The 243,793-nt window shown below is 43.7% G+C and overlaps 9 protein-coding genes across 21 annotated transcripts; 5 read left to right on the top strand and 4 right to left on the bottom strand.

The window, feature by feature from the left end:
- Positions 1-204: 204 nt before the first annotated feature.
- On the top strand, positions 205-30,226 carry ITK (IL2 inducible T cell kinase). 2 transcript variants are annotated; one of them, XM_082771324.1, is made up of 17 exons: positions 205-378; positions 12,966-13,070; positions 14,882-14,963; positions 16,369-16,497; positions 17,135-17,175; positions 18,008-18,159; positions 18,755-18,820; positions 19,005-19,059; positions 21,069-21,148; positions 21,786-21,922; positions 22,671-22,745; positions 23,493-23,664; positions 23,932-24,148; positions 24,587-24,651; positions 24,735-24,853; positions 26,994-27,151; positions 27,846-30,226. In XM_082771324.1, the coding sequence occupies exons 1-17, from the start codon at positions 208-210 to the stop codon at positions 28,101-28,103; spliced, it is 2,082 nt and encodes a 693-aa protein (XP_082627450.1). In that variant the 5' UTR covers positions 205-207; the 3' UTR covers positions 28,104-30,226. The 2 variants fall into 2 exon arrangements, with proteins under 2 accessions (XP_082627450.1, XP_082627451.1); XM_082771325.1 differs by having other exon boundaries at positions 27,678-27,988.
- Positions 30,227-32,063: 1,837 nt separating this feature from the next.
- CYFIP2 (cytoplasmic FMR1 interacting protein 2) lies at positions 32,064-85,524 on the top strand. Of its 7 annotated transcripts, none has more exons than XM_082771601.1 (31): positions 32,064-32,127; positions 38,076-38,216; positions 40,279-40,368; positions 40,448-40,525; positions 42,636-42,737; positions 43,634-43,815; positions 44,137-44,233; positions 44,941-45,069; positions 46,356-46,460; positions 49,106-49,194; positions 51,950-52,067; positions 52,949-53,068; positions 53,690-53,815; positions 54,617-54,783; positions 55,070-55,217; positions 55,590-55,743; positions 56,298-56,454; positions 57,186-57,282; positions 57,851-57,927; positions 58,869-58,977; positions 59,365-59,484; positions 60,164-60,363; positions 60,846-60,933; positions 69,522-69,665; positions 71,197-71,287; positions 71,982-72,112; positions 75,177-75,249; positions 75,773-75,867; positions 79,730-79,968; positions 80,442-80,589; positions 81,126-85,524. In XM_082771601.1, the coding sequence occupies exons 2-31, from the start codon at positions 38,100-38,102 to the stop codon at positions 81,291-81,293; spliced, it is 3,759 nt and encodes a 1,252-aa protein (XP_082627727.1). In that variant the 5' UTR covers positions 32,064-32,127; positions 38,076-38,099; the 3' UTR covers positions 81,294-85,524. The 7 variants fall into 7 exon arrangements, with proteins under 7 accessions (XP_082627727.1, XP_082627721.1, XP_082627724.1 ...); XM_082771595.1 differs by having other exon boundaries at positions 49,103-49,194; XM_082771598.1 differs by lacking the exon at positions 32,064-32,127 and adding an exon at positions 35,444-35,477 and having other exon boundaries at positions 49,103-49,194.
- On the bottom strand, positions 61,410-62,493 carry FNDC9 (fibronectin type III domain containing 9). The gene has a single exon (XM_082771579.1). The coding sequence runs from the start codon at positions 62,467-62,469 to the stop codon at positions 61,759-61,761; it is 711 nt and encodes a 236-aa protein (XP_082627705.1). The 5' UTR covers positions 62,470-62,493; the 3' UTR covers positions 61,410-61,758.
- A 4,959-nt stretch (positions 85,525-90,483) lies between the features above and the next one.
- NIPAL4 (NIPA like domain containing 4) lies at positions 90,484-99,744 on the top strand (the record flags this gene model as incomplete). Of its 3 annotated transcripts, XR_014318446.1 has the most annotated exons (8): positions 90,484-90,597; positions 91,980-92,228; positions 94,871-94,927; positions 95,896-95,986; positions 97,025-97,185; positions 97,290-97,873; positions 98,310-98,744; positions 99,503-99,744. XR_014318446.1 is itself a non-coding variant. In XM_082771381.1 (7 exons), exons 1-7 carry the CDS (start codon positions 90,561-90,563, stop codon positions 98,319-98,321), a joined length of 1,191 nt encoding a protein of 396 aa, XP_082627507.1. In that variant the 5' UTR covers positions 90,484-90,560. The 3 variants fall into 3 exon arrangements, 2 of the variants coding, with proteins under 2 accessions (XP_082627507.1, XP_082627506.1); XM_082771381.1 differs by having other exon boundaries at positions 98,310-99,744; XM_082771380.1 differs by lacking the exons at positions 98,310-98,744; positions 99,503-99,744 and having other exon boundaries at positions 97,290-97,894.
- A 178-nt stretch (positions 99,745-99,922) lies between these two features.
- On the bottom strand, positions 99,923-131,917 carry ADAM19 (ADAM metallopeptidase domain 19). Of its 3 annotated transcripts, XM_082771377.1 has the most exons (23): positions 131,847-131,917; positions 131,535-131,620; positions 129,137-129,207; positions 120,170-120,248; positions 119,203-119,279; positions 116,930-117,122; positions 116,386-116,451; positions 114,986-115,057; positions 113,938-114,104; positions 112,763-112,847; positions 112,391-112,530; positions 111,252-111,429; positions 110,486-110,575; positions 109,504-109,699; positions 109,114-109,222; positions 108,387-108,591; positions 107,778-107,858; positions 107,156-107,264; positions 106,919-107,054; positions 106,625-106,691; positions 105,856-106,071; positions 103,290-103,436; positions 99,923-102,431 (listed from the first exon to the last, which is right to left on the bottom strand). In XM_082771377.1, exons 1-23 carry the CDS (start codon positions 131,905-131,907, stop codon positions 102,357-102,359), a joined length of 2,706 nt encoding a protein of 901 aa, XP_082627503.1. In that variant the 5' UTR covers positions 131,908-131,917; the 3' UTR covers positions 99,923-102,356. The 3 variants fall into 3 exon arrangements, with proteins under 3 accessions (XP_082627503.1, XP_082627504.1, XP_082627505.1); XM_082771378.1 differs by lacking the exon at positions 103,290-103,436; XM_082771379.1 differs by lacking the exon at positions 105,856-106,071.
- A 6,272-nt stretch (positions 131,918-138,189) lies between these two features.
- SOX30 (SRY-box transcription factor 30) lies at positions 138,190-145,116 on the bottom strand (the record flags this gene model as incomplete). The annotated part of the gene is made up of 5 exons (XM_082772001.1): positions 138,190-138,565; positions 139,703-140,195; positions 141,504-141,683; positions 143,083-143,322; positions 144,537-145,116. The coding sequence occupies 5 exons, from the start codon at positions 145,114-145,116 to the stop codon at positions 138,190-138,192; spliced, it is 1,869 nt and encodes a 622-aa protein (XP_082628127.1).
- Positions 145,117-145,338: 222 nt separating this feature from the next.
- THG1L (tRNA-histidine guanylyltransferase 1 like) lies at positions 145,339-149,548 on the top strand (the record flags this gene model as incomplete). Of its 2 annotated transcripts, XM_082771868.1 has the most annotated exons (6): positions 145,339-145,523; positions 145,875-146,051; positions 146,508-146,677; positions 147,429-147,517; positions 148,099-148,206; positions 148,767-149,548. In XM_082771868.1, the coding sequence occupies 6 exons, from the start codon at positions 145,339-145,341 to the stop codon at positions 148,926-148,928; spliced, it is 891 nt and encodes a 296-aa protein (XP_082627994.1). In that variant the 3' UTR covers positions 148,929-149,548. The 2 variants fall into 2 exon arrangements, with proteins under 2 accessions (XP_082627994.1, XP_082627995.1); XM_082771869.1 differs by lacking the exon at positions 145,339-145,523 and having other exon boundaries at positions 145,931-146,051; positions 146,512-146,677.
- A 1,230-nt stretch (positions 149,549-150,778) lies between these two features.
- LSM11 (LSM11, U7 small nuclear RNA associated) lies at positions 150,779-163,919 on the top strand. Its single transcript, XM_082771666.1, has 4 exons — positions 150,779-151,221; positions 153,390-153,529; positions 154,254-154,337; positions 155,945-163,919. The coding sequence occupies exons 1-4, from the start codon at positions 150,780-150,782 to the stop codon at positions 156,347-156,349; spliced, it is 1,071 nt and encodes a 356-aa protein (XP_082627792.1). The 5' UTR covers position 150,779; the 3' UTR covers positions 156,350-163,919.
- An 11,846-nt stretch (positions 163,920-175,765) lies between these two features.
- On the bottom strand, positions 175,766-224,321 carry CLINT1 (clathrin interactor 1). The gene is made up of 12 exons (XM_082771422.1): positions 224,069-224,321; positions 199,353-199,457; positions 198,625-198,721; positions 197,062-197,170; positions 196,005-196,169; positions 192,289-192,463; positions 188,476-188,710; positions 187,417-187,498; positions 183,038-183,115; positions 178,846-179,141; positions 178,002-178,206; positions 175,766-177,521 (listed from the first exon to the last, which is right to left on the bottom strand). The coding sequence occupies exons 1-12, from the start codon at positions 224,107-224,109 to the stop codon at positions 177,160-177,162; spliced, it is 1,950 nt and encodes a 649-aa protein (XP_082627548.1). The 5' UTR covers positions 224,110-224,321; the 3' UTR covers positions 175,766-177,159.
- Between the last annotated feature and the right edge of the window lie 19,472 nt (positions 224,322-243,793).

Genomic DNA, 243,793 nt, shown 5'->3' with positions numbered 1-243,793 from the left:
GTTCGTTTTATGACTTCAGAGAGGATGTGGTTATGGTTTGACAGAAAGGAAGCTTTGCTGTAGATGGGAAGATAAAGCTCAAAGTACCTACGCTGCCTTTAGAACACTTTTTTTTTTTTAAAAAAAAAAAAAACAAAAAAAAAAAACTTAACTGCCTTATTGTGTCTCTTTCTTGGACGGGTGCTCAGCTCACAGGGCAGGCATCCCATGTCCCAGGAGAGGACCATTCTTGGCCCAACCATGAATAACTGTGTGCTCCTGGAGGAACAGCTGATCAAAAAATCCCAGCAGAAGAGAAGGACATCGCCCTCCAACTTTAAAGTGCGCTTCTTTGTCTTAACCAAATCTAAGCTGGCTTACTATGAACATCGCCATGGGGTATGTCAGCCATTTTCTTTGTCATAGTACAATAACGGAGGGAAGGGTGAACTCTTTCTTAAACTTTATTAATTTAACATTTCTGGGTTTTGTTTTAGCACCACTCACCGAAATTTGTAGAGTGGTCAGATGGGTCCTTACAAACTTCAGTGAGCAGTTGGTGCATATGGGGGAATAAGAATAGCTTGTTATCTTATAGAAAGTACATAATTTTGTTGTAGGAATTTAGCGTGGTCTGTTAAAATTGATGTGTTTGACAGCTGCATGAGCCTGTCCCTTGCTGCCTGTGTGGGTACGGGAGTGACCTCCGGTGTGGTATTGCAGAGACTAAACTATGTCTAGCCACGTCTTCGCTCTCCTTCTTTTCTTTAGGGCAACAGACTGATGGTTGGTAGACCAGTCTTACAATTCAGAACAAATTCAGCTGCCATTCAGGTCTACTCTTCCAAGTTAGCTTCAAAAGGGATGTGATGATGAGATCCATGCTCAGACTAGGCCTTGTTTCCCCAGGCTTGCATTCCCTAATTTGCAAAATACGAAGAAAATTAAAAGTCAATCTGTGCACCACATTGTGCTAAGTGTTCTAGTGAAGAGAGGATTATTTCCCTTTTCTGTTTAGCTGGATGTTTGCTGAGCCTTATCATGGTTGTAAATAATATTGCTTGTTTTCTAACAGTCACTTAACATGCTGTTAATCCATTATGTTTAGGCACTATTATTATACACAGACCAGAGCTGGGGATCTTGTCTTGCTATCCAGTGTTGGCACCTTCAGATCATCTGATCTGATCTTGTTTAGAAAAAGAAAATTAAGTTAAAACTGAACCCAAGGAGAAAAGCAAGATATAATGTATCCTTGTATGGTATCATTCCCCTGTTGAAATTCTATACCAGCTTCAAGGCTTAACAGTCATTTTTACTTGTAAGCTATTTCTCTGAAACATGTTCAACAAAATGTTTTTCTTGTTTTTATTTTATAGCCAGTGTTATTCTTACCTTCATATTTAAATAGGAAAATATTTATTGTTGCCCAGTGTGTCTGTATTTAGTCTGAGAGTCTATTTGACTACTATCCAAGCTATCTTTCAGCTGTCATTATTTTAAGATTTTAAATTCTATTATAACTATTCAGTTGATTAATCTGGTTAAAATTTTCAAGTTTCATCCGAGTGATTCTGCTGTAGGCATTTACAGAAATTTTCAGACCTAGGGTTTTTTTTGGTGCTTGCTGAGTCTTGATGGACTTGAGAAGGACTCAACATACACTTTGCCTAGATAGCTTTGTGGAATCACGCTAGGTGTTTGCATCTTTAGTCACTTAAATAGTTTGGAAAATCTGACTTGGTGGCTTTCAGTGGGGCATATATTTCATATGCAACATGACTGTCTTTGGAAATTTTATCCTCTAGTCTTCCTAAAGGTCAATTAGGCCACTCAAGAACATCTTAAAATACCTGTGAAGTAAACGTTTAAGAAGCTTTCAAAGGCACATTAGTACACTACACGTACAAAATCTGAATGGACACCAAGTGACAGCTGACAAATACCTTTGTACATATGTGTATGCAGTATTTCTGAAAATTTGATCTCCAAAGTCAGACAACCATGGGACAAATCTTTAGGTGTGGCAAAATTCCGAAGTACAGTGACATCAAAATGAAGCTATGAAAAATTGGACCAAATAAGGGTTTGGTGTATTACGTAGTTTACCTCATATATTATCTATTATAAACTTTCATGTGTACATATGTGTAAATATATAAAAACGGACTTTTTTTCTGAACTGTCAAAAGAGGTCATTACATGAATAGAAGGACTTTGTATCAAATGAGGAGAAAAGACTTTGTCCTGTGACATACTCCCAGAACCAATCCTCAGCCTTTTCAATACTACTGCCAAAAATGAGCCCACTGTGGTCAGGCTTCCTTGTGGTCGGATCACAGCTTTTCTGCAGGGACAAACTTTGGGTAGGCTATGCAAACACCCTCTTGTTCCGTGCTAAGAATGGAGTGAATGCCCAGAAGAGGAGTTCACAGCCCATGAAGGGGAAACTACAGTACCTGCTTGACACATGGGCTAGGCCCGTCCCAGTGAATCAACCAGGACCAGGGAGCATACACTGAAATCGATGGTCTGTAGTGCTAATCATCTAGCACAGGTTGGGCTTTGCTCTGTGAGGACTCTCCAATAATTTATGGGGCTGGCAGGGGTTAGGAGAGGCTGGGGACCAATGCCAACATGCATTGCTTTTGGTCCCCTTGCTCTGGGTGCTGGCCGCAGAGATGGGGAGTATCCTCAGGCACGTGTGATGCAAAGGATAGATGGGCCCAGCATCTGCCTATGCTTTTGATGTATTTTTCAAGGGAAATCTCTGTGGATGTTTGCTATGAGAGGTTTCAAAGAGTTTCTTTAGGAACCCCTTACCAACATGTCTAATGGCCTACTCTACTCAGAGTTCAATACTGTATATACCGTGTCCACTGCTCCAGTCCCCATTCAATCAGTGACAATGTAAATTCAGGTAGAACAATTAGCAAACTGCTAAGCAATTTTAGAAGTCCTGCTGATTTCAATGGAGCGTGTTGAAGTAAAGCATACTCTTATGTATTTAACACAGGCTTACATGTTTTGTCTGTATTTAACAGGGTTTTACAACCAGTCCTTTTCCCTGGATTCAGACACTGTGGGTATAAAAAGACGTTTAACAGTGTATTGTAGCAGTCCACAGCAAAGAAATAACCAGGTTGAAGGAATACAGGAATGATTCTGTAAATGATACCAAAAGCTGTCAAGACAACCGACATCATAAAGGCAAATTTTTGCAATAACTACGATGGCATTTTTCTGTCATAACAGCACATAGCTAGACAGAAGGCACTGTTTTCCTCAGGGGCTAAGCATACAATCGCCGTTAATGTTAATGAAAGATATTTACATGTCTCATTAGGAGAATGAGCCCCCAATAACTGACAACAATAAGAAGCTGTGTTTTCTGGAATTCATTAGCTAGTACACAATGCAGGGCTGTCTTAACATAAAGCTAAGCTCTGATAACAGGCACATGTATTCAGCCCCCGTCTACTAAAATAAATCAGAAGTGCCTTTATTATGACATGCAAATCAATTCCATGGGCAAAAATTCTTCATTTCCAAGGTCTGATTTTATAGCTACTGTGCATGTGAGTAAATGAGCACATGGGAGTAATCATTTTAACTATTTCAATGAGTTTGATCCTCACTGGAGTAACCAATAATGCAGGCACTTCTGTGGTACTCTCAGGATCCCAGTGCACTTGCCTTACTGCAAAAGAAGCAGCCAAGTGAATCCCTTTTGGAGAGGTCTCTAGGACAGTTTCAAATGTTCTTATGTAGCCTTAGCAAAAACAAACTAGTGAGCTACCTTTATCTCCTTGGCTTAACGGCTTGTGGTCTTTGGTAAATCCTTCAGTTTAGCAGACAGAAGAACAAAGAGAGATTGCGTCTGAAGTGCTAAGCTACTCGGACACCAAAGTAGTTAGCATTTCAGACACTGAGTAGAGGTTCATGAATAATCTTTGGTATATCACATTCCTACCTGGAAAAGGACAGAAACAAGCATGTATCTTTGCTGTTCAAGCTGACTGTAGTCTAAAAGTGGCACAGATGTCTGAGGCTGATGCCACACTGACTCAACAGGCCACTGGCTCTGGGGTGGTGTCGCACTGGTGCAGCTCCGCCATTTCTGGATTGGAGCGGCTCATCTTGGTATGGCTCGGACCCGTGGGGAGTGCCGGAGCCTGTCTGTACCATGTATGCAACATGTGTCCCTATGCTACAGTTTTACCTCTTCAAAAATATGGATCTTTGTAACGCCTTGCCCTCTTTAGACATTCTGAGAATTACTTCGGAGCTGGGAAAGTTGCATCTAACACCTGGGAAGTTCAGGCATGTAGCTATTCTTAAACTTCAGATCTTCATGCCCCTATGTGCTTTTAAAGGCAGCAATAAAAGGAGCACACAGAAAAGGACCGTGTTCCCTCTTCATTTACAGCAGTTCTATTCTTCCTACACTGGTCAGATGCTCAAGAGGTCACAGAGCATGAGTCAGCCTTGTCCTTGGCTTTTCCATTCAAATCTTTGATATTCAGACATAAAGGTGACACTTCAGTGTGTCTTGGAATTTGCTTTCAGTCTGTTGTTCTGGGAAAATAAAAGAATAAACGTGACTGAAAAGCCTTTTATCAGGATCCTGAAAAGCTTCAGCTGCTTCTGCTGCATTATCTACACATTGTGTTACTTGCAACAGCCCAGCTACCCATGGTAACAAAAGAAGCTCTTTATTCCTCTTTCCAGCAGTCCATTTTACCTTGATTATTCTAAGCAGAACCTGACTTGTCTATCTTGCCCTGGAAAGGCTTGTTTTTCTCACCAAGTCTCTAAAGTAAACAGACTAAGACTTTGCTTCTGAAGATCTTGGTTTTGGTGTTTCTGTTAATTACAGTGGCTGTCCATACCGTCTCTCGTTGTTTAATATAAGACTTGCTTTGTGTATTCTGGATACCTTAACAGTCACAAAATTATAATCCTCATAGACGCTGAATTTAAAGATGTTTCTGAAGTCAACCTCCCATATAAATATGTATCTGAGTAAATAGATCATTCTTCATGACTTGTCATGTATTTATTAACAAGTCCTGTTTGCTTGCCAGAATTTGCAATACCATCTGTCTTCTGATGCATATCTCCAACTAATTTATTAATAATACACGTATCGCCCACAAAGAAGTCAGGCATGGCATCTATCTTCATCACAGCTGCTTCAACATTGTTGTGTTTTTTTTTCGTGAGAAATACAACATAACCTTAAATAAGATGGAGGCAAGGTACAAACCTTGTACCTAATGTTAAATGAATCCTTTAGCATACCTCTGTGAATTTATGGATTGTATAATAATCATATTATTGGTTGGAGGGCACATCTGAAATTCATTTAGTTGGACCTTGTGCTTGGGGCCAGGCAGTTATCATTAGATCAACACTCAGAGCAGGACCACTGCCAACACTAGAACAAGTCAGCTATGGCTTTAAGTAGCCACTGCTTGAAAACCAGGGACAGAGAGAGATTCCACAACTTTGGGCAACCTGTTCCATTATATCTTACCAAATTTTGTTTGTTTGTTTGTTTGTTTGTTTTTTGTTGTTGTTGCTTTTTTTTTTTTTTCTGGATATTTAGAAAGAACCAGTCCATTGCAGTTCTTTCATGACTTTCTTCTGCGGCATGATTGACGGTGATGATACTGTCTAGACAAGATCGCTTTAAACAAAATATAGTTTGTTCTATGTCTGTTGTCTGTGGTCTTTCTAATTCCACAAATGTGAAGTAGAGTCTGGTAAGAAAAAATAGCTACTTTTTGCCAGAGTAACTAATTCGATCTTCCACAATTTGGATTATAATTATTTCTTCTTGCACTTGCTGTGCATACCCGGTTCTGCTCCTACTAGGTATTTGCCTAGACATTTATTGGTCTTTAATCTTCCAAGATTTTTTAAAAATTACTTCTGAGCAAATGTCAGATACTCCCATCTTCTTTAAATTATGAAGCTCTAATCTTTCTTCTATTGGAAAATGTTAAGGATGCAGCAAAAATGTTCAACACTTGTTTTCTTTTATATCTTTAAGAAGGAAGGATTTCTTCTTAATATGAATATATTACAATAATAATGGGATTTCTTAATCTTTTATTAGATTTCTTTACTGTAACCATATTTGTTTCCAGCATCTGCCTTTGCTTTATACTGTAATCAATATTGTAACTGATATTGTTGCAATGCCTGCCTATTGCTTTGTACACTTTCATCCTTTCCGGGCCAATTTTTCATCCTTAAGGCTTACACATTTTTAATGAAAAAAATTGTGCCATTTAGTAGATTTAATTTAGTTTCCTTCTATCACAGAATCTTTTATTCACTAATATCTACTCCTCCCATCTAGTCAAGCACAGTTTTCAAGAAACTAATGTAATGTTCAGCAATTGTTCCATATGCTTTTTGTAACATAAGACTTAATTTCTTTATATTAGAAAGCTCATTTGAAAGCCAATAATTTTTTTTTTTTTTTTTTTTTTTTTAGTTTCCTTGACAGTGTCATTGATTTTCTTGTCAAACCACTTGTTCTGATAGCAGGGATGCACGCCTTGATAATATCTGAGACAGGACTGTGATATGAACACTGGAAGTGGCTTTGCATAATATTGAAATTGGAGATCAGTGAAAACACTGGAGTATTGCAAATGTGTGAGGCCCTGTGATGGACAAAGAGAAAAATGATCTTACGTCCAAGCGTGCTTTTCTACCAGATCTTTGTACTTGAAACTGTTGAACTTGAAAGCCCGTGAAAATGTACTCTTTGTACCACTGAAGCCTTGCAGACAGGTTATAGTTTCAATTTTCCCCTGCGTGCCTTCTGTTTTAGGCTCATGTAATTCTGAAAGCCAGGCACCGCAGGAAGCCTGGAGGAATGAACAGTGAAACAGCCAACTCCTGGCTGTGAGCAATGTCTGAGGTCCAGATCCGTAGTGTAGCTCCATTGACTTTTCTGTCCATTTTAAAGAATTTTTACACTTCTCTGGTTTTAACTGATTTTATTGGAAAAAAACAATACTGGATCTGGCCTATAGGACTTTATAGGGATGGGAGGAGTCATTTCTTTGCAGCAGTGATTCCACAGGGACACCAATAATTTGGCTGAGTAAATTGATAACAGACTGAGATTGTTTGCATGGAACAGGCTTTGGCTACAAACAGCATCAGCCTCTGTAAACAAGATTTGAAGCTGAAATTAGTTATTGGGAGTGACATTGCGTGATGAGTTAGCTGATAGCCCACAAACAATGTGTACTGACAGCATGCAGCACAATTATTAAGCTGCACTGTGACATATCCCTGGCAGATGAAATATTTCCTTTCTGATGTGGGAGCCTGCTGTGATTCGGCATCTTTACCTGTGTTTGGCCCCACGTCCTGCACTCCAGGGAAGGGTGCAATCAAGGAGATCTTTGCAGGTTCCTGGAAAGGCAGCATGGCAAAAAGAAGTTCCTGACTGCAAATGCTGAAGTCAGCCACGACAGCAACCGAGGCCTGCAGGGGACTTTCCATGGATGAGTTACAGCAGTGAAGCAAACGCAGCTCTCCAGTTGCCTGCCCCAGGCTCCTACATGTGCTTCACCATCTCTGCTACTTAGATGCATGGGGGCATCTTCATCACCAACTGCAGTTTGGTGCACTTTGCATCCAGGTTATGCTCAACTCTAAAACACCTTTCTATTCTTTCGATGTGAAAACAGCTATAAAACTATCTCTATGTTTTATTTTTAATTCAAGTGGGAGGACAGAATAGTCATAATAGACATATGAATCAAGCAGCTACACTTAGAAATTTAAATATCAAATATAAGAGGGTATCTTGGAGGTATTACAGCACAACACAACAGTCAGAACAGTACAGAAAATTCCCAGTATTACCAATTACCACCTCTTTTTGCTCTTCCGTCAAACCTCTTACTATTCACAGGCATAAAATAATGCCTTACAAATTTGTTTTAAAGTCCAATTTGCTTATATTAGGTTTCAAAATTAATTTTAAAATTGTTTAACTTATTTTAATTTCATAAAACCTCAAGCCACCGATGTTCCTTATAAGAGGGAGAACTCACAAAATACTGAACAATGTTAGGGTTCAGGCAAGATCTCTATCAACCAGCAGTCAACAGTTTTTATGTCCTATTAATAACAAGAGCCCATGCCCCAATGTATAGATAAGGAATATGATAAGATAAGGGGTAGGAAGTAATTACATTAGTAATTACATTAGCACAGTTTTCAAGGAAGTTCAAGTTCAAGCATAATATTTTTGATCAGTGGAAAAATACTTCTCAGGAGAATCACCATTAAAATTAGTCTATCTTATTGCAGTAATATATTAAAGGTTCCTAGTTACTATATTCTTTGTTCTTCTCCATTGCTACCTTACAGCCAACAGATATTTATATGTTTATAAACATTTAAATGCCTGTTTATATGTGTTGATAGTAATAGGACAAGGGGGAATAGTTTTAAACTGAGACAAAAGATTTAGGTTAGAAATTAGGAGAAAGTTTCTCACTCAGAGGTTGGTAAGGCACTGGAAAAGGTTGCCCAGGGAAGTTGTGGATGCCCCATCCCTAGGAGCATTCAAAGCCAGGCTGGATGGGGCTCTGTGCAGCCTGCTCTAGTGGTTGGCAACCCTGCCCAGAGCAGGGGGGTTGAAACTAGATGATCTTTACGGTCTTTTTCAATCCAGGCCATTCTATGATTCTATGGTTTCACCACTACAATCCCACAGTGTAAGAAACCCTCAGATCAGCCTCTGCCTCCATCCAAGCTGTGCACTGAGCCCGGCCAGAGCAGAGGGACCAGGGTGAAGGTGACAAGGCCCAAGTGGGTCATGCCAAGGGCTGAGGCCAGACCCCCCATCTATTTTATCTCCAAGAATTAATTAATTAAGAATGGCTCCTAATCAATGCAACAAGTGAAAGAAGTGAACGAAATTCAGCTCATAGTCTTGCAGACAAAAACCTGGCACTGCCGGAGCGGTCATTAAGTGCTTTTATTGGCGGAAATGTTTCTGCGGTTTTGCTTACAGGGGACTGGAATTTCCTAGCTCTCTCCACCGCAGCTATAAACTTGCCTTCCCCTTCCCACCTGCAGATGGAAAGGGCCCAGCTGCAGCTGGGCCTTTGGTGGGTCACAGGCAGACCTCGGGGGAGCAGAAGGATGCCCCTATACTGGGGGACCTGCTCCTTTGCACAGCGAGGGCCTGGCTGGGCTGGGAGGAAGGGATGGGGCAGGTGATGGGGATGGGGATGAAGAAGGGCGATAAGGAGAGGGCAGAGCCAACACCAGAGACGTGTGGTGAGGAAAGTCCAGCTGAAGCATGGGCGGTGGGCAGTGACCACTGATCAGGAGTCTGGGGCCATGTGAATCCTAATTGCATGCTTTTTCCTTCCTTCACCCCACAAAAGACACAAGTTCTTACACAACTTTTGAACGCAACCTGCTTTGTGAAACATGGCACTGCCTTTCTGCCTGCTGGAAGGTGCTGTCTGCTCTCTCCTTCTGCTCTCCTTGAGGTAAAGCTCTGCCCACCCCACCTCCCTGGCACTTGGCCTCCTTCTCTGCCCTCTGCTCCAGCATCCGTGACTACTTCTTCTGCCATGGCCCTTTGATAAATACAGCGGGGTTTAGCTCATATTTCAGCAGCCACCAGGGTTTGTGGCTCCATGGGACCTTAAGCCCCAATGGTTTTCGTAGTACATTTGATGAATTGGGACCACAAATAGCAACAGCGAAGTGTTAGCCAGAAAGTAGCAAATTCCCCAGACTGCATAGCCCCATATCTCACAAAATCTTAGACATTTGTTAAGTTTATGAGTGCAGAACCGCAGTCAGGAAGCATATTCATGACGCTGCCCTGTGCTCACTGACGGCTCATTGCCCTCTTGCACCCAGCTTCATGTCCCCGCTTCTGCCCATGCTTGCTGGACCCAGGCGTGGCTCGAACCAGCAGACCACAAGCTGATGCAAAGTGATTAGTTGTGTTGCCTGGCCAGGCTGCCATGGCTGGGCAAGTACAATGCTGGTGGTAGCAGAGGCTTAGCATGTGATAAATGCCGGTTGTTCTGTATCTAAGACATCTAAAAAAAATACCAGATCTAAAAAAAAATAGCAGTTGTTCTAGTATCTAAGACAAATAGGGATCGTTGTAATCATTTAGTAGACACAAACTAAAGGTTTTATCAGGGAAAGAGCTGTTGGAGCTGCGTGGCAAGAGGAGGTGAGATACCGGAGATGAAGACCGTGATGCACGGAGCTTGTGATGCACCCAGCTCTGCTCAGTGCTGTTAGCTTCCCCTCCCCATTTTGCAAGTAATGGCTCAATAGAAATAAAACAGAACATGGTGATCTGCAGCACACTGTGCTTCTCCTCATGGGACAGCAGTGTACCTCGGTTATCTCTCCACACGCATTACACAGTAAGACCACTGATGTTTTTTTTCTGACCAACCAGCTAAAACGTCTATTTAATTATGCTCCAGGCAGACTGAAAGCAACAGAGGACTGTCAGCATGTTTTGTCTGGCCCTTTTAGGAACAAGTTTCTGAGGTTTTTGGAGACAATTTTTAAGAGGCTTTTCCTCTTCCCTCCCTTCCAAATGGCCTGGTTTCTTTTGTTAGATTAAAGTGCAGGCAGATATCACAAAGCAGGGGTATGTTTAGTGTCCAAGCCCACTTCTGGGTAATGCCTGGTTTGTGAATCATAATTTCTGCTGTTTGTGCTGCTCCAAGGCTGTAATTGCTTTTTGTCAGTAAAGTCCCATTTGTGGAGGGTCTTCCAGGCAGTGCAGTGGCTGCGAGACATGGTCTGACGTTGCACCTTGACTTGAGATTATGGGGGCTTCTGCTGTGGGAATTACCCAATTAGCAGGAGTTCAGCAGGTGAAGAGAGCTGCAGGACAGCTGTGTAAAGCTCCTTGTGAAAGCTGGACCCTGTCTTTAAGAGCAGAATGGAAATGTATCAACAAAAAAAAAATGTGCAGCGAAAGAGCGGAGTCTGTGACCAGCGCAGCATTGACTCCTAAAGCCTTAGAGAAGGAACATGTGTGGTTAAGCCCTGGGACTTCAAAGTAATAAGCCAAAAGAGAGTTCTCTGTTAGCAAAATTGAAGGTTTTTGTAGGAAATAAATGGCTTTGTGTCTCATGGCAGGGTACAAGTCCCAGGGGGAGAACAAATGATAGAGGAGGTTGTGGAGAAGAGAGAGGGGAAGCCAAGTCTCAAAGAAAGAAGTGAACAGACAAGAGTTAAAGAAAATAGAAGGAGAAAATAGGGTTCAGTGAGGCTTTCTAAGACTTGGCAATACTCTTGCTAGCTAATTGGTATTTACATTTAGGGCTGCCTTACAGTCTTGGGTTTATTGAAAAAAAAATCCCATTCCACCTCATGAAGCTATGTAGGCAGATACCACCGACAAGAGACAGTCCTGGCAGAAAACCCAAAGGCGCTGGTTAAACTGCCAGCAACTACAAAAACATACACCAGCAAAGTCCAGCAGGAGCTATGTGCAACCACACCATAGTAACTTCCCTCTCTTTCCTACAAGTGCACAATGACAAAGTACCCAGCCAGTTGTACAAGAACAAAGTTTTAAAACTTTAGACCTCTCTGTTTTGAAGTTGGATGGCTCACAGTGGCAAACCACCCTGCATCTCAGCAGGGCAGAGCTGCGGGATGACAACAGCATGGGGAGCAAGGGGCAGAAGGGAGCCGGAGGGTGAAGGACACAAAGGTTTGGGCTGGGGCTCTGAGGCACGGCAAGGAGGCTGCCAAAGTCTTGCTATGGCTCCTCGTGACAGTCCCACAAGGGTACAAGTTAGTCTCTGAAGGCTCTCTCATGTTGGCAGTAACCCTTGTTTGCAAAACCAGAAGATTTTGCAGCGTTCTTCAGGTTCATACATCTCACAGTCTTTCGTCATGTTGTCACAAAGCTGGGCTGGGAGCGGATTAGCGTTTCATCCCTACTGAAAACGAATCAAAACAGGAAACCAATTTGCTTCTGAAGAGCGAACATTTGTAGCAAATCCTTCAGCAGCGTGCACCAGATAGCAAGCATCAGCTTGGCTCTGGCCTGTCTCTTCCCCACCCATGTCTCCTGCAAGAGCTGAGTGCCACTTGTCCAGGAGCTATGGGGCAATGGCTCAGTTCGAGGGCAGTGGGGATATCAGAATCCCGTTCCTTTCTTATCCTCCCCTAATGGCCTGCTCTGTTATCTAGCTATCTGGTAGCTGATGAATAATCACGCAGCAGAGGCTGCCAGAAAGAGTTTTGCAGGCAATTTTTTGAGGATATTATTTATTCCAAAATTTCCTGTTATTTTTCTTATCCAAAAACCCAGACAAACCAAAACCAGAGACATGATTGTTTCTTGGAAAATAAAATCAGTGAAAATGTTATATTTTAGATAAAATGCTTAGTTTTGAAAATCAAATTACCCAAATGTTTTGTGTGTGTGTTTTAATACTTATTGTTTTATAGCTTTTCAGTATGAAACAAGTGTTGATAAGCTGAAAGTTTAATGAAAAGAGGATGTTTGTTTTGTTTTGTTTTGTTTTTCTTGTTAAAAAGGCATCTAGTTTTGTTGGGGAAAAAAATGAATTTCAACCAAAGATTTTGACTGGTTCTCTAAGAATCCATGTGCTGACTTGAAATCACAGAATCACAGAATTGTCTAGGTTGGAAGAGACCTCAAGATCATTGAGTCCAAACTCTGACATGATGATCTGAAATAAATGTATGTGCATATAAATATGTGTATGTGCAATCTATATAGAGGTGCCATATATGAGAATGATTCTTTATACTTTTAAATGTTGTACTTTTAAGTGTTGTACGTTATCAGTTAATTCACTTCTGCTCCACTGAAATCAGAAATCTCCTGCGGACATCTCAGTCTTATCTAATTATTCACTTAATCCACAATCACTAGTTTTGACCAAGTGGTTTTATCTGTCTTTCAGAAAAAAAGGACTCTGAAGGGTTCTGTAGAACTTTCAAGGATTAAATGTGTGGAAATTGTCAAAAGTGACATCATCATCCCCTGTCAATATAAATACCCTTTCCAGGTGAGTCTGTCCATTGACTACATAGATAAGTGGTATCATTTCATGTTGAATTTCAGTAAAATTCTCCTACACAATGCAATCCTTAATGGACCCAACACTGCGGTGAAGAACAACAAATGAAGAAAAAGCAGTTTGATTTGAAATGAACTGGGGAATAAGAAAGTGATTAATCAGAATCTTCCTTTACTCCATTCCCACACTATAACGTGGCTTCCTTCAGTGAAAATGGATGAGTGAAGGAGCAAATGCTCAGATCTACTTGTTCTGGGTCTGAATTTTTCAAGCTGTTTCTCCACTGCTTATAGGAAGAACGAAATAAAGTGAAGGTTGTGGCCAGTACTGATGTGGTAGCAGTGGACCAGACATGCTGGACAGTGCTGAGCTGACATCAGGAGACCTGCTTGTAGCCTGTCTGAATTTTGTCCCAGAGTCAGTTTTGTGGTATTTTGTAAAATGATATTGTCTAGTTTCTTCTTAAGTATCTCAGCTGCACCCAACTGTAAATTTTCTGTGGAACTGACAAGTTTGGGGTTGTTTTGTTTTCTCTGTGTGGCTCATCTGGCAAGTGAGCCCCTTGCAGAGTGGCTGAAACGAGTGATTTTATCCAGTTGTGCGTGCTCGTGGCTGCGTCTTCTGGAGATCCGCTTACTGCAGATTTCAAAAACCATCTCAGGTTGTCAAAACATTAAACAGACATATCAGTAACATCAACAGGAGTGGCTTTAAGCAAGCGGGAATTATTCCTCTTTCAGTTTTTTTGTAACAGAGGTTATAACTTATCTCTCTGTAGCATGCAAAGCAACTGAGTCACACAGCTGTCTGCGTGTGCCTGCAAGGGCATCAGGCCAAGAGATAGCAAATATTTCCTGTCCTTTAAATACTCAATGTTGCCTCATTTATGCTGCCGGATAAACTTGGAAAAAAAATAGCTGCTGTCATGTAGAAATCTCTGTTTAAAAACAGTGGTCAGAGTTTTTCAAAGTTTCTCTGAATCAAAGAGACTAGATCCCATTTGGATTTAAATTGTTGAGATAAATATTGGAACAAAAATATAGATTATGTGTTATATTGCATTTTCTGTTTAAATGTAGTCATCCAATTAAGTTTTTGAGTCATTTTTATTCTTGTGATGATTTTACTCTCTGGTTTGAAATTTCACAAATGTTCTGTATTTCTCTTCTATCATTTGTTCATCATTAAGAACAAGCTTATGAAACCAGCATCTTGGCTGCTCATTGTTTGCTCTAGCTTCTATAAAAGCTAGAAGCTCTTCTAGCTTCTTGCTATAATCCTCATAAAAGCTATTAAAAACTGAAGAATGATAGTAATCCAAAAAATCTCCGGGGAGTTGCTTGGGATTTATACTTACACAAGAAAAGTTAAATTTGGCTCTTAGATTTTAAGTGAACATGCCTTGAAAGAAACTGCTGAGAAACAGATGGCATCTCCCCAGAGGTACTTGAGAAGAATAAACCACGGTCAGCAAGAAATGGACTGGCTTCTGTGCAAATTAAAATTTCTACATCTCCATTGATTTCCCTGGCATTTCTTAACAACATAAGATTGATCTAAAATATTACTCATATGGAATTCTTCCTTGATCGGGTTTTCTACTCAGTTTTAGAGAAGCAAAAGGCACTGAGGTTATGAGATACATCTGAACAGGGCCTGTGTACTCCACATGCTCACAGCATCATCTTGTAATTTGTTGGTATGGGGTCTGCTACCTGTTTCTTTCAGTGATTCCACTGTACCCAGTGTATCTGGGATTGTTTCTAACGGCTGGCTCCCTTCTTTACTCCTCTCTCCAGATCATCCATGATAACTACATACTCTACGTGTTTGCACCCAATCGTGAGAGTCGGCAGAGATGGGTCGCTACACTGAAGGAAGGTAACAAAACCCCTGCACCCATCTAACTGGTGAAGTTACTTAACCCAAAGCAATTTTCTCAAAAGCTATAATGCCAAGAAAATGTGCAAGAGGAGTTAAGTCTTGCATCTAAACATGCAAAGCAATAATTGCGAGTGCAGCTATGGAATCAAATGTATTTGCAATTTTTGTGGGTGTGTTTTCAGCATTAGAAAACTTGGACATGGAATGCTTTTTTGCCTCTTTCAAGGATAAACTATTAATATATTACTGTAATTTGAGGTTTCTTATGTGGGAAGAGATGAGAAATTACATTAGGCTACTTAAAAAAATATATATATATATATGTTCTGGGTAGAATTCTCAGCTCTGATTAACAGAGTCGATGTTTATACGACAACCTTATTACAGAATCATGATTATTAAGAAACATTTTTGTGGGTAGCTTTCATTTCCTGTTCACCTCCTGAATTGCACTGTGGTTCATTACAATGGTTCTGAAGTGAAGGTACAACACCTAACCACTGCTTGCAGAAATGAAGCACAGTACTTGACATAGGAAAGGTGGTGTTTAGATACATGAAAATTGCATCAGGCTTCCCTCGTACCTTTCTCCTGCTCTATAACACAAGCTGCTGCATTGTTCATTATAAAAACATTGTGCCTGACTGAGATATTATTGAATTCATGCACTAGGTCTTACAACCAGTTATTCCCCTTCTGGGAAGCACCTGCTCCAAGTTTCTGATTTATCACCTCCTCTAGTTCAACATTTTGAGACCACCCCCTCCCTTCGATAATTTGAATAGTATCTTGAAGCAGGCCAGCAGATTTTTTTTGTCTTTTTAGGAAATTATTATTGCGGATAGAGATCATGAGCTTCAAACAGAAGGACCTTTAATTGCTCATACAAAGATTCAAGACTGGCATTTACACATACAAAAAATATTTGGAGTTAGCGAATGCCAGCTTGTACAGCTCCTTCTGAACACCAAGCCAAAGCAGCAGAGTCTGTATCCTATGTGTATATATACTGCAGAGCTGTAGTTTTTTATGAGAACCATCATGACATGGTGTACCAGGTTTTCTTTCTTTTTTGAGACCTTCTTTCTGTGGTTTTGGTGTTTAACAGTTTAAAGAGATAGTCACATTGGTAGGATTCTGCTCTTGCACAATACAGAGGTATGAGCTGCATCACAGGTAGAAAGGCTACCCCTTCACAGTGATGGTGGCATTCACTCCTTTCAGAAGAAAGGAAAATATTAATGGAGAAGACTGATAATATTCAACAAATTGGTTTGAAAAGAATAAGAAGCTTCTTTAGTGCAGATTATTTCCATTCAGCTTTATATGTCTTTCAGACCTGATGTCAATACAAATAAATCAATTTTTTACTCCTTCTTTCTCTTCCTCTACCATTTTCCAGAAACCAGGATCAACAACAGTTTAGTCTCAAAGTATCATCCAGATTTTTGGATAGATGGCAAGTGGAGATGCTGTGCTCAGACAGAGAAGATGGCAGTTGGCTGTATAGAGTATGACCCCACCAGAAATGGTATGGGATTTTTTAAGACCATCCTGACCTTGAAAATATTTATTCCTAGGAAAAAGTAAAGGATTAAATCTACCTTGTACAGAACATCAAGGAATACCATGTTATATCTGCAGCAAGAGATCTTGCTGGCTTCCTGGGACATTCTTTATTCTGGCTCGTCTTTCACTATGTATGATACTCTTTGTTGTGAATTAACATTTTCTTCTGTGGGATGTTTTATGCTCAGGAATGAGATTGAAAACTAAGAACTTGATCAGCTGTGGTCTGTCAATAAGCTGTAACAACTTTCTTAAGATATACAGATTCATCCCTCTGTGTCCTATTTTGTCCTAATCGTATTTCCTCAGTATTTTCAATGACCAAGTGTAATCTTTACTTTATCTACTAAAAAAGCCTGTAGGTACTGGCAGATAGGGATGTCAATCTTTCTTTACCCAAGACATTGTCCCTTATGTTGGCATGATTCCTTAGGTAATCTGTACATCAGTTTCAAACACACACTGTGCGGCTGAGAGTCACTTGCGTAGGTTCAGGCTGCTGCTACATCTTATTGTAAAAGTCCAAGGTTTGATATTCACTATTTCTGTATGGTTCTGTCCAGACCTGTTTCAAATTACCTTTCTTGATTTCATTTCAGCCTCAAAGAAGCCACTTCCTCCCACTCCTGAAGATAACTGGGTGAGTGCAGTGAGGCACAATAAGCTGTCCTTAGTGTCTTGTGTGCTTAACTAGGTGAAAATACATTCATTAATGTTCATCATGGTGCAGTGACCTAGAATATCACCCGTGATAATATTACCTGGGCTTTTCTCTTGCCTTTTCCTTTTTTTCTTTCTTTTTCTTTCCATAAGTTACAAATCAGCAGCATCCCACTGCAGCTAGATTCAGTCCTGCATAGACAGCTTGGTTTTACAAACAGATTTCCAATGGTGTGGGAAGCTTCAATGGTTGGGGCTTTTTGTTTCTGTTTTTTTGTTTGTTTTTTCAAATTATAGAAAGGGAAACTGGGAAAGGGAGCGGATATGAGAATAGTATTCATATCTGCAAAAGCTGCTGTGGAGAGGAACAGAGTAAATCGTTTTGCAAACCCACTTGTGGATTTGGACAAAATCTGATAGGCTTACACAATAAGAAGTGAGAAGTAGGGTCAACCTAAGTCCGTCTAGGGAGGTCCTGAAGATTTTGTCACTGGAGGCTTTTAATCAGAGTTTAGGAAACATCTGTGACAAACAGATCAGACAGAGGTAATCCTGCCCTAAGCTTCAGAGAAGGAGTAGATAACTGTTTTCTGTGCAAGTGAAATTTTTGTATGAAATTCACGTTATAAAAACTCTCATGTTGCTAATGTACCCCACCATGCACCTTGGGTACTTCCCTAGCTTTGAGGATTTTGAATCCAGCAGACCGGGTATAGCACACACCAGTGCTGCCAGGGAAATATCATTTTAGACAGCGTGCCATTGATGTTTATGAATATGAGTATGATGGGCCTTTTTCCTAATTTGTGCAGAAATTGTTGCTAGACACAAAGGAAGCCTTAGTCATGGCCATATACGACTATGAAGCCCAGAACCCGCAGGAGCTGACGTTACAATACAATGAGGAATATTATGTGATTGACAGCTCTGAGGAACATTGGTGGCTGATTCAAGATAAGAACGGGTAAGTCCCTTTTCCACAGCCAATTTACAAATCCTTTCTAAATCCAAGTTGTTCATCCAGTTGTTCATACATGCTGGCCTCTATTATAACTTTCATGAAGCATCTTCTGATATGTAGAACAAACAGCAGTGGAAGACTTATTGCCTTCAATGCTGCTTGTATCTGGGCAGCTTAAGAAAATGGATCCAAAAGTTAATTTTTTGAAGTGCAGTCCTTAGTTCAGACTGATACTTGCTGTCAAACATGGAGAAAAAAAAAATTGAAAACCACAATGCAAAGAGCATATTTGTATGTTCTCTTTGGGGATAACTAGCACAAAAAAAAAAAAAAAAAAAAAAAGAAATTATAGGATCCTGAATGTGAACAGTGATGGAGTCTGTGTGTTACTTCTCTTTAATCACCCCTTGTTTAACCAGTCTGGGGAGGATATCAGTTGTTTCCTTTTCCCTGTAAGCCTGCTAAATACATAAAAAACAGCATTTATGTCATGCAAAGAGCAAGACTTCTGGCAGGCAAATCTTTCAGGGCTGACTCCCACAGATGTAGAGAAAATCCTGTCTGTCTAGCATGCTCATGCTCTATCGCATTTTAACAGGCATGAAGGCTATGTGCCAAGTAGCTACCTGGTGGAAAAATCACCCGAGAATCTGCAAATATATGAGTAAGTTGTGCCTATGTTTGCCTTGTACCTCCAAGCACCCTGGATTTGTTATAGAAGCTACAAACCCCACACGTCCCCACCCCACAATCTGTGCTGGTGCTAGTGTTGGGGCTAGCGCAGAGGCTTTTTGGCAGGAACTTTAATAGCCTAGAAGTGCTGACTCAGAGTCCTTTGATGTTTTCAGATGGTACAATAAGAACATCAGCAGAAGCAAAGCAGAAATGCTCCTCAAGGATGAGGTAAGCCCGTGTTACATGTGGGTCAGATGGGCAATAATAATTAATTAATGACAACTGAGGAGTGAGGTATGGGACCAGCAGGGATCTGCAGCAGCTGGGTGTGGGCGGTGACCTGTGCCACCCTCCTCCAGGGCAGGAGAGGGTGATGGAAAACACCGTTTCAGAACACCGTGTCAGCTGAAAACTGTGATTTTAGCTTATAGTTTCTGTCTCTGCAGGAGGCTGAAAATGCCAGTAATTCTCAGAAAATCTAACCGGTCTCGTGCTGAAGTATTTTGGGTGAAAGCCAAAGTATAGGTTGGCATTTTGTTTAGTTCTCTCTGTGTGTGCATGCGTGTGAGCGTGCATGTTTAATTTTTCAGTGGAGACACAGTTTTCCAGTGAAGATTGTCATGAAAATAAAAAGTATGCACTGCCTGTTCAAATTTTCCACACAAATTCAACCTCAGTTTTTAAATCAGCTCTTTCACTAACAGGAGATGCAAATAAGATGCTGAATGATAGTATTTTGTGAAAATAAAAGTTTTTCCATGCAGTTTAAAAAAAAATCTTTTTTCTCCTATATACTCCTATAAGACATATCCACACATGGTTTAGGGAGCTCATTTTTCCTTTGGGTCCTACCAGAACAGCTTTTCTGTGTCAGCCCTCACCAAGAGAGCCAGAAGACCTCTGATTCAAGACCTCCCAACCCTCACAAGTCCCTCAAAAAATGCGACCAAGCACATCTTTGGCCAGCCTTGCTGTCAAGTGAGAGGGAAGGGCAAGAATGGACCTTAAAGCATCCCAGGCAGGATACTGCCTCCAGCACTTGTCTACCTGTGTGAGCAAGGAGGCTGAGGCAGGGCACACTCGGTGGATCAGCTTTGCACCACGTATTGTGGGTGATCTTTGTCTGAAAAAGCTGATAAAGCTTCTTCCAGCTTTATCAGACAAGAGACATTCACGGCTTGCTGTGTGTCTTCTACCAATATTAGCACAGTGCTGAAATGAAGAAAGTCTGGTATTAGGTAGATGTTTATATGGATACAGAAATGGATAGAGGGCACCTACAAATGGAGGAACTCTGCCAGGTAAAACAAAGCAAAACTAATCTAGCAGTTGGGATACCAGACAAAAAGTATCTTTGTGTGCAAACAGAAGGAAACCACATTTTTTATTATCAGTGTATAGAGCACCACAGCACATAACATCCAAAATGTTATGTTAAATCTTCTCTGCCATCTGATCCATCACTGCTTGGCCCTGCCCAATCACGGCCTAGGATACATTTCAGCATTCAGATGAGTAGAAAGCAATTACAGTGAAAAATTAGAATGGAAAGTTGTTTTGAAAGCTCCAGAGTGGAGGAAACTTGCTTTTCTAAGCATTTATATTGAGATACTGGATGACCAGGGCACCTGAGAAAGCATGGGATCTTGTCCAAGTTTTTTACATTTCTGGGAAACTGGTAAATTATCTTTCCTACACTCCCATCTGGATTTTCTGGTGTTGAATAAATTGCACCTTTGTCCTGTAGTTTCTCTCCCTGTGGAGAGCACTCAGAGGGGTTTGTCTTTCCACTTGGCTGCCCATTTTAATTGAACTTGCATGAAATTAATATCACCACTGTTCTGCTAGATAAGGTTGAAAGCCATCAATGGGTTCAAAATTTCTAGAGGAGAGGCTTGGAGGGACAAAGAGACACGCACTCACATGTATCCACCCCCACACATACTAAGCATGGTCTGATCACATAATTCTCATTTCCTCAGGAAACTAAGCTAAAAATATGTAGCACCCAAGAAAAACCAGCTGAGTGTACCTGCAGGCCCTGGGCAGACACCAGAGCAGTGCACGGAACAGCAACCTCCATTGGTTGGCTGATGGCTCATTTTTTTTCCTACATATTTAGCACATGCTCACGTCTGAGCAGTAGAGAGGGCTGAAACAAGCAGAGCTTGCCCCCGGCCCACTTCTTTTTTCCATGATGTCTCTAACCAGTTTTCTCTCCTTTGCTCTTCTTGCAGGGTAGGGAAGGAGCCTTCATGGTGAGAGACTCGAGGCAGCCTGGCATGTACACAGTCTCTGTTTTCACCAAAGCATTAAGGTACGGCTGAGCTCAGCAGCTTTTCACATCAATTACATCAATGAAATGGCTTCTGAGAGTGTAATCTCTGTAGTTGTTTTGGCATTATAAAGAGAGAGCAGAAGGCTCATGAAAATGATAGAGAAAAACGCTTCCAAAAAAGGCAGAAGAGTTAGCTGCCTTTTGTAAAACAAAGGGTATTAAAGGCTCCACTTCTCCCTGCATCTAAATAGCTGCCTATAAATAGCCCCTTAAACATCACCAGGGTTGTAATTTTGTTGAATTGCCATCCCAGCTGAACTGTCTGTAGGATTAAGATAGACTCATTTGAGGTGGAAAATACAAGACTAGTGAAAGGGTTTCTGTCACGGGGCAGAAAGTTTTGTTTCATAAAGAAGGGGCAGAGAAACCTGGTACTCAACCTGCTCTAATCAGGAAACCTCAGCCTTTCTAGAGATGAGACCATCTACGAGTTACGGGGAGAACACACAAATACACAGCTGTGTTAGCAATTGCAGCTCACTCCTTGTTCCTCTCCCATTCCTTCTGTGTAAGGAAGGTTTTGCCCTTTGTTGCTCTCTTCCCTTCCATCTATACCCCAAATTACTGTTTTTTGTTGCAACCTGTTTTTTCTCAAAGAATAACTCATCTCTTCCAGCACGGATAACAATCCTGTTATAAAACATTATCACATCAATGAAACAACAGACTTTCCCAAGCGATATTATTTGGCAGAAAAGCACGTGTTTGACTGCATCCCTGAACTCATTAACTATCACCAGCACAATGCAGGAGGTGAGTGAAGGCTGAGGCCAGCCAGAGAAGTTGTTGTTTTGCCATGCAGCCAGGTGACTGTTTTGAATGAAGGAAGTCTCTCAAGCCTACTGTCCTTACAGTGAAATGCTATCTTGGCACTTGGATGTCAGTATAATGATCATCTTGACTCAGCTTTCAACATTACATCTTCATTTTGGTGGTCCTTCTGAGGCTGAGGATGACCAACACAGATGTTGTATGTCATCCAGATATAGCACAGAGAGCCCTTTCATTCTCTGGAGTCCATGGGAGTGTGTCAGCACTGCCAGACCATGCTACCTGCTTGAGTTACACTGCAGCACCTTCTTGCTCAGGAGGTGATATAGCCCTGGGCCTTGACTTGACACAAAGTCAGGGACATGGCCAGGATCCATAGCCAAATGTGGGAGGCATCAAAGACTCCTACCCCTACAGCTCAGGTGCACCAAGGGAAACCTTGGGCTTCAAATATACCTACAAATCAAAGGTATGCTTTGGAATTCCTTCAGAGTTTATAGAAATTCATATTTGCTGACAGAGCAAAAATGGAAATTGAAACTGCTCAGAATTGGCTTCCTTTGAGCAGGCAGGAAATCACACTCTGAATAGAGGTTCAGCTGCCCTCAAGTGGAGCTGAGAACTCAGTACAATAAAACTGCTTCCAGTGTACAGACTCCTTTCTGAGAGGGAGCCACACTTCCCATGACTGTGCCAATAATTGGATCCTACCTTTTCCTCTGTTATTCAGGTCTTGTCACTCGTTTGCGATATGCAGTCTCTTCTTGGAGGAAAAAGGCCCCAATCACCGCAGGTCTGAGCTATGGTATGGAGCTACTGTCTTGACCATTTGGGAATCACATTCCTCCCTGGTTAGCTGGGTGATCCTGAGTATCCCCATTGATACTTACGAATACTTGTGTGACTATCACAACAACAAATAGTTTTCTTCAGATCTTTACATTGCACCATTCCCTAGATTATCATCTTTGCCGTTACCGTTGGTGATCAAGTGATCTGATCCTGCAAAGTCAATGTCTTGAGGAAGGTGCTGAGGCGCTCACTAAAGTCAACATTAGGTGTTGAGGTCTCACTAAAGTCAACATTAGATACTGAAATTAATGCTGAGCAAAGGTGATGGGAACGGGAGCTTAGCATAGCTTAATAAAAGCTGAGTCCCTCTTGAAAGATGCCTCCATCTGACTACAGAATTTTGCTGGTATCATCTTTACTGTAATTTTTGTAGACATCACAGAAACTTAAAAACGTTGTGCTTAGTAGTGTGCATACGCATGGTAGATACAATCCTCCCCGAAGAACTAGTTAGGCAAGAGAAATAGAAAGACAAGATAGAAATAGGATAGACAAGAGAAAAAAGGAATGTTGTTATTCCTATTCCTGAACATGAACTGCAGCACAGACTAGCCAAATGAGCTACCAAAGGTCAGACAGATAATTTAATGGAGAGTTAGAAACTCTCACTCGGAGTTCTGTCTTAATGTTTAACCCAGAAAAGCTTTTTCTTTGACATTTTAACATTAGATTCTTACTCTTTCTCCTTTACAATCAACAGGAAAATTGGTCATTAATCCCTCAGAGCTCACCCGTGTACAGGAAATTGGCAGTGGTCAGTTTGGGGTGGTTTACCTTGGCTACTGGCTGGAGAAAACAAAAGTAGCTATAAAGACCATTCGTGAAGGAGCAATGTCTGAAGAGGATTTTATTGAGGAAGCTAAAGTATTGATGTAAGTAGTAGCTTGATTGGATGATTTTCCATGCAGAAATGTATTTTTTTAACTACTACTTTTGAAATTGGATTATATTTAATGCAAAACCAGCTTGCAGTTAGACTTGGTCTACATATTTTCTCTTTTCTGCATTCATAGTTCATAGCTGGACTTTGCAGAGTGCAACAGAGTGACAAAAGTGGGTTGTTTATAACAGCTTCTGTAAGGACAGATGGGATTGAGCATATTTCAGCCTCTTTTTCCACCTTCCCTCTTTGTCCACAGGAAGCTGTCCCATTCCAAACTAGTCCAGCTTTATGGTGTGTGCTTTGAGAACACTCCCATATGCCTCGTGTTCGAGTTCATGGAGCACGGTTGCTTGTCCGACTACCTCAGGAGCCAGCGGGGCACTTTTTCAAAAGAAACCCTCCTGGGGATGTGCCAAGATGTGTGCGAAGGGATGGCTTATCTGGAAGAAAATTCTGTCATCCACAGAGACCTGGTAGGTTGCTCCCAGACAGACTTTTTCTCCACTCCAGCTGGCCTTGCTCCCTTCCTTAATTTCAGCTTTAATTTTCTTTTATTTTCAATAGCTTCAATTACATAGTGGGCAATCAAGTTGCTTCATTCACTGCTGCCATTTTGCTAGGGAGCAGGACAGTGGGTGGCTGTGGATAATCAGTCTGTCAGCCCCTTCTGGGCAGCAAAGGCCTGCTGGTCAGACTGATGGCTGACAGTGTTCCTGGCAACAGGAGCATGTAGGCTATGAAGCGTACAGAAAGCATTAGGACTTCAAGTTCTCACCTTTTTTGTATGGTATGATGTCACTTTGATTCTCCTATTTTTAAGCACTGTCTGCTATACTGGGCTAAAAGCAGCTAAGTGTCTATGACAGCCTTTCAGCACTGACCTTCTGCCTTTGCACCTTCTTTTCTTGCAGGCTGCTCGGAACTGCCTGGTGGGGGAGTCCCAGGTGGTCAAAGTGTCTGACTTCGGGATGTCGAGGTAACGCCACTGGGGCTGCACACGGGGGGGCTGGCAGGGGCCAAGAGGGTTGTTCAGCACGCTCCCTAATTTTTGTTTTCCAGGATTGTCCTTGATGATCAGTATACCAGCTCCACGGGCACCAAGTTTCCAGTCAAATGGTCTGCCCCGGAGGTTTTCTCCTACAGTAACTACAGCACCAAATCAGACGTTTGGTCATTTGGTAAGAACCTCTCATCAGAATACAATTACACTGAATAAACACTAGCTCAGAAAAAACAGGGGCTCAGTGCTCATGTAAAATGTCCTCAACAGTGCATCTTCTGGGTCCTAAGGGTGTTTTGTCTGAAAAGCAGCTTAGAAAAGCAAGCCCAAATCAGTGAAGTGAAAGGAAAGAATAGTAAACTGCCTAGATACTTTGACACACCTCAGATACTTCCAATTTTATGTATTATACCTGTACAATGTGATATAATACCAAACAACAATCTCTATTTCATGATGTCATAGAATAAGTGACCAGGAAAATGTTGGAGAGTCACTGACAATTCTATAAGGAAAAGAAAGGAAAGAGATTTAGGGACTCCATCTCTCTGCATGTCAGTCCTGGGCACTCAAGCTTCACTCAAACACTCTGCTTTTCAAAGTTTGCTTTGCTGACTCCGTTTGCTTTATGCTGATCTGAAAATATTATTTCAGTGCTGACATTTTCTCACCTAATTTCCTACTCCCTGATGCATTGTTTTACGATTTGCATCTGTTCTTTGGTCTCCCTTCTGGACCCTGACAGATAAGAATGCTGTTGTATATTTTTTCCTCAAAATCATTGGCGCTGGAGATAACAAAGGCTATTCCCTGGCCTGTTGATCTGGCACTCTGATGTATCTGGCCCATCTCCAGCGAACATGCAAATCACGGCAGTGCGGAATGAAGTGGTGCAGTGTGCGGCGCACAGCACACAGTCAATGGGGTGCCACTCAGCTCCGGGCCTCGCAGTAAATAATGCAGGATTATAACCTTTGCTAGTCTGTGCTCGTGAATTCTGTGCTTGCCTCTCCCCTTACTGTGCAGTTCGTGCTGGGTGAGGCTGTGCAGTCCCCGGGGGGCTCAGCAGTGTGGTGAGAGCTGGGTGCTCAGACACATGTGGCTCCTTTGAGAACCCAACCCGGAGATATTCCATTCCTCTTTGGTTTCCCCTGGCATGTGGAGGAGGCTGTCAGCACTGTCCACATAATAACAGGGGACAGCACTGCCAGTGGAGCTAGCTCTGACACTTCACAGCAAAGTGGCAGTGACATGGGAAGAGACGCTGCCTCAGTAAGAACACTCTTCTGCTTCACAAATCAGAAAATGCTGAGCTGATTCACATTTAGGGCCCCTGTAAGAGCCAGATGCCTCCAAAAAAGTGTGTTCAGCTTGATTTACAGTCCAGCCAAGATGGCTCACACCAGTTTCCGGACTGAATTAAATATTTGTGAGTTTTGCACTGGTCAGTCCTCCTTGGTGAATCCTGCAGGCACCAGTGCTGCACATTGCTGGCATTATTACCTGTCCCTCCAGTGGCATTGCACAAGAGGATTCCTCTATCATCTCACGGTCTCATGACTGTGAGATGCTTTCTGCTCAGCTCTGCAGTGTGTTCACCTCTCCTGCCAGGCCTGAAGTTCTGCTGTGCCCAGGAGAAAAAAATGGGTGTGAGGAATTCCCAGTGCCAGGAATCTGCACCCTGGGGGAGTACAGCTGCTTGGCGTAGTCTTCAGCAGAGCCAGTGTCACTGGTGGGGAGCTGCAATCTCATTGCATCTTCCTATTTGAATAATTAGAAGCTGGAAAGCAGGCATTCCCTAGCAAAGTTGACTGGGGAGCTACACAACTCTATTTCAGATCTGCCTGTCTGTCTGTTTTCTTACACAGCATGAACATGGTTTACCAAGACAGTCATCTTAGGTGAATGAAGGAATTAAACCTAATAATAACACAAGTAACTTCCATTCATTCCATCTGCAGACCCTCTCTGGTCTGATGGCCAACTGTAATGCATTCCACCACAATTTTGTCTCTGTCTGTCTGTCTGTCTTCCACCATACTAGAAAAACATGAGTTTCTGCACTGCTCTAAACAGTAATCATAGGAAATTATTTCAGCGTTTAGGGAAAGGGAAAATACGTGCCGCAATCCTTTGACATTCCATCTACAGGTTCATTAGGGCCTGAATTTTCAGATACATGCTCGGAATCTGGGTGAGAATGCTTTTTTAAGTAACAGACACCAACACTGACCTGCAAAGGGCATGTGAAGGGGGGCTGTGGGCCTGCTGAAGATGTTATCTGCTTCCTTGTGATTGTTCTCATTTGTTTGCTTTAGGAGTGTTGATGTGGGAGGTCTTCAGTGAAGGTAAAATGCCCTATGAGAACCGCACCAATGGAGAAGTGGTGGAAGAAATCAATGCAGGATTTCGGCTCTACAAACCCAAGCTGGCCTCCAAGGCTATTTATGAGGTCATGAGCCACTGCTGGTGCATGGTTAGTATTTCACCGGGAGAGCCCTAGTTCTCACCAACAAGAGCTCTCCTCCCTTTAGTGTTTAGGAGATGCTCAAATGCTAGCACAGGATCAAATCCTGGACATGAGGCATTTTGTAGCTTTCATCTGTGTTAGCAAGCTGAGTTAAACCCTGGGCTCTTTGGTTTTTATTTAAGCTGCTATCTCTCTAGAATGTGTTGACTCAACTGAGAAGTCTATGTAGCACACTTAAGTTAATTCAGCAGTTTGCTTCCTAAGAAAGCTATGTATCAGTGAAGCTCGGTTTTAATACAGATGGTAAAAATGACAGCCAACCCATTACAAGGTCTTAGTGGCCTCTAGGGAAAACTCACTGCTAGTAGAAAAGAAACTGCACAGAAAGAACTTCATTCTTCCATTGGCATTTTCTCTGTGAGAATGGGTTTTATTTCTGTAAAAGCTCAGTCTTGTCACAAAGTTTTCCTTTGTAACCTCACCATTCCTCTCAAGCTGACGTTAATGTTCTCCCTCTCTCTCCCCTGCTCAGAGGAAAGAAGATCGCCCATCCTTTTCTCTTCTGCTCTATCAGCTGAGTGAAATCTCTGAGTATGATCTGTAATCACAGCACTGGCCACTAAGTGAAGCTGAGAGTCCTGAGAGGGCAGATGGCTGGATTTTCCCCACACGAGCATTAACAGGAATCCTCTCACCATAGACACTTGCCGTACACCTGGGGAGAAGGAGAGGGCAGAGGCCAGTACTTCCAGAGAGACAAGATATCCTCAGGTCTTCCAGAGCACAGGCACGGGCTTTGGACTGGCGAGGAAAGTGTTTTGCATCTTACAAGCAGAACCAGCAATTGAGCACAGATTCCTGCGCCACGCAACCCAGCAAGCGTATTTCTCATGAAGATACAGCCTCAAAAGTAAGAGATCTGGCATTGCTATTCCAGTTCTGTGAACTGCCAAATTAAGGTCTTCCCTGAGGAAGAAGAAAAAGAAAAAAAAAACAAACAAACAAACAAACAAAAAAAAAACTATTTTTGGCTGAGGATGAACATTTAGACATTTCCATGGCTCTCTAATTCAGAGTGGGCTGGACCTGAAAGCTGTGAACAGAAATAAACCTGGGACACAAGGGAACAAACTCGATTTAGTGTCTGCATTTCTGATGCTGATATTTCAAGGTGGTTTTGTTCTTTTACATGATCTCCTCTGAAACTGTGGCTGAACAAAAACAAGGTTGTGGTATCCCATAAGCTGAAGAGGTGCCTGTATGTTCACCCAAGTTTGTAAGGGAGGAAGAAAAAAAAGCAATGTGCTGAAGAGTCTTGAAATTCTCTCAAATTTGTGTAGTGAGTGGGAAAATGGGACTCTCCGATGGGGAAAAAAAGTCAAAGCTGAAAGTTTGTATTCATTTTTTCTTCAGTCCTTCTACATCAGAAAAGAGACCTCCACCAATTTCTTTGAACCAAGCATGGAGGACTCAGCAGGGCCGAGTGCTGGGTGTCTCTAGCCCAGGAGAAGACAGGATCCCACGATCTGATTGCCCATGAGAGGCACAGGAACCTACTCCAGAACCAGTGTGTTTGGAGGGAAGGAGCCAGAGGGCACTGGAAGGGTAGCCCTGAGGAGGAAACATGGAGTGTGTGATCAGTGCGCTAACGATAATGAGAAGTTTTCGCTTACTTCAAAGAGCAACTGAATCATCAAGAAGAGAGTTTTCCATCTCTTCTCTCAACAAACTGGTGAATCCTCTAGGGACTGATCAAAGAAAGAAAGGCTTATGCAAACGGACTGCCTGGGTACTTCTTGATGAGTTCCACATTATGAGGTGACAGCGCGGGTACTTCAATTAAAATCTACCTTTTCTCCGCAAGACAGACACTGATTTGACGTAACCAACCTCCAAAACAGAAGCATGCGTGTTAGTGTCCTGTAGAATTTGTAAGATCAGGATTTCTGCTAAGCATTAACTATAACTAGGGAAGCCAAAAGGCCTCACAGATGCTATGTGCATATATGCAATCTGTATTTTTGATGTTCCTGTGTTTGGGCAAGCTAGGACATGGGTAAACCTTACGTGACAACAGTTTACAAAAAGTCTGAGGTGCAAACTTCCAGCAGCAATTTCTCATGTCGTTACAGAAGTCAAGTTCAAAGATGTTTGCCAACAAAAATGGAACAAGGAAATACTGTAATCCTATGAACTCACATATCCTGTGTCAGACTGTTTCTTCACAGAAGGAGGTCAAATTTTTGGTATTTTTCAGACCTGTGGTTCTAAGGTAGCAGCCAGCATCTTTTCAGGTTTATGGATACAAGCAAGATGTAGTTCCTGCCCTATGCATCTTCCCACTTTGCTTTGTTTCCATACTATTCTCCTTCTACAAATATAATCCAGAATGACTCTCCCAAGCAAGGAGAATCCTACCATTCAGACCAGAGGTTGTCAATCCAAACCAGGGTCAGAGTGCTACCTTCAGGTCAGGATTGCTGCCAAAATCCCTCAGCAGTCTGAACCTACATGTGGAATATGAACATCTACAAAACAGATTTTGATTTCTTGCCTACAGTGAATTTAAGCTAAGTTTCTCCTTGTCCCTCTCACCCTTTCAGTCCGAATTAGCCTGTTGTCACGTTCCCATGGTGCTAATTTTGGTGTTTAGCCAATGCCATTTTCAGTAGCCCTACGCAAGTTGAACTGCATGCACACCTATGGCTAAGTTTCAGGCCAGCTGGCCATAACCCCACTCTCTCCCCCACCCCACTTAGAGGAGCTGTACAACCGCAGGATGCTCTGAAATGTTTTTTCCCTGGGCACAGCCACCAAGCCCACAGCAGGGATATCCACAGGCTCACAAAGCCCAGCCCCTGGCTTGCTGCCCTTTCCATCCAGGGAGCAACCAGGGATCTGTCAAGACTGAGGAAGTTGCTATTATGTAGCAGCAGTGTTGCTCTTCTAAGAATTGTTTTGGAGGCTATATTTATGTTTGATGAGATAAATGTAATATTTATTAGCTAGGGAGCATTGCACGAAATAATATTGTAATGTCTTACGTTTGGTCTTCTTTAGCAGGAATTTCTATGTACACAATATATATTTTTACAAATAATAAAAATACTTTGTCCCAACTGTGGCTTTCACTATATGTCAGCAAAAATGCAAAAAACCACCCTTATGCTTTCATAATCACACACCCTGCCCTTTCGCAAAATGCTCCCCTCCAAGAAGCAAATAGGCTTCTTCTGGCTTTCTGCAACATCTTCTGTTCCCAGAGCTATGGCTGTGCTCTGGGGCTGGCTTGAGAAATATTAGGAAGTATTAGGAAGTTGTGGCCTGGTCCCACTGCTCTGTCCCAGCACGTCCCCAGCCTGCTGCTATGGTGAGCACTGGCACAAAGCTGGTGGGTCTGCCCCCACTGCCAGTCCTCCCATCCTGCAGTGATCTGCACAATAAACACAAAGCTCGTTCCCTTATTCTGTAACCTAAGACAGCACAGAGCAGAAAATTAAAATAGCGTCACAACATCTGTCGAATTCCCATCACCCTGAGCCTGGCTGATAACAGGAGCAGGTTAAACTGTACACACACACACAAAAAAAAAAAAAAAAAAAAAATAGTCCACAGCAGTTTTTACTGCCACAGGTTTCTTGAACTGACCTTGTTTCACCCACGGCCTCAGAGCAATATTAGCTGTGAAATCTCCCAGATCTGCAATAATAATGTTCACTTACTGAATTTTTCTGACAAGCAATAAATAGTAAAAAGAGGAATGATGGCTACAAAATGTTCCAGTTAAAGGTGAGATAGAAGAAATGACGCAGAAGGGAATGAGAAGAGTCTACACAGAGAGATGCAGATTTGTTCAGGTATGGTCCTATCTGCTAAAAGGCTGTTTCTATCACTGCCGTACTGCTTTGTGGTTTGCAGACCCCATGCCAAGCTAGCATGGACAGCAGAGCCGCAGCCTCTAAGGAATTGGGAGCGGTTACCCTAACACAGGAAGGACCAGATGGCAACCTGCTTGAAGCACAGGCTGATGCTTAGGGAAGGGACACTGCCAAGGCCACCAAGGAAATGGATCTAGACATAAACACCAGCTTTCAGCAGTCTTGCACATCCACCAATGTCTTTCAACCAGCAGCAGCAGCAGCTGAGAGGGCTGCCGAAAAATGAATGAAGGCCCCATCCAGGGTTTGCATCAGTTACGGCGAGGAGCTGCTGCTCTGCAGGTTGTAAGAGGTCCAGTTTGGATTTCATGCCAGCTCTGAAGAGCCGCATTGAAACCTTACAAAGCAGCGTGGGCAGAAGGACTGGAAACTCGTCCCCGAAGAAACGCCAGATGCCAAAAAACGCCAAAAGGAAGCTCTTTGGCATGCAGTGCTGACTCAGAAAAAGCTCGGAGCAAGGGCATCGCCTCCTGCCTTCCATCCCTTGCACGCCCAGCCACCCAAAGCTCCGCGGGCATTTTAAGCACAAACCTTTCACCGCCACCCCGGCTGACACCCCCGGGCGGTAACCTCGGGGCGGCGGCACCCCCGGCACCCAACAAGGGGGCCCTGCCTCCCCGGGACCCCCGGCAGCCCCTTCCCCTCCCTACCGCTGCCCAGCGGAGGGGCGCGCATCCCCCGGGTACCCCCGGATACCCCCGCGCATCCCCCGGGCACCCCCCGCGCATCCCCCGCGCATCCCTCGGGTACCCCCCGCACATCCCCAGCGCACCCCCCGGGCTCCCCCCTTGCAGCCCGGGGGGGGAGGAGCCGCTCTCCCCGCTCCAGCCCCTTCCCTCGCCGGGGGCCGAGGCTCCCCCCGCCGCCGTGCGGAGGGGCCGGCGGAGAGCCGCGGAAGTGCACTTGCTGCAGCCATTTCCTGCTCTTTGTGCGGGCGGCGCGGAGCATCCCGGCGAGCTGCGGCCCCCCCCTTGCCCCTTTACCCTTCCCTAATCCCCCAGGACCCCCCCTTTTGGTCCCGGCCCCCCCCCATCCGAGCGCCAGGTGAGCGGGGCGGGGGTGGGAGCGCTGCGCGGGGGCTGCGCGGGGGTTGCGCCGCCGCATCCCTGCAGCTCCGCGGCCCCCGGTCGGGATGGGTTTGTTTTTTTTTTTTTATTTTTTGGAGGGGTGTCGCGATGGGGGTGCCACCCGGCGGGGCAGGTGCTGTGTCCCGTCCCCCCCCCCACCACCCAAGGGTGGGAGGCCCTGGATGTGCGAGGATGTATCCCATAATGCTCCGTGCTACCTGCGGCAGGCAGCCCCCCCGCCGGCAGAGCACGGCGCCGGAGGGGGGGGGGGACACAAAAATCCCCTTCTCCCCTTCTAGGATGGGGGGAGAGAAACGCAGAGCCCCCGGCCCGGTGGGCGCTGCAGGCCCCGGGGTGATGGCAGCGCTCCGCACAGCCCGGTGGCGGCGATGCTGCCCCCACCCCAATGGGGGGGAAATGGGGGAAGAGGCGATGGAGCGGGGCGGTGGGGCCAGGGGCAGGAGCTGGCCCTGGGGGGGTCAGGGTGGGGGTCCCAAAAGGGTCCCCAGGGGGTCCGCAGTCAGCGCCCGCCGGGGGAAGATGGTGCCCAGGGCGAGGAGGGGAGCGGGGGGATGCTGAGCCGGGGAGGGCTGCGGCGGGCTGGGGGCCTTGATGGTTATCCAGGGCGGTGTTTTGGGGGCGGTGGGAGATGGGGGAACGTCCCTCATCCCCAAAATTTCCCCCCACCCGGGCGGAGGCCGTGAGCGGGGAGCGTTCCTTTGTAGGCAACTTTCCAGGCGGGGAGGCTGGAAATGCATCCTGCTGGGAGGAAAGGATGGCTCCTGGGGGGGGCTGGATAGGGATGGAGGGAACAAGAGGCACACGCTGCACCCCCCCTCGTGCTTACTGGGCCTTATTCTGCCAGCTGGGCTGGGGAAGGAAGAGGGTGCCGGTTGGGCGCCCTACGAGGAGGCCGCCAGCGGCACAGCTTGTCCCCCTTCGCCATCTGCTGCTTTCCCCGGGGGGGTTGAGGCCGCCAGGCTCAGGCCACAAAGGTTTTGCAGAATTAGGCTGGGCTGCAGCACCCTTGGCACCCCCCCCGGCCCCACACGGCTAGCCAGAGGAGAGCACGCTCGTGTTCGGCGCGGTGACAGTTGTCAGAGGTTGGGCACGACGCTGGGTGGCCAGCCCGCTATTTTGGTGTCTGACACAGCCCTGTAATTCTAGGGTAATTCCCTACAAAGGATAATGCCTTTCTCCTTTTCTCTGTGCAGCTAATTGCTGTTAATGAAGCCCGAGGAATATGGAAAATCTTCCATTTTCTGACCCGGGTCTCTTTAGCAAAGCAGGCTATCCTATCATAATAAGAACTTTATTAACAAACAGTTATCTTATTTGCATGAAAATAGGATGATCATTTCTGGAAGATCAGTAATTGTCCGACTATTAACAGTTCATTTCTGTGTGGTTCAAATTCTCAATAAGTGCTTTGACTGTCAGCAAAGGAGCTTGCCTGGAAACTTGCTCTAAATTTCTCAACTATACTGGAAATGTAGCTTCCTATACTAGCCTTTTGCCTTGACCCTCTTTCTTTGGCACCAGAAAAAAAATTGATCAATTTATTCTATAAGAAATAAATTCCAAATAAAATGTTGCTGAGAAACAGACACAGCAGAGATGGCTGAAACTCCACCGTAATGGGGTGGCTGAAAATGCAGAGTGGAGATGCAGACCAACAGCTTCAGGAGTTGGGCATTTTGGCTTCCTTTTTGATGGGAAGAGTAATTTCATGGTCATTAATGCCTGTGTCTGTGCAGGGCAGGAACCCAGCTCTGCCAGCTTTGCTCATCCTGGCTGTGTTTATCTGCTTATGCAAAGAACCTCCTGACTGGTGTGGTGTTGAAATTACAAGTGATTCTTAGAGCATGCAAGGAAGGTTTGATGTCATGCATCCTAAACCACAGGGGATGTTAATCTCGTGAATTTTAGGCAAGGGTAAAACTAACTTTTTGCATCCCAAAGTTACTCTACTTAACTGAAAGTACATTGTCAGCTAGCAGCATTCACTCTCCTCTTGCTGTGAGGCAATGGGTACCAGAAATGTCCTGCTGTGTGCCTGAGGCATCAGTCAGCTGGGCATTTGCTGGGCCAAGATGCTTCGTGACCATGGATTAAAGGCTTTTTGGAGTAAGGGGGAAGCATTGTCAGAGGGGCAAACATGAATTACATGACGTTCCCAGGTTGCCCAGGAAAAGAATCCCAAATCCCCCGGAGGTGACCAGATGTTTGCCCTTTTTCTCCGTATCACCATCTCCCCATCAAAAGTCAATTTGCTGCTCCTCTCACCCCAGGCTTGCAGGACGCAGAGTTACTGCCAATCTCCAGAATTCCTGTGATTTCTTTCCTCCTTTCCTGCCCTTGGTCGCTCCTGCGGCCCCAGCGTGGATGCCTGCTGTAGGAGCAGGTGAGCTGCAAACCCGAAGCAGCCCGTGCCACTTCCCCAGCGCTCTCAGCTGCGCAGCTTCGAAGCCAAGCACACATGCATGCAACATATTCATTATGGCCCTGCTTTCAGAAGTCTTCCTTTGTTCCCCCAAGCTGCTCTAACAATAAAGGCTTCTTTGTTCCTCTCGCTGTGAAGAGGATGATGCTGCACAGACACTTCTGGGCGAGCGTTTCAGCGGGGAAGGTAGGACCTGCCCTGAGACTGTGAGCTCAGGCATCAGGGATGTCCAGCCTCGCTCCTTCTCAAAACCTTGCTACGCTCTCTAGGCTGCTCTCACAACAGATTTACCTTAATTTTAGCTACAGAGTGGTGGGGCTGGGCCTGTGGATCCTGTGTGGCTGGCGTGCCTGGGGTTGGCACTCTGAGCAGGTGGGACGGGGAGCACCAAGCATCACCTGCCCCAGGGGGACCACAGGAGGAAGAAGTTTCTGCAGCGGACGGGCAGGAAGTATGTGCAGCTCTCGTTAGCGCCGCTGCTCATCAGCAGAAGCTGTAATTAGCCCTTTGGCCATGTCTCTGCTCCCCAGGGTTTCACCAGGGTGGGGCCGGCTCCTGCCAGGCTCATGCTGAGTTCTACCAAAACACACGTTGCCGGAGGAGCATCAGCCTCTGATCAGAGGCAGGATATGCAGAAGAAAATAGTTTCGAGAGGCAGCTTGTAGCAGCCCAAGAATCCACGCAGGCAGGATATGTTTCCTGTATGAGAAGGAAAGCCTTACCCCGCAGCCCATGAGCTATGGTAACAAAAAAGCCCCGTTTGGGGCACGCCGCCGTGCTCCACCCCGGGCGGCGCGGCCGCAGCCCCACGTGTGCTGGCACAGGAAGGAAGCGCCGCTGGTGAGCTGCAGGCACAGCTGGCACAGCTCTGCCGGGGTCGGGGGGTAAGGCTTAACGAGGACTTTTTGGTGGGTGCCCCCAGGACCCCTGTAGTTCCCTGGTTGTAGTCACTTGGTTGCTGAACGGAGGGGGTGAAGCTGGATGTGACAGGGCAGTGCCTGCGCCATGGAGAATTGCTTGAGGCTGCTCCTCCGGGGATGCTGTGGGGTAGGGATCCTGGTCTGCCAACCCTGGACCGGTGTCCCCTCCACCGTGTGCTGCCAGCTGCAGGGCTGCCCTCTGTCACGGCTTGCCAAGGGCCTGAGACGCAGAGGAAGTCCCGACTGACTTCACTGTTCCCCTTCATCTCCTTTGCTTCTGCCATTGCGCTGAAGAAAACATAGAATTGAAACTGGGAGTCCCCGTCACTCCCGGGGATGTTGCAATGAGGACTCATCTGGTAAACCCACAAAGTTTGGGCAGTTTTTCCACCTGGATCCCGGTTCTTGCACTCTGCTGAGCCATGGCAAAGCAGGGGGTGGGCTGTGGCCAGGGCTGATAGCTTGCCGGTGCTCAAGGCTTCCTCTTCTGTTCGTTATTTCTACATGGTTCCTCCCTTCCTGCAATGGAGTGCCAGACCTGTGGGGCAGGGGCTGTTGGCTTCTTGCAGGTTTGTGCCATGGCCGGCACCACAGGTCTGAGATGCCGAATTGGGACCCGGATCTCCTGCTCAGAACAGGACAGAGCAGCTGCTTTGGGCAGTTTTTGCACCTTGTTACAGGCAGCAACTGCGGCCAAAGGGGGTGACGGGGGAAAAAAGAAATTTGAGTGAGTAGGGAAGGGGCTGCTTGAGAATTCTTTTCTCCAGATACTTATTTTGTGGTTCTTCAAGCTGCAAATACAACCAAGCCTGTTCCTCAGCTGCCTGGTGCCCTGGGGAGGCGTTTGGGGAGGTGACGTGGGTTTTACCAGGCTCAGAGATATTGCAGCTCCTGCGTGCAGGCAGCAGGCCCTCTCCTCACCAATACGAAGCCACCCCCAGGACTGCAGGCTGCCCGCAGCCCCCTTGGCTGTGCTCCTCGCTGAGTGCACGTGTGTCTGTCTGTGGCCATCCCACAGCCATTGTCCTTCCGTGCTCCCAGTGCTGGAAACGAAAAGCAAACTTGTATTCGGGGAAACAGTGACTCAATTAAAAACAACAACATGAAAAAAGGACCTAGGGGAATTGTAGCAGATTATCAGCTGAACGGGAGCGCCTGTGGAGCTGCTGTTGTGACCAAGGATATGGCGGTGAGCAGGAAGGGACATGGTGTTACTTTCCTATCTGGCACTTGTGCAGGCATTGCTGGAGCCCTGTGTCCTGCGCTTTGGCAAAGAAAAGCTGCAGAATTGGATCAAGCTTAGAGAAAAGCCAAAGAGATGAAAGGATTGGAAAAACATACCCAATAACAAGGCAGTCGAGGAGCTTGGCCCGCTTACCTGAGCAGAAGCGAAGGTTGCAGGGTGTTTGTATTGAAATCTGCGAGTATCTTGATGGGAACTTTGAGCTCTATTGAGCTCTACTGTCTTACAGATTAAAGTGATAAAACCCGATGGCTCACATTAGAAACTAGACAGGCTCCAACTGGTAAAAAAAGCGCTCCTCGAAAGAGGGGCGATCTGCTAATCGAACAATATGTCAGTTCTCAAAGCCAGTTGTCTCTCTACAAATACCTACATGCAGCTGCATGTTTTCCGAGAGGACAGACTCCAGGTCAGCCACAGCTCCTGCACATGGATTAGGCATTAACTGGGGGAGCCCGGTGGCGGTGGTTATACAAGTGCTCAGCCCGGATGACAGCAGCTTCCCTCCGTGTTTGCGCATGCAAAGGTGAAGAGCAAAAGAGATCAGGGACAGAGAGCTTGATCCTGCGTATCAGCTTGTCCACGTCGGTGCTCGGCACAGGGGTAATCACCAGCGAGCTCCTTCAGAACCATTTCCCTTTGCTTTTTATTTCATGTGCAGCTGGCACCGTCTCAGGACACCGCCGGTGGCAGCTGCAGGGCAGGCTGGGGCTGGGCAGGGGCCACTGCGTGTCTGGTTAAAGCAAGGAAATTTCTTATTTTAGCACAGCAACTTTTTTTTTTTTTTTTTGCTGCTTGAGCTGCCACAGCCTGACTGTGCAGAAGCTGATCCTTTTCGGTTCACCTGTGAAAATCGCTTCAGTGTTTACAGTTTCCAGCTCTGCTCATGTATGTGGGAAGGCGATCATGTGAGCGTCAGTGCTGGTCATGCTTTTCTAATCACGCTGCTTCAGGAGAGATTTTGGAAAGCACCACTTTGCATTTTGGAGCACAAGCTTTCACTTGAGGCTGCTTAAGCTGCGCTGCAGCCCCCAGCTGTTTCGTGTCTCCAGCAGTTTTGCATAGAGTTAAGTAAAGGAGGACATGGGTGGGTGGCTGTGTTCCTCTTATTCTGCATTCCTGCTTTGTTATTGAGTCATGGAAGGAGAGATGACACAGAGATATAGGTTAAATACACAAGAAAAGGAAAACAAGATGAACCAGGATCATACCCACTGCGGTGCAAGCTAGTCCTGGTTCCAGTTTTATCCTTTGGTGCTTTCCCACTGAGTCTTCTGCCTGCTGACTGTCTGTCTTCCTCTCTTTTCCTTTGGATCTAGCGTGGAAACTGAAGAGCCAGAACCATGACCACCCACGTCACACTAGAGGACGCCCTGTCCAACGTGGACTTGCTGGAGGAGCTGCCCCTGCCCGACCAGCAGCCATGCATCGAGCCGCCCCCTTCCTCCATCATGTACCAGGTACCTCCAGCCCCGGCCGCAGCAGGGCATGCAAAGCGCAGGGGTTCATGCAAAGCAGGGGGGCGCGTGGTGCTGTGAGAATGAGCAAAAAATGTTCCTGGTTCGGTGTGTTTAAGGAAATATTCACAACAGACCTAGCCACAAATCTGCTCCCAGAGAGACTGGTGAAAGGGATCTTTAGCACTGAGCACGATGTAGGGAAGTTGACCATGAGGACAAGAGGGCATGAACCAGTGAGAAGCCAGAGATAAGGTTTGTGATAACAGCAGAGAGTTCTCGGTGATGTTTTATTGTGCATGTATTTCTGTGCTTCCTTTTCATGGTACTGCATGTGTCCAAGTAAGCCAAAATCAAAATTCTGCCTGAATTTGGCTGGCCTGTGCTGCCAGCACAGCTGGAGCTGCTGCTGGGGGAAGCGGAGGGCATGCAGGGGAGGGCAGTGCCCACAATCACTGCTCTGCCTCAAACACCCACAGATTTAGCTGCAGCTGTGCTGACCAAGCTGGGCGTGAGCCCAGGGCAAGGCTCAGACCCCTGCTTGTGCATCCACAGCGGGATGCCTCAACTGCTTGGCCACCACACCCTGTCCTACTACACACACCCGGAGTTAAATATAACGTGGGGTTACTTTCTCTGTCCTGCCATTCCTGTCTTCGTGGTTTACCCGTGACTGTACATAAATGCACCCATACAGGGATGGCCGTGCCGTGTAGGCAGGGCTCTGGAATTACAGTATCTCTTTCAGCAGGTCAAGCTGCGGGCTTGTTCAGTAGCGTTAGTATCTCTATGGGTTATCAAACCCAAAGGCATTTCTGGGCTGTTCAAATGTCAGCTAGCCCTGGAAAATCTTGGTATCAACTTAGCATCTCTCTTCACAAAACAATTTTTAATCTTCACTGGCTTGTGTCCTGCGACCGGCTGAAGTGTCTTATGGCATAGCCTCACTCATGTCTCATGTCACAAGTGTGCACTCATCTGGACCTAAAAACCTCATCTTAACCAGATCTGGAGGCGTTTGTCCAACTTGGTTCCTCGTGACAGATACGTTGGGGTTAGCCCCATCCCTGCCGCCCAGAGATGCACACACAGCCCCAGCTTTTGCTTTCACCTCAGCGACATGCGCTGTCCGAGAGGCACTTCGAAAAGCAGCCCTGCGGCCACAGGTCTGTGCTCTCAGCTTTGCCTCTCAGGAAATGGGTTACTGAGGTGAACACGGCTGCTGCAATGCTGATGACATTGCAAGGAGCAGCTCTGGGACTCGCGTGTGCTCTGCCCTGCAGCAGATACCATCAGTGCGCCTTGGCGGAGGAAATTGCCCAAGCACAAAGTGTGTGAATGGGCGCTCAGTGCCGCGAGGCCAAGGAGCTGCTTTGTCACCCCCCACCTTGCTCTGAACTTCCTCACTCCCGTATCCAGACCCAAAGCAGTAGCTCAGCTTCCCAAACAACTTTTCCTCCCAAAGCATCTGCTTGCAAGAGCAACACTAGCACTGCTACTGGCATCTGAACGAGTACTGATTTTTGTATTTATGTTTTCCAGACATCTCTTTCCCTGCCCTTTCCGCGTGTTTATCCTTTGCAATTCCTGCTGACAGGATGTGGTCTTCCCCTAGCAGTCAGGGGCACAAATGGATGTTAATGAGGTTGTGTTTGTCTTTGAGTTAGCAGACTAAAGTCTTCAGTATAACCACTAGAGGTTTGCTCACTGGTGTGACTGCAGTTCCTTATAACTGATCCCCACTTGGCTTGGCTTGATTTTATAAGGCTGTGTCAGTCTTGATTGCCACATCTTCACACATATAATCTGCAGGGTCTTTTCTAAGGAACACGTGTGGTTCAGATGCATTGCAAGCTGCCTGTACAAATCTACTCCAGCCCTAGAGAGGCAGTCATTTCCAGCACCTCAAATTTTTCATAGGCTGACCCTGTGCCCCAGGTGCCCTCGAGCCTGTGCCTACATGGGGTTCCCTGGATATACTCCCGAAACAATTTGCCAGCGCACGGCATCAGGTGAGACAACTAGCATGTATGTATGTTAATCCCAATCCCTGTTTCACCCACAGGCTAATTTTGACACAAACTTTGAAGACAGAAACGCCTTTGTGACCGGCATAGCCAGGTACATCGAGCAGGCGACGGTGCACTCCAGCATGGTGAGTCCCCTGGGCACTGCCCCGGTGATGCTGAGCCACGGCGCGTGCCCTGCCCCAACAACGCCTCTCTGTGTTTCAGAACGAAATGCTGGAGGAAGGCCACGAGTACGCCGTGATGCTTTACACATGGAGGAGCTGCTCACGAGCCATCCCCCAGGTACCAGGGCCCTTTCCATACAGGGCTCTGCTCAGAGCACCTGTGTGGTTTTGTCTTGCATGGGTTAATTTGGGCTGAAGAGTGAAGCAGATAAAAAAGTTGAAAAGAGAGGCCATTGAGGGTTCAAATTATCCTCCTAACTCCACCTAAGTCTCAATCACTGATCTCAGCAGCAGGTAGCTACTCCAGAAGAAGCAGGTCCCTGCTGCTGCCCTAGCAAAGGACATCGGCTCTGCACCCTTGTGTATGACAGGGGCAGCTCCATCCCTGACCCTCTTAGCAGCACCTCTCAGCTAAGTCACACTAGCCACAAATGAAGCAACTGTTTGTGGCTGACAGTGTTACATATATATATATATTTCCTGGTTTCAGGACCGTTTCCCCAGCTCCCCAAAGCAGTCACACTTGAAGTCACTTCACAATCGCAGGACCAGCCTGTGTGTCCCATAGCTGCACAAGGACGCAGCTGGGCACAGCTCTGGTCCTGCTCAGCGCTTGGCATAGTGCTGTGTTTTGCTGCTTGGATCCCCAACCACTGCTCTGTCTGGAGATTGGGTAGCCTTTGCTTTAATTAAAACAATGCTCTTATTTCCTTTCCAGTGCACCACTGGAATATTTTTCCCTCTCATGTTGTGGGGAGATGCAGTTTGCTTCAGGCAAAGGCAGTTAGTTTTTGGAAGTTGAGAGTCAAATGATCAGATCTGGTTTATATCACACTTCCTGACACCACTGCATGCTGTGTCTCAACTTCAGTTAAAAATTGCTCCAGTGCTGAGTGGGACTCTTGTGTTGCATGAAGCGAGATGGCTAGCTGTGCACCACAACAGCCGGTGCTCTTGAGATGTGGCAGATTTGGACTCTCCCTGACTTGCATGGAGCAGAGTGGGCAGCTGGGGCAGCTTTCTGCATCCCAAACTGGTGCTGGGGCACTGTCTCTGCTGTCATGGAAGTTCTGGAAGGGTCAGTGTTGAGCCAGGATGTATGAAGGAGCTCTTCACTATGTCAGAAACATTTCGGGAGTGAAGATCAGCCTCCCAGCCAGGTCTCCTCCAAACGCCCTTTTTTGCTGCTTCTGTACCTGACGGTCCTGGGTTTAACCATTCTGCTCTACTGCTGGTTCTGTTTCAAATGTTTTTCAGTCCTCTCTCCAACCAGAATCCTGCAAACACCTACAGACATGAGTAAGGTTGCCCATGAGGCCCACTGAGCCATGATTCAGACTCCAGCGCAAAGCTTGTCATCCGCAACACGAGCAGTGCTGGAGCACTGTGAAAGCGCAGGCTGACAAGGCAGCTGGCAGATGTAGTGCACATCCATTAACTCTACTGATAAAAGGGCTTGCAGCACTTCCGTGGAGCCAGGAAAAAATATTTCCACATGGCTGACAATGCCCATGTTAACGGTTCCCTGGGAAAGGTCAAACCTCAGTTCCCCTGGGTTATACTCTGCTGATGGTCTGACGAGATCCAGCCATGGGGAGATTGCTGATGCTGATTAGATTTTTGCTTATCTCCCATTTACATCTGATGCTGTGCTGCTGTTGCCTGTGCAGGCCACGCTAGCAGAAGGCAGGCTATGGCTGAGCTGGTGGCAAGACGTAGTTACTTAAATTTAGCTTCCTAGGACTCACTTAGGATAAAGATGACTCACTTCATTGCTACTAGTCACGTCCAAGCCCAGGGATTTTTAATGGGTCTGCAACAGAACCAAAGTGATCCCAGCAGGACTAGAGCAGAGCCATAGCATGGTGCCTTGTGTTGCAAACTCCCACGGACACAAAATCTAAAATAAATCTATGGTACAACATTCCCACATTGTATAGCAAGTGCAGACTTCATTTTTTGTGTATTCTACTTTGGACATTAGAATATTTCATTTCTCAGGGTCAGGATTGTGTCCATTTATAACAAATGGAGAGGATTTCACATCTGAGAAAAAGCCCTTTCTGCCATCACCTGTTGCCTTGAAAACAAGCTCCCTCTGGAGTCCCTCTGTTGTCCTCAAATGAGGACAGGATTCACTGTGAAACAAGCAGAAGTTGGTGGCTGGTGCAAGTCCACAGCTATGTTAGAAACAATGCTGATGGAGATGGTTTGTCTTTGCACTGCAGGTGAAATGTAATGAGCAGCCAAACCGAGTGGAGATTTATGAGAAGACAGTAGAAGTCCTGGAGCCAGAAGTCACCAAGCTTATGAAGTTCATGTATTTTCAGGTAAGCGGTCAAGGGGAGTAGTAAAAATAATTTATTACTTTGGTGTGAGGTTCCTGAGCAGGGCTGTGCTGTGCTGTGCCCACCACGCCAGCCTGGAGAGCCCTGATCTTGTGGTGTGTTTATTACTTGCAGTTACCTGTCCAGAGCCAAATCTGTGCCATTTATCCCTTGCTCAGCCCCAAGCTGGGAGCGAACACACCTATGCCCTTGAAGTTCATGGAGGACCACAACTGTAGGAGCTAGTTGATGCCACCGGCTCCTGTTTTTCTGGAGTGCTGGCTGGTGGAGGCAAGGGCTGTTTCTGTGCTGACAGCCTGGTGCCAGCACAGCTCACTCTTCAGCTCTTCTCTCTGAAGCAAAGCTGTAAGGAGTGGAAGGCTGATGGTACAGCTGATGTGTTAATCCTGGCCACGGTACCTGTCCAGTGTGAGAGCACTGAAGCTTGCATTTAGCGGTTGCTGAATTTGAGGCGCTTGAGAAGATAACAAGCTTAGATCCCAGCAGAGCAGCGACCACATAGCCAGCAGAGCTGCTCTGGGCTTAAGGGAACTCTCTACATCACCACCTGCATTTCTAACTGGCTGCAACTGGGTTTCACTGGCATATTTGGGTTTTATGTCCTATAAGTTGTAACACCCCACCTAGAGGACCAAAACATGATTTGGCAGAACACGCTGCACTCAGGGCAGGCACAGAGGATTCAAGCCCTGCTCCTCCCCTCCAGCACTGAGGACATTTGTCTGTAGTGGTTTGAAATGCTGCTTCATTGCACGGTGACAATGGAAGGAGACCCTGGAGCCTCTGTCCCCATCAGGACAAGGAAGGAGAAGTGGGTGGAGGTGGTGCTGTGTGTGTGCGAGTCCCTGCTGTGGTGACCGTGTCCCGCTGCCTTCCAGCGCAAGGCCATCGAGCGGTTCTGCAGCGAGGTGAAGCGCCTGTGCCACGCCGAGCGGAGGAAGGACTTCGTCTCTGAGGCCTACCTCCTCACGCTGGGCAAGTTCATCAACATGTTCGCTGTCCTGGACGAGCTGAAGAACATGAAGTGCAGTGTCAAAAATGACCACTCTGCCTACAAAAGGTGAGGGGCGAGAAGCAGCCAGCACAGGGACGGGGCTGGTCCTGGTCTGTCAGGAGGCATTGCCCAGCTGAGAGATTGGGCAGATGTAAGGGGGCTGGAGGCTGGGTTTCTGTGCTGTTGTAGGCTCTCCGCGTGAGTTTAGCAAACATCAGAGCTCTGTGTTTTGTTTCACAATTGGTAAAATGAAGAAAGAGCTAAGCTGTATTGCAGGGGGGCTCTGAGGCTGCAGCTCTGCAGCTGCAGGTGAGGTGAGGTGAGGAAGGTGGGTGGTGAGGACCTGCACTCGGTGAGCCTTGGTGACGCTGGATTTCTCCCTTCCAGAGCTGCCCAGTTTCTGCGGAAGATGGCAGACCCCCAGTCCATCCAGGAGTCCCAGAACCTCTCCATGTTCCTGGCAAACCACAACCGCATCACGCAGGCAGGTCCCGTTCCTCCGAACCAGTTCACCTTCCCACGTGTAGGCAGAGGCAATGGTCTCGCCAAGGCTGAGGGTCTTTCAGACTGAACTGCTGCAGTATCTGCCTCATTTGTTGGGTCATTTCCACTGACTGTTGTTCTTTGGGTCAGGCAGTATAATTCCAGCAGTATTTCTTTCCAGTGGATCATCCTGGGTAGCTTTGGCGGTCTGTTTGTGTCAAGACAAGGATAAAGGTCTAAAAGGTGCAAGAAGAGCTCTCAGGGGGCTTTCTCACAGAAACTCTACTTTTGTTTTCCCCAGGAAATCCATCTAGTCTGTCTCTGCAACTGCATGGGGACTGCAGATCAGACACCAGGGGCCTCCACACTCCAGGCTCTATAGCTTCTGCTAATTAGATAAAATATTGCACAGAGACAGCAGACAATCAGAAAGTCTGCTTCTGAGGCAGACCCTTTCTTTTCATCTCACTGTCTGATGCTTGGCTGCTATGATCAGTCTGAAGGGGAGAGCTGTCCTACAGAAGGAAGCTTATTCTGTACGGGTGGTACCATGAGGTTGATCTTCTATCTGTGACTTAAGGAAAACACACAGACTTTTTTTTTTTTTTTTTTTAGGAAACCTCTTATCATTATGCTCTTAGTATTTTTCCACTTATTCCTGCTGTTCCTTTGTCCATGTGGATAATGTGATCCCTATTGCTGTTTCAGTGTCTGCACCAACAACTAGAGGTTATCCCTGGCTACGAGGAACTGCTTGCTGATATTGTCAACATCTGTGTGGATTACTATGAAAACAAGATGTATCTCACGCCCAGTGAAAAACACATGCTTTTAAAGGTAAGATTCGGTCATATTTATGGGTTTGAGTGTTTGGGCAGTTCCACTTCTGTTTTAGTAAAATGAAATTCCCTTCCAGGACAACGCTTCTCTTCATTTTCTTTATTTTTAGCTCCTTTGGGTTTACATGCATCTCTTCTCTGGTATCCAAGCCAACATCTTCTGGACACAATGCTTGATATGAAATGGGAAAGTTTTCTGCACGCAGCACCAAAGCTGCTTTCCACTTCTGCCTGTTTCTTTTCTGATCACAGTTACCTTTTGTCTTCTGCTGGGATACCTCCATTCCCCCATTTCCTCCCCATTTATCCCTCCTTTGTGGCTTTGTAGACTGAGCATGGATGAGGGTCAGAGATGTCCCACCTCAGTGCTCTGAAGTGGCACCTCTGCTGGGCAGTGCCATTCTGACCTTTGTGCATGTTCTCGTGTAAAAATCTTCTTTCCTCTCTTCATTTCGTCTGCTCTTCCCCATCTCCATCTCTGTCTTTTCCGCCAGTTCTTCCCAAGGTTGCCAGCAGCTCTGCCTGCTTGGCACTAAGGTGGTGCCAGCTGGTGGATGAGAGCACCCAGGGTGCTCTGCACTCTCCAGAGCTGGAAGCGCTTTTTCATTTGTACATGGTGTGCAGGAACACAGTTTTGACCTCGGTAACCTTATAGGATATGCTAAAATCACCACCAACTTTGCAACCCTGAATTTTCTTCTTGATACCCATCTCCAATAATAATCAGAAGACAGATCACCGTACAGGTTTGGTTTCCTGACTCTGAAGAGCCCCAAAGATGAACATGCCAAAGTATCTGCTTATTTTTTGTGTTTGTCCTTACTGTAAGTCAGTTATTACAGTGATTACAGTCACTATTACCCTAAAAACTTCATTACCACGGATGAGTCAACTGAGGTTCTTTGAAGGACAATGTTGGTATGTTTAATATCTATAATGATCTGTACTGAAATAAAGGGAAAAAATCAACCCAGGAGAATATTTAAAATGTTGTCAGTTCTCTGGGAGCAAATATTTGCCTTTTTAGTACGGGTGAAGAAGACTTTTTGGTTGTTATGTGTGAGAGAGGAGGAACAACTGAGAGTTACACATTTTTGCAGAAGCTTTCCATCATGTGTCCCCTGTCTGCCACACGTCCTTGCAGATATGTGCACACTTTATACAGTTTTCTCATGAGTGTCAGTTGCCACTGAAATGGGCTTCCTCATGCTAAGCAGATAAGAACTGTCTGACTTGTACAGCTGACTTCACGTTATTGAAACCTCGCCTTTCTGTCTTCTCCAGGTGATGGGGTTTGGCCTGTATCTCATGGATGGGAATGTCAGCAACATTTACAAACTGGACGCCAAGAAGAGAATCAACCTTAGCAAAATAGACAAATTCTTCAAGGTCAGTGACCTGTCTGGGTGAGGCTGGAATTAACTACAGACCAATGAATTATGGACTGGTATCATTGCACGCGCTGCCAACAAAAAAACAAACCACAGGAATCACTTACAGTTCCAAAAAAAAACCACCCAAAGGGTCAAGAAATTACCTAGACTGAAGGATGAGAAATGGGATTGCTGTGAACATGCATAGGTGGGTGTAGCGTGGGAGAGATGAGCAATGACAGCCCTCCTGCTGAGGGGTGAAGGACGGGGATGGCGCGTGGGAAGCCCGTGTTTGTGGATGAGGGAAGGGTGTGCCAGACTGACGCACACTTCTAGCTCTGGGCACATTTTTGAGGCTGGCTTGCAGTCTTCTGAAAAGTACCGTGATTTCAGGCCACCAGCAAACCTGGATAGGTTTGCTGAGGTCTGTGTGGGTGATGGCTGCGTGCTCCTTTCCCTCAGTTCACTGCTGAGCTGATGTGCTGAGGGACAGGGGACAGAACTGGCCAGCCAACATGTCATTGGCAGTCTTACTTGGTGTGTAAGCTGTGCTCCCTGTAGGGCAGAAAAAGCTGCTTGAGGAGATTGTGTTGGCTGCAATTTGCAGGTGCTCACTGAGTTCCTCAGGGGGCTCATCTGGTGGCTTTGGCGCATCCTTTTGTCTTTTGAGATCATTTTTTTGAGGAAAGGTCTGCAGGAGCTGGGTGCTCCCAGTGACACAGAGGGAAGCAGCTGTGCCCCATTTCCATGCGCAGCTGAGATCAGCCCTGGGCTGGTCCACAGCTGGAGGTCAGGCTGTAGGGAGGATTTGGGATAACCCTGTCTGCTTCCTCCCCAAATGTGGTGTGTGTACAAGCTGTTAGTGGCATATGGAGGGGAGGGATGAGACTCCGATGTCTCTGCTTGATTGCACGGCTCGCGTGAGCTCAGTACAGTGCAAACACCTCCTGCGGCATTGCAGGGTGAAGTCATTCTTCTTGTCTATTGCTTCTGTACACAAGGCTGGGTCTAGGAGGCTTTTTGGGTTTGGAGAAGATTAGTTCATGGTGGGATACGGCAAGGGACAAACATGTTGGTGAGCCTGGATGGCTGATTTCAGGAAAGGCTGATGTACCTGCTGCTGCATCCTCAGCCCGAGTGAGTGGGGGACTAATTTATCCATCTTTGCACCATCTCCTGGAGACAGCTCTGGGAGCAGGGCTCTGACACCCGCGTAGGGAGCTACAGCTCGACACCGTAACCTCACAGATGGGCAGATAATGAGATGGCAGAATGTTTCCCAGTCACTGGGGAGATTGCTGAGGACTGCAGCTCTGCAAAGGAGATTTATCAAGCCATTGCTCAAAGTCTTCCGAGTTTTTCCTGGTTCAGCTTTGCTAGTTTTACTGAATCTTTGCCTCAGTTTAAATCCAGCCTTCAGCATTGCATGTAGAGTTTGGTCATCTCGGTGTGTTCAGACAGATCTGTTGTTCATTGCAAAGTGGTGTGGACCATCAGAGAATCGGACTGGTAAAATATCTTCCACTGCATGGAATAACTTTCTCCTTTCCAGCTTTTTTTTCCACTTGCACTCTCCAACATCTGCTGTGGTTTCACCTAATCAGTTAAGTACCACTCCAGACTATCAGATCTCAATAAGAAAAGGCCAACTACTCCTTTTACTACATCTGCTTACTGCCTTCTGATTAAATTTCTAGTGGATTGACCAGGAATTTGAGTGCTGAAAATGAACTACCCCTTCATTTAAACCGTTTATGAAAGTGCCACTGGGAATCTCTGATGACAGCATTGCACATCCTCCACACAAACCAGCCTGAGAAGTGTGATATTAGGACAGTGAATTTGCCACCATCTTCCCTGTATTTTGGGGCTAGGCTTTTGTAGCTGGGTGACATTGAAGCTTCTCTTTTTGTTTTTGAAGAATTGTAGGTAGCTCTTGGCTGAATGTAGTTTGCAACTGAAAGCTTAGTCCAGCAGGGACCTGTCTGAGCTTGAGGCACATTCACTGCACTTAGAATTTGTTTCCCTTCAAAATTCTCCTGAGATGTAAAGGGAGAACAAAGTCGTGTTATATAGCAGACAGACACTGACTGTGTTTTTGTTTTCATGGAGAAATTGTAAGACACATCACTAACAGCCACAGTGCCAAAGTAAAACCTGAGTCCCAAGAGAAAGATGCCACATCTCCGGCAGTCCAGGCAGCAGAGCAGCCAGCAGCTCCCCTCCCCAGCATGCTGCCAAAATACCAATGTGCTAGTTTTTATCCCTCAGTTCTGTTGAGGATTATGGCGGGAGGCAGTAAGTGCTGTTTAAGAATACAATTCTCTCTTTTTGGTATAAAAAGACCTTTTTCTCTCACAGCTGATGGTGGTTACAATACTGAACCTTTCTGGTACTAACCAAGCCAGTATCAGCAAACCCTTGTATCTAGAGCACTTGCAGGGAGTGATCTTACTTGCACAAAAAAAAAACAACACCTTGTGATAGTTTTCGGTTGCTTCCTAGGTGTGAAAAGGCCCTGCATCCAGGTTTGCACCTTGCTTTGAACAGCCTGACACCTCCTGTAGCTTCAGAGATGCAGGATGCCACTTCGTAGTCCCTTGTGTCACCCTAGGGACTCTCCGCCGCGTTTCAACCATCTTTTGTTTTCTTTTCCAGCAGCTGCAGGTGGTTCCTTTATTCGGCGATATGCAGATAGAACTGGCCAGATACATTAAGACCAGTGCTCACTATGAGGAGAACAAATCCAAGTGAGTGCCTGCCATAATGTCTCTTGGCTTTGTGTGTGTCCCGAAAGCCATGGGAGCTGCCACTCTCCCTCCTCGGCGTGCGTGAGGTCTGTGCACGGGTACCTGTGTGTGTCCCCAGGGGGTGCACACCCCAGCGTGCCTGCCTCTGCGGCCACCTGTGTGTGCACGTGTGTACCTGTGTGTCCCTGCATGGGAGGACGTCCTCGCTGGCTCCGTGGAACCGTTCCCATGCCCGCAGGCAGGCAAGCGGGCATGGTGCGCGGTCTGGGGCGGCCGCTGAGTGCTTGGGACGTGTGAGTGTGAGCAGCGTGTTCCTGCTCTGGAGAGATTTTAATCCACAGTTTTCACCCCGAGGACAAAATCCTCCAGAGCATGAACACAGCACCAGATCGGTAGGCAGGGCGTCTCTTCTAGCTCAGGCACTTTCCCGTGTAGAAGGGGAGCGGGGATGAGAATTGAACAGGGTGGGTCAGGTGCACTGGAAAGGAATAAATATTGTGGGAAAAAGACAGAAATGGAGTCTTTCCAGGCGTACTCAGTTGTCGTGGCATGGGGTATGTAGTGTGGCTTCACAGTATGGGTTCAAAGCTCGTTTGTTGCTCCCATCAAGAGAGTTTGCAGGTGTCACTTCAGATCACACCACTCATGTGCGAAGGCCCAGTTGTCTCTGTAGCTTTTCATGGTGCTCAGTTAGTGTTAGAAGCATCACTGGTAGGTTTGGACATCCTCAGAATAGCGTTTGCATCCACATATAAGCAAAGCCCATCCAAGCTCTGTTGGCTGTAATCACTGATTGCAGCCTGGCTTTCACCAGCGAGCGACCATTCGCCTGTGGGACCAGGCTGCGTGGAAGTCAGATCTCTCCATCACCTGCGAGAAGCAGTCTAGCTGAACAGCCAGCAGGACAGGAACTAACCAACAGCCTCATCGCTGCGCCTGTTTGCTTTTCCCTTCCCCACGGCGGGTCCTGCTTTCTGCCGCTGCGTGGCTCGCCCGGGAGCGCCCTCCCCTGCCCTCCTGAAGGCTGGTTGAAAAGTGCCAATTGATTTTTTTCACAAGAAATTTGAAAATGGCTTCACAGAATTTCCCAAGCAAAAGGTTTTTGATTACAATTGAAAATTAAAAAAATAAAATTCTACAAAATGTAAATTTAAAAAAAAAATTGAAAAAAAAAAATTGGAAGGGAAGATTGTCTAAGAATTGACACCTTTATATCCCAAACTGTTCAGAAAGCACATTTCAACGAAACGTGTCAGCTGCATTCATTTTCTCATCTCAAAACCAAGGTAGCTCGCAGGCTGTTTACCTGTGCACAATTTAATGTCTGTCTCAAAATCTGTCTCCCAGGTCTTTGTGCTGCACCTTACTAACCGATGTTTCTTCCTCACTCACTTGTTTTCCCAGCAAATTGCATGGGGCTTCCAACACTAACTCTGCCAAGGTGGTTCCATATATTCCCCATTTCTTACTAACACTGTTTTTGTCACTTTCTTTCCCTCCTTGTCTCCATGAAAATGGAATTAATTGGTGTTTTTCCTGCATGGCGTTTTGTTTCTGCACTGTGGACTAGATTGTATGTGGCAGGGAGGGCTGGGGCAGCCCTGGCCACTCCTGCCAGCCTGCCGCTTGTCTGGTGGGGAGCACGGGACATTGAAACGGGTAAGAGTCGAGCGATGGGACTCGATGGTGGGAGGCTGGATTTCACAAGGGATGACATGGTCCAGCACTTCCAGGACTTTCCATCTCCACAAGCATTGGCAACAGGAGCTAACAGTGGGAATGCATTTTCATGTGTATGTCCATGTCAGAAGCAGGTTTCTCACCTCCCTTTTGTACAGCCAGTCTAGATTGGAGAAGAAGACTATCTATCTTAGGACAGTCAGTCATTCAGGGGAAAAAAAAGCAGGATCTGAACATTTAAAAACCATTGTGATGATGGAGACAGATGTGAGAGTCTCGCTGACAGGCATCTGTTTGCACAAAGCATTTTGATGGAGCCGTTCTGGTTCTATGTCAGTGGCTAATAAAGGTCTGGGAAAAGTGAGATGTTAAATTAGAAAAACCTGGTTCGTGCTTATTCTGACCACTGCTTCATATGACTGTGCCACTGGGAGAGCTGCCTTCCCTTTAAGACTCCTTTGCACTGTTACAGAGTACATGTGGTTCAATGCAGATGAAAATCTAGTGCTTTTAATCATCTCCTCCTCAGTTTACTCCTGGGGTTGCCTGCTAAGTTAGTAATGTGAGCAGAACCAAAAAGAGCAGAAAGGCTGTTTCCATGATGGCCCCTTGCAGGGTCTTTCCTTGCAGCAGAAGGGCACATGACCAGCCCTGTAGGACCCAGAAGGATGACCTCTAAGGAGATGATTATCCTTAAGTTTAGTAGAAGGGATGGAAATGGTGATGGGGCTTTGCAGTTTGTCCTTCCCTGAAAGCTTGCCAGACAGCAGCCAGCGAAATAACCACCTCTGCCCGTGGGGGTAGGTGAACCCAACAGAGAGAGCAGCCTTTAGGGGAGATGGAGTAGAGGTGTTCTAACAGAAAGGTGAGGCAAACATCCTTGTCGTGCTGTTGAGACCACCTCTGGAAGACATCACACACCCTGGGGATGAGAGAGAGGACACAGGCTGCCTTGTAGGTGGCATGCCTAGGGCACGTTGAGGTGAAGTGAGCAGTTGAGCGAAAGGCTTTGTCCCTGGGGGTGTCTGAGAGGAGCCCCGTGTCCCGTTCTTGAAGCTGTTGCTTTTTTGCCCAGGTGGACATGCACTCAGAGCAGCATAAGCCCCCAGTACAACATCTGCGAGCAGATGGTGCAGATCCGGGACGACCACATCCGCTTCATCTCGGAGCTCGCTCGCTACAGCAACAGCGAGGTAAGCTCAGGGTGGTCGCTGTGATCCTTAGACAGGCGAGGCTGGGAGGGGACAAATGTGGCAGTAGTGTGGACATACTGTGCCAAGGACATACAATGAGGAGGGAGAAGAATACACATGAAACTATATCAATCCACTCTTCGATCCAGCAATAAAAAAGCAAGTTATGAAAGGTCCCTGCCCGTTCAAAATTGTGTGCACTGGAAGCCTGCTCTGCAAGCTCCTGCTCCTTGGCCGCAGCTCAGTTCAAATAAGAAGGAGAAATATTTTTGCAGCTAATTGTTTATCATCGACCGTGGGTGGCAGAACACCCGTGTCTTGCAGATGGGTCTTTCCTGTTACACTGAGCTATCGGTCAGGGCTTTGAGGAGAGTTCTCCCCAGCAGCTCTGTTGATCGCTGAATGTCAGAGCCCTTTCTGATGGGATTGAGATTGTTTTCTTGTAAATGTGGGTTCCTCATTCATCACTTTTAATTTAATGATTTGTTAGCGTTCTTAGTCTTTTTGTTTTGGCATTTTTATGTGCTTTTTTGAACTTTAAATCAGTAAAGGCCTCTAGAGGAGTTCAGTGGTATTAGACCATCACAAAGCAATGGGAAAATGGAATGAGAGGGTCAGTTATTTGCTCTGAGGTTACAGGTCAGACTCATTTTTCTGTAGGAAATAAATGGACCACCTGGGTAATAAGAGTCCTGCCAAGTTATACCTCTTTTCCCACAGGATTGTATATGCACAGTGCTGTTTTAGCTTGATCATAAGGTCATGGGGAATTCTTTTCAGATGGGATTTGAGAGAGAGAGATCTGCTGCTGCTGTTTGGCTCAGCCAAGGCACCGCAGCGAGCTGCTGACTCTAGCCCTGATGTGATGTGATCTTCTCCAGGTCGTCACTGGTTCAGGGCTGGACAGCCAGAAGTCAGATGAAGAGTACAGGGAGCTCTTCGATCTCGCTTTAAGGGGACTGCAGCTGCTGTCCAAGTGGAGTGCTCATGTCATGGAAGTGGTGAGTGCATCAAAGTGTGTAATTTCCTCCTCTTTCTGGGCTAAGGTGAGCATTTCAACACAGCACACAGTGCTGATTGTGGAAAGGTGAGATTGCTTGCATGCCACCTAACTTCAAGCCTTTGACAAACATGCTAAAATCAGACAGCTAATCACCCCAAAGTCTCTCTGAACCAAATGGAGAAGAAGAGCTGGCTCATCTCTCCTTAGAGCTGAATTGCCCTTTGCAGGTGCAGGGCGCCCCCAGTAGCATTAGAGGAGGCTGGTGACTTCTCACCTGAATACCTCTGCTAAGTACCAAAAGAAGGGTGATAAGTCTGGGTCTTTAACACGTAAAATTGTAATTCGAATAATGATGGAAATTCTTAATTTGGAAAGTTTTGACCACACCTTAACACAAGTCCATGAATGTCAGAAGCCCGATATGACTGGCACCTCCCAAATAAACAAAAACAATATTCTGTACAGTGATAACAAACCCAGGAAGAAGCATATATTCAGCTCCCAAAATAGTGTCAAACTGTAGTAAAGTTAGGGAGTGTTTTTCTGACAGAGCCCTCTTTAATCCCTGCAGCCCTTCTTACTCATTGCAATGTTAACAGTGCATGTTTCCATCTTCCAGTACTCTTGGAAGCTGGTTCATCCCACAGATAAGTTTTGCAACAAGGATTGCCCAGGAACAGCAGAAGAGTATGAAAGGGCCACCCGGTACAACTACACCAGTGAAGAGAAGTTTGCCTTTGTGGAGGTAAGTGCCAACTGCTGCCTTGTTTTGTAGTGCCATAGCAGATAGAGTGGCCTGGAGATCACGTTTTGTGCACTTTGCCCCAAATTATCTAGGTCACTTGGAAAAGTCGCAAAGTGCCAGATTTTTTAAAGTGTTTCAAAGTATTTGGACTGCAGTTTTCAAAGGTCATCTCTTAGCAGCACCTCGCAGGTGTCCACCAGCAGTGTGGAAGTCTGCTTCTGAAAATCACTAATTAAATTCTTCCCAGCTTCTAAAAGGGAAATTGCAGTCCTTCCTTCATCCAGGTATTTTGCTAATCAGTCAACAACTGCTGTTATGGATTAGCATTGAGCAGCTTGAGGACGGGGCAGTGAGCAGAGTGGCACCACATTGAATTGTACCTTTTTCTTAAAGTTTTGACTTTGCTTAAAATATAATTAAGAGTTAGTAAGAGCCAGTAAGGATTGTTTTCTCATCCATATTCTGTTCTCATCAGATCTGTCCAAGTCACACAGCTGCACCCACGTGGGGCACGTGCAGTCTCCCAGGACTGGGTGTTATTAAAGATATCAAGAGATTGGGAGTGGAAACAGGGTCTGCCAAGGGATAGGGGCCATTTCAGAGAAAGTGGTACTGGAAATGTTTCACCAGTTCATGGTGATCCTTAAAGCAGAAAACAAAACTAATAAAGCCACATATTTGCTGTACCCAAGTTACTTGAAGAGAATTAATTTAGTACCAACTTATCATAATGGTGGATTTATGGACCTGTCCATACAAAGGAAAACTGGGAAGTACATCTGTTTTTAATTTTTGCTTCAGGTAATTGCCATGATCAAAGGTCTGCAAGTGTTGATGGGCCGGATGGAGAGTGTCTTTAACCAAGCCATCCGCAACACCATCTATGCAGCCCTGCAGGACTTTGCCCAGGTGACCCTGCGAGAGCCGCTCAGGCAGGCAGTCAGGAAGAAGAAGAACGTCCTGATCAGGTTGGTCTTTCTTGAATGTAACACAAAGCTGGTGTATTTATTTGTGTAATACATTTGTACTATATAAGCATGTGCACCTGCAGACAGCTTAATATTATACAACCAGACAACATACCTTGGCCAGCAACTCTTCTCATGGTCAGTTTTGAACATGACTCCCCGCAAAACAACTTTTTGTCTCCCCACCTCATATACTTCCCACCTTGTATATGCACAGCAGTCAGTATTTTCACCTTGCAGTAAAATCAAGTTTAAGCACTAATTTCCCTCCTCCTACCTATTTCAGTGTTCTTCAAGCAATTCGGAAGACAATTTGTGACTGGGAGGGAGGTCGAGAGCCACCAAACGATCCTTGCCTGAGAGGTGAGAAGGATCCTAAAGGTGGATTTGATATTAAAGTCCCACGAAGAGCAGTAGGACCATCAAGTACACAGGTATGTAAATTTCTGTCTCCTGAGTAAGAAATTAATGGTCTTACTGCCATGTAGGAGTCTCCCATCCCATGGGTTGGCAGCTGTTTCCGTGGGATTTTTAGTAACATAACATTATAACTCAGTAACGTCATAACTTACAACATCGATAACTCACATGCTATGTGTTAAATGTTGCTTTGATGCCTTTTGTTCCTAAAGCCTCCTCTTTTTAGGTTTATGATTATTTCTAGTTCAGAATGATGGTGGCCTATAGGGCTGAGAGAGTAGGGTAGAAACCAGTCAGGAGAAGTGTTATTTTTTGCTGCAGAGCACCATGGCAGTGTGTGGTGGTATCTCACAGGATAGTAACTACATGTTAACTTCCTTCCAAAGCTCTACATGGTGCGGACCATGCTGGAGTCCCTCATAGCAGACAAGAGTGGCTCAAAGAAGACTCTGAGGAGCAGCTTGGATGGGCCGATAGTCTTGGCCATTGAGGAGTTCCACAAGCAGTCCTTCTTCTTCACCCACCTTCTCAACATCAGTGGTGAGGCTATGGCACGGGGAGGCTTGAATCCAATTCTTGCACGCTTAGACAAGCAAATGTATGTATCTTTGCTCTGCATTGACCTATGCAGAAGATATTCCTTGATTTTTCCCAAATGTTCTACTTCTGCCTGATATAGGCTTGCTTCTAGGTAGTAATCATTATGTGAATGGGAATGAGTCAGCAATAGCAAAAGAGACATAAACTGTAGTTTAGTTTCTAGGAGTGGGGTTTTCTTTCCATCTTAGCCAAGCTTCTGAGCCACTAGGCACAGAAGAAATCTTCCCAAGTGATTTTGAGCTGTTGAAATTTTCTTCCTGGAGCTCTAGAGCAAAACGAACAATCTCTTCTTCCTCTTCTATTACAAAGTGCTCAGACAGCATGAACAGAGTCTTTGTTTAAAAGCAGAGACATCCCAGAAAGCAGTTTCATGCCCCAAAACAGTCCAGTATGACACCACTGGAACTGCTTCTTGTGCTCTTGCCTCTCTCTCTGCCATCCCTAGAGAGTAACTTTGGTGCCCTCCCACTGGGGGGATCTCCTCTGTGTTTCAGAAGCGCTGCAGCAGTGCTGCGATCTGTCCCAGCTCTGGTTCCGGGAGTTCTTCCTGGAGCTGACCATGGGCCGCCGCATCCAGTTCCCCATCGAAATGTCCATGCCTTGGATCCTCACGGACCATATTCTGGAAACCAAAGAACCCTCCATGATGGAGTAAGAGCTGATGGGTTGTGGTGGGTCTGTGCCTTCACTCAGGCTTGCAATTTTCTTTTGGAGAAGGGTAGGCTGGTGGTGAGCAGTCTCTTTGACAAGGAAGGAAAAAAACAAACTGTATTTCTTGCCTTGCTGTCACATGAGTGTGCACTGTGTGAATAACTCATTAGCAACTGCACACTGGCTGCTTCCTGACACTGGCACTTGCTTATGCATCATAAACCAACACTTGGCAACTGCTGTATTAGGATCAGCACACAGCTTGGTGATAGTCATCTGCACACAGCAGCCAGCCAGCATGTGCAACCAAAGGGATGTGGGCCCTGGCTGAAGCACTTAAGCACTTTTTTTTCTTTATACAAGTGATAAGTGATCAGAGGAATTGCTGTTCTGCAAGTACAGTTATGTTCATAATAATATTCCTCATTTGGAAAGCTTTGTTTACCATTTCATAACCACTGTGAGGGCACTCTGTGGAGTCAGGGCAGAACAACATTTTTTAATGGCAGAGAAGGAGCAAGCGTTGATAGAAAAACTCACAATTAGGACACGTCCAGGTCTGTTCTTGCTGCTTCCAGCAACTCAGACAGAGGGAGTGAGGTGGAGGGATTTGAGGGACTGAAGTGAGAGGAGGTGAAAGGAGTGAGGTCAGAAAAAAGCCAGTTCTTGCACTGAGTCGCTGCTGTTTTTGCTGATATGCTCCAAGGCATGATCTGTTTTCTTGCCCTCAGGTATGTACTGTACCCCTTGGACCTCTACAATGACAGCGCATACTATGCCTTGACCAAGTTCAAAAAGCAGTTCCTGTATGATGAAATTGAAGCTGAAGTAAGTCTTTTTCATCTTTATTGTATGGAAGGAGCTCACTGGGGTCACATTGCCCTGTTTGACAGCCCAGCCCAGCAGTGCAGTGCATTAGTTGTAGGCATCTCCTGAAAAATATAGCCCATGAGAATGAGAAATTTTCAGAAGATCAGAATATTCTGATAGCTGACATGCTCTGCTGATTAAAGGCTTCAGCTCAGCAGTGCCCACAGGGACCAGTGGAAGCCAAATGCTATTAAACACTGGGAGCCTGGAAGAGTCTGTCTGATGGGCAGAAGGTTATGAGGCATCAGAGGAAAATGAGAACCCAGAGATCCCTGCAAGAGAAGGATGACTGTGGATGGGGGACTGGGCCCTCCAGGAACATTTAGAAACTATAGGCCGGAAACATAACTGCAAATTTCTGCTTATGTTTAGCATGTGAGATCTGCAGTGTGGTTTTTAGATAACCTGACATACATGTGTGTATTAAATTAGAGCTCTGTATTGCATTGTATCGATCTTGCATGAGTAGGAAGGAGCTATTCTGTGTTAGTGACACCCTCATGATGTCTTGTTTTTTCTCCTCCAGGTGAATTTGTGCTTTGATCAATTTGTGTACAAGCTGGCAGATCAGATCTTTGCCTATTATAAAGCAATGGCTGGCAGGTAGGAGAACCTGACTGCTTCTGCTGAGTGATGATTGTGCTGCATCCAAGTCGCTGTTAACCAAAAGGTTCCCCTCAGGGACTAGCCGCTGTGGGTAGACATAACAAAACAGATCATCCATTCCTCACACAGCGTGCTATCCGTGTCACACCAGTGTAGATGGGAAAAATGAATTAATGATGGCAAGGCAGACATGGTTAAAAGTGAAATAAAAATAATTCATATCCTATGTATCTATTTGAGTGTGATTTGTGAGAGCAGCAGCAAAGTAAACCAAGCCTATTGAAGACATGTCCTTGCTTGACACTTGTACCAGACAGACGAGTGGAAACCTCCCATCTCTAAGAAACAGGGACATGCACTTGTCCTCACCCTAACAGAGCAGCAGAACTTGTAATGACTAGAAGAATCCTCACTGTCTTAGATCACACTTCAGACAGCTGCCTGCCTCCAGCTGGGTAGACAGGCCCTTGGTGACTTTTCCTCCTAACCACTGAAAGAACGTGGATGAACTCTAATGAGAGTCTTCCTCTCATGTCCCCAAAGGTGAACCAGGTCTTCAGTCTAACTCTGCCAAGAGTTTTGTCTCTAATCACATCAGGCCTTAGAGAAGGAGAGCAATCACCACCACCAGCAAACTGTTCCTACAGCAGACCGTCAAGGAGAGAGCATACCTGTGGGATCGCCCCACTTCCTGGCACTAGTGATATCTTTCAGCACAATCTTTTATCTTTTTGGATGATTTAGCTGTAAGAGCCAAGAATGATAGCAGCATGGCAGTCCCTAGATAACAACTTCTGCTCTGTGATTTAGTAGTGTGTGGAAATTTTCTTGGCATTCAGAGCAAGTTGAGAGGAAGAATGAAAACAACTCTGGAAAAGATCCACAGAGTAGCTGATTGTGCATGTTTCCTTTTTCCTGACATTGTTTTCCTTTTTCAGTGTTTTATTGGACAAACGTTTCCGGGCTGAGTGTAAGAATTACGGGGTGATCATTCCGTACCCACCATCCAACCGCTACGAGACACTGCTCAAGCAGAGGCACGTCCAGGTACACTGCAGGCAGTAGACTCTGGTATTCTCAGCTCTTCGTCTCTTATCCTTTTGTTGGCAGCTGGCATCCTACTGCTGGGCTCAGTCAAGACCAGTGCTCTAATGTGAATGGTTGAACCTGCTTCTGACACACCACGCTCAGGACATGGGGCCGGAGGGGGCAATTAATTAATTATGTTATTTTATTTACATTAAGCTTCACATTTCCATCCTTACTTTCCTAAGTAATAGTAAACCCAACAGAGGCATTTGTATTACCATTTTCACATTTAAGCAGCACTGGATATTTGGCTTTAACTTCCGTCTATTAAAAAACAATCGAAATACTAAAACAGCTTGTCCCCATCTGTATATAACAAACAAATATTTTCTCTTCTTTTCCCAGTTGCTGGGTAGGTCAATTGACCTGAACAGGCTCATAACCCAGCGTATCTCAGCAGCGATGTACAAATCATTAGACCAGGCCATTAGCCGCTTCGAGAGTGAGGACCTGACATCCATAGTGGTAAGAACTGTTCCCGACTAAAACAATAAATATTGAGAATAATACACTGCTGTGAATACAGAGTCAGCTGTCTTCTGCCAGAAGTCCCACCTACAGTAGGTTTCAGCCAGACATGCATTCTCCGTTATGATGCTGAGTCTCTACTGTTTCTACTTATGAAGCCTTAATTGCATTATTATTGGGCCATATCTGTGTAAATCGTAAGGTAACAGTCAGCAGTTAAATTTTGCAGACATTATAGAATAGAGTCCTGTGATCTGGGAGTGGGAAATCTTAACTGTAATTCCCTCTGTTGGCTGCAGGTAGCTGAGATCGCTTACGTGCGTACAGGATTTGCTGCCTTTGATACTTTACAGGAGCATCACAGTCAAGTAGTGTAAAATTACCAGTTTCCACCTCCGAAGGATTCTGTTGTGAAAGCCAGCCAGCACTCAGTGGGGAACAAATTATTTTTTCTGTCTGCAAGTTTAGGAGATACTGGAGCAGGACCCCCTTGAGTAGAAGTGCAATTGGCCTCAGCCACTGAGTTAAACTGATGCCTTTAGCATTTGCTACATCCTCACCTGGGAAGTTGTGTGTGGGGTGTGGATATAGAGTCATCCCCTTGGCAATTAAATCAGCTGTTTCTGTTGTCATCTTGGTAACACTTTTGCATCTGCCACTGCTTTATGTGCTGCAGGAGCTGGAGTGGCTGTTGGAAATAAATCGCCTGACTCACAGGTTGCTGTGCAAGCACATGACTTTGGACAGCTTTGATGCCATGTTCCGGGAGGCCAACCACAACGTCTCCGCACCCTATGGGCGCATCACCCTCCATGTCTTCTGGGAGCTCAACTTTGACTTTCTACCCAACTACTGCTACAACGGATCCACCAACAGGTGAGGAGGAAAAGCAGGGCAGGGGGCATCCAAAGACCCTGTGTTTCTTTCCAACACATCACACCTGCCACATAAAATTCACATGCATTGCAGTGAGGTTTTTATACCAAATGAAATGCAGCAGCAATGGAAAAAGTTAAAGCCCACCAGCTCCTGCTGGCCTTGAAAGCTCAGGTAACAAATTCGAGCACCAAAGTTGGACAGAGACTGCAAGCAACTGAGGTAGTTTGGTTTAGAGGGCTGTGACTCCACAGCAGAACTGTGGCAGCTTCTCAAAAAAAAAAAAAAAAAAAAAAAAAAAAAAAAGACAACAAAACCACCTTTGTAGTATGTTAAACCAATGTATTTTACATCAGTGATAGATTGGAGCTCATTCGTGTAGCTCAGGTACTGCAGTTCATCCCGGACCGCTCAGTGTCTGCACTGACCGTGGTTAACCAGGCACTGACCGCTTTCCTCCCCGTCTCCTGTGCCCACCACAGGTTTGTGAGGACAGCAATCCCCTTCACGCAGGAACCCCAGCGGGACAAACCGGCCAACGTTCAACCCTATTACCTCTATGGATCCAAGGTCAGTAAATGAGCCACAGCAGCCAGCAGGGGTGGATGTTGGAGTCCTTTATTTAGGAAGAAAGCAATGCAAGAACTAGTTCATTAACAGTGTGGTGGATGCAAATGTACCGGGTCACATTGCTGTGTGAAACCAAGAAGCCATGCAAGAAGCAGCTTCACTGTGCTTTTTGCTATTGCTTTCTCATATTTTTCTCTGTAACATGCCTGTGTTAGGGGGCACTGACACTGCTCTGTGCTCATTGGCACCAAGACCAAGTCACATCCATCTAAATGCAGAGAGAGGAGAGTGAGTTGGAGCTCCAGAGCAGTGCTGCTCCCCGAGGAAGGTGTTACTTCAAGAATCCTGTTAGTAGTTCAAAAAGGGAATTACTAAAATACTTCTGTGCAAATGTAGACAACTTATTACTGACAAAAAGCTCTTTTGTCAGGCCATGATTACTGTTTATACAAGCATTACGAGGGCTTGGGGGGTGATGCTAATGGAGAATCACTCAAGCATGAAACTACTGGAGTGGAGTTTATTTCTTGTGTACACTGGTTGATGATTTTGAAGTGAATCTACAGTACCGATGCAGATTAGATAATGACACTACAGTCAGCATAGCCTGGCTGTTCCCAGAAAGCTGACTTGGTTTCCTTTTAAAAACCGCTCAGTAAATGAGAATATTTTTGTCACTTGACAAAAGCCTTTCTCCCTGCGGCTAATATTTCCACCTCATGTTCTGCCCTGGGACAAACAGTTCCCAACACAGATGCTTGTGTTGGCAAGAGCTTGGGAAAAACAGCATGAACCAAACTTCTAAGCAGGGCCTCCCTTTTGCTCTTACTGAAGGCCGTGCTGTGGCAAGATGGCCCTCCTGTCATCACTGTTCTTATAGGGGAAGAAGCAGCGGGGGGAACTATATGGGCTCTCCCTCATGAAACTGGAGCTCCTCATTAGCACGGTGGTCATGGGCACTTCCAGAAGCTCCTCTTTCAGCCCATCACTCGAGGGACCATCCAGCGAGCTGCTGCCTTCTCCCACTTCTTCTGAGCTGCCATCAGGCTCCTTCAGCCTGGACGCCCCGCGGCACCGTGCCGACCAGAACTGCAGGCAGCCGTAGGCCAGGAGAGCTATGAAGCAGAGCAGCAGCAGGCTGCTCACCATCCACATGGAGGTGGTGGGCTCGTGCTTCGAGCCCCCGAAAAGCAGGGGGGGTTGGTCCAGCGTGTGGAACGTGGTGCAGTGGTTGCTGGAGGGGTAGGAGTTCTTGCACGTGATGCAGAGGACGTAGATGGTAGAGGGCGTGAGTCGGTGGAGGACGAGGGAGCTGAGGGAGTGGGGAACTCGCTCCTCACGGTGGAAGTTTTGGCGTAAGTAGCCGGCGAAGACGCTGTTCCAGTTGGGGCGGTACATGACGTGGTAGTAATTCTCCGGACAAGGGTTGTTTGTGGCCCAGGAGACTGTGGCACTGGTATAAGTGATGTTGTGCACTTCGATGTTCATTGTGCCCCTGAAACCAGAAGCAGGGAGAGGCTGAGTTCCCCAATGCATGTACGGGCTCAAAGGCCACTGACATCAGTGCAGTCTTTCCACCAGCTTTATTAGCCTTTGTATTGGACTCTTATAGGCTTCAGGAGAATTCCCTTTGTTTTTTGTAAATGACTAGAATGTACAGCCTGTCAGATAAGTCATGAATGTCTCTGCACTATTTTTTGTTTGTTTTGCAAATATTAGTCACTAAAAAAAATGCATTTCGAGAACTGTTAAGCACTCTCTAACAGAAAGGTTCCTCTCAACTGTCTTTAGACTTTTCAGCAAACTTTTAGAAATTGAGTAACTCAGGTGACTGCTTTGAAACCTCCCATTTTTGCTGTAGGCTCCTACACTCACAGGGAGGTTGTGGAAATTAAACATAACCTGTTAAGGCACCTGCCACAATCAATATTTTCATTTCTAATCCTGCTGCTTCCATGACTTCCATGCTCATGGCTGTTACTGTCTTTTCTCTCAGTCACCACCTCTCTTCCTTGAATGTAGAAACTGTTATATGCCCCTTTGCAGCTGCAAAGAGAAAGCGACTGTAGGAATTGAGCTGCCCAGAAGGTAGGAGGGAGCTTTCTCTACTGACAGGAGGAGTGTTCCTGACAGGCTTAGATTAGATGCTAGATTTTAGGTGGCTAAAATTACCAAATTTGAATTCTGCTGGTGCCCAGACTACTCTATCATCCTGCTGCTTCTTGGAAAAATAAATAAATAGATAGATAGATAGATAGATAGATAGATAGATAGATAGATAGATAAATAAAACACCACCTGGGACATAGGGCATACTTTATGCTCTAGTTAGATTTTGTACAAATCTCTTTGCGACTCGTTGTCTATATAAAAAGCTTTTTTGCTTCCGTTCCCATGGAATAGAAAGGATACTGCAAGTGTGATTAACATAAACTGATTACTAGGCTAGCTCCAGTTTGCCTTGTGGAGTTTCCAATAGAAATCTTGATTTTACACCTAAATGTCACATGGAAAAGCTGCATAATGATTAAATAACTGTTTTAGGCTGTTGCTGCACTTTGCATACCTAACTTGTTGCTTAATAAAGTCTTTCTGTTCCTACAGCATCTCACACTGTGTAATATCAGGATCTGAAGTGTGAGATCTGAAGTCTGGTGAAATGTAATATCAGTGTCTTCAAGGAAGCCCAAATGTACAAATAACAATTAAATAGTTCTCCCCTGGATAAAAGACTTCAACCACTAACAAATTGCTGTTTAACAGCAGCCACAGACTGGTACATTGCTCCTTCAGGTCACCAAAGTGCCCTCTGAGCCTCGTCACAGGTCTGTCTCTCTCAGCCAGCCGAGCACCCCAAGCAGGAGCTGCATGCAGTAGAGTTGATTTCTTTTTTCTTTCTTTTTTTCCTCCTCCCCTTAATAAAACTAACTTTCTCTTAATTCACTCTAGAAGCAGATTCATCTTAACGACTGTTTTAAGCATTCTTAGGAGCAGAGCAGGAAAGCATAGCACCCGTCCCTAGGCACTCCCGGTGCCGCAGGCAGCAGCTTACCTCCCCTGCGGGTCCGCAGCAGCCCCTCGGTGCTGGTGAGCAGTGTGGCACCTTCCCTTCTTCCCCTCTTCCCACCGCCAGGTCCCTCCTGCCTCTAAATCCCTTCCCCGCGCACTGCCTCGTGTTATACCCATCTCGGGCTCCGTCATCTCTCACCATAGCAACCAATAGGAAAGGATGGGCAGGCGTCTTCCAATGATTTGGGAACGTTATCCCTAAAAGCTTTTGCCTGAGAAAAGTGGGTCTCTGAGGCAGAAAAACAAGACAGGCAGTTTTGTTTTCTGTTTGGTTTTGTTTTTCTTTCCTCCCCACCTGCAGCCCCGCAGTGCGAATGCTGCAACCCTACTCCAGAGCCACTGCCCCCCAGCAGGGTCTGGGGTCAGAACCACACTGGCACAGGGCATGACATCCAGCTCCTGGCCTTTTGATAGATTATTATTACCTACTGATAGTTTGTCACTGAAGGGCTTTGTCTTTAATGCTTTTCTTGCATATTTAAACTGCTGTTTTAAATCAAAGCTAGTTGAGCAGTAGGTTTTCAACCCTGCTGCTGCAGCAGTACACATTCATTTCTTAATCGTTCTCCAAGCTGTGTGGTAGGAGCAGGAACTGGATTTTCAAAGACCTTGATCCTTGCTAAACTCCTGTGGGATTAAGACAGGCTCTTTGAATGCCCCTGCCTTACAGGAGACTCGGGGATGTCCCATCAGAGAGGTGAGAGGACAGGAGGGAGAGACAGAGTCAGCAGCAGCAGCAGCGTTTGGGGGAGCAGCCCGAGCCTGTGGCCAGAAGGGGACAGATATGGCAGCAGAACTAGTAAAGAGAGGCTCTCAAGAAGTGACGCACTGCTCTCTGAAGCCAAAATGTATTCAAGAGGGAAACTTTTCCGAAAGAAATGTTGATTCTGGGTCTGAAGTTATTAGTTCCACATCCTTACTAGAAAGGTGTTTTCAGTGTTTCAAAGATCTTCCAGAATGTATTAATGAGGAAATGATGCAGACTGGATCAGGAGAGGCTGTTAGAAGCCTGGGCTGTACATGTCACCCTTGCTTTTGATTGATGCTTTGCAGTTCTGGGTGTTTTATCTTACAGGTCCTGCTGTATTTTCTTCTGTTTCTGAGTGAGCTGCAGCTGCCAGAGAGCTGAAAACTGGGATTAAGGATGAAAATAATTATGGGTAGGGATGGAAATGGAAGTGCTCCCAGGTGGCTTCCTGCCTTTTATATCACTTGGTCCTTCTTGCAGAAGCAGGGGGAGACTTCTTAGCTGCTCCTGTGCTGTGAGTAAAGTACATCCTTGCCTGGAGGGAGAGAGCTGAGGATACAAACCCTTGCTCGGAAAGGTGGTATACACCACGTGATAGTATTTTCATGGGAGAAGTGCTTCCCTACTGCAGCTGGGCTGTTGAGTTTACTGATGTTCACAGTTGCTTCAAAATTAAATTTCAGTTGTTCACAAATAACATGTTAACAGGAACGAAAGAAAACAAGGAAAACAGGAATACTTAATTAGGTCAGCAAAGGGTCCTGCTAAGCTTTCTCCAGTCAGCGATTCACCGCTAGCCCGAAGGGAACCGCACCAAAGCTTTCAGTGGTGTTGGCACTGCCTGCTCCCGAAGTCAAGCTGGCACCAGTTTACATGGGGGATGAGCTTGAAATTCTCATTTCATAGGACAAAAACCCACCAAAACCGTGCCAGTGCTTTAGCACTGGTGTTCCCTACTACCCAAATAACACCTGCTGGTGTCCCCCCGCCTGTCCCTGCCTGCCATCACTCCCTGCAGCAGGCAATCCACGGGTGTGCTCAAGTGACCGGCAGAAAGTGAGCCATCCTCTGTCATTCAGCCACTTAGAAAATGCAGCAGGTGTTCACGTCTCCTACAAAGAAGCTGTAAAATCACCAGCAACCCACTTCTCACTGCTCATTAACCACTTCTTAGCTCTGACAATGCTCTAGATGGGGCTTAATTGATGTATTTTCATGAATGCTTCTGTTTTGGCACTGCTGGGTCCAGGGTTGCACCAGAATCACTGAAGATCAATGCTTCCCCTGGGGGCCGAATTTGCCCATGAGTTTTTAGGAACATGCAGGCAGACGTAACCTGCAGGGCAGTGCATGCTGCTGGCACTTGTATAAATAGTCACGGCGTGCGAGTGGGATGGAGTGGCTCTATTTTCTGCTGCCAGGGCTGCAGCAGTGGCACAAAGGCGTTATGGGGCTGTGCTTGCTGCAGGTGGTGTTGGCAGCGGGGGCTGCTGAGCCCCTCCAACAGACTGCACATGTTGTGCTGCCTGTCCTGCCATGGCCAGCAGCTCATTGTAAGTAATAGCTCTGTGTGCATGTGTGAGTAGCAATCGGCAGCCAGTACAGCAAGGCATTATACTGAGGCACAGAATACACACGCAGTTCATAGTCCTTTTTTTTTTGTCTCTAAATCTACTCCTCTTTTGCTAGTTCTTTATTTTTTTCCAAGGGACTTCTGGCACAAGCAGTATCGTCTATTGTCTCTTTTTCCGATCTATTTTATCAGATAAAATTCTCCCTGCCTTCCCTCATGGGAGCTCAGACAGGTCTGGTTGATAGCCAACAATGAGCTTGAAGATGTGGAAATGACACCGATTTCTTGTTTCCCTTCATTTGCCGCTCTGGTGTTCAGTGCTCCGGGGCATTCCTAATAACCTCACTAGCTCCCAAAGCAATGTGGGACCTTTCCTACATGCTCCCATACTTTCCTCTCATGTCCCAAGAGATCTGGGACACTGGGAGCTCTGCCCACTGCTGCAAATCCCAACCTGCCTGCACACCCAGCCTCCTGGCCCCCAAACCTGCCTGTTTGGCCCCAAACCAAAGCTGGGGCAAACCTCTTCAGTGTCCTCAGTGGCTGTTGTTCCTGTGAACAGCAAAACCTACCAACAGTCTGTGAGACTGGGGCTTTGCTCCTGCTCTCTGAGGGGGTGGCAGCAGCCACCCAGCACGGGGGAGTGAGCCGTGCTGCACAACCACCTTGTATGTTCAGCTGGTTTCTCTTAAAATACACCCTGGTGTCATTTTTTACATCCTACAGTCTTTTACCCAAGCTGTGTATCTCACCCTTAAATGGAGTTATATTTTAATTGTTCACAAGGTATTATTATTAGATGCAAGCCTGCTGCTGATGCACTGTGTGGCTCTGCGGAGAGCTCAACAAACCTACCTCATCTCACAGACAGGCGGGGATGAATCATCCTGCTCGTCTGCAGCCAGTGCACATCCCAAAACGATCCTCTCCTCATCAAGCTTATTGCTGGGACCCCCACTTGAAGGAAAAGTCAGCTTCAAAGCTGCTCTCCAGCCCCATTATCCCACTGCTAGGCAGGAGGCTGCATGGCAGCACCAAGCGCTCGCTGCCCGTGCAGCAAAATGTCAGCCCCATTACAGGGAAAATGTGACCAGTTCCTCCATGACCGGGTACTGGTCACGTCCCAGCTCAGGGACCATTGCACGTGCAGAGCACCGTCTCCTAGCTGTGGAGCAGAAAAGGGGCTTCTAGAAGTGAGTACTGATTCATGAGCCTACTGAAATGGGGATATTTATCCCCCCAGGTCTCTGTTATCTGCAGGGGCTGTGCTGGGGCTATGGCTGTGACTCTGCATGGGGGTGCCAGCCCTTGGGCACTTGTTGCAGGCTGGGCGTCACCTGGTGGTTAAACAAGCATGCTTCTCAAAACAGAAGCTATTGCTGTTTTCCACCCGTATCAGTGTGTGTATCTTGTGGCTTTGGATCACGCCTTAACAGACAGATTTCTACAGCCTTGGATATCTAAGGATGCAGGTAGAAGCCTAAGCAGGATATTCAAAAGCAGTTCTCCTAACAGCAGTTGGCACTGAAGGAGCTCTGAAAGTCGGCTTCTGTCTGCCTAAATCTATTTTAAACTCTGGCCCTTAGTTATTCATGAGATGGGAGAGAAAGTTTATGCACGTTGTGAATGAATGCAAAGCAGAACCTACAAGGTTGCCTTTCTATACCTAAAAGTATTGATGCACAGGATAGAGTTGAAGGGTTTTGTTTTTTATCTACCAGGGCCAGGAGGTGAAGTTCTGTTTCACAGAATGTAGGGGACTCTCTAACTTTATCTTCTTTCTGCTAGCTATTTCAGAGAGTGCCCGTGAATCATAGTAGGTGATACGTCCCTGGAACAAAGCAACAGGGCTGTAACAAAATGAGGAACAATTAATTAATTGATTAAAGCAACTGCCAAGTCTATGAAAGTGACATCAGTGCATCAGTCAGCAGAAATTCTGTAACTGCAAGCAAAAGAAAACACTTTCCTAGTGCTTAGCAAATGACTCCTCTTTGTAACTCGTTAGGCGTTTTGTGTAAGTCCCAAGGAAGTGAGCAAGAAGTGGAGGACGAGCTGGGTGTACGACAGCTGTGGGATGCCAGCTCCCTGCTGCGTGAGGATGCTGCACCCCTTTGGCACGCCGTGCTCTTGTCAGAAGCACAACCAGCCGTGCACGGCATGCTTGGGATACAATTTAGTTCCAGAATACATGAGCCGGGGGTATCCGTATTTTGCTGGAAGGGGCACTGCACGCCTGAGGCTCCTCAAGCTCATGCTTGGTGCTGTTTACTGAAGCCGTGGTTGTTCCAGATCGCGTGGGGGAGGCTGCAGCCCTTCCCTGCTAGGGCTGAGTCACGGTGCCAGCACTTCTCTTGCAGAGCCCGAGCTGAGCATGCAGTGCCTCAGCTAAAACTCATTTTCTTTTTTTTTTCTTTCTGATCACACAAGTGAATTAATTCCCACTTCTCCTTTCCTCACACCAAATGGATCCAAAAAATGTTCTAATGACCAAAAATTGCAGTAATTCCCTGCTGCTATCATTCTAACATGGTACTGACAAATTACACTCCTGGAAATCACCTCCTGTTTTCTGCTGCTAAAAATTTTCTGGGGGCCAGAGCGCCAAGGGTGTTCCCTAGATAAAAGCCAGATTCTTCCCCTTTTTCTCAGTCATGCGTGGATGTCTTAAGTACATGTAGGGTTCACAGGGTGTGGAAAGGATCATTTCTGTGTCTCTTCCCACTGCTCTTAGGTTCAGATGCTGGAATTCCTACTTTTCTTAGTATTTCTTATTTGAAGCAAGTGCCAATAGGAGGGCAAAAAAATCTGTCTTGTTATCTGTGTATAATGCTTTCAATTTTAGCACAGAAGAATTTGAGTTTGAAGAAACAAAAGGCCAGTGAACTGAAATCTTTGACTGGGAATATATGGGAGAGCAAATTACCTGGGAAATGAAAGCGGTGTTGGTTACACAGCACGATAATAAACCTTGTGATGTGACAATTTGTTCAGACTCAAATATATTTGACTGCACGGAAAGAAAAGCAATCTCTTCGTGCCGCAAGAAGTCTTACGATAAATTTCTTACAGGGATTTTTATTTCTCCTGCTTTTCTTAAAAATTATTTCAAGTGTTGGAGCCTAATACTAAGATAAGAGAATTACTTACAGGTCCTGTAAATACTGTCTAACTGTCATTGTGCTTCTAACTTCTCAGCCTCTCAACATTGCCTACAGTCACATCTACAGCTCCTACCGCAATTTCGTGGGGCCGCCTCATTTCAAGACGATCTGCAGGCTCCTTGGATATCAAGGGATTGCGGTGGTCATGGAGGAGCTGTTGAAGATCGTCAAGAGCCTGGTAATTGTGACCTTAACCCTGACGATGGAGAAACCCCGATGCCTTGAGGGGGTCAGGTTGGGCAGTCAGCCTGGGCTTTGGGCCCTGGTCCAGGGTGTTCAAATCTGGGCACTTCTGTGCACCTTTATCTACACAGTGACACTCACATTAAGGGTGTGATTCCACTGCTGCAAAGGCATCCCCCTGATTCCCATGGGATGGTGGAGTCTTCCCACTGTCTTGAAGTGCTGACCCAGATCTGGGGGTACTGGTGCGTGCATTTTGCTCTGCTAAAAGCCACCAAGAGGTAATCAAGGGGATGCGGTGCTCATCCCCACTGCCCCTCAGCACCACTTGTGCTGCAGCCTGGGAGACCTCCAAGACACATGCTGGTGCTCAGCAGTGGCACAAAAGCCTCTGTCTCACTGTTTTTTGATACCCCTGGGGAGGTAGAGAGCAGGACGCAAAACTGATGAAAAAGGCTTTAAGAAAATTCCTGCTGTAGGTAAGTTCTTATGAATTCAAGCCATATGGCCATTTCCATCAGACACTCAGGTGGCCAGTAGCTCCATCTGCTTTGTAGTTCCCTCGGAAGAGAGATGTGATATCCACAGGGAAACGCTCCCTAAGGGTGCTAGCAATACAGAGCACTAACAAGGCAGGAGGGAGTATGCAAAAATGTACAATTTTTCAGGTCACGCTTTTCTACCAAAAAACCTGCTTTACTGGAGAGAAGACTTTAACTCATTATAAATATTTAAATTCTGTTTTGGCTGCAATAATGTCATTCTGAATGTGTCTAGCAAAGCAATATAGGACTGAAAATCTCAAGCATATATCCAGTTTCTCTGCGGTAAAGTACTGTAGCTATTGACGATGTAATTTGTGTCACTTAGTTGAAAATGCTGTAGCTGGTGTGCGAGATCAGACAGCATTCCGTGCCAAGACAGAGATCTTGCATTTGGCTAAATTGTGTTTAGCGCATAATCCCATATAATGTGTCTACAGGATGCAGGTATATAATTCCAAATGACAGCAAGCTTTTCTAACTAAGAAATATATTTCGCTCTTGTCCGTGTTAGTTCAAAACATCCAATCCGCAGAAACTTGCTGTACGTGCATGTAATTTATTTATGTATTTAAACTCTCAGTATCTAGTGATCATTCATCAGGTGGAAAGAGCGTTTCCTGTGCTGTGGAATTACTCCTCTGGCAGCTCTGGTCAAATGTTCTGTGGGTTAGGAGCATAAGCCCAGCTGGATCCAAGACTGAGCCTTGTTTGGATTTCAGCTGCAAACAATGCAAACACAGCAAGCTGTATTTTGAAGTTCAAAATCCAGGCAACCATGATTTATTCTTTGGGAGGAAGCGGTAGAATCTCCGTGCACTTGGGCTGGATTTTCTGTCTGGGTGAAATCCAAACAAAGCAAGCTCTTCTTCGACTCCAGTTTCACCGTTTGTTGTCAGACATGGCCCTAGCCACAAGCTGTCCTCTAAAACCCATGCCAGAAGAAGCCATCCTTAGAGTTTAACCTCCCTTTGTCTCTGACAGCTGCAAGGCACCATCCTGCAGTACGTGAAGACTCTGATAGAAGTAATGCCCAAGATTTGCCGCTTGCCAAGACACGAATACGGCTCTCCAGGTGGGTGCTACAGAGAGATGCATAATGCTTTGAGCAAGAGCTCGCCCACGTGTTTGTGCAGCATTAACACAGGCACCAACCAGTAATTAAACAAGGATTGGCACCTGGGTGCAGCTTCCAGCCCAGGCTCCCTGGGACAAACCTCCAGCTGGTTTGCTGTTGACACTGGAACATGTATGGAAAACTTTTCCAGGAAGTTTTCTGTTAGAAATTTCTCTTCAACACACAGGTGATTCATAAGGGAACATCTGCTGGTAGCATAACTTCTGTTTTCAGGACTTTTTTAAAGCTTTTGTTACTGTGGGGTCACTTTCATTTATTTTTTTCAAAAGCTCTGCTTAGTTGCTGTGAAGATTTTTTTGCAGCATGGCTGCAGTCTGCAGTTGATCCGGATGGGGAACTGTTATACATGAACCAGCACAAGGACAGCCATTACAGCCTGGAATCTCTTTTTTCCTCTGATTAGGAAATGCAAGGCCTTCATATGAATTACTCCTTATTTCCCAAGGGTTAGTGAAAGCAGGATGAGACCCTGCATGCTAGCTCTCCCCAGCACTGATCTGTCTATCCGTTTAGCAGTCACGGCTTGCAGTTCATGATGTAGGACACACCGGGCACTGACTGTCCTTTAATCCAAGTCACTGGAGGCAGCTTTGGCTCTCACTTTTCTGACTGTCCTTCCTTGTCTTTTAAGGCATCCTGGAGTTTTTCCACCACCAGCTGAAGGACATCATTGAGTACGCAGAGCTGAAGACTGATGTGTTCCAGAGCCTCAGAGAAGTGGGCAATGCCATTCTCTTCTGCCTCCTTATTGAGCAGGCTTTGGTAAGGCAAAACCCCCTGCACCAACAGACTGTACTTGAATTTGCCAGCTCAAGAGTATTGGTTCTCTAACAGAAGAGTTTGGGAAAATTACCAGCTTTTTGTGTACTCAGGGTCTCTCTAGGGCTGTGTTACTGGGATCCATGGGGATGATTTGCATTGGTGCTGTGTCACTGACATCTGGGATTGCTCAAGGAGAATCTGAATACTGGAAGATCTAGATTTAATTCTTGGACCCAAAGCTACCCCAAGTTTGTCCTTCTGAGAAATAAAAGCAACTGGGGCTTATTTCTAGATTGTAAGCTCCTTGGGGCAGGGATTGTTACTATATATATTTATATATTATATATATGGATACATATATATACATACTCATACAGTGAGGAGTAGATTTGAGCCCTTTGCTTTTTTGGGGTGCCAATGCAAAGGAAAAACTGATTGGTCCTAATGATGTTAAGGATAAAGCAATCCAACAGGAAGGAAATCTCAGAGCGGATGATCCTGTGATATTTCCTATGACTTTATCTTCACCAAAACTTAGCTAGAGTGATAACCTGATATTTCCCCTTGCCCAAGTGTCTTACACAAGCAAAAGACTCTCAGCCTCTTAGCTCCTTTCTGACTTGATTGAGCTGGTATGGGATAAAGGCTGTGGCTGAATGCATGTCAGAGCCAACTGAGGAATGTTGAACAGGTTTACATTATCATGCATATGTCAGAATGGTATTAACAGAGTTTTATCAGGTCTTAGGGATTCTTTTTAGAAAGAGTTCTCTAGCGCAAAATGGGATTTCCAAGCAAAGCCATACATTTCCGTTTAGAGTGAAACCAGAAGAAAGTTCAAAGATTCCAAGTTTATTCAACCATAGAATACCAGGAAAACTGAGAATCTCTGCATATCCTCAAAAAGGATATGTCTGCCCTTGCCCTCGCATTTTAAGCCCAGCTATAGAGCCTTCTAGTTGCTAACACGGTGCATCACACACATTCAGAGAGCAGTAGTTGTGTAAGGTTGAGAAAACCAGAGAGAGAGATATCACCTAGCAGCTTGGCTTTATTTAATTGAATGACCAGAGTTGCCAACAGTATCCTGGCAGTTTCTATTCCTTTTGTGGCTTTGTCATTGCTCTTGGCTGTTCTGTGTTGAATTTTATGCTAGATGTACTACATTTGCCTTTTATGTCCCATCTTCCAAATTGATATTTAAGGGACATGTGATGGTTTCTTCTAGCAATGTTTCATTTGACTGCAAAAACATTCCTCCTGTTTTTGCCAGTTCCAGGAGCTGTACGTTGGCAATATAATGGCATTTTAGGATAGCATAAAATAAGGGACACAGTGAGAATTTGGGGGTCCTTTTGGGAAGGCTGCCCATCAAATTCCACATCTGCCCACCTTCTATGCCAGCAAAGTCCTCGGCCTCTCTGATCCTCGTTTTTTCCACACAGAAATTGATTCAGAATATAAAGCAGTTTTGCATACAGCAGGCACTGGTTCTTGCTTGCTGGAGGGTTGTCAGATGCTTGGAGCCACTGTGCAACGAGATCTTTCCTCTAATGGAGCCCCTGTGCCGGAGGCACAATTGCTTTTATGGTGCAGTTATCTTCATAGCTGTCAGCCTAATCTAAGGCTGGTGGTATTTGCTGGCAGAGACTGCTCTAGGGAAGATTAGCAGTCTGCTCTGTTCTATACCCTTTTTACTGTTTAAATTTGAGGGATGAGGTGTTGCTTAGGACTAAATTTCTAAGAGGAATTCTTACTCTCAGGTAATGGGCCTTGGGGAGAAAATCTCACATGACTAATTTTAGGACAGATATTAGGTGAATGCAGGCTGCAAAATCAGAAACTATTCTCTTTATCAGAGGGAAAGAGCAGTGAAAGAACATTCATCTAGGGAGGAAGAGCGCTTTGCAAACAGAATAACAAAGGCGATACGCAGGCTCTGGTAGCACCAACACCTCTACGCCCAAGGAGGGACCCTGTGCTGTTCCTCTCCCTCCAGCACTGTCACAGACCGCACTCGCACAAACACGCTCCCATGCCAGCATCCATGACGCCAGTACAGCCTCCTGCAGCTCCATGCCACTCTGTCCCCTCCCTCTGGGCTGGAAGATGGGGTACCCACCCGTGCATCCCAAGCAGACCCAGCTGAGTCATTCCATCTGGCCCTGAAAATCTTTGCTGCTCTGTCATGACCTCCTCTCGAGTGTGTCTAAATCTCTATGGTAAGCTCAGAACTGAAAGCATGTCCTAGAACTAGAGTTTCACAGGAGCAAACTAATGCCGTGTCGTGACGCAATGCCTCTGTGTCGAACAGCTTTGGTTTTCCTTGCTGCTGTTTCCCATTGCAGACTCGTATATGATGTATTGTCAGCCATCGCTCCTCAGTCTCCACCTTCCTACTTCCAGGTTTCTCCTCCTTGTGCATCTATGTTTGGGATTATTTTTTCTCTAGTGCATTGGCATGCATCCTCTCAGGTGGCATCTCATGATGTTATTGCTCTCTGGACTTCCGTACTATTCTCCCCAGGGCCTGTACCACTGGGATTTTGGTTGGATAGCACTGGCTGTGAACACCATACAAACGAACAAACAAACAATTTCAGCCAATATATCACATACCTATTTACAGTGGAGCCATGCATCAGTGTATTTTACATGTACGCATCCTAGAATAACTAAGCCAAAGGGTAATTCCTACCTGGGCATACTCAGTAAAAACAACAGTTACAACAAGGGGTAAGATAAAACAGATCTCTATGGCCTTTATCCCCCCTTACTTGCAGTATTAGTAAGTGGACCAGAAAACAAAATAAGGTTCTGGCCTTGCATAGGCATAAGGTAAATTGAGTTATAAAAAGTTCCTAGCTTAATCTGAGAGCTGTTTCTTCCAGTTTTAGTTCATTTAGATTCAAACTATTGGATTTATTAGTGAGCTGGGTTGGATTTGACTAGGTGCTGTAGATGTGATTGGGTTGTTGAATTGTTGCCCAGACCCCTGAGCCATACAATCACCCCCTATAGGTGTTTTTTTAACTTACTGTATCTTTCTTTCTTCCTGCCTCAGTCCCAGGAAGAAGTTTGTGATTTGCTGCATGCTGCTCCCTTCCAAAATATTTTGCCCAGGGTCTACATCAAAGGTAAGAAGCTCAGAGGGCAGCAGTGGACAGACTCAAAGGTCTCTGTCAAGAGCCCTTTCTCTCCCATTTCTGCCAAGGGATCAGTTCTGGCCCTGCTTCCCCCCTCTAAGCATATCTATTTAGATAGTGGATACAGCCAAAAGTCAGGTGGAAACAAATGCCAACAGTGCATTTTCTGTAGCCTAGTTACAGACTGAAACCTTTGTCAGTTTGGGGGTTCCTTTCAACTTCTAAAGCCATTTTGCAGCCTCTTTGGAGAATGACAGCATGAAATGTCCATCTCAACAGGAGTGATCAGTAACAGGGACATGCTTTTGGACATGTGTGATTAAGCTGCTGCTGAGACTGCAATCGCACATCCCGCCCTTCTCTGCATCACTGGTCCCCTCATTTGCTGTTGGTTTGGCTCATTGATCCAAAGTCTCATTGGATGGTTGCTGGGGGGCAGCTCTGAGCAAACTCGGCGGAAATTGCGGGTCTCCACTTCCTCCTCTCATTTCACTGTTTGCTGCTCGCTTGACAGAAGGAGAACGCTTGGAGGTGCGCATGAAGCGTCTCGAAGCCAAGTATGCCCCACTTCACCTGGTTCCCTTAATAGAGAGGCTGGGCACTCCGCAGGTAAGGATTTCATTGAAAGGGATGGCTGTTGAAAATTCATAGCAGTCCCCACGTGGCCTGTTTGGCCCTGGGAAAGTGATCCTTTACTTATTTATTTATTCCAAAATGCCAATCGGACAAGAAAATCAGAATCCTTGCCCTAGCGGACACATCAAAGGGAAATTTGTGAGCGGGTCCAGAGATGGTGCGTTGCTGCCTCCGGTCTCGAGTGCTGGCAGGGAGCTGTAACGCAAGAGTGTGAGAAGCCAGCTCTGAATATGGACAGCTTTGAACCCCTCTTTCCTCTCTGTTTTTAAAAAGACGGAGAATTGTTGGGATGGTTCATGGGGAAACATCGCAGGGCTGTCCCTGGCTTAATCAATTGCCGTCACTTTTGGGGATCCCATTTTAGGACTGCCTTGTGGTATATTTTTAAGCTCATCCCTGTCAAGGAATACATCTGAGAATGGTTTCCCTCCTAGCACGTGCTTAGAGCTTCGGCACATGCTTAAAATTACAGCTCCATTTAAGTGTTGTCTTGAGGTGGGGTCTTAGCTTGAAAAAAAATAATCTATGTTGTGCAAAAATTGAGTACTGCTGAAATTATCCCAGTGGATTGATCAATGTACTGAGCACGATTTGAGTCCCACTGATACCAGTAGCCAAAATTCCACTGCCCAGTTAGTGGACTTAATAGGATAAAAGTCATTGTGTTAAATAAATCAACACCCTTTTTCTGTAATTTTCTGCTGAAGGAATGGAACAAATGCTCAGTTGTATGAGGTGACAGATCGAAGGCAGGCAGAAAGTTACTAATTTTGTCTGATTTTTATAATGGATCAAGGATATTTAGAACTTTGCTTCATTGAAAATCATATGAAACAAAGAAACTGGCCGGATAACTGAGAGCTTTGTCTTACTTTATAGACAGTTCTCTCACTTCCCCATTGGCTTCCTTTCAAAGGAGACACTCGAGAAAAAGAATTCACCTCTGTGTTTTTGTGTCTTTGTGTTGGTCTTTCTCTCTCTCCTTCTTTCCATGCAAAACCATCATTGAACTCTGCTATTAGAGTCCACTTGTTGCTTATTCTTGCCATAGTTATGATGATGAAAACAAAGGGTATTTCATGTCCCGCTAAGAATTAATTTTTCCGTAAACCATTCCCACATTCACCACACGCGTACAGTTGAGTACTAGAACTTTTTGAGCTCAGGCGTAAATGAACACAAGAATGACTTTCTGTAGGTGCCTCCATAGCTTCTAGCTTGCTCCTGGAAATACAGTTTTGGACACAGACCATACAGGGTTTCTCCTGCAGAATGCATAAGTGCCTTAGAGCAATTGTCCAGAATCTGAGCAGAAGTTGGCTGCTGCCAAAGGCGTCCCTCTGCACATAATTACCTGCTGTGAAGGGTCTGAGCCAAATGCTGCAAGTTAGTGGGGATCTTTCCCAGCAGTCTTTGTAGCTTTGGGTACGGCTCTGGCAAGTTTGCAATTAACAAACTGTAGAAGAGGTATGGCATAACTGAGTCTGTGCAACGACAGGAAAACTGTCAGTGAGTATGTGGTAAATATTCTGCACTGGAAATCATAGAATCATAGAATCATAGAATATCCTGAGTTGGAAGGGACCCTTAAGGATCATCAAGTCCAACTCTCGACACCGCACAGGTCTACCCAAAAGTTCAGACCATGTGCCTAAGTTCACAGTCCAATCTCTTCTTAAATTCAGACAGGAATTTAATCCATGAGTATCTGTTTGATAGGTGATTCATAAAGAACCAGGGGGGTCACAGTGGTTAGTTAAAGGAATCATCTCCCTTTTAATGCTGAGTAGATATTTGGCAAGGGATTTTCAAAAGTGCTTCGTCAATTAATTTTTTCATTGGAAGTAATGGGAGTCTTTCTCTTTTGAAGACAGAGGGAATAGCTGAGCTAGCACAGTGGCATCCCTTGACAGTTTATCCTCAGATCACCCTTCCTCTCTTTATCATAGAAGTCAGTGAAACCCCAGGCAGATTTGGCAAAAGACCAATAGCTGTCCAGCTGCCTTCTCCACATTAAATATCTACCAAATGAGAGTAGTGCTATGTCAAAGACTGGTCTTAGGGAGGTGAATTTTAGAACCAAATTCTGCCTGCAAGTGTGAGTGGTATCACTTTTTTTTTTGGAAAACTAGATACATCCTTTCCTAGATTGTCATTTCTGAAGAAAGCTTACTAAGATCATTGGACTAGTTCTTTCAAAAATACCTGTTTTATCACTGCACCTTAGCAAACAGTAATGCTTACATTTAATTTACATGTGAACCGGCTTTACTTCTGTTGTGTCCCCATTTTGCCATCACAGACTACTGTGTGCAGACACTAATGTTTATCTATTATTAGAGTTTGCAGCAGGTGAGGAGAAAAACTGTAAGTACAGCCCTTAGCTATAAAAACATACCGGATGAAATAAATCCTTGCTTGCTAAGAAAACATGTGCCATGAAACTCAGGTGATAATTATTCCTGAGTTTAACAAATCTACAGATCCCAGACTCAATCTGTCCTCTGTAGAGCAATACAGTGTTCCCCTGATATTTGCTAGTAGTTAAATATTAATTGCTCCAAGGTTCCCGGAACGTCCTTGGAATTGTGGCAAAAGCAGGAATTGTAGCACTTTCAATAGCTACCAAACTAAAAATGCTTTAGGTTAATACCAGCATAAACCAATAGTCAGGAAAAATAATATATGCACATTCAGATATTATTTTTTCTTAGTGCAGAAGAAAGAATACCCACATAAACTGAGCAAAATTCATGTTCTTAATGTCTAGCTGGGACATATGCCTGTGCTTTTTACCTGAGCCTCCATTGTGATTCTGGTCAGGATAACTGATTTTTTATAGGCATTAGGTGGATTGCTGAAAATGGAGCAAATGCTTAAAAACTACCTGAAGCTCCAGGAAGTGCTCTAGGATAGGCAGGGGGTCGCTAAGTGTCACGCTTGCTCTGCATGCTGCCGCCAAAGCGGTGAAATAGGTAAAAGGCTCTGCCTGTACAGACAGAGTCCCGTGGCTGTCACCCATCCAACGGGGTGAGCTGGAGCCTCCTACCTCCACAGCCACCGGCACGACTCTGACAGCACTTGGCTGTCCTGTTTCCCATGGTATTTTTGGCTGCACTGCAAGAAGTCAGTAACGGCATGTGGGGCAGCAAAGAGGACATCAGGGCAGTCAGCAAACTCCACGCTCCATCCAGTGGAGCCATTCCAGATTTGTTTGTGGAAATTTGAGTGGAGACATCACAGAAATTCTATGCATGTGGAAAGCTTCACAGCTGGAAAAAAATGATTATTTGACTTTCTTATAAACCACAGGTTTTCCAGTATTAAGGTTCCAGTGGCTTCTCATCTTCCTCAGAGCTTTTCAACCCTAACTGCATAGGAACTCAAGGAAGTTGTAGCCTATCTGTGTTTTAGAGATGATGGTAATGCCCTGGGAAGGAAAATGTCTGTGTTCTCTCCTGTTTCATTTTCATAATCTGCAAAAATCATGAAATTAAGCCTGGCAACGTCGAGCAGTGCTCATGTAACAGAACAGCATGCTAGCAGAATTAAGGACCGGTATTTCTGATCAGAGTTTGGCCTTCAGCTTTTGCTTCCTGATACATAGTTATTCCAAAGATACTCAGCTTGCTGAAAAATAATTGAGCACAATAGTAAGTCATCTTCTCTTTGAGAGTTGAGCCACTTCTGATGGGGAGTGGCAGAGGAGCAACCATCAGAGGTAAGGGTGGATCTTGCATGGGATATGCCAGGGAGATGAGGAATCATTAAGTCCAGCAGGAGGGTTCATCTGTATTACATTGTCACTTGTTTCTTTGGTTCGCCTCCTTCTCAGCAAATAGCTATCGCCCGGGAAGGTGACTTGCTGACGAAGGAGCGGCTGTGCTGCGGGTTATCCATGTTCGAGGTGATCCTGACGCGAATTAGGAGCTACCTGCAGGACCCGATCTGGCGCGGACCCCCCCCGACGAACGGGGTCATGCATGTGGACGAATGCGTGGAGTTTCACCGCCTCTGGAGCGCGATGCAGTTTGTGTACTGCATCCCCGTGGGCACAAATGAGTTCACTGCAGAGTGAGTGTCCAAGGCTCTGCCCTTAGCACCGCTCATGAGGTAGCGGGGTGAGACAGCCTCTGGGATGCCCTCAGCTGCAGCAGTTGCCTCAGCCAGCAGAGATGTAGAGGGAGAACATGGGGACCTGAGGACAGGACTTTGTTGTGCATAGACATAAAGAGATGCCCAAAAAGCTTCCCATTGGAACAGATGGGGAGAAGAAGAGCAATACAAAGTGACATGTCCAAGGTAACATGGAGAAGAAAATGGGTAGATGGGTACAACCCAAGTCAGAGGCAAGGTCCTCATCCATCGTGCTAGGTGAAGCACCATGCACTGGTCCTGATGTAATTCCGCAGGTCTCCCTGAGTTTCTCTCTAGGTGTACACCCACTTTCCAGGGATAGGACTGAATCTGATTTTCCCCCACCAAGGAAAGTTCCTGGTATCATGGTAGGACAGCTCTTACCTAACTCTATCCTGTCCTCCCTCCAGGCAGTGCTTTGGAGATGGTCTGAACTGGGCAGGTTGCTCAATCATTGTTCTTCTTGGACAACAACGGCGCTTTGACCTCTTTGACTTCTGCTACCACCTGCTGAAGGTGCAGAGGCAGGATGGGAAGGATGAAATCATAAAAAACGTGGTAAGTTGAAGGGTAAGGTCCCAAAAGACCTGAACCAGCACACCTCTCTCTCTCTTTTTTCTGCCTTGCCTGGTGTTAACCTTATTGAAACTGGATACACTTGATATCAGATTTCCATCTGCAGTCTCAGCAGAGAGGCCAAGGTTTTAATTGGCTTGATAATCAAATCTTTTTTTCTCCCAAAGCTTTTACCTTCTTCCTGGGGTTGGAAAGCTGGAGCAGAGAAGCTGGTATTTCCAGCAACCAGCCTTTGATCTCAGTGGCTTTATCAATAAGCAGTTGGGAGTCCTAACTCTAGATCGGTTAACACAGGACCACTCACTGACCTTGTTAATTCTCTCTTGAGTCATCGAACCCTATAATGAAGTGAGTCACCGGTCCCTGGGAGGTGCTAAGTGGAACTGTAACACGTGTTATAGCTGCTTTGCTTTAGCAGAGGTTTCTTAGCAGCAGGGCAGAGGTACCAATACTTCTGTCTGGTCAGATGACATGAAATTCTCTTCACTGACTGTTTTTCTCCTTCGCCATCCCTCCAGCCCTTGAAAAAGATGGCCGACAGGATCAGGAAGTATCAGATCCTGAACAACGAAATTTTTGCCATCCTGAACAAGTACATGAAGTCGGTGGAAACAGACAGTTCCACGGTGGAGCACGTGCGCTGCTTCCAGCCCCCCATCCACCAGTCACTGGCCACCACCTGCTAGTGTGGACACTACCCCTGTGTGCATTGGGAAGGGAGAAGAGACTGAGCCCAGAACAACTGGGAGGATGAACTTGACGGCATGCGACCTGGCAACAAAGCAAGACTGGGTATGCCTACGACACAAGGACGCATCTTCCCATCTGGCCCTGTTGAGTGCATGTTCTTCTGTACCATCCCTGTGACCCGTTTTACTTGTAGCTTTCAGACTTGGGGGCGGGTGGGAGCGGGCGGGCAAAATGTGCTTTTCTTCCATGAAGTGGTCTGTTTTTCCCTGTGATTCATCCAGTCTAACCCAAAACTCTGAAGCCATACTGCAGTCCCAGAGGTGGGGCTCCTGTCGGAAGAGCTGCGTGTTTCCGCAGTGCTGGGAGCCCGCTCCCACCACAGAAGCAATAGGGCAAATCAACCCCACCTGTGACGTGTGCCACCAGCCATGGGGCAGGAAGGTCTGAAGACAAACCCTGACTTGCTCTTTTGGGGAAAGAGGGGATGAAGGCAGGATTTTACCCGTGGAAGCATCCTGAGGACCAAGGAACGGCACAGAGGGGCTGGGCCTGGCCAGCCTTGGTTTGCTGCATGCCTCAGGCTGGGGCTAGCTGTGTGCTCTCTGTTAAGTTGTTGGCCTGTCTAGCATCTGCTAAAGGGAGCTTTGGCAGTCAGGATTCACAACAGTGATGAAATAGCTGTCAAATAACTCCTTGGCACTTCAGAAAGCTGGAGGAAATTGAAAACGGCCTGGCTTTTTCACTGCAATGGGACATCCACTTATTTTGATTCAAAGGTTCTCCCCTGAAGACACATCTTCCATAAAGTAAACAAGGACCATGGAAAAGATTGCATTCACATGAATATGCTTTTGTCCATGCTAATTTGGGTAAAAACAGTCACTGATTCTGACAGCAGGCAGCTGTAGTTACCTCAAACATACGTGATCTTTGATTCAGCTGAGGATGAGAGCTAGAATTTGTATCACAGAATGGCTTGGGTTGGAAGGGACCTTAAAGATCATCTAATTCCAACTCCTCTGCCATGGGCAGGGACACCTCCCACCAGACCAGGTTGCTCAAAGCCCCATCCAGCCTGACCTTGAACACCTCCAGGAATGGGGCATCCACAGCTTATCTGGGCAACAATTCCGGTGCCTCACCACCCTCTGAGTGAAGAATTTCCTCCTAACATCTAGTCCAAATCTCCCCTCTTTTAGTTTAAAACCGTCCCCTCTTGTTCTATCATTATCTGCCCAAGTGAAATTTGTGTATGCTCTGGAATCCTATTTCCCCTTGTTTTAGACAAATTCCTAGTCATCAAATATCTTTCTTGAGAGAATGGTGTGTATCAGCAAGGCTTAGTAAGCTTCCCATCACTCAAAAATGACAGAAACAGTATTTTCCAGACTCAAAAGCATTCTGAGGGAACACTGAAGTCTGTTTCCTTTTCCCACTCAGCTTGTCTAATAGCCCTGGAGTTATCAGATGTTGGGGAAAAAAAATCAGTAGGAACTTCAAGGAAGAATTTCAGAACTCATGGTTTTTCCCTGCTCCCCCCACAGAAGCAATACAAAACCTTGTGCTTGAAGCTAACAGAGATCAAACCACATGCTCCACGAGAAGATAATGATAGCATCACCACTAGCAATATTTTTTTTTCTCAGCTTTAACCAGATCACAGCAGGTAATTGCTGTTACAATATACAGATGTTATAATATATTCTTTTCATGCATCTCATCATGCCATGTAAACTGAATGCTACTACAGATGTTAAAAAGGCAGAGTCTGGGCATGTATTCTCTCAGAGGAAACATACTATTAATTAGTAGAAATGTCCCACATGGAATATTTTGTCTTAGGAAACAACAGCCAGCACTGCATTATTAGCAAGACGAGACCTTGCTGTGTGAGATGAATTTGTTCTCCCAGACACTCTCCTATTTCCTTGCTAATCAACAAATAACCCATACATGCAAAGTGCTGGACATTTTCACACCTTGAGTCTCCTTTAATAGTTGAGATAAACACTTAAACTGCTGGGAGGAACTAGTGCGGCACAGTAAGCTGTAAGTAAAATGAAATCTCAGGAAGTCTGGCTGAAACCTTTAAGTGGCGGGGAAGGACCCAGCCTCAGAAGGTGAGTTGTTTCCCTCACCTTGTAAGGAAGAGCAGCAAAAGAGCAATAAGGACCTGGGACTCTTGTTCTCTATTTACTTTCTCTACTAAGGATGTTAGTTCTGGTTTTCCATTGTGTTCCAACACTTCTACACTGCTGAAACTACTGGAGTGTGTCTACAGCTATATATATATATATATATATATATATATATATTTAAAGGAGGAAGAGAATCAAGCACTTTATTTTTTTTTGTGGAGAACAGGATACAAGCAAGACAGATCCAACCACGATCCTATTTTTCATGACCTAAATAGCAAATGCTTGTTGTTTTGGTATGAAAGTGTTGCTGAAAAGGTGGCACAGGTCTCTGGCTGTCAGAGCCATCTCTGAGCACAGCACAAAGTGAATGTCCTACTACGTCTGACATATTACAAGATGTTGGAGGCTTGGTAGAAAACAGCATGAGCAAGAATACAGAAGGATGAACTGTACCACACTGCCCAGTCTCAAATAGCTAGACAAAATAGGATATTGTAAGTTGAATATAAACATCTGCTTTCATCTCTTCAGGTTTGGAGTGAGTCATGAGATTTTTACCTAAACATCTCTCTTTACATTCTTCTGCTGTAGCTTTGGCTTGATAATTCTCTGAAAACCTGCAAAACACAGTTGTGTACTTGAACAAACAGGTGGATGAATAAACAGGTAGGTCTATTTTTTGCATTCGGATTTGCTGGCAGAATGGAACCCCTTCAGATTCTGAGGGGTGAAATGTTTTGAGCAAAACATCCGAAGTGCATGAACAAAATGTGAAATACTTTTGGCTGTAGAGTGGATGCAGCTGTTTTTGCCTTGTTGTTCAAGTAGTATGAGATCAGCTAGGGATAATCTTACAGTCTTCATTTCTGAGACTGAATGTTACCCTCCTTTTGTTATCTGTAGGATTCAACTCGTCTTTAGTTTCAGTTTTCTAATCCTCCTTGATTGTATTTGAGAGGTTCAGGCTTAGGTCTTCAAAAAACTCAGTGAAGTGTAATTTTTCCCCTTTTTTTTTTTAAACAGCATAATTGTTGGTGTAAATAGGGAGCAAATTTCTGACAGCAGGGCTAAATAATAACAGATTGTCAAAAGATCAGGCATATTCTCCACACTTGATTTTTTTTTTTTTTTTGCCAGGTTTGCATGTCTTCCTTGCAGATGTACTCTTATCCTCTAGTTTGCAGCCTTTCATGATCTGCAGACCTCTTATTTTTTCCTAGGAAAATGTGGACCCCTCCATGGATATTTTAAGTCAACTGACTACGGGCTCACTTTTGTTAACCTACATTCTCCTGATTACTCTGAAATAGTTGCAAACTTTGGGGTTTAACAACTGCCAGTTAGAACGTCTACTTCAAAGACAAGTTGTTGACTCGATACAGAAATTAGAGGGGGGCGAGGATGTTTTGCGTAATGAATGAAGTCAGACTCGATTGTAACAGTCCCTCCAGCTTTACCATTATGAAATGTGACTGACTATTGGCAGTGCAGATGCCTTTCTTGGATGACGTTACACTTGACTTTCAATGATACAATAGAAAGGGGAAGCAAACTAGTTCAAACTCAGCACTTCAGTGGTTTTCCTTTTAAACTGTGACAGCACTTATTAGCATTGAACAAAATGTTAGTCTTTTTTTCCTCCAGCATTACTCCAGTCAATAGGTTCATGTGTGTTTGAGAATAAAAGAAAAAAGAGTTGAAGGTGTAAAAAAAAGGAAAATATTCTCAAAAGCTCTTGTCAAATGTACCATATTTGTATGAAAAGCTGCTTGAGTTATTTTGTACAATGAGTTTTATTTATGGTGAGGTATATTTACGCTTGTGATCTGATACAGTGTTAAATTTTTGATCCATATTTGCTATGCAGCTGAAGATGATATTTTGTTTTTGTATTATTTTTTGCTGTTGTTCTAAAATTCAGCTAACAGGAGCTTCCATCTCCATTAGAAATGCTTCTGCAAGAGTAAAGCATCTGGTACATAGTGATATGTCCCGTAACACAGCAACCAACAGTGTGTACAACAAATGTGGGATGACTTTTGTGATGAAGAGAAATAAAAATTGGGCTCATTCATGAAATGGGCAAACTTTACCTCGTGGTGTCATTGCTATTTATGCAGTTATTCAAGGAAAGCCTCTGATTGCACCTGGCAAAAAGAGAAAGCTAGGATGGATGATGGTAGCATTTTGTTGCTAAAGATGTCAAGTTTGCCTATGAGAAACTTGATGATTGGAGGAAAACATACAAATTAAATTTTGTGGTAGAACTTTTTTTTTTTTTTTTTGGTGGTGGGATGTATATAATTAATAGCTTTGTTTTGAGTAGATCCTGTCAAATACTAAACTGAGGAGCTCATTTCCTCTCACTTCCACAGCCTTACCATCTCAACAGGGGACTTTGTATCCCAGGAGGCAATCCTTGCTTTTTTTTTTTTTTTCCTCCATATTTCCATTTGAAACCATTCTTCAAATTGTATTAGAAGCATCCAAGGAGTAGTTCTGTAGTGCAGGAGGAGCAGTGGGGACAGAGAGGAAAAGACTTCTGAGAGTTGAGCAGGCAGGGTGACACAACTGATGAGGCTCTGTAGCAGCAGGAGTGCCTACGCTCCATCAGCTCCAGGCAAAACACTGTAACTGATGTTCCCTTTCATAGCTTCTTCCCAAGGTTTCCTCAGGGGAACTGCTTCCTAGCTTAACAGAACTGAAAATGCAATGATTCTTCATGTAAAACTGGAAGTGAACGTCACACCATGACCAGGCAGCTCTGTTGATCTTTCTGATGTGTTTCAGGGGCACACGATGTGCCTGAAGCTGTGTGTAACACGCTGCCATGGAGATTATTTGCCTGCTGATTGCAAGTTGCCCAATGTTTACTAATTTCAAAGTTGTTCTGCAGTGGAAAATGGCGGAGAGGAGGGCAGGACGTTCTTCCTGACAGCTTCTGATACTAGGCAAGTTCTTTCTTCCATCAGATTTTTGTTGTTTTGTTTAAACTCGATAGCTGCTGTCTCATGGGCACCCCAGTGCTAACGCCAGCCTTAAGAGGTACTGAGCGCTCACAGGCTGCACAGCCTCACCTGGAGCCAGATGCACCCCTTGCATTGAGCATCAAGCTGCAAGAGCCTGAATTTTGGACAACAAACCTTGGGGACCAGTATCAAGAACACAGGCCCATATTTTTCTTCCACACATTCCTAAATAAATGTCCTCAAATTAATAGTGCTCTGCCATTGAGAAGAACAGTTCATTAATGATTGTTTCCCGATTTCAGAAGTGTAACAAAATGACCCTTTCTGTAACCCCTTCTGCAAGCCAGCAGTGCCCTTCACACCTAGTTTTGCTTCATTGAGGGTTTTGATACAAACTGGCAGGTAAGAGGGCTGCAAACACACGATCTGCTGACTGCACGCCACACCACCTCACAGCACCCACTGCTGGGATCCCTCCATGGCCCACAGAACATCCACCTCTCCATCACCAACCCTCCGCTCCTGTTCTGCCAGCGTATGGGGCCTCAGAGACCTGTATCACTGAACTGATGTGGATAAAAAATAACCCCGCAAGTGAGGCAGGCTGTGTTTTCTGGCATTACGAACCCACATCACTCAGCTTTTGTACAGCACAGAGCCACAGGTACTTGCACTGGCACAAGGGGTCAGCACAAAAAGGGTGCAGACCCATCGTGGGAGGGACGGGTTTGGGAACTCTCCAAGCTGGCATTGTCATTTAAAGTCCTGCAGCATGAAATGACAGCCTCAGCCTGCTGCAGACACTGTTACCTTGAGATAACCTGAATTAAAAGCTGTCTGCTCAACAAAAGTCCAGTCTTTCAAGCCTTGAGCATCCTTTCATGTTGCTGCACTGCAATCATCTGAACACCAGGCAATTCCCTTAGCCCCTACACAATCAGGTCACTGTCAGAAAGAGAAGGATTTACCCTCTCTTTGAAGCAGCGAACTGTTCCTTGGGGCCCTCAAACTATACAAAGCCAGAATATTGCAGCCCTGTTCTAAAAGTTTCCACAGGAACTTGGCCTAGCCAAATCCAAGGGCAAAAGTTTCCATCACCTGTTAGCAGGATACCTTCCCCATAATATGTAACACAGGGGAATTGATACCCAGTATTTTTCCTTTTTTTTTTTTTTTTTCCAAGCCAGAAGAGATGAGCAGAGAAGAGCAGGGGAAAGAAAAGCCTTTTGATGTTGCTAAAGATATTATTTGCATGCAAAGTTCTCTTGCTATATCCCCTGGATTCCAGTCAAGTTTTTTTAGCCTGGAAACCAGTATTTCAGGAGGAACTGCATTGTTAGGAGATGAGCCACTATGGAAGACTCCCTGATTTCTGATGAGTTGAGCCTTATTTTTAAGGAAACATCTGATGCGAGTATCAACCAGTGAGGTCATAGCTTGGAGCTGAATTCCCTTAATTACAGCCTTGCCATTAAAATGAGGATGTGAACCAATAACAGAGGCACTGGTTGCACCCCAGCTTTATTACTATCAGTCTGAACTTGCCCTTGACTAAGTGTAGCAGGCAATTCCATGCCAATCCTGCCCAGCTTTGAAATCCTATATTGCCATATAGAGCCTTGCTAAATCCATCAAATGCAACTCCTTTGACTTAGTGATTTTATATACCACACCCCCACAGTCCCTGCTCAAGAGAGGAAGGTATGACACACATCCCATGGCTGATTGCAGGATGGAATGAAACTTCTCCCACGGTGGGGACAGCTACACATGCTCCTTCCCTGATGTCTAATAGCATGAGCCCGTGCTGTAACATCCCCTCCTTTTGGGACCTCTTAGCTGTCACACCTTCTCCTTCCCCGGAGCTCAGAAAAGCTTCTCTTGCCCCTTATCAAATACCTTTGGGGTCAAAGACACACATGTGGTCACATTAGCCCAGTTCCCTTACGAAACCAGGCTACCAAAGGAAGGTAAAGCTGTGACCCCAAGTGCCTTTTGCTTTCTGCTGTGCTGCAGTCATTTATGAGGTCGCACCATTCCCAAAAAGACTATTGTAAGCTCAGAGCCCTGCCATAAAAATATGCTCCCTCCCTAACTCATCTAAAGCTCTGTGCATAGTGAGGAGCTCTCCTCTGTACAGGTATCAACAACACTCACCCACAGAGGCTTGGGAATCATTTTGGCCACACCTTAGCTGGCATAACTAAAGCACCATGGGGACTCCCAAGCCCTGGGGACACTGGACAAGGTCCAGCCAAGGGCAGAGACCCACAGCACAGAGCAGAGCAGCACGCAGGGGAACACAGGACATGGACGGTGCTTGCTTGTCCCACTCAGCCATCACCTCCACTTCTGCAATCACCCTCACATTTACACACTGCATGAATGGCTCACAACCAGCATCAGCAGGCAAATTTACAAATAAAGGCCAAACCCTGCCACCACTATCTAGCTCAGGGTGCCTTTCACCTGCATAATAAATAACAGCAGCAGAAGTTGCTTTCAAATCACTGATTAATCAACATACATTCGATTTCCTACATCAGAAATCACTGCCAGGCCATTTGGATTGATTATCAGGTGCTCCTGTGATGAGGGGCAGGACATGGGATTTGGCCAGTACAATCTTTCTCAGTCACCCTCAGGTTTGTGGCTGATGAACCGACCCAATTAAAATGAAGTGACTCACAAAATGCTGCAACATTTGCTGGGGAAAACGGTTGTACAGAGATACAATCAGGTGCTGAGTGAAGGATCCACGTGGTGCCAGCAATGCTGCAGCTTGATGGTCTGAGAGCAATTTCTTAGTAATGTGCAGATAATGCATTTTACGGTGAAAAATGCAAGTTTTCAAGCATTAAATACTGCAGATCTTACATTTTATTGCCTCATGAAAGGTACAGCGTCTACCCAAAAATGCAGGCTTGCTGAAGGAAACCTAAGCAGCTTCTATTGGTTTCACTTATCACTACTGACCTACAGCAAAATCCGGCGATTGGATCCTGCTGCAGTGCAAGGGCTTTCGTATCAGCAGTAGGTTTGTGTACACACGGTCACTGTGCACAAATACGGGGAGGACATCAGCAGAGGAGGGTGAAGATGAAGGTAAAGCACATCCAAGTGCAACAGCCTCGGAAATGTTCGCATTATTATGCAAATATTATCAGCAGGAGCAGGGACAGGAAGTTGATGAAGTTAAACTGCCAATGGAATAGCCACAAAGTGACGTGAAACGAATCCAAGTGATGGAGGAGCCCACACGTGCAGATGGACCACCCCAGGAGTACAGCAGGAGAGCCCCTACCCATCCCAGCAGGGCTGAAGCTGACCCTCTGAGGGCTGGGATTCAGCACAGAGGCAGCGAAGCCCTAAATCACAGCCACTGCTGGTAAAATTGTGCCCTGCCCTCGTGGCGCTCAGCACCTGACAGCACAAGAGTGCCCTTGCCGCTGCACGCTCGCCTTCTGTTGGTGTTTGTTTTTCAGATGTGCCTTTGCCGGCAGCTTGGCCTTCTCTTTGACTCGAAGGTCAGATGAGGGAAATCCGCCCTGACCTCCAGCACAGAGCATGGCTTCGCAGTGAGCACACGATGCGGGGAACCCTGCACCTGCCACAGAACCTCTGTTAGGATACATCCATCTTCCTTACACTGTGATATGTTTCTCAGCCCCCTTAACCTTGCCCTTTAGTCCTAAAAACTACTGAACCCAGCCACAGTAGTAAATAGGGAATAATAAACACTGAAACTTGAAGCAACAGGACACTTTCTGAAAAGTTTCCTTGCTACCCCAATACCTCCTGTGACAGCCTTAATTAGAGCAGCTGTGTTCAGGAGCACTGACAGAACTCAGGATTTAATTTCTCCTGCCTACTTTTAATTTGTTTTCCCACTCTCAGCACACACAGAGCACCCACAGCACCCCCAGACAGGGTCCCCCTCCACCCCCTCCCCATCCCGGGCACCCGAGGGGACAGCTCCGGGGGAGTGCCGGCTCCCTCCCGAGCCGCACCGGGCTGGGGTGCGAGGTTTTTAGGGGCGGTGGCTTGCATGGGAAGAGGCTCCCGGAGCTGTAAGCCTGCCCCGTGCCGGAGGAGGAGCCGGCTCGGGGTGCCCGGGGATGCCGAGAGCCCTGCGGAGGGCAGGACGGAGGAGATGGAGCGGCTGGGGGCGAACGGCAGCTGCAGCAACGGTGGGTGCACCCCGGGGCGCGGGGGGAGACCGGGGGCTGAGCCTGCTGCGGGCTCACCCCGGCTTCGGGGTTCGCTTTTGGGGTTGGGTTTATTTTTAAGGGGCAGGGAGAGTTCTGCGTAGGACATGGGAAAGTCCTTTCATTTACAAGGAGCGCAGAGCCCAGGCTGCGAGCACCGCGCAGCAGCGTGCCAGCCGCCCAGCAGCTGCAGAGGAGCTGCGTTTGAGTCTTTTTCCCTTACAGGGTGTCTAATCCGGGAGGTAACGAACCCCATCCCATGGCCCTGTGCCCTTTAGCACACCAGAGATTTCCACCCAGCTGAGGCAGAATTGCCCCCGTGTTTCCCAAGGAAATTGTTCCACAACGAAGGTGGTTTTTCCATTAGAAAAGCAACTCTGTTAGGGAAACTAATTCTAAGTCTTTAGAAACTAGTTTCTAACTTTCCTTTAGAAAAAAAAAAAGGTTGGAGCTAAATCCTGAGCTCTGTGTGCAGGGGACAGGGCTGGGGGCTGCAAAAGATTTGAGGCACTTTGTTGGGTAAGGAAGAGGTGGGACCCCTACTCGGGGAGCACTGTCAGCAGTTCAGCCATGGCACAGCCCCATCTGCCGAGAGAGATCCTTGCTCTGCAATCCCACCACGTGTTGAGGCAGAAGATGAGTCTTTTAGTAGAAAGAAACTTTTCCTGATGCTACCTAGCTGCTTTACTCCAGAAGACCACAGCCACACCACCTTTACTACACTCAGTTAAGACTGCAGGAGGGAGATGTGCTGGGTGTGGTAGGAACATGAGGGTAGGAGGAAGCTCAGCAATTTTCCCACCCACACAGCCACACACCTCAGCTGGGGACAGGTTCAGTGCTTTTGGTGTGGACAGTAGAGAACTGTGCCTGGTTTCAGCCCCCCCAACTCCAGCAGGACTTGGTGTCCTTCACAAGCACGCAGCTACACTGTGAGTGAGTGGAATAAAGCCATGGCAAAATAAAGCAATGCAGAGAAGAAACTTCAGTCCAGGATGAGCCTGTTGTCCTCATACGAGCAATCATGTGGCTCTGCTCAGTACACAGAGCCAGGACAAATTTGCAGTTGCAAAATGCTGGCAGTGCTCCATGTTAAACTCAAAGCACTAAGCCGCAGGCAAGCTGGCAGATGCAGGGTTAGGTGACCAGGAAGCACCAAAGCCTTTGGATCAACAAGGCTGGGTGCTGGTAAGCTGAATGCTGCCATTTCCTTGGGAGATTATAGAGGCATCCAAAGTTTGAGCTGGAGGTGTCAAGAAGCTGGGTACATGCAGTTATGGTGACAACATGGCAGTCCCAGGGCTAGCAGAGGCACACTTGAGGGTCACATCAGTAATTCTGTTTTATCTCCCATGGTCTCACAGGGTCTCTGCTCACCCTTTCGTGCCTTTCCCACCACGTTGTGTGCCAGGTGATCAGTGGTGCTGATCCTGCTGGCTCAGTCCATGACAATGGGACTTCAGATACGTCCTGGGTAGCTCGGCTGGAAAGCAATTATGGATTCTACATCGGCTTGGGTCTGGCTGTCTTCTCCAGCTTCCTCATCGGAAGCAGCGTCATCCTCAAGAAGAAGGGGCTGCTACGGCTGGTGGAGAAGGGAGGCACCAGGGCAGGTAAGGCTTTTGTGGGGGCCAGGAAGGGGAGGTCTGGCTGCTCCCAGAACTGCATGCATTGTCTAAAGCCCAGCACCCAGAAGGTGACACCTCTGGGTACACGCACTAGCTTTTTATGAGCAGTGTAAATATGACTTCTGTGAATGTATTTTTGTGCACGGGACCTGGAGACCAGTGCTGTGCTGCAGCTGAGGAGCTACTTCATAAAGCCTCATGTTAGAAGGGCTCGGCTACAAGCAGCATTACCTGCCTTGCACCACAGACAGCAAGATGCACACACTGTGTGTTCAGGTGTGCACCCCTCAGAAGAGCAATACATGCCCACTGCTGCTCTTACACAGAAAAATGTGGGACTAGGACAAAGCAGACAATTGGAAGCTCTTTGAAATGGTTTTTGCACAATGCTGCAAATCACCACCATACCACAGTCTGGAGCAAAACAGCACAGCTTCATGATCCCACTCTTGCTGTTATTGATGCACTAGGAGGCTTTGCCACCAAGTCACTGAGACAAGAATGCATCCCCACGTGCTTTAATTGTATTAGCAGGAGCCATTTATTCATGCAGGACTACACGCCTGCAATTTGTGTAAGCCTTGGTTGTGGTTTTCAGAAGCGATACATCTGAGGTATGTTGCTCAGCACGTTGGCTGATAACTTTCTTCTAGCACCAAGGTCTTGGGGTGAGGTGTGTGTTTGTATGCATATGCATGGATGGGGAATGGTGGAGGAGCACTGCCTACAGCTGAATTGCACCGTGGAGTTGGACACAACCCATAAGCATTGCAAACATTTGCTCTAGCAGCAGCTTAAGTCCTACCTGGCAGGTGACCTACTTACATAACTACAAAATGATTAAAATACTACCGCTTCCCAGTCCTGGTCCGGGAGCAGCTCTTAAGTCATTTTTACAAAGGAAGCCAATATCACTGTCTCCACATGGTGACACAAATGCATGAAAAGGTAAATGACCATACATTCAACCCACAGGCAAGCAATGCCACCAGTAGCACCTAAGCCACAGTCCAGTCTCAAGTCCGCTCCCATCCCCATCCCACACATTAAGCCATCCACATGTAAATGCCAAAATCACATGGGTTTGATTTTCAGCATTGTATTCACACAATGAAATATCAGTGCTGTTTCAGTTCTGCCAAGTTTCCCTCTTCTCCCTCCCCACATCAACTTCTCATGCAACAGAGCCAAGCTAGTAAAATGGAGCAAACCTCTCCCCCTGTTTTTCAGAATATTTTACCAGGAATTGATGACAAAAATCATAGCCAACAAAGAATTCTCCAGAAACAAAAAAAAAAACAGCAGTTTCTAAGGAATACCAAAACAATGTTTGAACTCCAGCATCTGTGAACTTAAGAAACCAGAGGATGAATTCTAGCAAAAAAAAAAAAAAACAAAAAAAAAAACACCTGCATATCTCAAGCTTTTCTTATCCACGCCTTCATCCTCCTTTTCCCTTTCTTTTCCCTTATCTCAGTCCTAGTACTTCAGCCCTGAGTGCATCCCATTTCTCCAATGGGGGGGGTCAAACAGTGCTGTTACTGACACTCCTGTAAGGCTGGACTTAGCAAGCACATGGGCTCTCTGACCCACTAAAAAGAGTTCACAATGTTAACAGGCTCAGGCTCCTACCATATAACATAAGTTGAAGCTTAAGACCACAGCTGAGTTAGTTCCAACACAATATGACCATTTTTTCCTCATTTATACGCACGTTTTCCTTTATTGAACTTCAATGCCAGGAATCATTTGTCATCAGAAATGGTCACAAAGCAACAACTCCACATAAGACAACCTTAGAATTTCTGACAGTTTGGGCTGAAGCCCTACGACACAACACAACACGCCAAAAAAGCGGAGCTCTTGTAGGACAGGATGCCTGGAGCCTTTACCACAATAATGCAACAACATGAACTACCACAACCTCAGACAACGCAACCAGCCAGCTCTCTCCTTTTATCTTTCACATAGCCATAACCTTGACTTGAGCTTGATTTAGAGAAAACTCATTGCCTTACCTTAGTACCCATGTGCAGGACTCCACAGCGAGCCAGTGGGGTGCAAGGTACAGCACAGCAGCTTCCCTGGGGAACAGCCTTTGGGTGGGGGGCACCCAGTGTGGAGCAGCCCCCTCTGTCCTTCATCCCTCTGCTCCATGATCCCTTCTCTCAGGGAACAGGGTGGGCAGGTCAGTGGGACATCCAAGATGAAGCACAATGAACCCACAGAACTTGAGCTAGGGCCTTCGTTACTGGGTCAGGGCACAGGGTCACCACGATGAACCAGTGAAGATGACCACTGCTGCCAGGGTTGAAGGGCAGCTGCTGCACCCCAAGCTGATAACCTCTGTTACTTTGGAGCAATGGATACCACTCCCTTTGCCACACAGGATTAAACAGCTGCTTTTATTGTATTGGCATCATCCAACCCCAAGCATCACTTTCTGTTCATCCCTTTACCCAGCATAACTTTCATGCAGAATTGCATGTCTGCAGCTTCTGTCCTTCCAGGACATTTTTTTAGTCACACTTCTTGTAACTTATCCTCTCCAGAGGACCATTTGTCACCTCTTGCTCTGAAGAACGTTATCGTTAATTTCTGCATATCTGTGTGCTTCGCTTCCCCAGGAGATGGAGGCCACGGCTACCTGAAGGACTGGCTCTGGTGGGCTGGCCTGTTAACCAGTAAGTAGAAGCTGTTTACCTGGGTTTGCAGCTTTTGCAGGGTCTGTCCCTGTGCACGATGTGTGGAAGGAGTCCAGCATCTGGCAGCACAAGGCCTTATTGCTGATATTCCCCTGGGCCTCTTAAGGCAAGCAGAGGCAGCAGGCCTCACACTGTCTCTGTCACCATCCACCAGCCTTGCAGGAGGGCTGCAGTAGGATTTGTTAGCTCAGCTTTACCTCATCAAAAGCATGAAAAGCCAGATTTTAATAATGCAGCTGATTGTTATGCCTGTGTACCATGCACAGGGCAAACATCTCCTGTGGGTGCCTCAGGTCACCAGGAAAGGTTGTTGCTGCAGCATAGGGGAGATAATGAGGTGTTGGTAGCAGTTCCCTTCGTGAGGAAAATTGGTTTTCCCTTAGAACAAACCTCAAAGCCTTCACACACTGTAACAGTAGAGCATTCCTCCAAACCTGAGTCAGAGCTGAGCAGAGAGCAGTAGTCTCACAAGAAGGTTCTTCAGAGCAATCTTCCTTAGCTCTCACCCCAGCAGCAGCTCAGGAGGCCCCCCAGGCTACAGCTCTCAATCCAGAGGACAAGGACAGCTCCACCAAAGGGTACCCCTACCCCTTGAGGGGACATTTATAGGTGGAGCAGCCTGTGCCCTCCCAGCTCCCAGGGCTGCCCACCCACTCGCTACAGCCCCTGATGGGCTCTAGCTGTGTGGCTGGGTTTGGGGCCTTAATGAGCTGACTGGGATTAGCTGTGACATGACCCAGCCCTGGCACCATCACCCCAGCCCTTCTGCTTGCATCACTTGCACCAGGGATGTTTTCACCACCATCTGACCCTGTTCAGAAGCTGCAAGAAACACCCTCGTAAAATCCCCTCTCTAGTAGACCTCTTGCTAGTCTGCAAGTCCTCAAGAGAAAGCACAAAAAGTATATTGTAATTCACTGGTGTTTGTTTTTCTTGTGTTTGTTTAGTGGGTGGAGGGGAAGCTGCCAACTTTGCTGCCTATGCCTTTGCTCCTGCGACTATTGTCACGCCTCTGGGAGCCCTGAGCGTGCTCATAAGGTGATTTACGTGTCCATGGCCTGCAGTTGGACATCTTTTATTTGCCTGCTTGTCTTTTAAGACAGGATGACTTGAAATAGTGCTAATATGGTTTATTCTGCCCAAAGGAAAGAATGTCTTGGTGTTTTCAAAAAAATACAGTAACAGTTGCTGTCCTTTGGGGGGATCATTCAGAAAACAATGAATTAAGTAGCATGCCCTTGAGATATTGCATGTGGCTGTGATTAGCAGCTGCACACAATTCCATGCAAAATTGTTGTAACTATCAGTGTTACTTCTTTCATTATCCTAGTTCTTTAGCCAGTAAAAATATACATCTCTCCCTGTCTATATATATTTTCTTGTCATGAAGAGAACTAAAAATCTGAAAGTGTCAAAAATATTAAGCTTGATTTTTACTGTTTTTCTATGTTTGCCTTCTATTTACTGGGCTTTTAAGGTGCTCTGATATTGTGTCTTTAAAATTTTGCCTGTTGCCAAAATGGCTCCAAGTACTGAAGGTCATATGGAAGGACTGTTACTGTAAAATGCATGAGCAAATTGAGACTTAGGACTGCTGTGGTATCTTGTCCTAGAGTGTTTCACTTTTATACAAAACAGATAGATATTTTTTTGCAGACATATTGAGAACTACATTATGTTCAAGTTTCTCTGGACTTAATATTTCTGATATCAAGTTAAAATTAACATAGCTCTTTTGTGGTTACTTTTTTTCTCTCTATTGCAATGCTCCTTGAATTCACTTCTTTGGGCTCTAAAGGCTTCACAATGCCCAAAAGTTCACAAGTCAATCTGGAACCCCCGAAAATCTCTCTGAGGATGTGCTAACACATTAAGTATTTTTTCACCTTGCTGATATGTGAGCCATGATCTGCAGAGCTGCATCTCTGCAAGTCCAGATGCAATGTGAATATGTGTTAATATATTACAATCTAACAAAATTGTTACAAATCAGTGTCCTTGTATCATGTCTTTTACATTATTTTAGCTGTAAGGACTTTAAAGCACCATCAGACCTTGTTTTTCTGTTCTGTGCAGTGCCATCCTGTCGTCATATTTGCTTGGAGAGCGGCTCAACCTGCTGGGAAAGCTGGGCTGCATGCTGAGCCTTGTGGGCAGCACCATGATGGTGATACATGCTCCAGAGGATGAGGAGGTCACCACTCTGGATGAAATGTTGTCTAAGCTGAAAGAGCCAGGTATGTAGGAGGTTATTTTCTTTCTCAGGGTTTGACAGTAGGTACTGCTCAGGCACCCATACCTACTACCCAGATTTGAGTTGTTGTTTCTATTCCCCATTCAGGTTTCCTTGCTTATGCTGCAATCCTCTTGGCTGTGTGCTTCCTCCTGATCTTCTACCTCGCACCCCGCTATGGCCAGAGCAACATCCTCATCTACCTCACCATCTGCTCCGTGATCGGTGCCTTCTCTGTGTCCTCAGTCAAGGGCCTGGGTATTGCCATCAAGGGGTTCTTTGCTGACCAGCCTGTGCTGCAGCACCCACTGACATGGATCTTGGTCATCACACTGGTAGCGTCTATCACTACCCAAATTAACTACCTCAATAAGTCTCTAGACATTTTTAACACCTCACTGGTGTTTCCCATCTACTATGTGCTATTCACCACCATCGTCATCACAACTTCCATCATCCTCTTTAAGGAATGGGTCGCTATGACCGTAGTGGACATCATTGGGACAGTTTGTGGCTTCCTCACCATCATTTTGGGAGTTTTCTTACTCCATGCCTTCAAAGACATGGATGTCAGTTTAGGGAATCTGCCACAGATCCTCCAGAATGAGCAGCAGGCACCAGTCACCCGAGATGACAAGAACATCCTGATAGAGGTGGACAACTCCAGCATCGCTCCAGAGGATAAACCTAAAGTATTCATGATTTATACCTAGCACTTTGTATTCAAGTGTTTGAAGGTTGGGTGAAAACTGCTCTGACTGGGTTGATGTCAGTATTCCAGACGCTGTTGAGCAATTTAAAAAAGGAACAGCAAAGGCTAAAACCAGCAGTGTCTTATCCATGGTTTGGCAGAGTCAAGCCAAGGCTTTCAGTGGGTTGTAGACTGGATCTTTGTCATGGGGCATGCTTAATTGTCACCAGCCATTGAAAATGAAAATCTTCTTGAAATCAGATGCTCTAGGGACAAAGCCCCTCTTCGATGCCCCTTCCCATCTCTTATTGTTGGCAGGGCTAATGCTTGCTCTGCACTCCTTCCCCTGGGTGGAGATACCATTGATATGTTTATTTCCAGACCCTGATTAATTCACTGATTAGTGTTTTTCTGTTTGTTTGCTTTTTCCTTTCTAGACACTCGCATGAACTCTAAAATACACACCAGTATCTCAAACAGAGGTGAAAGAAAAGGACTGAAGGATGTACTCCTGCTATTCAGATTCTGCTCATCCATGTTTAATTATTTACTCTGCAAATATAAATTCAGAATAGTGGTAAAATATGGTGAATTTTGGAATAAGTGTTCACTGGCAGGATCCAAGCCATAAAGTGTTTATACAGGCATATGGAAGAGAAATCTTTTTACACTTTTGTTTTTGGTGAGGTGCAGGAGTTTCCCTGCAGCACAGTGTTAATTAGTTTTATGTGTTGTTGTTTGTTCTGATTTTTTTTTCCCTTAGGAACCGTAGTGCCTAGATTGTGTTGATGCTGTTGGTGAAGCTACAGAGCCTGATCTAGACCTCACCTGAGTGAAGGGCAGCCCCTGCTCAGGCTGGAGAGCTTTGACAGGTAAACCCCATGGCAGGAGAACACCTTCTGCAGGATTTTTTTGGGGTCAATGAAAAATATTTTCAGCCTGAAAGATCAAACAGGTGTAAATTTTAAGATTGTTTTTCTTAACAAATGTCTTAACCTTGGAGAACCCACCCAGCTCTTTGAGAGGTGGTATTTACTGTTGATTTTCAGCTTTCCTATTACCTGTCCTACTATCATTTAAGCTGAAAAGTTGTTTTTGTTTAGAGGGAAGTCTGAGCTGCACATTAAAAGCCAAACAAGCCTAGATGGGCGATGCTCTGCAGAGCTGTCAAGCTGCAGTTTATCCTAGAGTGGTCCCATCCACCCCCTCCATCTCTATGGATCTGATTTAAATGTTATATGAACTCCTGCTCTCAGGTCATTTTTCGACCTCCCACCCCCTTGTATTTGCATTGGTGGTGGGGATGAAGGGATGGAAGAAATAACATTTTGAGCTTGGAGGAGGAAAAGGGGGAAAAAAAACTGCATTTAAAAGTTTCTCCCATTTTGCTGCTAGGTCCCATAGAACAGGGAGACTGGAGCCCATTTTCTCACAGCAGATCCTAAATCGGGAGCAGAAAAGCCTAATCCAGGTGTGCGGGGTTTACAGTCTGGAGGATGCTGCTGACCTCGTTTTAGCCAATCTGGATGTTACTAAAGAAACGTGACTTGTGGTTAGAGGTGGGAGGATACAAGCTCTTATTAAAATAACATTTCAGTACTTTTTTTTTTTTTTTTTTTTTTTTTTTAAGGTGTAAAGGGAAATAAAGACTTTTTCAAAAACCCTTGAAGGTGGATCTGAGAGATTAATGATTTCGCTGGTTTTACTGGTACAGCCCCAAAGGATGAACAAACTGAAGGAAAGCCGAACAAAGCGTAGAGCAACTAGGGCAGAGTAAGCCAGCAGCGCCCTCCTTCGGTCACAGAAAATAAGCCAAGTAATTCTCTCTAGCCTTAATTTTGGCATCCTAATTGGCGCAATGCTTTATTTTAGAAATAGACTGCAAATAGGACTCATTGCTCTCAGTGCCTAGAAATACATTTTAGGAATATTATTCCTCCAGAAATCCTACCATCTGTGGACAAAAGCCACATTTTAAATGAAGGACTGAACCAATGTTAAAAAAAAAACCACAGTAACAGAACATTTGTTAATGACAACTGATAAATTTATTAAAAACTAGGCAAAAGGCACAATGAATTGCATTCTTCAAGTATTTGCATAGATGCACAGAGAGCATTATTGTAAACCTTTACTGTGTGGACATAAGAGAAAGTGAGATGTATTTTTGTACATGTTCTTCCAAGTAACATTGCATTTAAAAAAAAAATAATCATATTTTAGCATCTTTATTCCTCCTACAGTTCCCCTATTATTGTTCATTCAACTGGCACACACGTGAAAATTTGATAGGACTTAAAAAAAAAAAAAAAAAAAATACCTTTTAGAGATTTTAGGATATTCCAGTAATAAGTTTTCCATCAGGGTTTGGGCATCTCTAGATGTTCTCCAAGCTTTGTATATATGAGGACGTTTCTTATAAGCTTGACCCCATGCTCACATGGAATGCAGTAAAAATATTCTTACTGATTTTTGGTGGTCATTTGATAAAGATCAGGGGCTGTAGCAGAAATACACTGTTGTCTGCAGTTAAAAAATCCAGTTCTGGTTGAATCTGTACTAACTACAGCAGACACTGTATGCACCCAGCTTACTGCAGACAAGACTGCTGGGTCTCCACCTGTGAGCAGTAAACAACAAATCTGGGGGTTTGAATATAGCTTGTTTACATGTAAAATAACCCAACTATAGAAAAAGACAATATAAAGATTAGAAAGGTAAAGCCTTTCACCTGACAGCCATTATTTCAGAGAGGAGTAATTTAGGCTGGTTTCTTTTTTGGGCATACAGAAAGCAAGGAAAAAGTCCAAAATGATCAAGATAAGGAATAATCAACCGGAAATTCAAGATACACCCTGTATGCTGTTTCCTTGTGAAGAAAGAGGTAGTAAAGTTGTGAAAAATGGTGTGGTTTCAGTCATCCTACAGATACACTGCTAAAAATAACTTAATGAGTGCTCAAGGCTTTGTCTGTTGCTGTTGGTTCTTCTCCCTCCTCCCTCGACCCCATCAGCAGAGCTTTGGTAAACAGAACCATCAGAACAACATTTCTTTTTCTTTAAGCCAATAATACAATTTCTCACATGTGCAGCAGCAAGCACACTGTTTGAAGAGTTGTCCATAACAAAATCACACACAACACCATATTATTACAACCATAGCTACAGAACTCATTGTGTTCTCCTAGAAAATAACTTAAAGGAAAAAGAGGAAAAAAAAAAGAAAAAGTAAAAAAGAAAAAATGGCATAACCAAAGGTCTTAATTTAAAACCCTGAGGAAGAAAACATACAAAACCCCAAACAATTAGGAGAAAAAAAACAAATTCAGAAGGGAGGGTCCTCAGAGTTAGAACCATCAGCTGCTTAAAGTGCACATGGACAGCTCTCTCCATCTGAGTCCTTGAGAAAAATCCGTGGAGTAAATAAGCTATGCTAAAAAAGCACCATGTGTCATATTAATATTTCTGCTGTCTTACCACCTGGACAACATTAAGGTAGATTTCTCACTGGTATGGCAGCAGACAGCCTGTGCTGAATTATTGCTCAGCACAGACCAAAATCCTGAAAAGACACATGCAAAAGTGTCTACTGATTATCTGTGGTACCGCATGGTGGAGAGGAGGTTTCAGCACTGCTTTTGCTGTGCTTCCTTCTGGCCATTTGCTCCATGTCTTGTCTGGAGAGTGTCCCTGTCGTACCTTGGTTGTGTCCCAATGACACGGATGAGAGTGCATGAGCCATGCTGCTGATGCTGTCAGGTCCTACAGCACCAAGACAAGATAAGCAAGTGCTGGAGGACAGACAGGCTGCAAAGCCCTTGCTGAAGATGGTTTTATGGGGAAATAATTAATACACTCTATTAAAGCTAACCAGATTCCACAGTGACTCACAAATGATTTTAACCAGTAATATTCCCATGGTTTGCTCTCTGTTGTGGCCCAGTTTGCCAGCCACTGTAAACTGAATAAATTGAAGAAAGTTATCAACAGCTGCCTCCTGGTCTCCCAAGAGGCAATGGTTTCTGTATAGCACCAACATATGCTTCTGCAGCTGCTTGGATGGGCTGAGAAAGCAAACAGGGCTTGCTCTTACATGAAAACCCATCAGGGCCATCACCTGCACTGCCTGAAAACACTTAAATAACTGTTAAAACCACCTGAAGCCCACATCACCCCATCCCTGCATTGGATATTGCACAATAATATATAAATACCGTATAAACAAGTCATCCCTATATGGAAAAGGATATTAGCAGATAGGGGTTCAGCTTGGCGTGTACCAGCTCAGTTCCTGGGCACACTCCTGCCAAGCCTGACTGCAGCTTGTTGAGTCACATAGGAAACAGATGAAACCAAGGGAGAGGAACTGAGAAATCATCTGTGGCCCTCGATTGTGTTTTTTTTTTGTTTGTTTGTTTGTTTTTTTGGGTGACGAAGGCCATTCAGTCCCTTGTGAAGGCTAGAGTCAGCTGGGAACAGACTGGTTCATGGGTGCACACGGAAGCCCGACTGTCCCGCTCTCAAGAAGTTTCCTGCTCCAGCTGTCCCGACACTGGTATTCTGGATGAGACAGAAAATAGGGAAAAGAGAGGGGTGAGCACTGATGAAAGAGAAAAGGCTTTCCTGAGCTGCTGCTACAGCAGGCTGGGGAAGGCTGTCCCCATTCAACACTGCACATTCACCCTAATGGGTCACATAGGAAACTATGCTGCTCTCTGCCCATAGCACGATGATGTTCATGCAGGATTTGTCACTTTAACAGCCAGCCTCAAGTACGGTTCAGGCTGGAGGCTGAACCTGTGGTGTGTGGAGTGGAGGTGTTTTGTCTTAAGGGGTCCAGATTGCTAGAGCTGAACTCAGCAGCACAAAGTCCCTTATTAATTGTTCTTATTAAGGACAATTTTGGTAAACGTTCCTCAGAGAAAGCATATCAGAGTGGCTGGAGAGTGTTCCTGACCCTTGGAGGGTCCTCAAACCTTGTCTGGGCCTTTCTGTGTTGCTGCTCTTCGTTTTGTGTCACACCTTGACTCCCTCTGCTCAGCCCTACTCACATGAAAACTTTATCTGAGGAAGTGCCCAGGGATGTGGAGAACTGGATCGGTTGTTCCAGAATGTGGCATGGCTGCTTATAGTGCCTGCACCGAGCAGTTCTTGGAGCCTGATCCCTTTTAGGATCAGTCACTTTTGCTGCAGGATTTAGGATCAGGCATATTGTTTGACGCAATAAATGCTTCATACATACTAAGTGAAAACAGAGGCCTCTGCAACAAAGCCATGCAACACAACAGCCTTTCCACTGCCACCCGCTGGGGCTGTGCAGAGGTGTTTTACAGCATGAGAGTGAGGTTACTCCCCCGACAGTCAGACCACGTCCTGTCAGTGAGGGCTTGTGGCCTTGTCACCACGCTCAGTGCCCACCTGCCCCGCAGGCTGCAGCTGTCCTGGCGTCTTGGGGCGGGCAGGAGGCAGCGGGAGGGCAGGGCTGTCCCCGGGCCTTCCTCTGGTTCTGTTCGGGACTGGGTTGGCTGGCAAAGCTCTTTGGGGTGGCTGTGGCCTAGAAACGTCCTACACAAGAAAGAAACAGTTTTGAGTTGTCAGCCCAGAGAGACATCCGACCTGAAAGCAGAAAGAATTCTTGTATTCACTTCACAAGGCCTGAGCTTCTGAGCATGGCCACAGGTCCTTCAGACCTCTTGGGTTTTTAATTTTTGAGAAGTCAGAGACAGAAGGCTGGGTATGCTGCTGCCCAGCTTGAGGTCTCTGCTTTGGAGTTAGCACAGTGATAGTACAATCTAATGGCTGCGTGGTGCAAAGCAGGAGAAACCTTATAGACCAGGCAGGAGGCCCCACCACACCTCAGCCCACAGCATCTCTGCATGAGACAAAGGACCGATGGAAAAACTACGATTACCTCCTGGCATGCAAAGACCTCTCTCTCTCCGACACAGGGAGGGTGTACAGGAGCTGCTGCTATTGCTTATAATATTTGTGCAGGGGATTAGTGGTTTTCAATCTGTAGCTTTTCAACTATCAAGTTTCAATGAAGACCAGATGGTTTTAGGCTGCTGGGCAGCTGGCGTCTAACCAAGCACAACCAAACAGGATGACATGGTTACCTTGCTTTGCCTCCTAAATGAAGCTGTGGGCTGAAAGCACATTATGTTATAGCTGCTAAGGGATCCAAAAGTTTTGAGTCTTGAATTTTCCATGAAATTGGGAAAACTATATTCTAGAGCCTTTAAATTACACACATTATTGATGCATTTGAAGTTGGAAGTGAGTTTCACGTGCATACATTCACTACACGATAGTGAACCTCACATAGGATGTACGGGCATGGCCATACAATGACTGTCAACCCTGCGCACATATGTTTGCCCATACACAAACATACTCTCAGACCTCCTACATTCAGTTATTATTTTGTTTGTTCACACAGCTGTCCCTAATAGGATACTCTGAGCATTATATTTTCCATTTGTCTAATGAATTTCAGCATAAAGCATGCCCCTGGGGAGAAGTTAGCCACACGAGAGCTAACTGACTGTTGTTGCTTAGTTTCTGTGCTAAGTCACTAGCTTACAGGTGTTGATTTAATAAACACAGCTGTGTTCAAACTTGGAGGGCACCCAAAAACCCTGCAATCTCCTTAGACTATGTATAAACACAATGTTTGGTGGCTGTATCGGCTGATGTCTGGGGATTAACTGCTCTCCAAGAACCTTGCCCTATGACTGCAGGAGGGAGAAAGCAGGCTAAACACCACCAAGAGCTGGGTCCAAAGAGCTCATATTGGGACTGCAAGTAAGCAAATCTGGCAAATGCTGCAAATGTCTAGGAAGGACACAGACACTAGCAAACAGTGAAATTGATGACTTCCTCTCTGTATCTTCTAGATCTTGTGGCTCTTCTCCAACCCAGAAATGGCAAGGTTGCTTTTGGAAATCCTAGGACAAATGTCCTGTCTAGTAGGTCTGACATATAAAGAGACTGGATGTGTTGGAGAGGGAACACAATGGAGACTGTGGGGAACTTGTCAACAAGCAGCTGGGAAGGATACCTATTCCTTATTGATTAGAGTCAGCTTCCTGCTTTTGTTTTAGTTTTCTTTCCTGCCGAAGTGCCGGCTGTTCATAGGAACAATGGAGCTAGAAACAAATCCCATTCAGTAAAATATTTTGGTTTTGTTTTCCTCTATATCCTTTGGAGAGACTGCCTGAGCCAGCCTCCTGCTTTCCCCTACAACTGAGGCCTTTTCTTCTCTTCTGAGCCTAACAAAATAAAGCTAGTTGGGGAATATTTTGGTAAAATGGATTTAAGTCAGTCTGAGTGATTTGCAATTTTTTCACAAGCATGTGGGATCTTTATTAAGCTTAGAAAAAAAAACACCAGCAAGAGAAGTAAATAAGTACCCCATAGCCTTAAAACCCTCAAAGTAACTTGTGGTTAGGATGCTCCCATAAGGCAGGGTCAGTCTGGGTAAAGTCTTACATTTCCTATGCAACATACTAATGGTCCCATTTTTGTTCCTCATCCAAATAAAAAATAATTTGCTCCATGTATTCTTTGTGAAACAAAATATGTTTCACAATGCTGATACTGACAAAAGGGCTTTCAAAGAATTGTAAACACTTTAAAAGCCAGAGTTTATGGTAACTTAAGACAAAGAAATATCTTTGAACAGCCCAAGGCTCCAAATATGCATTTGATCTGCAGATTAAAAAATGTTTAGATGACCTTGGTAAAGGGAATACCACCTCGTGATCGAGGTTACCTGACTTCAGCTCCAGCTCAGAGGTATTTGGGGACCTGAACTAGTAATTGTGTGTGCTAACAGCCAGCACAGCCATTGTCAGCTACACAACAAAGCAAGAAGGACCCTGAATTACTGTATCCCACCCACAACATCAGGGTTAAAGGGGCTTCACTCAGAACAAACCTCCCCATCCAACCATATCTGTAGGATGGCAGAATGACCTCATACCTGAGAGCCTGGTGGCTTGGGGGCAGGAGGTGCTGGCCTGCTCGGGGGTGTCCGCCAGGTGACGTCCTTTTCTGGTGCCAGCTGTGCCACCCCAGCAGGTTTCCCCATGCTGTGGTTGTAGCCGTTGGAGAAGGCAGACGGCTGCTGCATATTTATTTGGAGGCAGGGAGGTGGCCGGGGAGGAGGTTTTGATGGGATTTCAGGGATATCAATCACCTGTGCAGAAGAGCCACAAATCCCAGGAGATGATATGTCCACCTCAAATGACCTCTTTACTCTCTACTATTCTTTTGAGGATCTACATGAGGTCTTTCAGTCACATAGCAGGAAATATCAGCTGCAACACCTGGGTGTTATGTGTCTAGTAGGTGTTGATTAGACAGACTAGGACAATTTGGGATATTGTGAGGTAGAAACAGGAAATGAGAGAACAGACTATCTCAGGCATTAGCACTGTAAATAGCTCTTGCAAATCAATCCAGGTTTGCGATTGCTGCAGTTTTGAAAGGGGGGATGTGACAGGAGAGAATCCATCAGGACAGACAGGTGGCCACAGGCCTGGCCAGGTCCCATCTCTCTCCTTGTAAGAAACAGCTGGAAGTAGATGCTATGCTCAGCTCCCACTGACTTTCAGCCATGGGGCACATCTGTCTATTTTCCTCATTCTTTGAAAAATCCACCCCTTAACTACAGTTTGAAAGGGAACCAAATCCCACTTTGTAGGGCAGCTGCAGCTCCCCTGGGAAGTGGAAGGTGACGTTGCCTCTACCTTTCTCTGCATCTGAGGGGTTTTCAGCTTGAAGGCAGGGTTCGCATGGCCATTTCCAGAGGTGTCACTGACAGTCAGAGAAAGAAAAGAATAAGAGTTATTTCCTGGATTTTTCTCATTTTTCTTTGTTGTATTTTGTTATAATTTAACCAAAGTCAAAGAATGAGAAGCAAATACTGACTATACCAGCAAATCAATACAGTTATACTCCTCACAACCACTGCAATTTCTCTTCTGTGCTGACACTGAAAGGGAGCGGATGGAAGCAGACAAGGCACAGCACTGATCATTTACCTGAACTGCGGGGCCTTCTTTTGAGAACAGATGACAAATTTATTCCAGCATTTCAGATAATACAACAGAAGCATGATTCCAATGAGAAGGAGAATGGGAGCCAGGATTGCCAGAGTTATCACTGCTGCTGAAGAGCCTGGGGGAAAGAAAATACAGTTTGTTAAATGGGAAATCCTCTGCTTCTAATTTAACCCAAGTCTTTCTGAAGTGCCATCACAGTGAGTTGATCCCACTCACCTTCTGGCATGGGAGGGCCACTGTCCATGCTTCCTCCTCTCCCCTGCTTGTTGCAAAATGGGGGAGCCCATCCCGGGTTGCAGTGGCAGTTCTTGTTGTTGTTGCAGACCTGGGGAGGAAAGACTCAGAGACTCAGTGCAGTGTTTAATTTCATTCTGTTGAACAGCTGCCATTTGCTCCCTGTAACCTGAAGGGCCATATAAGAGGGAACAGACTGAGAATGAAAGAATGGGATGGGTCCTGCTCACTGTTGGGCACATCCCGGGGCCTCCCAAGTTTTCTGCTAGAAACGTTAGCAAAAGCTCTAAAGTATTCCCACCACCCTTTTCTTTCCATCCTCTGGGGGAACAGCAGAGCAGAGTTTCGGATAAACTGTTCTAAACATGAGTTTTTACTTTCTCTTAGTAAGCCTGATCTTTTTGGATTCAGCCTCAGCTGGGCCCAGAAGATTAGAGCAGAAAATACATCAAACATGGCATGAAGTTGCAAACTAATAACTAGGAAGCAGAAATCCAGAGTGAACCTAAGTGTGGTATCAGAACTGAGCCAAACAACCATGCACAGATGAATGGCAGCCCGTCCTGCTTCAGCCTGAAATGGAGACAAAAAGGAAGACGCCTACCCCATTGCCATGGCACTTCTTGCTACAGCTTTCAGACTCGAAGATGGTGGATGTGTTCTGGCAGCGTCCCTCAAAGCAAACCTGCAGAGAAAGAATCCCAAAAGCTCAGTGTAAGCCCTTTGGGTTGCATACTATATGACTGCCTCATGTTAGTTTGTGATTTGCAGCCTCCCAGACACCCTGGAACACAACTAATACCACAGAGAGAACAAAACTTTCCCAAGCAAACTTTTAATCACTATTCTAAATCTCAGCAAACACACATTGGAGAGAGGAGTGGGAGCTCAAAAGTAAATATATTGGTCATATCCATGTGGCAAGTCTGTGGTGGAGCTCTTGGGTGTCTTGATTTCTAATCATGTATCTCATCTCTAAGACAGCCTCAACAAACTAGCAACCCCCTAATTTTGCATTGGCCCACTCTTCATCTGGCAAAGACTTAAGGAATGGCCTTTGGTTTGCCTTCTTCCACTGCTCAGAAACATCTAAGAAATTAATTTCTAACAAACATAATAATCCCCTAAAAAGACATTAGACATCAGAAATGCATGCCTTAAAACCACAAAGCCTTGAACCTCCCCACACCATTACAGGCAGGACTGTACCTACATGATGGCTCCCGCATTTTGTTCCTGTCAGCACCAAGCCAGGGTCCAGCATCTCCTTGTCTTCATTCTCAGATCTGTGCACATGAGTCCCTCGGCACTTCACCTGTATCCTCTGCTGGGAGATGGTTGTGTCTATGGCCACGGCATTGGGCTGCAGGGGTTTGGAAGCATAGCTCTGGCACTGGATCTTCCCACATTTAGCATCTCTGATTTCAAAGGAAGGGCTAAGTGATTATTTCTGGCTTTTTGAATGTTTTGCAGGCTTCAACTCTATGCATAAGTTCAAGCAGCAGTGTTGAGGAATGGCTGGCTCAATGATAGAAGAGCAAGCACCTCCCGGGGCTAGCCCAAGCGTCAGTGTTTGAAGGGTACTGATAGTATCACTTCGCTGTCCCCATGGTAGGCCAGCCTCAGAAAAAAAATCACAGAGAAGACTGAGAAGCTTTTGTCTCGGTACTATGTTAGAAAACTACATTTCCGCTTACAGGATTGAAAATCCCCTGTTCCTGTGCTTCAAAAAAATACCAACTGAATGTTTTAAATACAAAGGACAGGGAAAATGGTAAACTTAGAGTCCTTATGACTGAAGCATTAAGTCCTACCAGGAAGCAACTGGTTTCCCAGGGGTATGAGGGGGACTGAAACCAAAGCATGGCTCAGTTTAGTCTACTGGCCCATAATTTTGTAATATGTGAAAAGATCTTCTCCAGCCAGCAACTGTTCTCTACCTTTTCTCGCACTTCCTGTAGTTGCCGTAGGTGTCCTTCCCACAGTTCCCGTAGGTGTCTCCGGCGGCATTAACGTTCTCAAAACAAATATCTGGTGCTGGCGTTGCTCCTGCATGGGAGAAACTCATGTGGCTGGTCTCTGTGGAGCCTGGCAGCCCACCTCACCCTATGCCAACTACCCAGCTGTCCTTTTTCTGTCATGGTTTGAGCATGGGAAATTTTTGCTGCCTCCTCCAAGCAAGAAAGGCTGGAGAGAAGGTTCCTTAGGCTTTGTCACTGATAACATATATGCAAGGTACTACTGCCTTACACAGAGTGAATAACAGCAGGATACTACATAATATTGCCAGTTCAAAGGAAAAGATGTTTCACTGCAAGTAGTGTCCTTACCAGGCCCCCACAGCTGCAAGCACTGGTCTTCATACGTGAGGCACATGCCACTGTAGCAATATGCCCTTCCTCCTTCGCAAGAAGCCCCATCAATTTGGTAAGAGTTGGGGGGACAAAATGGTGACTGGCCAGTGCAGTATTCTGGGAGGTCACACAGTCCTGACTGTTCCCTGCAGAGAGTTCCCGGAGACATCAGCTAAAGAGGTACAAAGGGAAAAAATGGAATTATGGTTTGACTCCTTGCTGATTTCGTGTTTGCATGATGTCTCTAATGTAGGTAAGAAAAGAAAAAACCTTCATCCTTTCATCAACCTCGTGCTAGGTTTTCTGAGGTCAGCAGTGATCCAAATGACTCTGTAACTTCATTAGCTGTGTGAGCTGTGTAGAATCAAATTGGTGACTGGATCTCTTCCCTAGGCGAGGATGAGATCACGCACAGAAAATAAGGCTGCCAGATCTCAAGGGAATGCTGCTCCATCTCTCTGTACCCAAGGGTGGGATCTGATACACCTAAATGATTTCTGACAGATGCATGCTTGCGTAATCTGTTCTCCAATCCCCCCCCCCCCCCCCCCCCATCTGGGAAGTCTGATTCAGTATTTGCCTGTCATCTCTGCTGGTGACATTTTCCTAATGTGTAATTTACATCTCCCTTGCTATGAGTTTACCATGGATGCAGAGGAAGGCCATACACAATTACATCTAGGAGGTTTATTTAAGTTTCTTTTGAAGGGAGTGAGAGTCCAGATGGATTCCTGCAAAATTATTTTTTCACATGTTCAGGATAGGTCACTACAAGCATGCAGTTCACATGCAAGCATAAAAATGAGCTAAAGAGAAATGTTTGTCTATGCTCATTTTGGAGAGGATTTGAAGACAGACTCTATTTGGCTGTGTTTGCTCACATTTCCCCTCTGTTTCACCTTCATGTACCTACCACTGTTATTCCCTCTCCTCTTTTAGAAAAACCCAGAAAGCTCACCTTGCACTGATGACAGCAGCTGCCATGGGCACATTCGGCACCCAGCTTTAGGGTGCAGTTGTTGGCATTGCAGCAAGGGTTATTGCATTCCTGGAAGACAGCAAGATGCAACAGTTTACAAGGCAGATGTTCAAGACAAGAATAGTGTCAGAGCATTGAAGCGCGAGGGTGAGAAGATGAATTATATTCAGTGTCAGCCTTTCTTCCACAACAGGCTCATGAAACAACATTTGCTGGTTTACACTATTGCATAATCATATCCTCTGTTGGATGGACTGGGTACGATAGGCTATGCTCATTACCTCTGGTGAGTCTGGGCTGCTGGCTTCAGCACCCTTTTGGCTTACTAGTCAAAGTTTGGGTTTGGAGAAGCAAGATCCAATTCTAAGAGAAGCCTCATCGTTATCAAAAATGGAGCAGTAGTTAAAGTGCACTTAAAGATGCATGAAAATGCAATGTGTAGGAAGATATATTTTTTTTAATGAAGCTTTCATCAGCTCTGTTTTATCATGGATTGCACCATCCCTGAGTTCTGGGATGCACTGTACTGTGCACTGTAAATTTAGTTAGGTATTTTAATATCTATATGATATGATACTTTTCAACCTTGATTACATTGCATATACATTTACATATAGGACAGGTATGCATATCTCCTGCACAAAGAAAAGCTGCTACCATATCACATAACTGTATTTACCAAATATATAATAAAATCATTGTGTCCCAGCTAAGCCCCAGATGGTTGGATCTGAACAACTGTTACCTCCACCTCTCCACAGTCACACTCCTCCCCCTCTTCCAAGTAGCCGTTTCCACATTTCTTCCCTCCATACAAATTCTTGGTGTCTGGCATGTTGGAGAGGCACATCCCTCCACCAGACTGCAGATACTTCTCCAGCTCTTTCCTGTTGCACTGGTTGAACACCTTGGGGAATGGGTGCCTGAATGCAGAAAAACATCATGACAGATCGAGGCAAGGGTTCAGAGCACCAAAAATGAGCAGATGCCAATATGTACCTGCATGTGTTCACTGCTCATCTGAACATTTTCCATATTTGGAGGAAATGCATCACATAAAAGAAGGTATTCAGTGGAGACAATTTTGTTAAAAACTGCTGAACCTCAAAGGGGAAGGGCTTGAGGAAACAGGGAATGTGGCTTAAAGTGAATGTGTTCAGCTGTTGTTTTTACGTGACTGAAATATGAAAGCTGTTGTCGTTCCTCATCCAAAATGAGCTTTCAAATCCTGGTGGTTTCCAGAGTCATTCTCACTTCCCTTTTCTCTAGAAGCCAGTTACTCTTTCCCTTTCAAACACTGGTTTTCAGTGTCTTACTGAAAGCCATATTCTGGAGACAGCAAGCAACAGATCTGTTTTCATATCTCCTTAGTTGGAAACATAGCTCAATCACTGTGCCTTTTAAAAAAATCAGTGATCAGTTCTTTCCTGAAGTAACCCTTTTTCCTCTCTTCTCCACATTATAACATGTTATCTTTTCTGGGAGATTCTTTAGAAACCCTGTCAACTATTTATGCATTTCATGTGCAACACAGCAATGAAACCACCATAAACATCTATGTGCCAAGCTGACACACCATAACATGTTTTGGTCACCCTTCATTTCTTTGTGCTTGCTGGCAATAGCCAGACAGTTCAGGTTTTGGAGAAGGATGCATGTGTGTGCACTAAACTTGCTTTGGAGTGACAGATTGCTTGGTAGGACACAGGGGGAAGCACAAACTCAGAGATGAAGGCCTGAGACAGTCTTTCAGGAAAAAAGATGGGAAAACTTGACTTTATAACAGTGAAGAACATCAAGCAGACCCACCTCATTCTGCATTTCTAGTTCTTCCTCCCCTAAGCCCCCTGCATTTCCCAGTGAGACCCAGTAAGCCAGACTCACCCAATTGCAGAAGCCATGATGCAGCCTCCATCCTCCGCACGGGTAGCACAGCAGCCAGCAGAATCGTGATTCATGCCAAAGTTGTGTCCCATCTCATGGGCAATGGTAGCAGCAACACCAATGGCATTTTCAGAGTGGTCCTGTGCAAGGTCAAAGAGGCAAGTCAGCATTTCACCTGTGCCTGTCCCATGCACCTCGGGGTCATTTCTCAATGCTACTTGTAGAAAACATCTGCTGAAGGTATTTCTGCCTGTGAGCAGGTGAGCTACAGGCCTTCAGAGGAAATATTTTATTCCTGGGATTTAGGAGGCACCCGTTGCATATATTCACTGCTGGCAAGAAACATCACATTAGGCATTAGCAATAACTTACCATGTTCACTCCTCCTGACTGGAAATAAGAGCACATGGACATCACGGGAGCCAAGCCTACTGTGGTACCTTGGAAGGACACACCCCTAAAATCAACCCAGAAAGAGCATGAAATGGCACTGAGGCAACCTGCAGTCCCAAGATTTGTACACATACTGTGTCTGAATACATTTTCTTTAGTAATATCTTCAGGTACAAAACATTAGACCAGAGGTATAAAGCCTTAGGCCTTAAATTTCTTGGACTGGTCCTTTATTTTATGGACCTGCCAGCCAATCTTATTTTTCGTAATGGTCTAGTGCCGAAAAGTGTCCTACGCTGAGCTTTGCAGCAGGTACAGAAAAGACTATTTCCGAATCCTTAATTGGGTACAAATTGTGAATATTTCATTTACCCTACACCTGCTATTTGCTGGATTGGGATTCAGGGACATGACAGAACTCGGTGACACCCCCGTGGTGCAGCCATGCTCAGCTCCTGCCTGGCAAGCTGCACTGGCTCTGCCAGTGTCTGATGCAGGAGCCCTGTTATTACTGTGCAGGACATCACTGCATCAAGAAGAAATATAGAAATGTTAAAGGGGGGAAAAAAAAAAAAAAATGGAGGAGAGGTATTGTATCTCTGTGTTTTGCTCCCACAGGCTCCATCTTTGAATTTGCTCATCAATGAATTACTATGGGAGAGGCAAGAAGGTCTAAGACTTGCTGCAGATTTTTCTTCTAATGACTTCTGCATTGCTGGCCATAGCTACTGGCCCTAATGAGATCAGAGGGATGAGTCACAGACCATCAGCTCCCAGCACCATGGCTGCTGTGTCTCAGCACAGTGAGCTAGGAACAAATGCCTTCTGCAAAGGGCTTAGCGCCACTTCACAGGTCTCGCTTATGGCTCAGATTTTCTTGAAATAGCATGTGTAGCTGTGACAGACCATGTGCAGCTGCTTGTGATATGCATACATAAAACTGATGCACACTGATACACGTGCATTGAGATTGCCACATATCCAGAGACCCACACTTTTCCTAAAGTCATTGTGCTCTGGGTACCATCACTGGCGGAGCAGCCACTACATAAATCTGCCTCGCTGAAGCTTAGAACAATATAATCCAAGATATTGATTTCCCACCCACACAACCCACTTTCAGAACCGGGTTATTTCAGAAGAAATACACCTACGTGACTAGTTGGACATTATCGTATTTTCTGTACACCCGCTCCTTGTTACTCCAGGCCAGAAAGGAATTCAGGGTGGAGTAGGGATTCTCAGTTACATCGCATTTATCCCCATGATTCCAGATCTCCAGCCCCACCAAGGCAATCCGGATATTCAGGGACCTGTAAAACTGACAGATACAGGAGGGAAAACAGAGGACAAAATGAGCACCATTAATTTATTTTATTGCCTTTTAAACCTTGTGTATAAACACTGATAAATGCTACTACAGAAAGAAACACGTGATCAGAGATGTTCTCTCTGGAAATGCATTGTAACTTAGCACCATGTCTCTGCAGAATGAAAAGTGCACCACCCGCAAGACTAAATTGGGTTGGACTAGAGATGCTAAACATTCATTTTCTTAATGAATGACAGAGATATCATCTAGGAAAAAAAAAAGAAAAAAAAAAGAAAAAAAAAAAAAGAAAAAAGAAACAAAGACTGGAGACTGACATCATGTTAATCTTTAGATATGTCAAAATTCCTCAGAAAGGAAGGAAATAATCTGCTGCCCACATCAAGTACAAACAGGACAAGTCTTCCTGGGCAGGGAGCAGTGGAAGGAGTTTAAGGAGAGATGGGGAGTATGAAGAGGGTAGATCTGAAAAGCAGTGATGTTTGCAGTGATGTTTACTTCAACAGCACTGTGTACCACTGCGAGGATGACCTCTGAAGGCTCCTACTTGGCAAGATTTCTACAATTTGAAGTGAATACCTTAGTCCTTTACCAAAAAGGAGTATTTAGGTGACACAGTTAATACAGAGATGCATTAAAATAAAGAGATGCTCCTGCTGGCTCCATGTTAAGGAAAGGAGACTCCCCCACCCCATCCCCAGTGTCCAACAACAGAACAATTGGGAAAACAGTCTCCACTCCCCAAGTCTCTGGGGAGAACTAGCAAAACATTACTCTCTCTCCCAAGAAGACAGCCTTCCTCTGCCACAATCAATTCTCATAATTGGCAATCTGAGCTTTGTCTTCCTTAGTTCTTGCACACCTGATCTCACCTTATCTACGTAATTAGCAGCCTCCACTAGTTTAAGCCTTGTTGCTTCAATGTTGAAGTGATGTTTCTGAAACTGAATAAAATGGACATGTCAGGCAGCACGAAGAGAACTAGGAAGAGATGAAATGTGTTAAAACATATCACATTATTTTGAGAATTAGAAGATGATGCCCAAATCCTTCCTTCACTGTACATCTCCCTATAAACCCACCTGTACACGCAAATTCAGAATTCATCCCTGGCATCCCACGGCAGGGATGTTTTTCCAGTGGTGGTAGGAACTGAGTGGAGCAACCCAAAGTCATCAAAAAAAATCAACATTTTTTAGGTAGAATATATGGTAACATCCAGGAAGAAGAAATTTGCCTATTTAAGCCACACAGTAATTAATGATTTAATTTTAGTGAAAAGTGTTTGATTCAAGGAATTAGTGTTGCAAAAGGTTGAGATTTTTATTAAGGAGACTGAAAAAGCTAGGACTTTTCTCCTAGCAAGGGAAGCAATAAAATAAGGGCAGTTCACAGCTACACTGCGAGGGTGCTTACCCCAGCTTGTCTAATGAAATGGTCAACAGCATATGGCAGTTCCTGGGTATAATGTGTTTTCTCATACTTTCTCTGGCATCCTGCTGCCTTATAGAGGAGACTGAAATGGCTTCTGCTCTCTGGTTTTGTTCAGAATAAATTATAGCCCAGAGCAGTACGTGGCTTTCACTGCTGGAGTTTCATGTTGTAAATTATAAATAGGATCAGCTCGACTCCTGTCTGTGCTGGAGATTAAATGATCAACGAAACACTGCGCAGTTTGCACTGTCAGTAAGTACATCTGGCATGCAGTCCAGGCTGGGTACGGGGGAGGGATTGCTGGCTTCAATGGGTCTCTTCTAGCCCTATTCTATCACCTGGAGCCTTTGAAACACCTATTTCTATCTCTGCCAAGAGCTCAAAGCAGAGGGTAATCTTGGTTATCTTCTCTAGAGATGAAATACAGACCCACATCATTGCTAGACACCCCCAGGTGACCCAAGGCTGAAGGCAGTCTCTCCCATCCTTAACCATGGGCAGCAAAGGGGCTCCCAAACGCTCATGAAGATATGGGAGCATTCAGCTCTGGATCACTGGTACCTTGGGAGGCAAAAACTGACCCCCAGCCCTTGTCCTTCATCCCAGTCATAACCTGCTAGGCAAGAGTGGCTGATGGTGGCAGCAGAGGGGACAGCAGTGACAGAGACTCAGTTCTCCCCAGCTGCAGGTGGGGGCAGGACATTTGGAATGGCAAAGGGAAGCCTGTCTGCCCCAGCTATGGCACCCGTCTGATGTCTATGGCACCAGCAATGCTGCAAGCAGGATGCTCGCCCTGTGCCCAGTGCTCATCTGGTATAAAACCCATCCCTTTTCTCACCTCCGCATAATCAGCCACAAGCAGCAGCTCCACATACTTCGTAGTCTGAAGAGTATCCCGCCTCACCTACAGCGGCAGCAACAAAGGTTATTTCCCCAATATCCCCCAAGAAACCCTTTGCAAAACATACATACAGGCTATTTTTCATTGTGTTTTTTTTTTTTTTTTTTTTTTTCTTCTCCACTGGCCATTCACCCCACCCCACCAGGGACCTCAAGATGCGATTGATTTAGAGCAAACAGCATCACAAGTCAGTTATAGCACACGTTGATGTGCATGTTCTCAGCCCATCCCAGTTTGCTCATGTACCGGCTGCACAAATCCATGCAGGAACAGCCACAGCCTGGATTCGTCACCGTTCTCACAGCACTCATTGAGTTCCCTGCCAGAACCACTGTTTGGCAACCAGCTTGCTACAAAGCTCAGATATTCTCGCCCATTTCCCTTTCCAAGCTGTGCTCCTGCAGAGCAGCAGTATCCGCAGGCTGGGAGCCAGGGGGAAATCTGGAGCATCACATGGGGACCCGGTCAGAGCCCTCCTCACCCTGAGGTGGGGCGTTTTCACCCCGGCTGTGAAGTCCCTGAGCCAGCCCTCAGCTGTGACCGTGCCGTCCTGGTGGCCACAGGCTCCTCTCTGTAGCTTCAGGTCACCCAACCTGTAGATAAAGTGCTGGTCTGGGCTGCCGGGGACAGGCTCCACGATGTAGCTGGAGTTGCTGCTCAGCACGATGAGTCCTCTGTTGGAGCAGGAAGCAGAGAGACAGAAAACTAGTTACTACTGCAGCAAACTGAGCCAAATCCTTCCTCTGCTGCTGCGCTCCCAGCTGCCTTGGGGAGGCATTTATCTCTACCAGGCTGGGCAGCTCATTCAAAAGAAGGATGGGAATAGTTTGAGTTCAGAAGGGGGAATTCCTGAGCTTGCATATATTAAAAGCTGTTAAAATGGGCTCTGACAATCAGATGAAAGGCTGTAGGAGCACGTGCTGCTGCAACAAGGACTAATTTTATTTATTTATTTATTTATTTATTTATTTATTTAAAGTACAGCTTTTTCTTTAGTGGCAGTGGAAATTTTTCAGCTGATCAGAGAAATTTGTCTGCAGCAGAACTGCCTAAAAAAAAAAGTGAAGGTTTTGTTTTGATTTTTGTCAATGGGAAAAAAAGTTTGTTTTTGCATCCTTTTTTTGCAGATTTTGTCTCCTTTCATTTCCCTGTCTCAAAGTCTCATTGTAGGGAATTAAAAAAACACAACACCAATGTGGACAAATAACGGGTGCCACCATAACCCAGGTATTTTTCCACTTTCTTCCATCTCCTGAGAAGACCTATAACAATTTCTAATTAAGAATTTGCTTTTTACTTTTTTTTTTTCCCCTCACGTCAAGTGCCATTTTGGCCACAACCAGGGTCTGAACCCCAAAAGCCCCATGCCCCACCTCCTCATGGCCGCTCTCTCCAGCTGCCCGTCCCACCCCGTGCAGCCTCCCTTTGAAAAGAAAACCTGCTTCACACTGGAGAGAGCAAGTGCCTGACAAAAGGGGTCATAAAAGGGGCAATAAATAATGTATGTGACTGCAAAGTGCTTTCCTTGTCGTTCAGGATCATATTCAAAGCACTTTCCCAGAGGCACATCTTATAAACCTTTTTTTTCCATCCCATGGCTACTTATGGGAGCAAGTGCAGCCACACAGCTTTAAGGAGAGCAGGGAGCTGTTGTTATGCTTTGTCCCACTTTTCCTCCAGTTCTTCCCCAAAAGCCTAAGCCACGAATCAGCTCAGAGCTTCCCCAAGTTGCCAATAATGCTCATAGAGCCCAGCAGCATCTTAAGCTGGGATGGTCACCTTCTCCTCCAGAGCCTCTGGTTACAGCTGCCTTTAGGTTTAGGGCCATATCCTGCCTTCTCTCCTCTCCACAGGGCAGCCCCCAAGCAGAGGCTCTGTGTGCATATGCAAAAAGCCCTGCAATGGCCCAGTTGGCTTTCTGGTATGAAGCACTCAGGGCATCGAACACCCTCAGAAGATGACCTGAGGGGTGCAGGAGCTGTTACATGCACCCCAGACATCTGTCTCCTCTAGCTAGAAGGGGACAAGACAGGCTGGCAGAAGCAGAGCACACCTGTGACTACTTTTGGATGACTTACTGCAAACCACAGGTGGCCACACTGCCCTGTTTATTTCCCCGGGCTCTTTGGCCTGCTATACATCCACTTAAGATTTCTGGGGTTTGCTTTGGCAAGGGCTGCTTCCTGGCTGGGCCATGTCCCATCAGCACAGCTCCCAATTACTTCTTGAGAGCAGATGACCGCTAATATCAATAAAGCGCACATGGTATTTTGGAAACAAACTCAGAGCTGGTGTAAATGAACACATACAGACCGTCTTTTTCTGCCAGAGACTCCATTATGACCAAAGCCAAGGTATTAAAGGCGGAACACACAACCCCTGCACCACCCAGGGAGAAAAGTGGGGAGTGAGGTGAGGAAGCAGAGCTGACAATGCTGGGGGAAGTTCGGACCTGAAGGCTGTCCCCAAACACAAAAACTGGCCAGTTGGGAGAGGCTGGGAGAAGGAGCTGGGTTTGGTATTAGCACAGGAGCATTGGGTTGGGACAGGGCGAGTCCTGTCCCTGTGAGGGACACAGCCCTGGGTCACTACTGGGAGATGCCTCTTGCTCCAGACGATGCCTGAGCTGAAGATATTTCCCCTGACGTGCTCCCTTTAGTGCCCAGGACTCTTTGTTGGGTGGGATTTGAGGACAGGCCCACCTGCCCAGACAGACCCTGAGGTGCACAGCACAACACTGACCCCCATACTTACCGCAGGCCCCTGCACGCACTGAGCGCCACACTGGAGTGCTCTCTGCCCCGCACTGTCCCATGGTAAAAGCAGTGCTCCTGCAAGACAGAGGGCAGCGGGGTTGGCAATTTACTTCAGGGATGGACACACACTATGTTTAGGCATCACTGAGTCCCGTTTGAGTCCCAGTACTCCACTAATTGCTCTATTTCCGCTGCAAGTGGTGCCTGTCTCCATTACATCCCCAAGGATGCAACTCGGATGGCCTCAGCATGAAGCAGATGTGGAGCTGACTGTAAGGGAGCTGCCTGTCGATGGCAGCTGGCCCCGGGTCAGGCCCCAGAGGACGTGCCTGGGAGGGTGACGCCATGGGCAGTAGGGAAGTCCCCGCCTGGGGGCTCCGGGCAAGACAAAGGCAGCTTCTGGCAGGGACAAGGAGGCTTTGGGGTAGAAACGCCAACATACCCATCCCGGCCCTTCCCCTCGCCCGGGGGCAGCACCAGTAAAGATGATCTCATGGGGATTTTATCTCTTATTTTTACATCGCGACCAATGCGCATCTTTGTGCCGCTGCGGCAGTCAGCCAGCCAAGGGCAGTGTGAGAGCAGTAATTCATGGGGGGCTTAGCTGGAGAGCAGCCAGCTCACTCAGGCTGGTTTTCCCAAAGGCTGCAAACATCCCCAGCATGGGGTGGCAGAATTAAAAGCAAGAGGGTGAGCAGTGGGAGGAATGGACAATTCTCCAGCTCTCGGAGATCAGGGAGCAATGCTGCTGGCTGACCTCGGCAGATAACAGAGCTCAGGCAAAAACAGGAAGGTGTTTTTACCATTGTTTGGTGACGGAGATGCTTTCTCGCTGGAAAACCCCAGGCCAGTAAGCCAGACTGCCCTCCCCTTCAGCTTCCAGCTGTGGGAAGCCTGGCCTGGAAGAAAGGCTCTGGAGGATGATGCTCCCCTGCTGCTCCCTGCACGCCGGGGTCTGCACTCACCGTGTGGCTCAGGGGCACGGTCTGAGCTTGTCCCGTCTGGTTGTAATGAGTCTCGGTGTAGCCTGGTGCAAAGAGGTTTCTGCAGATATCAGGGAAAAAAAGGGGCAGGGGAGGAAGACAGTAAGAGATTTCTTTAGACCTGGATTTATTTTCCTACTTGTACTGGAAAATTTGCCTGACCTCACCACATCCAGCTATATACTGCCCTCCCAGGAGCTCTGCACTTCTCTTGTGGAGCACACCCACTTCCAAAGGGATGTGGCAAACCATCTTCCTAAGTGCTCTTGCAAGCCATTTGTTAAATTAAAACAATAAAGGAGAGGCTATCCCTCAGTTCAATCAGGTGCTGAACTGCATTTCTAATAGCCTCAAGTGAGCAAGTTTTTATGTGAAGATTTAAAAAAATGAATAAAATATCATCATCCTCCCTTAATGGGTGAAAGTCTCTGTGCAGAGTCTCCTTTCTGCTGCAAAGTTCTGCCCCAGATATACTGGAAGGAGGCTGAGCATACTGAAGGCCAGCTCAGGACACATCTTGGCACTGGAGCACGGGTTCATAGCTCAAATCCAGACTCTCCAGTGCTCAGATCTGAGCGCAATTATAAACTGATCTGCATCTGCATTTCAACCTCTGACCAGCAGCCGATTCACATCTTTGTTCTAGGAAACTGCTGATTCCCCAGTTTGAATTTGATCATGCCATCCTCATATAGACAATATTCTCCCTGTCTTTAGCCCAGGATTAGGCCAAAAGTCTATAAAAGGCGCTCCTGTGCACTGAATAGTAAGTGTTTTGACTTGGTTCCAGAGGAAACAGCCTTCCCCTTTTTTTAAACATCTGCATTTACTAAACAGTGATGTAAAAAAGTACAGTAAGTCAAAATCTGGGCCAAACCAAGAAGGTCACATCCTGTGTCCATCTCAGCCACAGTATAACACAGCTTTAAAACTTTTTTTTTTTTTTTTTAAACAATGGTCTCATTTCCAAAAAATTGGATCCTAGAACGTGCCCGGTCAATCCAGCACTCTCGCACAGCAACCTCGTGCTGCTGTCCCCCCAGGAGGTACCACCCGTGCTGCAGCACGAGGATGCTGCACGCCCCGGGCAGCGCGACACCTGCAGCGCCCAGCTGCAGCTCGGCCCCTCTGCGTCGCTGCTTCAGGCTCCACATGAAGGAAAGGAGCAAAAGGTTTTGTTTTTTTGTATGGTTTCTTCAGGCTGGGTAAACATGACCTGACTGATCAGTCTGTACAAGAAGCAAAATTGAAGATTTTTTTCCTTTTTTTTTTTTTTTTTTTTTTTTTTAATACGTGGCAATCAGGTCTAATGTACCTTCAAAGCCTCTTTTTCAATAATGAAGTGTGTGTTTGTGATATCAACTGATTAAATTAAGCCTGAGCCTCCGGAAAGAAGCACCACCTCTTATCAGAGTGTATGAAAGTGCTTCCCCATCCTGCATCCAAAGGGCAGGACACCTGAACAAGTAACGATGCCTTAGTGTCAACCAAAACCGTGTGCCACTGCTTTACTTTATAGCATTTGATGCCAGGAATACAAGAGCTTTTATCTCCACTTTCAGAGTTCACTGTAGCCCAGGAAAGCTCATTTCGTTTCTTTCTGATGTGCTAATTCCTATCACTAGATCTTGTCAGCGATCCGGAAGGCTCAATTGCTGTTTTACAGCTATCTCCGATCTGCAAGACGAAGATAAACCCAGAAGTGCCATCCCACAAAAAATAACTCCCTTCAGCTCCCTGACTGCAGTAGCTTGCTCAGCAGGAGGCTGCAAGAAACAAATGTTTAATCAACAGATTGCATTAACTGGAAGGAAATTGCCTTGAGCAATGTGCTCTGGCAGGTATCTGGTCTCTGTAAGAGACTGTCATCTTGAGAGGAGACGTGAAACCGATGCGAATCTGCCTGGTGCTACTGCAGCCAGAATTAGACACCAGCCCATAGATTTCCAGTAGCAGAGGCTTGCACAGCCTACTTTTTCATTCCCAAACAAGCACGCCTGTGTTTTCCTCCTGCTCCCTTATTCTTGGAAAGCATGTGCTATGAATAGCTAGTTTTTTCTCTGCCCCAGCGCCACAAAACTGTCCAGTGCTTTGACTCTTGGTGCCCAGGGCTCATCTGCCCCTCCAGCTCCCACCCAGCCCCACAGCCGAGCCCAGCACACCAGGTTTTTTGGGCACAGGATGATGGCACAATGCACACACTGTGTGCACTTCTCTTCCTACCAGCAGACAGAGAGGTCTGGAAGGGGATGACGCTGCTGAGCGGTCTGCCTGTGCGGTTAGATATCTGTGCAGCTGCTGAGCAGTGCCATCTGATGACTTTCAATTCCCTCTCCACCAGCAGACTCCTGTGCTACATCGTAGGTTTCCCATGCAAGACCCAGCTTCTTATTCTGAGCCAAAACAGCCTTGTTTTGAAGGTCTTCCCTCGCTGTAGCACAGGGGAGCCCTTGGGCTCTTGCAACATTGCTGCGGTGTGAGGTGGTGAGGGTAGGAAAGAGGAAAAACAACAGGACATCTTGCAATACTCTCAAGGGGCTACCGCACTTCACAGCCTGTGAAAGTTCATTTCCAGCCCAGCTCACTTCCTCAGCTAGCATCAAGTTTACCACCAAAACGTAAACAAATAGAAGAGAAACCTTCACAGCTCCAAGTGCACCAGAGTCATCAGCCCATCAGTTCCTCTTCTCCATGTGTTGTTGGATAAACAGGAGAGACCAGCGAGACACCGGTACCCCAAAGCCTTTTATCTGCTTTTATCTGCTCAGTGACCTTCATCTGCCACCATTTCAGGACACTGCCAGGCTCCCAGAGAGCTCAGCCCTGCAAATGCTGTGGGACCTGACTCACGGCTTCCATAGGAGCACAAGGTTTATGTTCTTGATAGAGGAGGAGAGCACAGAAAAACATAGCATGATTTGATCCTTTCTTTCCTGTTATGTTATATAGCCCTGCAGCCATCTCTGAAACAGCTTTAGATGTAGGTGCAAATGCCTGTAAGGTTTGGATGTGAAAACAGCATCATGTAAAGGCTTCAGAGAGCCACACAGCTGACAGACTGCTAGCACACATCTTCAGTAAAAGGCAGCACAGAGTTGGCCATTAGAGGGGTTATCAGCAGAAGGAATTGATGAAATCAGAGTGAAAGTGGTTTGGGGATGGGAGGGCTCTCCTTTTTTAAGCCCTGATCACAGCTGCAGCTGTGTGGGGCTATTTGAGCGCTCAGGGTGTCCTCGAGGATCCCACACACCTTCCCAACAGCGACCAACTTTCGGCAAGATCAGTCGCTCCCCCAGATCCAGCTCAGGCTGCACGCACTGGGTGGAAGAGCCGGCTCTTGGCAGGCCCTGCCCTGCAGAAAGCCTCAGGACCCGGCTTCAATGCAAGCAAGGAAGCCAAATGAAGCACGAGTGGCTCGGTGCCATAACGTACAGATGGCTTGAGCCTGTTTCTGCTGATGGCCGGTGTGGAGCAGCCTTGGCCCTGCTCCAGGCTGTCAATGATATCATTGTTGGAGACAAAGCCTCGCTCTCCACACTGCCGTGCAGAGCTGGCAGGCCGGGGCAGTGCCTCTTCGCCTTGCCACATTGAGACACGGTTGTGCACTTCACACTCGAGCCGATGGCATTTGGTGGCAGAAAATGTGGGGGCAAACCCAGGATTCTCAGCAGGCAGCTGCCCCTAAAGGGAACATCCCAGAGCTCCCCAAAACAGCAGGAGGTTGTTGGGGCTGTTCTACTGCAGCCGTGCTTGCTTGAGGGAGTGCACGTCGCCCAGCTGCTCTGGGGAGCCTCACCCATGCTCTCCTGGTAAAAGGGGAGCAGTTGTGTCTGCCTGTGAAACATCACTTGCTAGCAGAAGCCTCGGAGGAGCTCAGAGGCCTCCATCACAGGGGGAGCCATGGGAGGTGTGTTTTCCCCAGTCAGAGATCATCATGGGCAATGGCAGCACCCCACCAACACGCTGCTGCGCTCACCCATGGGAGCAAGCCCCCCCCCCCTTTTTTTTTTTTTTTTTTTTTTTTTAAATAATTCAGTCCTGCCAGCCACTTTGTTTAGGTTCATTTTACAGAGGGACTGGTCTGCATGGACAGCTGCCACTTTTAAAATAGGAGACATACATATTTTTTGTCCCACCTCACCACCACCCATCCCTCCCCTCCCCCCCCCCCCCCCCAAAAAAAAAAAAAAAGACAGTCAACAAGCCCCTTGTGAGAAACATCTACTCCTCATTTTTAAGTCTTGGGACTAAGAAGAGTGAAGCCTGCAGTCTCTGACATTTCTTTCCTTGTCCCTTTCCTCAAATCACAATAAATCTGTCCAGCCTGGCTGCCAGCATCTGGGGGTGGAGGGAATTGGTTCTCCCAAGAAAGTTTTGACATCAGATTTCCATCACAATTTGTGGTCCCTCTCCACTGCCTTCCAGTAGGATCCAAGTAGGGCAAGAAAGGGAATTTGACTCCTCACTTCCCAGACTCTTAAACGTTCCCTAATGTCAGAATTTATGATGAGAACCTGAGGTGACCCCATCTCAAACACCACCGAAATGGCACCCCTGACAATGCAAGCAGGCAGCCCTGCTCTCTGTATCCACCCCTAGTGGGAAATCAGGGATTTCACCTCTCTGCAAGTCTCCGGCCAAAACCCAGCACTTCATTAAATCACTGAAATCCAGACTTTTTTTTCTTGGTGCTGATGAATCTCATCCAGACAAAGCTTAAAGCTCTTAAGCTCCCTCCCTCAAGAGCCTTTGCTGATGTATCTGAGAACATGTTTATTGTGCAAACTGCAGCAGTTTGGAAGGAAGAAAGTTTCCCAGCTCTTTAGGTGGAACTACACTCCTATTTCTGTGACAGTTATCATGTAAATCACGTTACAGGACCCAAGCAAAATTTGTCACATTACCCTCCAGCTCACCAATGGGAACCATAAAACTTGCCTTGAGAGGAAAAAGGAAATAAAATAAATGGGAAATTAGCTGATAATGAGTCAGGGAGCAAAAGATTTAAAGGGTTCCATTTCCTTCTCTCTTCCTCCCTGCCCCACACAGAAATCACCGAATGTCTCAGGGGAACCAGGAGGCTGAAAGGCAGTTATGGCTTTCCAGGTCCCACCCCTGTTTTTCTGATGACTCCGAGAGACAACAGAGCAGGATAAACTCGATTTCCCTCCTTTATGTAACCCTTAACCCCCCGTGCAGGAAGTCTAATAGACACTGATAGTGTGCAGCTCATCAGTGGAATAATCTCAGATATCCTTCCTGCCTGGGGGTGGGCAGCAACCTCCCCTCTTCCTCATTCAGCTGGGAGAAGAGGCACTGGAAATGAAAAAGAAGGAAACTGTGACACACAAGTGACATGCAAATCTGTCATCGAGCTGCTGAGAGCATCAAATAGGGCAGGAGTGATTGTCAGCTACCTGGATGGGGCCAGAAGGGCTTGGACACGATACTGCTCCTTATCAGATCCAGCTGACACAAAATAGCCATCTGGATTGCTCCCAAGCTCAGGCCAGATAGGTTTTGGACTTTTTGTGCTGTCCTCAGGCCACTGCTGCACATTTCTGCCAGACTGTGATCACAGGTGCTGTGGGAATGCAGCAGGCAGAACACAACTGAAGCACCCACCTATGGGATTCACCGCAGGCAGGGACACCCCTGGAGAAGGTGACTTCTGGAGGAGCATCCACTGCCCTTCACAGCAAGCCATCCTTCCCCATGTCTGCTCTTCCCCACAGGAGACAAAAAAGAGGAGGACAGGGAGGAAAGTCTTGTAGATATTTCTCCTGCATTCCAGTGAGAAAAATTCCACACAGGTTTCTGCTGTGCAAATGTCAACTCCCCCTTTGCTAGAAAGGGCTCACACCAGGCAGCTCTGCCACATATTCAGACCATCCCAGCATCCCCTCCACGCTTGGCTCAAAGCTGCTTTTTATTAACAAATGTGAATGCCTTTAAAATAGTCTCTTCTGATCCAAGATTTTCAACTCAGATTCTTCCGTTCCTAAGCCCCAGCCAATTTTAAAACTGTTTTATAGGCATCTCTCCATATATTTGTTGTTTGTGCAGCTTTGAGCTTTCCAATCCTGCAGCTGCACGACATGGTTTTGGGTCACTTAAAACAAGCCTAAGTCATTTGGGGGATATATTTTTGTCGTTACTCAGAGATGTTACATGGTGTTGTGAACTCTACTTGGAACCGCGGTGTGGTTCCGCCTTTGTATTAAATGCCTGAACAGGAAATAATGCAATATTATTTTAACAACTAATGCAATAATTGTATTCTTAGATATATGAAGCCCAAACACAGATGATGTACCGAGTCTTTCAAAATATAGAATTGTGTGCAGTTCTGAAGAAATATATGCAATAATGTTTCACCTCTGGATGAACACCATGTCCTTTTCATATAGGATATGAAATTACAGTCTTCATGTGAACATTTCTTCCACATACTCAAGACAGCTTGTTTCATTCAAAGCTAGTTTATCCCTACAAAACCAATATAGATGATTGTATTTCCCCCTTCCTTTTCCAAAGCAAGCCCGTATTTTCATCACCTTCATCTCTCTTTATGGGCTGGTGAGCATGTGGACATGTAACAAGGTTGCCTAACCCACCAGATTTCCAGAGCTTCTCTAAACTGGATCGATGAAATGACCCAGACCTCTGGGGCTCATTTGAACTCAAAAAGCCATAAGTACCTTCCACTGCCAAGGAAACTCAAAGCAGAGCAGCTAGCCCTTCAGGTGGCTCCAAAGGGACACTTCGCAATGGGGACCCACACCTCCTCTCACATTGCCTGGGTGCCTGACAAACCCCCCCGGGGAAGATGCCCCAATCTGTCACCACTCAGCACCCCAAGCCTCAGCTGTGTTAAGCTGCTGGGCACTGGGAGCTACCCCAGGCTGGACTCCATGTGCAGCAGCAAGGAGCAGCAGTTCTCCTTCCCTTCTCGTACAAGTGTTCTGTGGATGCTGTTGTTATCAGGGCTCCCATGCACTTCATGCTTTTCTGGCTGCCTCATCATTGCTCTCTCAGTTTGAGAGTCTCTAAACTACTTTTGCACCTCTGCGAGTCTGAGAAGCGGTGGCTCTCCAGAGCCTCTCCTAATCACATTCACAGACTTGCACTTTGGGATGGTGCCATCACCTCTCCTGCACGAGGACTTGAGGCCTGGCAAGTCTCCCATGTGAAGTGCTGCTATCAATAAATCACTTGCATTTTCCACAAAAAAAATAAATAAATAAAACCAGAAACTCCAAGCCAGTCGCCCTATTTCAGCAGTCCTTGTAAGGGGAATTACCCTGCAGTGGAACCATGTGTGCAGACTTCAGCCTGCATGTATACATCTCAATGAATGAAAATACATTTCAGGAAATAAGCACAATAGAAGCCCTCTATTATTATCATGGTGTTTACCAACACCAGCAACGTGTTTGCCTGCACTGGAAATAGCACAGCTCCGCTCCCACGAGGCACCTGGAGTTAGGTCACCATGCTGCATACAGACTGGTTCTGCAAGGCTCCTTGCTTCTGCCAGCAGTGAATTCACTTCTGCACAGTTGTTGCTGAATATTTTAGACCTGACAGCCCTTCCACTGGGAAGAAGACCCCCAGCAGGCACATCACCTCCAGGTCCAGCTCAGAGACCATCCCTGGTGAAATTGCTGTCAGCACCAGCTATAGTTCCTGCATTAGACAGGACCAAGTTGGCAGAGCTCATGCTGTCTGGTCTCTTCCATCCCTTCTCTATTTTCCCAGCTGAGACACACCAAGACACAGAATTTACAGCCGGTTCTGTTTAGCCCCACACAGGTGCAGACTGACTGGGAGATGTATCCAGGTTTTGCTGCTCCAAACCCCCCAGCAGTTTCTGTAGTCTATTACAGAAAGCACCTCGTACATGTAGGATGTACGCTCCTCTCATCAGCCATCAGGCTTCATGCTTTACTGCACACAACGCCAAGAAAAATCTGGTTTTCTTCCAAGCCACCCAAATATTATTTAGATTTATGCACTGCCATCAGAACTAATAAGATCTTCTGACACTTCGCCCTTTCAGGAGGAAAGCTGAGCCCTGAGCTCTGTGATTGGCATGTCCATACAATACCTTTAAAATACTGCCAGAGTTACTATTCCAAGGCTATTATTCCCTCTGCTGGTTCTAGCTGACATACAATTGGTAGTGTTTCCACAGATAAATCTTCAGATCAATTCAAAAATAAAACACCAACAGGGCAAGTGGACTGCTTGGCAAAAGCAGCTTATTGCAGCTACATTTCCAGCTGCTTTTTTACCACTGGAAGCTAATCCACACACTGGACAAAGCCAGTGGAGCAAGCCTCAAGGCAGGAATCTTTCTACCTCCCTTTGTCTCCTGCAGTTTCAGCTGAATTCAATACACATCATGCCCAATGCTATCACACAGCATTGCTGGATCATGCCCGAGAAGAGGCTGCATTTCAGTTAATGTAAAAGCATTTTTTCAGTCTATTTTAACATGAAGGTCACTAATGGAATAGAAACTGTCAGATCATTTCTCCTAGGAACCAGGGAGCAGCATCACTTCTGATCACAGCAAATGAAATCCTCATTACAGTCACACTGACTCTAAAGCAGGGAGCCATTTGGTAAATAGAGAGCTTTGTAGCAGCAACATTTTCTGGTTAAATTAAGAATTATGATGCAAAAACAGCTTTGCAGGCTGCAGACCAGGTCACTACCTGCTTTTTGCTGACAAAGCTCTGTTGCAGTCAGGGCTGCCTGGCTGATTAACATCAGTGGGTCTCAGACCTGGAATAACCTTGAAATCCCAAAAAGGACTTCCTCATCCTGTCTTTATCAGAACCCTATTAAGTCAGTGGTGGTTTTCCTGTTGACTTCACTGTAATCCTTATACATTATTTCAGTGAGCACACAGGTCAGAATGCAATGCTCAAGCACACTTACCCATTTTTCTCTAACTCCAAGACAAGCTCCTGGCCTTCTGCCTCGATCTTAACTTCAGCTCGGAATGGATGCTGTGTGCAAAAGAGACAATGCCTGTTACTCAGAAATCATCATCACCGCAAATGTATCCACACACTGCATATCCAGCTCCAGGGGTGCACTGAGCCCCTCTGCGTGCACACCATGGTCAGGACCATGTCATGGGACACTCCAACTTGCCCCATAGGTCTACACATCAAATAGAGGAGCTAGCTAACCAAAGCTTCATTTGTTGTCACAGCAGAGAAAAAAAAAATTTTTTTAGAAGCCTATTTCAGCACAAGAGCAATCACGCCTCTTTCAGAGATTTTCACAAAATTCTTTTACTCCCAGAAGATGTCAGTAAGATGCAGGCCTTAGACGTCTTCAGGCCCTCACTGTTTTGGGGACGGTATTTCACAGCTGCTCCCATATTAGTCCCAGGCTGCAGAGGGACTGGAAACCATGACAGCAGCTTTCTGGTGTGTTCAAGCACGCCAGCCACAGCCCTGGTTTGCAATCTGCATATAGCTCGGCTCCAAGTGAGGATGCAGGACAGCTGGCTGTGTTAATGCAGCTATTAGTGTTAGCAGAAAGGGCCCCAATTTCTTAGCACAATGGCCGATGTATAACCAAAACCACCATTAAAAAAAAATAATAATAATTTAAGGCTAGAATACATTTCCAGGGGCCCAACTAGATGGCCTCTGCAGATCTCCGGGGTTTTACCTCCCTCTCAAAGCAGAACCACTGGCTGAAGGCAGGTTTCTGGATCTGAGTGATTACACATAAAGGAAATGGATGAATAACTCCTCAGAAAAGAAATAACCCATCAGATAAAAGACTTCTCTATTCAGCTGAAACCGCACCCCCAAAAATTCCTGAAAACTGGTGAGAGATGATCAACTCTATTATTTCCTTATTCAGTGTTAGTGGGGATTTTGCAGAAGAGACCAACTGAAAGCATGACAGATTTAACAGGATGCTCTGTTAAAAGGTTTGTCAGCCAGAGCCATGCTTTGGTGTCACTTCATTGATTCCAAGTTCAATTACAAGCTCCTCTTAAATCAGCTCCTGCTCATATTCTTTTGTTTATCTGTCCTTTGTTTTTCAGGGCATTGTATCAGGCTCGCATAGGTGATGCAGAAGGAAATACATTCAACCCATGCAGCAATGGCTAATTCCAAGGGGCTGAGCTTTGGTTTACTGACTTACAGGTGCTCGGTATGACCCAGGGTGGGTCTGTTGTTCTGCTAATGTGTAAGCAAGAGAGGCTGCCTTGCCCATAGCTAGGGGGTCTAAGGGTCTATTACTGTAATTACTCAAAGGTTGTTCAAACATTGTTATTACTAATAATGCCTTCCCTTCTCCTTCAATAAATACACTGCTTCAGAGTGCATTGATTGCTGTGTAACTGAAACATCCCAGCTGTACATAAGCTTTGCTAACACTCATTTGGGAGCCAACAGGAATTTGCCTGAAACAAACCAAGCGAGACCCCTGAGACACAGCAAATTTATGTCAGGGCAAATGCTGTCCAGATGTATTCATATTGCTATCAATATGAGAGAGAAACAAAGCTTCCAGGCTATGTTGCAAGAATAGTTTTAAGAGAATTAAGAGCATGAGAAAGTCATTGCAGCTTTTTCTTATTTAAAGTATTGGAAATTCCCATTACATAGGGTGGACAAAGCCTGGAATAACAGTGCTTATTGAGAGCCACCATAATTTTTCTTCAGAATAATGCTGTAGCTTCCCTTTTCCTGGTTCACCATTTAAACATCACTTGGATTGTCCTTTCCCACTTCATTATGCAACTGATAACTTCTTGAAAGCAGCAACACAGATGCTGGGAAAAGGAACTGTGGTTTGTGGTTGATGTTCAAATCTGGCATCCCAGCAGTTCCCAAAACGGCTGCAGACTACTGACATGCCGCTGAATTGCCATGTGTAAGAGGGGAGCGAGCTCTGCACTGACACAAACGGTGTGCAAGGCACAGGCTGCCAGAGGAGCTGCAGATGCTCCAGCCCTGGAGGTGCTCGAGGCCAGGTGGGATGGGGACGAGGATGGGGCTGGGGGCAGCCTGGGCTGGCGGGATGTGTCCCTACTCATTTCAGGGGGCTGGAACTGGGTGGGCATTAAGGTCCCTTCTTACCCAAGCCGTTCAGTGATTCTCAGATCTGCACCTGAGCAGGGCGTGGGGCTTTGTGTTTGCAGTCAAGCACCCCCCAGCTGCGCTTCTGCTCCCCGCAGCCCCTCCAACAGCTCAGGCAGCAGGACCAAAGCGGGGGTCTTCCAGCCCTCGGCGTTAGTCCCCCTCCCTCCCGAAGCCCCCGGGGGTGCCGGCAAAGCAGGCAGAAGCCGGCTCTCACCACCCACCTTCTCGCCGCCGGGGCTCCCCAGCGCTTCCCAGCGCGGCACCACCACCACAGGCTGCGGCTCCGAGCCGGCGGCCACCTCTCCTCCTGGGGAAAAACGAGACGAGCAGCTCACCAGCCCGGCCCTCGAGTGAAAAAAACGAGGAACCGGGCCGGAGGAGACCCCCTTCATCCCACCCCATGCCATGCCATCCTCCCCATGCCATCCTCTCCATCTCACCCCACCCCACCCCACCCTATGGCATCCTCCCCATCCCACCCCACCCTCCCCAGGGCTCAGGCAGCAAGATGCACTTGTCCCCCCCGCACTCACGGCGCGGTGGCCGCAGCAGCAGCGAGAGGGCGATGCCGCAGAGCAGCCCCCGGCCCCGCATAGCTCCGGGCAGGAACGGCTCCACCGCCGCCCCGCGTATAAAAGCTGCCGGCGCAGCTTTCCCCTCCCACCCCCGGCCCTACAGCCGGCCCTACAGCCCCCTGCCTGGGGGTGGGGGTGCTGCCGGGTGTCTCCTCCTCCTCTTCTTCCTCCTGCCCGGCTCGGGGATGCGCCATGGGTACCGGTGGGGGGAGCCCTGGGGGTCCCCCTCCGCCAGGCGCTGTGCCAGCACAGCAAGCTGACGGCCAGCAAAGGAGGGGAGACCTGCTGGATTAAGCAGGCAAATACGTGCTAAGCTCCTGGAGGAGCTGTGCTCTGGCACTGTTGGTGTATTTATTGTATTTATAGGTAACCCAGCCAGCCTCTTCACGGCTGAACCCATGTCCCCAGAGGCATCCTAAATCCCGTCTCTCCAGGGCAATGCATTGCCACCGGGCGGCTGAAGGGATGCAGGCTGTGATTTATGCTGGCCAGATGCAAAACCAACTTCATTGCCTCCCTCCCCTTTAGGCAGATGGAGGGACTGGGGGTGAGGCAGGGTTTGGGAGCACCCACAGCTCCCAGGCCCTGTGCTGCCCTTCAGGGATGGCCACTCACTCTTGTGAGGCTCCCAAAGGGGTGTCCCTGTCTTCTCCTGCACCCTTCAGGGCTGTCCCACGGGCTGTGTCCTCCATGCACCATCTCTTTGGGATCTCAGCATTTCAGGGGGATGAGCCCATTTCCAGGTGGCATCAGCCCAGGCTGGGACCCAGGGACAGGGACACTGGTGCAAAAGGTGCTGGCAGCCCCCAGCCCTGCCCCGAGGCAGAGCACGAGCTGGTTGACATTGCTTCTGCTGAGGGCAGTCCTCCGAGGTCTCCCCAGACCCTGGGTGCCGAAGATGCTCCTTGCTCACACTGAGCCCATGAAAGACAACTCCCTGCCCTATATCAGGTTATTTCTGCTCTGACTGCCAGCCAGCTCAAACTGCAGGCATGCTAGCAAGGCTGCAAGGGTGAACTGAAGTCCCTTTTTTATTTATTTTTTTTTTTACTGGCCTGGGCTGGTGATACAATGAAAGGCATCACCTGCTAGTCATAGTCTTCAGCCATCGACCTGCATTATCCATATAACCCTTTCCATTCAGCTCTGTACTTCAAGTGCCTGTGTAGGTGAACCACCAGGAAAGCAGCATAAGACATGGGGAGAAATTTCACCTGGCTATATTTCTGAGTGAAATATTTAATTCAGAGAGGCCAATAGGAAATTAGCAATCCATTTAGAATAAAGGCTGGCCAGATAGCAATAATGCTTTTGTCTCTTGTCCAGGGGTTTTCATATGCTCTTGAAACCATTGAGCTCTGTTTTATTGAAGGTCTATGCTTTTTCCTGTAACAGTGCCCACAGGAAATGTGACTGTTTCTGTCAGCGTCCTCCCAGTATCGCCCTGGCAGAAGAAAGGACATCTTGGAGAACCCTAGAGGGACTCACCAGGGTGCGTGGGCCATAAATGACCTTTTATCAGACCCACAGCCTGGCCCTTTCTCAGAACAAAAATTCAGGGACCAGATCAGCTCTTTCCTAAATATGTGGGGTATGTTGAAGGTAATATTATGAATAAGTAAATACATAATAAATACATAATCCAAATTTAGACAGCTATTCTGCTTTCACCCCTGAATTAAATTTCTCTCTACCTTAAGAGGAAAAAAGAAAAAAAAAAAAAACGGAAAAAAAATTTGAAGAGGAACATATATGCTTGCACTGAAAGATTGTCACAAATCTTACCAGTACAACAAATCTTCATAGGGGCTGCTCCACGTATTTCTCAAAAAGAAGATCAGCTCAAACAAACAAACAAACAAATAAAAAACAAACAAACAAACAAAAACACCATAGAATGAAATAAAAGGATCGTTATTTGCATTATTTTAAAATTTTATAATACTTGGACCATTAACTAGCTGTGGGTGATTTCCGTAATCATTCAGGTATCATGAAAATAAAATGCATGCAGTGTTTGCATTTGTTATATAGTGATATTTTTATCACTGGGTTTTAGTAATATGAGAATTGATATCTTAATTTATAATCACCAGAAACTCCCTCTATAAAAATATAACCACAGACTGTGCTGTTGTTATAAATAGTTTAATCTATATTTATATGATATATCACTTACATTGCTCAGACGTGGTTGCATGGAAAGATTTGGGGTATTCTAGCCCTATTAACAACGCTCAGAAGCTGTAACGCTACCTGCCTCTGGCACGAGATGAGTCAGATCCTGCCCTGGACCATTTCTTCAAAAAGCTCTTGCTGAACTTAATGGGACATTTGCCTGATTCACAGAGCAAGATCAAGCTTTCGGTTATCTGGGAATTACAAAGGCTTAAGCTCATTTCCTCCAGAAACCTGATTTCCTGATTAAAAGTATCAGCTGGGAATTTGGGAGTCTGTTCCTTATCTCTGACATCCCTGTGATCAAGGCAAGGATACAGCTACTGGCTGCACCCCCCAGACAGCACCCAGAGCAAGGGGCCGTGTGTGCAGTCGTTCAGGGCCTTCGGAAATCAGGTGTTTCAGTTTCCCCAGGTTAAAGCTGCTGAGCATGCTTTTGCAGTGGGGTTTCTGTACTTACTCCCCACTTTAACACTATTATTGTTGGCTGGAAAGCCAAAGATGCTGATTCTCCCCTTACGTCCATAGTAATTTAGGAGTAAATTAGGAGTTAACCACTTAGAAGGAAAGAGGGAGGTAGACCCACATTGGAGAGTGCTTGCTAAAGAAACAGATTTATGTAGAGAATAACTTGGACATCTATCAGACTAAATGTTCAGTAATATTTCACTGGAACTCTCAATTCAGAAATAGGAAAAGCTGCTGAATGAACTGCTCTTGAAAGCCTTCTGCTGATGCTGGAGGAAATGTTACCAAAAATCAAACTCTTAGAAAGAGAAGATGGAAGACGTTTTGTCTTCCATCACAACCTCTACATTTCAGACACTTGCACCAAGAAAGAAATATTATGTCTTTGCCTGACTTGGGGGAAATTTGAAATCTTCTGTTTTTCAGAACATTTTTCCTCTTTCAGATAACTTGAAATGATCAAAGGAGGAAGACTGTGGGTCTGTGACGGGAACTGGTGATTTACCAGCAAACGTCATTATTTCAGGCCTTAGCACTTGAGAGAACGTCTTTGGCAGCCCCAGAATCTCCTGTTTAGCTTTGCTTTTCCACCATGCCCATAGGATAGCAGGAATACTTGGAAGAGCCTTAGAGCAGCTGCCCTGCCAAAGAGGGAGCAGTGCTGTAAGATGATCAGGTACCAGGCAAGGGCTTGTCCCGATGTGCTGCTAGTGAAATCCTACCAAAATGCTCCCTATGCTTTTTTTTTTTTTTTTTAAGGGTGGGCCACTGCTGCTACTTTTGCTTCATTCCTACAGCCAAGTGGACCTAATGGTAGGAGGCTGTATGTGCTGACACGCTGCATCTCTTTGACTGTATTTATATATTTAGAGCACTGTGGTCCTCTCCACACTGACTGCAAACTTCTCCAAGCTTGTGTTTTCTCTGAGAGTGAATATACCGAAGCAGTTTACTCTCTTAAGAAGAGGAATGGGTATAATAACATAAGGGTTTTAATAACATCCAGGCCATAAAAATGTTCCATAACTTTGGAGCAGAAAGTCATCTCTGCAAAAGAACAGCCACAGGCAGTGGGCACATCAGGAAGCACTACTAAATATCTTGAGACTTTTCTAGAAGAAGGAGGAAAACAAACTTTGGAATATCTGCATCTGATATATATATAAATATAAATATATATATATATATAAATTTGAGAGGCACACAACGTGATTTTTAGTTTAGATTAGGTTGAACAGCAGAGATGGCTGGGTCCAGTGCTGTAGTTCTACAGACACAGATCCCATATAACTGATCCAGGACTTCAGCTCTACCTGGAAGGACAGGAAAGATCAGCCCTACATTTTGTTTCAAACTGACATATCCAGGATGTGTTAAACCTCAGTCTTCTCTTCTTATGGCCTTTGAGATATTAAACAGAGCAGATTTTCACTGAGGGTATAATACTGTGTTTTCCTAAATGAGCAGCAAAGATCCCATTAGCAGATGGACCTGGCACAGCAAATGCTGAATCCCTTGGCCCACTGAAGCTCATGTACATCAACACCAGCATCACCATTAGCACTGGGTACAACTGAGCAGCTCGGAGGCATTTCCCTTTAAACAGTTCTGGACACCCCATATAGGACAAAGTAAATGTGAATCGTTTGTGGAAAGCCACCATTCTGGATTCTGCACTAGAATATGCACTGCAGTATGTCTTGTATCCTATTCCATTGTGTATAAAAAGGAAAAAAGGGGGAAAGAAGTTGGATTTAGAGAATAATCCCACCAACAGCTGTCTTATACCCTGAAACGTACTTGTTTAGGAATTAGTCTATTTGCCCACATGCATTCCTACAGGCCAGATCAGCTTTCAGTAAGAAGATAATTTAGTAACAGACACTTTCTACTATTTATAAGACTTTCTTCTTAACACTTCATCTGCATTACAGATGTTGTAGGAGCTGAGGGCTGTTTACAACACAATTGCAATGTAGTGTAGGCAGCATTTACCCACACTTTTACATGTGGTCTTTAACTACAAAATGCAGTGGTTCGCAAATGATCTTAAGCTTGGAAACGGAGCTAAGAGCCCAGAGAAGCATTAAAATGTTGATGTAAGACTAAAAAGTTAAAATGCAAAGAACCCCAAAGGATATCTACTCTGCCTTAATTTAGGCTTACCTTTTGAGGCATACGGAAACTTCATTGGTACCTGCCTTTATCAATAATGCTGTCCTAGTGGATGGATATAGGGGGCCTAAGTGTCAGGTTAGACAGGGCAGTCAAGGTGCAGCAGGTCTGGTGTGACAGCCTACACAAGACAGGATGTGCGGGATGAGACATCCGTGTAACTTCTTCTGAATCATTCCTTAGAACGCTGCCAGCCCAGCATGGATGTACTTCTCCTTCTGTGGTTTTTAGCTCTTCCCATATTTCTGTGGTAGCTGGATTTACATAATTACAAATATACGTACATACACATATATGGATACACTTCTGTTAGTTGCAGAAATTGTCTAGAAAAATGATTTGAGGTAGTCATTCTAGGCATGTGCAGTTTAGCTGCACTGTAAGTCTTTGAGTTAGATAAATCATGAATTACACATTCCCACTCAGTTCCATTGTTCATGGCTTAAAATGAAACACTATTGGTTCGTTGTTCAGGTGAGTTTATTCAAATAAACAACAGTAAAATAACAGGATTCCCAGAAAGAAACGACCATCCCTTTCATAAAACAGAAAAATAAATGTTAATAACATTAATTACATATTTGGGTCAAAAACTTTTGAATTTCTTTACTCTTTGAGCACAGTACAGATATTCTTTCTATTAAAAGCCTTTGATATTCTTCAGAGAATTTGGTATTCTATGGATAATTCTTTACAGTAATAACTACATTCAGGGATCAAGTCACAATCCATTCATGTAAGTCACAGGGTTAGATCCCATCCACTTTCCACTCTCTGGGTGCTATCGTACCTCCCCATACCTTCTGGACAATCCATTTTCATTAATGGAACTGGCTACAGACTAAGATATTACCGAAACCAATCTAAATTTTCAGTGCATTATATAACATTCATACCACAAATGCAGAGTAGAGTTAAAAATTAACCAAATTAAGCTTAAAACTGACTTATCAAAGCAAAAATATAAAGCATTGCAGAATCATTCTTGACTTCACTTTCCAGGCCTCATAGTATTTTACTGTACTAAGAATTACATTACAGTCATAAAACAGAATTATTTCTCTTGCTAAAACTCCTAAAAGTAATACCTACAAAATTACAGCAAATACCATTACAATGTCTGTGAACAATAAAAGGCAGTATCCTGATTCAGAGGAGCATTATAAGGATGTGCTTAAACATATCTCTCCTCGGAAAGTACATTATCACATGCTTGGAGCTAAGTTCCTGTGTAAGCTATTTCCTGAGCTAGAGTCCAAACAATGCCCTGATGAACCAGGTGAAATTCAGGGGCTTTTACACACCCCCAGTTCTTTATGTGACCTCTGAAAATACAAACAGATCATCAGAGTCCTCAAAATGACATGCACAGGTTGCTCAAGCTACATAGGTTTCCCATTGAACACACTCTGAAGATGATACTGACGAAAAGATTTATTTCCAATTCTGTATTTCCTTGGCTTATCGTTTGTTTTAAAAATTACAGCTCTCGCAACACCTTTTCTTCTTCTTCCTCCTCGTCAGTGTCAGTCACATTGACTAGCTGGATGCTGGAAGGAGTAGGCGGGGTGGCTGACAAAACATTCTCAATTGCTCCAATATCCAGTTGTGGTATGGGGCTTACACACTCCTCCTCACTGCGGCTGCTGTGACAGGTCACTTCCTCTAGGCTCTCACAGTTGTGTGAGTCCTCATGTACGATTTCCTCTGGGTATTCCCTGAAAGGATAGTCTCTGTCCAGAACCGAAAATTTCATCTCCTGTGTCTGGTACCTGTTTTCATAATAGCCAAGACATTCTGGCACTGAGCTGGAGAAATTTCCGCAACCAAATGGAGGCCGGCTGAATGGGCACGTGCTGCAATGAAAGAGATTGAAGGCGTTGTTCAGAAATGCAGATTGCCTAGATTTCCATTCAGCTAAGACAATCAGAATGGTGCTAATTTTTCTAAGCTAGTCATCTTTTTTATATATATATATTAATTAAATAATATACTGGATAAAATAGAATCAGGTAAGCCTGCGGTACAGTAATGTACATGCTCAGAATAGTAAGATGAAGTATCCAAAATCAGTTTGTTACTTCTATATACCAAAATTTGTGACAGAGCTGGGGTAAAACACTCTTCTTTATTCTTTGAATGACCTATTGTGTCTATTAAGTTCTTATTAAATGAGTGGATTGAGAGAAAATCTTTGTGCCCAGTATGTGGTTGTCAATATATTTAAGGAATTTACAGTGATTGCTACTAATAAATACACATATATATAGTAGATTGCAAGAAGTTACTAAGCCAAAATATAACTGTCTTTGTTGTGTCCTCTCGGAATTTTGATGACAAAATGACACACATATAATCTACACGGTGTTACAGAAATCGAGTGTGAGGACACTGGTACTTTCTGTGCATACTTAGCTTAGGAAATACCCACAGGATATTGCATGTGTTAGCTTGTAAGTTCTTTGATTAAGTGGTCTCTCATTTACTTCCCAGAGACTGCAAAGACAAACTAGCAAGGACTACTTACTTACGTAAGAATTCTGAAGACATTTCCCACTAGGCTGGATTTCAGAAATACTGGTAATTATGACAGCTGCAATCATAGTAGCTGGGAGACATCTCACACACCTACTTAAACTAAATCTGATCATTCTGAAAATATATTTACACTATCTCTACCTAATACTTTTCTGTCGAAATCAGATATAGTGCATCTGAGGTGCACAAAGTGGGGAGAGGATACTTCTATTTACCATGGGCTTGGGAGTGCCAATTATTAAATTAGTACCACGGAGTCTTCAGTAACTGGGCATGTGCTACAAACAGCCTCAGGCCAGTAGGTCCAACCACAGAGGAGCTATAGGAAGGTAAGAGCACCTCTTCTTCCTGGCACTGCATTCTTGCCTCAAGAACTGAAAGCTCCATCTACTTTCTGAAAGTTAAAGCCCTTTAGCATTTAATCTCACTGGTATTGAAATGAAGGACTGCATTACCTTGAAGGGAAATAGTAAGGTCCAGGTACAAAGTAAGGGTGATGAAATGAAAATCGAGGAGGTGCTCCAAACAGATTAACTGGCTGCCCAATGGGAGGACTCTCATAGAGACGTGAGTGAGGAAGAGGAGTAGCTTGGGAAAGAGGTACTCCTCTAGGACAAGCAGAAAGCCCTGAGTACTCCTTTGGGAGCTCAATGGTAGAAACGGAGAATCTGCCATGAGCAGTGACTGTGTTACTTGGGTTTCTACTGGAGCTCTCAACAAAAACTGGTGTAAGTCTCTTCAGAGGGCAGTTGGATCCAGAAGATACATCACAAGCTTCTGTCTGAACAGATTCAGCAAAGTGCTGTGATGCAATTACAGGGTGCATGGGCAGGGTTGGAGCTGGAACTGCCAATGATGTGGTGCTCGCAAAAGTAGACTGGAAAAGGGTAATTGGACCTGGACGTTGAACAGAAGAAGCTGGCAGACGGATGGCAGAAAGAGCTTCACCTTTCAAAAGGAAACAGAGCAGTTATTTATCAGACACGAGTAAAGGAAGAGATGTCACAAACAGTGGCATAACAAAACCAAAATCACTATGGCCAAAATCACTTTATCCAAATCTCTTCCTAGTATCACTTCCCTGCAACTCTCAGTCTCGCATCACTTGGCCTATGTGTGTTCTGACCGGTGGTTTTGGAGTCCACACACTCAAGCTTCCTTCAACAAGAAAAAAATGGTGAACAAATAATGGATTGGCTGGTGAGTGTTGAGGCTGTGAGACTAGTGGGGACTGTATCTTGTTCTGGGATAGCCACAGAATGGGGCTGGAGTGTGCACTTAGTGCCTGAAGCTCAGAACACCTCCCACATTTACCATCTGAGATGGAATAAGCCAAATTCCTAATAAATCTGCATGGTGCCAGAGCAGCAGTGAGGAGCAGAAGCAGTAATTACAACACACAACTCTCCAATATACATGTATTTTCTTACTTGTTTCACCAGTGAATGCACCCGCTAGCCAATCTCACTGAAACATTTTGCAGATGTACACCTGAGATCATGTTGTATGTTAAAGGCTGCCTTTATACAGTACGATTTCAAAATGCGTTGCATTAGTGTTTTCAAAAAACACCACCTAGTCCAGGAGTCTAAATGATGAGTCAACTGGACTTAAATCCTTCCAGATTTTACAGTTTGTATTTAAGAGTGATTTCAACCACAGTAGGATAGTAAACTCTAGAATGAAACATAGTAGCTTGTGAGGACACCATAATATCATAGAATCTTGGAATCATAGAATATCTGAGTTGGAAGGGACCCACAAGGATCATCAAGTCCAACTCCTGGTCCCTAAAGGACCTCTCAAAGGACCACACCTAGCATAAGAACACAAAAAATACCTTATTTAGTCAAATTTACAGAATTATTTGGGAAAGGATCACATCCTAAGCCAGAACTTCACCTGACCAACATAGGGTGCTCTTTTATGTCTCCAAATCAGCATTTGGCATAAACAGGCATTTAGTGTTCTCGTCTCATTAGACTCATTTGAGTCAGTATATGTAAAGAGGAAAGGTCCAGTGCTTGGACCAAAGCTACTTGTTGTGATCCACTGTCCTTGCACTCAGAGACAGAGCTCTTTCACCACAAAATGTGAGGGGCTGCAGGTTAGCTGCTATATTTGCCTGTGGGCTTTCATGGCACACCCTATTTCACTGCCCATATGGACTGATTATAAAAAGGATCTTTCCAGGTTAGATGCAACTTTACTAGGCAGATTCCTAATTTTAAAAATCATTCAGTATTGAAAACTCACAGACTGGATGTCCAATACTGTTCTGAACAGTGGGGATGACAACAGAGTATCCAGGTGACTGGAAGGGAAGAACAGCAGCTGGATTTGTAGTGACGATACTCTGAGTGGTGCCAGAAAGTAGACCAGAGACATTCAATGGAAAACGCTTCCTTTTGCCTGGCCGTGGCTGATAAACCCAACCTGTCAGAGATGAAAAAGATGCAGACACCCCGTTTATGGGATGGTCTCTTTTTTACATGAAACCACTGTAGCTGTAATTCTGAAATATGTAAAAAAAAAAGTTTATTAAAAAAAAAAAAAAAAGAAAGAAGAGTCCCCAAACTGCTCCAATAGTCAATGACAAAACTCCATTTGTGTCAGTGAGCTAGCAAATGGGGAATTTTAGCAGAGGAAGAAATAAAATGGACACATTTGAGCACTGTTTTTATGTTACTGAATCAAAATTGTTTTGTAACACACATAAATACAGAACAGTGGGATGTGACATGGCACAACTAAGGAAAGCGTGCAATGGAGAACACAGCACTGTGTGGTGGGCTTCCAGTCCAGAAGAAAACCCTGGCTGTATTCAAAATGTGGATCTTTCCTGATTTTTTTCCTTACCCCATAAAGTTAACATACACCTGCAAGTTACAAGAAATAATGGAAAATATGGCCCACTGGGAATCCTGTAGAGATTTTGGCAATAAGGAGTACATTGGCCTCTGACTTACAACACTGATAAAGCACTAGCAGACTTTTAAACATATTGTTTTTTACTGAGCAGCTGTTTCTTACACAGGCTAACAACTCAGGCTAACTCTTAATGCTACCTTAAAGCCCCTCCCCAACCCCCTTTTTTTTTTGGAAGGGTGCAAGGAGGGAGTGCTGCTCTTCATCTTTTGTGTATTTATGACATATTAATCGTCTCTTGTCTATCAGTATTACCCTAGCAGTGAACTAGCAGGATTATGACATCACAAAGGATTATGACACCTGATGTCTCAACAGCTCTCGCAATGTGTTCACAATACAAACACTTGTGCTTTGTTTTGTTAGTGTCCTTTTAATTAACTGCAGTGCTATGAACAAATGAATTTGGTAAGGATTCAAATTTTTAATCCTTTTGGCAAAAGGTTGAGGAACAACACATCCCACACTCTTACTTGTGAATCGCCAGTCTGAAAGTTGAAGAATCACACAGAGTGCAATGCCATCTGTGCTTCCTGTGGCACTTTCCATTCATTGTTTTTAAGGAATGGATACATGTATCACCACAGACCACCTGGGCAGCTCTTTTTGCATCCATGTTCAGAATAAACTGTATCTGGCCATGAGGCTTTTAACTCATGCAGGAGGTGCTATAGCTGTGGTGGGCTAAGGAAGGATGTATGAAACCTTAGAGGCTATGAAGGATGCCACATCATTTATGAATACTTTAAGAAAGGAATATGCTTTCAGGTACTATAAAGCTGATAGAATGACTGCTTGAAATTTTTGTCATGTTTTCCAACTCTACTATTTACTCTAATAAAAGAAATCTTTCTTTTCTAGAAATCCTGCACTTCTAAACCACTAAGATAAATAAATAAATGTTTACCAGGAAATTCCTCTCTGTGCCTTTGTTTTATTTTCCGAGCTTCATCATAATAGGGCTGTTTCTGCTCTTCACTCAGTTTGCTCCACTCCAACCCGAGCTGAACACTGATCTCTGCATTATTGGCAGTCGGGTTAGCTTTGGCTAGAGCAGGCCGATGAATCCTAGCCCACACCATAAAGGCATTCATTGGACGCTTTACGTGGCCACTTTTGTCCTTGCTAAATGGAGTATCTGGCATTCCTATGCAACAAAATGAGGAAAGAGGATCATCTTCCAGGCAATATATGTGGTACAGGTTACACTCAGTAATATATCAAGAGGATGTTTGGCAACAGTCAAAAGAATTACTAGAGCTTTGGGACACATAAAACTCAGTGCATGTTTGGAGAGCACTTCCTAGAAAAGTGCAAGGGAGTAAGTATCTCTATAACCTCCACTGAAACACTGCATAAGGAATCATTTACATGGATTTTATTGTTTAATCTATTTTTAAAAATATGATATGTGACTGTTAAAGACTGCTTGGTTTCCACTTGGCTAGACTGTTTTCTGTAACTTATCAATTTATAAATTAAGCACTGTATAGCACAGACATATCACTACAAATTTGTCTTCACCACTAGAACTATGTATCCAAAAGCCCTAATGATGCTGGGATGGGATCTAATGATGTTATATCTCTGGTTTCTCAGCTGCTGCTGTTGCTGTTCAAGGTTTCTATTTATTTATTTACTTTTTCCTCTCTCTTTTCTCAGATATGGACACTCAATTTGCTGGGTGAATCAGTTTTACCAAATGCTTTACATGACACCCAGCTTTAGGTCTTTGTAAACAGACTGCCTTTGAAATGAGCTGCTGACATTACAAACATCCAGACCTCTCACCACTGATCCCTCAGCAATTTCCTCCCTGAAAAAGGCTTAGTAATAGACTGCTGTTCCACATTATCAATAAGGGGCTGAAGTATTTTTATCTTTAGGATTCCACTTTAAGTCATTCGTTTCAAAAGTGTCAAAAGTATAAATTTTAAAAGCCTTTTCTTTCCAAAAAGAGTAAGCTTCTAATCCAGATGGTATGAAGTTTGTCACTTAACATGTCCAAATTCTCTCAGAGAAGCATATGAATGCTTCATTTTAAGGATCAACAGATGTCTAAACTTAAACTTGCCATCGAAACTCGGTGTGATTCTGAAGTTATGAGGGGGTTTAATACAGTCAGGGAGCAAACAGACAAAGCTGAATTGATTTGAGCCAGCTACCAGAGCTCTGTGCTCCTGAATACGCACACCCTACCTTGAATTAGAGTCTTACAAGTGACAATATACTCAGAGAGGTGGCTCTGTATCTTTTTTTTTCCACTCTAGCGTTATTTTTTCCATTTTTTTTTCCACGTTTCCCCACGTGACAGCCTGCCAGCTGCTGGCCGCAGCCCTACAGCCCTGCTTTCCTCCATACCTGAGTCGGAGGGCAGCACAGTGAGGGGCACGTTTTTGGTCTCGATTTTCACCGCCGGCTCGAGCAGCGCCTGCATTTTCAGCGGCGCTTGCTTCGGGGCCACCTGGGGCCCGCGGAGCAGCTCGGCGGCCAGCGGGCCCTGCACCTGCACGGCGGCGGCGGCGGGCAGCGGCCGCAGCACCAACGGGACCCGCAGCGCCTGAGGCACCACCCCGGGGGGCTCCCCGCGGGGCTGCGAGGCCGTGAGGCCGCCACCGGCAGCGGGCCGCGGCGGGGAGCCGTGAGGGGAGCCCCCCTCGCCCGCCTTCGCCCTGAGGGCTCCCCGCGGCTCCCCCGCGCTGCCCCAGCGCCCATCCCCGCCGCCCACTCCCCGCCCCGCAGCCGTTCGGGGGGCGCCCGGAGGCTCCCCCGCGCAGCTCCCCGGCTCCCTGCCGCCCTCCGCAGGGGCCGCAGCTCCCCACGGGGCCCGCTGGGCGCTGAGAGGAGGCTCCGCGAGGGGTCCCCCGCGCTCCCCGCCCGGCCCCTGAGGGCCGGGGCCGGACCCCGGCACGGAGCCGCCGCCGCCCCCGCCCCGCTCCATGACGCCACGGCCGTTGCCCGCCCGCGGTTGGCCGCCAACGCTCGCCGCGCCCTCGCGCCGCCGCCGCCGGCCAATGGGAGCGCGCCTCGGCCCGCTTCGCCCCGCCCACTCGCCTCGCAACGCGGTCGCTATGGAGACGGCGTTAGGGGCATAGAGAGGTCCTCCCGGCTGGCTAGAAGGGCCGCGGGGGGGGGTGACGGCGCTTCCGGTTCCGCCCCGGCCATGCGGGGGTGCTGGCGGGCGGCGGCGGCGGCGGCCATCGGAGCGGGCGGCGGGCGGGCTGCGGGCCGCGGTCGCTTCCCCATGGCTAAAAGCAAGTTCGAGTACGTGCGGGACTTCGAGGCGGACGACACCTGCCTGCCCAACTGCTGGATAGTGGTGCGCCTGGACGGCCGCAACTTCCACAGGTGGGGGGCAGCCAATGGCCGGGGCGCTTGGTGCGGGGCCGTTGCCATGGCGACGGGGTGGGGGTGGGGGGGGGGTAAGGAAGGGAGCCTGAGGTGCTGACACCCCCCCCAGGGTGCTGCCCCCCCCCATATCTCATCAGGGTGAGATGCTGATGGGACAGAGCACGCGTTATCCCGAAAGCATGAAATTAGTTTTCGTTATTTTTTGCCTATCTGCAGACAATTCGTCATTGTTTCTACCTGGATACTACAAATCACTGTACGTAGAAAATAAACATGGTGAAAATGAGCGGATTAACATTTTCGACTAACATTTTAAAAGGTTCTAAGTGTCCCCTTTTTGCTTCGAAGGTTTGCTGAACAGCACGAGTTCAAAAAGCCAAACGATGACCGCGCTCTTCACCTGATGACCAGGTGTGCCCAGACAGTGATGCAGGAGCTGGAGGATATCGCTATCGCTTACGGGCAGAGCGATGAGTACAGTTTTGTTTTCAAAAGGAAGAGTAAATGGTTTAAAAGAAGAGCAAGGTAACAGCTGCTTTGATACCAAAGTGAAATTGCTTTTAACATCTCTCTGTAAATCTGTCATTTGTTTCCCATCTTTCAATCTGCCTCTATTTCTATGCAGAGACTAGGAGCTGGGCCGTGTTTAGCTGTATATTTGGGTGTATATGCCACAAGTAGTTCAAGTTCATGCAAACTCTTTGCATGCATTATTTCTGTAGTTTTCAGTGATGTGGAGCTTTAAAAAGTTTTAATTAAAACAAGGCTTCTTCTAACAAAGTGTTTCCTTTTCTAAAGTCTTCTCCTTGGTTCCTAGTACTTCTCATTTTCCACAAGACTGCCATTGCTGCTCTGTTGTACTGTTATTTAAGAAATGATGCTGTCCATGGGAATTACTGCTGTTGATACCTCAGAAAGTCATGGATATATACAATCATATTGACAGATCCATTTCTTTTTCTTTTGCTTTATGTTTGCAAGTAAGTTCATGACACACGTGGTCTCGCAGTTTGCCTCCAGTTACGTTTTCTATTGGAAGGATTATTTCAAGGACCAACAGCTTCTGTACCCACCAGGATTTGATGGACGAATTGTGCTGTATCCCAGCACCCAGAACTTGAAGGACTACCTCAGCTGGAGACAAGCAGACTGTAAGCATTTCTAGAGAACTGTGCAGTTGAATTGTCTTCCTGAACAGAAACATCCTTATGGGCAATGTGTCTGCATATGTGCTTAACAGTGAAAGCACAATTTGGTAGGGTAATAGTTATAAATAATACTGAGATCCCCATGTTGGGATGTTGCGGAAATACTGGCTAAAACTTTAAGTCTTTAGACTCGTACTGTATTGGTGCATGCTGGCAGTGAATTCATCATAGGAAATAGTGATAGAATTCATTTATTTTTTTTTATAAGTTTTTAAAACCAAGATGGTCTTAAAGGAAGAGATGTGAATGTTACAATTCAAGTCGCATAGCAAAAGTATTGCATATTTCATGCTGAAACAGACTGTTGGGTTTCCTTTGTAGGCCTCTATGAATATGTAGTCCCTCTTGTTCAAGTTAAAATAACTTTTCTTATACAGAAGCACCCTTCCGCCTCTGCTCTACCTCTCCCTTTTCAGAAGCATCATGAATCTGTCTTCTAGTCAGTTGTTGAATCATAGAACAGCTTGGGTTAGCAATACCGTGTAGTGCCATGGGCAGGGACACCTCCCACTAGATCAGGTTGCCCAGGGCCTCATCCGGCCTGGTCTTGAACAATACCCGGCACATGAAAAATGGATCAGAAAGATTCTGTCTATCTCTTTGGTTACAATTCTGGAAGTGAAGTTGCTTTTTTCTTTCTCTGCATGTTTGGTCAGATTTAGTAAACACTGTATCTCTTTCTATTTTTCTATAGGCCATATTAATAACCTTTATAATACGGTGTTTTGGATGCTTGTACAACGAAGTGGTTTGACACCAGTGCAAGCACAGGATAGACTCCAGGTAAAAATCTCCTGAGGTCTTGTTCTTCTAGGTACAGAGAAAATCATCCTGTTTGCTGAGTTGTGTCTTGCCTACTCAGCTCTGCCTTTTCTTAGGGTAATCATTTTGTGGATGTACATTCAACAACTTTTTTAATTTGTAAAGATAATATGATTAGCAAATGCATTTTAACTGGAGTTCTAACAGGACTTTAATTTTTTAATTAGTGAGTTCAGAAATCTTAAAAACATCACGTGACCATCTAATATCTGTAAGCAAGAAGTAAAATGGGAGGATTCAGATACTATGGATTTCCAGACCCTCCTGTAGTACTGTCTTAGTGTGCAGATTTCAGCAGATCATTTCTGGTTTTCTGCTGAATTTTGTTGACTCTTTCCAATTCCTCTTGAAAATGTAAAACGGATTTGGGAAAAAAAAAAAAGCAACAACCTTTTTTTAATATCCCTGTTTGGCTGTTGAAATAATTACTCTAGTTGGAAAGGAAACTGCACCTTGTAATTTAAAGATGAAAAACCTGTTTATTGGTTTGTTTATTTGTTTGTGTCTTTGACAGTTGTTGTTCTTTTTCAATTTTCTCTCAGGGAACGCTGGCTGGAGATAAGAATGAAATTTTATTTTCTGAATTCAACATCAACTACAACAACGAGCCTTTGATGTATAGAAAAGGAACTGTCCTAATATGGCAGAAGGTAAAAACTGCATTACCACATACTTCATGTTCATGTTTGGGGTAGCTAAACTGGTATGGTAATCACTGGGGCCTGTGCCAGGCTCTTCGGAGGATTGGTTCTCAAGTGTTTCCACTGCAGAGGTACTAGAAACTTTCAGTCAAAAAAAAAAAAAAGTACCTCAGCTCATAGTATATTTAATACTCTTTTCCTCTAATGGAAAAGAACATAGTAAAGATTGCAGCTCTTATTATTTTTTCTTGGTAATCTTAGACACTTTTGAGGTTTCCCATTTGGTTTAAGTAGCTCCAAATTAAATATTTTATTTTATTCAGGAATAGTTGGAATGAGTTACGTGAACTTGTAGGTAGTAATTCAAGCCACATGATGATGACGTGCAGTTCCAGCTACTCATGTTAGTCATCAAACTGGTAATAGATTCTTCGAAAAAATTCATCATTCAAATTCTATAGCATGCTATAGGGTTGATGGTTATTTCTGCTGTATAGTTTTTTTCTCATCTGTTTGTGAATCCCCTCTGAAGTCTTACATGTTTGCTAATGTGTCAACTCTGTTTTCAGGTTAATGAAGTCACAACTAAGAAAATAAAACTGCCAAAGGAAACAGAAGAACAGGAAATTGAAGTGACACGGACTAGGACTAAAGTTGTTCCCCTGCACTGTGACATTATTGGGGACCAGTTCTGGGAGGAATATCCTGAGATTCTGGCTGAGGATAGTTGATATCTCTGCTGAGTGTAATTGGTAGTTAATGTTTTGCTCTGCGTGGGTTGTTGGCACCTGAGGAGCATGGACGGTGGCTGGCAGAGTTCAACTTACATTCCTCTTCAGCAACTTCAGCAGAAGCTTTACAGCAGCTTTTAGCACTGTGGTTGCATGAAAAAGAGGCATTGGAATGTTGTCTGACACACAAGAATATATCCATTTGGAAAATCCAAAATCATATTATATTTTAAATGTTAAGAACTCATCATAAACCAATTGTTCCTTGTAAATGCGTATTTGTAGAAAAAGCATATAAGAATGTCAGCTATTTCTATAGCATTTAAATCATTGGGTATTGTACTGAATTGCCAAATGATTAAAAACAAACAAAATTAAAAAATTGTACATCTGAGCAGCTAAAAGCAGAAGAAAAAATACTGCTTTTTTTCTTTCAGATAAGAGACAGTTGGCATTTAGTATTAAATTTCAAGGCCACTGTGTTTGACTGACCTTAGCAACAAATTGTTCAACTGCACAATGTCTCATCCTTACAGAAGGGAAAGCCTAGCAGTTTCTTTGACTGATTTTAAAAGCTTTTGTCAAATGTACAGGATTTTTATACTTTTTTAAATATTAAAAACTAGTGATTTATCCTCTGCTGTGTTTATTATTTGACTTTCTCATTACTAATATTTTTAGTAGTAATTAGTGAAGGTTTCAAACAGTTAAGCTAATAATGAACCTTCCTTTTTCTGAGAATGGAGGATAAGTCTGTGCATTCGTGATAGCAGTTTCCTGTCCCCAATGTATACTAATGCTGAGCAATAAGAGAATGTATACTGGTTTTAGCTTGTTGAAGGGCCTGTTTAATTCCTCAGGAAGAGGATATGAGGGAGTGTGTGGTGGTGATTCTGAATGAATCATTGCACCGCAGTCATTTAGCATTGGGAACTTCCCATCTGTTTTTCTTTTTTGTGTGTGTGTGCTTTGGTCTTGTAGCACAACTGTGACTTGCTTGACTTTGATGTGCCATGTTGCTATCTAGGGCTTGACTTGGGAGCAACCGCTCCAGAGGTGGTAGTGTCTGGATTTTGCATTCTGAGCAAAGATGAAAATAACTTTGGCAATGACAATCCTCCTTGAAGAAGCATCATGTAGGGATTTTTAATCATATGACTTCCTGATAGATATGGAGCCATATTATGGTATGTCTGTATTAGGTTCTGTTGTCACGTGTTTTCCCATTTACCTCATGCTGACAATGATGTGTAGTAACTAAACGTTATTTATGTATGGATATAGAGTTTTGAACCAAAATATAGATTGATTTTAAATGCTGGGGGTGGGGTGGAGAGGGGTTGAAGAATGTTATGGACTCAATGAAGCACCTGGTGTCCTCCTGCATGAAGTTTCTTTGGGGCTGTGAAGACACAGACGCTTCCTGAGGGTGGGGAGCAAGCTCGGCCTGATGTTATACTGCTGTAACAACCATTAAATTTATGGGAACCAGTTATGAAAGGCTAACGGTAGGTGGGGGAATCTTACAGTAAACCCCCCGCAGCGTTAACGTGTCCTGTGACAAACGGGTCTGTGCTCTCAGAGGAGAATGACCCAGCTCGCTGCAACACCGGGACCGCCAGAGGCCTCTGGCGGCTGCAGAGGGCAGCAGCAGCGACGGGGGAAGCCGCAGCTCGCCGCCAGCACCGTTAATTTCTCATTAACTCACCGTTAATTCGCGCCTCCCCGCGCCCCGCCTCCGCGGGCGGTGCCTGGCGGTCTCCCCTCCCGGCGCTGCCCGGTCCGGGCCCTGCTTAGCTTGCGGGGCCGGCGCTGCAGCGCCCCTTAGCGGCGGGCCGGGCGCCGCCCGCCATGGAGGAAGCTGAGGCGGCCGCGGAGCAGCAGCAGCGGCGCCGCCGGGCGGGGGCCGAGCGCTCGCCGAGCCCCGGCCGCTTGGACGTGAGCTCCAACCGCTTCGACCCGCTGCTGGCGCTGTACTCGGCCCGCACGCCGCTGCCCTTCCCCGGCGCCCCGTGCTTCAACAACCTCGCCGAGTACGAGAGCTTCCAGCGCGGCCTGCTCCGCCCGCGGGGCCGCCGCCCCAACGCCGCCGCCTCCTCCTCCTCCTCCGCCGCCGCCCGCCGCGGTCCCTCCGCCCGCTCCGCCCGCCGCGGCCCCGCCGCCGCCGACCCCGAGCGCATCCAGCGGCTCCGCAGCCTCATGGTCAACGCCGGGCCCGAGCAGGAGGCGGCCGGCGGGGGAGCGGCGGCTCGGCGGAGGAGGGCACCGCGAAACGTCCTCACCAGGATGCCCCGTAAGGGCTGGGGGGTGTGGGGGTGTCAGGAGTGGGGGGACTGAGGTATAGGGGGGATGGAGAGAGGGGAGGGGGCCCAGGGTGGGTCACTGGGTGCCGGGGGCTGTGGTGGGGTGTGGGGGTGCGGAGTGAGGTGGGCAGTGGGGTGATAGGGGCATGGAGAGGGACTGAGGGAGCTCGGGGGGGAGTGGGGACTGTGGGCTGGGTGAAATGGTGAACGCAGAAATGCTCACTGGGGGTGATGCTCGTGGTGTTGTGGTGCCATCCTCCTTGGCCAGTTGGTTGGTCACATTCATCGTCTTAATGGAAAGGAAGGGTGAGAAAGTGTTGTGCTTCCAGAAGTGCTGTTCTGAAACCTGGAAGCAGATTTCAGCCCATGGAGATAGGAATTAAGTGATAACCACAGCGTGAGCCTGCAGCACGCTGTGCTCTCGGCTGCTAAATGTGCATCCTGGGGGGGTAAATGCAGCGCTGGTGTTTCTGCTGACCTGATGATAGAGCAGCGGGTTGAGGCAGGAGGGAGCTGTGATGATAAATTCATCGTCTGTAGGGATGATACAAATTTCTTGTGTAAACTTCCATACACAGTCAGGGAAATAGCCCCTGAACATAAGGGGTGCAACTTGTGGGCCCACACCAACAACCAAATGGGATGCAAATTTAGTGCGCCTAATTAAAAATACTGCAGGTTTATTGCAGTCAAAGTATCTCTTCTCATCACTAGCATCACCTTAATGCTCTTTATAAAAAGACAATGCCCAAAATGTTCGATCCTGAGTGCCTAAAGCAGAACCTTTTTCTTGCTTAGACACCAAAACAATGTATTCCTGTCCATAGGTTCTGTATGATCTGCAGTCTCATGTCAGTTGAGGGTTTTCCACAAATGCAGAGGGTCTGTTTAAGTAGGATTTCCAATATAATTGACCTTAAATATTGATTCAGGATCTTAATATAAAGAATTTGTATTTGGATTACTGTGATTGAAACTGAAAAAATGCACTGTGAAACTTAACTGTAGCAGTGGTCTAGTGAAAAGGTTACATGTTTCCATTACGAGCACATATTTAATATCCACACATCTAAGATGAGACAGCGTGGACTTTGAAGAAGACTGGCTTGACTGGCATCTACAGTGCTGTTCAGCAGTCCAAACAATTCATTTTTTTTCAAAACTGTGTGCTTTCCCTGCAACTAGGGGGCCTGTCTGCATAGCAGGTTGGCCTGTGTTCGAAGCTTGGATCCTAAAGCAATAGCTGCCTCTGGATGCATGTAAAATATGTGTGGCTTGTGCTTTACTGAGTCCCACGGTCGTGTTGCTGTGCTCTCAGGCAGCTATGATAACAGGTGGCTTGTTTCTTAAATTCTGTGTGTCAGAAATGTAAAATGGACTCAAAATTTTGCCCGTTGTGAGGAGTTGGCAGTGCCTGTTTGGAATCAGCTCAGGAGAAGCAACTTCAAATCATCTCGTATTTACCAAGGGGCAAAGAACTTGTGCAAGCAGTTACCGCAGAGCAGCTAGAAAGAATAGGAACAGGATGGATTATGCAGGTAGAGCTGTATTACCCAGGTAGCGCTGCAAAGCAGTGTTTTCCGTGAGGTCTAATGGGGTGCTGACAAGCAAAGGCATAGTTGTAAATAAAGGTTCTACTTGATTCTACTTTTTTATAAAAGTTGGAGATAAAGTTCTTGTGTAAAAGAAACATAGCGATCTAAATCTGAACTCTAAAAATCCTAAATCTAAAAGGATCCTATAAATTCTCAGGGTTGGCTAGAAACAATACTGTGTCCGATTAAAAGCATCAATCCGGTGTAGTGACTGTCACCTGTGGTTCCTGTGATGGATCTCTGAGTTTGTTATCAGTGGGCCAAAAACAGCACAGAGACTTAGATTTTCACCTAAGGTTGATTTGGATATATGTTAAGTAAAGGCAAACCTTCGTATTTTTTAAAGCCTTTGCTGTCCTCACTGTAGGAAGTGTTTTGGTGATCTAGTAATTACAGCCACAGTACATCACACTGCCCTGGGGCTTCTGGTTTCATTTGCTGTGAAAACTTGTGTTGTACCAAGACCTGCTCTACTTCCATAGTAAAGCGAAGTATTTCTACATAACTTTTTTTATGAATGTATTTTGTTGAAGACTGATGATGGTGTTCTCTTTCTGTTTTAGTCCACGAAGGCAGCCCCCTTGGGGAGCTCCATCGCTGCGTCCGAGATGGTGTAAAAATCAATGTTCATATCCGCACTTTCAAAGGGCTTCGTGGAGTCTGCACAGGGTTTTTGGTTGCGTTTGACAAGTTCTGGAATATGGTAATGACTGTTCCAAGCCCTTGGTTTGTAACTGCCCCTATTGAACGTTTGAAGTTTGCAACAGGTTTAAACAAATTACATTTTGAGAAGATTAATGTGATTTTGTGGTCCATAAATGCTCGTTTGCTCTTGCACTGAGTGCTGGGTTTCAGACTTCTGCTTGGTGTTGAATTGGTATGTCTGGGAGATACCTAGCTGTTATAGACTAGGTGAGGGTGAAGGAGTACACAGCAGCTTCAGAGATTTTATATAAGAACCCAGGAAGGTGATATATGAATACCAGAAGCTTCCAAAAATATCTCTGCATATTCCAATCTTATAGTGGTAGCCACTTCTTTGATTTCTTTCACCAACAAGTCACTTGTATGTCAGCTTTGTCTTTGTTCTACCATATGAAGATCTTAAAGACAATGGCTGGAACAGCAACTATTACAAATTTGTGAGCCTAGGGGTGTGACAAGCTTGGAAATTGGTGGAAAAAATAGAAGGATTTTGCAGGTGAGGCTCGGATTTTGTAAGTAACGCAGAATGGATGCTAGGCTTTGCTGTTGCTTTTATACCTCAGTACAACTTAGCTGATACGAAGCCAGCTCCAAAGAACAGCTTGTTCCTAGGACAGATTTTCTCTCAGAGTGTAATTTCATAATGCTATGGCACAAAGATAGCCTGAAGTCTCTTTGTGTCTTTTTATAATTTTGAACTTTCCATTTCTTTAATCTTCTAGGCCCTGACAGACGTGGATGAGACATACAGGAAACCAGTACTGGGCAAAGCTTTCTATGCAGAACCTCAGCTCACACTAACCCGGGTAGGTAACCATTGATGTTTTAATGTTTGGAATATCCCAGTTTTCAAAGCAGTTAAAGGGGAGCATTGGCTGGAAAGCTATATTTATATTTGAAATGTTTCACCTCCTTTTAGTACAGATGACTCTAAAATTACTTGAACTGAAAAAGAAGCATTCTGACCTTTTTGAAAGTGCTTTGGCCATAGTTCTCTGTTACAGAAGTTCCACTTTAGAATTCCTAATATGAGATCACAATTGCTGCCACTGCTTAGTACAACACGCTGATCTTCTATAAGCTCAGCGTGTGGTTTTTGATTTGTCCTGTACTGTCTGGCTTTATGCTGGAACTATTTTCTGCCCTCTGATAGCCAACATAAGGCCAGCATAGATACAGTATTTTGTGCTCTAACTAATTTGGTAGAACAGTTGGTTATTTTTATTTTTATTTTTATTTTTTTCATTTGTGATTGATGCAGTTCTGTCAGGTGATTTGGCAGCACATAACTCTGATAGTGAAGTTCACGGAGTGGCAGTCCTTGTCTCTAGTCAATGGCACTGAATGTTTGGTCACTTGAACTTGTAGTCTTGCTACTGTGAAGCAAGCCTGAGATTCTTTATGCCGCTCCAAAGCAAGATGCTTTTTGGGTCCAGCTGCAAAAAAAAAAATGTTTACAAAGTTGAAAACTGAAGATATGATAGATTAACTTCTGAACAATGAAGGAAAAAAATGCGGCAGGGCTGTGCCTGTTGAATGGCATAGCGTGGGGCCTTTTGAACATCAGGGAGGCACCACAAAAACTTTTTAACAGTTTTATTGCAAAGAATTTGCTTTTAGATTCCTGCCATTTAAATCTATTTTCTGACAGATCCCACTCTTCCTAAGTTAAAAATAATCCAGTTGTCATTGCTCATCTTAGCCCACTGTCACAGGGACTGGCTTTCCATCCTGTTGTTAGGAAGAGACAGCTTAACCAAGAATCCTTTTCATTTGTCAGCATTTCATCAAAGCTTGCCTGCTGCCAGAGTAAAAGCAGTTTCTCTCCCAGTTTCTGTGCTATGTATTCCCAGATTAATGAGTTCATCCCGTGCTTTGGGCCTGCTGCTGCAGCTTTTATTATTTTCCTATTGTTTTTGGCCTGCTCACCTCCCAGAAGTGGCCTCCTTCAGTTTGTTTGGAGAGCACGAAGTGTCATTTTTTCAGCACATACTCCTTGCTGTTTGAGGCCCCTTATCTTTGGGATTCGTGTCCTGCCTTAGGACACAAGGGTGGGAAGCTCTCTAAAACAATTTGAGAACAGTACTAGAGGTCTGGGGAAAGTGAGCTAATGGAGCAACTTGGTAGCTTTCTGTTGTTCTTGACCAAAGTTAAATGATACCACATAGCAACATTGCTCCCTGAATTAAATTCCCTGATGCTCACGTAAAGATGCTTATGAATGTGCGGGAGATGCGTTCACCCTATGTCATGGCTTGATTTAGCCAAAAAATATAGTATTTATTCCTGGTAAAGATTCTTCACCAACTGGACATCTTGAGAACTGATTTGGGATCATAATCAAATGAAACGCAGAACACGAGGCTTTTCTTGCTTTATGAATGTGGTCATATACACAAATGTTCCTTTACAGCTGTTTGACAGACTCAAACTGCAGGATTCCTCAGTAAAGAAGGGAGCCGACTCAAAGACTGTCTCGGGGGAGCTGGCCCTGACAAATGACTCTCAGATGCTCGGATGGAAAGGTGGATCGGGACGAGGGAGAGCAGAAGATGAGCGTGAGAGGCAGAAGCGCTTGGGCAGAGCTGGAGAAAAGAAGATGGCAGGTGACAGTCTGCATCTGACAGTCAGAGGTGAAGCTGATGTGGGGAGCGGGACTGCTCACACAGAGGGTGCCAGTGCTGGTGGTACCCGTGCAAGAAGCCAGTCACGGAGAAAAAGGAGGCCCAAAGTGGATTATCAACAGGTGTTCACACGTCACATAAACCAGATTTTTATTCGAGGAGAGAACGTCTTGCTTGTCCATTTAGCACATTAACTAGGCTGAGCCTTCATCAGTGTATTTATTTGATAGCATGAATTGCCGCTGCAGCTCTCGTTACTATTTAGCTTTCTCATTAAGTATCATGGTACTGTGACTGGTTTCCCATTACCCTAACAAGGTAGGGGAAGTGTTTCTAACTGGAGCACCCTGAGCTTATTGCCAAAGCAGCCTCCTTTGATCCATGCTGGGGGTCTCAGGACAATGTCAGCAGCACAGTTTTATTCTGTGAGATGAGGGAGGTAAACACAGGCCCCACTGCTCCTTAAAAGTAAAATGAAGCAACGTCAAGAGGATTGGTGGGGAGTGTTGGGTTACTCAGTTATAGGAGCTAATTGTGGCATACATTTAGGGATCTTAACATTAGTTCTCCACCTAGAATGAATCACAGATGCTACTTTCCATGTTCTGAGTAATCTCAAGAGAAAATAGCTAATGAAACCAGCAGTTTATCTACCACCGTTATGTGGATGTCTTATTTTCCAGACATAATTCTGACAGGCATTTTGAAACAAGTCTATAAAAAGGTGGAGTGACATACTACTGATGGCTATTAGCCTCCTCATAGTTAGCTCTGTAAAGCCCTGTGTGATAGAAGACCTCTTCCCTTAATTGGACTGCTCTTTTTCTGTGAACGATTGTAGGATTTTAACTTGTTTCCAATGTCAATGCTTACGCTTCTATTTGTAATGCTGTGCTTTTGCTGTGCATCACCAGCAAGCAGCTAACGTAGCTGATCCAGGGACCTCCTTTTATGGAGTTTATCTGTGAATGTTGTGGGTGCGTATGGAAAGTTGTACTTTTATGTTTCACCCATTTGGTTCTTATTGTGATAGTGAAGTTTACAAAGACATAGTTTTTCTTCTCAGATATAAGCATTTGTGCTGAGCACAGTTGTACTGTATCTAAACGCCTTTCGAGTTCCCTCTAATGAAACTAGAGGTGCTCTGTCTTCAGCTGTTCTCAGAAAGCAGAAATCTGCACTAGTCTTTCCTATCTGTATGAATGATGCATCACCTAGTTCCAGCTGAACTGAGCTTTGAAGGTGTGCCTAAAATTGTTATGAAGTATAAAAGTCAAACTCGCCTCATCAGTGCTTTTATTTTATGATCGTTCTTAACTGCTGCAGATCAGGTCAGGCTTCTGCAGGTATAAACCACTTTCCAAGAGCTACATGGAAAAGTTTGAGAGAAAATGAAGCTGTTACATTATCTAGCCTGTTCTCTTGGATGTCAAAGGACACTAGATTTCACACTGCTATTCCTGGATTCATCTCAACCACCTTAGGCTTTGCAGCAGCTCCTGTGTTTAAGATGAAGATGTGAAATTGCCAGGACAGTGGTTTGATGAGACAATTGGTAGAAGAACTTTCTAGTACTTTATAGCAAGTGTTTTATTGCATTTTGAGGTTGTAAGTCCTTGAACTGAGTGACTGCATTCTTGAAAGATGTATTTCTGTTGCTGCAAGTGCAGCATATTGCTTGCTTGTCATTAGGAATATGTCTGGTGCTTGGGTGAATTACAGAAATCATTTAGCAGGAGTTCCTGGACACGCAGAGCAGCTTGTATGCCTCTGGGGGAGCCTGAAACTTTTATGTCGACGTTTCGGATGACATGGGGCTTGGATGACTGATCAGCTCAGCCCCTGAGCTGCAAACCCAAGTTCAGACCGGGACAAAAGTGCCTCAGATTGAAAAGTACTGTAGAGGCAAAAAAAGAATATTTCCAATTTCTTATACATTGTTACATTGCTGTAATCCCTTCTGACTATGAACTGAAACTAGGCACTGCAAAGATTCTTCCCTTGGAGGTTTTTGCTTCCTCTCCTTCCGTGCTGTTCTTGTTTGTATGGTTGTGGTCCACTGTTGTCCCAGCTCCCTTTTTCCCTTCTCCTTTCAGTATTTTGTCTCCTTGGGATGTTCCTTTCTAAACTCTGGTTTAGGAAGATTGTTCTTTTATTCACCCTTATTTGTCGTGGTTTTCTGAACCTTCCCTGGTTGACTTTCCATGCGCTTGACAGCTGACCAGAATCCTTCCAGTCCTTTTAAACAAAGGCTTTGTTTCTGCTCCTAACTTCTCAGCAGCTTTTATTGCAGATGAATTTTTTTCATCATTTTGGTTTTGGTTGTGTGTTGTGTTTTTTTTTTTTTTTTTTTTTTTTTCCCCCTGTGCTTTTTGACTGGTTTGGTTTTATTTCAGTTTCATGGGATGACTGTCTTTGCCTCTTCCATTCATGAATGCCAAAGGCTACTGATTTTGACACCTCTCCTCTTTTGTACTTGACCAAAGGGTGTCATATCTCCCACTCAGGCCTATGTACTATGCCATCCCATTGAATTCTTGCTTTTCGTTACCTCAGATCTCTATTTGTCTTTGTCTGCCTATGTTATCCTTGTGCATTAAATAAGATACAGCTACCTTGAATGTTCTTGCAGCTTTATGGCCCTCTTTCCTTGCCAGCTGATACTTCACCAAATTTGCAGTTTCTATTAGAAGTCTGTGTTTCCTTTCATCAGAAGTTTTTTTCTCTTAAATCTAACAAGTGTTTGTTGTTTCACATCTACAAGTTTATTTTTTTAGGTTTTATGAAAAATGCTGGTGCTTAGACTTGCATTTGTGCCTTGATTTTTATATCATGACTGATCCGTTCTTCCAAAATCATCACCTTATTCAACAAACATGGTTAAGAACTAGACAGTATGTGTTTTTGTTTGTGTTTTTTTTTTTTTTTTTACCCTCTACCTCATATTAAAGTGTTCATCCTCTTTTCTCATTGTTTTCTTATCTGTGGAAATGGTTAAAGTTCTCTCTTCACTTCTGGGTTTAATGGTTTGTTTGGTGGCTCTTCTTTTCTTTCCTACTTTCCTATCCACTTCTCTCAGTATTTCCAAGCTGCTTCCCAAATACAGGCTCCTCTATAACTTCAGATCTTTCAAAGAGTCTTCCTTTTCCCTACTTTTTTGGATACCGTATCATTTTAAGGCCCATTATCAAAATGCTGTTTTATGAACTTTGTCTCTTTGAAACACAGTATTTGATTGTGACTAAGCAAGTGATCCTGCATGTGTGTTGTCACTTGCATGTTTAATACTTCAGATAAAGTTACTCTTTAAATAAAATTGAATGTGATGTTCTGAAGTGGTCTTCTACCTCACTTAAATATCCGTGTACATGTTTTAAAAGAAAAAAAGAAAACAACTTTGTTATTTTTTGTTGTTTCTGGTTATTTCTTGCCATGTTTTTCCTTTTCAAAACTCAGCGTAAAATCCCGGTTCTTTGTTCAAAAAGCTGTCTGCCTTTGCCATTCCTCTGTTGCTGCAATGTTGCAAAGAAGGTGACGTGAGCAGGAGGCAGTCTTAAGAAACAAAGAGCTGTGTGAGTGAAAAAGCTCTGAGCTGAGTATAAAGAATACCTCAAAGGATCAATATGCTGGTAGCATTCTGCTCAGTTCTTATGTGACGTTTTCAGCCTGATGGTTAGCAGCAATTCCTAAAGCGTATTTATTGTGAGGTACCAAATTATTGCAATGAGCAAAGTTTTCTGAACTACTTTAGAAGTGTTGTGGTAATTTGAGATTTTTTTGGAATAATTTCTAACATAGCAGACATGAAACTTGTGAAATGTTATGATGCCAGCTGCAAAAGTGACATAATGAGATAGTCTTGGAATTAAGCTGTGCTGTCACAGGTATTTCTTGCCGTATCATCACATACCCTGTAATTGCCAACATAGTTCACTAGGGAGCAAAGTCTCACAGTTATGAGTATCATGACTGGGATTATTTCTTGGGAAACTTCTGCACAGGTGTTTCATTTTTATCAAACAATTCTTAAAAACGGCTGTGGTAATGCTAAAGGAAGAAAGCTTGGAGAAAGTGAGGGTTTTAGTTTCTTCTCTCAACAGACTAGTCCTGCTTGGTAATTGCCTGAAAATTTTCTGATCTAGAGACAGATGCTTAGCATGTTCTTACCAGCTGATTACTGAAATAGTCAAGAGCAATAGTTTTCTATCTGCCTCTGGTTCTTCAGTTGCTGGATTCATTGTTTCTGATGCAGCTTTTACTTCTATATCATTCAGAAGCAGGGGTAGGTCTCAGCAGGAGAAGGCTTGGCTGCCCACTTTTTCTTACTGCCCCTCCTTCAGGAGAGTTACCCAGTCTCATTTTGTGTCCAGATAGCCTTAAGATTATTCCTCATTTTAATACTATTCTCTGTGAAAATAGCAGCAGACTTTTGAAATTGCTTGGTCAGAAAAATTATCTATCTTGGGTCTTTTGCAGTAAACTCTATTTTCTACTCTTTTCCTTCCCAAAGTGCTAGGTTTTCCTAGTTTGCTGTTGCAACCACTCACGTGAGCTTATGAATTGCAATGGGTGAAGAAGTGTTCAGAAAAAAAGAAATAGAGAAAAAATGTCTAATTTTTCTTAATACGATGTTCTGTCCAACATGCTCCCCATGCTACCCTTCCTATTGCTCAGTGACTGACTTAAATGAGCCAGGTGGAAACACTGATTTCCTCTGGAGTCTTGAAAGAAAACGGGAAGGCAGGAGGGTCAGGAAACTCTGAAAACACAAATATCTGAAGTTATATATATCCAGGTAAACTTTCTGTCTTTAATTAAACAGATCAGGTAAGAACCACTAGCTTAAGCTAAAAGCTCTTCAAGTGGATAAAGCTGCAAGGCTCAGTGCTACAGCCGTTCAGTCAGTGCAGCAGCACTGCTGCAGTAGCACTGATGCAGAGATTCCTTCAGCCAGGCAAGCGTTTTTCTGAGACTGTTGAGTAATATGTTTGTGTCTGCCTCAAAGCATAACTGCAAAATCCTGTGAATTAATATAAAGATGTTTTCTGTTCTTCCTGCATTGCAAAGTGTAAAATAGAAATGCTAGACTATGCGCCTTCCACAGCCTGGAACTATTTCGGTTCACACTTTTGCTTCTTGACATTGGCTTAAAAATTGGAAGCTTGTGGTGTAGCAATCCTAAGACTGCCTTTGCTGAGACATTACAAAAGGCTAACATGTACTAGAAGTGATTTTTAAAAATGAAGGGATTACACAATCTGTGGAATTATGTGATACTGACTGATATGGTGACTAAAGGTCATGTTATTGTAATTAAGGTGTTGAATACCAAAATCTTTATTCTCAAGATATTAACAAGGTGCACAGATGGAAATGTATGAAGCCTCCACTGGAAGGAGAGGATAAAAAAATACTTCCCTTCTAGTGAAGGAAGATGATCTCCCTAGAGTGAGGTAGTTATTTCAAAGCTATTTATCCCAGAATTTCCAGGCTTGCTAAGAGGTGGGTCTAAGCAGGCCAAAACCCAAAGTGAGTTAGGCACACACAAAGAACAGAGCTCAGAGAGACATGGGTCAGTTTGTAGACTTGAGTATAAACAATCTAACCTTATAGTGAAAGCTTCCAGAGAAGCAAATCCAGTTTGTAGTAATCAGATGTCTACAGCATTATCTCCATGCAAAGTTTTCTTGGTATTACTATCTTCACCCATAAGAAGATGGCAAATAGAATGGTTCATGATGTGTTGTCGTTTTATCTTGTTCCAGTCTTGTTCAAGAAGCTGCAGTGTACTTAGTGGCGAGATCTGAGTAGGTGGATTTTTCTGTATTTTTCATCACAGCTTTTACTGTGATGTTGCTGGTGTATCAGCAGGAAAAAGCATCATTTGTTACGTGATAGAAATGTGCTGGTTAAAAAGCTTCCTTTTGAAAAGCGTCCTTTGCTGCCAATAATTACCCGTTAGTAGCCTGGGCAGAATTAAAATGAGGCCACTTGGGAAGAGAGATGCAAGGCAGACCGGTGCTTTTCCTCCATACGGGCACTGCAGGATTAATGCACTGGATGATGACTTTTTTTGATAGAATAAATTGTGTGTAGTCTACCGTAAATATAATATGTACCTCTCTGTACATTTTCCCAACCACAGGCTTTCACAGCATGCTGAAAGTGGGAAAGCAGGCCACGAAACAGGAGGGGAGAGGAATTACTTTACTGGGTGATAACTTCTCAAAATGGGAGGTAGCCTTCACAATTCCTGCTTGTACGTTTTGGTGTAATTTGGCCAGCACTGGGCTGTTGTGCTCTACAAATGAAGTCGTGAGTATGCAGAGACAATTCTCCAGTGCAGCCGCCGTTTGTTGTGAACATTTCGCAGCACATGAACTGTGCCCCAGGAGTCTCTGCCAGACTCCAGCCCTAATAACTGACGTGTTTGATCCTGCCTCTCAAATTTTGCAGAGGAAATCCAGTGGGAGAAAAAACAACTAAGCAAATTTCCTCTTTTGAGGCAGGGATGGTAGGAGGCTTGGTTATCCTTGTTAGCTTTCTGGGGGTGCAGGAGAAAGGACTACTTTAGTGGAGGAATATCAGAGATGGCTTGTCTCATGATGTTTACAAGTCCTTTTAGATGTCACTGTAAGTGCTCTTGCTCTTAGCTGGTAGAAGTGAAGGCCTGTCAGGAAAGGAAAATGGCTTCTGATGTTCCTGGATAACTGTTTTATTAGCTGCTACCTTCACAGTGTACACTTGGATGACTTAGCTGAAGAAAATTAGTACACCTGAGACTTTCAGTCAGTCTTGTATTCGTTTAGAATGAAAAGTAGTTTGATCAGTTTGTGTAAAAACATATCCATCCTTTTTTCCTCTCAAAAGATCAGTGCTCTCCCTCAGGAAAGAAATGAAAGCTGCTCCTGCTCCTTTAGCGATTGCTTCTGATTTCCACTGCTTTAGAGCAAAGTGCAGCTGTGTCATTGTATCTTCCGCTTGACAGATCATCCTGAGATGAGAAAATGAAAGAAGTGTTCAAACCAAAATGGGCATTACGAGGGGAGCAGTTGTATTGACCTCTTTCCAAATGCTGCATGCATCCAGTATCGCTGCATGGGTTGGGACTTGCTAACCAATTAGTCATTTATAAAACTTCCTAAGTGAAACACAGAGGAACAGCGTGACCTACCAGACTGATACGAGATTGGAAGTCAGATGCTGACAAATTCCAATCTCACTACTGCCACTTGCTCACTGAATGGCCTTGGCAAGTCACTTTCCCTCCTTCTCCCTTATGCTCCAGAGCTGTAATACATCTGAGAGCAATCCTTGCCTGTCTCATGAGGATTTGGGGGAGCAGTGAGTGCTATACAAGTGCTGTGTATTGTTATTAAAACTATAATATGTCAGGTAGTGCAGATACATAGATCATCTGCCCTCTTCAGGCACTTGACTGTTAGCCTTATGTCTAGGCACACCAAAAATGTGCAGGATATCAGGTATAATGACGCATTTCAGTCTTGAAATTACTCGTGTCTTCAAGGTCAGATTTGGTGACTTCAATATCTGTTTCACAGCTGCAATACCGTGTTTCCGTCTAATGGTGATAAATGAGAGTGTAACTTGTTTGTAATTCCTTCTCTGTCTTCCTAAATATTTTGTTTCTTAGGAAGCTGATGCTGCTATGAACATATTGAATAATACTGAATTTGCAATATTCTGCTTTCTAGATATAAATGTTTATATTTAAAAGTGCTAAGACTGCATTGCAATAAATAATGCCCATGTAACAGTTGGCTTCAGAGCGTGTTTTCTTGTGTGTTCTGTCAATACGCTTGTGTCAGTGATGAAGCTGCTGCTGCAGCAGTTAGGACAGGTGCCTGGATGCAGAGACCACAAGTTCCGAATGCGAGTGCTGCTATCTAGTCACGATTTGGAGCAAACCGGTTGTCTGTGTGTTCAAAACTGTATTAATCTACAAAATAAGCATATTATTATACCTGTATGTTAACTATAAAATCAGAATATCATACCTGTCTTATAGAGATGCAGACAGGAATTGAGCTTCATATTGAAGAAGATAAGAAGTGCTGTCCCGATCACTCGAAGGGCTGTGACCCTAGCGCGTGGTCTTCCACTGTGCCATCAGGAGGTGGCTTGTCAGGAATCGGTGAGGTCCAGAGCCAGCATCCAGGCATCTAGTCCAGCATGAGCATAGCCAGTGGGGAAACTGTCCTCCAGGAACCTGTTTAGTCCCACGGTAAACAATGCTGATGTGTTTGGATCACAGGTGCTAATTCTATGGATGCAGTTTGCCAGAGGTGGAAACATATCTGTGCTCTGGAGTTCAGGTATTTTCTAAAAGGAGTAACTCCCGGTGCAATCTGCAAGCTGTTTAAAGAAAACAAAATCCACAGTTTAAAGCCATGAGTGGCAATATGAGGATGCATATAATGAGAAGGATCAGAGGGGAGTCACAAAGGTCTGCCACCCATTGACTTTCATTTGCATTTTAACATGCTTTACACTAGGAGTCTGCCCTTTCTTCCATGTGTCTGATATTTCCCTGATGTCTCACAAGGCGATTTACAGTCAATTTACAGTAGACTGTTGCTCTTTTAGACTACAATTCTGTCCATTTAATTTCATTTACAAGTGCAAAGGGCAGAGTTTTTCTTTGATATCCACGCAGGTGCTTAAGGGTAAGCATATGCTCTGTACCCTCCTAATTAGAGTCAAAACACTTGATTTGACTGCAACAGTTGTACTCCTAAGCTGCTGGTGAAACAAATTCTGTACTGCCACAGAAATGTTTTTTGTTTGTTTGTTTTTTGTTACTTGCAGGTGACATCTGAGAGGGCTGAAGCAGACATTTCTCTCATATCTGGTGAGACCATTGCTCAAGTCAAGGAAAAATGATAGCTGGAGTAGTAAGGCACAGTTAGAAATTCCCCTCCTGAATTTAGTTGCTATCCTGGAGTTCTATAAAGCGTATTTACCTGCAGTTCTGATGTCAATTTGTCCCTGTTTTGAAAAAAATAAAAGGGGGGGTTAGACAGCTCTCCTCACTATAAGAAGTTAGGTCTTTTCTGGTGCCACTGAGGCAATTATTTTCCTGATCAAATGTTACCTGAATTCTCTGAATGGTTCTTCTCAACTTCAAGCTGCATCTTTTTGCAGTGAATGATTTATTATCCCAAACAACTAGCTTATTCCCCGCAGTTTCTTATCTGCCTTGGAGATCTCTCTCATCTTGGCATTTATGAGCCTGTCCTGTCATCTTTCATAACACGGGGCACTTCTTAGGTTTGATTATTTGTTTTCCACAGCCTTGCAGTCCTTAAGTCCTTAAATGATCTGAGTGACAAAGAATATGTCAAGAATGAAGTTTTAATAATACAGATAAGTATGTTGCTGTTTCACATGTTCAGTTAATGAGTCAGTCTGGATGGTGCTCAGAGCCTGCTTGAAATCTGAAAGTATTTGAATATTTAAAACAGGTATCATTAGGATTCTGAGTTAATGGAGAGTGGATGCAAATTGAAGAGTAAATCATGACACGGTCTGGGTTGGATGTTCAGATAACACCAGTCTGCCTTGGTTCTGCTGAACAGAGGTGTGCTTTTTGTGAAGATTTTTCAAATTCATACCATCTCATGAGACTCGTTTCCTACACAAGCCTGGGCTGTGGCTGCAGCTTTCAACAGGAGAAGGTAATTGGTGCCTCGATGGCTGCTTTTAGGGAGGGCCTTACTCCAACTGCCTGCCAGTACCTGGGCAATTCTCTCCCCTTCCTCACCTCTTTGACCAGCAGAAGCATTTGAGGTTGGGATCACATTTAATTTGCTCACCTCATTCCCTGTTACCCAGTTCTGCTGTTGTCCCCCCTCACTTTGCTCCTGGTGTCCTTGCAAACTGCAGCTGCTGCCGCGATGGTGCTGCCTTCGATGCCGTGCAGCTCAGTGGTTTTGCTGCCCTAAACTAGGACATGTGGAGACAGGGGGAAGGCTGGGCACAGGTACGTAGCCCGTAATGGTCTCATTTTACACTGCACAAGAAGCTCACAGGTTTTGCTGTGTAATGGTTGCTCTGGGATGATACTGTTTATGTAATCCCTTTTTAATGGGTAGTTTGGGTTGCTTTTCCTTCACCTGGGAGCTGGTCAGCCAGATCCTCCCTTTGTGATCAGGCAGTGCAGGTGGAGATGCCACGCTGGCTCTCTAACAAGCAGAAAATCTGCCCATCTCCCCACCAGAAGGGATTATTAAATAAACCTGGGGCAGGGGGAAGCCTTGCTGTGGGAACAGCAGAGGGGAATGGCCTTTGCCAGCAGGGCTCTCACAGTCTGCTAATGGCAGCAGCTGTGTGCCATTTCAGCTGGAGGGGCAGCAGGAGCCCCATGCAGCATGGAAGATGAACCTGGCTGAAGGAAAGGTGGGCTGTAGGAGGAGAGCAGGAGCTGGAGCTGCTTGGTGGTAGCTGCACTAGGACACAGCTGGGAACAGGGACTGGTGGGGCTGGGACACAGGCAAGAGTTAGTGCTCTGTGAGTATCTGCATCTTGCTGTACATTTACAGGCTGAGATCATTTAGTGTTTATGTGCAAGTGATGCTGTGGAGGAAATACTATAAAGTAATAGTCTTTGGGAATATGACTTATTTTTTGAATATTTGAGGATGCTGTAGTGGTGCATTCACAGACAGCTCTAGCATAGGCTTGAAGGAAACCCTCCCTTTTTTTTGTGGGACAATGCTCAGGCACAATAAGGTTTTCCCATCAGAGTGCAGTCAATGGAACAATTGTGCAGTGTGTTGATCAGGAAAAGGATGTGGGAGTTTGAGTGGAAAAACTGACGCTATCAGCCTAATGGACTACAGCAGCAGGAAGGATGGCAAACAGGATACCACGCTGCATTAGGTGGAAAGAGTACGAAACAGGGCTGTGGCCACAGGCTTGAGTCAGCTGGGGTCTGTACTGCAAGCATGGGAAAAGCTAAAACAAAGTAGAAAGTTACTGATTTTACATTTCTCTGGTGGGAAGGAGGATTCTTTGTAGGTTCTTCTTTGGGGAATAACAGATAAATAATAATCAATGTCAGAAAGTTTCCAAAATCACGGAAGAAGCAACTGGAGGAAAACTTAGTTTTAGTTGCTTGGAGGCTCCAGAATAAGAACTTGGGGAAGCTGAAGGAAGGTAGAGACTGTTGGCAGGATGTCTTTGTGCCAAGGGCTTCACTGGGAGGCCAGTTCAAACCCAGGCATAAACAAGTTAGGACAGCCCTGAAGGGCCTGGCTTTATGCCTCTCCTGCTAGCTGCTCTAACACCTTGTGGGCAGGGCCAGGAGTAGAAGTGTGTCTGTCCTATCCTTCTTGGAAGTTGTGGAGTACAAAGCATTAGGACTGGATGTGGTTACCAACAGTTACCAATTGTGTTGGGCAGAAAAATGTGAGGGTAGAGGAAGGGCTATCTAGTGCACCAGCTACATCTGCTTCTCAAATTGAATGTGTTTTGCAATTTTTTTTTTTTTAACTGGGTGTTTAAATATTAAAACCCATAGCTGTGCAGAGCACACCAGTCCAGGTGACCCTGTGCAGGGTGACCTTGTGCCTCACTGCAGAGGGGGCTCCTGTTCACCTCCGTGTGCTGTCTGAGAGCTTGCCAGGAGCTGGCAAACACCAGTGCTTGATGTTGCAACATCAGTGAAACCCGGTGATAGAGCCAGGGTGCACTGGGACAGGTCACTGACCTGACTTGCCCTAAAACCCCCAAACAGTGCAAAGTGGTATGAACCTCAGTCTTTTCCAGTGTACATTGTTGCTCAGCATGGTGCCTGTACTGCGGTAATGCTCGCATGTTTACAAAGCTGCCTTCCTCACGTGATGAGTTTTGTTACCTGTAAGATAATGGGCAGCAATTAATTTATTTTAGAAGCAGCTGTGTTCTTGTCATTCCTTGTGGAATCAGAATGCTCTGAAGTCACCCCTTCCTTAGCTTGCTGTTTTAATTAAAAACACAGACCCTTGAAAGCAGATTTGTACTGTCTCCAACTATTTGAGCCACAGCAAACCTTAGTGCAGCAGAGTGTGAATTACTTGCTGAGAGCCATCCTCAAACCTGGCCTCACATCTATTACAGAGCATAAACTAATGAACAAAGAGCTGATATTTGTCAGGATATCCAGTATAAGGGCTTTCAAAGAGTGCTGCAGGCTGACATGGAAATGGTGCAAGAGGTTGCAGCCCCTGACCTCAATCAAGGCTTCAAAGGAAGCTCCTGAAAAGTTTTGCAGCACAAAAATGAATTTCTCCTGGTACTGTAGCAGCCAGCGCACTTTAATAGCTAAAACTACATCAAGGCTACTGCTGACTCGGTGGGAATGACAGCCTTGTTTTGCAGGGAAGTGTGGTTCTGTGGTGTCTTTTTTGTTCCAAAGAAAAATGACTTGAGACTTACGCAGTGAACACATCAGCTTATGCAAGCAGCGTGGCTGCAGCGACCGAGCAGGCAGCGGCAAGGGGAGGAGGAGCTGGGGAGCACAAACCCAGCGTTCCTGCGAGGGACTGGGACAGACTGTAACACTGCACGTATCAAAGGAAGAGGTGGGAAATTAGAAACTGATTCACTGACAGTCTGTCCCTACAGCGGGCGCAAGCAGCCAAGTCCTGGGGGCGCCAGATGGAGCCAGGGGGCTGCGCAGCACAGGGAAGAGGGAGCAACACGCAGCACTGGTCGGGGAGGGGACGAGGCTGCTGAGCTTAGGCTGAAGCCGTGCTCTTGCTTGGTTGTAGCTTTGTTTGCTCTCCCTCTCATCAGCTTTCAGCTGCTCCAGCCGTTTAGCTGACCGATGGCAGGGTTGTGCTCCACTGCACACCAGGTCGGTTGCTTGTAGGCGGCTGGTTTTGCCTGCAGCAGCAGCTCCCTGTCAGGCTGCTCGTCCGTACGGTGGCAGAGCCGCTCTCTGCCTGTGCACTGGACCATGCCCCGCTGCAGCTCAGGAGCTGGACAGCAGGCCCGAGGCCAGGAACCATCACTGCAGAACCGCTGGCTCTTGGCGAGAGAGGCGAGCAGGGGCAGATAGCTGGCCAAAGCGGTTTGTCTCTTAATTAAGCTGAAAACAGGCATCATGGCTCACCTCCTGCCTGCAGCCAGCCCCAGAGCGCAGACACGGGCCGCGGGCAGCTGACCCTCACTGCCCCAAGCACACAGGGAAGGGGCTGTGCCCAGTGAGGCCAGCAGGCTGCTCCTCATCCATGATGTTTCTGCAAACCCTTCACTGTCAGCAGGTGCTTCCCATAAGGCTGGAAGGTGACAAGCAGCTGGTTTAGCCCTTCCCTGCAGCCCAAAGACAGCATCCATGGGACAAAGCTCAAGTACCACTGCCTTGCGGCAGCTTGCCCTTTGCTTGGTGCTGTTAATGAGCTTGGAGTGCAGGTGACAGGGAAGAGAAGCACCACTGTGACAGGCGTACGTACTGGGACAAGAATGCAGAATGGCCCAGCACCACGTAGGAGAATTCCTGCACGTTGAACCACGCTGGAGAAAAGACCCTAGGCTAACCTAGAGACAGATGCTTCTTCCTCTCCTTTCAACACCTTGTTGGGATTTGGGAGGATGGGGTCCTCTGGCCAGAAGGGCAAGGGACAATGGGTGACAGAGGCTAGTGCACAGAGACCTGTGAAGGAACTTAATTTCCATGTTTTTTAGGAACTTAACCCTTAGCGTTCTCTCATCCTGGGATTTGGTTGCAAGTCAAAACAGGAAAGATTTTGGTAATCTCATACTATCGCCAACAGTTTGTTAAAAGACTAATTGCCAAGTAGCTTATGCATGTGGGACCATTAGTAATTCTGTAGCTATGCAAATTAAAACAGTGATGTATGATTTATAGCTTTAATAATGTTCTGAAGGCTCTTAAATTTTAATCACTTGCAACATCCTTTTTAATATTCAATTACTTTATTAACTAATTAGGTCACTTGCTGAAAAAGCACATAAGGCTCGTGCTATTTTAATATCAGCTGAACATCACAAAATACCTTTGAAATGGTATAAATGGTTTATTTATTTTAAATAGATCATTAAGATGCTATAATTAATAAATCAATTACAGCAGAAAGAGACAATAAATTGATAGATGCCAAACCACAATAGTGGCTTCTGCTTTCTTTCTAAATGGTCACGGGGATGCTGAACTCAATGAACATACCTTCCTAGATAATTTGTATTCAGCTGAAGGGATCAGGTTCAAGATATGCTTGGTTCATTATAGATGCTTTTTGTATGAATTTAGCTTTCTGATTGATAAAAGCTCCACAAATGACCTTGAAAAGTAAAAGTATTTAAAAGGACAGCCCTCCATTACAGTTTGCTCTTTTGTCTGTCTCAAAAAAGATAAAGCCGTAACATCTTAGTCCTGCTAATTTGGGGGTGAAAGGTAGAGCTCTGGAGGGAGGGAAGTCGGGTTGCTAATCAGTGACCTACCTGCTGTGCTGCAAATGGTCGAGGAGTCCAATCCTCAGGAGAAACCAAAGCTTTGCTGGCTGGATTTGCTTCTTTGCCATGTCAGGGAGTACATTTTGACAAGGTGTTAGGGAAAAAAGAAATCTTTCATCTGTAGGCAATAGAAAAAAAACAGCCTAGTCTGCTCAGGGATGCTGTCAATCCAGCCCAGGTTCTCAAAAACCTCCAAAGGCTCCTGTGTGCCTCAGCTGCCAGACTCCCTGCACTCCCGTGGCAGAGAGGTGGTACAGGTGGAGGGTTCCAAGTGGAGAGGATGAGGAGTTGGAAAGTGGGACATAGGTGCCTTCAAAATAATTAGCTTTACAATCTGCAACCACCCTGGGCAAAACCAGCCCAAGCTCCTTGGCTTCTCCATTTCAGCAGGCAGTGGAATTAGGTTACCTCAACATTTTTCTAAACAAGGAAACTACTTCAGTCCCCCAGCACCCCAAATATAAAAGATACACTCACCTCTGTCCCAGGGAGCCTGCAGACTGGTAATTTAACAGCTGACACTCACTCCTACTGGTACCGTGGCTGAAGATGAAATTGTAACTTTTCTCTAAGGAGAACTCCACCTCATTAACATTTTGCATCAAAAATAATTATTGCTACTTCAGGAGGCTCCTGTTCAGTGTGGCTACCCTTTGAAAAGAAGACAATACTAGACCAGCCAGGACTGGCTTATGTCTGTGCAGAAAGGATATGGATGCTTAAAGTAACGCTAAATCAACCTCACATATTATGGGAGCTCCCCCAGGAAACGAAGGTGCAGACTAACACAAAAATAAAGGTACCAAATGTTGCTACAGTTTGGGACAACATCTCGGAACAAGTGCAGATACAACCCTTCAGGGTTCAGACATTTATGCAGTCGAGTGAGGTCACTGTCACTGTTTTTAAGAGTGTTTATTTCACCCTACACCAGTCCTTTTGTACAACACAGCTCACAGGGTAGTGTTAGTTCCCTTACAAGCCCCAGTTCTCAGTCAAATAGGTGCATTTGTATCACGTTCATGTAACTTCTCCCCAGTCAGTTGTTCACATGCTCAATTCCTGTGCCTATCAAATCATTTCTGTAGCAAAAACAAACAAACAAACAAACAAACAAAAAACAACACATCCACCTTTGTCAAACCAAAAGCGTAGTTGGTAAGTGGTCAACAGTGCCTCAAACTCAATTGGTACCCGGAGAAATAGGGACACAGAAGGCAGCAGAAAGCAGCCACAAAGCTTTGTGATTTCAGCCCTCTCACCACGAGGCTGCAGCCCTCTCCTCTGCCACAAAGCTGCTGGTACCAAAGAGCAACTGTTAACCTCCCCGGCTCGATTCAACGCGACAGTGACACTTCACAGCACATTGCATCCAATCTCATTTGAAGCTGACAAAGATTGTTTCTGTTTTATATCTATTGGTTTATTAATGGACTACAGCCTCTTAAGCAGATGCATATTCATTAGATAGCCAGCTGTTAGGAGGTTCCCAGATGTCGAAAGTAGCTCTGTCTTGGAATGCATTCTTTTTTTTCCTTCTCATGAAACAAAGTAATTGCAGCTCTATTAAAGAACCAGTTAATTACTGAACCAGTACCTTATGGCACGTGATAAAAAAATCTGTAAATTTGTGACAAGCAAAGGTATTTTTGAAAAACAGAGATGAACTGCGCCATACACATGGAACACTTACTTAAACAGAGAGACCTGGATTATGCCATGTAAATTTTGTGCCTTTTACATTTTCCACATTCAGCAGAATTTCATACTGCTTGTCCTCCCTGATTTGACTACAGGATCTAGAATCATATCAAAAAAGAGAGACATTTCAGTTTTTAAAGGCTGCTTTACTCAGAGAGAAGCAAACTCCTGCAGCACCTGGCTAGGTAAAATTGGAACCGTATTGCTGAACAAGCCGTACAGATTGACTTCCATATTCCACAGACCACCCTTTTCAGTCTCACAACATTAACAGGGTTCACCCCACTGTCTTTGCAACTCAGCATTTCTATTTCTCCCCTTTAGCTCTAAACACAGCTCCAAAAAGGCAGGTCTTAGAAGTGCAGCTAAAACAATACCCATTCTCCCCACCAAGATCTCCAGGAAGCCATTCTCCCACTGAGCTGTTTAAAAATGTTAGGTCAGCTCCAAATCCAAGTGCTTTGGGGAAAAAGGTTCACAGGGGTTCTGTGTTTCTGGCTGACGTGAAGGAGCTGCACAGCTGCTTGCTCCATCTCATCGGACAGCTACAGCCTCGGAGGAGCAGGCAGCACAGAGCTGCTTTGTCCCCACGAAGGAGCTGTGCTGCAGTTACCACTAATAGGAAAAAGAGGGCAACTCCCGTTCCTCTGCTGCGGGTAGAGCTTCTGGGTGGAATAATTGGAAGCAGACAGGTATTCACTATTTGGTTTCCAATTCTCTCATTCTTTTTGCCAGTCAAATCTGTCAGCAAGTACCCAGAGCTGTACAATAAGTCATTTTTCAGCGTGCTGACATTTCTGAGTACTAACTGAAAAAAAGTTTCCCTTCCAGTTAAATTAAATATTTTACTTAAAGATTTTCAGTGTGCAGTCAAATCCAATGGGTTTGCCTGAAACAATTCTGAATTTTAGTCAGTGATGGCTTTGAAGAACACTGGGTGGGTGGGAGGGGAGGAAAAAAATTACATCTCCATTAAAAGGTTTAAGCAGAACCAAATGAAGATACTATAAAACGTCACATGCTATAAAAGTGTTTACAGTTATGCACAAAGGAACGCAGAGGCAATTTTGTAGAGCGACTCCTGGAGCAAAGGCCTTGGAGAATAAAAGTGTCTTTAGATATTTGTTATCCTGTTAGAGTTGGTATCACCTTGAGTATACAATGCCTGCCTGCATTATGTAAACACTTCATTGATAAATCCCTCCCCCACCTCCCTGAAGCAGTGTCAGACTGTTCTTAGCTGACAGATATAGCTGAAACAGATGCTGCTATAAATACCCTTGTTTAGCTGTTTTGAATATAGTTTCTTTTGTAGAACATAGTGGATGCTCTAGTCATCGCTGAACCTGCACCTGTGCTGGAGTTTATTACTCCTTCATACATATCACATATCAGGATTGATTTTTTTTAAAGAGGATTCCAAAAACACTCACAGGAGATGGATTCAGATGACCCTAACCACAGACATCTTTTACCAAATCTTAACTGAACTTTTAATGAGTTTACCACCTCTGCATTCTGTAGTTTCTAAAATTCACCTCTTACTACCAGTCAGTTCCCTCCGCTTACTCCCTGTAAGCACCAAGCTCTGCTGACAGGTTGCTGCTTTGCAGCTTGGTGCGAGCAGGCCATGCAGCTATGCTGGCAGTGGTCACAGGACTTCCGATGCTGCCTTCAATCTGTTCTTAAATCTTGAGCACTTTGGGCGCTATCATAGCATGAGCGCACATATTTTAGAACATGTGGAGTTCAACTTCTGAATAGTCTGGGGGGACAGAGCAAGAAAGTTAGATTTTTGCCCAGGACCCCTGGGAGAAAGCCAAACGTTCATATGGAGCACACGATGTGGTCACGCGCTGTGTACCACAGCCACACCTAGGCTGCTGCAAGGTTCGCAGTTACAGCTGGACCTGGCTTTAAAAAAAATGAAGAAGGAGTTATACTAACATAACAGCATGATTTAGGTTATATTCAAGTCATACTGGGGAGGAGTTGATGAATGGGTGATCTGTCACCATTCACGCAGTAGCTCATTTGTATTTTCACCTGAAAAGGTAACATTAAGAATTGAAATTATTTTGCTCATACCTGAAATACTGAGAGAAACATTTTATAATGTCCATCTTAATCACGCTCAATATTGTTTGCTTAACAATCACAATCCATTTGATATTTAGTTTTTGTCTGAAGACATAAACCATATCCTGCTAAGCTCTACTACCTATCTCTATGTCCTTTATTCTAACTGGGGGAGAACAGAGTGAAACTCCCATGCAAAAGGCTCTCCTCACTGCAGGTACACATCGCATAGGGATGCACCTGATTTATTTTCTAAAGAGATATTTCTGCATTATCTTCTCTGATATTTATTTGGGTTTAAAGGGCTTCCTTCCCATCCACCTGAAGGCACTCAAGATGGATGAGGAACTTTTTCACACTCCTTTGATCATTAGGATACCGACCCTTAAGAAGAACAACGAATGCTTAGGGCAGGGAATCAGTTCAGTACTACAGCCGGTCCCTAAGCCCATATTCCATTAACTAAGATATATCTGACAGCCACAAAAATCCACTCTGAACTGACCAACTGTTTTCCACTGGAGTTATTCTAATCCCTGACAAATGTTTCATTATAATTAATTCCTTGATTAGAAGATAATCACTGGTTCCTCTGAAGAGATGTGAGCAACCTAAACAGAGACAATTTCTAAACTCAAAGCCAACTGTTTAACCAGCTAAACTTAACTTAAAGGACAGTGTAATGAATGGGCTCACCCAACTCACCTGAAAATCTGCTAAATACTACTCAAACATTGCACCCCTTAAGCAACACTAACTATAGGCTTAATTTTCCTTGCCACCCACCTACCCTCCAGAACTAGCTTTCTTCCCACCACAGTTTTGCATATATCAAACCAGTTTGAATCTTCCCATCTGTTAGAATGAGAGGTTTTGAAGATGGTTCTTCCAGAGAAGTTTAAAGGTTTCAGCACAGGAACCAGAGCGATCTCTCCTACTCAGCCGTTAAAGCCTGCCTTGATTACTTTGATGTAACAACACTTGAAAGCTCCTATTCTTTGAAACTAATTTAAACACATTGAATTGTTGAAAGATTAAAAACCGCAGTCAGCTAATTACACTCACTCTCATCTCTTATTCAGCAAATGAATCACTTTTCATTACCACTTAGCTGAAGTACATGAATTTCTGCCTAATTAGAAATGTTGTAGATGGAGCATTAGCAAGGCTGGAGCGGGTCAGGATATCTTGCCTGCTTCATTTTTAATTCCTAACAGTAGAGCCAGATAGGAAAGGCTTCAGATAAGAAGTCATTAAACAATTTTAAATTATTTATAAAAATTACTTTGCCCAAATTATAATTATTTTTTTTCCCAAATGCTCTCATAAACGTCAAATGGAATGAAAGGCAAAGCAGCCCAACATTGATTTTAATGAACATTTTAATGTTATGTATAACAGAACATTATGAATACAATGAAAACAAAGTTTTATCAATTTAATAATAAAAAAATCCAACATAAGAAAAGGGAGGCAATAAATTTCATACCTACAGTATAGTGCTTATTCTTACCAATATTCCCAATTTGTGAATATAACGATGTCTTTGTATTCCAGATTCTAGAACCATGATTCATGTGAACTTAGATGCAGAATTACAGAAGGAAAAACAAAACCCCCCCAAAATCTTAATTCATTCTTTTGTTTTCAGTAAGTCAGTAAAATCTTTGACTGCTACAGGTTTCCTTTATTAATATATATATTTTACTCCTCTATTGGATTCCACAGCTGCTAAATGCCATATTTACACAAAAGAATCACCAAGGGTTGTATGAAAGCTAAGATTCAATGCTGTTGGATTAGGTCGGGTTATAGATTTACATAACACGGTGTTATCTGCCTTGTTATTTTTGTAAAGATGCAAAAAATAAACATTTTTGCTTTCAGACTGCTGCTGACACTGTAAACCAGTGGCTCCATAGGGATAATGGTGGTAAAAAGGATGCTAACTGCCACTGTAAAAACCGCAAGAAAGTGCATTTTCTGGAGTTTTGTAAAAGGAAACCTTCCAGCAGTCTCAGATAAATCTTCTCCCAGACCTGCACTGGATATCAGTTATAACAGAGGCAAGTAAAGCCCCAAAAATCTATTGATCACCAAATTGCTGAGAGACGATGTTTACCATAAAAATTTGGGTAATATAGCAGTGCGACTGGAACATTAGCAAAAGTATATATACATTCCAGGTCCCTTTGAATTAGCCATAATCACATATGTAAGCCATTTTTTGGACAAAAATATATATTCTTATAAAAAACTGATTATAGTACTTGAGTGACTTCAATTGTGGACTCAGAGTGGTAGTAAAAGGAATGATCCAATTATGACAAAGCGATCAGGGAGAGGGGGAAAAGAAAGTCAAGCTCTTCAAGAAAAAAGAAAAGTATAAAATTAGATTCAAACATTTTTACCCAACCCCCATTCCAGTCTTCCATCAAGTCCCAAAGTTAAAATTGGTTCTTCTACCTAGGAAAGGCTTTGATGGTCTCAATACAAATTATTTTGCAAAATCATCTAATACATTCCTTAGAAGAACCTTTCATCTCTCCAGAATTTGAACACTAGTTATTTCAACATTTAGAAAATAGCTTTTGGTTCTTTATGTAGATACTTTAACTGCTAAAGAAAAAAAAAAAAAAGTAGTATTGATCAGTGTTTTCCATCCCTTCCCCAGCTATATTTGTGCAGCTAAAAATCCTTCATTCAGTCTGCCCATTTATTTTTAATTTATTTATTTTTACAATCTTTATTTGCTAAAATTGGCAAAATTTGCAAAGGCATCTTGCTTGGGTTGAACAGTCCCAGTAGTCATAGAGGTCATAGAGATATTGGGTACTCCCATTCCTATTGTGCCCGTCAAACCCATTCCTGTAGCTGGCAATCCCATGTTCATGTTTATTCCCATCATTCCCTGGTTCATCATAGGCGTGGGTCCCATGGAGGTCATCCCCATCGTACCTGACATCACACTCTGCATTCCAATCCCCATAGGAACAGACCCTCCCATCAGTGGGCTTGTCTGGGGTCGTACAGGCATCATGTTAGGTTGAGGATTGAGGTTCACAGCTGCAAAGTTTTGAGTCATGACATTCATAGGTTGTTGCATATCTGCAAGAGGAGAAAAAGGATGCAAAAATAGTAAATCAGATTCTGTTTGAAGGTCCTATTTATTTTAAGTAACTTATGCAATCACTGCTGTGAATATGATATGATGGCCCAAAATGTAGCTATTTCATTCGTTTCCATGTGAGGACTCAGAAAACATTTAAAAACAAATTTTAAATAGCATTTGATAGCAACACATGCTACTACGCATATTCTAGAGAACTTCTAGAAATAAGGACGCCTGAAATCAAGATATGCCAACAGTATAAACTCTACAGTAAAGACATGCAGTTACCAGCCTCCTAGCTTGTCAGGCTCTGTTTAGAAAATACCATTTTTGTGTCAGCAGCATCACAGTAGTTTAAGAAACAATTATGACAACGTAGGAAAATAATTAGCAGAATACTCCATCTCAAGGACAGCTTACTAAATCCCTGGAGAGCTCAGTGTGCAAAGCAAAACAGTGCATCAACAATAACTCACTTTGTTGCTGCATCATGGTATTAAGTGATGGTTGCTGGGGTTTGGAAGGCTGCATCCCAGGTACTAAATTGTCCAAACTGATATTTACACTGGGATCTGACCAAGTTGAAGGTAGAGTTTTGCTTGCGTTCTTCTGGACCATCTCTGTGCTTGCATTATAAAGAGGATTAGGCTTCGGCATCAAAGTGTTCACGCTCTGCAGAGGCTAGAAAAGAAGGAGTTGTTGGGATACACTGAAACAATTTACTAATAGGCTTCAGGACTAAACAACAAGTATTTATTTTTCCACGGAAGACAAGGAGACACTGAAATTGCTTTGTTTTCAGACGTGAACTTCAGCTCTTCCAAAGCAGTGCTGCCATTTGCTCTTACACCATTAGAGTGGGTTAAAACAGTATCAAGATCCCCTAACACATATTTAGCATAACATTGATCATCTAGAGTCAAGTTCTCAACTCGGACATACTGATGTTTAACTCCTAATACCAAATCAACCTGCTACGGTTTCCAAAAAATCCATGACTCTCCATGTAAGCAGTCAACTCTGGATTTTGAGACAACCGGCTAGTCCTCACTTCCATCCCTTTCAGACTGGAAACCTGTAACATTCAGTGGATGATGGTTTTCGGCTGTAAAGTTTAAAACATCAACCTTCTTCCCCAGAAAAACAGCAACACTTAATACAGCAATGTATTCAGAAAGGACTGGCACATAAAAAGAGGCTTTTCAAGAACTTTTCTAGAATTTCTATTATATTTTCTTTTCAGGAGACCACTCTATCATTTTCAGACAAAACATTAAAGCGAAAGCAAAAGATTAGGAAATTGTACAAACAGCTGCATACCTGTGACCTTGACATGGGTAAACCGATGCCTACGGTATTGGAGCTCATCATAGAGAAATTCATACTTTGCGAAGAGGTCATAGTTGTCTGAGAGGGGCCCATCAAATCAAAAAGATCTGCAGAATTTGAAGCAGTTGGAGCCTGGCCAGCAGCTGGCTGCGAGCTACTGAAGAGCTCTATAGCTGGCTGCTGTGCCACGTTGCTGAAGAGCTCTCCAGATGAAGCACTAGGACAAGGAGAAGCTTGGTTGAAGGCACTCCAGTCACCAAAGTCTCCATTTCCACTTGTTGCTGTACCTGAAGGGAACATTGGAAGAGGAAGGAAGACGGAAGAAAAGGTAGAAGGCTTAGAGAAAGGCACTAAACAAGTCTCATATTCCATGAACTGAAACAAATGAGAGCTGATCTGTGTCTGTCCAGATTAACATCTGCAGGTAGAACTTCCATCTGGACATCATTCCCTCTCATGAATATTCCAATAATTTTAACAAGGTAGCAAAGGAAATATGAAAACACCCATACACAGAAAGAAGGACATTTGATAACATGTCACCTGTAGATACGAAACAAGTAGGGACAGGTTTTCTTTAGACAAAATTTGAAAGAAAGGTAACTTCAGAGGAGAGTGTAGGCAACAGGCAAAACCAAACCTAGAACTTGAGGAAATTTATCACCTTCTTAGCTCAGAGCCCTGGTATTTGCTGAGAGAACCGCTGTCAGGAACGAGCCACTTGATGATGCAAATTCCATTATTATAAAACACAGAGTTCATTATATAAAATCAGTAACTCTTCATGTAAAAAAAATGTTGAAGGGAATCAAAGCTTTGAAAGCAAGTTACCAGGGAATTCTTATTTGAGGTGATAGTCCAATCCCATAAAGTGTTCGTGCAAAACACATCAAGTTTTCAAGGCGTCCCTTGATTTAAAGCAGAAATTGAATTCAATTTTGGATCTAATACATCTCTCAGCAGAAGTTTTGTTGAACTCATAGGTCATCACTACTCTGGTTCATTTCAGTATGCCAGGGTTTTTGCAAACAAGTGTTTTAATAAAAAAGACAGCAATTCACAGTAAGATGCAGAGAGAGATATGAAGTGTCTAACAGTATAAGTTGTTTATACACAATCACACGGGTACTGATTTCAGGATCACACATGTCCATAGATACAAACCAGTGAACTGAGAATATTTCATAACCTTTGAATCAAATGGGAGTAGATGTTATCTCCCTTAAAAATGCTTTTTTAAATTAAAAAGAAAAGAATTACTTCAGAGCAGTGATAGGGGAATAAGAGACTAAAACAGCATCCACAGGAGATGCTAAAAATAAAGCAATGCCATTTAAGCTGCTCTCATTCCTACATCATGAATCTTGTTCCAAGTTTGGGCCATTGTACAGGTCAGCTTTTTGATTATGTCACTGATATTCTTGTGGTACTTGAGCTAAGTCACAAGCAATGTCATTGCCATGTGAAGTGAACTTCGAGTTCTAATGAACAGTAAATCATCCTCTGAATTTCTTTAGATGAGCTAATAAAAATTTGAGCACGTAAAGCTGGAGCAGATGAATCTAGTGTCAGCTTCCACTGCCTAACCTAAACAATGCCCAGCTCTATAATGGCCACCCAAAGCAATTTTCTGCAACTGCACTCTACCTACTCAAAACATAACAGCAATAAATTACATGGAATGTGAAAGGCCATCAACGTTTAGCCCTTAATCATCTTTATCTTCATCAATACATTAGAATTTAAAGAATAGTAGGAGAGTGAAACCGTTCACAAAATCTAAGTATTGCCAACAATATCATTGCACAAGTAGACTCATATTCATTAGCTTAGGGCCATGCTAGAACATTTGCTTTGATCTCCCTCACAAACATGGGCTATATTAGAATATTTCAATTAGTATTGCATATTAAAAATTAAAACCTACTTTAAATATTCCTGCTAGAAGAAGCACACTCAGCATTTACTTATCTACGTTCAGACCTGTGCACTGAGCACCAATAATGGAAGTGGGGATAAAACGTATACGGCTTTGCCCCTTCAGTAGAACTTCAAAGATGATTAATCAAGAAGGAAAAGATTTCTACAGGGGCTTACGCTGTTCAGGAATGATTAATCATTTTACAGGACTCCTTGTCCCTTGCATAATGGTGATTGGAATAGATTAATCATGTTAATGCAGATAAAGGATTGTATCAATTTAGGCTGTATTAACACACAAATTATTTGCATAGTAGGCGGCTTTGTGTTTGCAAAACAACTTGGTTTTGAGTGAGAAAGCCTGTGAAAAAATTATAGCAGTTCGGTCCTGCTAAGTAAATTAAAGGTATATTATTAATACATGTCCGGTACATTTTCTTAACATAGCATGTGAAAAAAAAATGACGAACTATAAACATGCTAACTAAAAGCTGTCTCTCAGGTAGATCTGCTGATCTTTCCACATTCTAGATGTATTCCTGCATTCTCACTGAGATCACCCCACTACAAAACACCAACACTGTCCAAGTTAACTTCACAAAAAATAGCCAGCTTCCTTTCCTCTGTGTTCATTTGCAGCACTGTTCTGCCTGGGTAGCACTGGAGGCTCCAAAAACACTTGACCAAAAATAAGTTGATTGCTTTAGGTGGCTTTTTAGCATTTATTTTTTCCAGTCCAGCTTTAAGAGAAATTCTGTGCGTGTTGTTTTTCAAACAGTGGCTGTGTATACCTAGTAACTTGTCTGTTTGCAAGCAAAATGACTGCACCGAGCCAGCTGCCTGGGCACAGGAAAACTCTGAAGTGCGGGCCATACAGCCAGGCAAGGACAAAACTGAGTGCTGTCCTAGTGAGCATTACTAAAAACCTTGCTCTTCTGATTGGCAGGGACTTGTTCACCTCAGACTTCAGCAAGATCCACACTCGTTTATTTTAAATAGGTTTCTCTTAAAAGGGAAATGAAAATAAATTGTTACTTAGCCAAGATAAAAGAGTTAGTCAGCTTCACCCCACAAATGCATATAGGCATCAGTCAATGACATTATATGGTGTGTACGGAGCACACACCTTGACAGAATTCCCCTCCAATGTAGGTTTTCCAGTAGTAACCCAGACAGCATTGGAGACTGGAAATAGCTTGTCGCAGCCTTCCCTCATTACGCAATCTGACAAGGCCAACATAATTAGAGTTTGTAATTGTTTAGAGATGCACACTTTTTTCTTTTTTTTTTTTAAATCTTAGGAGACAGATGGGAACTGAGGGTATCTCATGTTTCTAGCACAAGTGAGCTCCTATTTTCCATTGAACGTGATTCTTTTGTTTTTGTTCAACTTACCCATTTAATTTACTGTTCTCCATGTCTTGAAAGTTCTTAAGACCAATCTGAACTCTGTATGTATTTAGAAACTATAAAAAACAGTGTAAGACCCTTCTGTGTACTTCTCAGTTCACAGTCAGCACTACCACAATCGAGCAAAGCAGACTATCAAGCACCTCATCCAAGTCCTTCCCCCCGGCCACGAGCAGCTAGTAGGTTCTTTCCTTAATTACCTACTTGTATCTGAAAAGCTTGCAAACTGTTAGTTGAAGTATTAGAAAAATGACTACCTTTTATTGAAAATAGTTGAATAATCTCTCACAAAGCACTGGGAAGACTGGGATGATTAATAATTTGAATAGTCCTATGACTACAGCCAATTTTCCAGTCATTTTGGAAACACAGATACTATCACATTGAAGCATTCATCACTGTAGAATGCCAGTTAGGACAGCTCTGCCTACTATTACAGAAGTGGGGTGTGCTGGGCTCTATGATGTTTAGTGAGCACTCTTCAGCCAGCATTTAGACCCACACTTGTTTGTTTCAGGTTTTACTTAGTCACATTTTGTTTCAGTTAGAGCAAAACTCCAAATCTAATTTTGCAACTAAGTTTTATTATGTGCTTTTAAGTAAACAAGGATGTATTTGGAACCCCTACCACATTTTTCTGAAATAGAGTTGATAAAGAGTTTTAGGCCCATGAGACAAGTGCTTAGTGCTGTGCTAGACAACAGATCTCTTCCTTACTCAATATCAACACTTGTGTCCAGTTAAACAAACAGAGTTTGCCTTGGAAAGAGAAATGACATTCAATAACGGCACGTGGCATCTCTTCCCCTCTCTCTGACCTTAAACAGCATTTTAATCTGTAAATTAATCCTACCTTGCGATGATGGGAAACTTGCTGTAGCAGCAGCTGAACTAAAATCAGCAAATCCTCCAAACGGGTCAGTTGATCCACCTAGAGACAGAAGGAAGTCAAATGCCGTTAAAGGCCTCTACAAAAAAACATTGCAATAAATGCATGCAGAATTTATGAAGAAAAGCTGTCCTGTATTTAGCAGGATGGATTTATTGATTCTGCTCCATAAGTCCACAATGGTTTTCCTGTTCTTCACCATACTATATTTATACAAGCCTGAGCAACAATAAACTGGATTATTTCCAACTACACTGCAGATTTTGCAGTTTTGTTTTCTTAAGATCCGAGTTCTTGATATCTCTAAAAATAAATTTAAAAAGAATAAAAAGGTTAGAAAGGGTTCTCCTAACAAGGGATGCTGCTAGTCTGACAGTTTGTGAAAATAAAACTTTGGAAGTTTTTTTTATATAAAAGCCAAACATTCTCATTTTAAAAGAGTTAATTTATTATGCTTACTATGAAAAATTAAATATAATCTTATATTTATTTTTTATGTTACTTAAAGCATGAATGATTTTACAGTAATCTTGAATTGGAATCTCAAGGACGTGGCTTGTGTTTGTGATTGCCTTTTTTATTTTTTAAGATCTTTGCATCCTTTCTACAGCATGAACATTAAGTTTTCCTACCAGACATCCGTATACAGCAAATAAATTAACAATTTTTGAACGTAGCATGTTTTTTCACAAAAAAAACACAGCCTATATATAGAAACAGAAGATTTAAGAATCATATACTAGAAAGCTTTTTTCCTTTAAATACATGAGAAATATTTTACAACAAATCTGTCAATTATCCTCACTATTGCTTTTAACTAGCTACTCCACAGACCCAAAAAACTAAGAAATTGACCTTATTTGTTTGTCCTCAAAGATTTCACCTCCAAACAGTCCTACCCTTAGAAGAAGCTGCAGCAGTTCAATTATTTTGCTTTTAGTGTTATGCGTACATTATATAGGTTACATCACAGCTGCTTAGCCTGCAGTGCTTAGAAACTAGCCAGGTGGGACTGGAACATCTGTGCTGCACTCAAACACCACCAGGGACAGCTTCCAACATCTGGTGCCATTTCTGAATTGTCTTATCGCTGCAAGACATTCTGCCCCATCTGCTACTCTCAACTGGGTTAATTAAACTAGAACCATCTCCTTTTTAATAAATGGCTAGCAGTAATAAAAGGAACCATTCACTTTCTAATACATGCATACTTGTATTTCTTTTTAATGTTATTTTACTGTAGACATTGCTAGGAAGGCGACTGCTCTTCCAAGGGGAAGTATCTCTTCCTGCAGCATATGGTATAGAACAAGAGAAGGGAATGCAAGGACAGTCTCTTTAAATTTTCAGAAATGTAGTGCTACTAAAACCATTTCACCACCTTTTCAAAAGGGAGAAGATTCCAAAGTTAAGAAATTTCTTCAACACAAGTTCTGAAGTGATGTAATAAGCACCTTTCATACGTTAATACAGAAGTTTTATACTGAATGCAAATTATGAATGAAAAGGGGAGGATAAGCCAGTGAAATATCAAGCTAAAAATGTGCTCTGATGAACACACGGCTTTGTCTACCGCAATGAACGTTTTCAAGTAATTTTTCCATCACATGTTCTGAACTCTGAGATGGACACAGTAATGGTTTGAAGGTTTATGAGCAGAGATACCACATTCAAATTTTATCGGACCACATCTTAAAGCAGAAACAAGCTCTCATGCTACACTTACTATCCCCTTGGTTGTTTGTCAAAGCATCTAGTGATTAATTTCATTTTAAAAACAACTAGGTTCAAACCCAAAATAACACCTTAACATTCTCAGCCAAGTCAATTTTTTCTCCACCTCCATTGCATGTTTTCAAATGAAACTGACTTCCAGAGGAAAATAGAAAAGCTTAAGCTGAATGCATCAACTCTGGACAAAAGAAAAGGTATCACCGGCTAAGATTAAAGAACCTAGTGTCCAGTAACACCAAAAAATTACTTCCAGCAGGTCTATTCACACATTCTACAACTCCTCAGATTCCTCCTTCATGACATCTCCCCTTATGTACAAATTGTGTTCCTTCAGTAACCTGTAAACCCCCAAGCTTCACCAACTTTCTTCGACATCTCTGCACCTAAAAATACAAAGATAAGCAAATTCTGAGTTCCCTGAATTCACATGACTTCCCTGCCAACTCCTTCACAGGACAGATCAAAGGCTGTGTGTGACCCTTTCCCTGTGTCTTGCTTGACACTGGGAATGTTCCCACACCCTGTGCTGCAAGGAACAGTGGTCATAACAAGTGACCTGCACGTGAAGGACAGTGCTAATCTTCTCAACATGAGCTATCCTCAAAGATTCCCATGCGAGATCTGTCACTATAAATGAACCCTTTCCATCTGCCTTCCCAGGTCAGAAGAGAGGTTATTTAGCAGGGCCAGCTGGTAATACGCCTCTTCTCAACACCATTTCTAAATGCTGCTTTGGGAAAAAAAAAAGAAAAAAAATCAAAAAGGCAAAAGAAGGGCTTGCTACGGAGAACCAAACTGATAAAAGATTCAAATATGCTGTAATGTCAAAGCACTTTACCTCTCCTTGAAATACAGAGAGGCTCAATTTGAACTGAAAAATGTCTATTCTTAACACAACTTGTATATACACATATACAGACACAGACTTATGTATATAAACAGTAAAACCAAAAGGGCTCCCATCTCTTTTTATAATCAAGAGAACAAAGGCCTTAAAATCTGGGTATTGAAGTTTAAAGTATTGATGAGGGGTAGTGGTTGTGATCCTGGATCTTAAAATTCCACCAAACTGTAGTAAATCCTAAGTACATAAACACCTCTGTATATAAAGTTAACTAAATAAAACAAAATACATTGCTCCTTAAATTTGTAGCTTTTGCGCAGAAAAGAAGCATGAATGGTATTTCTAAACCATCAGGAATTATTATAAAATATTTTTATTATTTTTGTGATGTCAATTTTATATTGCATAAATATAAACTTGTATTTATATAAAATCAGAACACAATTTTGTACACTTATTTTGGGGAAAGTAAATAGTTTCAAAGCTACAAGAAATAGAAAAGATTAAGACAGATCTCTGAGGCTGAGATTACCCAGAAATTGCAGTGACTATTTCCCTTCCCTCTAACAGAATTTTGATGCATTTTATATTCTACTACATTCCTGCAGAGGTATCACTTTGGTATCCTAGTGCTGAAAGGAATTGTTGCATATGGTGCCGCCCATAATGCTGAATTTACTCAGAAAAAAAATATTTTATTATAAGATTATCTAGTGTGGCATAGTACATGGATACCCATTAAAGTACACCCAGAAGCAACAATTTTAAATAGAATTAAGTAAAAAGTAGTCTTTATACATGTGTAAATGCAGCCACCTTGCCACATGGGACCCCAAGCCACTAGACTCCCACTTTTTAGAACAAAGTCTCACACAATTTTACAGCTTCTTTAAAACGAAGGTGGAGCTGACTATCTGTGGTGCACAAGACATACATATACAGACTTCCACAAATATATGACTATGATCCCATTTCTAATAACATAATTTGCTTCTTTGCAATGGAGAAAAGTTATATGAAAGGTTTCTATATATATAAAAACACGTGAGCATTTAATTCTCTATTCAAAGTGATCTTTAAATAAAAATTCTCTTTACTGTTTACTCTTCTAACTGTTAGGCCATAAATGTATGGAAGTCCCTTTTCTCTTCCATGCTAGTTGCAATCAAAACTTAGTATTAAAAGAACCTGAAAGTACAATAAAAACCTAAAACTTTGCAGACTTGTAATAAGCAAAACAACTAAACTCCCAAATCCCTGTTTCAATCCTGTATACAATGCACTGATATTTAGCATACTCTGAAAAAGAAACTGCAATTTGAGAGTGTAAGAGTAAGTCCCTATGAGCATTAATGGACTTAAATTCAACTGCACACTTAAGAGTCTGAAGGGACGTCTTTTACAATGAACACGTTTACCTTTAGGTAGCTATTTCATCCATTTCTAGCTGTCCAGACTTTGAATTGCACTATGAGAAACGCTTAAATGTGAATTGATTGCACTTGCTTTTAGAGTTAATTATAATTAATTGCATTACAAACAGCTTCTGACTGGTCTGGTAGTTAATCTTTGTCCTGCTAACTTTATTAATCCCATGCAATAACATTTACAATACTTTGTTGCAAAAGGTTCTAGGCAGCTCTAAATTTTTGAGTATTAGTTTATCAGCTTATCTATTCCACTTTATCTGTGGAACATCATACAAGTTTAACATCAAAACTGGTGCATCAGAATATACATTAAGACAACAAAAAAATGCACTAACCTGTTGAGGCTGGCTGGCTCACTCCATCAAACAACAGATCAACCAGGTCATTAGATGACTTGCTGCCAGAGGGTACAGAAGCCTGAAGACGAAATCACACAGTTAATCTTTTGAACCCCCAATTCTTTCTAAACAAAAAAATGGCTAGTGCATCCTATAGAGGTTCCTGCCTTTTGAATTGCAAATTCATTTCTGTCATATGAAGAATCAAAAAACGGCACTGGACAGAACCATCATTTGTTCAAAAATAAGATTTCTGCCTTTACAATAACAGCAGCAGAGTGAAATATCGACATTTGCAGAACTCCTTTTACATCGACTGACATTAAAAGCAAGTCAGAAGAAGAAGAGTTGCACTTTATCTGTTCCACGATGATTAACAATCAATCACTCCTCATAAAGAGTGAGGAAATTAAAAGTAGGACAAAATACTCCATGTAACCAAGGGTTCCCTTAAGCTCCGCTATGTTATCTATACAGATGCATGAGGAAAACCAGGGCCCTGTTTGATAAACGTAAGCATAACATAACAGAACTTCCTGTGAAAGTTACTGAGTCAGAGCTGACATTAAGACATGCTGAACAGACAGCTCAAGTTCACGCCAGTTCAGAAAACGAGGAAACTGCGCTCACACAAGCAATTTGGTATGACCTTGTGAAAATGTTAGTTGTACTACCTACAGTAACTTAGAGAAGAACCTAAAAGATATGTAATTTTAAAATACTGCATATGAGATACACAGTTCAAAGTGCAGCTGTTTGCGATGTTGTTGGTTGATTTTGAAACAGACTAAAAATCAAAACACAAAGTCATTTAAGATGAGTGCTTTGTAGAGATGAGAGGTTTGTCTCTGAAGCCAGTTTCTGAAACCTAGCTAAATTACAGATCAAATACTAAACAGCTGGTTTCACCGCCTTTGAAAACCCCACGTGCCTATTTTTGATAGAACGGTTCCCTTGAATGCTATGTAACAAAAAATTCAATTTCTAAACTAAGTTGTCTCAGCGTTTAGAAGAACAGTTTCCAAAGTCATATTTTATTTCACTCTGTCATCTCACCTTTGCCGTAGGCTGTGCAGTATGAGATGCAACATTCTGTTCTGGACTTGCTTTATCCCCTGTATAATGCGCTGCTGCTCCCAGGTCAATGGTTTTTGAAGGATTTGCTGTACGTTTGTGTATGGTCGTGGTAGCCTGTGTAATATGAATATGTTTGGTTGTCACAGTCTCCTCTTCATCTTTAAATTCAGCTTTGGGAGATTTACCTCTTCGTGATTTTTCCTCATCACTGTCACTAGAAAAACACAAGTGATAAAATACCATTCACAATGGATTTCCCAGTTACTTCAGCAGACACTTGGCTTAAGACACAAGAGTTCTGATTACTGCAATTCCTTGTAGTGATGGTTCATAATGCACAAAATAAAATGATACTTCCTACATGTGAGAAAACTAATGTCTTATCCTTACATAACACATCTTAGAGTGTATAGCACTGCACCTATAGTACATAAGAGAAGCAGATATTTTGCTAAATCTTAACTGCAAGTCCACAGCAGAGGTTAAGAGGAAATCACGGCTTAAATCCAGCACACTTAATTACCTTCTGACAGGAACTCCCACACACATTATGTAACACTTCAGCAACAAAAAGTTTAGTTGGCAAGTCTGCTCATTACTTACCCCAACAACCAGAAAGCAGCGCACAAGATACAGGCATTATCTTTCAGATTTCAAGTGCACCATTCCTATTTAAACTCATTTCCCCTTCCAGATAAATGGGATTTTATTTTCTTCAGAATGTTTATAGAAAAAATGTTCACAGAATTATGCACTAAAATGATACTATTCATTTTCCATAAAACACACATTTATTCTCAAAATGTAAAAGAATAAGAGCATCACCATTTCAGGTGAAAACTTTTTAGATGTCACTGTGCAATATCTGTTTAATCTGTTACGTTTTCTACTCTTACAATTCAGCCTTTCACAAGCAAACCAATTGCTCCTTCAATAAGTCATGTTGCTTGTAATCATCAGGATAAGATTTGTACACAACAGTGAAAATTGCTGTAGAGAAAGCTTAAATATATTGAAAAGTATTTTGAAATAGTAATTCCCTTAGCAACACAGCTGAAAGTAGAAGGTTTTTATATTTTAATAATGCATTAGAATACAAAAACTGCAAAATTTAAGAAAGGCTGTCCCTTTGTCAGTGGGAATATGACAGTAACTGCAATATACTCTGGAGGGTAGCCTTTGTTCTCTGTTAACAATAGTGTGCTTTTCAGAATACACTGGAGGCATCTTACTCCTCTATGCGTACTTCCTTCTCACCACTGGGGATGGCTCTATTCATTACCATTAGCCAAGGTAAATGCTCAACGTTTTTAAAATATCTGCAGGCCAACCTAGTGACTACTGGAATTTGCTTGAACCAGCCTTATACAGACAAGTGAACTCAAACATCTTCTAAGCTCCTACTTCCAATGCACTTCAACCTCAGCTTGCAACAGCAGGCTACTGCTGTTCCAGTTCTGGATTTCTGCACATATGCTATGTGCAAAATAAATAAGATGGGACACTAACCTCATTTTTCAATTATGACATCAGGATTTAATAACGAGCCTCCAAATAAGGCTGATTTTCATGTTAGCACACATCTATACTCCTCCAAGGCTTTCAGAATTAATGTTGCCTTTGACATGTGTTGAACACATCTAAGATCAGGACATCACAACCAAGTCTATTGCAGCCTGCTGCAATGTAATTCTCATCATCACTGCAGAGTCTGCCTGGTCCACGCACACATTCTGTAGGTTGACAAGTGATTGATAACTAAAGTCTGATCAACGTAAGAATGGAAAGGGGTGAGTCTTTAGTGATCTTATTTTGTATCTGCTAAGACACACTAAGTGTCTAAAAGCTTTGGAGAAAAGAAGTTAAATATATATATATATATATATATATGCCAGAATGCAGGCCAAAATTACAATACTCAGTTTTCTATGACAACTTGTACCACTGAAAAACAGATCTCGTGAGACAGTTTTGAAGTGTTCCTTAACCTTCGCATTAACAGCAATCAAACATTACAGATTAATGTTCCCTTGAAGTGTTTACCATGCTCAGAATAGTAAAATTACAGTGCTTTAACTGAAAATTGTAGAATTAAGTCAAAAATAAAGCTTATAGCTTGCACTGTAGCAAGTAATTAAAAGTTACAAGCAAAGTGCATCATTGCAACTTCCAGAAACCAAAGAAAAACACAGACTAGTTCACTCCAGTTAGCTACGTGAACAGCAATTTCACCAAAATCTTCTATAAACTCAAGCCAGCTATATCACAAGTTAAGTTCTTAGTTACTTCAAGCATTTTTTCTTCCATGGAAACTGCCAGCTTACTGCCAGCTTTGCAAGTAGTCAGAAAGCCAGAAGTTGGGCCAAGTATTCCTAGTGCGTATATTGGAGGTAAAGGTTGTGCCATCTGAATTCCATTAACCATCCTGAAGATGTGCAAGTTAGATTCATATTTTGTGCTTCAAGACTTTTATTGGTTTTACAGTGCTAAAGAAAATGATTTATAAAGCTATTAAGCTAGAAACAACAGAACATAACAACAGCACATTTGCCAGATGAACGAGTATCACCACCCAGTCACCCTTCCTAGTGAAGAGACTGCAGAAAGGACTGTCTGAAACACTAGAAGGTGAAAGGCTTTATATCTCCACAAGTCATTCAGAAATAAAGCAAAAGTAGCAAGATTAAGAAGTTTACTGCACATTGTCTACATGAACTGTGGCCAGTCAGCTGTACAGGCATTATGGCACATTTCAAAGGTAAGGACAGAAAAGCACACTGTGATACATCACGGTTAAGTGTGAAATTGTGTACTTCGGATCCCTTCTTCTTTGTAGTCTGTTGATAGTAAATTCTAAGAGGGAACCCAGATGCGTGAAAAGAAAACCAGTTTCAATATTTATTAATGTCCTGGTAAGAAGGCCATACTGTCTTCTTCTTGGAAATGCTACCATTGTAATTATTTTTATTTTCCTATAAGTTTTGTAACATATACATATTTATGGCTGCGTATATAAACACAGAAATTTGAATGTATTCCTGTTAAAAATACCTCTAAATTCTCCCTGCAAATTTAAATTAAAATATTTCCCAAAGGGGATTATTTCAGTATGCTTAAACACTTCCTTTGCAGCGCTTTCAGACTCTTAAGCTCGAATTTGAATTCCAGATAATAAAATTCAATGCACCTGTTGAAGAGTGATGCTTTTAAAGCTCTTTCTGCAGGCAAAGCAGGGTAGGTTTTCCTTCTTACTTCAAAATGTTTAGAGGCCATATGTAAAATACAAGTTTCTTAAGAAGGTTCAAATTTTTAAATTTATTTTTTAAATGTTTTTCAAGTAAGTCACCTGCAGTCTGTTCTTCCTGAGATGGCTCAGGGAAGATGCATGATGTCAAGATAAGATTACTATTATTATCATCATCTCCTCCTTTAGCACTTCAGCATTCAGAGTAACTGTAACATTAAACGACAGCTTCAGGTATACTGACTCAAGGAAGACCACTGAAATGCTGAGACAAGCAAAAGATTAAGAAACTTCAGCCAAATTCCCTGCTTTGCCAGCAGGCATCTAAGCTAGGGGCTATAATGGAAGGCAGCCAACAGCAGTTAACTATCAACAGAGCTATGTGATTCCCAGAGGCCAGCAAGAGCTTCCTAAGAGAAGCAAGTATTGACCCCACACACGTTTCCACATGAAGAATGGCAGCAGATTGTAACTAATAATCAGCAGTGTCAAGGAGCTTTATAATAACAATTTCACAGAATAAATCCATGTTAAAATGACTCTAGTACCTGCACCTTTCTGGAGAGTCCTCTCTATCTTTCCTTCGGAACTTGCTGATGGTATCATCGATCGTGCTTCCAATTTTGTCGCTTAGCTCACCTAACTTATCACTGAATGGAAACGCAGGTTTTTTATCCCATTCTTCATCCCACTTTGACTTGGGCTCAGGATCATATCTTTCACCTGTGTAAGGCATTAAGATTAAAAAAAATACTAAAGGTAACAGCAAATAAATGCCCGTAGTGTTTTCTGAATCACTCTTAAGCCTCCCTCCCCTGGAAACATAAAGCTCACAGGTTTTCAAAGCAAACTGAAAGCTCCCATAGTGCTGAATCAACATTATTACAGCAAGGCACAGCATGTAATGCCAATCATTAAGTGGCAGGAATGCAGAATCAAAGACTTTTGTTTATGACAGCCACACAACTTTAATGCACGACACAGCACATCAGAATACTGATACTGATAATATCCCCTTCCAACCCCTTCAATTCTGTGATTCTGCAGGATTCTGCCAGAGAGGCACAAGAAGTACAATCAACCCCAGCTACAAATAAGCAGCTTTTCAGAAATGGGGCATGCCAGCTTTGTAACAGTCATTTAACACATGATATTTCATTCTTGGCTAACCTGTGTGTTTGGGAGGTAAAACAAACATTTATACATTGAGACACACGAACAGATAAAAGCATAGTGCCAAAATATTGAAAGACAAGCATGAAATGTATGATAGCTTTGCTCTTTCTTTTCCATGCTCAGTGTACAAATAAAAGGTTCTTTTAAAAGGAAGCAGTAAAGCAACCCACCTTTTCAGCCACTGAGTACCCTGAACATCTTTACTAAACACTTACAGATATCATTTACATGTATTCTCCTTCTATTCCAGTAATCAAGACCATCACACAAAGCTTGCAAACAGCTGACGGTTTTACTTAGAATTAGTACATTTGCTGTCCAATCAAATTAAGATTTTTTTTTTTTTTTTTTTTTTTTTTTAAGACTAAAGCTTGGGCTTAAACATACTCAAACAACCCAAGTTTAATTTAAAAGACAGCACTTAATTCTAACAAACTTAACTATCAGAACCACAGCATACTTTAATAACTAGCGTTGGGATCTTACACTAGACCTTCAGCAGAGAATATAGGTATATAAAACAACCCAGTATAGCTCAGTTTCTAGACAACACTAAGACATGAGCGTTTTTATATTTTGGACCATCACACCCATGCAACAAGGGTGTGGTTTTTTGTTGTTTGTTCTTACTATTGAAAAATGTAAAACACTAAAAGATTTTATTCCTTAAGCTGGGTAAAACTGAACACTAGACAGAAAGAAAGGTGAGAAAATTGATACTTCAAATTACATAAAAATTATTGCATCTCAGGTTATGTTCAAAATGTATTCAATTAAGCCATTTGAAATAAAAAGAAAATGATGATTCCAGCACTACAAGGTGCAGAATTTGAGATATAATAGGGTCTATTTTCTTATCAAAGAGATAAATGCAAATCTCCAATGATATCTTGTTTAGATCCATAAAAGACTGACAAACTTTTTCTACATTGCGCTTTTGTTAGAAGTCAGCTGGATACTCAGTGGGATCTCTGTCATTGGAGAAGGAGAAACAGTTAGAAATATACTACTGTTAAATTTTGCAGGAGAGTGAAATGGCCTTATTTCAGCTATGTCAGGTTCTCCAGCATTTTAATGGAGATTCCATTAAAAGGTTTTCTTGTGAGATATGAATTTTAAAAAAAGGACTTAAAACTGAGAACTCTGTATTTTCATCAGGACAAAAAGAACTAAGGAGAACTGTGGAAATACAAGCATTTTCTATTTAAGTAACTATAATTTTTTAGCTTAGAAGTCTGACCTGGGAAAGAAAGTTTGTTTTGTGCTGCTGGGAAGATTTTTAAGAACTTCACTCAACAAATGAGGGGAAAATTAAAGATCCTTTACCACAAAAATGAAATATACAACAAAGGAAAGAGAGAGTCCTTTGAATTCAGAAACTTGAATGATAACTTAAGAACATATGGAGAAAAATCTACCCTGCACATGGGGATGGATCACGACTCTGTACAGAGTAAGTCAAAAGAAAAGCTCAGAGAAAGAACAGAGGGGCGCGTACTTAAAAGTACAGATGAAGTGACTCATAAGAATTTCCTAAAGAGAGAGAATCGGTAGAGTTCCAAGCAAGTAGGCAAAAACCTGTAACAATATAATAAAGACATATCCTACCATGGAGATGGAGATTTCTATCTACTCTGCATATGACGAGAAGGGAGAATAGAGGAACATGGGGAAGTAACCTGTCAAAGGCAGGAGAGAGTAAGCCTTTAATTTTCCAAGGCTCAAAGTGAAGAAGAGGGAAAAAAAAATGCACAGAACTGAAGAGTTGCAGGTGAAGTCTAAGTCATACACAGTTCCTACTCACATCTCATCCTAAAGCCTTCTCTCAAAGCAGTTACTGATTCTAGCAAACCAAAGCTTTGTGCCATTGAGACCTGGGGAAACATCTCTTATTAAGAGAACCCAAAGATCCACTTGGGCCAAAGAAAACACAAACATTTCAGGACTGATAGCTGGATCATGGATGACATACTGGGATACATCAACATAAAAACAGGTTCAAATTCAGCTCCCTGCTACAAATAATTAAAAAGTGTTTGTAAGTATTTGTTTTAAAGGTAAGTTTAGAAATAACTTTCTGGTGTTAACTATGACCCCTTCACCAGCAGCTACAGTTCTCTAGGATTTAGGGGTGAGCACTATGCACCAAGTTTCCAGCCTGCACATAAGGTTTGCTGTACAACATCTAGCCATGAGCTTAGGAGGGCTATATAAAGTAAATTCAGTATTACCTCCGGGAACCCTCCTCTGAAAAGCACATGGGACCTACACTGCTATTCAAAGGTTTTAAAAACACAAACCAAGACAGTGATAACTGTATTGATAAACTGCTGATATATAAGCTCTGCCACATATTTAAATACAGGCCTAGCAGACATCAGAATCCATAATAACACACATAATAATAATAATGTGATAATGCACAGATACCTTTCAAATACTCAAACAGCATGACATGGGAAACCAAAAGGTCTAATGGGACATAATATTTACATTGTTTCACCCAAACAGCATTAATGCCCCCAAAGCCCTAACCCAAATTAAACAGTGATTCTAAAGGAGGTTGGCAGGCATAGGTGGATCAATATTCTTGTGCTGTGGGAGGTGGAAAGATCACTTTTTTTTTTTTTTTAATTACAGAAAGACTAAGAAACCCTGACTTACAAGGGCACCTATTTATCTAGTTCTGCTACAGCAGCATGCATTTCTCAGTGAGGCTCTGCCTAAGGCTAAAAACAGAATAGCTAAGTTCTGGCTAAACCAGTGCATCAATGTCACTTGTGTTTTTAGTTAATTTACCTGAAAACCCACCCACATACTGAAAAGTCTGCCAAAGGAAAAAAGATTTTTGAAGTACTTCATTTAGATATATATATATGGGGGGGGGGGGGGGGGGGGGGGGGGAAGAAATACAGGCTTTATTTGATAATATTATCAACACTGACAGTTAAAGAAATATAAAGAAGAAACATCCAAAGGAACATCTTAGAAATTTGTTAGTAGTTATCTGGTTTTCTTCTGCATATCTAAGCTACATTGAGAGTCCAGGTAGTCAATTCTTGACCAACAAAGCCTAGTTAGTACTCACTGTATCTGAACCCTCCAACACTGTCTGAAGAGACACCGATGTATTTGTCTTTGTTCTTCTTCGCTTTCTTCCTTTCTTCCCGAAGTCGATCATCATCTTGAGCAAATTCAACCATTTCTTTAACCTTCTGGCGTATATTTATACCCTGGTCTTTCCCATTTTCATCTGTATAGATAATGTAGGATAAAGAGTATGAGGGGGGGCAGGAGCAAAAACGGGAAAAGAAAATAAATCAGAGGCAACGATATTGAGCATCACAAACTGGTAAGAAAACTTCAATTATGAACAGAGCAATCAAAGTGAAAGACCTTACTGGTACCAAGGTCTGCTGTTTCTGTTTTAAAGGGGTCAAATATTTTGCTTTAACACAAATTTTCACCCCTAGATAAATGACAGTTTTCAATGAATGGTATGATATTTAGAAAACATCTAACTGCTGTTGAAACATTGAAAAGCTCGAAGACTGAGACAGAGATTATATCTTCCACTGAATATTTTAACCCTCCCGAACATAAGCCTTTTTGGTACAGCTTTTACAACTTTAATTGCATGAACTCACTCTTATTGCAAAACTGAATTTTTGAAAAAGTGCTTTCAGTTGGGATGTACTACAAGCTAAGCGTGCTCCTTTCCCAGCCTTTTTCACATTCAAAACACACACTGGCCTTGCTGCCTTTGCACTGTAAATATTATTTGGTGGGAGGAAAAAAACCCAGCTTCAAACAGATGTGTGTGTTTTGGAGCTCTAACCTTTTCTTCCCATATGATTAAAGCTATTCCTTTACGGACACCACAGGGGACCAGTCTCTAGTGCATATTTTAATATAAACCCGAACACTCATGTTGTGTTGGTTCTGTTGTTATTAGCCAGTCTTTTCTGCAAGTTCTTGTCTTCACTAATTAATACTCTAGGGTCCCACGTCTTGGATTCTGCACTCTTCACACAACTGGCAACAGTCACATTCTAATTAGACTGGGGAAGCTTCTAAGCTGGTTCAGGTGACTGACAACTCCAACTACTGTTTTAATTTGCTTATAAGATTTTTCTATTGCTCACCTACAAAGTGGTAATTTTCCAGGGATCGCAAATCATAAATGTGTTCTCTGGCACTTGTAACAACACGCTCTGATCCATTCCTTATGAGGTAAGCTAGGAGCAGCAAAGACTATAAAAATACAAAGCACCTTATGATTGCATGAACAAAAGCTCTACCTTTTTTTAAAAAAGCAATAGAAAACCAAACCTGCCCCCACACCCCCAAATTAAGTAATAAGACTCTCCCCTCTTAAATAATGCTTATTTTATGGGTTCACCTATGAAAAAATATCCCCCCTTCCACAATGCTCTTCAGGACATCAGAACTGCATTTTGTAAACTGTAATTTGTTGTTACCAAATGACAAGTAGTTGCCTTCATCAACTACTAATTGTTTTAAAACACAGCAGCAGAAGCTTAAGAGAACAAATTAACTGTGTGAAATGACACATTTTCTTTTGCCTCTCTTGTTCACAATTTCTGTCAGTTTTTACCAAAAAGCAACTCCTACAAAAATAAGAAGTCTTATGCAGGTTGCAATGGATATACAAAACTGCATTTCAGGACAAATATAAGCAAGTTACAATATAAATGAAGTTTAAATAGTACTTTAATTGCGTTTTTTTAAATTTAGGCTTTCTATCTGGAAAAAAAATAACGCACTTTATCCAAAGTAGTGCCTTTTACAGCTAAAATCATTATATTTCAACCTATCACAACCTGATAAGCAATTCCACACAGTCTTTATAACATTAAGTAGTTATGTGCGATAGCATTAAATATTAATTTATATTGTACTTCAGGGAAAACAATTACTATGAATACAAAACATCAAGCACCTGTGAAAAGCACAAGCCATGCCTTAGAATTAATTCTGTCTTGTTACAACTTTGGCATCAACAAAATAAGCTAGTCTAATACATCAATTCTAAAAAATGAGGTTATATTTGCATAATTCAGTGAACATTCAACACACCACTTTAAGTGCAGCGTGATTATCTTAAGCAAAAAGTTTCCATACCATGCTAATTAGCCAAAGACAAGAAAAATGCAAATGATTTTCAGTTTTACTTCCAAAATGCAAGTAGGACATAACACACTCATATGATAAGATCTGCAAGAAACTTTGGTCCACTCAAAGCAAAACCACAATTTTTAGAATCAGTATTTGTTATAAAATTAAGATTAGTTTCTGATCTTATTTCAGTTATTCTTGAGCTCCTTCAAAAACTGTCATCTACTTCTCTTGGAGCACTCAACAACATATTTGGGTAGATTAAAAATGCGAATGCTACTCTGGTATGAGAATATCAGCAAAATATAATTGCTCTATTAAGCAGCATCTGAGAACATTTCTAAAATCAGATATGTTTTTCCTTATACAGTACTTGAAAGACATCTTTGATTTCATTAAGATCGTTAATGAAGGAGTTAGGAAATAAATTATAGGTTGCTAGTGGAAAAGGTGATATAGCAGTATCTAAACAAGATACTGTATCAGAACATTATACTAGCATCAAACATTACATCCTTTGTAGACCAATACGAAGTCCTACACACTTCTAAGTTCATGTAAATACACACCTTATAAACTCTCCTCCAGTTCTTTTTATTGTCTTTCAGCATACGAGTCCAAAGCATGTTCATAAGTTCTGGAAACTGTTCGTACATAAATGTAGCCCTACAAAAATTAAACAAAAGCAATAAAGAAATTTTATTCTTGGTGGCTTGCCATAATAGCTTGTTAAGACTCAGGGCTGACAGTAGATGGCAGGCTTGATCTAAACCCATACAAGTTTGACAGCATTGATAGCAAAAAAACTATCCCTGTTTGTTACTCATATAGAAGCAGTTTACATACCAGCACTACAACAGAAAAATACTCTTGAGAGAGTCTAAGACAGTAAAAGAACTTATTTTCTAAAGAAAAACACCTTAACCACAGCAACTGGTCAAACATGACTTCCAAACTCATTTTGGCAGAAAAAATATAAAAAAGGAGAATGACCTGTTATTTAGAGCATCACAGAAAAAGCAGCATGAAAATAAACATCCTAAAAAAATCAGATATGTTGAGAGAATTACGAGGCTACATACTTAAAGAATTTCAAAAATACTTTGATTACATTTTCTGCTTGACAGTTTCCAGTATGTTATGAGGCATTTAAAAAGATTTTTTTTTAAAGACTTTATTTACAGCAACTTTTCCAGCATTACCAGTCAGCATAATGCAGAGTTGATTTAGCAGCAAATTTCACTTTCCTCTATAAAATGTACCTTTCTTTCTTTCACTGACTCAAATTATCACTTACTTGGCAATCTCTCCCATGAGTTGCCCCGAAGGTCCCCATGGATCGTCATTGGTTGCTTCTCGAACCTTAGACTCTATTTCTGAATAATTCATAACCACATTGGTGCTGCAAAGGAAGAAAAAAATTAACACACACAAAGATTAGCATCAAAACTGAGAAATACATGAAAACTTAATAATGACACTAGTGGGTACCTTAATGAGATACCTCTACAGGGTGGGAAAGAAAACATCTTTAGTGCAGAAGTTACCCTGAGGACACTATACAACACATTTATGTTATCTTTAAGGTTTTAATATTCCATTAGTCTTCGAGAATACAGATGAGAAACTATGGATTACATTACAGCTAGATTCAGTCCAGTAAAAATGGCTTTTGGTCAAATGAAAATCCAAATAGAACTACTACAGTCAAAGCTGATAGACTCCCTGGCTAGAGACGGTTCACTTGCAGCTTTGTACGATGTGTTTATCTGCAAGAAGCTGAGTTAGACTCAGTCAACTGCATTTTTTTTTTGAATGATGAACACTATGAGACACTCAAAAATATCAGTACCAAACAGGTGTTATTAAAAATACTACCACTAAAGAAACCAACAACACAGCACCCCATGCTTCAAAAGTCTAAAGTAAGGAAAATAAAATTCACTAGCAAGTGTGTTTTCTAGCTTAAAGTTATTCAAGGGAAAATAAAGGAAGAAAGTCTGCAGAGCACCCAGTGTTATGATTAAAGCAATGCAAATACTACAAGGAGTTCAAGCAACCCCTGAGTTCACAAAAACGTATTTTTAAAAACTGCTTTCCGTTTGTAAATGTAATACAAAATTGAAATATAACTTAAAATTGTTTTTTTTTTTTTTTTTTTTTTAAATGAACCTGAGATTGTAAGTGGTAACATTCAGCTATGATCCCAGCAACATCCCCTGTGCCCCTAAAAGTGTCAAAATATATTCAATGTCACGGTGACTTTCCCTATCTGTTGAAGTGAGTGAGCAGGCCCCACGCATTTGCCTAAAATGTCATTCAAACAGAGAACATTTGAGAAACAGCACTCCAGCTATGGGATAATCTATCAACAGAAGTGAATCCTTGTTCACACGTATTTGGCACTGTGAAATAACACATGATAGTAATGAAGCTTCCAAAAGGAAACCTAGTAGCCTCTTTTTCTTGCACCCTTTGCAGTGTATCTGAAATAAAGTTCCAAATTCCATGTTTACACCTATTGAATCAAAATTTTAAAATTTAGTTAATTGTTAAAGCACATCATGCAACTGGTTTCAGAAGCTAAAAATGCTGCAAGATGACTTTATAGCATAGTCTGCATATTGAGCAGTCAAATTGATTAACCGTAGCAGGAATAAAATGATTTTATAATATTACGTTGAGAAGGTGTTCGTTACTTAAGAACTCCTCTGAACCTGAAGGGACTAGAAGAAAAAAAATGAAGATGCTTAACAGTCATCCCTCTGTCCTTGTAGGAGTTGGCCCATTGAATTTTATTTGGCGTAAAGACAGCCAAGGTTTGGAACAGGGAGCAGAAACAAGAATGAGATCCCCTAAGTCCAGAAGGGGACACAGAAGGTAATTGTTAAAACAGAATAAAATTCCTGGACTCAGTCTTGGATTCTCAGCATGAGAATTCCTGCTGTCAGATTCTGATGTATGATTTTATTCAACTTCGTGTCTAAAGAGAATGTAAGCTACATGACTGAATAAATAATCAGCAAGCTAACAGAACCCATCTATACTTAAAAAAGCATGCAGGAAAACAGCAGTAGGTATGGACAACAGCAATTAGGGGTTTTACAAATTCATTTATGGTAAACGTGCCTCAAGCTTCTGGTTTTGACATTTTCTTTACCATCCACACAAACGTGAACTAATACCACCTTTATTTCCCATACGCATGGAACTTTAAAAAGATTTAAAAAACAAACAAACAAAGCAACACAACGCAAAGCCACAGGCTTCAGAGCTGCGTGGCTTTCAGCACACTGGTTCCCTTGTCCAAAGCGAGGAAAGGCAGCGAGCTGAAGGGAAAGGTTCTGTTTGTTTTTATAACCCCTCCTTAAGCGCTTGTTTGAGACTTGATGGGGAGCTGGGGGTGGGTGGGAGAGCATAAAGTTAAGTATTTCCTTCATTTCGTAGAGTAAAGCATTAATGCTGGAAAATGCATGAAAGATGCAAACTTATGTTAAAAAAAAAAAAAGCCAACATTAGCTATGGAAGTGCTTGGTGCTGCACGGCTAAAGCGGCATCAGGGTTTAGAGGGGGAATGGAAGGGGAAATTAAGTAATGCCAAAAAAAAAAAAAAAAGAAAAAAGTGCAGTTAAAACTGACTAAATAGGGAAATAAACTCCTAAAGCCATTCTGCAGTGAAGTTATTGTTCTCAGCAACTAGGAGAAAGCTTTTTTATAAATGTCACGATGAGATGTAAGAGGCACAAAGCATTCCAAAACAAAGCATCTTTAAGCCACATTTAATTCAGCAACAAATGTAAACTTCAAGAAGGAAAAAAAAAGTTGTATAGTTTGGCATCGTTCCAGGTCACTTAAAAATAACCACTTCTAAAAAGGTGGAAATATAGTTTTATTCTTCCTTTCCCATGTTTTCTATGGCCCTCATTCCATGCCCTACCCATGATTCCTGTGACCTTTGCAACAAAAAAATAATTTATGTCCAGATGTGAAGGGAAAAAGTGACTAGCTTGATTGCCAAGACTTCCTGTGATTGATATAAATTTAATATCCGAGGACACTTTCAGACACCAGGGGGGGCTCGCTGATTAGTTTATACTGGGCAGCTTCCAGGGAATTGTGCTGGATTGCATGGACCCAGCCTGCTTCACAAGCAGATGGATGGATATACAACAGGCAGAAGTGACAAGAGCATTGTGGCTGTCAGTGTTTCAAACACCCTACAAGGCTACATTCGGATTTACCCCAAAGTGTTAATTGAGGCACAACTGGACTCTTGTACCAAGCACATTTACAAAACTGTTAATGTGGACAAAGATATTGAATGCATGAAGTGGAGTTTGAGAGTTACATCCAAAATAAAGACTATCAAATAAACAAGTGGGTTGACATTAATGTTACAAGCTGGTGCATTCTTTTCTGCTTGTGTTATATTTAAGTCTAATGCAATATATTTAATTATTATGGTTGTGTGCTATATTTAAATCTAAACCACAGAGTGGTGTCAGCAGATAATTTTTACTCTCTATTATTTCAGTGTTGCTTCTTACAAAAGCCAGCTCTGAAAAGCCAAGAGTACTGTCACATCTCAACGAAACAAGTGTGGTGATGGCGACCAAAGTGTTAGTTTTAAAGTTTCTTACATGAGAACAATCAACTTTAAAGGTTTACATCTACAAATGATTGAATGATTGTAACAGTGAATGGGTAACACAAGTCTGAGACTGAAGGCCTCCACGGGAATAAATGCACAATGCCAGTGAAGAGTCAGTGGAGAAGAGCTATAAATTTTTGATCATCTGACTGCATCAGAGAGTAAGACACACACTTCTTCAAAGAAATAGGCAAATATAGTTGAAAGTTTTGCATATGTTTTATCAGTTTTAAAGTATGTTAAAAGTGTAAGACATACAATAGATAAAACATTAAAAAAAAAAAATACTTTGCACAAATTTTGCCTGCATTTTCCAAAGGAAAAACTCTCAAAGGATTCAAAAGCTTGCTAAATGATTCCAAATTTTGTTTTCTAAATGACTCCAAATTTTGTTTTAAGTTACACTGTGAGATTTGCAAATGGAGATAAAACTGTTATCTCCTGATCCAGGTCTATCCTATAGTATGCTACAAATAGGGGAAAAAAAAGCAAGGAGAGAAGAAAGGGTTGTGATGTTTGAGACAAAGTTTTGCACATACTTCAAATGTATAATTTGAGATAAAAATAAAGCTTAATTGATGTTATGGATGGTAAGCTGACAAGCAAGAAGAACAAGAAATTCTGTAGTAAACCTGAAAACTAAGGAGAATAGAGAAACTAATGAGGTCCATCAAAAATAAGTATCTGCTGCTTCAACCTTTACACTTGCAAGGGTCTGAAAAGCTCTTCAGCTTTTAGTCCTAATACAATAAAAATACTACAGGCCTGAGATTATCCTCTGGGCAATATTCGTTGACACGTGTAAATGAAATATAGCTTCAGGATGCCATGCTCGACCACAAAGCCTCACAGCGGGAAGGGACACTCCCCAGGATGACAGACAAAAGGTATATACTGTAAGGGGGTCTCCCCCTCATGATATCAATGGATAGGGAACATAACCCATGATATGGGCACAAACTCCAGTAAGTGTTTAAGTGTATCTGCGGAAAACTTTATGCTTGATTTCAACGTAATCCAGTGTAAAGCTCCAATACCTGCATTTGGTACTCCGTGAAGGCTTCTCACCTTACAAAGTCATCTAGGAAACAACTGATGAATGCTCAGAGGGACAGTATTGCAAGGAAGAGGTGTACTCTACTCTTAGTAAGGTATCAGCACTTCTTCCGTGTTTTTGCATGAAATGCCACAAAATAAGTGCTAAAAAACAAAGCTTTCTTTTTCCATGCTAAGAGAAAAAAATCTTTATCAACAGGAAGGCAAAATCATTGTTTATTTTTTAAATACAAATACAACCAAAACATTATGAATTCAGGGTTTGTTCCAAAGTAGAGTTCTTTCCTCATTCAGAGAACAAACACCTTGTGGCTCTACAGATGCACGTACAGTAACTGAGGACAGCTCAGTTAGGTGAGATTGTATTTGTACAGTATGTTATAAGTGATGCTAACTAGTAGCAGCTTCTGACTGGAAATTTTGTTGTGCCTGAAATTGTTATTCCACATCAGTAATTGCTGATTCCACACCAAAAAGACTGTCTCTCTATTTTATACCCCTTGAATAAAGAATACTTTGTAAATATATGTGGAAACACAAGGCTCCGAACACAGTCAGTAATAAGTAGAAGCTGCCTCAGGAGTGGGGACGAATTCAAGCCTGAAAAGTTAGATGCAGAGAATCAAATCTGTTTTCTCACCTAAACTACACTTTAAAATTAACCACCAAACCACAACGTTAACCCTCAAGATAACAAACATTTTATAACAATGCTGTCTATACACTTTCAGCAAATCCTGCTGAAGAATGAAGGCACTACAATTTTTGTCTTCATTCACTTGATTCAACATCTCAGTTAGGAGATTACATGCAAAAAGCTCAGTGCCCAGTCTTCGCAAAAGGGCTCCGTACAGTCAGGTATTTCCATCCCCAGCATTTCCTTTATCTTCCAGAGTTTTTTTCCATGGTCAGCATCATTCTGTTCCCCTCATCACCCTGCCAATACATTCAAGCGCATGGAATCACAGCTCATGAAGGAAGCTTACAATTCACTGCTAGATTCTGGAAGTTACGTTCTTTTGAACAAGATAATCACGTTCATCAGGATAGGAGTAGATAGCTACATCTTGCAGAATTTCAGAGCTCCAAATGACACCTAAATTAAAGTTTAACATTCAATGCTCTAGGAGCATCAGTCTTAAACATGCAGGAATCTTTAAATAGCATTTGCATAGGAAACCTGTAATAGAGAAAACAAGGAGCACCATGAGAAAAGAAGGTATTTATATATAACGTGTAATGAAGGAACAGTATATCCATCCATTTAGAATGGAACTTACTTTAATACATATTAAGGAATCAGAAAGCCTTACAGATCTTAGTCAATGTTTCTGTCTCAAACTTAAAAGCCTTGAATATGCCCTGGGGCGAGAGTCAGACCACTCCATTAAAAGCTCCATTAGGATTAGAGTTGCTATTGATGTGGGTGGTGTCACCGAGGACAAGTACAATTCTGGACATCGGATCCACAGAAGATTTGTGAAATGCCATGTCTAATCTCATGAAAACTAAGATAAACAGAAGTCACAGAGAGGCTGTGTTACAACAGTTTCTTTATAGTGATGATAAAGGTATTGGATTGGACAGGGTAAGGCTAATTAGAAACACTTCTCAAACCTCTGGGAAGCTGCCCACTGTGCTGGGGGACCCAGCAGCAGGAACAAGAAACCTGGTTACATAGTTAAAATTTTTTTTCAATGTATATTTCAAACCAATTACAATATCATGTATACATGGGACTCCTATGTGCATAATATTATGCCTTTAACTATTACTCCAAGGACATCACTGGATTATGGACCTTCTGTTTTCCTTTTTTAATTTTACAACTGGGAACACTAAAATACTAGAAGCTGACATGAGAAACTTTCTCCATTTTACCACCATTAACAGTTTCCAGTGAGACACCATTCTGCAAATGTGTGTTTAAAGCCTAAATATGGAAGAAAACAATTCCTGCACACACACACATGCCTATCATACATACAGTTTGAACACTAATGCTATTCAAACAGAACAGCAACACCAAAGAACCTACATCTTTTAAAGAAAAATTTGTCTCTTGGAGGTAAAGTGTCTGGATGAACACAGGGCAACACAAGCTGTTGCTGTACAGCACTACCTAGCATGGTAACAAAGTATTGCAAGAAACAAGTTTTAACCTTGAATTATTCCCGTGCCAAACCAAACACCGCATAATTTGTTCTTTAAAGAATAATGTTTAGCTGCATTGGCCTTTTAATAGGCAGTCTCATACAACAACACTTTAATCTCAGTATTTCTGTAATTCTGTTAGCAGCTTCCGTATTTTTAAGTCTTCTGCAGGTTTCCTGTAACTTCTCTAGTGAGTAAAGCAAGGTGAACTTCAGGTTTGGTCCAAAGCAGACCAGGCTGACTCCAAATAAAAGCTGCTCACCTCACTTGGTGACATAGCAAATGAGAGTATTACAGTAACAGTTTCCGAAATCTACATTCCCAAACCCAGTAAGAATACATTTAAATAGCTCTACGCTATCCTTCTTGGAATTAAAAATAAGTACATTGCACTGCCCATTCAAAACAGATGTCATTTGAAAATTAAATAGTTAAGAAATCCTTAAATTACAGTAAGGAATGTTTGCTTTGAATCTGATTCATTTGGGGTATGTTCATTCTTAGTAAGTGACCCAGCTATGTCATCTCCATCTAAATATTGCCATGATTTTTATGGTGTGGTACATAAGAAGAGGAGTACTTTCTCACCCGGATGGTTTATTACAAGCACGGTGGTGATTTCAACATAAGCCTCTGAACAAAGCCAGCAGTAACTCATGTCTGGAGACTGAGCTCTGCTGCTACAGCTGAAGTGCTGCCTTTGTCTTCAGCAGCTTATTTCCTCCTAACCTGTTGGGTTGTCCGTTCCACTTTCAGCCGAAAGGCTAGCAGGCTCCCACTACAAGATCAGATAAGGACCCACTGGCAATTGTTCATCTAATAGAAGGTGCTTATTTTGGTAACACTACCCAAAGAGAGGAGCAGCAATTTATTTTCAGATTTCCCATGGAACTGTACAGGGGCTGAAAACTTAATGCAAATATATGTATTTAAATACTATTATATATACACATTTATAACAGCTTAGCTTTTAGGTGCTTCAGACAGCAGCATCCATATTGTTGTTTGTTTTTTTTTTAAAGGATGCACTATGAAAGTAATATGAGCAAAGTGAGCATTAAAAATTCAAAGAGATGAGGCAAATCCCTAGTAACATTTTCCACAATACTCAGTTACCTTGTAAAGCCCCATCCACAGGCACAGAGGCATTTAAGAGGCAGCCTTTGGAGGGAAGGGAACACACCTTCTTATCCCCATCCAGCCTTCACCTGTGAGTCACGCATCTAAACTATTTTTAGTATCTAGATTAAAAGGTTCCTGTACAGTAAAAGTAGAAAGTCATGAAAAGCTTTCTGAGAATGTTAAAAAAGTTATTTTGGTATTAATTGATCCAGTCTTAAAGCATGTTCTTAAGTTAACTTCAACTACTTAGAATACACAGTAAAATAAGAGACCATAAAAACTCATCTGAGTAAGTCCTCCCTACACCCAGGTGTGGGAATCTTGGCATTTATTAAATTGTGAATTAGTTCCAAGAAGCATTTTCATTTTTCAATTTAAAAATATTATTGAATACTTATCCATCTGGGCATGAAACACTTTTAGTAGAACACATGAAGTGGTAATACTAAAAAAGTGATCCTCACAGCACTGCCTCCCAAACCACTAGGGGCCAGCACACCATGCAGCGAGCACCCCGTAAAAAGGCAGACTGCATTAACTACATTTCTGCTAGCATCTCTTCCACCAAACTCTGACAAATTTAAGTTGAAACCCAAGTTTGGATCAGCAATCAAGAAACTTTCAGTATTTACAGCAAACTGAAACAAAGATGCATTTCAGCACCAGAGTTCATGGGCTTTGACCTGTTCACTATGTCCCTGCATCAGAAAGCTCAATATGCACAGGCAGAGGGCAGAAGACAAGACATTTATCCACCTCTTTTCCAACACAGCTTAATGGACGTTCTGCAATTTATGTACCTAGTGTTACTAACAATTATTCAGAGAAAAAAATATTAAATAACCTCAAAATAAAGATGGCACTGCTCTTTCCCTCAGTGAATTTGGATAGTAAATCTCAACCAGCATCTCTGTCTCTGCTTGGTGAAGACGAACTAAAAAACATGCAATGAACTTAACGCATTTTCATTTTGCTCCTGTCAGTAATGTCACTTTTGTTATAAAACATGCAGCTTAGATTTAGAGCCTTACAGATGAAACATATGGATAACAAATATGAAGGCAGCAGTCCGCACTCAACGAAGAAACAGATGGGCACCCATCTGCTGAAATGCCTGGTGAAATACCTCAGGTTACACAGAGGTAACAGCTCGACATTAGATGATACTTGACCATTTAAGTTACTTTTTAAACCACTCCTCTGAAGTATTCCAAATATGACACCAGACAGTTCAGTACACGAATACTGGATATTTTTACAGACCTTCAACACAAGCTGCAATTATGCTCTTTCTGACCACTGATACCATCTTCATTACGCTACAGTAGGATCTAAAATACATTTCCAGTTTTTCAAGTTAAGTTTCATAATTTATGTGGCAGATGTGCAAGGCAAACTGCACAGAAAGAGATAAGCCAAGAAAAACATCCTGATGGCCACAAGTGAATTACGACTTGTGGGAGGAAGGAACTATAAAGCTATTTCCTGTGCCTTACAACTTCTAATCACAAAAGAGTACCAAGTAAACAAGATAACCCAAATCCACCACACATACACACTTCCAAAAAAAAGACAGTGACTTTAAGAATTAAATTGAATCCTGTCAGAGAACTCAGAAGCTTTGTCAGTTACAGAAACGACCATCACACATTGCTGAAGCACCCTGCAGAAGGTACCCAATTACAGCGTGCTGTATTCTTTATTTATTTTTTAAAAAAACAGATGTTGGAAGCATGAGGCAACCAAGTATGTGGTAGTTTTAAAGTGTGTTTGTAAAGTCTCCCCAGAGCCTTTCCTTCTCCAGGCTGAACACCACCAGCTCCCTCAGCCTGTGTCCATAGGAGAGATGTCCAGCCTCTGAGCATCCTTGTGGCTCTCCTCTGGACACACTCTAATAAATCCAAAAGCTCTCTGAGTATAGTCCAGTTGTAGTTGCATTCAAAAAGCAGGAATAGTAAACCTTGGAACTCATGTACCTCAGACTTCCTCTGCTTGACCCTAACAAACTTGAGTGATCTTCGGATGGAGGAGAAAGAAGGGAAAAAGAGTAAAAGCAAAACTACCAGTAACTTCCTACGACCCTCCCCAAATATCTTACGTTAAGTAGAGGTCATTACACAACCATTTGCCTCCTACTTCCAAAAAAAAAAATTATTAATTTTCAGTGTCAAAAGAGCTGTGTACCACTAATGTTTTAATATAGCCCCCAAAAGATACAACTTTTGATAAGCCCAACTTCACCTGGAAAGCTTCTGCAATTTTGAGCTATTCACAACTGCTCATGTGAAACGTTCTCACCAAAGAATTCCTATTAAGAGTCCTCTGACACCATGAAGAGCACACAACAGTTGTTAGCTTACGGTAAGCAAAGTGGTCAAGGAAAACTCTTGCAGCTAGACGTACTTAAGATACATTAGCTTAAGAGTTACAGTCAAAAGTTTTCACCCTGAAAAGCAGGGAATACTGCCTGGTAATTTCTACACCTCTCAATGATGCAGAGCTGTTTAGTGTTGCCAATCACACCGACTTCTAAATAATCCCAGCTTTCCTTACTTAAAGGACTAAATTTGGTTTGAGTATCTGTCAACTTACAGAATATTTGGTGTGGACAGAAGAATACATATGCAATAATGCAGACTTCAATATTGCCAAAAACCAGCCCCTACTCCCCCCATAGGACCATGCTTAATGAACCTCGTAGTTTCAGATATTCCCTTCATTGCAGGCTGAGTACCATTAAAATACTGCCCTAATTCCAAAATTTATTGCAAATTAAGTATTACTCTAAACACAAGCTAGGTGTTCCACTAGGGAGGGCCAATTAAAATTTAAACAGTGCCATTAAAGCTTCCAACACACACTGCTCATTCTCTGCTGCTATATATAATCACTTTGGCACTGCAACAACGCACGCACCCCTGTATTTTTGCCATACAAACCTAAGCCAACAGCAAGCACCTGTTGAATGCTCTTCTCATCTCAGCTCCCCTGGCAAGGAGCAGGTGAGTTTGCCAGACCTGAGCCCAGCTCTGAGAGCGTTCCCCTTGCTGCCTCCAGCCTGCCCCAGAGCCCTGCCTTCTGCCAACGCCTCTCCCTTTCCCTTAGGCTTGAGGCAATTGGAGACAGGAGTCAGGACGTGACAAGAGCATCCCACCTACACATGAACCACACGCTGCCAACTCACCCTGCTTTTACAACGCTGGTTACACTGTCCCGAGACCCAGACTAGATCTGAATGGCTTGTGGTTCCCTTCTGCCATCACCTATAGAGCTATAACTTCGTACTGCTTTGTACTTCACCTGTGATGTAGCAAAGTATTAATGTTGTATTAGAAAGCCTGAGACACACACCTCACAAACCGGAAGCATGGTCTAAGCAGCTGGTAAAGCAACTGAACAAGAACACCTGCAGCTAGTGTTTTAATAAAGCCTTGTGTCCTGGAAGATGTCTTAAGACATGCAGAAGCTGCACTGCACTTTCTGGACTGGAAGACAGGGAAGGAGGCAGCAACAGTTTATACAAAGTTATCAAATTACAGGCTAATAAGCAGTTTTCCTTCAATTATTCATGTCTTTCAGTGAAATTTGCTATGCAGGAGATATTCAGTAGCAGAGGAAAAGATTAGTCTCAACTGTCTTGATCTTTGTTTCTCTAAAATGACTCACATTATCATTTACTGATCTTATTTCTAAAATAGTCCAGAATTAATTCTATAGTTGGCGGTGTTTCCAAAAAACCAACAATAAACAAACCGCAACCTCCAATTTCAGACCTTTTTTGATGAAAATAAAACCAGGAACTGAATGCGTATGTCACTACAAAATTGCTTATCAGCTTCTCGTCTCAAAACTGGTTCCTTACAGTCTGCTGCTTACTCACTACTTGAGGCTGAAAGCAAGAATTGTGCCGTGAAGTGGAGCGCTACAGGACCTGCCACACTCAATAGCTCGATGTAGCTGCAGCATTTCCTTTCACATCCAACGCTGAAATCCAATCCCAAACAGACCATTACATTTGTCAGAGAATTTAAGGGTGACGCCGACCTGAAGTAGGACTCCATGCAGTACGTCTGGATCCAAGAACATTTTTCTTGACTCTACCACAGGCAGAGGAACACAATCAACGCCAATTACTCCTGGAGACACTGAAATGCAAGTGTATCTCCCTTTTCCTAGGAAGGAAGCTCTTAAAAATCTAAGCCTTTCCCTGTACCTCATATCTTGCTAACACATAACAAGAAATTCAACATCTTAAGACTTACAGAGGAATTAAGACTTCACTGTCTCCCAGTGAGTACTTCATACTTTAACCTAAGCAGGGCTGTGCAAGGGCAACCTGGTCAGCATCCTAATCCCCAAGACTGTCAAAAGATGCCCATTATAATGTGTAAAACTGTAGAGCAAATACGCAGTAATAATTCTGCTGAATACACTGCCAGCCTCCAACAGTTTATAGAGAGCAGGAAAAAAACATTAATTTTTGCCCCAATGTTTTTGCCTTCTTCCAGTCCTCCTTCAGCATGTAGTAGCCCTAAAGGCTTTCTCAGACTTGCGTCCAATTTGCTTTGAATTAGGTTGAATGCCTCTTTGAAAATGTGCTCAAATGCCTCAGTTGTGGTTTCACATGGGAACGATCAGCAGCTCTGCACTTCAGTCTTTCCTCAAGTGGACATTTCAGTTTCCTGAAACGTATTTTTGCTATTCATTATTTCCTTGATCCTTCTCTTTCGCAACGCTGTATCTTTTGCAGCATCATTGAGAAGGGGTAACCATCCTGCCAACTATGAGCCACCTACATAATTTTTATATCCATATCAGCTACAAGGACTCCATTCTTAGGAACACCTTGAAAGCTTAGTGTTTGTTGTGTGTTGTTTTTTTTTTTTTTGAAACTGAATAAAGTGGAAGAGTGCTTTCTAACAACTCACAAAAAATAGACAACTTATGTTTTAATTATTCTTTTGCTCATGAAGAGACTTAAGTAAACTATGCTCATTATTGCAGAGTGGCTCTGTTAGTAATAACATGAACCAGAACTAACATGTTTCAGGATCGAGTTCAGGCTTACTGCTTTTGTCTTGCCAACTAGCTGATTGATAAACCAGTCGCCAATCACCTAAATATGCACCGTTCTCAACATAAGACATTCTTGCTCTGCACTCATACCATTAGTCCCGAAATTTCAGTTTCACAGGAGTTCTGACTGGTTGACACAGCTTGTTAATTTGATCTGGAAAAGTTTCTTCAGCATGCTGTTCGTTCATTCAGCCTTGCTTATTTTGTGCTTGGCCTAGAACAGAGGCCTGCTAACCACACAGTTTTAAAATGGGACACTGACAGGAAGACTTACCCAAAAATTTCTGAAAGGCAAATAGTCGAGGTTTACCACCTTATTCTTCAGTTTCCTGAACTCTTTTAGGAGACAAATACCCTTCGCATCAGATGCCCATCTCTTACCTTATGCTCATAAGAACTATTTTTTCCCCTTCACCAGCTTGAGGCCCTCCTCTTATGAAATTAAGCCAGTTGGCATCTCCTGATCAAGTTAATTTAGCATAATTATAACAGGTTCTGCTGACAACCAGAGCTGGCAATCAGCAGTTTCCCCAGAACTGCCCATCTAATATTTTATTACATGGAGCAAGCACGTCATATATAGCCAAAAGCACATCAAAATAGTTCAACTGACACGAGAAGTATAGGTGAGGCTCACAGCACACAAAACACTAACAAGATATTAGAGAAGAGTTGCACAATGCACCTTGTCACTCATGCTTCTTCCACTGGCAGAAGCACTGAAATGATTTTTTTCCAAAACCTGAGTGTTGGGACACACAGGGCTGTTGTATAAAAGGGGACTGAGACGATATTCTAATTGATCTCCGTTTCAGTGCTCCATAAGTACAGCTCTTACCACTCCAGGGAGCCAAGTTGGGCTCTGAGAACAGCCGAGGTTGGACAGGAGCTCATGGTCCCCCAGGGCAGCCATCCTGCCCAGGCAGGGGCAGCAGGAGCAGGTTGCCCAGGGCCTTCACCTCTCAGGTTCTGAAATACACCAAGGACGGAAACTCCACACTCTTCATGACACCTGCTCCATCCAGGATTTGGCAACCCTCACAGTAAAAAATAATTTAAAAAAGCATTTTCTTGCACATAGGAATTTCATTTGTTTTAGTTTGTGCCCGTTACCTCTTATCCTGTCAGGTTTTGTGATTATTTTCTGTGTCTTGTAGGATTCTATAGCTTTGCACCTATTTTATTTTGCCATTCCATTTTCCTGTGAAGGCAGGTTACAAAGCAGAAAACCTTCTGTTATTGCATTAAGCAGCTGGACAAAGGAACTTAACCCATAAGGAAACAGTGGCTAATAGCTAACGGCTGAGTGCCCTTCTACAGCTATTCCCTGCAGGACATCCAAAATGAAATGGGCAGCAGCAATGAGAACACACCATCCAGAATAAGTGAAATATTAAGAAGTCAGTGTTCTAGTATTAGCATTCAGTATTTCATTAAAATTTTCAAATTAGCATCTCACATTACATAAAAAGGGAAGCTTGGCAAACTAAAATCCCACAAATTCACAAATATGCGTTTTTACCCAAAGCAAATGTTCTTTTGTGGAATGAGTCTCGCAAATTACAGACAAATTAACTTTCAAAATGCCAAGCCATGCTTATTTGTGGAGGATAATAGTGTTTCCTCTCCTTTCATAGGTATCATTTGTTAAACTGGTTCCTCCAGGAGATCAAATAACTCTTATATCCTAAAAAGGTAACAAGAGCCGTTTCTTTTGCCTTGAAGCTCCAGTTTCTAGTTCCTGCCCATATCCAGATGATAACTTCAAACTGAACAAGCTACTTGCAACAAACCAATTTCACTATGGTTCAATACAGGAACAATTTATTCAACTCACTAATAGTAAGATTACAAGATCATGAAATTCTAGTATCTGCAGTTACATACTTAAGTTACAGTTACTTTAATTAACAAAAGCCAAACACTGGCAGTTTAAAGGCTAAGAGAACCTACTTTCTAATTAGAAATCTATTAGCACTAAGTCTTCAAGCTGTCTCAAGAAACACAAACATCAATTTGGTAGCAAGGAGAGAGAAGTTACATCCCAGCCGTCAAATCATTTAGACAATAAACACCTCTGAAGGGAGGGTATTTCCCCACCTCTCTTTGCATGATCATACAGACAAACAGTTAAAATAATTAAATAATAAAAGAGGAATAATTAGAGTTGATACTTTAATGAATGCTGTCACTTTTACTGATGGATGTATACTAACAGGAACAACATTTATTTTTCAGAAGCAAGCACCTACCCAGAGCAACTGTAAAGTTATCTAAGGCTAGCAAAAACCCTTTTCTTCTCTACATTCAAAATGGACTTAAAGGAACCTTCAAGTGAATAGTCTCACAGAAGACACAACATACACCTCCCAAGAAGCACAAGTAGATGTACTGATGCATCTCTTCACTTAACACAAAATTATGGCTTGAGAAGAAACAGATTAGGCTGTATGTATGTAGAATGCTTCTGAACAGCTGGAGAGCACGGGGACAGCAACCAACAAGAAAAACATTTGTTGTGATGAGTACAGACCAAGCAAACAAGAGCCATGCTCCCCAAGTCCCAGTGGGTCTCATTACTACTACAACAGATTTTTAAAATGCAGGTCAGTCTCATTAAACAAGTTGAATAGACACTAATATTTCTAATTGTATCCCAAATGAACCAGGTAATATCTATTAAGTGTGCAGTCAATACTTAACCAGTTAGGATAGGACACCAACTGGAAGAGAAGAAGGGAGCGTACAACAGCTTTGAGGTAGTTCCCTTAGAACACACAAATCCACACTAAAGTTGATGTTGTCACTTCAGTTTGATTTTAAAAGGTAAATCAAACACATCCAAGAGGATGTAATTTAAAGTCTATGAAGAACATCACTCTTACCACTCTGTAACAAATATATGCCACTGGTATTTCTAATATAATTAGCTGCACTTTAAACTCATAATGAAAGCATCTCTCCTGCATGAAGATCTTCCAGATGGAATGATCCAAAGCAGGACCATACAAGACATCTGCCTATTTCAGTTCATATCCTCTTTCACAAACTGGGGCCTGAGAGCAAAGCCAAACCACGACACACATCCCCCAGCACAGCAGCGACACAAACTTGGGAAGATTAGTGATACACAACATATAGATCAACAACCCTAAGAAATTTCAACTTGGAACTTAAGTGTCATCTTTTGGAGCAGTTTTGTGGGTAACAAACCACTAATAGCTCAGTTTCCAAAATTATTTAAATCAGGTAACCTGAAAGTGCATTATCAACAAAAAAGGTCCCTGCCTATCTTCCTGTCCTTTCCCCTATCAACACGAGCACTTGTAGTGCCACAAGCAGCTGCTTATGCAGCACCCTGCCAAACCAGTTACTAGCCATAAAAGGTGGTGGTTTTGTGTCTGTGGTTTTTTAAGCTCTATCAACAAGTTAATGTAAGCAAATTCTGAACTACGATAGCAGCACACAGAACCCAAGGACTAGAAATGGCCAGGTATAAAAGTGGGACGCTCTCTTTTAGTGGAAGGATTACCCCACCTGCCTGGGGAATTGCATCCTAAGGGTGCAGCTCAAGCACTAAACCTGCACCTTGTCCTCCTTCACCTCTAGCCACTCATTCTTACCCAGATACCATTCCTTCCTTTATGCCAGTACAAATATTTGCGTGACCATGGAGTTAGCTATACCAGGGAACTGATCCAGTGGAGAATTAAGTTGGCAAAAACAACTGGTTAGCCTGAAAAACATATTCTCTGATCAAGCAGAAAGCGTGCTGGTGCCAGCAGCCCATGCAGACAGAAGGCTGTGAAACCTCTTTTACCATCAGCCTACGCTTACACTGTGAAACTACAACCTAAGATTTCATGGCTTATACAGTGTTTTCATAATTTGCTGTAGTGCTGACAGTGTTGGAGACATCAGGGCAACCACAAGGAGAGTTGAACACACTCTGCCATGTGTTCCTATGCCCTCCGCTTAAACTGCTTTAAACTGTTTTGTCTTCCCTCCCACCTCAATACTGCTTCTTCAGACGTGCCACACAAACATTTGTACAGCAAACGAGTCTAGGGAACTCATCTAACTTAGAAACAACCTAAAAAGTCCTTCTGTGAGAGAGAAAGTTTCTAATCAGAACGGTTTCTCTAACCAGTTCATTGCACAGCAACCCAAACCACTATACTTGACACGGCACAACATGCAGGAGTAAATAAGTAATGAATACTTTTTCCTAACACCTACCCCAAAAAAATATTCAGGAAACCACAGACTACACAGCTTTCTGAAAAGTGAACCACCAGCCTGTAACAGCTTCATATAACCACAGCTGAACAACACATGTAGGCTAAAAAATAAACCACACCCAAGCCTGAATTGGGTCTTATTTTTCAGAGAAGCAGAATAAAGGGTCTTTTCTATTAAGAACAAGTTAAGTTCACCTACACCATTACCCTTTCTGAAGAGACTACAGAAGCAAGTTCTAGCTATATTCCAGCTGTCTATTCCAAATGGAACATGTAAGAAAAAAATCTCATGCTCTAAACTGAGAAACAACAGCAGCTACCAGTGCTTGTCTATAACTGGACCCATGTCAGGAAGATCAAGCACATTGTAAGAGATGGAAAAGAGACTAACAAATTAAAGGGGGTAGCTGTGCTCCTTCTTCCCAAGGTCAATGAGTCTCAGTTTAGGCTCTCTACCTTCCTCTTTCCACCTTTTTCTTTTAAAATGTTCCCTTAACATTAGTTCAGAACAAACAGCAGTAATTTGGAAGTTGAAGTTCCACATCAAGTGCATGTAAATATTTGCAACATACTTAAAGCAACAGGTCATGTTAAAGATGAGTTCTCCAGTTTCAAGTGGGACATCTTGTACCATGACTTGTGAACAAACTGTGTCCCAAACTCAAGAATAAACCAATGAGGAAAATCCCAAGAATTCCACAAAGAAGCATGCACACAGCCCTTAAAAACACCACATGGCTGAGTCCTGAACTACCAGCCTTCAAGGCAATGTCTCACTCATTCTCCAGCATCTCATCTTTCTGTTTTTACAGAACCTTACCATTCTTACATAAATACAGAAACATATTTAAAACTTGAAATAAAGGGACGCACATGTGAGATACAAGAACCAGATCAAAACTTCAAAATTGCCTTTTAGGCCCACTGCAATGCTGACCTTACACCCTCTGATAGGCAAGCCTGATGAAAGCAGGCTGTGGTGTATTCCATGTTTATACCGTGCTTTGGAAGTACCCTGGATAAAAATAAATATGCAAATCAAAAGCATAACATACTAACTGGCAACACGAGCAAGAGATGTTAGCAAAGAACTGAGCTGAGCACCTCCATCCTTTTGACTGTAATTGCACAGTGAGGTAGGTAAGGCTTTACCTTTGCCTAGCTTCACTTGTGTACCAAGCAGAAGCTTAGCTTTATTTCTAGAAAGGTGATGCAAAATTATGTTTTATAAATACTTCAAGTACACAGAAGTTCTTAAGCACGTACACACCATTTAGATTCCCTAAAAGCACAGAAGGCTGACCCCTTACCTAGCATTAGGGAACAACAATATGGGCTGTTACCTTCCAGGGGGTGAGGAAGGGCAAGGCTGCATTTGAACAATGGCCTCGCTTTAAGGAGCAGGTTATTCATCAATCCTTTGTATTTGATCACAGTTACCTTCTGAGAGTTACCTTCTGCTAACTCTTAGTACATACTTCAGCTTGTAGTACTTGCTTACTTTTGATTACTCCACTAATTGAATATTCAAGCAGAATGACATATCTATGTACATGAGATAACGGAGCGTGCCACTTTCAGAGATGCTTATCACCAATACTAAATTACATGGCCCAAAGACTACAACTATTTTTATTCCTTGTTTGTAAAAAGCAGTAACGGGTTTTGTACATTTTTAAAGGAAGGAGGAAAGCCCTAAGAAAGAAGTGCTATGACAACCACTTGGCAGGCACAGCCACACACTGATGCAGAGCCAGAAGATATTAAACATGATCTTCCTCTGCATTCCCAAGACTTGTCTCTCTCTCTCTGGTAACTGGGCAGAGGACAAGTCCTTATGGGGCTGGAGATAATAATCATCACCTTGCTTGCAATAATGACACTAAATGCTGTTCTTAAAGCAGTTATCAGCAGGACATCTCTTAAGCAGCAATAGGAGGATAACTCATGCAGGGAGGGTTAACTGTCCCTTACATAAAACAATGAAAGCATTCACTGCTCTCAAGACCTTGCTTATGCAAACCAAAATAATTCTCAAGTGTAAAGAGAAGTAAATGATCCTGGAACTGGAGCAAAGGAGTTTACAGGAAGGTCAGATAGCAATGGACTAGTGTTAGACAATTATTTACCCTTGCACTGGCTATATCATATGACAGATCATTTACCATAATACCTGCTATTACTAAACCAGCCAACAGTACTTGATTACGGGAGAGCTCAATAGTCTATGTGGACAAATCCACGGACCATAATAAAGTTACCTGTAAACAAGAACAATTATGGGCACATTGGAAAAAGGAAAGTAGTCAGGCAAGAGGATTTAACACTCCCCAAGCTGAAAATAAGTAGGATCCTACTTATGTATTGGTGAAATACGATCATACTATAGAGTTGACTGTAACAAGGCATGTGATTGTAGGGTAACTTACTGGTATTTATACAACTACCAAGCTAATAAAGTATAATGCAGACATAACATGAGCCAGCAGACAGCAGCATGAGACTGGGACTCAGCAAATCCAGAGTTTATACCATTATCAGCTCACTGTTAGTTTGACGCAGCTACCCTTTTAGTTTTCCTTATCTGTGAAGCAGGAGTAATCCAGAAACCTCTGCTCCTCAGCTGAAGCACAATGCCTAATTTATTTGCACCGCTTTAGGCTACAACAGCTAAGAACTGCAATGAATATCAAAGCAGTAATTCACTCTATTTTACCAAGATTTTTACCCTTCTTTTTCCAACTTGTACAATTAGAAGCACTAAGGAAAACACGCTGCTCATTAACTAGCAGAACTTTTCCCCTAGCCTGCTGTTCTGGAGCTGATGACAGCAACTCCTTCAGCCCTTCCTTTTCCACTTGCGTTAAAGATCCTAACAAAGACGTAACATCAGAACAAGCAGTAGAGGACCCTAGTGCCTACCTCTACAAATTCAAGGGTTATAAATGCTTCAAGTATTTAGTATCTGTACAAACATTGCAATTAGTTTTAAGCAAGACAATTTACTCTCCGTTTAAAGACAGTTTACAATATTATACTTGGGCAATTTGTCAGGCTTGCAAAATGTATGAAAACATAGCTCCGTAACACTTCCACTCCCACCCTGCAACAGGAGGGAGTGCCATCACATTCCTGCTCTGCCACGAGCAAGGTGTGGCTAAGAGCAGTAACTGCAAAGCAGTTAGGACTCTGTGATGGGGACAAACAACTCAACTAGAAGGGAGAGATGGAAAAAAAAAATGAAATAATGAAATCAGAAGGGTGGCAGCTATCATGTTCCTAACACTGCCAAGAAATTCAGACTCTTTCCTTAAATATATATCCAAGAAGCTCAAAAAACTCAGTGACAACATTCTCACCTCCTTAACAAATTCCAATGAACATCTGGATTATACAGATCTATCACCTTCACCAAATTTTTAGACTGTTTCTCACCTTTTGGTGTGTGGAAGGTGCTTAAAATGAGCTCTCATTCTAGGGTCATGCATTTAACAAAAGCTAAGAACAGTAAAGAAACCGCAGAGAAAGTGGCTGTAAAATCACATCGTGACACAAGCAACAATCTAATCTCAAGGAACAAAAGGTTTTTCATCCTGTCTACTGCATGTCCTACCTGCCTGTGACAGAAACTAGTTAGAAAAAATATTAAGTTACAATCACATCTCTACTAACAGAGGAACATTATTTCTAAGAAGTCCAGTTCCAAAGGTCTTCCTTTCTAACCTTTTTAAAAGTGGGAGTGAAGTTTCCCTTTCTCCACTCACAGGGGAGAAAAAGGAATTCAAGAAAGTTAGAGACAAACATGGTGGCCTATCTTTCAAACTTGGCCTCGAGGTGAAGCTAAGACCTTCCTGCTCCTGCCAAGCTAAAAAGTTGTTTTAAAAGGGTTCCTTGATATACCTTGATTTCTTTTGAAAATTCCACAGAGCTTTCTTTACAAAACTCCCCTACAAAATTTACCAGGACCACAAAACACAGCACACACTTGTCTAACAAGATTAAAAAAGGAAGTTGCCAAGTTGCGTAATACTCAGTATTTCCATACCCAGGGCTTCAGAATTAGATCTCAGTGACTGCAGCTCCCTTTGACAGTACAGATATTTACACACACTATGGAGATACCTGGTCAGGCCTTTGCTGGTTGGATTACCAAAGCACTGAAAAACTTAACATTTCTAGGGTAAGCTGCTTCTGCACAGTACTGGCCAGGCCACAGGTCCTAAGCCTCACACAGCTCACAAGCAGTTCCTATATAAGACTTACCCAAAGCTGCATCACAGCCACAGCGCTGCTCAGAGCAGGAAGGAGGTAACCTGAACCCGGTGCCATAGGAGCAGCAGAACATCCAGGGTAACATTATCCATCTGAGATAAAGCTGCAGAACCCATCACGCAACAGAGCAGTGGGATAGCTGGTGGCCAGCATACTTCCCACATGTAAAATATTCTTAGAGCTCATGCTCCTACCAGCTATGTAAAGTATGTGCTGTGTGCTTCTTAATATGGCAGAGCGCAGATGTTGGTATGCAGCTTATTAGGTCAGAAAAAACTGGCTGCCTTCTGCATACGGCATTCGGGCTACAACGGCTGCACATTTCCACCGCAAACAGCCCAAGTCCACGACACCACAGAATTCATCAAACTCTACTACATAACCTCAGCAGTGACTCAGACTGCTACCTGACTCACTAATTTTACATCAAGCACCACCCTGGACTTTTATTGAGCCATCAGAAACCTGTCATTTGAACTGAGTTTACAGTTACAGAGGGAGCGAATCGATCAAGGCGGGCTGCATTTGTGCAGTTTGCTTTCCAGTTCAGCTTTGATCTACTGGGGAGGATACTCATACAAGTGAACACTTGAAAAAACTGAAAAACTGCCTTTAAAGTTAATTTAATCACATAATAATCTGTAACATAGCTTATTCTAAAAGAAGTAAAGTTTAGATCTGCACCATCTAAACTGCAAGCTAACCAGACAAACTCAATGTAACTCCACACACTTGAATAATTCTTGTGCACGTTGCAGCACCTGGGAAGAAACTGGAGAGTGGAAAAAGGTTGGCATTTATTTAGAATAAAACTTAGGACAAGCAAGTTTTACTGGGCACAGAGAAGCTTTATTAGTTATTTGGTTTAAGCCTCAAACTTCTTCACAACTCCCAATTAGATAGGAAGCATTACTGCTTGATCATAGCTAATCAAGCCACATAAAACTGAAGAGGGTGGACTTATACTAGAACCTAAGAATTGTTACACTGCAAACAGGAGAACAAGACTCAAAGCATCTTGTCACATCTTAGAACAGTAAGCCTAATGCTCTATCATAGTCTGAATTTCAAATATAGTAGGACCACCATTCACTATCAAAAATAACTGTTTTATGCACAAGAGGATGTGGATCCATACTTTTGAGCTTTCAGAAAGTGCTTTTTGCAATTGAATTACAAAGGTAATTCTAGGTTCTAATTTTTAGGTTTAAAGCTATCAAGAAGTTTAATAGTCTATTTACCATTTTTAAGTATTTTTTGTTTAAGTAGGAAGCAGTCATGGACCAAAATTAATAGTAGCTTAATTGTGCATTGTGGCTTACTGAACTTTGAAACACTGACAAATGTTTCATACGGGTCCTCCACCTTGAGATCTCTGATCTAAGCAAGCTCTCAGCCACTGAAGACCAAGTAAAGCTAAGAGACAGATGAGCAAGTTGAAATAAATACTAAGATGAAACGTAACAGCTGAATGTGGAACCAAGGCGTAGAGCTAACATGCACCGCAAAGATCTTGGTTTGCGGCAGCAAAATTTCAGGCTACTAACCCATTTTTCAAAAACCCCATATAAACATATTCCTTTTTTAAGGAAAGAGACATTCTAATTAAAGTTCAGTATGCTCCTGCCACAGCATCAGCAGTTATTTATGAGGCGGACAGCATTACCTAGTCTCTGTAGAGAGTTTTGTAAGTTGTGGCCTTAAGACAGAAGACATTATGACAGATCTGCACTGCACACAATGGGACTATTGATTTTGATGTCTCTAAATACTGTTTACTCTCCAGGCACCGCACTTCCCTCCTCCCTCCCCCCTTTAAATACACGATCTGTTTTATTTGAATAATGTTATTCCCTAAAATTGAAGTTTATTCAAAAAACATTTTATCTGAAATACTCACTTCCTGCACTTGGTTTGAAAATTGAATGTCTTTTCCAGTACAGATTTTGATGCACAGTTTGACTTAATAACTTACAAAATATCCTTAGAAGTAAACGTTTTAATTACAGTGGCAGTGTTACACTGATCATTAACACTACATAAATAAAAGTACACAGGCAAAACTTCATGTTCTCTGGAGGTGTCCTTTTAAATCCTAGAACTCAAGGTGGGCCTATTTGGGTTCTCCTATCTCTACAATGTCACATTATTACAATTACCATTCTACTTTAGCAACAACCAGCTTTTTTGGCAGGAAGCTGATAACAGGAGAAAAAAAAAGTAAGCCACTTCCTCAAGAGAAGTCCTGGCCTGGAAAAGCCTCAGTCTGGTACAGAGCATCCTAAGCAAAACACCTGATTATGATGAATAAGCTGCCATTTCTCCTCAGTTTGCTGCCTTTAAAGCTTTTGTAGAGAGCAGGTCAGTTTAAGAACTGTTTGGAGAAACAGAAGTTTTTAAAAAGTTCAGAACGGAACCTCAGTTTTGAAAGACTTACCCTTTGACCTCTAAGGCTAGACACAATTACTAGAGCACACAATCTCCTCCTGCATATACTAAGTTGTGACCTTCAGCAAGTTATTCCTCTGAGAATTTCACAATTCATGGAAGAGTGCTCCAAGTTTGGCCCTAAAGACATATTATCTAAGTAGGCAAAATCTAATCTTTAGTAAGTCCTCCACTATAGTATTTTTTTCCCCTTACGCCAGCATTTAAGGAGTAGCAGAAAAACACAGCGATAACGTCACACTCTCTAACAGCAACACCGTGATCACGGTAACCAGCACAGCAGCCACGTCTGAAGGCGGCTCTAATCCAAGAAATAAACTTGCAAATACCTGAGCCATTTCAAAGTTTAGGGGCTGGGATGGAGCACTGCTCTCCTCTACCCCACTCCACCTCTAAAACCAGGGGTGGCGAGTCAGTGGTGACCGCAGTAGGGACCTGTCCTTTGGCAGGAGCAAAGAGCCTGGGAGAGACGTGGCAGCGCTGGCAGCACTCTGCAAACCTCCTGTACAGGTGGTTGGCTCCTTGCAGCCCTCTTTTCTCCGGACGTGACCCATCTGTTTCTCAGAAGGGGCCTGGACACGAGGCCATCCACCCGAGCCAGCCCTCAGGGGCTCCCCAAACCCCACAGCCCCCCTGGCAGAGAAGGGAGCACCCCAAGGAGCGGCACAACCCTCAAGGAACCCACTGGGCCCTGCGGAGGGCCGGGCACAGCGGGAAGGCCCCGGGATGCCGGGGAAGCGGCCCCCGCTTGCCTCAGAGGGGCCAAGGCCGGGCCGGGCCGGGAGGGGGGGGGGTGCAGGCAGCGGGCTGCCACCCAGGGCCCCGGGCAGGGGCTGAGGCGAGCGGGGGGCGGCCGGGAGGGCGCCACCTCAGCGGGGGCGGCGCCGCGGCCATGTTGGGAGGCGGCCGGGGGCAGCGCGGGCCCTGCTGAGGGGCCACAACCGAACCCCCCCCTTTTTAATCCCCCCCCCTTTCCAGGCCCGCCGTACTCACGCCTTGTCCACCAGCTCCCGCACTTTCCACATGTTGAGCATGGCGCCCACCGCCCGGGCACCTCCTCGGCCTCGCTGCCCTCCTCCTGCTCCGCCGGCCCCAGGAGGCTCCGCTCAGCCGCGCTCCGGGCAGCCCCCGCCGCCGAGCCAGGCCCGCTCAGGGCTCGCAGCCGCCTCAGGAGCCCGGGGACGCGGCGCCGCTCCCGGAAATGGAGGGCCCGGCGCTGGCTGCCGGGAGCTGTAGTCTGCCCATCGGGGTGCGCTCTGAGGGGGCGGTCCGGCCGCCCCGCACCGCCTGCTGGAGGGTTTAGGTTCTTTAGGAGCCTGGGCTCGGCTCGCAAGGGTTGCGGGGAGTTGTAGTCCCGCTGGTTGGCACTCAGGAGGTTGGTGGTGTCGCCTCCAAGTGCTCCGAGGCTGTGCCACACGCTGTGGTGGAGCCCAGGGGTTGTGCCCTCCTCGGCTTGTGGTGCAGCCACAGCCCTGCTCTGACCCGGCCTTAAAAGCACCACAGCTCCTACCCTGTGGTTAGCTCCTTGCCCCGCCACCTTCTCCCTCACAAGAGGCAGATAGCGCCATGCAGAACCACCAACCGCGGCCATAAGAGTCACGCCTGACTGGAATATGGCCTTGTTGTGAGGAGCTCGTTGAAGGGCAGCATTCCATCTCTACAGCTCTGTGTTTGCTGTTCGTGGTTTGCAGCCTGATATGGATGTTGCCCAGACACCCAGGACACCTCCTGAGGGCCTCCAGCGGGTTCTGTAAGAGGTGTGACACAGCAAAGCGGGCAAAAGGGTGAGGTAAAGGCACCGGCTGGGGCACAGCACGGCCAGGAACCTCGTCCCCACTGCTCCAGCAAGACCAAGCCAACTGACAAAAAGCCAAGGGAAAGAATCGTACACATTAAAGCTGACACCAGAGGATATTAACTGATTTAACATACTTCTCAACACACATTGCAAGACCATCTTCAAATATTGTCTGTGCACGGTGTTGAACAGGAATCGCGGCTCCTTGAGTGTCATCAAAACAGCGAATCCTGTCAAGTGATTTTATAATAATCAGGATTGACAGACTGTTTTGCTACATACCTTTACTGTTGTTCTCTATCAGCTTGTTTTCAATGTCAGTTTCGAACGAGCAGTCATGAAGGAAGATTTTTTTCTCAAGAGAGGTGGAAGTCTGTTGGCTATTTCTTTGCAAGTCACAAGACACAAAGAGAGTGCCTGGGTACTATGGTCAGTCCATAACATATTCTTGATGTATCTTTCCTGTTTGTGTCATAAATGAATGTGTTTTGCCTCAGGACAACTTATGTTTGTAAACTTTTACCTAAAGGCAACATGTACCTGTAAACGTTTGCCTTTTGATTGTTTGGTTAGAGAGACCACAAAAGGCATGAGAAAGACCGATTGCAATTTACTGGTCAGGTAACAGTCACCTCTTTTTATAGTTGGTATTTCTTTGAACTAATCAGGAGAACTGAACAGCAGATCACCTGCCCATTTTCTGACATCCCACTATCTCTTTTTACCAAGGTACTTTCACGGCTTCTGTCTTCTGAAAATTTCAGTGAAAGCTCAGGGAAATCTGCTTGAATAAACATCCCAAATCAATCATCAGGTCCAGTCCGCACACTAACAGTGAGTGCTATATGTTTGTGTAAATATTGTATGAACAGGTGAATGTCGGTGGATTAGTCCCCAGGTGGATCTTTCCCATTTTCAACCTCCTGTGCCTATGGGACTTAATTCTGGAGTATTCATCTTAAACTTTCATTTAGGAGCACTGGATGTCCTTTGCTTTTATGAATTTAACTGATTACATTTTGAATCCTCTTAGATTAGTCCCCAACACCTTGTTGCAATAACATTCTGTATTAAACTGTTTTGTGTTTTGTGTTGTGTGAAAAAATATTTCCTCTTACGAGTTTTAAACCGTCTGCTTAGAAGTATTACTAGTCCAAACGTCATGGGAAATGGTGTATAATAATTTCGTTTTATTCCTTTCACTGTCTGTTGTGAATTTAGAAATCTTTAGATTTCTTACTACATTGTTTTCTTTACTATGCCCAAGACTTGAGGTATATTTATTTTCTCCTTGTTCAGAAGTTGTGCCATAGATTTGGAATTCTGCTCTATCTTTTTGAAACTGAAGGGAGGGATGAACACTGCATACAGCATTGAAGACACGCAATGGCCTACTTATGTTTTATAGTTTTTTTCTTGGTTCCCTTCATAAGAGTTCTTAGCACTGTCTGCCTTTTTGAATGTCACAGAACTCTGAGCTGGTATTTTAATCTGCAGCACATCTATCATCTGTCTGTGGTTGTTGTTTAACTGAACTCAGCATCAGTTCTGCTGTCCCCACTGCTATGTGCCCTTCCATCATGGACTGGGAGGAGAGTGATCCTTAATTTCATATTGTAACACCTGGCAAAGCAAGCTGAGAGAGGACTCTTGATCTTTGTTATCTGCCTTTCACTTTTTCTATAATTAAACTGAGGATGTTGGTCTCAGGATTAGGAAAAAACATTTTTGATATTTGTTTAAAGAAGAAATAATAATACAAAGTATTGCAATTGGAGCTTGCAAAAGCACAGCCTTTCTGATTTGCTAGAAATGATGTTATTTTTAAATTTGGCTTCAGTCCATATTGGATCAAAACCAAATTTCTAAATACGTTTCTGATGAACTGCAAGTTCCCCAGATTCTGCTGCGGTGCTCTGAAATTGATGTTCTTGTCAGTGCAGTGGTTTCCTTGAGCAGCTGCAAGCAGCTCCCAGAGTTCTACGTGCTGGAACAGGCCTGCCAACTCACGATGGGCTGCAAGAGGCAGCTTTCAGGGTCCAGACTCCAGCCACACCTGAAGGTGCACATTGCCCAATGTCAAACAACCTCTTCCCTTTCTTCTCATCAGGGTTGACATTAGAACTGAAACAGGAGTCAGTAAGCCATCAGGATTTGGTTGTTTTATGTGTTTGTTTTTTTTAAATATTTGTTTCCATGAGAAAAAAAAAAACACAACCTACTCTAATCATACATTTTAGAAAAAGAGAAGAGTAAGGAGGAAGTGTTTTAGATTCAGGCATAGGAGAATAATAGTAAAGGCAGAAGAGAGAATGGAGCTGGAATTTAACAGCAGTTAAGATGAAGGTGCAGATCTTTTAAGCATTACTAGCTATGTCTGGATGCAGTAATGGGGCAAGGAGAGACGACTGGCATTTATTGTCAATTTTAGGGTATAGTAAAAAGCAGGTCTTTATGTAAGATTGAATACAACATGACTGACAGTAATTTTGCCATCCCCATTCTGTCAGCTACTGATAAAGTGCATGAGCATATGTATAATTTCTGAATGATGTGAAGACACTTTCTGATGCATAAGTAGTTTCTTTAAAAGAGATCTGATCGGTGTAGATCGAGGGTAATGCAGTTTCAAAGCAATGCAATATTCAGCATAACAGGTAGTAGTTGTAGCATATATCATGTAGAGGAAATGTACTTTATTATAATTTGAGCCATCAATTACAGGAGAAGCAGTTAGAGAAATTGAACTAATTTGAACACTGCAATAGAGTTTGCACCTGGCTATTCCAGAAGTTAATATGGGCCATTTGGTGCACAAAAAGTCGTGCGCATTCCAAATGCCTGGAGAGCAATATTGGTTTTAATTTCAACCATATTAATGCACAGCAGAGATATGTCCAAGTCAGTGATTAATTTACAATTAAAGTGAGGGAAAAAAAAAAAAAAAGAAAAAGGAAATGTCAAGAAAAGACACATTGGGGCTGGGAAGGGAGGCAGTGGCAGAGACAAGCTTTTCATCTGAAGCAGTATTTGTTTTCATGATTTCATAAAGATCCACTTTTTACCCACTTACACATCTGAAGTCTGAATTTCATAAAGCGTATTTGTTTTAAGTATTAGTCAGTAGGGCAGAAGTAACACTGAACTAACATTCGCTGTTTGTAGTCTGGTTAGTGTACCAGACATTTCTGAACAATTGCAGCTTCCCCAGATCCAGATTTCTGCCTTTCTGTAACACGTCCCATACACACAAACACATGGTGTTACAAACAGATCACTACACTAAGGCTTCCACCACCTGGTAGCTGAGCTCATACCACATTCAAGGACAAGGAGAGAGTCTTGGGGTGCAGGCAGAAACAGGGGATATTGGCAGTGAATTCTACCTGTGGAAAGTGTGGGTAGAGTAATAAGGAGAATCTGGTAGTGATGTGTGCTGTTTTAACCATATCCCTCCTGACATTGCCCTCCTGCCTGTTGGTCGTACATCCATTTACCAACAGCACTTGCATGCCCAGGACCTATCTGATTCACTATAAAGGAATATAATGTAGGGAGCAAAATTCAGAGTTTTCTAAGTGAAAAAAAATCCTATTTTGAGGTTTAGAGCTGTCTACAGCTGCTTGTGTTATGCTTGTGGAATAGCGGGAGTGCAAGGCAGAGGTAGTGACTTGTCTCAGAAGCTGGGCGGACAACTCTGCCACTCTGACAGTTTCTTTTGCCAAGATAACACTGGCATTTTTTTGCAGAAAGTCCCTGCAGGGAGGCTGTATCGAGTGTTAGCCTCAGTCGGAGTTCAGCCTAGTCCTGCCTTATTTCCTAGCCTGCAGAAACGAAGGTTGATGCCATACTGTGGCCACATGGATTTCACCCAGTTTCCTCACAGTCTTTTGAAACAGTTGAACCGTTTCGCTTAGATGAGGCAGAGGTGGTTAGTTCTCAAAGGGAATTACACAGTTCTGCAAAATTCTTACAAGTTTCCTGAAAGCGGGTGACAGAACGAGGGACACCTTGTTATTACTGCTCCTGGAAAAGGAACGCAAGCTGAGCTCAGCCCTGGATAGAAAGCATTTAAGGTCACGGTTCTCTTCTCAGTGTTCTCCATTGCCCAGCAAGCACTAAATTCTTGTTTTTCCTGTGCCCATGGCATCCGTGATGTTACTGTCTGTTGTGGATTCTCTGATGTCTAGAAAGAGGTGAATTCCTGTTGCCAAAATGTTACCATTTAATAATTAAACAAACCAACAGAGAGATAAATGTCCCCAGGGAAGCAGTCATCATTAGTTACACTTTTTTTACAGAGCTACTTGGGACTTTTTGGTTTCCTATTTTCTCCCACATTAGCAGTGTGGGCATGGCTCTGAATTAGGAAGAAAATGTGGGGCTTGAGGATTTCCAGCTGATGGCTGATAATAGATGTTCTGAGCTTTCCCTCATGACAATGATATGACATTACTCAACACTTTTCCCGGGGAGGCTTTGGAGCTGTATTTTGAATATGTGTTCCCACTGTAGGAAGTGTAAAATATGAGGAAAAATGCTCTGACTGATGTCCTGATGTTATGATGTCACAGCTATTTCTGTCATGCCCCTAAAAACTTCCTTTAAATGACTGTGGTACTTTCCAAGGGCAATTTAGGTGTTAGTTTTTGAGAACTGGTCCTGATAATGTAATTCTCTTCCATCATATGAATCACACATTATTTTAATTCCTCTTGCAGAAACTCATCTCCAGATTCCTCAGCCTTTTGTTTTAGCTCCAGTTTATGCTAAGAATTTTCATCCTGCTGGTATTTGTTACGCAGCTGTTCCAGTAAGTTCTTTTTGTTCACTGACAACAATCCAGCTCACTCTAGAATTTAAACTGCACAGGAGGAGGAGAAAAAGACAGGCAACTGTCTGCTTTTTGTAACAGTCAGCCCTTGACAGGTTTGTCTTGGTTAGCAGCCTGCATTTCATGTTCCAAAATTCCTGTGACAGTGGCCAGAGTTAGAAAACTGGTAGCAGAACAGGGCTGAACCAGAAGCACATGCCAGACTGGTGAGGTCAGAATTCTTGGGTATGGCTGCAGCCAGTAAATGTTCCCGTTTGTTACGTTGTCAGTTTGACCCTAATCCAAGTCACTCAGCTCTCTGCCAGACTGCAAGCCAGAGAGGTCTTGTTTGCCTGATTTCCTAAGGATACAAAGCTTATGAGATCTTGCTGTCTATGTATTTGTGTCCCTCAGTCCCCTTGCAATTACTGTTGGGTGTAACAGCCAACCTCAAACAAATGAGATAGATGGGTTAAGGATATGAAGTTATGTTTTGTGAAAATGCACAGCTGTATAGAGAGATACCATATGAATGCCCCTCTTCAGGGAAAGGCTGTAGTAGGAGTTCAGTTAGATAGCTAGGAGTCCCCTTGGAGAGCACTGTGACCAGTGTTCCTGCTTCTGAGCGAGTCTGCTAATTCTTAAACATGAGAGAATCCAATCACAGGACACAAAACTGCAGGAAAACAAAGTTGCTTCATTGCTCACTGAAAGCCTTGTTTCTCCTTGGTCTGGCTACTCTCATATATAATACCCGATATCATAAATGTCTTACACTTCTTATCAGATGAAGCCCTACTATGGCTTTTCATCAGATGTGAACTATGAGGGGACAAAGTTGTCATTTTTCCCTCTTGACAGTAGCAAACAGCCCTTAAACAGGTAAAAGGAATGGCATATCAAAATGATCTTCAACCCAGGGCCTAGGGCAACTGCTGTTTGATAAACTGGTAAGACATAGTCAATTAAATCATTGCAACTTTTTCTTTTAAAGGTCATACATTTTTATGGGTTGAAATTAACAAACAAACAATAGGAAGATACAAAAATGATGTTTTAAGAGCCAATATTAGTCATATTTTTATTTGGCTGGAAATGAAAACTGCCATGGCAACACTTTACAAGACAATCCTTGAATTACTTTTTCAGAATTAGCTGGACTTGGATTGAAACACAGTAGATGGAGACATTTTCACAGACTGGCAGACTGGGACTCTCTAGCCTGGAATTATCCAGCCAGTTTTAGACAGAGAAACTGGCTTTCTATCTCAAAGTTGGATACAATACTTTATTTTTTTTTTTTCCTCCACATTTATTTTTAATTAGATCATGTTCCAAAGAAAAGAATGAAGGAAAGTGCTGCTGGTTTTTCCGTTAAAAAGATAGAAAGAAAAAAAAAAACAGCAAAAACAAACAAACAAAAAAAGTTGTCTAATGAGCTTCTTTTCTCTTAGTTAACATATTTGTATGCATAACCATTTATATGCATCATTTATATGCATCACCAGGAAAATAATGCAAATGCAAGTCCTGTAACAAAGAATTCCCACCTGAGTAACTTTTATAATGGGGTGGAAATGGTGTGTTAGCAACTTTTTCTTCCATGCTCCCTCATCCTTCTTTTCTATTTCAGTTGCTTGCTTGGAATGCAGTTGTTTAGGTTTGTGGTGTTTTACAGAAATAAAGCTTTAAAATCTGCTGTTAACTCTTAGTATTTTACAAAAGCAAACCACAAGCACCATCACCAGCAAAAAAGTTACTGAGATTTTAATGAGTTAAAAGGTAAGCTGAAAGAGCAAAATCAATCTCAGATGTGAAACTGATGAGTTTTGGTGCCTAGGCTGAGAGGAATGTCAGAGGAAAAAAATACTATAAATTAACAGCAGGTATTTCATGTGACATCTACAAGAAGCAGACTTGATCCTCTGGGATTTAAGTGGACATATTCTTGCAGCATCGAGTAACCTTATCCCACAGTCATTTACAACAGCTTCTTTCTCAGAACTATTTGGTCCTGGATGTCATTAGGTAAAAGACTGTGAATTAAACGGATTGATCATCTCCAGTTCCAAAGTTCTTCAGTGCAGTTCTTGACAATTCATTCAATATTGAATTTATCATGACTGGGTCCTCCTGTTATTAGATCCTGAAAAAGAAACTGAGAGCTACCATCTACTCTTTCTCTGATCTCAAAGATAGCTTTGGGAACAGAGCGATGCCCATTTTCAACTGCCTGTCTCCTTCTGGAATAATTGCCAGATGGATCTTAAATTTTGCCTTGCGTGCAGTACTGCCCAGTAAACCAAGCGTATTGCACAAGACTGTAATGCAGAGGCCTGGTTAATTTTGTACCAGTTGTTCTACTGCTTTCTTCATTTTCAATAGTTTCAATTCCTCTCTTGTTCCCATTGGTGTGGCTTTATTTACTGGCTCCCCCTGTGTCATGAATTTAATCCTGAACTTCAGATGAAGGCTGAGTTCAGAGGGAAAATATTAGTAGCCCTTCAGCTTTGAGGTGCTTGCTCATTAGAGTTCATCAGTTTGGGGACTGTTTGCTGTTTTGGAAGACAGAAACAGAGAAAAATAGTACAAATGCCTCTAGCCTGAACAAAAGGTTCTGCTATTGGGAAGGGAAGAGAAAAATAAACAAACAAAAAACCCCACCACACAAGAAAAACAGAGGTAAGAGCTCTGCAGAGGCAGGAGTTGTCAAAAAGCTTTCCTCATCAAACAGACTTCAGAGAACCACAGCAGACGGATTTTCAGTTCCAGTCAAATGCAAGAGTGTAGGAAGTTGACATGCTGTCCCTTGGAGAGCTGAGGTATTGACAAAAGACATGCAAACTTGAAAAATGTACATTTGTGGAAAAATCCATCCTGACAAGTGACTGCACTTAAGTCACCAAATGGACTTCACCCCTGGGATGAAACTCAATTATTGTTACACATCCAATGAATCCAACCATGGAGAAAGCACATGGCCAATAAAAGGGAACTGTTCAGTAATCAGATCTTTCAAAAACTATTTAGCTTTTTGCCACTGAGTACCTTCTATAAGTGATGTGTACTTCCCTGAAAACCTGCTTGGCTCCTTAACTAGCTGGTTAGAAATGCTGAGCCATTCGGAGCTGCTCTGGAGCACAGACACATCCCACAAAAAACATTCAAAAGAATTTATGAGACCTTCCTGAGGAGATATCTGGCTTGGCTTTTCAGATGCAGTTTGTATTTAGTACATTGAAGAATGCTTTTGTGTTTGAGGGTATCTTTATGATACCGGCTGCAGGGGCTATTTCTTGCTAAAAGAATTGTGTTATGTGATTTAATCCAGGGAGTCCCGGTAAAGGCTCCATTAAGTAAGAAACTTGTAAACCCTAAGTCATTAGGTCAGTCTTCCATTTTGAGTGAGGAAGTATCCCATGTGCAGCTCCTGCTCAGAGTTTATCTTTCCATAGGAATATTTGCCAGGTGCCATTTCTCTCCTTTGAGATTATGTTATCATTTGCACAATGTTTGTACTTTTTATTTGCCACCTTCCTGATTTCAGCACAGCCACAGTTATGATCACGAATAAATCCTTACTGAAGGATCTGGTTTGGGTCATTTTTATTTCCTGCTTCATAAATGAAAGTCAGCCCCACTAATGGCATCTAAGCCATTTGTTTTAGGATGCACCTGCACACAAATTAGCTTTACAACAAAAACCATCTCTGTGAAACTGAAACACTGCAACTGTTCTTTGCTAAAACAGGCAACAAGAGCTGGCAGATGCTTTTAAGAACATGGGTATTAGGTGCTAGTGTTTCATAAATCCACTTAGTTTTCTATGGTCAAATTTGAAAACTTTTCTTCTTTTACCAGCCATCTAGTTCTCTGCTGCGCCTGTTTGTTTCCTTAGCTTTGCCATGCTTTTTAGGTGTCTTTTTCTAGAATAAATGGACAATATTCTTGTCAACTCAGAATGCAGCTTCCCTCGGTTATGTGAAAATCCAGTTCCAGCAATGTGGACACACACATATGTGAACATGCACTCAGAGACATCTGCACTTTCACCCATCAGTAGCAGGACAAGCGTCTGGGGACTAAGCTGTTGCTTTTTTTTTTTTTTTTTCCTTCTTCTTCCTTCCTTTTATGTTCCCATTGTTTCATTGTTTCAGCCATTTATTTTTTTTTCCCCACAATCTGTCTGCTTTTCTCTTTCTCCTTGCAAGCTAGTAATTTGGACTTGGAAGATTCTCTGGGCTGCCAAGCAACTAGCTTCTCCTTATTCAAATTTTCAGGGAAAAATGTAGCACATCCGTTTATACTGTCACCCTGACAAGTTTGAGCCCACTCTCAAGATGGGAGTTATCAGGCATTATCAAGTTAAGCAACAGCCATCGAGGATCAAGCATCAACAATCAAGTCTGCACCATCCCAGCCTGACAACAGAGAGCTGGAGAAAACTGTTCAGCACAGTTTTATTCATATATCATGAGTTGTTTTGAAGAGGGTACTGCATTTAACACTTGTTCAGCAGCAGGTATCCAGAACTTGGCTGTTCTGAAGCATTACGTGGGTGCTTTGATCTCAATCCATGGTAGGAATGCACATGGAAAACTCAGGGAGCCACAGGGCCTAGCAAGATTAAGGCTGTTCAAGACTACTCTTCCCTTCTTGATGTAATCAGAGCCAAAGACCGCTTAACATTTATAGCAATTATATGAGCAATATTATCTCAACAAAACAAAAAGTCCACAGTCTCCTTTCAGCTCCCCAAGAATCTCCTTGGGGAGCTGAAAAGCCTGCCTTTGACCCCTGTAAGCCATTTTCATAAAAACACTCTATAATTGCATCATATTTATGATGAATCTTCATCACACTCTTAAGTCTGTCTAGCTAAGTTGTTTCTCTAACACTCTTCTTAGCGTTTGCCTTCAGAGATAGAATGATTCAGCACAACAAGAACATAGTGTGCAAGTCTGCCATTAAGCAAATATTTTTCATTGTTTGCAGAATCCCTAGAATTCAGCAGAGGAATAGACTGCAATTTGAGCCAAGAAACATCTGAATGTCATGTAAAGTTCAGTTAATTATTTTCTAAATAGTCATGAGCACTACTCGAGCTTACAGTAGGGCTCAGATGGTATTGTTGTGATCACACTGTAGCCGTTCAGCTGAGGGGAATGTTTGCTTTCACTTTGGTCTGCTTAGTTTCACAGTGTGACAAAGCCATCTCAGTAAAGGATGCATTCTCAAAGCCTTACAGAAACTGTGTCTGCGGTCTTCTAAAAATTGCACCACTGTGCTCCTGGGGAATCAGCTTCGTCTGATTAGAACTCTGCACAAACCCCATGTAAACTTCACCCAGAAGCACACATACCAGCTGTGGCCACAGCAAAATTCACATCAGCTGCATCTTCACCCTAATCTCTATCTATGTTTATGGCAGCATAAAATAAAGAGGAAGCGCTTTTGAGTGTTTTGGTTCGATGCCACAAGGACTGAGCTTTCTGGCTCTGCTCTGGGCTCTCTGCCCGGTTCCAGCAGTGCTGAGGGCAGCTGATTATAGAAGAGTTGCTGCGGCAGGAACGAGTCAACACTAGTGAGCAACCTCTGAGCACACCTCATCATTCCTACTGCTCTAACTTCACAAGTTCCACAGGTCACTGGGTTTGTAGTTCCTACTCCAAGTCTTGAGATCTGCAAGATAAGCCAGAAGGTCTGACTTCATTCCATTACCTGAGTTGCCATACCAAACCCCTGAAACGCAACCTAAGGAGTACAGGAACACATCCTTGCCCAGGTTTACAAAGGTATTTAAGCATACAAAGATGCAGACAGACACCTAATAGGATTTATAAAAGTGCCTAAGGGAGTTTGGGACCTAATTCCCATTGGCTGTCAATGGGAATTAGATGTGTAATCTACTTAGGCAATTTGAAAATCCCACTGGCTGCATCTTTTCATGGCTAAGTACCATTACAAGCCTTAGCCCTAATGAATAGAATTATTATTATACTTGGTTTCGTTTCATAAAACTGTGATCTTGGTAGGAAGGCTCAGAGGAAGCTTCACTGGGAAAAACTGCTCGGCTCCAGGCACAGATGGGTACCGTGGAAGTGTCAGGAAGGAATAACTGAGCTGCTGCAGCAGTCTTCAGTATCACCATTGTACCTGCCACTAGCCCAGAGAGCTCCCAGGGTGGTTGTGTGGTGGTCAGTTCGGCTTTAATGTGTGTCTGTCCTGCAACAAATGCAAGTAACTTGGTGAAGGAAACTTTGGCTCACTCACAGCAAAATAACACAGAAAACAAAACCAGAAGTGTGCAGAGGCTGTGACTAGACAGTTAAGCATTTCGTTTTTCTTGCAAAAAAACTGCATTGGATTCGTCTCAGCTCTCCATGGACTGAATTAAGTCCCATCTGGTACTGGAGAGGCTTCAGAGCTCTGGGCAGTACGAGGACTCTTGGGTTCCACAGACATGGGCTGTGGTGCAAAGTTTAACTAAACAACAATCTATTCCTTTCCCTTTTCTCATCAGGCATGGACTCAAAAAAACAACCAAACTTCCCATATCCATACAACTGTTCAAAAGCTGTGAACAGCCTGGTTTCCCTGGATTTCTACAGGATGTTGTTTTCATTAAGCCAAACTCAACCCCCTGCTAATTGTTTATCCGCTTAACTTTATATACCTAGAGTTCTGTGGAGAGAGTTGGTTCAGCATACAAAGGGGTCTGAATGGGTAATTCAGGTGGGAAATAGCTGGGAAAGAAAGTAGTCTGAAGCTGCAAGAAGATACTAATTATTTATAGGGTTTCCATGAAAAAACAAGGCGATTACAATACTTTTTGAACTTAGTGGAGTTTTAAAATACTCTTTGTTGATACAAACATTGTGTTGATTAAAAATATCTTGACACTGAAAATTGTAACAATCAAAAATAATTTTAAAATGTTAAGTGTATTTCTGGGTGAGAACCTTGCTTTGAATCAGTGTAATCCTTGACCAGATAATGTCATATACACGTAGGTAGTGGATGCTCCACACAATGACTTAGAGTGACCAAAAACCTGGCTGAAGTCTTTAAGCACATGATTATGAACTTTTTGTCATGTCTCTCCAAGTGGATAGAGAAGAAACCTGAGGGCTGCAAGGAGATGCGGTATGATCTGGTGTGGCACAGGGAGCTGCACTCCAGAGCGTGCAACAATAATTTTGCAAATGCTGCTTGTTACGATGCCACTGCTTGCATTTCCTATAGCGAGTGGTAAGAACAAGCTAGGACATGATTGCATGCCAGCCTGGCACTTAAAACATAGCACTTTTCCTGAGTGTCATGCCAGAGAACATGTCCCAAGGCAGGATTTCTTAATCTCCTGACCAGAACCCTTGTTTACCATTTCAGCAGCTATACATGCCCAGAGCTAAACACAGCCGCTCTGCTGTGCAGGCTGCTCTTGCCTGAAGTTCAGTGTAGTTGTTTGTGGAATCAGAAGGAGAAGGGCACACACTGAATGTGATTGCAGTGCCTGCAGACACACCTCAAAGCAACGTCCTGTGAAAATGGGCAAGTGGCTAGGTGCAGTCAGTCCTGGGGACCGGGGTTGTCTCAGCAATCACCAAGAGCCCACACGAGGCTTGGCTGTAGCCAACTGAATTCAGTTTCAGCGCAGAGTGTTACTGCCTGCTGAAATCTTGCCACAGCTAGAGTTTCTTCCCAGCACACCCATTGCTGAGCAACAATGTGTGTCCTTTCCCAGAGAATGGGATCGGCCCAGTCTGGCTCTTGAGAAACACACCAGCTGCACTTGAGAGGATGACGGGATGAATGCTGAAGGAGCTCTGCAGACACAGCAGAATGCTGGGTTTTCATAGCTACAGGCAACTCAGCAACAGGATCCCTTGTGTGGCAGAGACACCCTTGCCAGAGGCGATGACATTTAGGTGCAAGAGAGAAAAGGGGACACACCATTCCAGGCAGGAGAGGGGAGGTGGATGTACAACTGATCTGTAGGAAGGTCAGCCAGCTGCTGCTTTTTTTTTTTCTTTTTTTTTCTAAGTCTATTTGATGCTAAAGAACTGGAGGGGTGTGAGGACTAACTGCTTCCTGGCACAGAATCCACAGTCATTGTGCAACATTCCTTTCAGCTCAGCTTTGCTGACATGCTTCGTTCTGACCTCAAATATCTCAAGTTTTTCCAGTCCTGAGTTCCTCTGCAAGCAAAAAGCCCTGTGTCAGTGGTACTGTGCCAAAATACCTGGGGAGCTGGGCCAGACTGGAAAGACTGGGCTGGTCTTCCTATGATCTCAGGCAGGGGGTCGAGCTGTGCTGCAGCTCTGGGAGGTCGGTCTCCAGCAGAGAGGAACAGGCATCAGGTGGGCTGTGGAGGGATAGTTCGAGTGGATGCGTGAACAGCACCGACTGCTAGCAGGCAAATGGCTCAGTTCCTTTTTTTCCAGTGGAAAATATTTCAATAACATTTTTTTCGTCTTTTCATCAACATTTTTCTTAGATCCCTTTTCATTCTCTGAATAAAAGGAAATCATCCTTGACAAAATAATGGGTGAACACTGCCGTGAAAAAGCCAGCTCCCACTGAATGTCCCCTGCTCTTTTAGTAGACATTTTCCAACAAAGTGTGACAAAGGCTCTGGAATTTCATCCGTCCTTGAGTGTGCTCCAGATGAGTTTTACTTGGAGTGGTTCATGTTCCTTCCAGTCTCTGCTTTTTTTTTTTTTTTTTTTTTTTCCCCCACTGTTAGTCTGATTCAGCATCCTTTGAAAAGAGTGTACATCTTTCTGGTGACTCCATCAGGACTAAATGAGCTGTATGCACAACACAGAGGAGGCACAGGTTCCAGTTTCTCCTCTTCTCTTCACCTCCTGGTAGTGATCACAACAATCTTCACTTTACCTGGTGTTTGTCTGTCTTGGTTGGCAGGCTAGAGAACTAACTCCCCTGCCTGGCAAGAGGTTTATAACCCTTCATCTGAATGTACCTCATACTTGGGATATTTCCTAAGTTCTTTTCCTTTCATTTCATCCACTTTCCTCTTTAATCAGTGAGGAGAAGTTAGCTGACATCTGGGAAAACCTGCCCAGGTAGTTTTATTTCCCTGTGTTTTCTCTGTTTTGACTTTTTCTTCGTTATTTTATTTGGAAAATGCCCTCAAAAAAGTGCTCATTTGCCCTCCCAGTCCCAGAGCAGTGTCTGTGTTGGTGTATGTGAACGTGGGCACGTACACGTATGCGTAGCTGGTGGTATCTCTGTGAAATCTCTCTTTTTCTCGTCTTTCCTGTTTGAACTGCATATCACAGCACATTGACTGACAACTGCAAATAGATGAATTACTATATATGGGGGAAAAAATCCAGCATTCAATTGACAGGATCATTATTTTACAAAATTGCTTACCTGTAGCTGTAAAGAGTAGCTCATTTCTCCAGAGGTCTTAAAGGAGCCATGCCGGAGATGCTGGGGAGGGTTTGATAACGTTACTTGTTTATGCTCTTTGAGAGTTCTGCTTTGTCTTTGATCTGTGTGTGGGCATCTGTATTTACCACCTTTACTCACCATTTCTTGATCATGTTAGCTCTTTTAAGGCTCTGCAACGGTTCTAATGCTTTTTACTCAGATTGCCCTGTGCGAAGTGTTACTTCTGGTTTGGAAAAGGGAATACTGAGACACGAAGCTCTGCAAGGTCTAATACCTCCTCCTGCCTTGTTGCCTGTTCAGTATTTTTTGACTGCTGGAACTCTTCCCAGCAGCTGAAGCTGTGTGACATAGAGACTTCACTCAACTTTAGCTCAAGGGGCCTGGGATTCATTTGAAAGTCTATTTTTGATTAGCTGGATTTAGCTAGTCAAAGTTTACACAGCTGTGGACAGATGCAGCTGTGCTGGTGGCAGACGCTGCTGTTCCCAGGAGACCATCCTTATCTACCTTGCCAGGGGTTACCGTCAAGCCATTCTGCCAATGAAACACCCCAGGAGTGGTCCTGGATTCAAGCAGTACCAGGTGGGTGGATGGATGAATGTGTAGATGGAGGATGAACTGATCCAGATGATTTTGCAGGAAGCAATCTAAAGCCCACTCACATAAGCCTGCTCCATCAGCAGGCCTACAGAGGGGAAGGTGGTGTAGGTAGGTCAGAGTTGTACAGCTGGGGTCTCACACTTGTACAACTACATGGAGAAGAGGACCTCTTGCTGTTTTAAGCCATGAAATAACCTTTATTGGTTTCTGCTTCACTCTCCTCCATGCTTTGCCAGGGCTGGTTAGAGCAGAACTGGTGAAGGTGTCCCTCACTGCATGCATATGCTGGGCAGACAAAGTGCTTGGCCCTCCTCCTGCCCTGTGAAGTGCTGTGGAACTGCAAAGCCTAGAGATAAGGCCAATTCACATTATGAGTGAAAGTGGTAAAGTCTGACCAAAGGTCAGAGAGAGACATGGAAACCATCCAGAATTAGAATTGATTATTTTTAGCAGGCAGTTCTATTCTTGAGCATTGGTTGCTCTGTCTGGTTTGCTCTAGCACTGGGGCCACTCCTCCTGAATGCATAAAGTGAAGGTTGCTCTTCGAAGAATCAGGGTGGTAAAGGAGTAATCAGTACTCCCAGCAAACATACATGGTGCAGAAGAGAAAAAAGATTTGTCCGTGCTTTAAAGTAGCTAAAAATTGGCAGCAGTAACAAAAAAGCCTTAAACTGATGGGCAAATATGGAAAGCAAACATATTTGCTCTGCTGAGCAGGGACAGATATATCTAGATAAACTAAGAGAAAGACTTCACTTTTGCTTAATCTTAATGGCATTTCAAGCCCACAGATTTCTGGAAATCTAGTGGAGGCCAAATCATGTGACATTTCTGGACAGATTTGCTGACCAAGGCCTTTGGGATCAGCTCTGAACTTTGGACGATTAGTCAAAACGAAACGCTTTGGGTTTAGCTATTAACAGAGTGTCTGGAGCCCTGTGCTGAGCACCAGTCAGCTAAGTGCAAAGTCGGTAGGGCTGACTGACTCCTGTGGGCCTTGCCTTCATCTCTGGTGCACTCAGTGTCTGCTTTGGGCTTTACCTAGGTCTCCTAGGGGAGAGGGTGTTTAATGGAAGAAGCCACCAAATACCTGCTACCCTGAAACCGTGCTACAGAGTCACTTGTTGGCACCTGCTCCTCACCCCTGGATTTACCAACTTCTCCCTCCTCTTTCACCCCACCCACAAGGTTGCTCCTTGTTCCCTTCTTCCCCCACTTCCAGTCCTGAGAATCAAAGGGTATCAAAGGCTGCCGCTATGTTTTGTCTTCTTCCAAACTGAGGGCTGCAGCTAGAGGGCCTCTAGATCCAGGGCAACCCCTGAGCCTGGGCCTGGGCCTGCTCCATGCTGCTGGTACCCGGAGCCACACCACTGCTCCTGCGTTAGGCTTCCCAAAACCACGGGCTGCAGTCACACAGCACAGAGCTGCCCTGCTTGGACCTGCAGGAGCTGGCTCACAGCTGGCAGGACTTCTTCCTTCAGGCTTAAATGCAGCTGCAGCACTGGAGCTCAGCTGCCCAGGGAAATGCTGTAGCCACATGAAAGCAGCGGTGCATTTTATCAAACTTCTGGGGTTCAGGTAGTCTGCAGTAATGTTCCATGGACATCCCAGAGCCAACTGTACTTCTCCGAGTGCCTGTTGCAGATACACACAAGGGCTCTTGATGGGAGTTGCTGAACAAGTACGATTCAGGCGTGCAACCTTCAGCAGGCCCGAGCATTCCTGGCATGAGGTCAAGGCTCTCAAAGCAGCTGTGCCCCTTTGCTAATGGTTTGACAAATAGGAGCATTTCTGCGTTTGTCACTGAATCCCCAGGCCTGTTGCTTTCATGTTTCCCAGGGCTTTAATTCCATGCCAGTATATTGGGCTGGCGGGGGAGAGAGGGAGAAGCAATGCTCCACAGATGGTCCAGGCTGGAATATCCTGGGAAGCATTAATCCTCTGAAGACAAATATTCCTTGAAGAGAGAGATATTAAATATGTGCTGCATTTCTACAAACGCTTTGAGCTGGCACAAGCTAGCCTTGCAACAACCTCTTTCAGAGGGAGGTCCACCATTCATTCCCCTTCCTCTGCCTCCCCCTTCCTGGCCCAGGGCTGCTCCGTTCCCCGTGCTGGCACTAACACACACATGGCTGTGCAGTGAACCAGGCCAGGGAACTCTGCCAGGTTAAAACGAAGCAATTTCCTTTTCCCCAGGTTAGTTTTAACCTGGATGAGTTCCCCAATCTGGTTCACTGCAGGGCCACAAGAACACTTGCGTTGGCGCGAGGCGGAGGGAGAGTAGCAGAGGGAGCGAGGAGGAATGTGGGCTGGGGGTGTGGGAAGGAAGGGCCATTTCCTTCGGCAGCCGTGCAGGTTTATGCTGGCTTAGAGACTTGCTGTATCTGTGGTGTTAATTGCTGAAAATGATGTGCTCCGAGCTATGTGTCACTGCTGAGAGGTTTTCAGGAATAAAAGCTTCTCTCCCCTTTAACAGGGGAGCTTACTTAGGTTAATAGATTACAGTTTGGAGAGTTGGAGACAAAACTGTGTTCCCCAGGGTTATTATGAGAAATAATCAACAGTCTACCTAGGCATTATAAAAGGGGAGACGGAGGCAGTGGGAAGGGAAAATCTGTTTCTAAAATTATACAGCAGATTAGGACCAGAGCCACAATGACCTGGGATGTCTCCTTGCAGCTTGGTCCCCACCAATGGCTTCCCTGTCCCTGTCTGGCAAGTAGAAGACGTCAGTTGTCTGCTGAACTGCCCTCAGTTCCCACGTGTGCTGAGGGTCAGACTGATTATGCATTTATTTAAATACGAAGGAGAATAAGTCTTCTGAGTGGCAACTTGGTGGATGATTTGTCAGAAGTTAATTCATTTACCCTAATAAAATGGGAATTAATTCATAGAACCAAAGAATCATAGAATGGATTGGGCTGGAAGGGACCTTAAAATCACCTCATGCCATGCTCCCTGCCACGGGCCAGGACATCTTCCCCTAGATCAGGTTGCTCAAGTCCTCATATCTGAGTGGAGCTTTCTCTGGATGTACAGTGATGTAACTGAAGGCAATTCCTGAAAGCCTATAACAGGATCAGGCCTGTAATAATACTCGATAGCAGTCTATGCAGGTATTCTGCTTTCCCAATCATACTACTGGTGTTCTACTACATTCATCTGAGGAGCCCATTAAGTTCTGGGGAACAAACTCTGCCTTTAATTTATAGCTGCAGCCAACAGGAAGATATCAGAATCTGACCTGTTAATGGAGAGATGAGCATCAGCAAAGATTTCCAGTGAAATATTTGCTCCTCTACAGCGGGCAGTTCTGGCGTCAGTGGGGCTGTTCTGCATTGACTTGGTTTTCTCCAAGGTGAAGCCGTGTCCTGTTCGTTATGTTTGATGTGTGTGTACTTCACGCTGAATCAACCTCTGTCTGTTGCATTTTGAAGGTGAGGTCCTCGTACACAGATTGTTATCAAAGGCATATGAATTTTTCCCCTTTTTAAGAAAAAAAGGTTAATTTTAGTTACTTTCTTTCCCTTTTCTTTGGTTCCTTAGAGAATTATTGTCTTCCACTGAGAAGATAATTTAAAGTGATACTTGACCATATTCCCATACCTTTTCCCACCTGAGGAGAGATGTACTTGAACTGATTTACATATTTATTGAATATATGTTCCTAGGATGGCCACACTGCGATGTCGTATCTCATTTACAGCATGTTCCTGCTGGCTCAGTAGCTTGTTAAAAGAAAGACACCGTAAAAAGAAAAAAAAAAATGCAATGCGTTATATGCAAACATAAAAGTGACTGAAGTATGGAGAGAAAGAGATAGATTGGCAGCCTGGAGACATAATAAGCTATTAAGCCATTTAAGGGAGGCCTGCTGAGTTTGTTGTTCAATTACTGTTAGTGATGAAGAATGTCAATAATTATGATTTTCAACCCTGTATGACATTTACATTTGTAAAAGTTTCAGAGACTGGCTTTACCAAAACCCAGTGAAGCTACTACAAGGAGCTAGGATGAGGCTCACAACACATTATTATTTTTTTAAGTAATATGTGTATGAATGTGCTTGGGATATTTGTAGCCC

This window comes from Aythya marila (assembly GCF_965140915.1).
Source record: "Aythya marila genome assembly, chromosome: 14".
NCBI lineage: Eukaryota > Metazoa > Chordata > Aves > Anseriformes > Anatidae > Aythya > Aythya marila.
Note: the sequence above shows the minus strand (reverse complement) of the source record. Positions and strands in the feature narration are given on the sequence as shown.

Excerpts from the sequence above, each read along its gene's own strand:
- LSM11 (XM_082771666.1), top strand. The coding sequence starts at position 150,780 with ATGGAGGAAGCTGAGGCGGCCGCGGAGCAGCAGCAGCGGCGCCGCCGG. Across the intron at positions 151,222-153,389 it reads CGTCCTCACCAGGATGCCCC|TCCACGAAGGCAGCCCCCTT; the intron begins GTAAGGGCTGGG and ends TTTCTGTTTTAG. Across the intron at positions 153,530-154,253 it reads TTGACAAGTTCTGGAATATG|GCCCTGACAGACGTGGATGA; the intron begins GTAATGACTGTT and ends TTAATCTTCTAG.
- CLINT1 (XM_082771422.1), bottom strand. The coding sequence starts at position 224,109 with ATGCTCAACATGTGGAAAGTGCGGGAGCTGGTGGACAAGGC. Across the intron at positions 198,722-199,352 it reads CTCATGGGAGAGATTGCCAA|GGCTACATTTATGTACGAAC; the intron begins GTAAGTGATAAT and ends TAATTTTTGTAG. Across the intron at positions 178,207-178,845 it reads TACCCATGTCAAGGTCACAG|CCTCTGCAGAGCGTGAACAC; the intron begins GTATGCAGCTGT and ends CTTCTTTTCTAG.
- CYFIP2 (XM_082771595.1), top strand. The coding sequence starts at position 38,100 with ATGACCACCCACGTCACACTAGAGGACGCCCTGTCCAACGTGGACTTG. Across the intron at positions 55,218-55,589 it reads TAGGACCATCAAGTACACAG|CTCTACATGGTGCGGACCAT; the intron begins GTATGTAAATTT and ends TTCCTTCCAAAG. Across the intron at positions 59,485-60,163 it reads AGGACCTGACATCCATAGTG|GAGCTGGAGTGGCTGTTGGA; the intron begins GTAAGAACTGTT and ends TATGTGCTGCAG.
- FNDC9 (XM_082771579.1), bottom strand. The coding sequence starts at position 62,469 with ATGCATTGGGGAACTCAGCCTCTCCCTGCTTCTGGTTTCAGGGGCACA.
- ITK (XM_082771324.1), top strand. The coding sequence starts at position 208 with ATGTCCCAGGAGAGGACCATTCTTGGCCCAACCATGAATAACTGTGTG. Across the intron at positions 17,176-18,007 it reads CCACTCCTGAAGATAACTGG|AAATTGTTGCTAGACACAAA; the intron begins GTGAGTGCAGTG and ends TAATTTGTGCAG. Across the intron at positions 23,665-23,931 it reads GAGGAAGCTAAAGTATTGAT|GAAGCTGTCCCATTCCAAAC; the intron begins GTAAGTAGTAGC and ends CTTTGTCCACAG.
- ADAM19 (XM_082771377.1), bottom strand. The coding sequence starts at position 131,907 with ATGCGGGGCCGGGGGCTGCTCTGCGGCATCGCCCTCTCGCTGCTGCTG. Across the intron at positions 129,208-131,534 it reads GGAGCCCCGGCGGCGAGAAG|CATCCATTCCGAGCTGAAGT; the intron begins GTGGGTGGTGAG and ends TTTTGCACACAG. Across the intron at positions 111,430-112,390 it reads ATCATGGCTTCTGCAATTGG|GCACCCATTCCCCAAGGTGT; the intron begins GTGAGTCTGGCT and ends TTCTGCATTCAG.